Genomic DNA, 288,358 nt, shown 5'->3' on the forward strand with positions numbered 1-288,358 from the left:
TGGATGAAAAGGCAGAAAATTCTATTAAACCAACAAAAATCTAAAAAAGTATAAGAAACATAAAAAATATATAAAACAAAGTATCTAAAATGGTGCTAAGTAATGCTAGCAAGTTAACATAAAAATCAAACCCTATCACTCTTTTAAACAGTCCACATTAATGTGGAGAATATTCAGACCATATAATGGAACTTAGCAAAATCAGAACAGAGCTGACAAAGACAAATTCACGTACAAAAACCATGCTGAAACTAAGCTCTCAAAACAGGCCAAAAATGCCTTGGGAGTAGTAGGGGATGGGGACAGGGAATGGGGAAGGATTGTGTATGGGGGACATGGCTGGGGATGGAGGAGGTGGCTGGGGACTGTTTAACAAATGATTGGAGTCAATTTCTATGTTAACTTGGTCTAGCATTACTTTTCATTATTTTATATATTTTGTTTTTTATATTTATTATGTTTCTTATATTTTTATATGTATGTTTTTATAGTTTCATTGATTTAATACTATTTTTCCATCAGGGACTATAACTTGAAGGTTCTATTATCTTGTAGATGGAACCAGTTAGTTCAGTTTCCTTAGCTATAAGTAATTTTAATTGTACCTTACTTCTCATAAGTGTAATGGTTAATATTTTCTATTTCTTGTATTGGATTGTTATTTAACACTGAGGTCCCTTTTGTTACTTGATTTGTAACATCCAATCTGCATATCCTTTTAATTTGGTTCCTACCACTAGATGTTGCAATCAACAACTTGCAGTGGGTGGCACAGGGTTAGTTCCATAGTATTCAGTGTGTGGCCAGCACTGTAACATGTAGTTCTATTTGAGACATGCCTATATATTTTAGTATATTGACAACTCCCAAGGATTGTGTGTCTTTTAATTATTTGTTTCTCTCATGAATTTGACAATGGTTTTATCCTATAATACATGAATTGTCATGTGCTGTCTGGGCTCATCTTTTGACTGTGTTTTGGAGATGTATTAGTGATCATGCATGGTTCAGATCAGATGGCCATCTGCTGTTTCATCCAAGGTTTTACTGAAGGGTGACATGTTTTTACATACACTTGTACTTCGGAATTTATGACCCACGAAGTATTAGTTTTATGTGGCCTAAAGAGATATCTCTGGGGTATGAAACCAGTTGTCATACTGTGAAAACTTGATAAATAGCTATTGCAGATTTGGACTTCCACTCAGTTTTAATATAGACTATTTTACTATCTCTGATTTTAAATTGTTTCATTGTCCTTCACATTATGTACAAGATTTCTTGCCTGACATATAAGGTTATCTGTTGCTATCAAAGTCAGTTGACAACAAGAAGGATGTTATGAGCATGCTATTCATTGGAATGATTACTGTGAAAAATTGCATTTTGGATTAAAAGATAATTTTCTTCTATAATAATAGCAGAAATAATTCATTAGTTATGCATTTGCCAAATTAATCATTTTTTATTTGTATTTTTTACAAATTATTGGCTCACAGCATATTAAATCCAACATGTTGTCCTTAAATTTGAAGAACACAACTGCAAACTCGTTTCACATTTTTCATGTTTCTAGAAGTAAGCCGCACACACAGTAACTCCATATTTTACAATTTCTGAAAAATTTCCCGGGTTAGGAGTAATAAGTTTCTTGCTAATCCCGTAAAATTTTGTTTTTTGGATTTGAAACACTGCTTCTCATATATGTTTCAACAGCTGTGCTGGCATAGTGGAGCTGCTGACTAGCTAAGTTTTGGCTGAGCTATGTCACAGCAGGTAAACATAAATTTTGTGGAAATTCAGTTAGGATGATAGGTTTAATAAAATGTGTAAGTGAACTAATAATGCAACACTTTTCTAGTGGAACATTGTGGAATATTCCCGCTTCAGTTCTGATTGGTGGAAGTGATATAAGTAGCCTTCAAAATGGCGATGTGTTCAAAGCAGAGAGCTGCCATTCAGTTTCTTTTCTTGGAAAACCAGAGAATTGCAGATATCCATGGGTGCTTGCTGCATGTCTATGGAGACCTGACAGTGAACAAAAGCATAGTGAGTTACTGGGTGAGACATCTTTCACAACTGCAACAAAGTCACACAAACCTGGCTGACCTCCCTTGTGCTGGCTGGCCACACACAGCTGCAACTCCTGCAGTGTTGAAACACATGAACACTCTCATTCAAGATAATCAACAGATCACTATCAAACACCTTGCTGCACAAATGAACATCTCTGTTGGTTGTGCTAACACACACACCACCCAACTGACACCATAAACAGCAATGGAGGATCACCTATGCAGAATCGCTTGCACATTATGAGGTTGGTCATGCGAATTTTTTATAGCACATCATCACAGGTCATGAGACATGGGTTCATCATTTTGAAGTGGAAACAAAACTGCAGTACATGGAAAGGCACCATGCCAACTTTCCTCTGAAAAATGTTCAAAGCTGTACCCTCAGTTGGTAAAGTCATGGCAACAGTCTTCTACTCTACAGCAGTTATTCTATTTGATGTCCTCTGTCATGGTGCAATGAACAACTGTGAAGTGTATTGTGTTACTCTTAGAAAGTTGAAAAAATGATTTCAGCATGTTCATGCCATAAAAATGCAAACAAACTTATCTTTCTCTGTGACAACACAAGACCTCACACAAGTCTGCACACCCACAAGGAGCTCACAAGACTTCAATGGATTGTTCTTCCTCAACCATGCTACAGCCTAGATGTCACACCTTCCAACATCCATCTGTTTGTCCCAATGAAGGAGGCACTCTGCAAGAACCAGAACATGGATGTCAGGAAGGCAATTAATGGAGCAAGATGTAGGCTCCAATATTGACCACTAGAGTTGTATCGTGCAGGCATGCAAGTCCTCCCACTAAGGTGAAATAAGGCTGTCACACTGAATGGTGATTATGCTGAAAAACAGGGTTTTTTAGCCAAAAGAATGAGGAATAAAATGGTTTATTCAAATCCTGAATAAAATAAACCTGCTTTCAAAAAGATAATTTGCTGAATCACTTATCGAAAGCCCCTCATACATGCTGTTTCAGTTTTATTTAAAAAATTTCCAATTCAGATATTGCAAATTGGATGCCATGGTCCTTAAATACCAAGAACTCAACGTACAAAACTAGGTACTGTTAATCATAACGTGACATGTCATGCTGAAAAAAAGCAAGTTTCAAACAATCTCCATCTTCTATTGGAAAAGCTTGCAAATTAATAATCTTGACTGCATCAACTTCATTATAATTTACTGTATAATAATATAATATTTTGAGCAGAGGTGTTAAAGTACTTCCTTAGAACAGATAATCCATACATTGCTTCCTGTTAAATATATCTTGTGACAAACCTATGGAGGTAAAGTTACAGACAATTGATCTCACACTGTGGCTCATCAACACACATTCTAGCCACAGACCATTTGCCACTGGAACAGAAGAGGAGGTCAATGGCAATGGTAAATAATGTGCACTCTGTGATACCCCATATACGTACAATATGTATATGTGTGAGTGTTTTCCAACAAGGGAGAGAGGGAGGTTGCACACACTAGCACACATGCTTGACTCCCAAAACAATTTATAGACAGGCAATAAAGACAGTACCTACTTACAGCTTCTGAAACCACACTTACCTTTTGTTTATGTATTTTTATTGCTGCATTTTTGTCCATAGTACTGGGAGCTGTTTCTCTTGGCAGTGGGTACTGACTTGTCCATGTCTGTTTATGTCTATTGTGTGTATATTGTCTGTTAACTGGACATGTGAGTTATAGTTCCATATTTGAATGTGCACATTGTGATATAAATCAGAAATTCCTTACATCACTTGTACAGTTTTGGTTCATGAACTTGATATTTCAGGAACATTAGGAAATGCACTCAACTGCTACAATAGTAATCCCTCAGAACTGCATCTTCAGAAGAGTGATTTTGTGATGTAGCAAGGATACTAGGTCTTTTTTAAACACATAACATTATATAAATTATATATAAAAATTTATTTGTCAATATGAAATTAAATATATTTACATTGCATTTTGGAACTTAAATGAACTGTCTGTACAATTCAAACTCAATAGGAAACCTTTAAAGTACATTATTTTGACACATGCATTTCATTGCTATACAAAGTATGTTGCTACCAGAAAGTATGACCTTCAGTAGCTGGAATTCATGTCAAGAACAGATAGCCTTAATTTTGACAACAAATGCAGTACCATTCTGAATTTTAAGTGTGTTATAGGGAAGCTTAAACCATCCCTCTCTCTTTCAGTTGTATGTCGACAGGTTTCGCATCTTGCTTTCTCTGTTTAGGATCTTTAAATCTTCCACACATTTCTGTATGAGTCTTAAGATGTTTGTTTATCAGAAAATTTGAAGGGAGTGACAAAATGTCAGATTTTTCCAAAAACAGATCTCTAAGTAGGCATGCCAAACATCAGTAAAAAGTTTTAAAGGATTAGAAGAAACAGCTAACTGGCAGTGAAAATGCAGCATCAAGGAGAATGAGTTGCAGTTCTTTGAAGTCAGTATAATTTTCTGTGATCTGCTGATCTTTTCTAACAGTTTCTGTACTTTAGTACAGTATATTTCTAAATCACTCATGTACAGCTCTTGATTCATTATCTGCTTTGCAAATACACTGGGTAGCCGTAAGTATGTAATGTTCAGTTAGGAATCCTAGAATCTGTTTCAGATATAAATGATGCAACTCTTCATTGCCTTTACTTATAAATTGTAAAATGTATGACTTTATCCTCACTGTTCACATTATTAAGTAACACAACTACAGCAGAAAATGTTATAAGTTACTGTTCATGCAGAGCTGTCATAGTTACTGAGAGAAATTTGACAAATTGTATTTACAACTGAGACATAGCAGAGTTCTCTTACTAAAAGTCATGCACCTAAACATCTGTTGACATTTCTTCTTAGAGACCTCAACTGTCAAATACGTTTCTTTAAAAAAATGTTATTTAATGGAAGGTAGTATACTGAATACAAAGTCCAACTCAACACACTTGACACTTACATGCATGCTTAAGACCATCAATGTTTTATAATTGTTTCTGCAAGTAACATTTGATAAAAAAATTTCTTGCTGAGTCTCACAATCAAGACTGAAATCATTGTTCATGTTTATTCCATAGAGTAAGTCACAGGAATGATGATAACAATTTCAGCCAGTCAGTCATCTCTTTTGCTGGCTCCAAGGATGAAATAATCTTGAAGCAATTATCAATGTCATTGGCATGCTTTATGATTTTGAGACATGATATGCATCCATCCGCCACTTCTTATCTTCAACATTGTTTTCGCTGGATTTTCTCTGTCGTTTGAGCCAGAGGTAAGCTGTGGTGAGGCAGGAAGTGACCAGTACTGTTAACAGCAAGACAGAAACCACGAGGAACGCAGGCATTGACATACAAATGCCATCTGAATCTGTAAATAAATAAGAAAACATTATTTGGACTCATTTCATAATGACTTGCAAAAGCTAAGATATACTGCCAGGCTTCTCCTTCATCTGTTCATAGGTCAATCTCTTGTGCCACACACTACCTATTACAATGTAGTTTGAAGTACGGAGAACGAAGGTGATCCCAAAGGAGTCAAAGTCAGTTACATCATCGTTTACATCTACAACCCACCATACAGTGCATTGCAGAGGTTACCTTGTAACATCAATCTGTGTCTCCCTCTACAGATTTTACCCTCTACATTCCCCCTTATACCATGGAATTTATTACTTGATGTCTTAACAGATATCCTATCATTCTGTCCCTTCTTTTTGCCAGCATCTTCCACATATTCCTTTCCTCAATGATTCTGCAGAGAACCTCCTCATTCCTTATCTTATCAGTCCACATAATTCTTCTATAGCACCACATCTCGAATGCTTCTATCCTCTTCTGATTTTCCTACATGTCTCACTGCCATACAATACTGTGCTCCAAATGTACATTCTCAGAAGTGTCTTCCTCAGATTAAGACCTATGTTTGATACTAGTAGGCTTTACTTGGTCAGGAATGTCCTGTTTGCTAGTACTAGACTGCCTTTTATGTCCTCCTTGCTCCAACTGTAATGGGCTATTTTGCTGCCTAGGTCAAAGAATGCCTTAACTTCATTTACTTTGTGATCACCAATTATGATGATAAGTTTCTCACTGTTCTCATTTCTGCTGCTTCTCATTACTTTTGTCTTTCTTTGGTTTACTCTCAATTCATATTCTGTACTCATTTGATTGTTCATTCCATTCAGTAGATCCTTTAATCCTTCTTCACTTTTGCTGAGGATATTAGTATCATCAGAGAATGTTATTATTGATATTTTTTCACACTGAATTTTAATTACTTTCTTGAACCTTGCATATATTTGCATAATCACTTCTTCAATGTTCAGATTGAACAGTAGGGGAAAAGGTCTACATCCCTGCCTTTCACCCTTTTTAATCTGAGCACGTTATTTGTGGTCTTCCACTCTTATTAGCTCCTCTTGATTTCTGTACATATCATATTTCATCCATTGTCTCCACCATTTTTTTCAGAATTTGAGCATCTTACGGTACTCCATTTTACATTGTAAAACTATTTTTCTAGGTTAGAAACTACATGAAGATGCCATACCTCCTTCCCTGGTGCACTGTACTATATAGAGAGTCCAAATGTATCATAGATTAGATTTCTTGAACTAACAAGAACTTTGTTCTAGGATGAAGCTTACTTTTCTTGTCTGATTTTCTATTGTATACTGATTTCCATGTTTGTTACACACATTTAATCAAACTGTACTAGTGTGATTATTACTAGAACATTATTCAATGTGCTTCCCAAGTGGAGATCTTACAAGATAGTTAAATAGGAAAATAAGAGAAATAGTGTAAGGGATTTACAGTAGTTGTAAATGGAGAATTGATAATCAGATTAAGTAATGGTAATTAAGATTAAAGTAGATATAGCTGTTCTAACTACTACATACATAATGAGGTCAGCATATACCGTATTTGAGAGTTTGCTGTTTTATGGTGCTCTTTACAATTGAAAGTTTTTTATCTACCTTTACTGATATTTAGAACTCACTACATTTATCTGAAAGAATGGAGATAAATAATCAGAAAATTAAAATGTTTTACAGAATCAAACAATGGGAAATCCAGGAAGACACACAAAATTGATAATAAATAAGTGTAAAGAGTACAAAAAATAATTTATTGAGTATTTGACTGTGAATACTGTGGTAAATTTTAATAAGTATCTTAAATATACTTACATGAACCAATATTTATAACTGTTGAACGAGATCCAGTAAGAGCATCCAAGTCATCAATGTCTTCAGGAGCAATCACCCTGAATGAACGAAAAACCTTGAGTGGCTCCCCATCTGTGGAATTGTCAGTCCACAGGTCTCGCCTTCTACGAGATATGGGGTTTAGACTCTGTTTGGGAAAAATTTCAAATTACCAACTTTTCCATCATTTGTTATTGAATTTTAAATAGATATCTCATCACTTTTAATGTAGTAATATACTTACTAAAGGAACAGTCTTACAGTTGTTTCTGACATACTTTAGCAACATCCAAAATAGCACGCAAATGTTCCTGAAAGTAAGTTCTACAAATACTTTTTGCATGGCTGCAGTTTTCAAATGAGCTTGTGTACAGTAGTCATGTTTCCTTGTGCACTTACACTGTGTGTAAGTGGCATGTAATGAAAACTGAACTGAAATGCTAGAAACTGAATTACAGATATTTGAAGTTTATGGTTGGTATATCAAAGTGTATTGTTCAGTCTGTATTTCAGCAGTCTTGAAACATGAAAACATGGAAGATATTAGACAACTTTAAAAGAAATTAATCTCATCTGATAAACAAAAATTGTTTAATCTTACAATATGGTCTTTGAAAGCAAAAATTTGAGCATGACTACAAGAATACATCACTGCTTTGAAATAATGCTAACCAATTATATTTTTACTATAGATATCAGGATCTTTCAGAATGGCTTCATTTTCTCCTTATACTTCTGTTCTCTTCAGCTGTCTAACAGTGAGCAGCAGAGTGTACCACTGTTACTTCCTTTACTGTTCCAGTTGTACATGGGGAGAACGACAGTTTTGCACCCTTCTATTTTTACCATTATGGGCTTTTTACAAGTTATATGTAGAAGAAAACAATAATTTGTTTGAATCTTCTAGAAATGTACAATCTCAAAATTTTATCAGTAAACTCTGTTGTGATTCACATTCCTCACCAATAGTACCTGTCTCTGGAATTTGATGATTATCTCTAAGAAGCCACAATAAAAGTGTTGCTTCTCTTTTGTTATCTCCTCTATTAATCTTACCAGGTAAGTGTCCCAGACTGATGGGTGTTTCTCAAGTGTCAGTCAAATAAGAGTTTTACTACATTAACTGCATTTTCTGTGACTGCTTACCAAACATGACAACAATATTAAAGAGAAAAACACTTCCTAATGTTCTGCAGACTTATCTTTAGTTGGTCATGACCAGCTTTCAGCTTCTCATGCCATCTTCAGGTGAGAACTGAATGCCACGAAGACAGATAAACATGATGTGCAACTTACACAGATATTATTTTTACAGAAGATATAAAAATGACAAATTGTTTGTGTAGGAAAATACTATAATAATTACATTAACTAAAAAAAGGGGAGTAATCAAAGTTTATGTGGAGGTAACAAATTACAAGAAATAAAATGAATTTACAGTTTGAATCCAATATTTGTAACACAAGGGGGAAATGGAAACTGAGCTTCATCATTCAACACTAGGCTGAATTCTGTGTTTGTTGATTTCTGTTGCTTCCAGTAAGGTTATCTTCCTGCTTTTTTTTCTTTCTTTTTTTTCTTTTTGGAATGGAAAACTTCACATTTTACATCATATGGTTTGTTTTCTGCTACAAGATGATCAGCAAAGGTCAAATCTTTCTTCCTTAATTGCCAGCTTCTCTCATGTTCATGTAGCCTAAATAACACAGCTCTGCCTGACTGACCAATATACCATTTTTGACACTGCTTCCAAGTGATTTTATAGATGGCACTCTGTGCCAAGGGTTGCATTTTGTCTTTACTAGTGAATAAAAATTTTGATATGTTGCTGGTATTATAGAATGCAGATCTGTTGGTACAATATTAACTTTTTTGCTAGGTTGTCTGAAATGCTGTCAAAATATGTGATTTTGCTTCTGGTTGTGAAACTATCAAGTGATAGCTGTCAGCCAGCATACAGGAGTGGTGTAATTTTATTCATTTTCTTTTTTGATAGAATATTGTCAACCAGGGCAGAGCTATAGCCACTGCTAGTAGCAATTTGTTTGATGGTTTGTAGTTCTGTTTGAAAGGCTGATTTAGATAAGGAAACAGACATGAGGCAATGTCCTGCTGAACAGAAAGCTTCATGTTAGTAGTTGTGTGGAAGTTTTGAGCTTGCAGGGACTACTGTATCAGTAGCTATGTTTTTTGCTGTAAATGCTAAATACATTTGCTTCTAGTAATATCTGTATTAAGGTCCAAGAAATTAATAAAAGAGCCTCTCAGTTACATTGTAAGCTGAGTTTTCTTATGTTGTGAGTTTAGCTGCTGCAGTAATGTATCTAACTGTCCAGTGATACTAAGCCATAAACACAACACATCATTGTCATATCTGAACCAGTACTTAATTTTACAAATCAGTGGTTCTTTCTGTAAGAAATTTTGTTCAAAACAGTTCATGAAAATTTTGGGTAGGCCATCATACTGATTATAATACTTGTTTTGAAACTGGAAGTTATTCTGTTTTGCATGCATTTGAGTAGCATAAATTGTGTCATGTAATTCAAGAGGATTTACTTTTGATTAGTCCAAAAGAGCTGTTAATATGTTTATGGATTCATCAGTAGGAGCATTTGTAAATAAGCGAGTGGCATTAAATGATACTATTTAGAACTGGGTGAGATTTGCATATCTTTAATTTGGTCAAGAAGAGCCATAGAATTTTTGATACCAAACTTAGGTTTACAACCGGTTTCCCTTTTAATGACATGATCAAGCTCTTTTATTAGTAGGTAACATGGAGCAGAAAAGGATGACATTTCTGACCATATTGGAACAATATCTTTAGCTTATTTTATTTTATCAGCTATGTCCTTTATAAGTGGACTACACAATTCATGAAGATTCTTCCAGTGACTCTCATTCTGGTAACTGTGTTTTGTATGATTAGTTTATAAGATCATCCCACGTGCATATCTTAGATATTTCCACTGTTTCCAGTGAATATTCAGCAATTTTATAATCAATAATAATGGGTATTTCTGTTTGTTTATGTTCAATGCATTACACCTGCTAGTGTTGGAGATCAACTGCCAATCCCTGCACCAAACGTTGATCTTCTGCAGGTCTTTCTGCATTTTGCTACAAGTTTCTAGTGTTGCTTCACTAAACAAGTCCTATACAAATCATTGATACTGATTCAGATTTCATCATTGATCGATGACCGATTTATAATCAATCTTAAAACAATTGAATTGAATTGAATCATTGATTTTAACCTTTGAACTGTTGTATCGGTTGACTGAGACAACCAGAGCTAATTGTTTTGCTCCTAATTGTAATTACTCATTGTTGGACTGTTGGCAGTTCCATCTATGTTAGTCATCTTTATTGCTGCTGGAGTTGTAGTGAGAAGTCGTTGGCAATAATTGCTGCTTATTTTTGTCTGTGCTCTGTTTGCTGTACAGAGTCAACCATGCAACTGATAATGTAAGTAAAAATTTTTGTATTTATTATTTATACTATCATTTTTATAGGTAAAAATCTTTCATTATCAAATAAGTTTCATTTTTGTTTGTACTTTTAGGGTTCATTTCAGAAAAGGGTTGTCAGAGGAGGAATTTGAAAAAGCTACTAAATGACAATTCCAATGACAGCAAGCATTCTGCATTTGACCAGTCCAATTCACAATAGTGAATCAGGATCCTTTAAAGGGAAATGAACATGTACATCTTGAAGAGCAGGACAAACAATATTATGAAGTAGAAGATATTGATGGTGATGATTTTGATTTTATCTGTGGCTCTTTTGTTGGCAAAGATGATAAAACTAAGTGGTCCAAGGAAAGTGTTATCACCAAAACAGAAAAAATGTCCTAAAAACTATAATAAAAATCCTTTCTGTTCTAAGAGGTCTGCTAAGGATATTACAGAGGAAGTGACAGTGTTCAATATGATTACTGATGAGGATATGTTTGATTTACCAAGTGTTGTGGTGTGCTAAGTAATGACTGATATCATTGTCAATTATTAATACAACATTTTCTATTGTTTAACATATTTGAACCATATTTGACAGGTATTTGTATTTTTTTGCAGGTCCAGTTTGATTGAAGACCAACGTCTTGTGTGACATCACTGTGATCCAGGTCATCATGCTGATGATTGAATGAAGAGTGTTTTTTATTGAGCATGTGTTCTGCAATGGGGATGTTTACCTCAGCAATAGAGGTGTATTTGCAGCAAAGTTCCAAGAAGTGAAGATGCCTAACTGCAATGCTGTACAGAAGCTCATCACCAAGTTTCGAATGACCAGAAGCATACAAATGCTCGAAAATCAGGCAGGCTATCCACATCGAAAGAGAAGGTGGCGGAGCTGCAAGACATTATTCTGCAAAGTCCAAAGAAATCAGTCAGATGGCAGCTCAGCAGGCCCACATTTCCATGGATTCGACTCACAAGATTCTCCAGAAGTTACTATACATGTATCTGTATAAAATGTCAGTCGTGCATTAATGGAGAGACGCCAATTGTCCTATGTGTGTGAACTTTTGCAACTGGTTTCTGTCCTTCCTGCAGGACAATGATGAGGGGGTTCTTGACACAAGTTTTTCATGTATGAGGCATGGTCCCCATCTCTCTGATTATGTGAATAGTCGGAATAGTCATGTGTGAACTTCGGAGAATCTGTATGAATTTAATATGTCCCCAGTGCAAGATCAATAGGTTGGTGCCTTGTTCTCCATGACTTGGAAACACATCATTGGACCGATCTTCTTTCAGGACACCAGAAATGCAGAACAGTACAGCACCTGCATTCTGGAGCCCTTCCTAGGTGAACTGAATGACGACGAAACTGAGAAAACCTGGTTCCAACAGGATGGGATGACTGCACATACCACCCACAAGGTGATGAACTTTTAAAGAACATCTTCAGTGACCGCATAATCTCTTGAGGACACTGACCTCTGCACTCACCCAACTTGGCTTCTCTGGATTACTTTCTGTGGGGTATATTGAAGGGACACTCCCAGTGTTCTGCATAATGTGCAGGCAGGAATGTGTGAAGTCTTCAAGTTCAAGGGGATCACTTCCATCATCTCTTATACGAGGCTAATCCCAAAAGTAAGGTCTCCTATTTTTTTTATAAGTACATAGACCTGTTTATTTCTACAATGGTTTACATCAGTTTACAGCTTCAACATTTAGCTATTTTTTGACATAATCATCATTTCTGTTGATGAATTTTTGTAGACACAGTGGCAGTTTTTGTATGCCCATGTCATGCCAGCTCGTGCCATGCTGTTCAGAAAGTTATGAACCTCTTCTTTCACCTCTTTGTTGGAGCTGAATTGCTGGGACCACAATTAATGCTGACAGGTACTATGAGACTCTGAAAAAACTCAAACGGGCAATTCAGAACTGGAGAAGAGGAACATTGAGCAAGGGCATACACATTCCCCATGACAACACTCGCCCACACATTGCTCGGCAAACCGTTGCACCCCTGCAACAGTTTCAGTGGAACATTATCTTCCACCCACCCTACAGTCCTGACTTGGCACCCAGTGACTATCACCTGTTCCCTAGTTTAAAAGAACATTTGGCTGGAAGGTGATTCAGCTCTGATGACAAGGTGAAGAAAGAAGCTCTCAACTTTCTGAACAGAATGGCAGCGAGCTGGTATGACGTGGGCATACAAAAACTGCCACAGTGCCTACAAAAATGCATTGACAGAAATGGTTATTATGTCAAAAAATAGCTAAATGTTCAAGCTGTAAACTGATGTAAACCATTGCATAAATAAACAGGTCTACGTACTTATAAAAAAATAGGTAACCTTACTTTTGAGATTACCTTCGTAACTTCCATGACTTGACAGCAAGTTATGAACTGTAAACTTACTTATTGAACACCCTGTACTTGTGGAATACAGTAACTTGCATATTAAAAACCTGATATCACAAAACAATTATTCTATATAGGGGGATGTAAAGGAGACTTCAAGGGAAGGGATCTGTGTTCTTATTGGAGCCCTTATTTTGATTGCTTGAGGGGAGGAAATGAAACAAATGTTGAAGAATTTTGGGGTAATGATGGCACTGAATGTCATACAGAGTTCCTTATTTCTCTTCAGAAGCATGAGATTTGATGATAATGTGACAAAAACACAAAGATGTGGGGAAGATAAATTAGCAACAATCAGGTCCATATTTAGATAAATTTGTTACAAATTGCATGGAAAGCTATCATTTGAGAAAGTTTGCAACCACAGATGAGATGATAACACCTTTTAGGCATAGATATTCTCTTGTTCAATACATAAAAAACAAACCAGCCAACCATGGTTTCAAATTCTTTGCTATTTGCAATGCTAAAATTTACTATACCACATCAGTTGTGCAATATTATGTAACACAACAAAATGGCCATTAAAAGATATCAAATGAACCATATGATTTTGTGCACTACCTGTCAGAAACTATGAATGGACCCAATGGAAATATTAGTTAGCATACTAGTTATTCACCTGCAATCTTGCTTTTGCAGAAACACATCACTTGCATTGGGGAAAAGGGAAAAAATAACTGTAGACCCTCTGGAATTCCCACTTATGAAATCCAAGAATACTGGGTTCTCACTGTTTGGGTACTAGAAAGATATTACAATTGTGTCATATGTGCCCAAAAAAAAGTGTTCTTCTGCTTAGCACCATGCACAGTGAAGGCACAAGTGGTGAAGGAACCAATAAACCACACATTATCATGGACTACAACATGGCAAAGAGAGCATCTGACACAGTCAATAAGATGTGTAGTAATTGCCCTGTGGCTCGTGTAACTAGAAGATGGGCAATGGCTGTTTAATTTTCTTTACTAGATATCACTGGCATCAATGCCCAAATATTGTTTCAGCTGAATGAAGAAAATCCAAGAAACCAAAGAGAAAATTAAAAAGATAAAATCTATAGTGGTATCAGTTAAAGAAGAACATCTGAAATCCATTGTCACCAAAAAGAAGTCATGAATGACTGAAGAGATATTTAGAATGATGGACAGAAGAAGGAAAGTGAAAAGTAATCCTGATGGATATAAGAATATCAACAAGGAGATCAGGAAACTGATACAAGAAGCTAAGGAAAGAGAAATACAGGGACAGTGCAATGAAATAGTGAAATTACAATTGAAGCATGATAGTTTCAATATTCATAAAAAAGTCAGGACAGTGACAAAAAATTACAGAAAAGTGACAGTAAAAGGGTTTGTGAATAATGAAGGAAAAATAATAGTCAGACAAGATTAGCTTAAAGAACTATGGAAAGCATACATATAACAATTCTTTTATGACAACCAGAGCTTCCTCCAATATATTGTGAAACTGAATGAAATATGGTAAATCACCTGGTCCTAACAATGTGAATGCCAAAATTCTCAAGCTGGTCTGTGAGGATAATTTGAAATGGCTGACTGTAATATTCAATGACATCTATGACTCTGGTAACATTCCACGGGAATGGTTTAAATCCAAATTTATTACATTGCTCAAAGAGCCCAGAGCCAAGACTTGTGGTGAATATGGGACCATCAGCCTCATGAGTCACCTGCTGACGATCTTTCTGAGGATCATTCACCAAAGAATTTACAAGATCTGTGAAGAACAAATTTCTTCTACACAGTTTGGTTTCAGAAATACATTTGGCATGCGTGAAGCATTATTTAGTATCCAGGTACCATTTCAAAGGTGCAGAGATTTTAATTGCAACATTTATGCCTGCTTTATTGATTATCAGAAGGCTTTTGATAGAGTAAAACACCAGAAGATTGTTGACATTTTAAGAAGCATTGGTTTGCATGATAAAAACCTATGTATAACTGTGAACCTGTATTGGAAAGTCAGGTTCTGTGAGGCTGGACACAGAAAATACAGAAGAGATAGACATTCTACGAGGTGTAAGGCAGGGTTGCATATTATCCCCACTCATTTTCAACATCTATTTAGACCACATCTTTAAGGAACCTCTTTATGACGTAGAGATGGGAGTGCTCTTAAATGGAAAATGTATCAACAACATCCAATATGCTGATGACACAGTAATATTTCCTGACAGTCAGGATAGTTTGCAGTACTTTGTCTATAGACTTGCACTAAAAAGCTCTGAATATGTTCTGCATGTCAGCCCTCAAACTGAGTGAGGTGGCACAGTGGTTACCACACTAGACTTGCATTTGGGAGGCCAACGGTTCAATCAATGCATCCAGCCATCCTGACTTAGGTTTCCCGTCATTTCCCTAAATCACTCCAGGCAAATGCCAGGATGGTTCCTTCACTGTCCTTCACTAATCCAATGACACCGATGACGTCGTTGTTTGGTCTCTTCCCCCAAACAATTCAACTCAACCCTCAAAAAATGAAAACAATGACAATCAGTAAAAACAGAGTCCCTGCATGTCACATTAAGATAGACCAAAATCACATAGGGCAAGTACTTAAATACATGTACTTTGGCACTACAATAAATGACCAGTGGGATCTTCCTGATGAGGTGAGAACTTGAGTTGGAAAAGCCAGGGCTGTCTTCAATAAGATGAGTAACCTTTTCAGAAATCATGGCTTAGCAATGATGACAAAGATCAGACTTCTACACTGCTATGTACTTTCCACCCTCTTCTATGGTGTTGGGTAAGTGGCTGGAGGTGTTTGAGATGTGGCTGTACAGGAGAATGTTAAGAATACCATGGACAGTCACAAATGTCAAGGTTAAAAAAATGGTTCAAATAGCTCTGATCACTATGGGACTTAACATCTGTGGTCATCAGTCCCCTAGAACTTAGAACTACTTAAACCTAACTAACCTAAGGACATCACACACATCCATGCCCAAGGCAGGACTCGAACCTGCGACCATAACGGTCATGAGGTTCCAGACTGAAGCACCGAGAACCGCACGGCCACACCAGCCGGCACAAATGTTAAGGTTCTGCGAAGAATGAAGAAAGAGAAAGAAGTACTGGACACTGTGAAAGGGAGAAAGATCCAGTACCTGGGACACATCATGCAGAACAACAACAGATACCATCTCCCCCAGACCATCCTGCAAGGAAAAATACCAGGGAAGTGAAGCATTGGCTGGAGAAGAATATACTGACTTAAGAACATTAGAATGTTGACCTCTAAAACATCTACAGAGCTATTTAGAGCAGCAAGTGACAGGAAAAGAACTGCTAAGATGGTTGCCAACATCTGGAATGGATAGGAACCAGAAGAAGAAGAGAAGAATACAACACATAAGTGCTGCAGAAGTAATCTGCATTGCAAAATAAATGTAGGCCAAGTGTGATGTGAGATTATTATGTGTGTTAGAAATTTGTTGTAAAATAAAAGAGTATGATATTTTTATTAAATTTTAGCTCCCTTTTAAGAACAAATAAAGTTCAAACATTAAACCATATGTTTATATATAGAAAAAAACCAAATAAAGTCAATTGGTTTTCAGTACCAACTATATTAAGACAGTGTTTTTCATGCCTCTAAACATGTGATGGTTCATTGGAAGAATCAACCACAGGACCACAGATTCTGCAAAAACTGATACAACAACTCGAGGGTTAAGACTGGTGTTAAATGATGCATTTATAGAACAATGTAATAAAGTGGCTTCATTTTTTACCTACATCTCTGTTCTCATCAAGCTATCTTAATGTAAGCAACTGTATCACTGTCACTTCTTTATATTCCTGTTTCTGTTGCAAATGGTGCATAGGAGGACCACGTATTTTATACTTCTGCATTTTTAGCTTCATGGACTTTTTGTAAGCTATATGTAGGACAATGCAGTATATTGGTGGGCTCTTCTAGAAATGTGCACACTCAGAATTTAACAGAAGTTTATATCAGCAGAGGAGACCATCGACCTTTATATTGAGTTAGATTATAAAAGTCAGTGTCTTGCTGAAATAATATTTTATTGAAACTGAGTATTGGTTTCACCTTTTGAGCTATCATGAGACCTAAAAAATTAGCTGTGACATGAAGGCACATATTTTATACATCTGTACTGGCTAAGTACCTTCATGTTTCCACTAAATTTTTAGACCTGATGACAGTTGAAAAACTGGAAATCATCATCAATTTTATTGAAATATTATGTGACTAAAAGGCTGACTTTTATAATGTAACTTTATAGTTGTTATGTTTAAATATCACCTTAATACTGTAACATGATGAAGAAATTTACACACAGCCTTCTCCAAGCTTTTTTTAAGAGACCAAACCACTATAGCTCCTGAGGCTGGGATCTATAAAAGACTAAATTATCAAATTTTTCCACCTTTAACAATTATGTTCATCCTAATTATTTTGTACTACAAATCTGTACTAATCTCATCACCTATAATCATATTATTTACACTTTAAACTTGCCCCAACCACCAACCGTCTTTGAACTTGCAATTAAAATTCAAAATTTTGTCACTAGCCACTTCTGATTCCAACCAGATTTTTATTTCCAATAGTTCTGTGTATGCTCATTACTACCATTTATAAGTGAGACAGTTCTTGGACCATATGGATGCTCCTGCAGTTAAATATGGTATTAACATTTTCTTTTTCTGACAAGTTATGATAAATGAATCTTTCTCTGATCTGCAAATAACATATTAAAATTTTCTTTCTCTGATACAGTGACAAAAGCTTACATTTGTAGTTAATGGTGTCAATGCTTGTCCATCCCTAAAATCAGAAAGTAATTTATAAGGCTGTTAAGGGGGTTTTCTCCATTAAAAATCCACATATTTGTGCTACATGCATTATGCCATCCCAACAGCTGCTTCCTGATTTATTAAAAAGGCTTCTACAGTTACTCACTTTTGGACTACAATTCTCCTCCTGCCTCCCTCCATTCCCCCCCCCCCCCCCCCCCCCCCCCCTGCTCACGAAAATTTTGTATCTGGGACTGGGAGTTCTTTCTTCATCATAAAGCACCAAAATTTGTATGGTTAAGCTTATATTAGTTGGATGATAACTATGTCTTCCTTTCTAAGTCTCCTCATGTGCCCTTTAGACTCATGAACATCCATCTTTGTAATTCAAAAGAAAAGTCATAAATTATGGGTTGCTTCTGACATTCTTCCTGAATATTATATGTCTCCTAATACAGAATTTCAAATATCTTTTCTAGCCATTTACTAGCTGCTGAACTTGACTATTCTTTAATTTCCTATCTCTATGTGTCATTCATTGGCTGGGATACTGAGAAAACTGAATCAGTCAACAAAGGAAATTGCTTGCAAAGCACTTGTGTGACCAATCATGGACTATTACTTAAGTGTGTGCACCCAATACCAAAAACTAAACATTTTTAAGTGGTATTTTATATCCCCATTTCACAAAATGGTTCCAAAGTAGTCACTTAGTGTCATATTTCCTCACTGATCACATCTTCTATAAATTAAATGGCTGTCTATATTCAATGGTTGAAAATTATTGTTAATTACATGGGAAGTAACTGTATTCATTATAAAGTCGAATGACATGTTGTAGTGTGTTCTAAACAGCCCTCTCTTGTTACAGGTATAGGTACTGGTAATGATTTTCTTTGAGAAATACTAATTTATATAAATACTAAACTACCAGTTGGAGATAAAGAGCAGCAATTTATTAGTCTAGCTGGGAAGGCAGTAGTATTTTTGTTTCAAAACAAGGGATTACTTAGTAACTGACTACATTACATGAAGCCAACACATGTTAAAAATGTTAAAGCTGTATACTGATATGTTACCAATATTATTAATAAAATGTGCAGATTTAATTTCTAAATATTGCTTCTCTTTAAACACATGACTTGAATGGTTCAAGTAACAATATGTTTCCCACCTTTGTGGAATTTACAAAACATTATGAACAAATGAATGAATTATTTAACCTGCATTACTCACTCTAAAGTTCTAAGTTCATCTCCACTTCACCACTGTAGAATTAATTTTGTTATAATTGTGTTTCTTTGTGCCTGTCTTTCTACTTTCCAAGTCAGAACAATAATGTCTTGCCATGTCCCTGGTCAGGTTCATTTGAGTGTTTGTGTTGCTGTATGTGTGAATATGTGTACTTAACTAGAGAAAGAGCAAGAGGTTCAAAACTAGTACAAAATGTATTGTTTTCTGTTGCATATTTCTAAGTGCCACACATCAGTCAGCTAAAGGTGAGCAATTACCTTATCTTATTTTAATGTATTTTCCATGTCAGATTTATATAATATCAGTTTTTAAATATGTGTTATGATTTTAAAACATGTTTTCCTATGAAAAAACTAGTTCTTACCTGTCCTGGAGTAGGACATCCTTCACACTCCACTTTGCACAGCTCAACATTACACTCAAAGATGAGATCCATTATATCTGGGAATTTGAATGCCTGTAATGTAAATAGTGGGAATGCATTTTATATCAATCATTGCATTATAGACCTGTGAGAGTAAAGGAATTTTAATAAAAATTATGTGTTATATACTAACTTGAAAATATGCGTATGCAATCACTGAAGCAGAACTAGATCCTGTGTCTTTAGTCTTCTGGAAGGCACCAATTAATTTAGGCTTCAAGATACAGCCTCTTTCATCTGTCAGTTCTACAACATTGTCACTATTTGCATCCCTTGCAACACATTGCTGCACCTTTTAAACAAGATAAAGGAACTCAGTAAATTATTCTTATTAACTATATTATCTTTCAATATTATTTTTAACATACTATGAGCAATATAATATAGATTCGTGTGACATTATATACAATGTATTGGTAACGTGTGCATGAATCTATCATACACTGCAAAAATACATTCCATATGATGCTATCAAGGAAGTTGAATTAGTACTGCCCAAATAAGGCACCTCTATTACAGGCAACTTTAACTAATAGTAGATTTTGATACCTATCCTGATTGACAAGCTTTGTGATTCTATTCCTTTTTTAAGTTAAGTTGTGTCTGAAACTATACGTCTGGTGTTTAAAAAAAAATTCTTTTCCATGTTTTCTGTGAAATTTTGGAAATTCATTCTTAATTTTTATTTTAAAGATTAATTAAAGATTAATTATCCTATAATACAGGGAGCAAAAGGCTATTTACAATTTGTACAGAAACCACATGGCAGTTATAAGAGTCGAGGAGCATGAAAGGGAAGCAGTGGTTGGGAAGGGAGTGAGACAGGGTTGTAGCCTCTCCCCAATGCTATTCAGTCTGTATATTGAGCAAGCAGTAAAGAAAACAAAAGAAAAGTTTGAAGTAGGAATTAAAATCCATGGAGAAGAAATAAAAGCATTGAGGTTCGCCGACGACATTGTAATTCTGTCAGAGACAGAAAAGGACTTGGAAGAGCAGTTGAACGGAATGGACAGTGTCTTGAAAGGAGGATATAAGATGAACATCAACAAAAGCAAAACGAGGATAATGGAATGTAGTCAAATTAAGTCAGGTGATGCTGAGGAAATTAGATTAGGGAATGAGACACTTAAAGTAGTAAAGGAGTTTTGCTATTTGGAGAGAAAAATAACTGATGATGGTCGAAGTAGAGAGGATATAAAATGTAGACTGGCAATGGCAAAGAAAGCAATTCTGAAGAAGAGAAATTTGTTAACATCGAGTATAGATTTAAGTGTCAAGCAGTCATTTCTGAAAGTATTTGTATGGAGTGTAGCCATTTATGGAAGTGAAACATGGACAATAAATAGTTTGGACAAGAAGGGAATAGAAGCTTTTGAAATGTGGCGCTACAGAAGAATGCTGAAGATTAGATGGGTAGATCACATAACTAATGAGGAAGTATTGAATAGAATTGGGGAGAAGAGGAGTTTGTGGCACAACTTGACAAGAAGAAGGGACCACTTGCTAGGACATGTTCTGAGGCATCAAAGGGTCACAAATTTAGCATTGGAGGGCTGCGTGGAGGGTAAAAATTGTAGAGGGAGACCAATAGATGAATACACTGAGCAGATTCAGAAGTATGTAGGTTGTAGTAGGTACTGGGAGATGAAGAAGCTTGCACAGGATAGAGTAGCATGGAGAGCTCCATCAGTCTCAGGACTGAAGACCACAATTACAACAACAATTATCCTATAAATGCCATTTCTTTCATTTGGCTGTAATTGACACTGACTTTGAATTATGCAATATTTGGTTACAAAATTTTCTAATAATATATTACAAGTGTTTAAAATAAGAACTGTTATAATTTTTCATAAATCCCAATATAGATCAACATTTTCATGCTGTAATATATATCATTGGTATCTTGCACCAAAGAGTTTTCCAGTGTTTGTTTCACTTTCATGTAGGACAGTCCTTATTTGCAAAAGGAGTAAGGCAGTCTTTGTTTTAATAGTATCAAAGTATCTTTGATCTGGATACTGTAAATTGAGTGTCCACCATGTACGTCCTTTTATTGACATTTGTGAGTTTTAACTGAAGATGTGTCTCAAACATATTTCAGTCTCATCAGTTTGCAAACTGTGTTTGGTACAAAAAAATGTGGAAGACTCCCTTCAGGAAAGTGTGTAAAGTTGAAACCTGAAGTTGATTGTTTGCTTTGCGTGAAGGAGAAACAAACCACAACGTCTTGTGAGTGTGTTTCTTCACTAACATTTAAAACCCTAGACCTGAACGTCTTTCCCTAGATAATATCAAGATGATGATCAGAGCTGCAAAAATTTTATGCACCAATATGATTATTAAAAATCATATTGCTTAATGCAACAACCCTTCTATAAATGGTTTTTTACACCGCTGTTTCCTGTTACCTACGTATGCGCATTTACAAATCAGTTTATCGTGATGAAGAAATGCAAATACATCATCAACAATATATTTAACAAAAACTTTCTAGTTAGGGAATTGTAGTATTAGACCATCCATACTTGCCTAGCTATTTTTTTTTCCCGGTTGTATTTGAAAATTATTGTAATATTTCAAAACAAACAGTCACATAACAGAACATGCCTGCAACAAACTATAATAATATTTGCTGTTTTAAGGTCTAAAGCAGAGCAAAAGAGTGTTAGATATGCTGTGTTCAGTAATAGCCTACAGAATTTGATTTTAGTGTTTCTTTTTTATTTAAAAAAAAATTCATTGCAGGACAAAGTACAATATGTTTAATTTATAATGTTTATCTACGAAACTCTTATAGGCAAGTGTTTATGGAATTGAGGATTTCAATTTCAGCATGATAATTCATGTATCTTCTTATGATTAATGAGGAGGAATAAGAAAAATGATGTGCATATTTACAATAACAGAAGGCAAAATTGCCTTCAATAGTCTTAATCAAAATAATTTTAACCCCAAAAAGAGGTGAATATTGCTGATACCAAAATCTTTTTATCATTTACCTAGAAAAATAAAATGCCTAACAGATAGTTAAGTTAAATTTTAAAATAAACTAAAATAGGATCTTGTAATCCACTGAGAAAAATTTATTTTGTAGGTTGTACACTACATAATGTAAAATACAATACATGGTACCATCACTTCATTCATGTTTAAAACTTAATATTTTTACTATTACCAAATTCATCTGTACATATCAAACATTAAATAAATAAATTAAAGTAGTTACATACCTTATACAACAAAATCTTTTCAAATAACTTCCAAATTTCAAATTGTATGTCCTATTGTCCTATTCTTGGTGTATATAAACAAATTCTATAAAAAGCACTATCTCAACTACAACACATTACAGCTTTGTGACCAGCCAAATATTGTGAGAAGTGGTAGATAGGATGAGAAGGGAAAGTTGTAGCAGTTCCCCCTGTTTTGTTCATCTTTGTTTATTGTCCTCAGTGTCGACCTACTGCGTTGCTACACTGGCTGAAAAATGGATTGTGGATTCTGACACTAACTACTGTAAATAATGTAGCTGACAGGTGCATAGTCTCATTTCACAGTACCATACTTTAATTTCACTGTTCAAAACCCCCTAATAATAACTGGTATATGCCAGCACACTATTGTATAACTTTTGATCAGTCTCTTTAATACCAGAATGAAATTTTCACTCTGCAGCGGAGTGTGCGCTGATATAAAACTTCATGGCAGATTAAAACTGTGTGCCCTACCGAGACTCAAACTCGGGACCTTTGCCTTTCGCGGGCAAGTGCTCTACCAACTGAGCTACCGAAGCATCCCTCACGTCCGGAACTCACAGCCTTACTTCTGCCAGTATCTCGTCTCCTACCTACCAAAATTTACAGCAGCTCTCCTGCGAAACTTGCAGAACTAGCACTCCTGAATGAAAGGATATTGCGCAGACATGGCTTAGCCACAGCCTGGGGGATGTTTCCAGAATGAAATTTTCACTCTGCAGCGGAGTGTGCGCTGATATGAAACCTCCTGGCAGATTAAAACTGTGTGCCCGACCGAGACTCGAACTCGGAACCTTTGCCTTTCGTGGGCAAGTGCTCTACCAACTCAGCTACCGAAGCACGACTCACGTCTGGTACTCACAGCCTTATTTCTGCCAGTATCTTGTCTCCTACCTTCCAAACTTTACAGAAGCTCTCCTGCGAAACTTGCAGAACTAGCACTCCTGAAAGAAAGGATATTGCGGAGACATGGCTTAGCCACAGCCTGGAGGATGTTTCCAGAATGAAATTTTCACTCTGCAGTGGAGTGTGCGCTGATATGAAACTTCCTGGCAGATTAAAACTGTGTGCGAAAGGCAAAGGTTCCGAGTTCGAGTCTCGGTCGGGCACACAGTTTTAATCTGCCAAGAAGTTTCATATCAGCGCACACTCCGCTGCAGAGTGAATATTTCATTCTGGAAACATCCCCCAGGCTGTGGCTAAGCCATGTCTCTGCAATATCCTTTCTTTCAGGAGTGCTAGTTCTGCAAGTTTCGCAGGAAAGCTTCTGTAAAGTTTGGAAGGTAGGAGACGAGATACTGGCAGAAGTAAGGCTGTGAGTACCAGACGTGAGTCGTGCTTCGGTAGCTCAGTTGGTAGAGCACTTCCCCATGAAAGGCAAAGGTCCCGAGTTCGAGTCTCAGTCGGGCACACAGTTTTAATCTGCCAGGAAGTTTCAGCCTCTTTAATAGTTTGCAGGCAAACCTGCACATACTGATACAGTAATTTACTATTGAACATCTAATAGCAGTAAAACCATAACCACAAAGTTCACAGTTCTTGAAGAATAGAAAGGTACATGTGGAGCAGACACTGTTGTTGTTTTTACACATGACCTAATTGTGTAACACTTATTACACTGTTAAGTTGCACTGTTGTCATTCTAACCAACACAGGTTCCTCGTCTGAAACTCAGCCGTGAAGTAACTGACTCGTGACCAATAATTGGTCCCTTATATATCATCACAATAATAGATGCTGAAACTATGCATTGTCTGAAGTTTAACTTAGAGAAATTACAATTAAAACTTAACTCATTAAATTAACTGAATATATTGAAAAATTCATTCCTTTTAACAGTTTCTCCTACTATGAGGGTTAAGCCAAATTATTTGTTTAAATCATGAAATTAACAAATATAGTTATGCAGACAACACTTTTGACAAAACTATTAATTACTATGGAATTAATTAAGGGCTGGCTTTCTTAACATGTTTTTGAATAGAGCCAAATAGATACTTAAAGATTACTAGCATTTCGTCTTCCAAATGTTTACAGTTATTGCAGAATTTATATTTGTTTGTATGTCAACAATAGAATTTAATTTATGGAACAAATACTGATTTCATGCTGTAATGAAAGATACTAACTAATAATAGAATAAATTAGAAAATCAATTAGGTACATATATGAAACTAAGCACAAAATTAAATCTGATGTTATATTCTTTAAAACTGATGGCCAATCTTTCTCTTTTTGAAAATGCAGATCCTATTCACTATGTTAACCATAATTAGTAAAAATTAATTTAAGGAGGCAGATGGTAAAACAAGAGGGGAATTAAAATTATCCCAGCTTGCTTCATCACAAACTGAGGAGGAATTGTGAAGTTTTATCCTTTAATACTTTAGGTTATCACTTGTTTCCTTCTTCTTCAATTATTGAATTTTTCTCCTATTGAGTAGAATGAAAGTTTAGCTGTTGTATTATGTCAAATCAGTAGTAACATACTGATACCAAAGGGGTTTGTTGAATCACTTGTGTTATTGTCAGAGGGACCAACTTTTAGCTGGCATCTCTGTGGCTGCAGGATATTGACCACACAGCAAAACTGATGCAAATTTAAACAAACAGGAAACCCTATTTGCTAAAATTTTCCTAAATTTTCTCCCAAGGTATCAGATCCTTTAAATTATGACATATCTGCTTGGATCACCTGTGTCTTAAAGTCAATCCTCGCCTTCTTTTAAACGTAACAAAACACTTATTGAATCAGGTTTGAATGTTATATGGCAGCAATTTTGATTACTAATAGCCTCTTGATCTTCAGTAGTTTGCTGTGTATACTGGGAAATCATGTGAGCTTTATTTGGTGTGTAATTAATAGCAGCAGGTAGTAACATGAAATTTTTCTGAATACTTATGATTTTGAAAATGGAAATAAATCACATTAATGTTTAAGATACGGTTGGTAGGATTCCACAGCTAAGGCAAAAAGTGTTTGATACAGCACAAGTCTTAAATAAATTATCATGTGGCATTCATATCCTTAGATGAATCAAGTACTGATTTTGGTTAACATTATCACCGAAGATAATACTGTTAATTCTTTTTTTTAAAATTTGTATTTGAATTCAAGAACTTTTGATGAAATCACCAAAATCATATCATAATAAGAAAGAAAGAAATTGTACATTCATACTTACTCTTATATCAAATCCAGGATCGCCTTCAACATAAACAACGAGTGTCATTGTTTCCCCAATTTTCACAAGACCGCTTGCTGGTGGAGCAAATGGCCCTTTACCAACCTGCATAATTACATATCATTATTCATTACCACCCAGTATGTGACTGATACAATATCATAGAAATAATGTGCACATTTTTATAGTAGTATAATGTTGCTGTAATGTAAAATTCTGGATTTAAAAATACAATAATTTTTAGTGCATCATTGTAGTTCTCAGTATTTGTTCCACATTATATCATTTTCAAGTCTTCTTCCTGGTGTTGCTTCAGCTATATTGCCATAAAGAAAACTCCAGATGCGGAGCCAAATTATGAGGGGATGCTAATAACAATAGTTTGACTTCGTATGAGTACACACCTGTTGACAACATCAGTAAAGGCATTCCAGTTTGTCTTATTAAGATAGCCAACAACATATATTTTGGATGAAATGCTGAATTACTGAAGTTACTAAAAAAACTTGAGATTACTGTTTCACGAGCTATCAAACCTCTCCAGCGTAGGGAATATTAAAACCCGAATTGAGTAATGATTTGTTATTAAAAATAATTACAGACAATAACAAGTAAGGTGAATGTGTATTAACCTCACTCAAGAGGATGTCTTGACAAACAACTTTAATTTAAAAGGTAATCAAGAATTTCTTCTTGCCACTAGAAAATCAATCTGGGGTAGAGTGTTGTATCTTGGAACACATTTCAGACATTTGTCTCTAGCCAGCTTTATAATAGGTGTTCAATATATTTTCTTACACTGTTTTCAAACAACACTTTTCAGTGTTTATGTGCTGCAGAATTTTTCTGAAATTATGAAATCTACTTTGGCAAAGTAAGGATTTTCAGAATGTGAAAAAATGTTCCAAGTTACAAAATGTTCATGTACTTAGGAACAAATTTTCTGTTGAAATTTAAAAGTAAATCAATTAAGAAAATCTTTTCAGTATTGTGTTTAATAGTCTACTGGTTACATTATGACTGTACTACTCACCAGTAACCAGTTACTGTAATCAAAAAATGTAAACGTATTATCAAAACCCCTTACAAGTTAAATACATTTTGAAACACAAGTTATTACATACCAACACAAATCTCCACTTTCAATACAGGTAAGGTTGTTGAGACATTACAGAAACTCAGTTTGTTTGGAAATACTACACATTCCATGCTGGAAAGCCTTCTCACATCCCAAGGTATGGGTTGGTGCATGACCAATGAAGTATGGCTTCAACTTTCACAAATTATATAATTAGTTTTTAAAATATGTATATAGAATTTTACTCACCATAAAAGTTCTGTAACTAAAGAATTAGCAACATCTTCCAAATTTCTTTATTTTTTTTTTTCTAGTCCTTAAATGTGTAGAACTTGGAATACTTAGAAATACTGCACAAAACACAACATCATGCCTCACAACAACAGAAAAAATAGGAAATGATGAAAATCCTGCTTGACAGTTCCTCATGCACATTCCTTCATGTAATTCTAAAACCAATCATTAGATTGAAACACTGACCAGGAAAAATCATGTGTTGCTAGATACACTATTCTCAAGGTACAACACTTTCCCCTACTCAACATGGCTGAATTTATACCAAATAGGTGACAGTTAGTTACATGAAGTTAATGACTACTACAGTTTGTCCTAATTTGTCACAAAGTCTACTTTCATCTTCAGTGGCTCCATTAACTTTGTTATTATTATACACTGTCAGCTGTCTGGAATAGTACATAACACTTCTTTCTGGTTTCATCACTGTTTATTCTGATTTTGTAGTGAATATAAGAGAACATCATGTCTGGTATTCATTCCCACAAAACTCTTTTCCTTTTGAAAGTAATAGACTTCTTCATGCCTTGAATGATACAATGGCTACACCATTAATTTTAAAGAATTTCCTTATATAACTACAGTTCTTTAAGTATTGCACATCAGGAATACATAAATGTTTATACTATGGATATAACAGAGGGAAACATTCCATGTGGGAAAAATATATCTAAAACCAAAGATGATGTGACTTACCAACTGAAAGCCTGGCAGGTCGATAGACACACAAACAAACACAAACATACACACAAAATTCAAGCTTTCGCAACCAACGGTTGCTTCATCAGGAAAGAGGGAAAGAGAGGGAAAGATGAAAGGATGTGGGTTTTAAGGGAGAGGGTAAGGAGTCATCTACATTTACAAATGTCTGCTTTTGTCTGTGTATGTGCGGATGGATATGGGTGTGTGTGCGAGTGTATACCTGTCCTTTTTTCCCCCTAAGGTAAGTCTTTCCACTCCCAGGATTGGAATGACTCCTTATCCTCTCCCTTAAAACCCACATCCTTTTGTCTTTCCCTCTCCTCCACTCTTTCCTGATGAAGCAACCGTTGGTTGCGAAAGCTTGAATTTTTTGTGTATGTTTGTGTTTGTTTGTGTGTCTATCGACCTGCCACCGCTTTCATTTGGTAAGTCACATCATCTTTGTTTTTAGATAAATGTTTATACTGTTTTGCTTGTCAATTATTCTATCACATCTATACTTTAATGGATGAAAAACTCTGTTGTGCTCACAGCCATCACAATAAACATTTTCACAGTAAGCTATAATTGTCATTAATTTGTGGTTTAAGATTTTACCAATCTATTTTAGATGTGAACAGAGAGTAAAACTATCATCCCTGTTTATGTTTATTGTACAATTTGACTATCTTCTTGTTTGACTGCTAAATTTTCTTTTATGTATTGAAATATTTAGTTTTGGTGTATGTTGAATTACTTAATTTGTAAGCGAAGTCTTATTGGTATTGACTTTGAAAGTTATTATTATAATAGCTTCATGTAATAAGTGTAGTAACAAATAAATAAATAAATGGTTTTCATGGCAAGTGTTATATGTTCAAGTGCCATGTTATGAGGAATTAGTAACAATAATTTCAATGTCACAAGTAACTGTCAAAACTGACCTGAATTTCAAGACGTGCTTTCCCTGTGTCTCCACTAAATGTCACAGTCTCCTGATTGAGCATGTCAACATTTAGATTCACATTTAAGGACTGTTTAATAGAGCCTTCCCACAAGCATCTCACTCTTCGTGCTGTGTCCCATACCTGTTAGGTGCAGATTTTTAAAACTTTTGATTATGGAAACAGTTACCAACACTATAGCAAAAACTCAATTTTCCAAATAAAAATAAGTTTTCTGGAGTATTACTTTCTCTGTGGTGATAACTGCTGCAGTAGCATAGTTAAAGTTAATACAAATGCATGCATTTGAATATTCACAAGAAGAATAAATTTTATATTGTAAATTGCACTCACTTCTTGGATACCTGGTTCATTCTGAAGAACCAGCACATTCTCTAAGTATGCCTGGCCCCCTTCCTTAAATTTATCTATAAATTGTGTGCCACATTCATCATTTAGTTTAACAGTGAAAGAATATTTTGTCTGACCACTGTTTGGTGCCACATAACGGCAGGCAGGATTACGGTAATAGTTCTGAAACAAAGAGAGACACTATTGAACAGTTTCCTTCTGAGAGCATCATTAAACCATAACTTATCATTTCCGGAAAAACTCTTCATCCAGGAAAAACTCTTAATATTATGCACACATAATTTTCTTTGCTCCCTTAGTCTTCTTTGTTGTTACACATTGCATAGTTTCAAAAAAAAGTTTCATTCAAGGAAATAAAAAAATGTTCAGGAAAATACAGGAATAGAGAAATAGCATTCACTTAGGAATGAGATAAATAGGAAGTGCAAGGAAGCTTTGGTGAATTGGCTACATGAAAAATGTGAAGAAATCGAAAAGGAAATGTTCGTTGGAAGAATAATTTGACATATAGGAAACTCATACAATTCCTAGTAAAATTAAAAGGAAGATCAATAACATTAAAAGTGCAATGGGAATTCCATTGATAAATACAGCTAGAAGAAGAAACAGGAGTTGATAGGAACCTAACACTACAGTCAGAATTTAAAAATAACTTTGGAAGACTTGAGATCAAATAAGGCAGAAGGGAGAGACAATATTCCATCTTAATTTCTAAAATCACTTGGTCAAGTGGCAACAAAACAACTGTCCACATTAATGTGTATAATGTATGAGAGTGGCAATATACCATCAGACTTTCAGAAAAAGAAACATCATCCATACAATTCTGAAGAGAGGAAGAGCCAACAAGTGTGAGAGTTATCACAGAATCATATTAATCGCTCATGCATCCAAGTTGCTGCATTGCTTGCAGCTTGCAATAAGTTTCAAATTTAAGTCAGTCAGAGACCTCGTCCAAATGGCTAATGTAATTAAGGCAATTGCTCATGAGGAGCAGTAAATCCAGGTCAGTGTCCCAATCTGGGACAAGTTTTAAACTTTTGCAATTGCATTACCACATGCCCTGTGTGGCTGGATCCTGAATTCTGAATTCTCATCGATACCTTCTCTTTCTTCTCCCATTCTTTATTTGATATATATGTGTGTACCAGTCACATCAACATAAATGGTGTGTGTTCTGTCAGACATCTCTGCTTCTCAGGAACAGTTGCCTTAACTGCTTTAGTCATCCAGACACAGTCTCTGCCTGAACAGACATTACTCAGGTATATACTTGTCACTTGGCACATCCCTTTGTATTTTGCTCTCCATCTTCATCTTCTGTGTCTTCTACCCAGTCATTCACTTCACATTCTCAATGCACTATAGGCACCATTGAAATTTCTTCGGCGTTTCATCGAAAAGTCAGAACACCAAGAACAAGGAAAGGGCAATTTGGAGAATTATTAGGTATGAAACCAATAAGCTTAGCAAGCCAACTGATATTGATCTCCCAGATGGCAGTAGCAGCAAGGCAGATTATACTAAATTAGAATCATTGGCTGCTAAATTCAATGAATTCTTAAAAGAAGCTGAAAACATGGGGACAAAAAATTATGTGCTGAAAGCTTACTTAGGCAGGTATGCACATTTCACCAACAGACATCAGTTTTGCTAACTTATTTCTTAGAGATATCACACAAAAATTATTAGCACACTAAAAAGTAGTACCTCTTCTTGCTATGATCCTATCACAGCCACAGTATTAAAATCTTTGCTGATTTCATAACATGTCTCTTGAGTTACTTTTGTAATCAGTCACTCAGTCAAGGAGTATTTCCTGAAAGACTGAATGAGGGAAGAGTAGTATCAGTGCAAAAAACTGGAGATAAATGACTGACCTGCAATTACAGCTTGAACTCACTTCTTCCAGTGTTCTCAAACTGTCTTGAGAAAGTACCTTGCAACAGAATACCAAACTATTTTTCTGAGAATGACCTGTTAACAACCGTTCATTTTGGCTTCTGTAAGGGCTTCTCTACTAAAAATCTGAAAATTCAATGTATTATTTCACAAACTCAATTCTAGAATAACTAAACAACTAAACAAACTGTTAGCATTTTCTGTTATCTGTGGATAGTAAAATTCTGAGAGAAACTAAAATGGTATAGCATTTTAATGCTATACCATTTTAGTTCCCCTTGCATGGATGGAGTCATATCCTTACAAAAGAAAGCACAGAATCACATTAGTAAATGATACAACAGGAATAAGAGTAAATTCAAAGTGGGGAAACCGTAAGTGTGGTGTATTGCAAGGTTTGGCAGTTGGGTCTCTCAGACTTTTGGTCTACATAAACAGATTACTGGGGTCTTTGGAGAACTCTCCAAGAACTGTAATGTTTACTGATGACACAACTATATTGACAAAAGTCCAAACAAGCTGACATGGCATGGGCACATGAATAAGATAACTAAAAAGCTCAGTTCTGTTTGTTCGGCATTCAAACTGTATGATTCAATGATGATGGCATCCTCCTGGGTAAAATATTCTGGAGGTAAAATAGTCCCCCATTCAGATCTCCAGGCAGGGACTACTCAAGAGGACGTTGTTATCAGGAGATATAAAACTGGCGTTCTACAGATTGGAGCGTGGACTGTCAGATCCCTTAATCGGGCAGGTAGGTTAGAAACCTTAAAAAGGGAAATGGATAGGTTAAAGTTAGATATAGTGGGAACTAGTGAAGTTTGGTGGCAGGAGGAACAAGACGTTTGGTCAGGCGAGATCAGGGTTATAAATACAAAATCGAATAGGGGTAATGCAGGAGTATGTTTAATAATGAATAAAAAATTGGAGTGCGGGTAAGCAACTACAAGCATCATATTGAACGCATTATTGTGGCCAAGATAGACACGAAGCCCATGCCTACAACAGTAGTACAAGTTTATATGCCAACTAGCTCTGCAGATGGTGAAGAAATTGATGAAATGTATGTTGCGATAAAAGAAATTATTCAGGTAGTGAAGAGAGACGAAAATTTAATAGTCATGGCTGACTGGAATTCAACAGTAGGAAAAGGAAGAGAAGGAAATGTAGTAGGAGAATATGGATTAGGGCTAAGAAATGAAAGAGGAAGCGGCCTGTTAGAATTTTGCACAGAGCATAACTTAATCATAGCTAACACTTGGTTCAAGAATCATGAAAGAAGGTTGTATACATGGAAGAACCCTGGAGTTACTAGAAGGTTTTGGATAGATTATATAATGGTAAGACAGAGATTTAGGAACCAGGTTTTAAATTGTAAGACATTTCCAGGGGCAGATGCGGACTCTGACCAAAATCTGTTGGTTATGAACTGTGGATTAAAACTGAAGAAACTGCAAAAAGGTGGGAATTTAAGGAGATGGGACCTGGATAAACTTAAAGAACCAGAGGTTGTACAGAGTTTCAGGGAGAGCATAAGGGAACAATCGACAGGAATGGGGGAAAGACATACAGTAGAAGAAGAATGGGTAGCTTTGAGGGATGAAATAGTGAAGGCAGCAGAGGATCAAGTAGGTAAAAAGACAAGGGCTAGTAGAAATCCTTGGCTAACAGAAGAGATACTGAATTTAATTGATGAAAGGAGAAAATACAAAAATGCAAAAAATGAAGCAGGCAAAAAGGAATACAAACATTTCAAAAATGAGATCAACAGGGAGTGCAAAATGGCTAAGCAGAGATGGCTAGAGGACAAATGTAAGGATGTAGAGGCTTATCTCATGAGGGGTAAGACAGATACTGCCTACAGGGAAATTAAAGAGACCTTTGGAGAAAACAGAACCACTTGCATGAATATCAAGAGCTCAGATGGAAACCCAGTTCTCAGCAAAGAAGGGAAAGCAGAAAGGTGGAAGGAGTATATAGAGGGTCTATACGGGGACGATGTTCTTGAGGACAATATTATGGAAATGGAAGAGGATGTAGATGAAGATGAAATGGGAGATATGATACTGCGTGAAGAGTTTGACAGAGCACTGAAAGACCCAAGTCGAAACAAGGTCCCGGGAGTAGACAACATGCCATTAGAACTACTCACAGCCTTGGGAGAGCCAGTCCTGACAAAACTCTACCATCTGGTGAGCAAGATGTATGAGACAGGCGAAATTCCCTCAGACTTCTAGAAGAATATAATAATTCCAATCCCAAAGAAAGTAGGTGTTGACAGATGTCAAAATTACCGAACTATCAGTTTAATAAGTCACAGCTGCAAAATACTAACGCGAATTCTTTACAGACGAATGGAAAAACTGGTAGAAGCTGACCTTGGGGAATATCAGTTTGGATTCCGTACAAATATTGGAACACGTGAGGCAATACTGACCCTACGACTTATCTTAGAAGCTAGAGTAAGCAAAGGCAAACCTACGCTTGTAGCATTTGTAGACTTAATGAAAGCTATTGACAATGTTGACTGGAATACTCTCTTTCAAATTCTGAAGGTGGCAGGGGTAAAATACAGGGAGCAAAAGGCTATTTACAATTTGTACAGAAACCAGATGGCAGTTATAAGAGTCGAGGGACTTGTAAGGGAAGCAGCAGTTGGGAAGGGAGTGAGACAGGGTTGTAGCCTCTCCCCAATGCTATTCAATCTGTATATTGAGCAAGCAATAAAGGAAACAAAAGAAAAGTTTGGAGTATGTATTAAAATCCATGGAGAAGAAATAAAAACTTTGAGGTTCGCCAATGACATTTTAATTTTGTCAGAGACAGAAAATGACTTGGAAGAGCAGTTGAATGGAATGGACAGTGTCTTGAAAGGAGGATATAAGATGAACATCAACAAAAGCAAAATGAGGATAATGGAATGTAGTCAAATTAAGTCGGGTGATGCTGAGGGAATTAGATTAGGAAATGAGACAATTAAAGCAGTAAAGGAGTTTTGCTATTTGTGGAACAAAATAACTGATGATGGTCGAAGTAGAGAGGATATAAAATGTAGACTGGCAATGGCAAGGAAAGCGTTTCTGAAGAAGAGAAATTTGTTAACATCGAGTATTGATTTAAGTGTCAGGAAGTCGTTTCTGAAAGTATTTGTATGGAGTGTAGCCATGTATGGTAGTGAAATATGGACGATAAATAGTTTAGACAAGAAGAGAATAGAAGCTTTCAGTTGAATTCCTTATTACTGGAAATAATGAAGGAGCAATATGGAATCACTAACCTCCGAAGAATGACTATTTATCATAAGAAAGTTTTATGAGAATAACTGCAGTAATGTCACTGTTCAATGGGCATGTCTGTTAAAGTTTGGAAAGAAAAGGACACCATGTGAAGTGCTTACCACACGGTAAGTTAAACCACTCAAAAGTCACTGTGCTTTTGAAGCCATCAGATGGTCAATGTTCTGCTCCTCAACTCACACTGATTTTCATTGTTGACCTGTTGATAGCCAGACTTGAATCTACTGGGAATACCTGGGATGCAAGGAGCAACGCATCGGGACAAAAATCCAGTCACTACCAATGATAACAGGGAGCAAGTCTGCATGTTTTTTGAGGATCAGCTGACCACATAGCCTCAACAGGCATTCCAACAATTAAGCACATCCAAAATAACATTACAAAGGCTCACAAAAGTAGTGGGGCATGTCCCAACAAAATCCAAATTTGCCAGCCACTCAAGGAGAGGAACACCATGTGATGGAGAAATTGCACAATCCACATGATTGAGGAACTTGAAAATGGTGCCATCAGTATACACAAGATATGGTTCAGTGATGAGCCCTATTTTCAGATGAATGGTTACATTAACAAATGAAATTGGTGCCACTAGGGTACAGAAATTCCTCATTTCAGTGTCGTCTTGCCACTGCATCCATGATGTGGTGTGTCATATATGAAATCAGATCATTGGTCCAATATTCATTGATGGTATTGTCACAGGAGTGAAGTATCAGGACTTGCTGGAGCAGCACTTTGGCCCAGAAGTGGGCTGTCTCAACATGACTTGCCAGTACTGGTGCATGCAGGATAGAGCTCAACCCCATAGAATTGCTGACATCTTCACATGCTTTGAAGTAATGTTTGGTGAACATATGATTGCACTGGATTCATAGAAATTCATGAGGCACAGGAAAGAATGGCCCCCATATAGTCCAGACCTCAATCCTTGTGTCTTCCTCATACAGGAATCCCCCAGGTCACTGGAGGACCCAAAATCTGTAATCAGAAGCGAGATTGATGCACTTGAATCCATTACACTCCAGTGTGTTATGGTAGAGTTTTGAAACTGACTGTATACCACTCTAGCTGGAAGTGACAGACATTTTGAGCATCTTGTGCATCAAATGTTATTCATAGCTGTATTCACTAAAATAGGGTTCATGTTCTTGCATGCTGTCTTTTTTCCACAATTAACACTTACTTTCTATCATGTTTTTTTCTGCCAATCTGTACTTCATGAGGATTAAGATGTAGTAAAATGGAATGGTCCCACTTGCTGTGAGTCTATCCCCTAAATATTTTTTTATATTTTCCTTTCTGTTTTTTATTATACATAAAATTCACCTATGGTATCATAAGTACTTAAAATTGCTAAATTCTTATTGACACAATAATACACTCAACCTTATTATTTGTGGCATAATTTACAGTCTGATGATATCAACAGTGTAAGTAATCCATGCAGAAACAATTTATTTAAAGAATAGAAATGAATATGGCACTTGAGTGGGTGTCACAAAGAATAAACTGAAAGGCGTTGTTTCACCCCTATTCTTGATGGTCTATGTGTATTTATGGGCTGTGATTTTAATTTTAGTGTTATTAATTATGCTATTTTCAATCATGGTACTGGTTGGTTTACTGTTATTCTTGCAATAGCTGATAGTAGTGCTCCTGCTGCTGTTGCTTTGGTGAGTTATATTCTCTTAACATGAACCACATACATGTCAAAATTCCACCCCACTGAAAACTGTTTTTCGATTGACATAGCTTTTTAGATAACCCTCATTTTGAAACTTCCTGGCAGATTAAAACTGTGTGCCCGACCGAGACTCAAACTCGGGACCTTTGCCTTTCGCGGGCAAGTGGCAGGAGAGCTTCTGTAAAGTTTGGAAGGTAGGAGACGAGGTACTGGCAGAAGTAAAGCTGTGAGTACCGGGCATGAGTCGTGCTTCGGTAGCTCAGTTGGTAGATCACTTGCACGCGAAAGGCAAAGGTCCCGAGTTCGAGTCTCGGTTGGGCACACAGTTTTAATCTGCCAGGAAGTTTCATATCAGCGCACACTACGCTGCAGAGTGAAAATCTCATTCTGGAAACATCCCCCAGTCTGTGGCTAAGCCATGTCTCCGCAATATCCTTTCTTTCAGGAGTGCTAGTTCTGCAAAGTTCGCAGGAGAGCTTCTGTAAAGTTTGGAAGGTAGGAGACAAGGTACTGGCAGAAGTAAAGCTGTGAGTACCGGGCATGAGTCGTGCTTCGGTAGCTCAGTTGGTAGAGCACTTGCCCGCGAAAGGCAAAGGTCCCGAGTTCGAGTCTCGGTCGGGCACACAGTTTTAATCTGCCAGGAAGTTTCATATCAGCGCACACTCCGCTGCAGAGTGAAAATCTCATTCTGAAACCCTCATTTTCCTCGTTTTGATAAATATGTTACTTTTTCAAAAAACTCCATGTTTTAAAATTCATTATCATACAGCATTATGGCATTGAAGAATTTTTGAATCTTAAAAGGTAGTCTTGTCAAAACTCTACTGCCACAGCTTTTCAGCACCAAATTTCCTTTCCAAAAATGTATTTATTGGCAAAAATAACATTTTAGTATGTTAATTACTGAAATTTTGAAATATCACTATCCATAAAATTCTTGACAGGCTTTGTAAATCCTCATACATACTAAAGCTTCAGTGCCATGAAGTAGTATATATCATTTTGCTACATTTTTGTTATATAGCTTATACTTTATCAAGTTATCTTCACTACCCAATTGTATTTTACTTTTTCTTTTGTGTTAATATTAAAAATGTGGCAGTCCTCTATTTTCTCATTTTATAATATCTGTTCTGGTATCTTTATATAGGTGACATGTACAAAATTGTAGTGAGTCAGTAACTAGCCATCAATGAGTGCACATGCTTTGTTGAGTGTCCATCAGTATTATCAAGTCAGTCAGCATCCACAAAAAGATGTATACATTGATAGTTGGTGGGAACTGCTGCTGTGTTTAGTTTTGTTTGAGCTCATAGTTACTTACAAATTAATTTTTCAGTTTTATGTAACTGGGACTCCTCCATTTTCCTCAACGTGAAATTGTTAAATGTGAATTTTTCTCACACACAAGATAAAAGAAACAGTGCTGCACAGATTGTGCAGTAAGCAATTTTTAAGAATTATGTCAAATTTCATGATTTTAATTTTATAGTAATCAAGAAAAGGTACACTACTTGTATATGTCATAAAATCACTCATTGGCAAATTTCATTTATAGTTTGTATTTCAATTTTTAATGCCATCCATATCTGTAGTCTTCATTATCTACCTTGTCTTCATCGAGTATTCTTTTCCCCTGCCTCCTTTGCACAGCAAACTTTTGAAAATTTTCTTCACTTCATCAGCCCTTCTGAGTATCTTTACTGTGAATGCACCTGGGTGGAAACCTAATCTCTGCAGATGCTTAATATTTCCTGCATATTGATTACATATCTGGAAGCTAGCTTTATAACATATAAAACAGCAAACAGCAAACCATGCTTATGGCTGTGCAGCTTTGCACTGACATCTGTGTAAAGTTTACTGAAGAATATCACCCACACCACTCACTGCATTGATTTCACATTTTGTACATTGTCCCTGACGGCTTTTCTATAATATGTTTGTAAAGTATGAACTTCAATGCCTATCAATCTGTTAGCTGTTCCCAGTGGCTTCCTTTATTTTAATTTATGGGCTTTAAATCCTTTCACAGCCTTTTAGATACATCTACAGGTCATTTCTATTGTGTATCCAAAAATCAAGCATAAAAAATGTTATGATATAAAAAGTGTGGATCACAACACAGATAAAGGAGGTGTAGCATGTGCAGACAGCCAAAGAAAATTTATTAAAGAATATTTCTAGGCAGATTTCTGTTACGAAACTTTGAGACATCATTCTTAAAGTATCACTCTAATAAATTAAGCAGTTTAAAAAATATCTAAGCTTTTTGCTATTTTCTGCCCTTAAAGGCTGGATCAACCTAAGTCTCTTTTGCAACCACGTGAAACCCTCAGTTGTTCCAGTGACACAGGCATCGAAACTGACGGTAGCAAATAAAAAATAGAAACCTTGAACTATGATTACAAATTTTTCTTTACAATGAAGTATTCAGGCATAATGCTCTAGATTAATTCACACAACACCTTGATGTAACAGTTTGTGGGGATATGAAATGAGATTGTGACTCCGACTCAGTTTTAGGTGACACACTTGGCAGACTCCAGTTCACTGGTAAGCTACTGGAAAAATGCACTCTCCAAGGAAGATTCCATACTAAATACTAGTGTGACCGTCCCTAGAATATTTCCCAGGTGTATGGGGCTTGCAACAGAGAGGATTAGCAGGGTGTGCTGAATATACACAAGGAAGAACAGCATGGGGTGGTAACATGAAAGGCATTCATCCACCCCTTAAAGCAACCATGCTAAATCCATTCTTAACAATGCTGATGATGTGCCGATGCGAGACGAAGGCACAAGAAGAAGAAGAAGAAGAAGAAATCTTAATAGCATGGATTCCGAAAACTCGCACTTTTCTCGTATGACAGACTGAAAGCTTTGGATCATAGCAGACAGGTAGATGCAGTATTTCTTGATTTCCGAAAAGCATTTGAAGTAGTTCTATGGGTATTATCAAAAGTACGATCGTATGGAGTACCAACCGAAATTTGTGATTGGATTGAGGAATTTTTGGTGCAGGGGATATAGCAGTTTACCTTGGATGAAGAAACATCAACAATAACTTCAGGTGTGCCCCAGGGAAGTTCGTTGAGTCCCTTGCTGCACATGTTTTATATTAATGACCTTTTAGACAACACTGATAGTAAGACATTTTGCAGATGATGCAGTTGTCTATAATCAAGTACTGTCTGAAAGAAGCTGGATAAATATTCAGCCCAATCTTGATAATGTATTTGAGTGGCGCAAAGATTGGGAACTTGCTTTAAATATTCAGAAATGTAAAATTTTACAGTTCATAAAACAAAGAAAGGTAGTAAACTGTGACTGTAGTATCAAGGAGGCAGTGCTGAAATCGATCAACTCACACGAATACCTAAGTGTAGCTTAGTTATTGGTAGAATACTGGGGAAATGCAATCAGTCTATGAAAGGGATTGCTTTCAAATCATACGGGCAACCCATCCTAGAATACTGCTCAAGTGGGGGGTACCCATACCAAATAAGACTAACAGGGACTGTTGAACGTAGACAGAAATGGGCAAGTTGTTTGATCCACGGGACAGTGTCGCAGAGATACTAAAGAAACAGAACTGGCAGGCTCTTGAGGAAAGATGCAAGCTATCCAGAGGAAGTCTACTAACCAAGTTTCAGGAGGTAGCTTTAGTTGATGCTCTAGAAATATAATGCAGCCCACTAGGTATCACTCTCGTAGTGATAGTGGAGATAAGATCATATTAATAACAGCACGATGGAGGTATTTAAACAATCTTTCTTGGCGCACTTAATGGAACGAAAGACCCTAATAACTGGTAAAGCGGGACATACTCTCTGCCACGCACTTGACAGTGGTTTGCAGATTATACAGGGTGTTACAAAAAGGTACGGCCAAACTTTGAGGAAACATTCCTCACACACAAATAAAGAAAAGATGTTATGTGGACATGTGTCCGGAAACGCTTAATTTCCATGTTAGAGCTCATTTTAGTTTCGTCAGTATGTACTGTACTTCCTCGATTCAACGCCAGTTGGCCCAATTGAAGGAAGGTAATGTTGACTTCGGTGCTTGTGTTGACATGCGACATTTCTGTGAACGTTTGGGCAGGCATTGTTGGTGATGTCTTGATTGGGCCCCATGTTCTTCCACCTACGCTCAGTGGAGCACGTTATCTTGGTTTCATACGGGGTACTGTACCTGTGCTGCTAGAACATGTGCCTTTACAAGTATGGCACAACATGTGGTTCTTCTCAACAACAGATTCGGTGACCGATGGATTGGTAGAGGCGGACCAATTCCATGGCCTCCACGCTCTCCTGACCTCAACCCTTTTGACTTTCATGTACGGGGTCATTTGAAAGCTCTTGTCTACGCAACCCCAGTACCAAATGTAGAGACTCTTCACGCTCGTATTGTGGACAGCTGTGATACAATACGCCATTCTCCAGGGCTGCATCAGCACATCAGGGATTCCATGCGACGAAGGGTGGATGCATGTATCCTCGCTAACGGAGGACATTTTGAACATTTTCTGTAACAAAGTGTTTGAAGTCACGCTGGTACGTTCTGTTGCCGTGTGTTTCCATTCCATGATTAATGTGATTTGAAGAGAAGTAATAAAATGAGCTCTAACATGGAAAGGAAGCGTTTCCGGACACATGTCCACATAACATATTTTCTTTCTTTGTGTGTGAGGAATGTTTCCCGAAAGTTTGGCCGTACCTTTTTGCAACACCCTGTAGAGGTAGATGTAGGTATGGTGCAATGGAAAGTGCTCTCTGCTATGCGCTTCACTGTGGTTTGCAGAGTATATACAGTGATCTACACATGTCTGAAATCATATTTTTCATTTATCTTTATTCGAAAATCACTGAATCCAGAGAAAGTCTGCTAACCAAGTTTCAGGAGCCAGCTTTAGTTGATGGCTCTAGAAATATACTGTAGCCCGCTAGGTATCACTACCGTATTGACAGTGGGGATAAGATTATATTAATAACAGTACGATGGAGGTATTTAAACAATGCACTTTCTAGATGTTTTCAACCATTTTTGTAATTTTGGGACGCATTGCACATTGTTCACGTTAGCTTACGGCCACACCAGCGTGTTTCTCACGAGCGTTTACGCCGGAATTCAAGTAACACGCGGGGCAGTCTCAGTGTTGGCACACGGGCGCTTTTCTCACGCAGCGAGAAGCCCAAGAAAATCCCATCAGTAGTGGGAAGGTGCGAGTTGTGACAACATATACTCTGGGCATTTACTGTTAGTATCAACCATGGGCGGAATTTCGTTAGAAAAGAATGCCGCACTTGCGTTGTGTACTGCTATAGTTGTCCACTGGTGTCGGTTATTCTATAAAAACAAGTGCAATTTTTAGTTAATAATCGACCTTTATGTAGAGAGGTTCACCGCTAACTCTATGTGAATATCAATAATTAATTAAAATTTACGCGTGTTTTTACACATTACAGCAAAGACAACACGACAATGCAGCACCTCAAGCACGGGAAACATTACGAGTTATTGGCATAGAACGCAGAACACGCACTTGAAAATGGGGAGAAGTTCCCGAAATGCGTCGTGTAAAATACAATAAAAAGGAAAGCTGCAGGCTTTCACCTGCCATGTCTAATGTACCGTATCAAATCAAATTTTACAGCTGTCTACGGACTGGAAATTCGATGAGTTCTCTACACTTTGCGTTTCTTCTCAACCGATCTACAACTGCTGTTATTATTAATAACACATGCATGTTCAAATGGCAGGCGCTAAAAGAGGAATCTATCTGACCACCGACAACAGGAGCGTGGAAGAATATCAGCGACCAGTATGAGAAAAAGCAAACTTCCTTCACTGTGTAAATCCACAAGTGGAAAACACGGAAGAATAGCCAAACCAAGAAGATCAGGTAGCAAATAATATAATTACAAAATGAAATTTTCTGTTGTGCTAATAACCATAGCAAACAGCAATTATTGTTTCGGATGCGTACTCTTAGAGGCATTTGGTCATCAAGGAGACTTCACAATTTTGGAGACAGCATGATAAGTAAAATTTTGATGATCACTGATAAGCGTAATGGAAAGTATTCCTGCGAATGGAACGAAAGCAACTAATAGAAGCAAAAGTATAAAAGAACATTTTGCTAATAACTTCATTTCCTTCCAGGGATCTGTATTTTGTCAAGATCGTTATGTTAACTTCCTCCAATGAGAACTAGTTCTTTCAGTCTCAAAATCAGCTTCTTTATATTTTATGCATGAGTATATTTCAGTGTACACAGTTTATAAATGTTAATGAAATGTTTGCTGTCAGTGCTCAACAACGTCATCCATTCCAGCCCACTTTTCCCCCCAACCGGCCGCTGTAACTGTTCTCCATCATTCTCTATCTTTGTTTTTGTACTCTTCGCCCCGTGTGTTGTACACCCGTGGATGTTTCTGCATTTCCATAATCGTTACGTCGCTCTCCAGGCACTCCATTCTGACACTTTGTAAGATACAACAAGACGGCTACAATGACAGTAATGCCTGTCTGAAAAATGAACAGTAAACTCCGAGTCCCCAGTCCCTCTACCTAGCTGTTTCATAAGTTAACACCTGCACACAGACTGTTCCACAAAGTTGTATCGACTCCTCAACAGCGGGCCTGTCAAATCAGTGGCGACGCATTGCGCTGACACGTCTGCACTCATTCCGTCTTCAGGCCACGAGTGGCCTACCAGGACCATCCGACCGCCGTGTCATGCTCAAATGGTTCAAATGGCTCTGAGCACTAACTTAGAACTACTTAAACGTAACTAACCTAAGGACATCAAACACATCCATCCCCGAGGCAGGATTCGAACCTGCGACCGTAGCGGTCGCGCGGTTCCAGGCCGAAGCGCCTAGAACCGCTCGGCCACTCCAACCGGCTGTCATCCTCAGTGGAGGATGCGGATAGGAGGGGCGTGGGGTCAGCACACCGCTTTCCCAGTCGTTATGATGGTATTCTTGACTAAAGCCGTTACTAATCGGTCGAGTAGCTCCTCAGTTGGCATCACGAGGCTGAGTGCACCCCGAAAAATGGCAACAGCGCATGGCGGCCTGGATGGTCACCCATCCAAGTGCCGACCACGTCCGACAGCGCTTAACTTCTGTGATCTCACGGGAACCGGTGTATCCACTGCGGCAAGGCCGTCGCCTGCAGACACGTCTGAAGAGTGTTAATTATTCACTAAATGCTTTACACTATACGAAATACACTCCTGGAAATTGAAATAAGAACACCGTGAATTCATTGTCCCAGGAAGGGGAAACTTTATTGACTCATTCCTGGGGTCAGATACATCACATGATCACACCGACAGAACCACAGGCACATAGTCACAGGCAACAGAGCATGCACAATGTCGGCACTAGTACAGTGTATATCCACCTTTCGCAGCAATGCAGGCTGCTATTCTCCCATGGAGGCGATCGTAGAGATGCTGGATGTAGTCCTGTGGAACGGCTTGCCATGCCATTTCCACCTGGCGCCTCAGTTGGACCAGCGTTCGTGCTGGACGTGCAGACCGCGTGAGACGACGCTTCATCCAGTCCCAAACATGCTCAATGGGGTACAGATCTGGAGATCTTGCGTGCCAGGGTAGTTGACTTACACCTTCTAGAGCACGTTGGGTGGCACGGGATACATGCGGACGTGCATTGTCCTGTTGGAACAGCTAGTTCCCTTGCCGGTCTAGGAATGGTAGAACGATGGGTTCGATGACGGTTTGGATGTACCGTGCACTATTCAGTGTCCCCTCGACGATCACCAGTGGTGTACGGCCAGTGTAGGAGATCGCTCCCCACACCATGATGCCGGGTGTTGGCCCTGTGTGCCTCGGTCGTATGCAGTCCTGATTGTGGCGCTCACCTGCACGGCGCCAAACACGCATACGACCATCATTGGCACCAAGGCAGAAGCGACTCTCATCGCTGAAGACGACACGTCTCCATTCGTCCCTCCATTCACGCCCGTCGCGACACCACTGGAGGCGGGCTGCACGATGTTGGGGCGTGAGCGGAAGACGGCCTAACGGTGTGCGGGACCGCAGCCCAGCTTCATGGAGACGGTTGCGAATGGTCCTCGCCGATACCCCAGGAGCAACAGTGTCCCTAATTTGCTGGGAAGTGGCGGTGCGGTCCCCTGCGGCACTGCGTAGGATCCTACGGTCTTGGCGTGCATCCGTGCGTCGCTGCGGTCCGGTCCCAGGTCGACGGGCACGTGCACCTTCCGCCGACTCCGTTTACGTTCTTTTGTTACCGCGTCACGTGCCCGCCACGCCACCAGGCGCCATCGAGCGTTGCGGTGGAATGTGGTCATAATGTTTTGGCTTAACAGTGTGCAGCAACTAGTAACTAATGCAAATAGCCCAAGAAACGCACACAAACAGAATTTAGGTAGATCACTGGAAGCTGCACTGCGCTGCTGTGTATGTAACATATTGGCGCATGTCGTTCTTCCTGGAAGATCACTCCCCCAGGCGGATCATAAAAACGCAGTACCTTTCTCGAACTTGTGGCCAGCCCCAGAGTGAAAAACAAGCAGGTCGAATGCACCCCAGCCCGTTTGCACTGCGTCAACACCGAAGTCCGCGGGCGTGCAGCTTACGAAAAGGTGTCGTATGGCCAGCCCCATTCAATAGTGGCCTATACACTCAGATGACATAAGTCATGAGATAGCAATATGCGCATATGGCCGCACGACACGAATTAACGAACTTTGAACGCGGAATTGTGTTTGTAGCTAAATGCATGGGATATTCCATTTCGAAAATGGTTAGGGAATGTAATATTCCGAGATCTACAGCGTCAAGAGTGTGCCGAGAACACCTCATTTCAACCATTATCTTTCACAACGGACGACGCCGTAGCCGAAGACCTTCAGTTTAACGACCGAGAGCAGCGGCGTATGCATAGAGTTGTCACTGCTAGCAGACAAGCAGCAGTGGGTGAAATAACGGCAAAAATCAATGTGGGAAATACGACGACTGTATATACAGGGTTATTACAAATGATTGAAGTGATTTCACAGCTCTACAATAACTTTATTATTTGAGATATTTTCACAATGCTTTGCACACACATACAAAAACTCAAAAAGTTTTTTTAGGCATTCACAAATGTTCGATATGTGCCCCTTTAGTGATTCGGCAGACATCAAGCCGATAATCAAATTCCACCCACACTCGGCGCACCATGTCCCCATCAATGAGTTCGAAAGCATCGTTGATGCGAGCTCGCAGTTCTGGCACGTTTCTTGGTAGAGGAGGTTTAAACACTGAATCTTTCACATAACTCCATGGAAAGAAATCGCATGGGATTAAGTCGGGAGACTGTGGAGGCCATGACATGAATTGCTGTTCATGATCTCCACCACGACCGATCCATCGGTTTTCCAATCTCCTGTTTAAGAAATGCCGAACATCATGATGGAAGTGCAGTGGAGCACCATCCTGTTGAAAGATGAAGTCGGCGCTGTCGGTCTCCAGTTGTGGCATGAGCCAATTTTCCGGCATGTCCAGATACATGTGTCCTGTAACGTTTTTTTCGCAGAAGAAAAAGGGGCCGTAAACTTTAAACCGTGAGATTGCACAAAACACGTTAACTTTTGGTGAATTGCGAATTTGCTGCACGAATGTCTGAGGATTCTCTACCGCCCAGATCCGCACATTGTGTCTGTTGACTTCACCATTAAGAAAAAATGTTGCTTCATCACTGAAAACAGGTTTCGCACTGAACGCATCCTCTTCCATGAGTTGTTGCAACCGCGCCAAAAATTCAAAGCGTTTGACTTTGTCATCGGGTGTCAGGGCTTGTAGCAATTGTAAACGGTAAGGCTTCTGCTTTAGCCTTTTCCGTAAGATTTTCCAAACCGTCGGCTGTGGTACATTTAGCTTCCTGCTTGCTTTATTCGTCGACTTCCGCGGGCTACGCGTGAAACTTGCCCGCACGCGTTCAACCGTTTCTTCGCTCACTGCAGGCCGACCCGTTGATTTCCCCTCACAGAGGCATCCAGAAGCTTTAAACTGCGCATACCATCGCCGAATGGAGTTAGCAGTTGGTGATCTTTATTGAACTTCGTCCTGAAGTGTCGTTGCACTGTTCTGACTGACTGATGTGAGTTCATTTCAAGCACGACATACGCTTTCTCAGCTCCTGTCGCCATTTTGTCTCACTGCGCTCTCGAGCGCTCTGGCGGCAGAAACCTGAAGTGCGGCTTCAGCCGAACAAAACCTTATGAGTTTTTCTACGTATCTGTAGTGTGTCGTGACCATATGTCAATGAATGGAGCTACAGTGAATTTATGAAATCGCTTCAATCATTTGTAATAGCGCTGTATTAGGACAGTGAGGCAAAATTTGGTGTTAAAGGGCTATGGCATAAACTGGCTAATGGGAGGACAGGAAATAGCGCCAGGGTAGGGAGCCGTGACACTACATCTAGTCTGGGGGCATCCCTGGAAGACATTTTAGGTAGTGACCCTATTAGGGTAATTGCAAATTTTGGCGATATACATCTGAGTAAATTGGCTTACTACACCTATTTTCATTCTCTGCTTTCGTATGGCATCATATTCTGGGGTAACTCATCATTGAGTAAAAGAGTGTTCATTGCACAAAAGCATGTAATCAGAATAATTGCTAGAGCTCATCCAAGACCATCCTGCGGACACTTATTTAAAGAGCTAGAGATCTTCACCGTAGCCTCACAATATATATATTAACTTATGAAATGTGTTATTAACAATCCGAATGAATTCAAAAGTAATACCAGTGTACATGGCAACAACACTAGGAGAAAGGATGATCTTCATTGCTCAAGGTTAAATCTAACTTTGGCTCAGAAGGGGGTAAATTATGATGCCACAAAAGTCTTTGGCCACTTACCTAATAGCACCAAAAGTCTGGCAAATAGCCATAGAACATTTAAAAGGAAATTAAAAGAATTTCTTAATGGCAACTCCTTCTACTCATTACATGAATTTTTGGGTATAGTAAGTGTGTAATTTCCCCAACCCCCACAAAAAATATTAAGTGTCATGTAATATTTTGTGTAATTTATTATATTGTATAGACACCTTTTATTAACCTGACACGTTCCACATCATTACGAAGTGCCGTATTCATGATCTATGGAACAAGTATTAATCTAATCTAATCAGACTACCGACTCGAGTGCCTTAGCACGATGCGCCTTCAGTGCTTCTCTTGGCCTCGTGATAAAACCGGTTGGACCTAAGAAAAATGAAGAACCTTGGCTTGGTCAGGTGAGTGTCGATTTCAGTTGGTAAGAGCTGGTGGTAGAGTTGGGAGTGTGGCGCAAACCCCACGAAGCCATGGACCGAAGTTGTCAACAAGATACTGTGCAACCTGGTGCTGGGTCCATAACGGTGTGGACTCTCTCTATATGGTATAGACTGGGTCCTCTGGTGCGAGTAAACCGATCATTCACTGGAAACGGTCATGTTCGGCTGCTTGGAGACCACTGTTGGACTCCATGATCTCAAAAAATGACTGAATTTTTATGGATGTCAGTGCGCTATGTCACCGGACCACAATTGTTAGCAAATGGTTTGAAGAATATTCAGGACAATTCGTGTGAATCATTTGGCCACCCAGATTGCCCAACATGAATCCCATCCAACATTTATGGGACATAATTCAGAGATCACTTCATGCACAAAATCCTGCACAGACAACACCTTCACAACTGTGGACGGCTGTAGAGGTAGCTTGGCTTAGTATTTCTGCAGGGGGCTTCCAACGAACTGTTGAATCCATGTCACGTCGAATTGCTGCACTACGCCATGGAAAATGACGTGCGACACGGTATTAGGAGGTGTCCCATGACTTTCGTCACTACGGTGTAATGTTGACGTGAATTCCCGCTCAAACGCACGTGAAAAAAAAAGCCTGTGTGGCTGGAGCGTCAAAGAGATGTTCGCTATTTAAAATCGGTAGCCCGTTTCTTAACTGCTGAAAGTGAAGTAGCAGACTGTTTATAAACTGCGTGGAGATAATATTTTGCTTTTATCCAAAGTTTGTAATTTTATGTTGCGTCACAGATAAAATTTTGTATTACGTGTTACACAGGTAGATTGGCTGATAAAAAAAAAAAAAAGTGGTGCATTCACAAGGGAACCTCCCCATCGCACCCCCCTCAGCTTTAGTTATAAGTTGGCACAGTGGATAGGCCTTGAAAAACGGAACACAGATCAATTGAGAAAACAGGAAGAAATTGTGTGGAACTGTGAAAAAGTAACCAAAAATACAAACTGAGTAGTTGATGGGAAGATATGCAACATCAAGGATATCGGAAACGCAGGAGCGCCGTGGTCTCGTGGTAACGTGAGCAGCTGCGGAATGAAAGGTCCTTGGTGCAAATCTTCCATCGAGTGAAAAGTTTAATTTTTTATTTTCAGTTTATGTGACAAACTCTTATGTTTTCATCGCTTTTTTTGGGAGTGATTATCACATTCACAAGAGAACCTAAATCGGGCAAGGTAGAAGAATCTTTTTACCCATTCGCCAAGAGTACAAGTTAGGTGGGTCGACAACATATTCCTGTCATGTGACGCACATGCCGTCACCAGTGTCGTATAGAATATATCAGATGAGTTTTCCTGTGGAGGAATCGGTTGACCTATGACCTTGCGATCAAATGTTTTCGGTTCCCATTGGAGAGGCACGTCCTTTCGTCTACTAATCGCACGGTTTTGCGATGCGTCGCAAAACACAGACACTACATCTACATCTATACTCCGCGAGCCACCTTACGGTGTGTGGCGGAGGGTACTTATTGTACCACTATCTGATCCCCCCTTCCCTGTTCCATTCACGAATTGTGCGTGGAAAGAACGACTGCTTGTAAGTCTCCGTATTTGCTCTAATTTCTCGGATCTTTTCGTTGTGATCATTACGCGAGATATATGTGGGCGGTAGTAATATGTTGCCCATCTCTTCCCGGAATGTGCTCTCTCGTAATTTCGATAATAAACCTCTCCGTATTGCGTAACGCCTTTCTTGAAGTGTCCGCCACTGGAGCTTGTTCAGCATCTCCGTAACGCTCTCGCGCTGACTAAATGTCCCTATGACGAATCGCGCTGCTTTTCGCTGGATCATGTCTATCTCTTCTATTAATCCAACCTGGTAAGGGTCCCATACTGATGAGCAATACTCAAGAATCGGACGAACAAGCGTTTTGTAAGCTACTTCTTTCGTCGATGAGTCACATTTTCTTAGAATTCTTCCTATGAATCTCAACCTGGCGCCTGCTTTTCCCACTATTTGTTTTATGTGATCATTCCACTTCAGATCGCTCCGGATAGTAACTCCTAAGTATTTTACGGTCGTTACCGCTTCCAATGATTTACCACCTATGGCATAATCGTACTGGAATGGATTTCTGCCCCTATGTATGCGCATTATATTACATTTATCTACGTTTAGGGAAAGCTGCCAGCTGTCGCACCATGCATTAATCCTCTGCAGGTCCTCCTGGAGTACGTACGAGTCTTCTGATGTTGCTACTTTCTTGTAGACAACCGTGTCATCTGCAAATAGCCTCACGGAGCTACCGATGTTGTCAACTAAGTCATTTATGTATATTGTAAACAATAAAGGTCCTATCACGCTTCCCTGCGGTACTCCCGAAATTACCTCTACATCTGCAGATTTTGAACCGTTAAGAATGACATGTTGTGTTCTTTCTTCTAGGAAATCCTGAATCCAGTCACAAACCTGGTCCGATATTCCGTAGGCTCGTATTTTTTTCACTAAACGTAAGTGCGGAACCGTATCAAATGCCTTCCTGAAGTCCAGGAATACGGCATCAATCTGCTCGCCAGTGTCTACGGCACTGTGAATTTCTTGGGCAAATAGGGCGAGCTGAGTTTCACATGATCTCTGTTTGCGGAATCCTTGTTGGTTATGATGAAGGAGATTTGTATTATCTAAGAACGTCATAATACGAGAACACAAAACATGTTCCATTATTCTACAACAGATTGACGTAAGCGAAATAGGCCTATAATTATTCGCATCTGATTTATGACCCTTCTTGAAAATGGGAACGACCTGCGCTTTCTTCCAGTCGCTAGGTACTTTACGTTCTTCCAGCGATCTACGATAAATTGCTGATAGAAAGGGGGCAAGTTCTTTAGCATAATCACTGTAGAATTTAAACTTATTACAGTGATCAGAGACGTCAATGAACGAACGGACAGATAATAACTATGCAAAAATAAAGAAAGTAAAATTTTCACTCGATGGGAAGACTTGAACCAAGGACCTCTCCTTCTGCAGCTGCTCACGCTACCACGAGACCACGGCGCTCGTGAGCTAACTGTCTCCATGATATTGCCTATGTCGCCCATGGGCTACTCAGTTTGTATATTTTGCTTATTTTTTCACAGTTCCACACAACTTCTTCCTGTTTTCTCAATTGATCTGTGTTCAATTTATCAAGGCCTATCCACTGTGCCAACTTATAACTAAATCTGAGGGGGGTGCGATGGGGAGGTTCCCTTGTCAGAAGACATGTTCGATGTCCATCCAACTTAGAGTAGTACTTCTTTGTGACAGGTAACGCGTCCACCTCAGTACACTAGTAGTGTTTTTCGTTCTAAGTGTAGTTACTAAGCATTGCAGGGCATAGAAGGGACTTCAGCTGTTGGGTGACCACTGTGAGGAAGACGGAAATGCAAAACACTGGTATGAGACAGCGTTATCAGTACCTGTAAGAGTTTGGGGTCTCATTGAGGGTCACTTTTTGGCCGACTGGTCGAATAGTACGCTATCCAGATTTGTGGGGCATTCGGAGATGGATGGCACTGGCCATATGTCGGACTGGATTGGAACATAAGAGCAGGCAAATTCATCGTCAAGCTACCGGTCGACCACATGGTACTGTGCAATAAGCTTTCATAGTGCCTTCACATCTGCGCCTGCCTTCTGAGAACAGCCGGCCGCGGTGGCAATGCGGTTCTAGGCGCTGCAGTCCGGAACCGCGGGACTGCTACGGTCGCAGGTTCGAACCCTGCCTCGGGCATGGATGTGTGTGATGTCCTTAGGTTAGTTAGGTTTAAGTAGTTCTAAGTTCTAGGGGACTGATGACCTAAGATGTTAAGTCCCATAGTGCTTAGAGCCATTTGAACCATTTGAACCATCCGAGGACAAGTAATGGATTTCCTGCGACATTATGTGTGATCCAGCACAATTGGTCAAAAATCAGCAGCTGCCAGATTATCGAATTACCGTGCTTTGTTTAGGCTGATGTTAACACATCACGAACGGCAGCATTAGGAATGGGGCCATGACCAGGAAGTGTGAACTGCTGATGAATGGGAACTCACTGTATTCGCCGATAATTTGCAATTCTGCAGTGTCCTTGATTATCATCGTCAACGGGTATAGTGGCGACCTGGAGAGAGGTCGCGTCGCTCTGTTGTTTTGCAAAAGTATAGTGGTGGCACACGTGGAATCATGGCGTGGAGAGCCAAAGGGTATGACTTCAGACCGAGGCTGGCAGTGACTAAGGCAACTCTGCTGGCACGCCACATCACAGGCGTCCTGTGTCCTGAGTGTTATCTCTCATGGGATAGCATATTGCTCGTCTACACATGGCACGTGTCTCTGTAAACTATCTGCGTGGTACTGAGGTACTCCCACGGCCAATAGGATTCCCAGATCTACCCCCTATAGAACACGTATGGGGCCAACTGAGACACCATCTCCATCTCAGTGCCAGAATCTGGGGCATCAAGGACCAGTTGCAACAGCTGTACGCCAGATTGCTTCAGGAAAGGAGACAATGGCTTTATTACACAATTCCCAACCGAATCTGTACATCCGGGTTAAATGGGAGTGTAACGTTATACTGATAAGTGTTCTCTCACTGGCAAATTCTTTGTAAATGTTACGCGATTTTGTAATCACTGAAATAACATGACATATCCTCTCAGCGCAAGAAGTTTCATTTTGTTCCCCGACCCAAACCCCCTTTCTGTGTGCAACACTTTTTCTATCATATCTGAACAAACTAAAACCATCAGGCACGGATTACTGAAATAAGTAATAAATATTTACTTATTTCAGTAATCCGTGCCTGAAAGTATTAGTTTATTCAGATATGTTTTCGTCAGTCCCTTTTTGTGAACTTCCAAACTGCAACTACAGGGTACTTAGTTTTGTAATTTCTTTATTTTCCATCTCAATTCCCCTGACAGCTTTGGTTAAAGGTGGTTGATTTCGAAGTTTCCCGTTCATTATCGACCCATTTCGTTAGCGTATGTCGGCGTTATTCCACACAGCAAGCACTCACCGATGAATGTAATTAAGGCACAGGTCCTATTCAGATGTATCTTCTTGCACACCTTGTACACGCTGGCATGGGTATCGTGTTACGTCTGACAGGGTACATATTTGTGGAATTCCAATACTACAGCGGTAACAGGTAACTTAGTGTGAAGTATGCGCTTATATTAAGCCATAGAATGTTCGAAGACGAACATTTATTCCTAGCTTAAAATGTACGAATATTATTGTTAATCATTTCAGAACCACTCAGGTAACGGTTCGATAATAAGCGGGAAATTTTGAAACTAGTCACCATCAACCCTGATTATGAATGCATCTGAGACGGAAAGAAATAAAGGAGTAATAAAATCCATTTTGAATTAATGTTGTTTTATCTCATGGCATTTTGCGTTTTTTGTTGCTTTTGGTTTTATGTTGGGTTCTGCAATGTGGTGTATTTTTTGCAATGCCTGCCTACATAGGGTTTGTCATATTGTACAGTGCTAATCACTATACATGTACCATGTGATGTAGTCCCTTATGTAACTAAATCTTGTTAGTGAACCCTTTGTAGATTCCGGTGCATGCCGCATATGGTAGGCTGTGTCAGAAACTAGGTTGGCACCAGAAAGTAATACAATTTGCTGCTTTCTTTGATGCTTTTGTAATCTCATTCGTTTTCAGTATGTGAAAGCTACCAACTGACAAGTCTACAAGACTTTTGTCTTTATGAAAATTCACGAATATTGAATGAACTCCTGTTTCACCATAAATTGTCCAAAACTGAATATTTTGACTGTACGCTATTGCAGTTCGTCTCTAGCAGCGAATACATATAAGACGACCCGACGTTCCAGAAACTGTCTAAATAAACCTGTCAGAAAATATAAGCTCTCGAGCGCGGAAACTTAATAATTGTCATAATTTTCTAGGCTATTAACTCACACTTTACCATGAAAATCCATTTGACCTCGGCTCTGTAACTCGACAAATTTTAATAACTGTAGATTATTGGCCAGAGCAAGTTGACATTTGGCTTACATTTCGCGCGACATATACAAACATAACAAAAATAAAATTTCATTCAGGTCTGTATCAACACGGCGTCAGTCCCCCACTGAGATTTTTTTTCTTATTCTCGTATGGCACATCTCTCTACAAGAAATGTATTCAGATGTTTACATACCTTTGAATATATAACGCCATTGAAGGGCCTGTTGAACTCAATGTTGATGGTCATCTCTTCCTTTGAACACACTACATCAATGGAATGTATGTGTGGAGGATGGGCCTCATCTTCAGTTGATCCAGTTGGGATTTCCGTGGATCCTGTACCTGTGTCTCCAATCACGTCAGCGCCGCCTGTTGGACTAACTGTTGGCACCTCGGCACCGTCAGTTGGAATAACGGTAGGCATCTCGTCACCACCTGTGGGACCAACGCCAGGTCCTGTCTCACCTTCACCAGTGGGAACGACTTCCCCTCCACCTGTGACCTCTCCATCACCGGTACCAGGACCACTGGGCACCAAATTTTCTTCCGGTGCTGGTGTCGTCGTCGTCGTCGTCGTCGTCGTTACTGGAGGTATGTACGGCGGAAACGCCTCCGTTGATGGAGGCAGATAAACGCCAGATGATTGACTCGTCTGTGGTCCCTCACCGAATGGGGGCTGAGGAGGCGGTAACTGAGGATACTGACCATTGTTCTGTCCACCAAACGGGTAGAATGGTCTAGACGGTGGTGGTGTGGCCGTTGGGTTTGGCTGGAATGGTCGAGGCCGCTCTGAGCCAGGGACTGGAACTGGTAGATACGTACGTGCTGGTTCTGACTGAGACAAGGTGGAGTCTTGAACTGCAACAAGCAACAGGTTTATCAGACAGTAAGCGCAGGTAATAAGTGGAACATGTTGTGTAACACACTTATCCTCACCAAATGTACTGGATAGTCCAAAAGCAAAATAAAAACTGAACGATCAATAACTCAAAAGTTATCGTGAGCGGCATGATGCAGCTTTCAAAAAAATTCATTGAAATACGTGTCATTTCTTTCTCAATGATGAAGGAATCTATTACCAAATTAAAGGCATTTTTGAACGACAAGTTCCAGGGATAATAGGGGTTCCCTGTTAAAAGTCCTATGGGCAATGAAGCCCTTCATTCACTTACGCAGACATAATCAGTTGTGGTATTGAACTATAGAATACCATCTTACAGGCTGCTGTTCAAAATTTAAGCTATTTGGTAATAAAATTTTCACTGTTAAAAATGGCCTGCTTCTTCAGCAAATTTAACCATTTTGAAGCAGTCTATTCCAATACTATAACTAAACTTTATGGTTCACTTTTTCACTACTCTCTTTCTTTTTCTGTTTCCTGGTGTTATTCCGTGTCCTCACAGACACGGCATATTAGTTGGTAAACATATGAAAGTTGACCCCGGTTCTTCATTACAGTTCTGTCCATCCTTTATAATGTGATCCCTCATACAAGCTAACATCCTGACCTTTTCCGTCAGACAAGTAATATGCACTGATTACTAACAAACTGGATATTCTTTTTACTTCTTTAACTGCAAAAAATCTAGATTCTGGAATCAAAGACGGCTTTCAGTTCGAATATTTGAGAGTACTAAAGCATAACTAATTTACACAGCAAAGCAGATCAAGGTAAAAAGCAGTAAAACAGAAATGTGGTCCTTTATATAGCGACGTAGCGAAAAGGACGAAACATAAATATAAAGTTCTATCGTTGAAGTTACTGCCACGTAGCCGGCCGCTGTGGCCGAGCGGCTCAAGGCGCTTCACTCCGGAACCGCGCTGCTGCTACACTCGCAGGTTCGAAACCTGCCTCGGGCATGGATGTGTGTGATGTCCTGAGGTTAGTTAGGTTTAAGCAGTTCTAAGTCTAGGGGACTGATGACCTCAGATGTAAAGTCCCATGGTGCTTATAACCATTTGAACCATTTTACTGCCACGTAATGCGCTGTGGTTGAGACTCTGAAAATGGATTTCTGGAGAAGAAGCTATGCTAATTCTGGGCTGGACGAACTGTGGAGCAATACAGTAAAGGAATATTTGGGAATCGAAAAACAGATATTTGGCATAATATTTTCTGTGATTTGTGTTTTTAGGAGATGCCAAAGAAAGCCAAGGGAGATATGCAAATGGATTCACAAAAGAAAACGGAAATGAGGACGCGTATGACCAGAAAATGTAATTTTCAATTTCCTCGTGCTGAGCGTGAATTAACAGCAGCCAGGCTACCGTTCTTCATATCTTGTTCTGAGACAGTTAAACGACGTAAATATTTTTCTTATTAATTTAGAAAGTAATGAAGTGCGTGATAAGATATTAGATATTGTTATGATTTTGTTTTGTTGTGAAACCTGATAATAAACCGATGTACGAAACGTAAGGACGAAAGTAACTCTCGCATGAAATGTCACTTCCAAATGACAACACTCCATGGAACTTGGACCATAAATATGAAGGTCGTTCAATAAGTAATGGAACAATTTCCAGTTGCAATAATGCGAAATTTGTTGTGGGACATCATGGATCATTCCCGCTTCAGCTCATATGTTTTCGTGAAGTTCCTATAGGTGCAGAGCTATACGCAGCCTCAAAAATAGCTTCTGTATGGGAGTTCCTTTTGGCGGGAAACCTGAGCATCGCAGATATTAATAGGCGCTTGCATAATGTCTACGGAGACCTGGCAGCGAACAAAAGCACGGTGAGTCGCTGGTTGAGGCGTCTGTCATCATCGCAATAAAGTCGCGCAAGCCTGTCTGATCTCCCGCATGCGGCCGGCCGCACACAACTGTCATTCCTACAATGTTGGAACGTGCGGACACTCTCAGTGAAGGACGAAAGACGAAGAATAAAGGATGCGCTCTGCTGGATGCTATACGTGGATAAAGAGAAGTTGTTGATGCAGCAAGACGTTCGCTCCGGCGCTGACAAGTAGAGCGGTACCACGTCGTATGCAACGGAGATGATGTTGAAGAAAAGGGTTTAATAGTCAAAAGAGTTGTAAATATTATGTTGCGTTGGAATCTTGAACAAAACCAACTTGCTTTCAGATAAAAGTGCGTTGCATTATTTACTGAATGCCCTTCGTAGAAGAACTGCTACAGTACAGTACAGAAGGTAAATAAAAGGAATACACGATAAGAGGAACAGAAACGACACTTTTATTCAAATACAATAATTACATCGAAGTTATCCTGATTTATGATGTCCCTTGGCCATTACAAAAAGCAGGAGTCGTTCTTAATTCTTAATAGGGTTCTGATAGCTACGGTTGGCAACGTGCTCCCAGGCCACATGATTTGTAAGGAGTTCTTGCGCTGTGGCGTTCCATTCCTCCAACAACGCGGTTGACAAATGCTGGATGGTCGTTGATGCATGTGAACATGCTGCCATACGTCGCACGTGCTGGATAGGATTTAAGTCGGGGGAACGGGCAAGCCATTCCGTATGCCAAATATCTTCACCTTCCAAGAACTCCTCTTCCATGCGGTCGAGCATTGTCTTCCTTAAGAATGGAGTCAGGGCCGAATACACACCCGAAAAGACGCACGTGGGGAAGGAGTACGACAGATGAGACTTCCGTGTTTAAAGATTTGGAGATCACTGCGCCCAAGGAACACTATACCTCCCCACCTGGACCACCGAAACGATGATATTCGACAACGTTCCTTAATTCATTACTTGTTTTCAGCTCTCCGCATGTGAGGGTACGTCTAGAATCACTACTCACACTGAATCTGCTCTAATCGGAGAAGAGCAAGCGACCCCACTTCTCCTTGGTCAAATCCCTACACTCTTGGGGCCATCGTAGACGGTGCCGCTGATGTGTGAGTGTCAACGGAATACAACGTACTGGCCGTCGGCCAAAGAGGTCACCCCACGCTGTCCAGTTGCCGTTGTGGAGAGTGAGATTGCATGCCTTGCAGTCCTGTTACATTGCTTGTAATTGCAAGTGCTGTTTGATTTGGGTGTCTTTTTGCCTGTTGCCCAACGTAGCGATCACCTGCTCCTGTAGTTGACCGTGGTCCATCACCCATTCACCTGGGGTTCGGAACGCTCCCCATGCTGGGAGGAATACCAAACTCTTGGGCTACACTCGTCATACCTCGTTCTTCTTCCGTGGAATTATCCAAATATTTTCTCCGGGCCACGCTGTAGTGAAGAAACCACCACAGTGCGCCGCAACTACTCGCTGACGCTGTCCTTTCCTATTCCTTCAACTACCTCATCTTACGGGACCAGCTCGATTTGGTGCTACAGTCACGCTGACCTCTCGCCGTGTAAAGTACAACTTTCTACACGTGACTGGAACACCTCGCACTTTCATTCATTTCCACCAAGTACCGTACCGTACTTGATCTAGTTCGTTCATATATTTGTAGGCAGTGTACTTCGTACCGAGTGAAGTGAAGCAGTGCTTACCACTGCAATTGTACACTCCTGGAAATGGAAAAAAGAACACATTGACACCGGTGTGTCAGACCCACCATACTTGTTCCGGACACTGCGAGAGGGCTGTACAAGCAATGATCACACGCACGGCACAGCGGACACACCAGGAACCGCGGTGTTGGCCGTCGAATGGCGCTAGCTGCGCAGCATTTGTGCACCGCCGCCGTCAGTGTCAGCCAGTTTGCCGTGGCATACGGAGCTCCATCGCAGTCTTTAACACTGGTAGCATGCCGCGACAGCGTGGACGTGAACCGTATGTGCAGTTGACGGACTTTGAGCGAGGGCGTATAGTGGGCATGCGGCAGGCCGGGTGGACGTACCGCCGAATTGCTCAACACGTGGGGCGTGAGGTCTCCGCAGTACATCGATGTTGTCGCCAATGGTCGGCGGAAGGTGCACGTGCCCGTCGACCTGGGACCGGACCGCAGCGACGCACGGATGCACGCCAAGACCGTAGGATCCTAGGCAGTGCCGTAGGGGACCGCACCGCCACTTCCCAGCAAATTAGGGACACTGTTGCTCCTGGGGTATCGGCGAGGACCATTCGCAACCGTCTCCATGAAGCTGGGCTACGGTCCCGCACACCGTTAGGCCGTCTTCCGCTCACGCCCCAACATCGTGCAGCCCGCCTCCAGTGGTGTCGCGACAGGCGTGAATGGAGGGACGAATGGAGACGTGTCGTCTTCAGCGATGAGAGTCGCTTCTGCCTTGGTGCCAATGATGGTCGTATGCGTGTTTGGCGCCGTGCAGGTGAGCGCCACAATCAGGACTGCATACGACCGAGGCGCACAGGGCCAACACCCGGCATCATGGTGTGGGGAGCGATCTCCTACACTGGCCGTACACCACTGGTGATCGTCGAGGGGACACTGAATAGTGCACGGTACATCCAAACCGTCATCGAACCCATCGTTCTACCATTCCTAGACCGGCAAGGGAACTTGCTGTTCCAACAGGACAATGCACGTCCGCATGTATCCCGTGCCACCCAACGTGCTCTAGAAGGTGTAAGTCAACTACCCTGGCCAGCAAGATCTCCGGATCTGTCCCCCATTGAGCATGTTTGGGACTGGATGAAGCGTCGTCTCACGCGGTCTGCACGTCCAGCACGAACGCTGGTCCAACTGAGACGCCAGGTGGAAATGGCATGGCAAGCCGTTCCACAGGACTACATCCAGCATCTCTACGATCGTCTCCATGGGAGAATAGCAGCCTGCATTGCTGCGAAAGGTGGATATACACTGTACTAGTGCCGACATTGTGCATGCTCTGTTGCCTGTGTCTATGTGCCTGTGGTTCTGTCAGTGTGATCATGTGATGTATCTGACCCCAGGAATGTGTCAATAAAGTTTCCCCTTCCTGGGACAATGAATTCACGGTGTTCTTATTTCAATTTCCAGGAGTGTATTTCGGACGACGGTGGTGCAAATTCCAGTCAGGTTACCCAGATTTAGGTTTTCCGCTATTTCTCTAAATCGTTTAACGTAAATACTGGGATAGTTCCTTTGAAATGGACATCACTGATGTCTTTCTCCATCCTTTCCTCAATCCGAACTCTCCAATGACCTTATCGTTCACGGGACATTGAACTTGTTTTTTTAAGTTTCCGTACCTCACTCGGTAGAAACGAAACCCTTATAGCCTGTCTGCCTATCCGACTGTTCAAAACCCTTTTTCTCAGGAACAGATGGACGTATCAAGTTGAAATTTATGTCAGTTATTAAGGTATACAGTACGTTGGCCATGTAGGAAAAGTGAAGCTTCTAAGTCAATGCACTCAGAAGGGATGGCCATCTATGTGACATATTTTGATACTAGCAAACTCACTCATCAAAACCTAGAGTACTTTCAGTTGGTCTAGAACCATGAAATAGAAATTTGGCAAGAAGAAATGTTTCATGTTACAAACAAACGTAGAAATCCGAAAACTGTTAACTCTGTAAATGTATCACACACAAAAAAAGTTTTGTCATTTGTTATCAGGCTGTCTGTCTGTCCGTCCGTCTGTTGAGACCCCTTTTTTTCGGAAACGGTTAGATGTGTCAAGTTGAAATTTATGTCGCACACTAAGGTGTATGGTACTTCTGTGGTATAACAAACATTAGCTTCTATGTCTTTGCAGTCAAAAGATACAGCCATTTATGTCATTTATTTTGATGAAAACTCACTCATTAAAACCTGAAGGGCACTTCCTCTTGCCATACAATCGCGAAAATTAACAAGAAGAAAGGTTTCGCTGTACAAATAAAGAAAAAGGAACAGAAAATTGTTAATATGTAAGTATATCATAAGAAAAAAAATATTTTTTCTGTCATTTGTAATCCAGATTCAAACTTGAAAGTAAAAAATTAAAATCCAGTAAAACGGCCTTGATCGAAGCTGATGTTCATTTTGGTTGGCAACCGGTTTCTGTTTATAATTCAGTCTTCAGGCCTTGGGCACCACGATGGCGGCTGGTTGCTGTTGGTGGAGTAAGGTCCACAAGAACACGGAACTCAAACCAATATAAACATCACTTGCTATCAAGACGATTGTTCTGAATTTGAATATTTTACACTAATCACTGTACTCTTTCCATCGAAGGAATGTCTTTTAAAATTTGAAATTAAATCATTCTCGAAAACTTTGGAAACCCTGGGATCTTGCCAGTATTAATGTCAATAACAGACAAAAATCGTCGTGATCCGCTATTTCCGGAATGGATGAACTGTCTGTATACATGACTAAGTTTGTACGGAACCCTCAATGCACGAGTTCTCGCACCTTGCCAATTCTTTCATTCTTTTTCACATTTCGCAGATAAGGCATTTGGGAGCTGACGTGGGACTGGAGAATGTCTTATATGTAAAATTATATGGAGTATAGTTTCCTAGCAGATAAAACATGTGTGGGGACAATGCCCTCGAAAGGCAAGGTTTGCGTTCGCAGCATACGAACAGTCCCGAAATTTAGCCATTTTGGAAATGCTTGTACCTTTGGCCCGAATGCCGACGATCATGCCTTTTTCTACATTGTGACAACAACTACAGTGTTTCCCGCGTCCCCCGGCACACTTTGTATACCATCCCCTGCTAGCGCTGCCACTTGCGGTCTATGAGTGGTTACTTCACATTGACGCCGAACATAGGCCGTGGTCACATTAATGTGACTGGACAGTGTATAATATCTTTAGAGCTAAACTCTAATCTGAAGTTATTATGTTGTTGAATCAGCACCTAACTGAGTGAAATTACAGTGTTGTCCCATGTAATAATACAAGTGGATTACAGAACCGTCCATAAATTAGTCACAGGCCGCTTTGGGATGCAGAGAAACTTTCGTTTAACTTGAACTAAGAAAAATCACATAAAGTAAATAAAAGTACGGCAAGTAACAAGTGGGAAAATAACTCAGAGGGGTGTTACGTAATCTTACCTCCTCTTCTTGCAGGATTGGTATATCTGCCTTGCAACCAATCAATTATCGTCCGAACGGTGAGATCTGTTTGGGCTTGGCGCGACAGTCGAGTGCCTGCAAACAAACACAAAACAAAAAAATTAAAAGTTGTTCCTGAATCAAATGCAAGAATTTTCCACAAGACAACGTTAAACAAAACAGGTGAACATCAAATCGAAGTAGTCGCCCGCGGTTCCAGTTCACTAAATTTAGTCCTAAACACATCTACTGTATCTTGAAGCGTTTATGTTTCGATAAATCGTGGTGATCTGTTTATCGAATATGGGGATAAGCTCTTCGTGCTATTCACGGGGAGTGGAATGTGTACCAGCACTGTGTTTCACGGTCTCCAATAATTTTACTTGCATAATCAACTCTATAGTAGCACACTGCACAGGTATTACACGACCAAGCGAAGTGTGGCTGCCTGGAAGAACATCATTGCGTTTTGCAAGCACTTCACATACGTCCGAAACATCCTTGATGCTTATTCTTTTGCATTCTGACGGTGGAGAAGGGCTATAAAGACTTACAATTATTATTCTATTTACCATTATGCGTGAACATTGTACATCTGTTCTCTTTTACAGAACAGTACTGTAAAGTGCTGTCTTCAACTCCAAGCACACATTTCTCTTGTTCGAGAAAAAAACGGCCGACACATTACGCATGTGAAAGAACATATATACACCAGTATTTCGGTTGATCCTACGTATAATCATTGTAACCTGAAACATGGTAAATAGCTCATGCTCCATGATTTCCAGTTTACTACATGGCCCCAAAAAAATAATAAGGTGTGTTTATTTTATTAGATACATTTCTCATTATTCTTAAGATATGACAACTTACACTCAAAACTATGTAGTGACTATAAAATCTGAATGCAAGATAAACTACAGAGAGAGCTTTATGCTACGGCGAATACCATTAGAATACAGATTATTTGTTAAAAGGGTCTTCTTGTGATACATTGCCAAGTGCTGCTGAAATGTATGAAAACAATGTGTTTTGACAAACAAATGTTCTCTGCATCTTGAAAATGACACGAACATTAAATACCTGTTCTGTCCTGAAAAATACCGGCGAAGTAACGTTCAATAAGAAGTTACTAATGTGTTACATGTGCATCTCTAATGATGTCTTTGTCAACGGGAATTTAAACTCTGATCTTCCTTCCTTTCTTTTTTTTCTTGCATGATACCTCCTTAAAGACTTACGAAAACTCTTAAATAAAGGAAATTAGTCGGTTCTTGCCTTCGTCGTTGTATAAAGTATTTTCAGTAATGGGTAGACCTATTGAAGATTATCTGAAAAATGGTTGCATGTAATATATGATATACCGTCCTTCATAAGTCTAATTCATATTTCATTGTAACAATGTGAGTCTTTACTATTCAGTGAAGCAGTGATTGATTCAACTGTCTACCATCTATAGGCTATAATATTTGAAGTAAGTGAGGTTCTTACCGTCTCCAGGACTTTGCTTCGATAAATCATTTCGGAAGAAAAGCGCCTGGCCGTCAACCTCATATGAAAATCCGAGGATGAACTGAAACATAAAAAAAACACATTGAAGACAGAACAGCAAACTAACTCATCATATTTTATTAACATAATACCATTGGTATGATTAAATGTCGGCAATGCGTTCTGTTGTATAATTTACTGGACAAGCTACATTTGGGTGTCACTTACCGCAGCACGTAGTGCACACGTTCAGTGAAAAGTTGAGTAGTAGGCTTTATATGTTGAAGGAATTATTTAACTTACGTTAGGCACTTATAGGTGAATGAATCAATCTAAAAAATAATACCAAGAATCTTCGAGTCTACGTTACGACGGTACGACCGGGGCGAGAATGGCCAGGAGGGGGGGGGGGGGGAGATGTGGTGCACCATTTTCACTTATTCTTGGTCTTAATTGCTGTATTACAACAACACACTTCTCCAACCACTGTACTACACTACGAAGGTACACCGTATGTGTTATATCCTAGCCAGTAATGCCACCCGAGCCCGCTGCCAAAAGGTTGGCAGCATCAAAGTCCGGACGCCGTCCGCATAAGCAGCGCCAGCGAGACAGGAAATCGCCGCAAGTCTGCGCGCGCCACCGCTGGCTTCTGGGTTCTTAAGCGCTGGAGTCGCGAGCGCTAGGACAGTTCTGTATTCGCCGCTCAGTTGTATACTCGCCACCGAATTGTGTACTTGCTAGTCAGTTGTGTGTTCATCGCAGCAGAGTTGTTGTTTGTCGTCAGCCGACGCTGACCTAGCCACTCCGACTCGAACTAGACAGATTTCTGTAGACACGGAGTTCACTACTGTTTCTGTATCTTCGTTAATAAAGATAAGTACCGACTTTTATTTAATCTGTGTTTGGGTTTTCATCTTTCTGTTCACTGTTCCAGCGGACCGGTCGGCCCGCTATTAAAAGTGTGGCGGTGACTTCGTAAGCCGTTTCTACAGCGAATTGTTTGTCGCTACGAACGCCGCCACAAAAGTATGACTTTAAAACAGACCATAAATTTTAATGTCTTAAATATGAATGAATCAGTTATGAGATACGAACCAATAATAAGAGAAGTCCTTGGAGCTTGGTGGTTGGACTACAACACCTGAAATCACAACAACAAAAATTGTATTAGTACACTTTAAGTAGAGCTCTACTAGGGAAGTGAAATACGTTATCAATGAAAAAAAAATTAATGTACAGGTATATATTCTCTTGGTATACAGCAGAAAATAATCACTTGCTCAATCTGGACAAAGTCAGAGACGAGCTAGTAGTGTAGAAATATCTCAACACATCTCGGGAATGATTCAAAGAAAACTAGTGAATAAAAAACGAGTTAGTACCTCACGATTCGGAGCGTGGCGAAGAATTCCACGCACACCATTGTCGGAAAGATGTTAGCAAATGGAAAATAATTTGTAGGCTGACTCTTTGGGGACTGAGCAGATGCCTTCGAATCTAGAATCATTGTGCGAAGAGCAGTCGTAGGGAACTCAGTGCGACCTGTTCGTTCATAAAACCCACCGCTGACTGTTCTGCAGCGTTCTCTAGTAAACAGAATAAGTGCTAACAGGTTAACTAACCAGATTTTGTAAATGAACTGAAGAATTTCTAGCTAACAGAACGCATTGCGTTAGTCTTAATCTGAGACCGTCCGTAACGAAATTATTATGTGATTTACCTCAAAGAAATTATGTACAGGATGTACATCAAACCTCTAGCGGTGATAGTTTACGTCACGGGGAACGATTTTTGTTAGATACAGGGTATTTGCTGACACTTTCAGTGGACACTAGGCGTCTTTTATGATTGGTATGCACCTGAGAGGCGGCAGAATGTAGGCACTCTGCAGAGTGTGTATGCAGTATGTGTTGCCTACAACCCTGTCATCTGATAATGATGTTTGGGTTGTGGGGCGCTCAACTGCGTGGTTATCAGCGCCCGTACAAATTCCCAACTTTTGCTCAGTCTAATCGCGCCATTTTCAGGAATGATGATGACAGCACAAACACCCAGTCATCTCGAGGCGGGTGAAAATCCCTGATCCCGCCGGGAATGAAGCTCGGGACCCCGTGCTTGGGAAGCGAGAACGCGACCGCCAGACCACGAGCTGCCGGCCGGTCATCTGCTCCGCCTGAAAAGGAATCGGCCGAGTTCATGATTTGCTTCTTTCTCCGCTTGGGGACACTCATTCTTGTAAAAAATCACTATACGTTTACGGGGGTAAGTAGTATGCAGATGTAGCACACATGGTTAGTAAGTACAGCTGGTTCGCTGATATGCCGTCATCTGAGAGCCGGCGAATTCAGTAAGAAAACAGCTAGTGCCACCTAGAAGCTTTGTCATACATTTCGTCTCTAACAAAAGTTATTTTCCATTATATGTTCCGTCATCTCTAAAGTTTGATGCAAAGACTTCGTAACACGACGTATAAAGGCCATTAGTATCGGTTTTTGAAAGCAGAGTTACTAATACTCTGCTGGCCTCTCAGGCTTGAGCTGACGGTGCAGAACAATCAGACAAGTTGACTATTCAGCCGATACAGGATCAATTTTAGAACACCACTGAGGTCATGAAGGTGCAACCACTGGCGAAAAACTACACTAAGAACACCCACAGAGGTTCTGAATGAGGCTGATTAAATTTTCTGATCCTACGTATAGTAGCATCCTGCCGTAAAGACTGCTTGTCATCAATCGCTGAAATAAACTGCTCAAAAGACTGTTTGTACCACTCTCATGACAAGCATTTTTAACGAAAATCTTGTTATTGGTACTTTTTTTAGCGTAGGAAACACAGTCATGTTCAGAGAAAAACAGAACACCTTGAACGACCAGAGATAGGACGTTCATATTCACAGGACATGTTCAAAGAAATGATTAGCATCTCAGTCACCTTGTTTCAACTTGTGTTCTGTTGCCCAGTGCCGGCCGCGGTGGTCTAGCGGTTCTAGGCGCTCAGTCCGGAGCCGCACGACTGCTACGGTCGCAGGTTCGAATCCTGCCTCGGCCATGGATGTGTGTGATGTCCTTAGGTTAGTTAGGTTTAAGTAGTTCTAAGTTCTAGGGGACTGATGACCATAGATGTTAAGTCCCATAGTGCTCAGAGCCATTTGAACCATTTTTTTTTTTTTTTTTTTTTTTTTGCCCAGTAGGCATAGAGTCCACCATGGTCCCTGATAACTTATTCCATGCGTGATGGAATCGGCGCGTATAAGGCGTAAATGGAGTCCTTCGGTATAACCACCCATGCTGCATTCACCTGTGGTGGTTGGCGTTGGGTGACAGTCCTGTATCCGTCGTTTCACTGTATCCCACACATTTTCGATTGGCGACAAGTCTGGTGATCTGGCGGGTCAGGGTAAAAGACTGACATCCTTTGACACCGAGAAGGCACTTGTTCATGCAGCAACATGTGGTTGTGCATTGTCTTGTTGAAAAATGGCGTCTGCGTTGTTGTGCAGAAAAGGTATGGAATCAGGTCGCAGGATGTCATTTACGAAGGTCACACTGGTCACAGTTCCCTGGACACGCAACAACTGTAATTTGTACCCAGTAGCACCCCACACCATAAGGCCTTGAGCTGGTGCTATATGTCTTGTCCGAATGCAGTCACTGTGATGCCGCTCAAAATTGTCTGCGGCGAACCCAAATGCGGCTGTCATTTTCAAACAAACGGAACCTAAATGCGACCGAAAACATTATCTGGTACCATTTCTGTCTCCAGTTGCGCCATTCCATACACCATTGCCATCTAGCATGTTTCTGCACATTCCAGAAAGGTAGCCGGAGAAGTGGACGATGCGTACGTAGCCCATGCCGTAATAAACGGCGACGGACTGTCACTCTGATAGCGTATGATGTGTTACACTGTTCCAATGTTGTGCCAGACCGGAGGAGGACGCAGATCTGACTTGCAAGGCCATTCGGGTGAAGTGTCGAACGTATCGGGAATTGGTCTGGGAGGTGCGACCTGACCCATCTCGTATTGTCCTACGACCTTCCGTGGACCATCCTGTGCACACCCGTTGCACTGCCAAAACATTTCGTCCCAGACGAGCAGCAATTTCTCGGATGGCTGCATCACATTCTCTTATGCCGATAATGCGCCCTCTTTCAAATTCACTGATCTGACGCCACTGTTTGCGCATACGTCTGCGAGACATCCTGCACCTCTGCTCAAGTGACACTGATCCATTACGTTCGGTTTATAGCGACAACGAGAGCAGCAAGCACATTTTACAGGTAGGTGGTGTTGCGCCGCGATATCGGTGTTGACCTTGAACCCGGCGGCCGACATGGTTCAAATGCTATTCGTTTCTGCAGAACATACTAATGTACATGTTCTGTGAATATGAACGTCCCATCTCTAGTCGTCAAAGATGTTCTGTTTTTTTCTGAATTTAGCTAAGTACAGTCTTCTGTTTAATGAAGATAAGAGTAAATCAGAATTACCCTAACAACTGGGAAGAGCTTACTATGTGCTCAATTTTGGGCAGAACAATGAGGCTTCTGCGCGCTGTTGCAGTCTATCAAAAGCCCTTGAAGGGAATCGGAGAAGATGATTTGGCCTCCTGTACCGCATCACCGACTAATAATTGAAATATGATCATAAGAAGTATCTTCGTATATGTGTGACAGGCTCCATTAGTATTTGACCAATGGAAACTCGTACTTTAAACTGGACATCGTGTGTTCATCGGAAACGAAAGGAAGTGCAACAATGTTCTTAACATACACAAACGATTTATCAAACCATCAGCAACCGCGTAAGATTGTTCGGCGACGGTGCTATCTCTAAAGGAAAGTATCGCCATTGGACAACCGTAAGAAAATGTTTAAAAATGTGGACAAAATTTTCATTTCATGTAATCAATGGTAGCTCTCCTTAAGGGTACGCGATGTGGCTATAAAATAAAGGGATTATTGAAGTAGAACATTTTATTTAAAAAACACACATATTTAGTTATTATCACCCTCAATACGCTGACCTCCTCTATCCCTAAAACGCCCCCTGCGAATTTTGCATTGATAGAGACAGTGCTGGAAGTCTTTCTCTGTGAGCTCCCTGATCGACGAGTGTCGCTTTTTCCTTTACTGCTTCAATGGACTGAAATTTTAATCCTTTTAAGGCAGGTTTGACATTGGTGAATAGATAACAGTCACATGGCGGTAGGTCAGGCGAATAAGGTGGGTGGTCTTACAAAGGGATGCTGTACTTCGCTGGAAACATCTTAACAGGCAACGCGGCATGAGCCGGGGAGTTGTCTTGATGCAGAAGCCATGACTTCTTCTTCCACAATTCGGGCTGCTTTCTTCTTGTTTTCTCACGGAGTTGAACCCAAATAATAATGTCGATTAACAGTTTCATCTTCAGAAACCAAGAGAAGATACACAATTTCATGAATATTGATAAATACAGTCATCATCGCTTTCTGTCTTGATTTGCTGATTCGAGTTTTTTTCGCTCTCGGTGAAGTTGCGCCCTTCCAATGCACGGATTGACCCAAGTTTCTGAATCATAAATAAAGAACCAAGATTTGTCACTTTTATCACTTTTTCCAAGAAATTAGAATAATTTTCATTGGTATTCAAAGTTCAAAGTATCGGTGCAAACATTTTCACGCTCTCTCTCTCTCTTTTTTTTTTTTTATCGTGGGAATTATCGGCTCCAGTTTCGTACACACTTTTCTCGTGTTAAACTGACTGTGTAAAATTCTCCTTACGCATTGTTTGTCAATTTCTACATCTACAGTAATCGATCAGATACTCAACCGACAGTCAGATCGATTCAATTAACTACTTTTTCGATATTTTCTTCCGTTTCTGATTTCGAAGGGCGTCTCAGGCATGACTCATCTTCAACGTCTTTTCGGCCATTTTGCAAATGCTTGAACCACTCAAAGACTCGCGTACGTGAGAAACAGTCTTCGCTGTACACTTCTTTTTCTAAAATGTAGGTTTCAGTAGCAGTTTTTCCAAGTACCATGTGAAACTTCACAATTCGTTGCCCTCTCAGGAGTATTACGCTTATCTTTTTCGGGTAAAACAAAATAACATCTCTTACGCAAACGAAGGCTACGGCCACACTGACGGCGCATTCGATTCTCAATCTTCGCGCTTCGCAGGTAATCTTTGGCAAATACGTACTTACTACGTGACAGCATTAATGCCGTCATTTTATAGTCACAGCTCGTACGCTACTTGAGTAAAGAAGTGAAGCACCCAGGGCGGAGAAAAGAAATGAATTTTCACGGCTTGAGACGGAATGTGGCGTTATTTCACCGATTAAAAAACCGAGTCAGATTAACAAAGAACTTGACTGTATGAGCTGACTTCCAGTGTGAGGTTACAACCCGTCTGGCCTCGATGCATGCAATGATTTGGTTCGTAAGGGTGCCATAAAGCTGTCGTATCCTCTTGTGAGGCACTCTGGCCGACAAATGTTGTTACTGGTCCGTGTTAACTACATACTGATAAATGGGCTCATACTGCCAAGTCCTTTATGAATTTAACTCTATGTTATAATTAAATTAGTAACATCAAATAATGTCTCAGACGGTAAAATTTCGTTTCAGCTCCTCCTCTTCTGTTGTGTACTTAATATTTTTATCACGCAGTGTACAATGAGGACAGAATACTAACGAATCGAAGCGTCTTAGAATTGCACAGTTTGGAGCAACAAGATATTGACTGTTATCCACATGCAGTGTTCAATTTCACTGATGTGAAAAACTGAGCAGTTTGGGACAGTCTGCCTTTTACAATTTTGGTAAACATTTTTGGAACAGTACTCAATAAAGTATTATATTTTAACTAAAGTTCAGCCGTGATCACAACACTTATGTCTCAATAACATAGGTGACCGGTTTCGGTTATATTTATATAACCATCTTCAGACCTGTGAATTAATTTTAGAAAATACTAGAGACCAATCTTAAAATAAAATGAAAAGTGTCTAATGACGGCGAAAATTTTAACAAGATAAAATAAAACTTATTATACCCATGGCTTCCTTGGGGGATGGTAGGCGGAGCTCTCCTCAGCTGCTACGAAGTCATCTGATGGTTATAAGTGCTGATCATGAGCTTAAATATGCAGAGGCGAAAAATATTTTTACGACCTTTTTGACGAAAGATGCAGCTACTCTTTTGTTTTAAAATATAAGATTAGTTATACCCATGGCAAAAGCTATGTATGAAAAATATGCTATACGACATATAAAATTTTTTATTAAATTGAGATTGATTATTATAAAAACTATTAGATCGATGAGTTCTAAATATTTAATCAGCGGTCTCATCAGTTATTCAGACATACATAACGCGGAACGTACCCTTGGCTGATACCCTACTGTTATAAAGAATGTCACTATGAAAACTACAGTTAAAGTAAGACGATTTTGTAACATCCATCAAAGATGCAAGTGTGATGTATGCGACTCGGTATAATCGATATATACCACAACTCCAAGGACTTTTACATCTTTGATTTAACTGACACTGTAATAGTATTAAGGTTGCCCATGGAGGGCACAGCTATTACGCATCGTAGTTTACCATTTTTATCTAAAATATAAACAAGTTTTACATATACTAACTATCTGTTAATCTGACATTTTAAACGAATCAATTTTATGTTATTAGTGTATTTCGTACTTTTATACTTTGACGATAGCGTCATATTATGAACGCTGATTGGCAGTTGTGAAGTAGTGTGAGAGGAAGTAGGCGGAGACTCTGCATATTTAAGCTCATGCTCAGCACTTATAACCATCAGTTGACTTCGTAGCAGCTGAGGGCAGCTGCGCCTACCATCCTCCAAGGAAGCCATGGGTATAATAAGTTTTATTTTATCTTATTAAAATTTTGTCGTCATTAGACACTTTTCATTTCATTTTAAGATTGGTCTCTAGTATTTTCTAAAATTAATTCACAGGTCTGAAGATGGTTATATAAATATAACCGAAACCGGTCACCTATGCTATTGAGACATAAGTGTTGTGATCAAGACTGAACTTAAGTTAAAATACAGTCTGCCTTTATTTTCTTTAACAAACGTTCAGAGATATGCAATTAACACAAAACACTTAAAAAAGTCACTTTATGCACACCGCCTGTTGCACCGTTCAGGCTTCGCCTCGTCGGATATGTGCCACAGCTGTCAAAATCGCAAAGTCTGCAGTCACAGTGACACCGACAACGGTGGACCCCGCCGCTGATCGACATTGGATGATCTTTCCAAATCGGTATTCTAGCAAGTGCGCTTTATCAGTGCAACCGATCTCGTCGCCGCAAAGTGCAGGCTTCAGACTGCAGTCGCTAAAGTATGTATCAGTTTGTTTCGACCGATCGAATCGGCCGACGTTCCCTATGAAATTTTTAAGTTTAGTGCAAGATGAGGATGAGAAAGATGGAAACCAGGATATGATTCGGAATTGGTCTACTATTCGTGCAGACGATGTTGTCACTCGGCTCTGTGAGTGATGGGAGGAATAGTAAATGGGAAAGGCCTTTGCGGTCGCTCCCATTACCCAACGCGGCGATTGTCAACTTGGTTTGGGAGAATAGTACATGGTCTGAAATTGTTACTTCATTGGAAAGCCATCAGTTTCGAAAAATTAGAACTTCAATAATAATTAGTTTAACGTTATGTGTATGTTCTGTGGCTGTCTCGCCATTTCAGCTACATGCCTATACTTAAGATGCAACATGTCATGCAGGAAAAACCTGTTTCGGAAATTTTAGGTCTACATTATAACGTCAAAAAATTCTGCGTTCAAGTGAGAAATGTGACATGTCAATTTTACTACTTAAAGTTACTGTAATGGATCTGTGGCTGTGGTAGGTAGGCATTAGTAGTCTGCAAATTAGTGTTGTTGCTTACTGCTGGTTTTTATCCCAGTACGGTGGTGATTCTTTTATATGAGGTGGTCTGCAAATGTAGCGGATGCGTTTCCATTCTTCAGTGCTTTGCGTATTGGAAGTCTCTTATTCTAAAATTTGTATTTATCTTTCAAACATAAATACTGAATAACAGTCACTGAAGTTTAATTGAAGTAGGTTGTGCAGAATGTTCGGAATCTCACTTTTCAAAGTCACCACGAATCTGTAATACAACATATCCTTCTTCACCTCACACGTTCGTAAAACTTTTCTGCTTACTACAGTAACCGAGGACAAGTCTACAGTACCCGGTGGCTTCTTTTCGAGATATATATGAACTGAGGTGACAAAAATCAATGGGATAGTGATATGCACATAAGCAGATTGCTATAGTATCGCAGCAAGAGGTATAAAAGGGCAGTGCATTGGTGAAACTGTCTTTTGTACTTCGGTGATTCACGTGAAAACATTCCCGTTCCCGACTTGATTATGGGCGCACGACGGAATCAACAGACTCAGAACGCGGAGTGGTAGCCGGAGCTAGATGCATGGAGCCTTCCATTTTGAAAACCGTTGGGAATTCAGTGTGCTGTGATCCGCAAGGCCAAGAGGATGCCGAGAATACTAAATTCCAGACATTACCTCTCACCACGGACAACTCGGTTGCCGACAGCCTTCACTTAGCGACCGAGAACAGCGGCATTTTTGTATATTTGGCAGTGATAACAGACAAGCAACACTGCGCGAAATTAACGCAAAGATCAATGAGGACTGTAGACGAACGTATCCGTTAGGTCAGTGTGGCAAAATATGTTGGTGATAGGCTGTGGCAGTAGGTGACCAACGCATGTGTCTTTGCTAACAGGACGACATCGCCTGCAGTGCCTCTCTTGGGCTCTTGACCATATCGGTGGAACTCTAGATGACTGGAAAACCGTGGTCTTGTCAGATAAATCCCGATTTCAGTTCGTAAGAACTGATGATAGAGTTCGAGTGTGGCGCAATCCCAGAAAGCAATGGAACCAAGCTGTCAACAAGGCTCTGTGCAAGCTGGCGATGGCTCCATAATGGTTTGGACCTTGTTTACATGTATCTGACTGGCTCCTGTGGTCCAGCTGAAACGATCATTGACTGGAAATGGTCATGTTCGGCTGCCTGTAGTCCATTTGCAGCCATTCATGGTCTACGTGTTCCCAAACAACGATGGCATTTTTGTGGATGACAATATGCCATGTCACCGGGGCCCAATTGTTCGCGATCAGTTTGAAGAACGTTCTGGCGAGTTCGAGCGAATGATTTGGCTAACCAGATCGCCCAACATGAATCAAATCGAACATTTATGAGACATGAACGAGAGGTTTATTTCTTGCCCAAAATTCTGCACCGGAAAAACTTTCGCAATTACGGTTGCTCTAGAGGCAGTATATCTGCATGGGACTTCCAACGACTTGTTGAATCCATGCCACGTCTAGTTGCTGCACTATTTCGGGCGATATTAGAAGCTATCCTATGACGTTTGTCACCTCAGTGTATAGGGTATAATAGGCTGCTAGCCTCCTTGATTCCACCAAAACCTGATGGAAGACATCGCAATCACTTGACCGAGAAGTTGACCGATGTTTCGGTTAACCTCTGGCGCGACATCTGGCGACTGTTGTAGGTGTCACTATGAACGCAGCCATCTGGGAAGGGTAGGAAGCGGAAAGCAGGGGCCTGCGTGACGGCCCACCCACACAGCTGCTGCCCTGGAGGGGGCGTGGCGAAACCTCAGTCCAGCCGCCAAGTGTCCGCACAAGCCAAGCCAAGCCGCGCAATCTCCTGCCCGCACAATGGGTTCCAATTAAAAGCGACGCAACTTCCTTCTTTCTCCCCGCTGTAGCTGGTGTTCTCACTGGCCGAGCAGGCAAACATTTCATTAACCTCCGCGGAATTGGCTGGAGACCGCGTGATCACGTAACGGTTGCTGGCAAAAGAAGGCAGAAAAAAATGGCGAAAGGACGGTCACGCACCCTTGCACGCCAAGGGAACGACGGGCGACTGCAACCTCCGCTGTGCCTCTGGACTATACCACTATCCAGACTGAACATTAATAAAACGGACAAATTGCAGAGACGGTTTCCTGACTGGAAGCGGAGGAGTAAAGGTTCTACGAACATGTGTCCGGAAATGGACGGTGTGCGTGCAACGACAGTAAATCGTCCCGGAACAGACCTGCACGTCACAACAGATGTTCAAAATGGTTCAAATGGCTCTGAGCTCTATGGGACTTAACATCTGAGGTCATCAGTCGCCTAGAACTTAGAACTGCTTAAACCTAACTAACTCAGGGACATCACACACATCCATGGCCGAGGCAGGATTCGAACCTGCGACCGTAGCGCTCGCGCGTTTCCAGACTGAAGCGCCTAGAACCGCTCGGCCACACCGGCCGGCAGATGTTCAAAGTTGCCTGCCTGCGATTTCAAATGATAAGGACTGAGCGATTGTCATGCATGTTACGTATCATCGTACTTTGGTTTACACCATATTGGCGGATCACTTGCCTGGAGCTGCTACTAGGATTCGTCTCAATGTTCTGTAGAACCCGATCTTCCAAACCTGGTGTACGCACAGTCCGTCTGTTTGAAAGGACCCATGCTCACACTAACGCCCAAAAAGGGCCTGAAATGTTGTGTGACGTTCCTGGTGTCTGTGGAGGTACTTGTTTAGGTATGGCCGTGCTGTCTCTCGACCGTTTCCATGTCGTGCACAAACACCACCTCAGCTTGTTCCCGACATGAATACCTAACGATTCTGCTGCTTACAGTACACTACGTCAATCACACCGCCTGCAACACTCAAGGAACACACGGAACGTAGTCAGAGCAACTGTCAATCATCAGCGCCATCTGTCGTGGCAACGTTACATTTCCGGACATATCTTCATGGGACCGTTCTTTCTCCACATCCAATCAGGAAACCGTCCCTGCAGTCCGTCGGTTTCAATAATGTTCACCCTGTATGCAAGGTCTAGTCATTCTGTTTTAATTATCACCTTGAAAAATCGATCTGCGACCTTGAAACTTGGAGATGATGGTAGTCCTATTCGACATATCCGATCTTCAACGCGACGTATATTTCCCGACGGATAACTAGGCAGTGGCCACGGCAGTAGTAGCCTGCATTTTTGCTGTTGAAGAAACGTTTAACCACAAAAATCAACTTGTCAACATTCTGGAAATGCCTGACATAACACAATCTCATAGCCAAAAGAAGCAGCATGGGTAAGTGAAACTGCGCAGAATGAGCTGGGTCGTTGTCGAGCAGCAAAAATGCCGTTTGACGGCTTCCCGCAACCCCTCTTTTTGACTGCCTCCACTAACCCCGTCACGATACTTCGTTAGTGAGCTCCTGTGACTGTCTGGCGGTACACCATCCACAGCTGCATCTACAGCACACTGAGCAAGCCACCTAATGGTGTGTGGCGGAGGGTAGTTCTGGTACCGCTAACTGATCATCCCTACCCCACTCCACTGGCGAATCGTACTCTGGAAGAATGATTGTCGGCAAACTACTGTATTGCTCTAATTTCGCTTCGTGATCATTACGTGAGATGTATGGGCTGTTCTGAAATACCCGTGACAAACATCGAGGACTTGTAGAGAGGACTAGGAAAGTAATACATTGAACTGAAAACCACGTCCGTCAACATATCGTTTCCGTCTTACAACCATTTGAAAACATGATGGTAAATCGATCACTTTTAGCAAGTAATTTATTTGGCGTCACCCATTTCATCGCTTGTTTTACCGTTTCACTCCTTAATAACCAAAGAAACAAATAAGAAACATGGTACAGTATGACCTCCTCTAATTCGGGTGTGTGGCGTCTTCTTGGAGCACCACAGTCCCGCCTGCTGACGGCAAAGATGCATCTTTCTCGAAGCCGTTGCATAAATGTGGTGAAAACGGTATGCTATGAAGCCAGAAGTTGTGGATAACGATCTTGATAAAGGCGACGAGCAGCTCTTCCACTACCTTGAGCTTCGGCATGCAAAAGGATTATGTCAGTGGGTTCCGGAAACGTGTACACAACCGTGTTTCTCCAACACTTACACACACTTGAATCCGGCTCGAACCAGATCAGAGAGGTAGGATGGGCGTCAAATGACATCAGCCGATCCGACGTAAGCACCCTCCACTATGACTAACACGTTGCAACTAAGTTGTTTTCAAACACGGAAAGGCGACGTTTCCTCTCCAAGTCCTACAAGTTTTCAACGGGAGTTTCCGAACATGTGGGAGGAAGTAATATGTTGGCCGACTCTTCCAGGAAAGTGTTCACTCGAAATTCCTCCGTGACGCGCAACGCCTGTCTTATAACGTCTGTCACTGGAGTTTGTTGAGCAGCTCTGTATCACACTAGGGACGACTTAACGATCGCGTGACGAAACGTACCGCTGTTCGTTGGGTTTTCACTATGTCTTCTATCAGCCCTATCTGGCACCTTCGTCTTTCGTCGTTCAGACTGCTTTGGCAATGGAAGTGGACGCTCCACGTAACCTCTGCATCGTGTGATGCAGCGCTTTTATCGCTAACTTGTCATGGAGCCATGGCCGGTTCGAAAATATTTTTCCATTCAAGCGACTTACCATTTCGCACCCCTCACAACCCGCCCCCCCCCCCCCCCCCCGCTTTGCCATTTTCCCTTGTACGCTTTCACTCCTTTCCAGAAGAATATTATTTTTCAACATTCCATCGACATCGAGGTCAGTAGAGACGGAGCTCCAGCTGCGATTAAGGAAGGGTGGAGAAAGAATGTGGCAGTCTCGTTTTAAAGGAAAACATAAATCAAAGTGGCCGGACGCGGGTTTGAACCGTCGACCTCCCGAATGTGAGTCCATTGTGCTAATCACTGCTCTACCCCTTTCGGTCTACCAATTTATTGTGCCGCGCACTGATTGCAAATCTTGCACTTGGGCGCCCCGCTCTGCTTCACTCTCCAAGCAGGTGCTACTAATTCTGATATGTCCTGTATATAAATCTTACAGTTGAGAGGCGCCTGACTACCCTGTCAGCTTTTCACCCCAAGTGGCGGCTTGTGTCGCTTGTACCTCGAAACCAGCCAAACCAGCCATGCAGACATATGATGGACTATTGTTAGGCCAAACTTCGACCAACTCAACTCGCCATGGATTTTCACTATCAGCTGCACTGACATTTAAAACAATTTTAAAGTACTGTCCATTTTTCAGAATTTCTTGTACATATTTTTCAAAAACACTTAACTTCACCCGAACGTACCATGAAGGACCAACGGTACCGACCGGCCGCCGTGTCATTCTCAGCCCACAGGCATCACTGGATGCGAATGTGAGGGGACATGTGGTCAGCACTTCGCTCTCCCGGCCGTATGCCAGTTTACGAGACCGGAGCCGCTACTTCTTAGTCAAGTAGCTCCTCAGTTTGCCTCACAAGGGCTGAGTGCAGTCCACTTGCCAGGAGCAATTGGCAGACCGGATGTTCATTCATCCAGGTACTAGCCCAGCACAACAGCGCTTAACTTCGGTGATCTGACGGGAACCGGTGATACCACTGCACCAAGACCTTTCGCACATATTTTTTACAGTATGACTAATTTCGATCTCCCTGGATCATCTTCAGATCTGTATATCTGGGTGATGTCTGTATCAGAACCCCACGTCAGAATACTGTATTCTGATGTGTGGCTCCGATTCAGTCACGACGGGGTATGATGCAACTACATAGAACTAAGGATGATCCATGGAGATCCAAACTACTGGTAATGCAATAAACATGTGCATCAGAGACCGAAAAATAAACGTTAAATTAAAATTATTGTAAATCATAATGGATTTTTGGAACTTTCGCCTCTAAATTCAGAAAACGAATACCGCTAGATCGTCAATGGGCTATGCCATTTTCTTTAGGTTTCTCTTGTGGTCTACAGTTCGTTGTTTGTGTGAAAATGTTGTCTCCATAGCTGGTGGTTCATGTCAGCACAGATGAATATCAGAGGGAGCCATGCCCGTCCTGTATGGTAGGTGATCAAACACTTCCCATTGAGAATACTCCAGGGGTGTCCTCATTGTTGCCAATAATTGTCATGATGAAGTAAATGCATGACAGGTACGTTATGTGGGGTTGCATGAAATCAAGTGAAACCTCTCTGCGGGCACCCATATTTGGCGTGAGGCACTGTTGCTCTAGGAATCTTTACATGCTCCTGTGTCGCTGAGAACTGAAAAGAGCTATGTGAGGTGATCGGCAGGCATACTAGAAACACTGCCCAACACATCTGTGCAAAGCTTCATAGGATTTTCATGTCGTTTCCATTTCACGACCATTGCACCTAACTTTCCAAGTAATCCTCGTAACTAATCACGAAAATTTCGCTTCTCTCTGCGTTACTTAAAACCTCGAACTTCAAGCGATTCACTTTCCAGGACAGGACAGTAGAGATGTTTTGCTTACAGTTCTCACAGAACACAGGGCAGTTCTGCGTCTGTCTAATTTTATGGTATTAAGAAAAAAAACCTCTAGTTGCATGAAATAAATTGTTGATGAATAACCATCGGTTTCGTTTATCGTTAATGACACTTCTTACATGTAGCTGATTCTTTGGATCAATCAGAGCTCGGCGCACATGTCCCAGAAGGTGGCACTGTCTCGTTGTTCCGTTCAACAGTGCCCAAGTGCTACCATAGTTCAAGTTTCGAATGGTCGTATTACTCTAGTTGCGACAAAAAAATATTGCAGTTTGTAAATGTTGATAAAATATGAGTTTGGTAGTTTTCCATCGAATGGCATGTAACAGCGAGTAATTCATCATTTTACTCCCGAACGGAGCGCATCATTACGCACGAAAGGAGTGGACAAATCACTATTCTCATTGCTAGCCAATAATATTCTTTTGCAAGCTGTATTATACGTGGGCTTTTTTTCTCTAGCAGATGTGTTGTGCAGTGTCTCTAAAATGCCCATCGATTGCACCACGTTGCACTTTTCGGTTCTGAGCTTGCAGTGAGGAAGTAAAGATGCCTAGAATGGTAATCTCCCACCAAATGTGAAGTGCGAGCTGTCATTCAGGGATTCCGCCTGAATTTATGTAGCCCGCATAATGTAACTGTCACGTGTGACAGCAAAGTGTGGCAGTGATCCAGGAACTCTGAAGCAGGGCGTACAGAAATTCATAGTGCAGGTCGTCGGGGAAGGAAGCGAGTTTCAGCTGATAATGTTGTTCAGGAAGTGGAACAGGCTATTCTAGAAAATAGTTTTCGAAGAGCAATTCAGAACAAGTAAAGAGGAATGTTGTCAAAGGGCTTTGTCCTCATTCAAAACAGTGCTTAGCCGCACACTGCCTCTGCACTGTTTCCGATGGAAAGTGTTTGATCACCCACCATAGAGCCCGAAGTTGGCTCCCTCTCTTTGCTCACACTAAACGCAGGCTATGAGGACAGTATTTTGGGACAGACACTGAGCTCTAGAGCGGCGCATAGAATGGCAGAAAGCACAGGCGGCTGCCTTATATGGCAAGGGTTTTATAAAGTTGGTACAACGCTACACCAAATGTCTAAGTCGGAGCAGCGACTATGTGGAAAAGTGTCTGGAAGGAGTAGCTAAACGTTGGGAGTAAAACATTTTTGATTTTTGATTTTCACAGTGTTGCCAATTGGTGACCAATCGGAATTTTAAAAGAAAATGCAGGACACGTACTGGAGCTATTACTGAAGCCACAGTAATAGTAAGCTTCAACGGAAATGTATTTAACTGCAATTAATAGTCGACCAATTGTTAGGTAGTGTGTTACTTAAGATTTCAATAAACAAAGCAAATGGTATGAACTCTTCTCCTTCCAAGCAACCTATTCACTTATGCTGAAGAACTGAGGACTATAATGTTTGTAACGAAAAGAGACATCTTAGTTTAGGCAGAACGGTCAGATTTCGTACGAAGAGTGTCCTCTCTGTTAACCATCCCTTCCCTAATTCCGATCGCCGGAAACGAAACTGTTTGAATTAAGAACCACCAAATGCAGGGGTTTGCGTCTGGTTTATGGTGACATCTGGAAACTGTAGTGCACTTCCCTCCAATTGAAACGTTTGAGAAAGTGGTACAGCGAACTGTAGCTAGATGATCCGGGTGTGATGAAAAGTATTCGTAACTTACTGGAAAGAAGAGTGCATCTGTCTCATCGAAATGCAAGGCTGGTTCGTCGAACACTTTCTTCGATAGGTAGGAGTCTACAGGAAATGTAAGAGTAATATGTAACATGTTGAAGCAGTGTAGTGTTTCTTGTTAAGCTAGACTACGGGTAAAATTTCAGCCCATTTAGCTGGGGACTTAATCAAAATGTTCAAATCAGTGTGAAATCTTATGTGACTTAACTGCTAAGGCCATCAGTCCCTAAGCTTACACACTACTTAATCTAAATTATCCTAAGGACAAACACACACACCCATGCCCGAGGGAGGACTCGAACCTCCGCCGGGACCAACCGCACAGTCCATGACTGCAGCGCCTGAGACCGCTCGGCTAAACCCACGCGGCAGGACTTAATCAAAAATTTTACATTTCTAATACATTTGTTCTACCTAGGACAATACTTCGCACTGGAGTCACTGATAACTCGCATCTACACATTCACATTCATCTGGCAAACAGCTCGTTGTTGACCTACGTTTAAAAGAAAGTTCTTACATCTCTTATCGTACACTTTTAGAGGGTGAATTTTCGTTACTAATTATGATACACCCTGTAGCGTCCCTGGCGCCGCCTTCAGCTTGATACCTCAGGCGGCCGCTTGTATTGCTTAGACCTTAAGGCGGAGCTGTTTTTGCCAATCACTATTGATAAAGTTTAGGAAGTCGGAATTTGCGACAAACTGTACAAAGATCCTACCAGTACCAGCATACATCTCGCTAAGAACCTCGAAGGCCAGGTAAGATAAAATTAGGGTTCCTACGGAAGCATGTAGACGGTCGTTTTTCCCTCGCTCCATTTTCGAGTGGGACAGAAAAGAGAATCACCAGCAGCGGTAAAAGGCATCCACTGCCATGGACCGTATGGTGATTTGCCGAGTATTTATGGAGGGGGAGATGCGATTATAGATGTAGGGCGGAATAGAGTGAAGGAGGAGATGAAAAAGGTAGTGGGTTGGGCAGCGGTCAGAGGCGACCTCACTCCATTGGTTTCTAACAGCTACAGCATACATTTATTAGTCTATATTCCACTGATTTAAATTCTGGACAAAATTTATATTCCTGGTATCAAACAGTAGTTCTTTAGCTAATTGTATTTTCTAAGTCTGGATGAGAAAGAATCAGTAGAAAGCACGAGGTATTCGACTCCAACTCCTGACCAAGCTCACATATGTAAATCCCATCGCATTAGGTGCCACTAACTTTTCAATCTCTTAATTTTTCTTTTGGATGGAATTCATGTTTCTTCACTAAACATATTTTTAAAATCCTGTACATGTGCATTGCTTTCTTTTCGGGTATTGTGATAAAGTGAAACAGTGGTCGTTTACGAATTGTGTGTAAGATGAACGTCGTTTAGCATTTACGAGAACTTACATTATTTTATAGATGTAATGGCTGACCCCGAACATGATGGTGCGTCAGTGTACCACGTGCGAAACTCTGCAACTACTCCAACAGCCAAGATAGGCAGGTAGCATAAACAGCAGGAGCGCTACAAATGGTAGACACAGATTGCCGTCCAGCAAAGTGACAAGACGTAATACACTCTTAAGACAGAAAAAACGATGAACCACCAAGAAACTATGCAAATTGGTCGCAAAGGGATATTCATACAGGTATTGACGCTAAAAGCAAAACTGTAAACTTTGGCGGTCGATGATGAATGTATGGGGCTACATCGCAACTCCACTGCGCAGTTGGCAAGGATAGTAAAATGTGGACATGTAGATACCACAACATAAAGTCTTTGCTAATTTTATTCTGTGTACTCAGCTCGACAGTAAGTATGTCTCGTTGGCAGACGCCTGAACAATATAAGCAGATGTCAGCATTTGAGAGAGAACGTGTAGCTGTGCTAGAAGAAGCCGGTTGGAGTAATCGGAAAATCGCTCGACATCTGAATTGGAGCGATGTCACCATTCGCCGATGTTGGCAGGAATGGTGAACCAAGGCCGAACAGAGCGACAAGAAGGAAGCGGTCGACCTAGAGAGACGACAGAACATGAGAATCAAGCAATCGTCAGAGAGACACTCAGGGCCTCAGATTCATCATTGTCAGCGTTCCGAGGTGCAGCTGGTGCTTCAGTGAAACAAGGACCATTAATAGGCGGCTCACAGAAAAAGGACCGAGCTCACGGCTTCCCTTTCTCCGACTACCATTGACTTCTGTACACTAGAAATCCCATTTGCAATGGTATCGGGCACATTCTGCTTGTAATCTCATTGACTGGAGCAGAATTGTTTTCAGTCATGAGTCTGAGCATTATTGACAGGGCCCTCCAACCAGCTCGCGATTTTGACAATTTAATGTGCCAGTTGGTCAGAATATAGCTCCATATCCCTCAAGAGGACATCCAATAACTCTAGCAATCAATGATAAGCGGGAGAACTGCTTGTATAGGGCCAGAGGAGGATCAGCGCTTTATTTACTTTCTCAATTTGTAAAGCTCTTCCTCTTGAATTAATCGTTCAGTTTTTCTGAAATTGTAATCCTTTGTTTGTTTCTACATTTATGTCACATCTGCCGATTTCAGTCCCATTCTGATAGCTCGTAAAATGATTATATCAGGACGTAATATTTGATTGTACCGATGGGATGACCTGCGAGAAATCCGGCTATGTACGTGAGAGATACATACTGTTCCAGTGTGACCAAAGGTTTGTAGATCTCTCTATCAGTCCTCAGAAATTACGGTTCTTTTTCAGGATTTATGGATATTTTCCATTAAAATACCTTATATTAAAGTTATTTACTTGTTGTGAGGTAACACAGAGATGTTTGTGCAATGTTTTGTGAGACCAAGTGGCCGCAAACATGTGGTACTCGCGAAGGAAATGTTTAACACCATATTGTTGACGGCTTTACTGTAGACAAAGAGAAACGTTGGATACATCAAAGACAGAGAAAGAAATAGACCGTGTTCTTTCAAAGGAATGAAAGTGTCATTCACCCTAATCCATTTAGAGAAACCACTGGAAACCTAAATCTGGATGACGTAACGGAAGTCGAACACCGCTCCTACCGAATGCATGTCCAATGTTCAGACACGTCACGATGCCAGTGGCGTGACGTTATGTTAGAAGATCGCCAGTACTGAATAGCACTGGCAAAGACACAATGACTTTGTAGTGACTTTTATTAATTTTAGGTCTTCCAGATTTTGCAGCACCACTGTGTTATCGGGGATCTCAATCATAAGACGTACCTTTCACGTAGGATATTAAGTAGGGGAATTATGTCAAAAACACACAGATTCTGTACTTATAAAATACCTCTACTAGATTCCCAGGCGTTAACTTGGTTGCAAGCTGAATAACAAGGGAACGGCTTCTAAAAGAAGTTTTTTATTTTGTAATACATCCGTAGAAACAATGTTTTGCTGCTCATTCGTTATTGACTGTAACTCTTATCCTGATAATATATAACAGTAAAACTGCATTGCGAGGCACTGAAAGCGAGCAATGTCCCAGAACAGGATTGTGCTCATAGCATTGTCAAACAAAGTAAATAGCTGCCTATTTTCCATCACTACCCTGACTGTCTGCTAATTTGCTTAAATGAAAGTTACTTAGCTTAATGAACTAAATTCTAACGATATTCGTCTCAGGCTGAAACATTCCATCATTTTCCTTGTATTCGTTCCCACGGTAACTACCCCCTTTAGGGTGTACAATTTCACATCTTAAGAATAACGATGACGTAGCTAGTAGCTTAAATAATCCATAATTTTTGTGGGTTTGTACCGCAAATATTGAAACAGAAAGCGAAGAAGGATACTGAAACTAGATTTTGAAGTTGAGCGTTCATTGACGAGGAGGTCACTGTAAACGGAGCACAACCCAAAGAAATCGAATTATCGATGGCCAGACATTCTTTTCCCAGTATCACGTAATGTCTTCTTCTTGGTCTATTGGTCAGTGGAGCGACCGAGAGAGGTGGTGCTATGGTAAGTAAGTAGACTCGCATTCGGGAGGACGGTGGTTCAAATCCACGTCCGGCCATTCAGATTTAGGTTTCCCGTGATTGCCTTACGAGTAAATCGCTCGAGGGAAATGCCGGGATGGTTCCTTAGAAAGAGTCATCCTTAACAAAAATAATACGAACTTGTGCTCGGCGTCCAATAACCTCGATTTCGACGAGACGTTAAACCCTAATCTTCCTTCCTCCCTTCGGCGCCGAGTACGTGGTCGCTAGCTACACACTCGTATATGCCGACGACTATCGCTCCTGAGAAGCGCGTGATTATTGTCCCGGGACGTTCCGCCGCTATTTTGAAAGTGGGATCATTACATTGTTCGCTGTATTCTTGTAGAGAAACGTTCAAATATTACGTCCACGTTAAAAAAGTTATTGTGATCGAAAGTTGGCTATTCTTATTCCTGTGAAGTTAGAGTATATCTCAGCTGCTGATTATATTACATTCATATTACGAAACTCAAGTCCAGCGACTGCGAAAAGGAAGTCGTCGGATATTTCGACTAGAACGTAGGACTGATTTTGGTGAATTCCTAAGGGATCAAACTGCTGAGATCATCGCTCCCTAGACTTAAACACTACTTAAACTAACTTATACTAAGAACAACACACACACACATGCCCGAGGGAGGGCTCGAATCTCCGCCGGGAGGGACCGCGCAATGCATGACATGGTGCCTCAAAACGCGCAGCCACTCTGCGCGGCTATGGAAAGTTTAATCACATGTTTGCCTAAACCGAAGGATTTTACTACAGAGAATGTTCAGAAAATTTTACGTACCTACAGACTGTGCCGATCGGAGGCCAATATTTGAGTTCATTGAAGGCAGCATATGAGGAAGGAACCGAGCGAGGTGGCGCAGTGGTTAGACACTGGACTCGCATTCGGGAGGACGACGGTTCAATCCTGCGTCCGGCCATCCTGATTTAGGTTTTCCGTGATTTCCCTAAATCACTCCAGGCAAATGCCGGGATGGTTCCACTGAAAGGGCACGGCCGACTTCCTTCCCCATCCTTCCCTAATCCGATGAGACCGATGATCACGCTGTCTGGTCTCCTTCCCCAAACCAACCAACCATATGAGGAAGAAGTTAATTACTCCCGTCGGTCTTAGCAGATCTTTCTCGTGTTCAAAAATATGAACTTGCAACTACCGTTCAAAAATAAATGAAATTACGAAGATAACTGTTACATGCGGTTTACCATCCCCATGATCAGATTAATAACTGAATAAAAACGTAACACCTGAGTGCACAGTCTTCCGGTGTAAGTATGATGTGTTTCTGCTCAATGTCTTGGAGCTTAAGGCAACTGTTGACGATCGCTACAAGACGACACATATCAGGCTTGAAGCCCGAATTCTCAAAGTCATGTCGGAGAAGAAGACAAACTTTCGTTTCAGTATCATAATCCCAGGCACCAGAACAGTTTTGCAACTGTGGAACTCAGTGTCAAATTTGGATGGACTGGCCTACCACATACACTGTACAGTCTTAAATAACTACTTCAGACCTGGGATGGAGTGCGAAGTCAGTACTTTCAGATACTGTCGTCAAAGCTGTGACATGGTTACTAACCTAAACTAGTTCAGGAGTGTAGCATACAGGCTCTTGTTCATCGTTGGCAAAAGTGCACAATGAATAGTGGTGTTTATGTGGAAAAACGACAGATGTAACTGAAATTTTAACTGTGTTATTTTGTTTCCTGCATATGTTGTCTTCGCAAAATTGATAAGTGTCATTAGTGTGGGAATGACCATCGTAAGCGTATAGCGGCAGAAGATTCAGTTACTCTGTTGAACTGTACACTGAGAATGAACCACTGCGAATGCTTCAAAATATGTTTAGGCTCCACTGTATGACACACGGCTGGAGTGGCCAGCAGCCCCGAACGAAAGCGACGCGCCGCTGGCTCCTGCGGTCACCGTGCCAGAGAAAGTCCACAGCCCCCCCCTACGTCCCCCTTTCCCCCCCCCCCCCCCCCCCCTCCAACCACCACTACGAGCTACTCCATCACTCTCGCGCCATCGCCTTAACTCGGCAGACGCGCCGCATTGCGTAACGCTACTGGAAGAAAGTGCGTTACCCGTCCAGGGACGGGTACGAGCACTTTCCAGTCGACCACACTGCTCTTTACCAGTAATTACACGTAAATTACTTTCTCCTCCAGGCTACGGCAGGCAGTGGCCTACATGTCTCGCAGATGTCAACCGTTTTGTTTTCTTAGCATAGGGCGACAATGAAGAGTCCTTCCTTATTCCTATGCAGACATATTTCAATCTGTATGTAGATATTAATTACAATACAAATATAGCGTGGTTTCAAGTTGAATAGCGCTGACAACACCTTACACACTTCAGTAGAATATTGTAGTACGTGTTATTTCGTGTTGCTAGGATCATGGATATAAACCACAAAACCACCGAACAGAAGTACCCTGAATTTCTGATGATACTTACGTATGGATTCACTTTCGAATCAAACATAACTGACAAGTGAACAGGACTTCTTGACAAGTGTCGTGAACGAAGCAATGGAATTTCATCAAAGTGGCAAAAAATTTGTTTGAGGACCAAGCTAGAGAACTGGTGCTAGCACAAATTTTCATGTGTCACTTTACACATACGAGTATTCGGAAAGTAAGTTCGATTAGGCGCGAAATGGAAACAGTGGGAAAATCCGATTGAACTTTGCACAGATGTGGTGGGCAGTGTCTTTAGTATGCTTGTCGATCGCTTCACATCGATCTTTTCAGTTCAGAGTGCGAAGTGATCATGTAGAAATGCCTGAAACAACAGTGTCTCCCGCCAAGTATGTGGCGCCCCACATAACATAAATGTCATGCGTTTCTTTCTTCAAGACAATTATCAACCGAACTCTGCGGGGGAATGATGAGGCTCCTGCAGCGTTTTCGACGGGAAGTGTTTGATCACCCCTAATACAGCCCTCTGTTGCTCATCTCTGCTCACATGAACCGCTGGCTACGAAGACAACATTTTGCCACAATCAACGAAAGACAGACCAGCGTAGAGAATTGGCGGAAAGCACAGGCGGCTGCATTCTGTGACGAGGGTACTGTAAAGTTTGTTCGACAAATGTGTAAGTCGGAGCGGTGACTATTTAGAGAGATAGCTTGAAGGTATGGTTAACTGCTGCAAAGAACAAAAATTTTGATTTTAACTGTCATTTTCATTTCGCGACTGATAGAGCCTTATTTTCCGAATAGCCCTCGTATATCAGTATGGTCCGTCCGTAACTGGAGAGATTCATAGTAGCCTTATTAACGTTTACACAAACTGTTCAAAGAAAAAAATGCTACAAATCAAGGCGTCATGCAGCGATATAGCTTCTCATCGCCACTCTTCAATATCTATACTGAGGATTATGTGAACTATAAAGATAAAGCAAAAATCTGAAAATAGCCACTACTAAAACTTAAGTTGTGGCTCACAACTTCCAGTCCGATGAATATTGTTACTGAACGCAAGGAACTGTAACACGTCTCCAGTTTTAGATACTTAAAGCGCGATATCGACCTGAATAAAAATTATGATGAACAGAATAAAATAAAAAAATTCAACTAATAGGGACACTATAAATAAAACCTTAAGGAATAAGACGAGGAAAGGCAAGATTTTAAAATTTCAGAAAACAATGATTGTGCCTGTCTTGCCCAATAGTAGTGAAACTTGAACTGAAAGAAGCAGTATACAATCGGCAGAAATAAGATTTCTAAGATATTATATTGAAATGAGACTGTACGACAAGAACGAGGAATAATTAACTTAAAGGACAAAATGGAGGAATATAGGGAGAAATGGAGGCAACATATTCAACACAGCTCTGGACGAAACTTCAGGATAAATCAGTTTTATGGACACGACCGCACAGGCCGCAAAACTGAAAGCAAGTAAGTCATCCAGTCGTGAAATCCTTTATTGTTTGAGTGTTATCGGTGTCCTCCACTATGCTACGTAGAACTACACTGAAGAGCCAAAGAAACTGGTACACCTGCCTAATATCGTGTAGGGCCTCGGCGAGCACGCGGAAGTGTCGCAACACGACTTGGCATGCACTCAACTAATGTCTGAAGTAGTGGTGCAGGGACTGAGGCATTGTATCCTCCAGGGCTGTCTATAAACCCGTAAGAGTTCGACGGTGTGGAGATCTCTTCTGAGCAGCACGTTGCAAGGCATCCCAGATATCCAGAATGAGATTTTCGCTCTGCAGCGGAGTGTGCGCTGATATGAAACTTCCTGGCAGATTAAAACTGTGTGCCAGACCGAGACTCGAACTCGGGACCTTTGCCTTCCACGGGCAAGTGCTCTACCAACATTTTTTTGTTTTGTTTTTTACTCTTAACTTTAGACGAGGGCCGAAATGTAAAAAAAAAAAAAAAAAAGTTAAAGTTGGACGCGAACAGGCGACCATAAGTTTACAATGCACGACGGTTTCCACTTTTTTAAATTTATTTTTAAATTTTTTTTGTATATTCGCGGGCAAGTGCGCTACCAACTTTTTTTCTCCAATGTCAGGCTTACCACCTTTGCTGACATACATTTTGTTGTACTACCGCATAAATTGTGTCTACAATGTCCATACGTTGACAAATAGTGGCTAATTATAAAATTAATTAATTAAGGAAATGAAGAAAACTGAAAATGCCAAAATGAAAGACAGGAAGACATTGCGGATAGTACAGATACAAAAGAAACATGCTCCTGTAGCAATGAAATAAAATTCGTGTCGGGGGCGGCACCCGCTCACGACCCGACGTTCGATAGAGCAAGAGAGCCATCTATCGACTCGTTCTCCAAACGTTGGTGTAAGACTGGGTCGTCTTCTCGAAATTAACTAAGGGTCCGTAAGTGTGATCGATGTCTGTCTCGGCTTCTTCGTCTCTCATCTCTCACCCGCCACACCCCATCTGGCCGGCGGGTCGGTAAATGTAAGTCGCAAGTAATTAGCGAAGTCCTGCCCATATCTCTTATGCTGTTGCAACTTCGTGTGTCCATCCAGGAGAAAATGCCAAAAATCAATTTTGTCCTTTTCCGATTCGTTATACACGTAGCCCACCACCATTCCCCGTACCCATGTCACTGCATTGGTTTTTTAGACCGGAAAATAAAATTCTTGGGGGAAAAAAAGTGTGTCTGACGAAATTGTGTGAGGGGCGGAGCGTAACAGGAACGCCAATATCTGTTGTGCCAAGTGCCACACTGGAGCCGTCCCACTACATGCTAAACGACGTTCATCAGTGTCCACTGTTGCGCAGCCTAAACGTAGTGGAGTGTCTGTCAAATGAATCGCGTGCCGCCGTTGATTCGTTGTTCCAACTGAGCTACCCAAGCACGACACACGCCCCATCCTCACAGCTTTACTTCTGCCAGTACCTCGTTTCCTACCTTCCTAACTTTACAGAAGCTCTCCTGCAAACCCTGCAGAACTAGCACTCCTGAAAGAAAGGATATTGCGGAGTCATGGCTTAGCCACAGCCTGGGGGATGTTTCCAGAAAAAGTTTGGAAGGTAGGAGACGAGATACTGGCAGAAGTAAAGCTGTGAGGACGGGGCGTGTGTCGTGCTAGGGTAGCTGAGTTGGTAGAGCACTTGGCCGCGAAAGGCAAAGGTCCAGAGATCGAGTCTCAGTCCGGCACACAGTTTTAATCTGCAAGGGAGTTTCATCCCAGATATGCTCAATAATGTTCATGTCTGGGGATTTTGGTGGCAGCGGACGCGTTTAAACTCAGGAGACTGACCTTGGAGCAGTCTGTAGAAATTCTGGACGTTTGGGGTGTCGCATTGTCCTGCTGGAAGTCGCATTGTCCTGCTGCCGAAGTCTGTCGAAATGTACAATGGATATGAATGGATAGAGGTGATCAGACAGGATGCTTACGTACGTGTCACCTGACAGACGTATGTCGTATCTAGACGCATCTAGACGTATGAGGGGTCCCATATCACTCCAATTGCAACCGCCCCAAACTATTACAGGGCCTCCACCAGCCTGAACAGTCCCCTGCGGACATGCAGGGTCCATGGATTAATGAGGTTGTCCCCTTACCCACTCACGTCCATGCGCTCGATACAATTTGAAACGAGACTCGGCCAGCCAGACAACAACAGCCCAATGTCGGTGGTGACGGGCCCAGGCGAGGCGTAAAGCTTTGTGTCGTGCAGTCATCAAGTGTCCACGAGTGGGACTTCGGCTCTGAAAGTCCATGTCGGTGATGTTTCGTCGAACGGTTCGCACGCTTAGACTTCTTGATGGCCCAGATTGATATCCGCAGCAGTTTGCGGAGGGGTTGCATTTGTGTCACGTTGAGTGATTCTCTTTAATCGTCGTTGGTCCCATTTTTGCAGAATCTTTTTCCGGCCGCAGCGATGTAAGAGATTTGTTGTTTTACCGGACCTGATATTCACTGTACACCCGTGAAATGATCGTACGGGAAAATCCCCACTTCATCGCTACCTCGGAGAGGGTGTGCATCATCGCTCGTGCGCCGACTATAACACAATGTTCAAACTCACTTGATAGCCTGTCGTTGTAGCAACAGTGACCGATCTAAGAATTGAACCAGACACTTGTTGTCTTATATAGGCGTTGCTGACCGCAGCCACGTATTCTGCCTGTTTATACAGGGTGTTACAAAAAGGTACGGCCAAACTTTCAGGAAACATTCCTCACACACAAAGAAAGAAAATATGTTATGTGGACATGTGTCCGGAAACGCTTACTTTCCATGTTAGAGCTCATTTTATTACTTCTCTTCAAATCACATTAATCATGGAATGGAAACACACAGCAACAGAACGTACCAGCGTGACTTCAAACACTTTGTTACAGGAAATGTTCAAAATGTCCTCCGTTAGCGAGGATACATGCATCCACCCTCCGTCGCACGGAATCCCTGATGCGCTGATGCAGCCCTGGAGAATGGCGTATTGTATCACAGCCGTCCACAATACGAGCACGAAGAGTCTCTACATTTAGTACCGGGGTTGCGTAGACAAGAGCTTTCAAATGCCCCCATAAATGAAAGAGTGTTGAGGTCAGGAGAGCGTGGAAGCCATGGAATTGGTCCGCCTCTACCAATCCATCGGTCACAGAATCTGTTGTTGAGAAGCGTACGAACACTTTGACTGAAATGTGCAGGAGCTCCATCGTGCATGAACCACATGTTGTGTCGTACTTGTAAAGGCACATGTTCTAGCAGCACAGGTAGAGTATCCCGTATGAAATCATGATAACGTGCTCCATTGAGCGTAGGTGGAAGAACATGGGGCCCAATCAAGACATCACCAACAATGCCTGCCCAAACGTTCACAGAAAATCTGTGTTGATGACGTGATTGCACAATTGCGTGCGGATTCTCATCAGCCCACACATGTTGACTGCGAAAATTTACAATTTGATCACGTTGGAATGAAGCCTCATCCGTGAAGAGAACATTTGCACTGAAATGAGGATTGACACATTGTTGGATGAACCATTCGCAGAAGTGTACCCGTGGAGGCCAATCAGCTGCTGATAGTGCCTGCACACGCTGTACATGGTACGGAAACAACTGGTTCTGCCGTAACACTCTCCATACAGTGACGTGGTCAATGTTACCTTGTACAGCAGCAACTTCTCTGACGCTGACATTAGGGTTATCGTCAACTGCACGAAGAATTGCCTCGCCCATTGCAGGTGTCTTTGTCGTTCTAGGTCTTCCCCAGTCGCGAGTCATAGGCTGGAATGTTCCGTGCTCCCTAAGACGCCGATCAATTGCTTCGAACGTCTTCCTGTCGGGATACCTTCGTTCTGGAAATCTGTCTCGATACAAACGTACCGCGCCACGTGCTGTTGCCCCGTGCTAATCCATACATCAAATGGGCATCTGCCAACTCCGCATTTGTAAACATTGCACTGACTGCGAAACCACGTTCGTGATGAACACTAACCTGTTGATGCTACGTACTGATGTGCTTGATGCCAGTACTGTAGAGCAATGAGTCGCATGTCAACACAAGCACCGAAGTCAACATTACCTTCCTTGAATTGGGCCAACTGGCGGTGAATCGAGGAAGTACAGTACATACTGACGAAACTAAAATGAGCTCTAACATGGAAATTAAGCGTTTCCGGACACATGTCCACATAACATCTTTTCTTTATTTGTGTGTGAGGAATGTTTCCTGAAAGTTTGGCCGTACCTTTTTGTAACACCCTGTATATCTCTGTATTTGAATACTCATGCCTATACCAGTTTCCTTGGCGCTTCAGCGTATGGATGTCGAGCTGTGGCACTGTAAGCACTTTTTCTAGCGTCTTCGTCTCAAGGACGCAGGACGCTGACGCCAGCTCGAGGCGCCGTTAGAGCCGCTGCACTGCTGGCGCGTCTGTGCTCTGATGACGCGCTGCCCCTCCCCCGCCTGCTCCTGTTTGCGGTTGCGGCCGGAAAGGGCAGCGCCCTCTCAACACCGCGCCTGCCGTGCTTCACCTGTCGCCTGCGGCCGCATTAATTACTCTCTCTGACTCGGCTCGGAGCCGCACGGCGAATTACCGCAGCCGCAGCCGGTGCACTCCCGCTCAATGAACGGTGCGTGGAGCGGTGAAATCTGGCGCGTGACGGCGAGCAAATATCAGCGAAGGCTACTGTTTCCTTCTAAGGAAGTGTGAAAGGTCATTGCGGCATCGAGCGGTACAATTACGGAGAGCAGTGCATCAACTCGACACTGTAAAGGCTCAGCCAGTGCACCTGTGATATCAAGCACGTTAGCATATACGAGGGTAATCCCAAAAGTAAGGTCTCCTATTTTTTTTATAAGTACAGAACTCTGTTTGGGTGGCAGTTGGTCACACTGTTATGAAGAACACTTCACGCGCTGTGTGTAAACACGCGCACGCCGCTATGAGGCCTCAGTCTTGGCTTGGCACCCGTTGAGAATGGAGTTCCCGTTGGATGTTACCGCCAAGTGCGAATTGAGCGCAATTATTCGGTTTTTGAACCCAAAGGACACCTCTCCGATTGAAATCCATCGCCAACTGACGGACGTGTATGGTGAGTCGTGCATGGATGTCAAAAATGTTCGTAAGTGGTGTAGAGAGTTTGCAGCTGGTCGGACCGAAATTCACGACGAACAAAGGAGAGGGAGACCGTCAATTTCTGAGGAGACAGTGTTGAGGGTTGAGAAAAGCTTGCGTGAAGATCAGTGGTTCACGCTGGATGCGGGAGAAGTTGCAGCATTAGAAAATTGTAGCGAAATGCAGGGAGATCTGCAGCGGATAGGCACTTGGTGCAGAGAGTGGCAACTGACCCTTAACATAGACAAATGTGATGTATTGCGAATACATAGAAAGAAGGATCCTTTATTGTATGATCATATGATAGCGGAACAAACACTGGTAGCAGTTACTTCTGTAAAATATCTGGGAGTATGCGTGCGGAACGATTTGAAGTGGAATGATCATATAAAATTAATTGTTGGTAAGGCGGGTACGAGGTTGAGATTCATTCCTTAGAAAATGTAGTCCATCAACAAAGCAGGAGGCTTACAAAACACTCGTTCGACCTACGAGGGTTATTCCAAAAGTAAGGTCCGATTGATTGCCAAATTGAAACCACAGTGAACATCAGAAATGTTTTACTTGTAACAATTAGCTACACCTTTCAGCTACTTCTCTACGTAGTCGCCGTTCTGACTTAGACTTTTGTCATAGCGTTGTACCAACTTTTCAATAGCCTCATCATAGAAGGCAGCCGCCAGTGCTTTCCGCCAATTCTCCACGCTGGCCTACACCTCGTTGTCTGTGTCAAAATGTTGTCTTCAAAGACAGCGGTTCATGTGACCAGAGATGAAACTCAGGGGGAGACAATTGCGGACTGTATTGTGGGTAATCTAACATTTCCATTTGAAAACGATGCAGGAGCATCTTCATTGCCCCTGCAGAATGCGGCTGAGAATTGTCGTGAAGACGAAACAGCACGACAGTTATGTAATGTTGGCTGCATAGCTTCAGGCGAAATTTCTCACCAGGCCCTCGTACTTGGCGGCAGACACTATTTTCTAGACATCTTTACGCACTCACTGCGAGCTCAGAAATGAGAAGAGCGACGTGATGCTAACTGGGGTTATACTAGAGACACTACCCAACACATCTGTGCAAAGCTTTATCGGATTTTCATAGTCGTTTCCATTTCGCGACCGATCGGACCTTACTTTTGGAATAACCCTCGTATATTTGAGTATTGCTCATCAGTGTGGGATACGTACCAGGTCGGGTTGACGCAGGAGATAGAGAAGATTCAAAGAAGAGTGGCGCGTTTCGTCGCAGGGTTATTTGGTGCTCGTGATAGCGTTACGAAGATGTATAGCAAACTCAAGTGGCAGATTCTGCGAGAGAGGCGCTCTGCATCGCGGTGTAGCTTGCTATCCAGGTTTCGAGAGGGTGCGTTTCTGGATGAGGTATCGAATATATTGCTTCCCCCTACTTATACCTCCCGAGGAGATCACGAATGTAAAATTAGAGAGATTCGAGCGCGCACGGAGGCTTTCCGGCAGTCGTTCTTCCCGCGAACCATACGCGACTGGAACAGGAAAGGGAGGTAATGACAGTGGCACGTAAAGTGCCCTCCGCCACACACCGTTGGGTGGATTGCGGAGTATAAATGTAGATGTAGATGTAGATCTCTGCACGTTGGTTCCTGAGGTTTTCGGAAGCACCGCTCACAGAATTTTAACGGAAACGTTGAACTACCGAAAGGTGTGCCCAAGATGGGTGCCACGCTTGCTGACTGAGGACAACATGCGGTAACGAGTTGATGCTTCCCGCACATTTCTTCACCGCCTTGCAGCCGAACAGGACAACTTTCTGGACTCAATTGTCACGGGTGACGAAACCTGGGCATACCACTTTACACCTAAGACCAAACAACAGTCACGCCAGTGGCGGCATCCTTCTTCGCCAAAGCCACGGAAATTCAAACAAACACAATCTGCCGGTAAAGTTATGACAACCGTTTTTTGGGATCGGAAAGGGGTATCGTTGGTCGACTTTATGCCCACTGGGACCACAATTAACGCTGACAGGTACTGTGAGACTCTCAAAAAACGGGCAGTTCAGAACCGGAGAAGAGGAATGTTGAGCAAGGGCGTACACATTCGCCGGCCACGGTGGCCGAGTGGTTCTAGGCGCTTCAGTCCGGAACCGAGCGACTGCTACGGTCGCAGGTTCGAATCCTGCCTCGGGCATGGATGTGTGTGATGTCCTTATGTTAGTTCGGTTTGAGTAGTTCTAAGTTCTAGGGGACTGATGACCACAGAAGTTACGTCCCATAGTGCTCAGAGCCATTTGAACCATTTGAACCTCCAAAGTAGAATGCGTGGCCTGCTTTAATCTGATCACAATGATATACGGGAAGAAAATACTTCAAGCACAGGAAGCTTTGGGCAACCATAATCGCGTACGAATCATGGCGAATACACTGTGATTAAAACAACTGGTTGAAATATAGGCCGCATCCTTAATTTTGTGGTGGGTTGGGAGGCAGAGGGAGGAAGAAAGAAAGAAAGTAACGTCAGAAAAATTCCTGTCACGTTATCTTCACTGACAGCTCTTTTTATATGAGTGAGGGTATTTGCTTCATGACTGTCAGTATGTTCATCATTGTCTTCCCAAAGTGTGTTGTCCTCTCTGTCAAATAGTGTGATGGATATACAGCTCCTCCTGGATCGTTTGACGTTTGATGATACTGTGCATCATGAAGAGGGAGTCCACCAACACATAAGTCTGACTGATAGCTTTTTAATTTTGCCAACTGGAATGGTTGTTGAACCATATATAGGTTGACTCTTATGCAGAATATTACAGCAACCAGCCACGTCTGTTGCTGTAATCTTCTTTGTAAGAGTCAACCTATATTTTGTACACAGCCACGGGCTCGAAATGTCAGTTTTTGACAAGATAGCAAAGTGTTGAAACGTTCTAAAATTCAGTTACGTAGTGTTTTCGGTGACGATCTCTAAACTTCACGTTTACGACATTACCTGCAGTTTACCCGCCCGGTTAGCCTTGACTGTTAACGCAACCGTTACCGGGACGTTCATGTATGCTGGCCACAGATCGAATCCGCCAGGCGCATTAATGACGAGCGGTCGGTATGCCAGCCATCCTGGATATAGTTTTTAGGCGGTTTCCCACATCTCACTGGATGAGTAGTGTGCTGGGTCCCGAGCCCCGTCTCAGATACAAGCTACGCAACTACACTCCTGGAAATTGAAATAAGAACACCGTGAATTCATTGTCCCAGGAAGGGGAAACTTTATTGACACATTCCTGGGGTCAGATACATCACATGATCACACTGACAGAACCACAGGCACATAGACACAGGCAACAGAGCATGCACAATGTCGGCACTAGTACAGTGTATATCCACCTTTCGCAGCAATGCAGGCTGCTATTCTCTCATGGAGACGATCGTAGAGATGCTGGATGGAGTCCTGTGGAACGGCTTGCCATGCCATTTCCACCTGGCGCCTCAGTTGGACCAGCGTTCGTGCTGGACGTGCAGACCGCGTGAGACGACGCTTCATCCAGTCCCAAACATGCTCAATGGGGGACAGATCCGGAGATCTTGCTGGTCAGGGTAGTTGACTTACACCTTCTAGAGCACGTTGGGTGGCACGGGATACATGCGGACGTGCATTGTCCTGTTGGAACAGCAAGTTCCCTTGCCGGTCTAGGAATGGTAGAACGATGGGTTCGATGACGGTTTGGATGTACCGTGAACTATTCAGTGACCCCTCGACTATCACCAGTGGTGTACGGCCAGTGTAGGAGATCGCTCCCCACACCATGATGCTGGGTGTTAGCCCTGTGTGCCTCGGTCGTATGCAGTCCTGATTGTGGCGCTCACCTGCACGGCACCAAACACGCATACGACCATCATTGGCACCAAAGCAGAAGCGACTCTCATCGCTGAAGACGACACGTCTCCATTCGTCCCTCCATTCACGCCTGTCGCGACACCACTGGAGGCGGGCTGCACGATGTTGGGGCGTGAGCGGAAGACGGCCTAACGGTGTGCGGGACCGTAGCCCAGCTTCATGGAGACGGTTGCGAATGGTCCTCGCCGATACCCCAGGAGCAACAGTGTCCCTAATTTGCTGGGAAGTGGCGGTGCGGTCCCCTACGGCACTGCGTAGGATCCTACGGTCTTGGCGTGCATCCGTGCGTCGCTGCGGTCCGGTCCCAGGTCGACGGGCACGTGCACCTTCCGCCGACCACTGGCGACAACATCGATGTACTGTGGAGACCTCACGCCCCACGTGTTGAGCAATTCGGCGGTTCGTCCACCCGGCCTCCCGCATGCCCACTATACGCCCTCGCTCAAAGTCCGTCAACTGCACATACGGTTCACGTCCACGCTGTCGCGGCATGCTACCAGTGTTAAAGACTGCGATGGAGCTCCGTATGCCACGGCAAACTGGCTGACACTGACGGCGGCGGTGCACAAATGCTGCGCAGCTAGCGCCATTCGACGGCCAACACCGCGGTTCCTGGTGTGTCCGCTGTGCCGTGCGTGTGATCATTGCTTGTACAGCCCTCTCGCAGTGTCCGGAGCAAGTATGGTGGGTCTGACACACCGGTGTCAATGTGCTCTTTTTTCCATTTCCAGGATTGTATTTAGAATACTTCTTCATACTTGCACACCGAGCGAGGTCGCACAGTGGTTAGCACACTGGACTCGCATTCGGGAGGACGACGGTTCAATCCCGCGTCTAGGGTCCTGATTTAGGTTTTCCGTGATTTCCCTAATCGCTCCAGGCAAACGCGAGGATGGTTCCTTCGAAAGGACACGGCCGACTTCCTTCCCCTTCCTTTCCTAATCCGATGAGACCGATGACCTCGCTGTTTGGTCTCTTCCCCCAAACAACCCCAACCCATACTTGCACACAGAATTTACTCTACAAGCAGACAGACTGGATACACAGCTTCTATCCTAAGAGGTGAGTAGAAGACAGCTGAACTTCGCTACCTGGTCTCCCTAAACAGTTACTCAGCATCAGCAATCATAGTTCAAAAGTCACACCACCAGATATAAGAGTAAGTCTCTCTACAATTGAGCAATGAAGGAATAAACACTAGAGTTGAAGCTTCTGTGAAGCGAAAATATTCTGGCTTTTGTCGTGGTGGCTCAGGAGGGCCACTTCCTAATTTTGCATAACCAACTTTGGGGGAAGAAGAAGTGCGGCCAGTATTTGCGCCAGCCTGGTACTTGTCATCTGACATTCGATATGCTGTCTATAGCATTGCCATATCAGCTGTTAGCTACGCATCGATTAATAAGGTTCCCACAGCAAGGAAAGGTTTGCCAACATGGGCAGAACTTGATTTGCCCACAGTGGCTGGCGACAGTTAAAAGTGTTGACAAAGTTGACCACTATTTGGCAGTTCATTGCAATAGAATTCGAGGCGACGGTATTAGAACGTGTGCGAGAACGTCCTAGTATAACCAATAACCCGTCAATTTTCTGGTGAAATGCAACTTGGGTGAGATCTGTAGCTCATACCGACACAGCGAAAATAGTGATCACAGTTTGCGAAGTTTCTTGACGACGGAAACGTCTGCTTCAACGATGATAACAAAATCGTAATTACAGCGTCTCACAGGTATGAAGACTTGAGAATAAGGTGATTCCAGAGTCGGACGAGTAACACGATTAGGACCTCATAAACAAATATACTTGTACGGAAAATATTCCAAGTCTGATTAAGCTGTCCTGAATCACACCAGCATATGGGCATAAAAGTCTGTCCTGGATAGAATCTGATCGTGCCAAAGGAACAACGATAAAGGCTGACTACAGCGGTGCCGGTTCCTGCGATGGAATTCGAGATCGTCCTAACACTATAAGGTGAGCAGCGTGGAAGCCTCTGGTAGCACTGGTATCGCCACCTGGTGTCCGTCCGTTTCTGTGACAGGGCGGGTTGATGACGCTGCACAGGGGCCGTGTAGGCTGCACGCGCATCCACGGTGCCCGAAGGATTGTCGGTCGCTTTTGAGAAGATCTCCGGTGTAACAGGAAGGAAGGGTTCAGCAATTTCAACCCTTCAAAAAGTTCGTGATCAGGCAATGGAACAAAATTATTTTGTATCCATGTTTTATTTCCGTCACTGAATTATCCAGGGTAGTACTGCAGTGCCGAACATTCTACACTGGTGTTGTTCATGGATGAGGCCTCTTTCAACTGTAATAGTAGCCGGCCGGAGTGGCCGTGCGGTTGTAGGCGCTACAGTCTGGAACCGCGTGACTGCTACGGTCGCAGGTTCGAATCCTGCCTCGGGCATGGATGTGTGTGATGTCCTTAGGTTAGTTAGGTTTAAGTAGTTCTAAGTTCTAGGGGACTGATGACCACAGTAGCTAAGTCCCATAGTGGGCAGAGCCATTTGAACTGTAATAGTGTTCTCAACTGCAGCAAAGCCAGTGTCCTGACAGGGGAAAATCCATGCGCCATGCTTATCGCAGATCACCAGCAATGGTTTTGTGTCACCTTTTCCACTGTGTCCAAACAGCGATTACGCGTGTACACTGCGCTACCTGAACACTGTGATTTGCCAGTTTGTTGTGGCGCACTAGCGAGAAGTCCATTTGTGACGTTGCGAGCTCTGATTGGTGGAACTAAGTTCCAAGATGTAAAGTGTCGACTAACAAGTAATTTTACTCTGATTATATAGAAGCAGGATCGCCTGTAGGGCGGCACCGAAAATGGGCTCGTGTTTCAGAGTGTCGTGTTTAGTATCTGTGTCGATTTATCAAGACTCAAGTTTTTCATAGTTCCCCTTGAATTAAATGCTGCGTTGTTTCCTTTATTCCAACTGGCCCGTCGGATCATATCATCATCCACGTCTGTACTCTGCGAACCACCGTACGGCGTGTGGCGACGGGTACAGAGCACACCAGTCTCATGTTTCTCCTCTTCTTATTCCGTTCGACGTATCATAGGCGAGAAACAAAGACGTCGGTACCTTTCTGTTTAGCTCCGTTATTCGAGAGGTATGTTTTAAATGGGTATGTTGGAGAAAATAGTATTGTCTTAAGTCGTTCTGAAATGTGGCCCTCGGAATTTTTTGAGTAAACCTCTCAACGATGCACGGCGTCTTTAAGGTAACGACTGCCAATTGATAATTTATACTACACTGTTACGCTGACTAAACCAGCTACCGACGAGTCGTGCTGCTCAGATTAGAATTTTTTCCTGTCTCTTCCGATATTCCGGTATGGTAAGAGTCCCAGACAGACGAACAATATTCAAATATTGGTTCAATGTGGTTTCTAGAAGCCACAGCACTTCTTCCAACAAACCTATCTGGTCTCTGCCTGCCACAGATAAATTTACGCATTCTTTCCGACATAAATCCCTCAAAATCCTATAAATTTGCAGGATGTGATTTACCAGGGGCGGATCTCCGATAGCACTCGCTTTACGTTAAATTCATTTGGATTTACAGCTAACTGCCAAGCTTAGCACCCAGTTTGATCGTCTGAAAACCGCTCTGCTGCACTTTATAATAAGTTTTCCATTAAGTCACACCCCCCCCCCCCCCCCCCCCAACTTACAAATCTTTGTCCTTTAAAAAGAGACTTATAGGGTTGCAGATGTTATTCACCAGGTCAGTTACATGTATCGTGAGTAGCATAACAGCCTAAACTGTGCTGTGTTTCTCTTAAAGTCCTTTACTTCCTGAATGTGAATACACTAACGTGAACTCAGGTTTACATCTATGAACAGTTTCGTTCTTAGAATTTTTGGCACAGTGCCACTTAGAAATAATACGACGCCTACGCAGACTGGCTACTCATGTGAACTTGAAATTGATCTCATGATGGTTCTTATACAACCGTAAACGGTAAACGTCAGTACAACTAAAAATTGATACAAATTTAGAATGAAACTTCTTATTTATAACTATTTTCTTACTTTAATTTTCATTGTAAACAACTACATTCAACATTAATTGGTAGGTTTGGGATACAGACATTAATCCTGCCAAAACAAATATGATCACCATCGACCATCATAGTTGTTGGTTCTAGCCAAAGATTATTGCGAGACTGTTACGGTTGCCGACGTTGGGAACAGCACAACAGGCATCTACTGACATGTTACAGTCACAAGCGAAGGCAGACGGGAGGTTGGATGAACGCTAAAACCCTGGGTGCCCCATGCAGGATTCAGAAAATTCACTCCCCACGTAACCAATCTAGGACGCAACGGTGATTTCATTTTTTTGCAAAGTAATGTACGAGGAAAGTCTGCCACTAAGCACAAATCAGAAAAGGCTGTTGAGGTATACAGGAAGCACACGTAAGCACAATATACTGATAAATTGCACACAAAATTTGTTCTATATTAACTGAGTAAGTAAGAAACTTTAAGAATTTAGAAGCAAGTGACCTCAGAATTATGTGAAGCAAAATTTTGAGAACGTTATGACTAAAATGTATGTGGAATTAAAAATTTCTGCGTGTTTAAAAAGACTTGAGGGACCGTTCCAGACAGTAAAGAAAAAATAAGCAGTCGGTATATTGCCGTCCTTAAGGTATAGTGGAATTCTGTATACCTCGAGTGTTAATTATATTTATTGCTATTTTGATCAGTACAACTAAGTACATCCAAAACACTGTAGTACTGAAAACAGAACTTTCTCAATGAGCACTAAAATGCAGATATAGATACTTAAATGTCACTGGTTGAGGTTGCATGCTGTTCAAAGAATGACTTCCATCTTTTCTCTCAATTAATAAAGCTGTGTGTTACGAGAAAGTGCATTTAAAATATTCAGTGACTGGATCATTACAAAAGGACATGAATTAGAAACAAATACAAGCACATTCGGTTAGAAACAAGAATATAAATGTGATAAGCAGTGAAAAACACACCAAGCTGAAGAATATGTCTGCCTAGGCCTGTATAACATGTCATTGTGTAACAGTGCAATGCATTACCTTGATATTCGGTTACAAATTTAGAAAACTGCGAGGGTGGTGCATGAGATGTACCAAGCATACCGATGCATCAGATGTACCAAGCAAACCGGAAAGTTGGAAAATATATTAATATCGCTTACGAACGCGTTGGGAAATGGAAGGAAACTCCCGATCGACTGTCAACATTCATTCCATCAATCCCTTTAGCTTCACCTCCTACTGCAAACAGTAGTGCCCACGGATCACACACAAAACAACTCAGTCAAAAACCATTCGAGCATTCCGTTCCAGAGACACTTCCACTAAATCCACAATCTTTCAGTCCACCGAAATAAAGCTCTAAAATTACTTGTTCGTACACTATCGAAAACTAACCTGGAATCCGCATCTAGCAACCAACCGAAAGAATACCTATAACAGACTAACACCATTAACCAGTCACGATAGTCATTCATAGACACAAAAATCCTCATCCGATACATTCTCACTAACACGCTTCATGCATGGCCCTCTGTTTCTCCCCACCAAATCCTACAACGACGTGCACTCTATCTCGTTTTTCGCGTCCGATCGCCTTCTCTTACGCTAATCCTGAGACAGCTCAAAAACCATACGCCTTCTAAAACAACCTCTTGTATCTCCTATAATCTTCTCTCCTTCTCTAAACGCTCCATCTTCTTCCTCGCCGCAAAATTTAAACATTCCTCCATCCCAGACCAAGAACCCATCCACATGATATATCCTTCATATCACTCAGGATCTATACTACTCCTTCCACCACAAATAAATGCTGCAAGTTATACCCTCCCCCCCCCCTTTCCCTCCTAGCCTAGCTGCATTCCCATCAGCCTCCCAAACGAACATCCCATCATTTAATAATTTAATTCGTTCTTATACGTAGCTACGCAATCCCACACTATCCTCTCCAAATTCCACAACCTTACTCAACAGTCATACTTTGTATTACTTCTCATCACCTCCATAAAACAGAAATAGCTCATATTATCAGCATTATGTAACTAATTCAACATTATGCCCATTAAATAACCATCTGTCAACAAGCATAACGACGAATAATGTGGAACAAGGATGATAAATAGGACTCAAAATAGATTAGTGTCTCTGAAACTACCATGAAAGAAACTGAAGATCACAATGTTCATTACGGTATTCACATAAATTTTGGTAAAGTGCAAATCTCTTCGTGATCTGAAGCAGAGGGCAATTACTTGAGGGGCGATGAACATGTTTGACCAACACCGTAACTTTATGCAACCATCATCACAGGAAATGAGATCGTGTGATTCCAGTTCGACCCGGAGAGCCGTAGACGGTCATAGCTCAGTTGTCTCCATCACATTTGCACAGACATGCAAAAATGTGTAGCAACAATTGTCCCGATCTCTCGTCAAAGGAAAGTTCCTCAATACTTTCCTCAAAAATTATAAACACTCAGAAAACTGTTCTGTGGTCAGTGGAATTTATTTTAAAGGTGAGTAGATACATTTTGCTTGTATCTCGTTTTTTGATATTGTACACAACAGCATACCTCTAACTTTTCTGACAGGCCTTGCACAAAAGGACTTTACTATTTTTTGTCTTGTAGTTAAATACATGTCACGGAAATTAAAAATGATCATGACATCCGGTTTGAGGTTCAACTGTTAAATGTAACAATTTATTTGAAATACTTGAAAGAACAGACTGCACACTGGCTATGATGTGAAAGAGTGAATGCTTTGAAGTATTTTTGCCGGACCTAAGGTTTAGCAACCGGAGGAGAAGAAGGATGAAGAAAATGCTTAACTGGTATGCACAATTTACACAGAGTACATGCGAAGTTTTATAGACTAGCGGTTTATCACAGTGACGTGTGAGATCGGTCTATTTTCTTTGCAACGGTGTCCTACCATCCAAGTCATGCTGAAGGGTAATAATATAAATGTTTTCTATCTAGATCTCATGCATTGTCCGTATTAATTTGGTCTTGCGGCACATTCTCCAGGTACTAATATAACATAAATCGAGGATTAGAAGAGCTGAGGCAAGTTTCTGGCTAGGCAGCTGTTGGAAGCTACTTGATTCAGAATTATGATCTACGATATATGAGCTTTTAGATGCATTATTTATTGACTTCCAAAACAAAACGGTACTACACCAACGCTTACTAACGAAATCTGACAGCGTGCCCCAGGGAAGAGAGTTGCAACCAATGCTGATTGTGCTGTATATTAAGTACCTGGCATATAATAGAGGTCTGTTAATAGTGACGTCAAAGTTTTTGCTGATGATGCAGTTATTGTAATTAAGTACCGTCTGAAAAAAGGCTGCACAAATGATGTTGACAGAAAGAAATCATAATGCACAGTAGAATAGTAAGTACCCTCCACTAAGCACTTGACATTGGTTTGAAGAGTATAGACGAGGATGCATATGCAAAGATAATAACAACAGAAGTGCTACCACTCGGTCTGCCGTATTTACATCAGGACTGCAGTTCGCTTTCGTCGGCGAACACGAAGACCACTATTAAGTAGACGGAGAAGCTACGCCCTGCGGCAAGAGTGACAAGGCTCCTTGTACGGCAGCTCTCTCTCACCACAACATTCGCGAGAGGGCCATTAATAACTCCAGGGAGTCCGTGACGTAACGAGATATGTTACGGCGGTGCATGAAACTGAAAGCGCGTGACGGACAGGTCCGTCGTGGCATTAGCCGTAGAGGAACCCAGCATCTGCCCTGTTGCAACATGACCGCCTTTGTAGAAGCGTGGCAAATGAGGGCGTGTAAAATACTGGTTCTAGCAGTTCTTACTCTGCCCTTTCAGGAGAGATCAAAACTACGTCACGGTGTCGATCTTTGTGAAATCACTCTAACGCTAGTCTGGAAGTCTAAAGTTTTTCCCTGTAACTGCGACCGGGTACTTTCGATCGTAGCTCAACTCTTAAACGTCCGTGCCGGCCGGAGTGACCGAGCGGTTCTAGGCGCTACAGTCTGGAACCGCGCGACCGCTGCGGTCGCAGGTTCGAAACCTGCCTCGGGCATGGATGTGTGTGATATCCTTAGATTAGTTAGGTTTAAGTAGTTCTAAGTTCTAGGGGACTGATGACCTCAGAAGTTCTGTGGCGGATGACATCTCGACGCAATAATAGCTCACATATCTCTGTACTTGCAGTAACTGACCTACCTGTGTCTTCACTTAAATATAGTCCGCAAAGGGCTGCAAAAGTGTACGGTGGAGAGTACTTCCGACCAATATCAAAGATTTATCCAATCAGATTCGGTCATTACGCTAGAAAAAATATTAACCCCTAGTCAGTTTTACCCAAGTCTCTTGATCCTGACACCAGCTACACTATCTAATCAGAGGTAATGCGAAATTGACCACTAGGTGGCAAGAGAGGAGGAATATCGTGTTGCCAGTGCAGAAGCAGCTACAGCGGAATTGGTCGATCAGAAGAGTTCAGTGGTTTCGAGCAGGGACCAGTCAATTGATATTATCTAGTAACGAGGCCATCAGGGACACGGCAACTCTTGTGAAGTTTGCCAGGTTCAACTGTTGGTGATATGACTGAAGTGCAAACACGAAGGAAGAACCAAAGATAAACCAACACCAGGCAGACTCACATACTAGCGATCAGCGATCGTCGAGCATTCAGGAGGTTGATTGTAAGAAATCGCATGAAATCAACTTAAGGAAACACTTGTGAGTTTGTAACACAGAAAATGCAGATATCATAACTTCTCCACCATCCAAAAATTTTCGCCGTTTAATATCCGTTGATAGCTTGTACTGCACTTCTAATTCTGAATCTGTAAGCTTTATTACAGAAAGTGTTTAGTATGTAACGGATGTAACAATGTATTTATTTGTGAGTGTATATAACTGATTGTAATTACACTTAAGAGCCAAAGAAACTGGTACCCCTACCCAATATCGTGTAGGGTCCACGCGAGCATGCACAAGTCCCGCAAAACTTCGTGGTATGAACTTAAATAATGTCTGAAGTAGTTCTGGAGGGAATTGACAACATGGATCCTTCAGGACTGTCCATAAATCCTTAAGAGTACAAAGGGGTGTATACCTCTTCTAAACAGCACATTGTACGGAATCCCATATATACTCAGTAATGTTCATTGTCTGCGGAGTTTGGTGGCCAGCGGAAATGTTCAAACTCAAAAGATTGTTCCTGAAACCTCTCTGTCGCAATTCTGGGCTTGTGGCGTGTCGCACTGTCCTGCTGTAATTTCCTAAGTTCGTCGAAATGCACAGTGGACATGAATTGATGCAATTGATCGGACAGGATGCGTACGTATGTGTCACCTGTCAGAGTCGTATCTAGACGTAACAGAGATCCCATATCTCTCCACCTGCACACGCCCCACACTATTACAGAGCCTCCGCCAGACTGAACAGTTCGCAGCTGACACGCAGGGTCCATGGATTCATGAGGTTGCCTTCATACCAGTACACGTCCATCCGCTCGTTACAATCTGAAACGAGACTCGTCCTATCAGGCAACATGTTTTCAGTCATCAACAGCCCTATGTCGGTGTTGACGGGCCCAGGCAAGGCATAAAGCTTTGTGTCGTGCAAGGTTAGACGAGTGGGCCTTCGGCTCCGAAAGCCCATATCGATGATGTTTCATTGAATTGTTCGCGGGCTGACACTTCTTGATGGCCCAGCATTGAAATCTGCAGCAATTTGCGGAAGGGTTGCACTTCTGTCACGTTGTACGGTTCTCTTCAGTCGCCGCTGGTTCCGTTCTTGCGGGATCTTCTTCCGGCAGCTGCGATGTCGCAAATTTCATGTTGATATTTGAACACTCGTGAAAATCCTCACTTCATCGCTACTTCGGAGGTGCTGTGTCCCATGGCTCGTGCACTGACTATAACACCACGTTCAAACTCACTCTAAATCTTGATAACTTGCCACTGTAGCAGCAGTAACCGTTCTAACAACTGTGCCACGGACTTGTCTTATGTGGGCGTTGCTGACCGAAGCGCCGTCATCTGCCTGTTTACATGTCTCTGTATTTGAATAAGCGAGCCTTTACCGGTTACTTCAGCGCTTCACTGTATAAAGTAAATATTGTAAATTGCCCGTAATAGCCAAGGGAACATTGTTTAAATGTACTGATGGCAAGACGAAATGGCAGTAGCTGTGCCGTTGTTTATCTATACGTATTGAGAGTCTCTGTCGTGCTGCGAGTAGAGAGGAGGCAGAACAGCCTGAGTGAAAGGGTACGATGTGTTTGTAGGGCGCTCCCACGGACGCGATGTGCAGCTGTGATCGCGTCAGTGTAGGCACACCTAATTCGTGAGTATTGAAAGCACGGTCGGAGTGGACAGGCGGAGGAACATGCAAATCTACCTATTGCCTGTACCATAATTATCCGTGGTTCTGGAGACGACTCGTGGTTCTCAGCCGGCAGTAGCAACTCAGCATTTCGTCGTCTACATTCTTCGTTGTCCGCAGAGATACAACATCGTAAGCCTGGTAACTGACAGAGTATAACTAATGTTGTACAGGTATTACCCAGTGACATTTCTTTCATAAGCCTTGACTAACTTTCATGAATAATATACTACTGGCCATTAAAATTGCTACACCAAGAAGAAATACAGATGATAAACGGGTATTCATTGGACAAATATATTATACTAGAACTGACATGTGATTGCATTTTCACGTAATTTGGATGCATAGATCCTGAGAAATCAGTACCCAGAACAACCACCTCTGGCCGTAATAACGGCCTTGATATGCCTGGGCATTGAGTCAAACAGAGCTTGGATGGTGTGTACAGGTACAGCTGCCCATGCAGCTTCAACACGATACCACATTTCATCAAGAGTAGTGATTGCCGTGTTGTGACGAGCAACTTTCTCGGCCACCATTGACCAGACGTTTTCAATTGGTGAGAGATCTTGAGAATGTGCTGGCAGGGCAGCAGTCTAACATTTTCTGTATGCAGAAAGGCCCGTACAGGACCTGCAACATGCGGTCGTGCATTATCCTGATGAAATGTAGGGTTTCGCAGGGATCGAATGAAGGGTAGAGCCACGGATCGTAACACATCTGAAATGTAACGCCCACTGTTCAAAGTGCCGTCAATGCGAACAAGAGGTAACCGAGACGTGTAACCAATGGCTCCCCACACCATCACGCCTGGTGATACGCAATTATGGCGGTGACGAATACACGCTTCCAATCTGCGTTCACCGCGATGTCGCCAAACACGGATGCGACCATCATGATGCTGTAAACAGAACCTGGATTCATCCAAGAAAATGACGTTTTGCCATTCGTGCACCCAGGTTAGTCGTTGAGTACACCATGGCAGGCGTTCCTGTCTGTGATGCAGCGTCAAGGGTAACCGCAGCTATGGTCTCCGAGCTGATAGTCCATGCTGATGCAAATGTCGTCGAACTGTTCGTGCAGATGGTTGTTGTCTTGCAAACGTCCCCATTGTTGACTGCACGATCCGTGATCTGTTACAGTCATGTGGATAAGATGCCTGTCATCACGACTGAGTGATACGAGGCCATTGGCATCCAGCACGGTGTTCCATATTACCCTCCTGAATCCACCGATTCCATATTCTGCTAACAGTCATCTGGACCAACGCGAGCAGCAATGTCGCGATACGATAAACGGCAGTCACGATAGGCTACAATCCGACCTTTATCAAAGTCGGAAACGTGATGGTAAGCATTTCTTCTCCTTACACGAGGCATCACAACGATGTTTCACCAGGCAACGCCGGTCAACTGCTGTTTGTGTATGAGAAATCGGTTGGAAACTTTCCTCATGTCAGCATGTTGTAGGTGTCGCCACCGGCGCCAACGTTGTGTGGATGCTCTGAAAAGCTAATCGTTTGCATATCACAGCATCTTCTTCCTGTCGGTTAAATTTCGTGTCTGTAGCACGTCATCTTCGTGGTGTAGCAATTTTAATGGCCGGTAGTGTAACTTGCAATAGTCCTGCAAGAGGACACATGTATTGTCATTGACCTCAAACAATATTACCAAGCCGAGGCCTTTTCCTTTCGATACTATCAAAGAGTGTCGTAAAAATGTGATAATTGATTAACTATTTACTTCTAGTTTTGTTTGTTTGCTAATGACCGATTTTCAGTCTAAATTTTTCTGTCTCAGTAACTGTTCATTCTTGTATTGCATAATAGAGGGTTAACTAATTTGAAAGTTTGAGTATTAACTTCACTCACTTAAAGTAATATAAAAGCTCGCTGGTAAAACTAATAACTAAAAATTCAGCAGAAATTGAGTTTGCGCAATTTCATTTATTCTGTATTTATCTTAACGAGTGACTTCTGCTGGCTTGATATGTACCTCGGTTCTTATGTTAAAGTAAATCAGTTGCACATTCGCTTAAAGTTAATTCAATTCAGTCTTTCAGTAATTAAAATAAACTGCTTTCCTTTTTCCAAATTTTGCATTGCGTTATGCGGAGGTTACTGAAATCAAATTATTCGCAACAAAGTTTCAGTTACAGTCAGTGATTCACTAACCAGCAACTTCTTTTAACTTTGCTTACAAAATTTAGTATTTCAGAATAAGTAACAGCAAACTCAGGCCTTTGTGATTCATTTATTTTCTCGTGAACTGTTGTGTTGTGGAAAAGCGTGGCATCTTTCTGTTGCCACGCCACAGATTATTTTTGCTTAATTTTCTTTGTCATTACTTTTCTTAACAATCTAGATATTCACTGCTCTGATAGCTGGCGATTGTTTAATTACCCTTTGTTTGCTAATCAGTATTTTTTGTCTCTACATCATACTCCGCAAGCCACCTAATCGTGTGTAGTGGAGGGTACTTTCGGTACCACTATCTGATCCCTCCATCCCTGTTCCACTCGCGAATAGTGCGTGGGAAGAATGATTGTCGGTAAGCCTCAGTATTGGCTCTAATTTCTCGAATTTTCTCCTCGTGATCAATACGCGAGATGTATGGGGAGGGAGTAATATGTTGTCCGAAACCTCCTGAAAAGTGCTCTCCCGAAATTTAAATACTAAATCCCTCCGTGATGCACAACGCCTCTCTTGTAACGTCTGCCAGTGGGGTTTGTTTAGCATCTCCGTAACGCTCTCTCGCCAGCTGAACGATCCCGTGATGAAGTGCGCCGCTCTTCGTTGGATCTCTCTATCTCCTCTATCAGTCCTACCTGACAGGGATCCCAGATAGATGAACAATATTCAAGAATCGGGCGAACAAGCGCCTTATAAGCCACTTCTTTCGTGGATGAGTTACATTCCTTAAGATTCTTCCGATGAATCTGAGTCTGGTGTCTGCTTTTCCCACTATCTGCTACATATGGTCATTCCACTTAAGGTCGCTCTGGACAGCTACGCCTAGATATTTTACGGCAGACGCAGTCTCCAGCAGTTTGTCATCAAATAGTGTAGCTGCACAGTAGTGGATTTCTTTTCCTATGTATGTGCAATATGTTACATTTATTTACGTTCAGGCTCAACCGCCAGAGCCTACACCATTCATTAATTCTCTGCAGGTCGTTTTGCAAGTTCTTACTATCTTCTGGCGTTGCTACATGGTATAGACAACTGCATCATCTGCGAATAGCCTTAAAGAGCATCCATTTCTTTCTACTAGATCATTTATATATATTGTTTACAGCAACGGTCCTATCAGTATTTCTTGTATTAAAAATGTTGCGTGGCACCGTCCCCCACCCCCCCCCATCCCCCCCCCCATCCCCCCCATCCCCCCCCCCTCACCCCCGTGTGGTTCCTGAGCGATTGCGCTATATTCCACCCATTTCAATATTATTATCAGTATGTATATTAGGTTTAGAATAGATTCTTCCTTCTGAAGAGTCTGTTGTACACTTTCGTCCTACTAACTGTTATTATTTTCCTTCGGTAACAACAGCCTTACTCACTGTAAAATTTCATTAGGCGTACGCCATCACGTGAATTATATCGCAGTGCAGTACGCCGATTAGGAAGTGGGAGCATAAAAGTTCCAAAGTACTATCAGCAATCCAGCTAGGACAACAAAGCAATGAGTGTGCGTAGTGAGTTAAACCAACGGGGCGGAACAGTTGATCAGCTCCTCACAAGCCACACATTCCTGTAGTTAGTTGTAAGCGGGGCTCGAGGTGATCTAAAGCGCGACGCCAGTGGACAGTGGATGGCTGGAAAGGAGTGCTCTGAAGTGACGAATAACGCTATGTCCTGTGCCAATCCGATAGACGTGTTTGGGGTTTGACGAATGCCTGGAGAACGTTACCTGTCAAAGAGACCGGCCTGTCCTGCGTTCGACCTGTACCTTTGCGGTGAGTGAGAACTTCCCTCCGGATCCAGCGCCCAACATCATTATCTTCTGTTGTCTCGGCTCTTGAGGAAAACGTGCTGGCATTCCTCCACAAACATTTAGACCTCTCACTTGAAGTGTCCCCAATAGAGTGCCAGCTGTCATAAAGACAAAGGGTGGACACAACCCATATCAATATCCAGTAATAGGCGTTCGGCGGACTTTTGATCAGATAATGCACAGAATGGTGGTGGCAGACTTGTCCTACAGTTCCTCTGATATCCATTTTCAAAATTTACGCAACAGTGTCTCGTGAGAACGGCGACGTCCTTCTTGCAAAGATTACCATCTACAATCTGCGATCATATTTCTGACTCATTCTATGGGCTCTACAGATACATTACAATATAATGGAATAATACGCAACCAAATGCATAAAACAGATTTAATTTCTCTGCCGGTTTCGGGCACTTAGTGTCCTTCTTCAGACGGTTATGCCTATCGCATTATTTGCGAGTGTCATCAATAAAGTGCATACAGTAGAATGTCATGGTCCTAAAAATATATGCAGGAGCAGTAAGCAATATAAATAGATTCAGTGTTGTATTACTTATTCCTCCTGAATATATTTTTAGGGCCAAGCCATTGTACTGTATGCACTTTATTATTGACACTCACAAATAATACGATAGGGACAACTGTCTGAAGATGGGCATTAAGTGCCCAAAACCGGCAAGGTAATTAAATTTATTTTATGTATCTGGTTGCTTATTATTTCATTACATGCGGCTACAGTTGCTGAAGATGGATAATACTAAAAGACGAGTATTATTCGGAAAGCGAGGAACGATCTGTCACGAAATGGAAAATACAGTGAAAATCTGATGAAGCTTTGCACAGATGCGTTGGGCACTGTGTCTAGTACGCCTGTCGATCGCATCATGTCGCTCTTTTCAGTTCTGAGCTCATAGTGAGAACGTAAATATGGCTAAAAATAAGAGTCTCCCGCCAATTATGAGGGCATGGTGAAAGATTTCGCCTGAAACTATGCAATCCACATAACATAACTGTCATGCGGTTCGTTCTACACCACAATTCTCGGCCGCACTCTGCAGCGGCAATGAAGTTGCTTCTGCAGCGTTTTCGCTGGGAAGTGTTTGATCACCCACAATACCCCTGAGGTTCATCTCTGCTCAAATGAACCGCTGTCTATGAAGACAATATTTTGACACAGACAGCGAGCTGCAGTCCAGAGTAGAAAATTGTCGAAAAGCACTGGCGGCTGTCTTCTATAACGAGGGAACTGAAGAGTTGGTACAACGCTACGACAGTTGTCTACGTCTGAGCGGCGACTGTGTAGAGAAGTTGCTGAAAGGTGTAGCTAAATGTTGCAAATAAAACAGTTTTTATTTTCACTGTGGTTTCCATTTCACGAAATATCGTTACTTCCTTTCCGAATGGCCCTCGTATATTACAATCCTGCAGTTGTTGTTGTTGTTGCGGTCTTCAGTCCTTGCTCACCAGATGGTAGAGTTTTGTCAGGACTGGCTCTTCCAAGGCCGTCAGTAGTTCCAATGGAATGTTGTCTACTCTGGGGGCCTTGTTTCGACTCAGGTCTTTCAGTGCTCTGTCAAACTCTTCACGCAGTATCGTATCGCCCATTTCATCTTCATCTACGTCCTCTTCCATTTCCATAATATTGTCCTCAAGTACATCGCCCTTGTATAGACCCTCTATATACTCCTTCCACCTTTCTGCTTTCCCTTCTTTGCTTAGAACTGGGTTTCCATCTGAGCTCTTGATGTTCATGCAAGTGGTTCTCTTATCTCCAAAGGTCTCTATAATTTTCCTGTAGGCAGTATCTATCTTACCCCTAGTGAGATACGCCTCTACATCCTTACATTTGTCCTCTAGCCATCCCTGCTTAGCCATTTTGCACTTCCTGTCAATCTCATTTTTGAGACGTTTGTATTCCTTTTTGCCTGCTTCATTTACTGCATATTTATATTTTCTCCTTTCATCAATTAAATTCAATATTTCTTCTGTTACCCAAGGATTTCTACTAGCCCTCGTCTTTTTACCTACTTGATCCTTTGTTGCCTTCACTACTTCATCCCTCAAAGCTACCCATTCTTCTTCTACTGTATTTCTTTCCCCCATTCCTGTCAATTGTTCCCTTATGCTCTCCCTGAAACTCTGTACAACCTCTGGTTCTTTCAGTTTATCCAGGTCCCATCTCCTTAAATTCCCACCTTTTTGCAGTTTCTTCAGTTTTAATTTACGGTTCATAACCAATAGATTGTGGTCAGAGTCCACATCTGCCCCTGTAAATGTCTTACAATTTAAAACCTGAATCCTAAATCTCTGTCTTACCATTATATAATCTATCTGATATCTTCTAGTATCTCCAGGGTTCTTCCATGTGTACGACCTTCTTTCATAATTCTTATACCAAGTGTTAGCTATGATTAAGTTATGCTCTGTGCAAAATTCTACCAGACCGCTTCCTCTTTCATTTCTTAGCGCCAATCCATATTCACCTACTACGTTTCCTTCTCTCCCTTTTCCTACTACCGAATTCCAGTCACCCATGAGTATTAAATTTTCATCACCCTTCACTATCTGAATAATTTCTTTTATTTCATCATACATTTCTTCAATTTCTTCGTCATCTGCAGAGCTAGTTGGCATATAAACTTGTACTACTGTAGTAGGTGTGGGCTTCGTATCTATCTTGGCCACAATAATGCGTTCACTATGCTGTTTGTAGTAGCTTACCCACACTCCAATTTTTTTATTCATTATTAAACCTACTAATGCATTACCCCTATCTGATTTTGTATTTATAACCCTGTATTCACCTGACCAGAAGTCTTGATCCTCCTGCCACCGAACTTCACTAATTCCTACTATGTCTAACTTTAACCTATCCATTTTCCTTTTTAAATTTTCTAACCTACCTGTCCAATTAAGGGATCTGACATTCCACGCTCCGATCTGTAGAACGCCAGTTTTCTTTCTCCTGATAACGACATCCTCTTGAGTAGTCTCCGCCCGGAGATCCGAATGGGGGACTATTTTACCTCCGGAATATTTTACCCAAGAGGACGCCATCATCATTTAACCATACAGTAAAGCTGCATGCCCTCGGGAAAAATTATGGCTGTAGTTTCCCCTTGGTTTCAGCCGTTCGCAGTACCAGCACAGCAAGGCCGTTTTGGTTATTGTTACAAGGCCAGATCTGTCAATCATCCAGACTGTTGCCCCTGCAACTACTGAGAAGGCTGCTGCCCCTCTTCAGGAACCACACGTTTGTCTGGCCTCTCAACAGATACCCCTCCGTTGTGGTTGCACCTACGGTACGGCTGTCTGTATCGCTCAGGCACGCAAGCCTCCCCACCAACGGCAAGGTCCATGGTTCATGGGGGGGGGGGGGGGGAGGGTCCTAGCAGTATGACTCTGATTTCGTTTGGCGTCTGTTCGCACTTCTACACGACTGAGTAACAAAACGTTGGAACAGTAGTCTAGAATTTGCAGCACTAGAGTATTGCGATATAGTCTGTAGAAATACCGCTCTTTCCCAGAATACTAAAAACAAATTTAAGTTACTACTCGATCCACTACAACTGAATATACATGTTCGCCCCATTTCATAATGCTTTGCCGTCTACCCCAAATATTTGAACGATATGACGCACTGTGGACGTTCACCGATACTACCGCATTCTCCCTGTTTGTCATAACCTGTGTCTTGCAATTACCCATTTTTAAACACAGCTGCCATTTATTATACGAAGTGGAAATCCCGTCCAAGTCTTCTATAACTACTGTAGATCGTCCAACGATGGCACTTTCCCTCAAACAGCAGCATCGTCAGCGGACAAACAGACGGTACTGCTTACCATAACTAATCGAAATCGCTTATGTGTCACCTTCACCACTATCGAATACTCGCCATCGGTATGGCGTACAGGATTCTATTAGTGAAAAGCATTTCTTCGAAACGGTGAATATCTGTGAAGATATTTCATATAATCTATCTTGTTTATTAGTCAACATTTTGGTGCAGTGTGTGGTGTCACCGCCAGACACCACACTTGCTAGGTGGTAGCCTTTAAATCGGCCGCGGTCCGTTAGTATACGTCGGACCCGCGTGTCGCCACTATCAGTGATTGCAGATCGAGCGCCGCCACACGGCAGGTCTAGAGAGACTTCCTAGCACTCGCTCCAGTTGTACAGCCGACTTTGCTAGCGATGGTTCACTGACAAAATACGCTCTCATTTGCCAAGACGATAGTTAGCATAGCCTTCAGCTACGTCATTTGCTACGACCTAGCAAGGCGCCATTACCAGTTACTATTGATGCTGTAAAACACGTACCGTCAAGACCGATGTTCACCAATTATGGATTAAAGTTAAGTATTCCAGAAGCTACGTACCTTTTTTGCTAGTCTCAATTCCTTGTCCTGTTCCAGACCTCACGCCAGCCTGCGTGAGCTTAAACGCGTGCCTTTCGGCTTCCTGTCATAGTGCGTTGGCTGTCTTGCCAATCCACAACACAGTGTCATACGCCTATTTGAAGTGTATAATGTCCACTTCCTGTTCAAGTGCATCTACTGTTTGGGAGATATCGGGTATGAATTAAGCAAACTGTAATTTCGGGCGATTGTCTTCACCAATTAGGGTTCAACGTCCCGTCAATGATAACGTTAATGACAGAACACAGGCGCAGATTGAATATGAACGGGGCAGGACATCGATCGGGGGGTTTAGAAATGAATCTATCGTAACTCGCATGGTTTGATTTACTAAAACAATGGTAAATATGGAGGGTCGGAAAGGGGTCTGAACCCAGTCCTGTTTGTGATAACGCAGTACCATAATCTCTTTGTGGGAGATAGCTGGATAAAATGTCACAGATAAACATAATGAGCGCATTCCTTTTATGGTCTAGTGTTTCAGGTTGTTAAAAATTTCTGTAACTGTTTAAGATGGGCGTTCATGGCTGCAGACTTAATGCAACGGTGGTACATATCATTGAAATTTTTAGACATCAACGTCAACTACTAATCCACACGAGTTGAACACGCTTATTTCCAACGGAAATTGCAGTAGTCAGTGAGACATGTGAGTAGCTTTAATGGCGAAAAGATCTCCAACATTTTCTTTAATATAAGGAAAAGGAAACATATAATACAGACATAATTGGATAGACGTACATTCCGCCATGGTCCACAAAACGCAGAAAGCAATTTTAACTGAAGCTAATGCATAAATGATACGAACAAAATCATGGGACAACACGCCTAATTTTACTTGTATCGAATGACGTACCTTGCGACGTGGAATAATGAATACGACCCTAGACTCGTATTCGGATGTAGTGATGTCCAAATCCCCGTACGACCATCGAGATTTCGATTTTTATGGTTTCCCTAAGTCAGTTAAGCCAGTACCGCGACTACTGAAAAGGACATGGCCGATTTCCTTCATCAGTTACTTCGTTTCTACTGACCTCGTTTCAACAGCACACTAAACTCTTTATTTTCATTGAACATTCGCTGTAAGTAGTCCGGCACAATGCGTGCCTCTTCACACGTTTATTATGTCGTACCATTTAAATCCCTATCTGATTCCATAAACTTTTTGTCAAATGTGTTGTGAAAAACAGCAGCTGGCAATCGTGACGGTGAACAACCTATGGGAATACGTCGAACATATTTTTAATGCTCTGTAGCATCGTTAGATTTGGTCTATGAACATGGTTCTGCCCATAAAATTGATCCTCCAAGTAGCTTCTACAATAAGGTGACGTTGTTCAGTACCGTTTTGACAGCTGTTGTATAATAGTGGTTAAAGAAACTGGTTAACTACTCGCTGTTCTCTAAAAAGAATCATCATCGTTTGCCATTCGAAATTAATTACAGATTTACTTTCGCTTTCACATTCATTACAAGTTACCTGTTTAACGGACACTGTTTCTATTTCAAATAGCTCACCAGTAGATGCAACCTGATCCTTGGGTTGTTCAAAGCTTATCTTAAACGACAGTGCCGTGACTCTTGTGCTATCATCAGCTTCTCCAGGTTGTGAACATCCGCAGCTATGAGTCGCTCTGTAACTAAACACTATTACTTCTTTTTCGAAGTTAGCGAAGTTGTCGACCTCATACAAGTATCCGAACACAGAAGACAGAGATAATGAAATACAGCATGTGACCTCTTCTGCAGTTTATAATGAAGTTTCCTTCTGCGTTATAATTTGTGTTTTGGCTAGGGGAGTTTAAATCCTGGAAACCTCTTTAATGTCTCAAGCGCGTTAGTAGTCTATTTCGACGAAGTAGAAACTCTTCTAGTCATATCCTTTTGTTTCGCATTACGCTGACTCATCCAAATGAGAGCGAAAGCGTAAAGGTGAACTACACAGTACAAGCCATCCCTCTCTCTCCGTTTCCATCTAACACAATATCTTCATCAGTGTTTGCTCAGAGGAAGACCTGTAACGCTAGAGAAGATATGCGTTAATTTAATTAAGTGCTCTAGTAAAGTCTACTTGTCATCAGCAGGGGCACATGAGTTATGTGAATCCCATTATCAATCTCACATTAAGTGACTTATTTTCACTTCTTGTGCTTCCGTCTATCCCGTGTACTAGAAAATTTTGAGGTTATTGCTATGTAGTTTACATATCAACCAGTAACCTCTGATTTTTTTAAACTGTAACTATCACGCATAAAACGGCTTTAAACTTCTGATTACTTTAAGGATGAATTACCGTGTTAAATATTTGACGTTTATCATGTAACTGAGAGAAAGTTTGGAAAAGATGTGAAATTATGTTTAAAGTTTGTTATAAGTCGCTAAGTTCTCTAATTCTAAAACACTGGAGAAGTTTAGTCTTGGTAATTTCAGCCTTCATTAAAGCAAAAGCTAGTTTTTGATGCAGCTCAATGTTTATGAAGTCATATCTCCTGAACTGTGTGTCACATAAAGACATTATTTTGCAGGTAGGTTGAGTGCTACACACGACTATAGTCTGCAAAATTTATTGCTAGCACAGTTTGTAGTGAAGAAGTAATAAATAATAGCGTCATGCCTAAAGCTGAAGTTTTACCGCATGAACAGCGAAAAAGTAGTAATCGATAAACTTGTTTCCCTTCATCGTTTTATGGAACGGTGGGGGGGGGGGGGGGGGGGGGGAGTGACAGCGAGAAAAAGTTTCGTAAAGGTTTGAAATTAAGTTCGTCGGAAGTTGATAAGTTCTATCATTCTCAAATGCTGGATGGATATAGTCCGGGTGTTTGCGCGCCCTGAGTTACACAGCATCAAGACATGTGTATACTTTTCAACTGCAATGCTTTTCTTACAGTTTAAGCCTGGAACATCAGATTATAACCTCTTAATGCGTGTATTATGGCAGAATTGTAAGTTTTTATATTCGTTCGCTAATTATGTGAGATATTGAAAATCAAAGTTTTCTTGCCCCGGGAAGCCGTTATACAGGCAACTTGAAAATAGTGGTGGGTTAGCACGATCTAGGTTAATTGCTTAGTATTGCAAATAACGGAAACAACTTTAAAAATGTAACATGCGAATACTGAGTTCATCCATCATATGTAACGTTACTGTATAACCTATAAAGGATGGTCCAGAACTGCCACTTTGCAGTGGAGGGAGCACATTTATGGAACTTTCTGAGAAACTGAAACTGTAGGGAACAGAGTCTTGCCACCTCAACCTTGCCTTCCGCAGTCGCTGTCCGTACCGACTGGGATATCTAGTTGCTACTCTCACGACCCTCCCTAATGCCTTCCATTAGAAAGCTCTCCTTTATAACGTGCTGGAGGAAGATATTCCGGAGAGCTGGTATGGGAATTGTTTCCATAACAAATCCATGATAGTTTTCTGAAGTCGAAATTGCAATTTCTTTTGGCCATGTTACTATCATATGTCGTCAAGAAACACTGTTTATCTGTAATACGTTAACAAACAGGAAAGGTAACTTCACTGGAACTTGTCATTTCTAGGGTGCATACAGACGGTATCCATTTTACGACGAAATATAAAGCATCGAAATATGTTTTATGAAGAAACTGCATTGAATTCTGACTCATTATTGTGCGCTTTACACGCTGAAAGCCAAATCATTACATCTGCATCTACATCCATACTGCATAAGCCACCTGACGGTGTGTGGCGGAGGGTACCTTGAGTACTTCTATCGGTTCTCCCATCTATTCCAGTCTCGTATTGTTCGTGGAAAGAGAGATTGCCGGTATGTCTTTGTGTGGGCTCTAATCTCTCTGATTTTATCCGCATGGTCTCTTCGCGAGATATACGTAGGAGGGAGCAATATACTGCTTGACTCTTCGGTGAAGGTATGTTCTCGAAACTTCTACAAAAGCCCGTACTGAGCTACTGAGCGCCTCTCTTGCAGAGTCTTCCACTGGAGTTTATCTGTCATCTCCGTAACGCTTTCACGATTACTAAATGATCCTGTAACGAAGCGAGCTGCTCTCTGTTGAATCTTCTCTATCTCTTCTATCAAACGTATCTGGTACAGATCCCACACCGGTGAGCAGTATTCAAGCAGCGGGCGAACAAGTGTACTGTATCCTACTTCCTTTGTTTTCGGACTGCATTTCCTTACCTCTGCTAAATAGACCTTCGTAGTTTTCCGGAAATATGTGGCACAGGTCACTCAATTATCGGCCGGTGATTAGCGGACGCGGCACAGGAACATGATGGTATCCCAGATACGTTCCATCGGGTTCAGATCAGGCGAGTTGTATGCCCAAGACATTAACGCGAGTCCACTAACACGCTCCTGAAGTCAATGTTACACTTTCGGGCATTGTGACAAGGACAGTTATCATAATGTAAGATGCCACTGCTGTCGGAGAAGACATGGAGCAAGAAAGTATACAAGTACTCGGTAATAATGTTCAACTAGCCCTCAGTTGTCATAGTGCTTCCGGTTACTACATCAGGTCCCACCGAAGACTATGTGAATGACCTGACAGCATAATAATGCACCCATTGTCCTGCGTGCGTGATGTGGTCAATCTGTCAAGCAGTTGTACGCCTAGATGACGGTGTAGCCGGACGTGATTATTGAACTGGTGTAGGAAGAAATGTGATTCATCCATCCAGGCAACACGCTTCCGTGGCCCACGGTCCAGTCTCGATGATCCGCTGCCCAATGCGGTCATAAATGACGACGTCGTTGAGGAAACGTTGGAACACGTAGGTGTCGTCTGCTGCGGAGCGCCGAACGGCTTCTCTCAAACTCCTGCGGCTGCACCAACACTGTACTCTGTCGACAAATCAGCCACAGATCGCCACCCATCCTGCTTGACAGAACGAGCTGGCCTCCGACTTCCAAGTCCTGTCGTTTACTCGCGGACGTCCACCATCTTGTCCCCTCGTTGTTTGACAGTCCTTCAACCACTTTCCATAGATCCTCACGACAGTAGCACACCAACAGCCGACTAGAATCGCCATTTCCGTGAGGTTCTTTCCCAGCTGCAAGTCCAAAATCATCCACCGTTTGTCATCGCTTATCTCAGTAGATTGCCCCATTTCTCGACCCCTATCGTCGCTATAATGAGTTCTGATCTGTCTCTGCTTCGCTTATATATTTTTCTCGCCGCGTCTCGTGTCCGTAATGCCATCAGACGGTATTCAGTGTAGTGGTAGGCAGTGATGATAACGTTTCGGTTCGTCAGTGTATGTATGTATGTATGTAAGAATTATATGCCTATAACTATTACACACCGTTTGTCTTAAAAGTAACGTACTTCAACATAAAAATGTGACGTAATAATCGGCAGATCACAGATTATAAGGATGTGAGGTGAGATCCTCTGTTACCAGATTAAAAACTGAAAATACCTATGCTGTACGGAGGGGAAAGACTATTTTTAACTACCTTATCAAAAATCGGGAAAGACTGGTAGAACATTCCCCGGAGTATCCAGTATTTCAGCTGCTACTACACTGGGCAACAAAATTAAAGGGCCGGCCGGGGTGGCCGAGCGGTTCTAGGCGCTACAGTCTGGAACCGCGCGACCGCTACGGTCGCAGGTTCGAATCCTGCCTCGGGCATTAATGTGTGTGATGTCCTTAGGTTAGTTAGGTTTAAGCACTTCTGAGTTCTAGGGGACTGATGACCTCAGAAGTTAAGTCCCATAGTGCTCGGAGCCATTTTTTAAAATTAAAGGATCCCTTTTTCTAAATCCCGTAATTGTCTCACGTTGGGACGCATGTTTGAAATTTGACTCAAAGACAGCGACAATCTTCCTCTGTCATGGTGAAAAAAGCGTGTTGCCCCGCGACGTAACCTTCGGGCTCTGTAACGCTTTAAAAAACAGGGTGTCGACACATACGGTAAAAAAAAGACTACAGGTCAGAGGTTAATGTGAGTTGTAAGGTTGGTTGACTGTGCCACATTGGCATCAGATTTCACCACAATTCTGCCTAATGCCACCGTGGATGTTTCACACGCAGTTAAGGTCATCACAGTCCCTCCTACCCAGATTTCACTCTTTCTTTTGACGCCTCTGTAATGGAGGACCGCGCCATCTAGTATTGAAATGAGTGACCGAGGAAAACGGTTCAGACGTACCGCCGCTCAGAATCGGTACAACTAGGCCTCAGAGGGTGGCATAAGGGCGCCAATGAAATCACCTCTATCCCCTGGGCATTGATCCTCACACATTTCGTTGTCGAAAACAACAGTTTGCTTTGCGATGAGCAACACGAAGTCGTTCTTGGCAACCCTTGAAACAGCTGACGCCTTCGGACGTTTCAACCTTTCCTTGATGACAATGTGGGACTGTATCCCCATGAGGTGTGATCGAACGCTTTGGAGTTCAGTGCTCTCGTGTATAGGATGTAGCCATTCGACGAAATCTAAAACTGATCCGAAGTAGCAAAGGGTACTTACGCTCTCCTGCCTCCTGTTTTGCCCCCTCCTGTGGCGTACTTACAGGAAAGTGCCACACTAACACGTGCGTGAAGGGATCTCAATTCGCTAACGCCACTGCTGCCACACACGTACCTTTTTTGACCACATTACAAATACACTTGTCAGAAATTTCGACACCACACTTGATAGGTGGTAGCCTATAAATCGGCCGCGGTCCGTTATTATACGTCGGACCCGCGTGTCGCCACTATCAGTGATTGCAGACCGAGCGCCGCCACACGGCAGGTCTAGTCTAGAGACTCCCTAACACTCATCCCTGTTGTACAGCCGACTTTGCTAGCGATGGATCACTGTCTACAGACGCTCTCAATTGCAGAGACGACAGTTTAGCATAGCCTTCAGCTACGTCATTTGCTACGACCTAGCAAGGCGCCATATTCAGTTACTATAATTACTTCAAGACTGTATTCTGAACAGATAATATTGTGAATCATGTACCGTCAAGAGCGACGTTCATCATTAATGGATTAAAGTTAAGTATCAAACTAATTACGTCCGCTTTCTGAATTCTCATTCCTTGTCATGTTCCAGACCTCACGTCAGTATAGTTCTTCCCTCCTCACGCTAGCCTGCTTGAGCTAAAACGCGTGCATTTCGGCCTCCATTCGTAACACGGTGCTGGCTCTTCTGCTAACACAACAGACACCAATTGAGTTTGGCGGCTGTTTTAGCGCCTAAGGGTTAGGCAACCCCTTCGACACCCCTTTGGTATTGCTTGTCCATCTTCGAGTGTTATAGCAACCGACAGGCTGTAATGGTGTCGAAGTTCCTGACAGGTACATCTGTAATGTGCTCAACAGTCTTGCGTGGGTGATACCTGGGGCGTTGCCAAACTGTGGTCTTTTTAGAGGAACCCTTTGCTGTTATACTCACACACATTTTAATTTGCACTCTCCAGTAATCACGCCACAGGAAGGCGCAAAACAGGAGGGCAGAAAAAACGTAAGAATCCTTTTCTGCTTCGGATCAAGTTCAAATTTCATAAAATGGTTTTGAACGGTTGTTCCAACCTGTACATGACATCAAAAATTGAAGTTCAGTGGGGCTGCAGCCTCATAAGGCCCTTACAGAAGGGTTGAAACGTTCGAGGGCGTCAGCAGTTTCAAGGGTTGTCAAGAACGTCTTCCTGTTCCTCATCGCAAAGCAAGCTGTCGTTTTCTACCACGAAATGTGGGAATCAATGCCCAAGGAAGAGGGTTGGTTTCGTTGACGCCCTTTGTGCCGCACCCTGTGGTCTTTTCATGTCGACTCTGAGCGACAGTGTCTGTGAATTGTTTTCCTCAGCCACCCATTTCAATGCTGGAAGGTCCAGTTCTGAGCTTCATCGCAGAGGCGTCAAAAGATGGAGTGAAATGTGGGTAGGAGGGACTGTGACGATATTACCATCGTATGACACGTCCACGGTGGTATTGGGTGGAATGGTGCTGAAATTTGATGCCGATGTGACATTGATAACTCACCTTACAACTCTCATCAACTTCTTAGGCGTGGCCTTTTTTCGCCTGTGCCGACACCTTGCTGTTTAAAACATGACTAGTCTGAGGGTTCCGTTGCAAGGCACCACGCTTGAGCACCTCTACAGAGGAAGGTTGTAGGCACCAATAAGTCAAATTTCACGCTTATACGAGACGTGTTTTTTAAGTAAGTGCCGTTTTGATATTAAAAAAAAGACATGCTAAGATATCTCAATAATTTTATTTTTGCATGAAAGGCTGTACCTTAATCTACTTTTCTGCATAATTTCGGTCAATATTGAGGCACTTGTCACAACGTTGTACCAGTTTTTGAATACCCTCATCATAGAAGTCTGCCACCTGACTTGTTAACCACGGCATCACCACTGTTTTGACTTCGTCATCGTCTTGAAGACGCTGACCGACCAGGTGTTTCTTCTAGTGCAGAAACAGATGGTAGTCACTGGGAGCAAGATCGGGGCTGTACGGAGGATGATCCAGAGTTTCCCTTCGAAAAGATGTGATCAGATACGGACGGGCATTGTCTTGCAGCAAAACTATGCCGTTGGTCAACTTCCATAGACTGTTGCTTTGATTCTGGTGTGACATAGGCCACCCATGATTCATCGCCTGTAACAATTTGGCTTAAGAAATCATCACCGTCGTTGTGATACCGCTCAAGTAAAGTCAGTGCACTGTCTAAACGTTTGGTTTTGTGCACATCCGTCAACATTTTCGGTACCCAACGTGCGCACAATTTACGGTAATTCAAGTGGTCGGTCACAATGCCATACAAAACACTACGAGAAACATTAGGAAATTCATCCCGCAAGGTGGAAATCGTAAAGCGTCTGTTTTCTCTCATCTTATTGTCAAATTCCTGCATCAAACTTCCATTAACTACCGAAGGACGCCCATTCCGTTGTTCATCATGTACATTTGTGCGGCCATCTTTAAATGTTCTCACCCATTTTCTTACCATTCCATCACTCATAACGTTTTCTCCGTAAACTGCACAGCTCTCACGATGAATATCGATCGCTTTTAGGCCTTTAGCACTAAGAAATCTTATAACAGCCCATACTTCACAGTCGGCGGAACTCACGATTATCGGAGGCATCTTAAACACTCAGTATACAATGTAAACAAGGCAGAACCAGGCTGTAATGGCGTCAGTGGGTAGATTAAGGTACAAGCTTTCATGTAAAAATAAAATTATTGATATATATTAGCACGTCTGTTTTAATTTCAAAACGGTACTTACGTAAAAAACACTCATCGTACATCACAATGGGAGGCAGTTAAGGCGTTTCGAAAAAGTGATCCTTTAATTCTGCTGCACAGTGTTGAAACAGCGAGCGAGAGTTTAGTAAACAACAAATACTGTTGCGTGCTGTTGCAGACGTGGAGTACCATATGCCGAGAATCCTGCAAGTGAGGAGAAAATACGCAGAGATGGAAGACTGTGTCATCAGTAAAAGGTCGGAAAACGTTAGATGATGAGCCGTTTCAGAGATCACGTACGTGTGAGCGTGAGCTTTCGCCACGCTCGTGCACTCCAGGAAGTGCTTCCCGCTCAGGGGACAAACTGTTTGTGAAGACGCTCCTTGCTCCGGAGGATTTTCTCTTTGGAAAGCGCCAGCGGGTCGGGGGCGCACGACCTTGGCCTCTTGGCGCACGCCGCGGTAACTCGAAGCCGCAGAACCCGTCTGGTTACCAGCTGACGTGATTCACGCCCAGCCACTCCCTCAAGGCTAGACACGGATTATGTACACTTCACTCTCGGCCTCATGAATGAAGGAGGGGGCTTAACAGCGTTTAAGCGCGGTCTGTATACTTTCAATACAGTAATGAGTACAAACTCCGTGCTAAACAGGCAACCTCTGTAACGTTTCTACAACGGCAAGCGACATAGCGAAATTTACTTTAGGCGTTACGTGTGTAATGCGGCCATTTCAAAGACATCGGCTTCGGATTTCGCATCTACGTGTGTGGCCCTTAAGTTCTCTCAAGTCCTGCCAAAACGCTTTGCCCCCAGTTCAACAAGTACAGAGCTTCTCCAAATTAATACGCATTCAACAGACAGTTAAAACATACAGGAAATTAATGCACATCATAGACTATATTCATGACATTGTATCAGCATAGGGACGATCTACAAAAGTGTAGACTCCACAGAAACTTTTAGACGCCAAGATCGCTAGTAAAGCATTTATTAGAATCAGATAACCGGTTTCGGCAAGAATACCTGGCCATCTTCATCTTATGCTTTATAACATTACATCATCTGTTTCATCGCTACTGTAAGACCTGTTACACAAAGTATATGTAAGTCAGTTGTCAATTTCAGTGAATATCACGACACAGACGTACGTGGTCTAATGCGACTCACAGAACTGATGAAAGAGATGATGTATTGCTATAAAGCATAAAATCAAAAGATGTCAAATAACGTTACCGAAGCCGACCTAAATCTAATACATGCTTTACTAGCTATCTTGGCTTTTGCAAGGCTCTTCATAATCTGCACACCATACTAGTTTCTTTATGCCAAAACCTGCCAATTGTCGAAACTTACTCTGCTTACAATTAGCAAAGAATTTCAGAACGCTGTTGTACAGAAGAATGAGATCGATGGATCCAAGCTAGTGCCAAAATTATACTTCTGCGGACGAACCTGTCAAGCAATTCGAATATGTTGAATTGGATTCAAGGAAATGAATTAAAATCTAACGCTCTCTGAATTCTACTATAATTAGCCTTGGTGTTACAGATATAAACACTTTGTATGCGGGTTGTTCCTAGATGAGAAATGGGTTTCAGAGGAAGTGATAAATAATGCACTGACAATGAGACAAGTATGGGGAGCACATACTTAACATTCCTGTCATCTACACACATAACATACACCGCCTCACAGTAAGTGTGAAAACTTGTGGTAAGACATTACAATGTAAGTTACATAAAATTGATGCAGTATGTTTTTCAAGTTTTATCTACACTCTAAGGGGAAAAAAACGAAGCGCTACGAAGGAGTTATGCAAATTGATCATAAATTGATGTTCATACAGGTATAAATGGAAAATGCAAAACTGTGTGGCGGCCGGTGGATGAATGTGTGATGTTACAGAGCAATTTCACCTCGTAGCTGGTAAGGATTGTAAACAGGGGTCATGTCGATACCAGGGCATAAAGTCTTTATGACTTTCGTTCCGTGGGCTCAACTGGACAGTAAATATGCCTCGCACATGAAAAATAAACGCAAATGTCAGAATTTGATAGAGGACTTTCAGTTGCGTTCAAAGAAGTCGGTTGGAATTGAGCCGTGCCGGCTCGCATCGATCAGTCGATTGCTAGATCGCGGTAGCGACGCACAACCTTTCGCGATTGTCCGCGCAAGAGGCTTTGACCGGCACCAAGGAGAACAGTCAGAATTTGTGGTTTGAATTGAAAGGAGCGCTTACGGGGTCCGAGGCCCGTTTACCTCCGTTGCCTGAAGCCGATAGTAAACGGCTTTTTCAGAGCACAGACGCCATCGCGTGATGGCGGCGTGTTGGGTTAGCTGTGGCGGCGATGGGACTCTGGAAATTTGCCTGTGCCGAGCGTGTGGAGATTCGGAGCGCCACTTCGCTATCGATTCATCAAATATTTTGGTGAAACTCTTTCTGTGCCTTCTACGCCTTGTTTTGTCAAAGTTGTAATGGTGCGACTAGTTTCTCATTCTCGGAAGGTCTGCTGTGTTTTTTATTCATGTGGGTGCGCTCCATAAAACTGAAGTTTGCCATAATGGATGGAACTCTGTTTCATTACAGACGTTAGTTGCAATTGTTTGTGAAATGTGTGGAAGTTGCGTGGTCTGTGTTACAGAGGTAGTAGAGTTACGTTAATCAGAACTGCCTGTTTAAATTGCTCATATTTCGAGTGGCTTACTGTGAACCATGTTGAAGGCTGAACCGTGTGTTGTTCTTCCTTTAAGTACAGTGAAGTCTAACTTAATCAATGCCTTTTCACTGGAATCATTTTAGTTCAGCATCTGCGAGAAATTTTAGTGTGGATAGTCCAATTTAATCAGAGTGCATTTTTATTGTAATTATTTTAGTTAAGTATTTGTAAAACATTTTGGTGGGGTTGTTAGTTGACCCACCCTGAGATTATCTGTGGTAAATTCTGCTAAAGTAAGAATATACTTTTAGACTCTAGTTGTTACGGAAATCCTAATAAACCAATTTTGAAGTGTGAGATTCGGTTGCTTAGCTATTTGAAATAGTGGAATTTATGTTAGTAAGGGCTGCTCGATACGTTACTTATGGCTAATGTCTTATTGTCAGAATTTGTTAGGAGCCAGCGAGTTTGTATTTTCTTGCGTTTCAAAAATAGTGTTTAATGATTGTTCCTGCTGCATAATTAGTACAAGTGACTGTGTGCCGATTAATTTTGGGAGCACATAAGCTTTATTGGTTTTCTTATTCTTGTAATAAGAGTGCTACCCAGTCGTTAGACATTTGAATAGGAGCGATTTCAGTATTCGACGATGTTGGCAGGAATGTGTGAGCCATGGTAGAACACAGCGTCAAGAAGAAAGCGGTCGACGTAGAGAGAGGACATAACGAGAAGCCCGAGCAATCGTGAGAGAAGCACTTGGAGTCACAGATTCACTATTATCATCGATCCGACAATGAACTGGTACTTCAGTGACCACAAGAACCATTCATAGGCGGCTCACAGAAACGGGGCTGAACTCACAACTCCCCTTGCGCGGACTGCCATTGACCTCTGCACATCAACAAGCCAGTTTGAGTGGTGTCGGCTACTTTCGACCTGGAATCTCACTGACTGAATTTCGTTTGTGATGGTTCTTGGTGATACGTTTGGTGATGACATCTGTTAAGACTTCAGGGAATGACTTCCGTGGAACCAGAGGAGGCTGTAGAGGGCAAAAACTATAGAGACAGACGGAGGTTGAAATACATCCAGCAAATAATTCAGGACGTGAGATAAAGACGTTGCACAGACGAGGAATTCATAGCGGGTCGCAGCAAACCAATCAGAAGACTGATGACTGAAAAAAATTCCCGCACGAGGACATCCAGCAAGTATGTCAATCAAGTCAAGCAATGCATAATGGCCGGAGTGGGACCAACACGTTACTGATTTGCTCAGTTTGTGAAGCTCTTGCTCTTGTATTAATCATCCAATTTTTCGGAAATTGTAATCTTAGTTTGTCAATACATGTACATCACATCCACGGGTTTCCGTCTTATTCGGATAAGTCCTTCCTGCTTCGCTCGTCTGCGTTTCTAATGACGTGGTATGTCGACAGGATATTTAACTCGAACCATTTTTCTTCACGCAGTTTGATTAGAAAAAAGATTTCAGTAGTGACAGCCATATTACACGTCGTGACTGTCAAATTACTGTCTCGAGGCTGGTTTATAGGACGTTCTGATAGAAACTGTTTCAACTACTACAATCAAACGATAGTTCATGGCGTGGCGTTGCGTTGCTAAATCTATTAGTTATGTTCACCTCTGCTAAGGCTGTTTGTGTCGGTCTTTAATCCCACATCAAATTCTGATGTGAGGAAAAGACTTAATTTGTCCGTGATTGTCCTAAAGGTAGCTGTGGTGTAAATTGTATCACACAAACACACTGCCTGGCAAAAGAACGAAGGACACAGAAGACATGGCTGGATGTCAGTATAACTTCGTACACGTACATACCAGCGACGACTAGTATATAATTAAGTTGCAGTACTCTGTCACAGAACAGTCACGAGAGGGCATTAGTGTTGTTCGTGTTTAGTTATGTTACCAGGCCTGGTAGGCTATAAATGGCGTGAACGACGTCAGATGTTGAACGCTGTGAAGGACGCGGAGATGCCACGTACACATTGAGACAGCGTTATCAGCACTTGACATATTTTTGAAAGGAGCCTCACTTGGGGGTATCTTTTGCCGGCTGGTCAAGTCGTATAATATTCAGATTTTCGAGGTCTTCGGATATGGTAGTTCATGGAAACGTTAGGGCATGCATACTCGTCGTCAGGGTCCCGGTCCATGACGTGTGACCGCAAGGGAGGATCACTGCACTGTGCACAAAGCACATCGTAACCCCTCTACATCTCAACAAGCGGTGGACTTCCAACAACATTCTGGGTCATCCCCCACCATTGGTCGGAGGCTAACAGCAACGGCACTAGCGACTTACCGTCCCATGCATAGGCTGACGTAAACACCGCAATACCAACGGCAGCGTTTGGAGTGGTGCTGTGTCCTGGGAACCCTGCGCTGGGAACCGCGTGCTGCTGAGGAATGGCGTCGCATTTTGTTTGGTGATAAATCGCAGTTTTGCATTACTCCGGATGACCATCGTCGGTGAGTATCGTGGCGACAAGTGGAGAGGTTCTCTTGTTCCAATGTTTTGGAATAGCACAGCGGTGTCCTGTAGTGATTGAGGGAACTCTAACGGAAAATGTTATGTCACGGACGTTCATGAGCTCACATGTGTTAATTCCCGTGCTGCAGTATTGTGGTGCCATTTTCCAACAGGATAATGCTCGTCTTCACATGGCACTTATCTCTATGAACCGTCTGCGTTGTGTATTAGTACTTTCGTGGAAAGCAACATCCCTAAATCTGTCCCCACAAGAATACGTGTTGGTCCAGCTCGTGCATCAACCCCGTTTAAGTGCCAGTATCTAGGATATCAAGTAACAGTTCCAACAGCAGTGGGCCAGCTTGTCTTACGAGTCTTGATGACACCCTTCCAAACCAAATAAGTGCATCATTCCAGTGCAAAGAGGGCGCTACGCCATACTGGTAAACGGACCCATACTGTCAAGATGTTTGTAAATCCGTATTGATATTCTAATCACTGAAACAACATCTTATATCCTCTCAGCTCGTGAAGTTTCTTTCCGTTTCCTCCACAACGTGCTTTTGGTCTTTGGTCAGATAGACAATTTCATTCTAAAGAATCAATTATCAACAATCTAGATAGGCTAAAGGAGCTTTCTTTCCACAGTAAGGTATTTGTTTTCAGGAGGACACCACACTCTACAGCCATGAAATCCGGAACGTGTTAACACACAGGTTGGTATAGAATGGTTGACTGCAAGCCAGTCTGTAATACCTGCTTGGTCGGTTCAGGAAACTTCCTGCTGGAATTTTTCTTGGTTACGCACAGTTACAAATAACATTTACCTGAAAGGATGTCTTGTTGCGTTTATGCATAGATGATCCGGCGAACGTGAATATGAACAATAATTTGGATTTGTTTCGCGAAATACATAGTTTTAAAAATTGATTTTTATTAAGAAGTAAAGAAAATTAATGTAGGTGTCTTCTGAGGTACGATTTTTACAAAAAAAACCTACAAAATAAATTTTCCAAAGCGTATAGTAACAACTTATTATTGATTAATTTCTCGTCCAGCATGTGGAACATCTTGGTGATAATTGCCTTCAAAGTCGACAACAATTAGGTCAGCAACTTGTATACATTATCAAAACTGAACACACAACTTTACAACTGCAGGTACTTATAAAACCTATTGTTGATTTCAAAGCTCTTTACATTGGCCAAACAGGCAGAAACTTTAAAACTAGATTCAATGGGTATACCCAAGTGGGGAGGACGAATACTGAAGAGAAATTTACGTTTACCTCTCACTTAATTTCAATACGACACACTGTCACTAATATTGCCAGCCTCGCAGTGTTGCATAAAATGGATGTTTTTGAGGAAATTAAAATCTACCAGAGATGTTCCTAATGAACAAAAAAAACCTGAAAAACATTTTTACTAGTTCATTTTCAACATGTGTTTGACGTATTGTAACGTAATTAATTTTAAGGCTACGCTGTTGCATCTCTTTAGGTAGTGCAGCAGTCTAATTTATTGTAAACAGGAGACAATGGTCAGTTCCTTATGGCAGCATCTCATAGTATCTTCGGGTCTGCATGCAGAGATATTCTTTGCTGCTTCCGTTCGTTTACTATCGTTGGTACCCAGATAAACTTATTGTTCAACATACGGCCTCTGGGTTTCGACTGCTGTGCTTTCTCGCTTCGTAATAATATCTTTTATCGGTGTTTTTATTTTGTATACCTGTCAGTCATTTAATTCCAGTTTTTTTTGTATTTTATTTAACTTTTAAAGAGTTTTAAAAACTTTTATCTCATGAATTGCACCTGTATGCTCACCTCCTATAGTCCCTATTTGTAACTTCCCTCTCGCCTATGAAAGTGTCATTCCTGGCACACTTCATCAGTCCTCCTGAGTCCATTCAGGACGTCTGCCATCTATGTTCAGGACACATATGTGGATTTCCTAGACTGTAACCGACTTCTTATGATATTTATATTTAAGGTGTTGCCATGACGTTTGTTGAGAAGTTGTCTTTTAACATTACATAATTTACTTAAATATATCGATTTAAATAGTAGATGAGTTCACTCTACATTATGTTAGTTTTTTGCTTTTATTAAGTGTGCGGACGAATTGTTTTGAACATTTATCTATTTGAATTGTGGTTGACTATGCTTATTGCCACCACTTGACTTATTCTGTTGTACTCTGCTTTTGATTCTATGTATATACTTCTTAGATAATGGCCTTGGGGGCCGAAAGCGGTTATGGTTTTAAATAAAAATAAAAGTGCAGCTGGTGCGGACATTTTCTTCCAAACTTATTATTGCTCTACAAGCCATTATTTTTCGGAATTGCTGTACTGACTTTGGGTATTACGGGAAATCTATAGCTGAATTATTTTGCTCTTCTGTGAGCCATTTGTTCCACGAGATAGTTTAATTTCGTAGTCCAGTTTTCTCTGCTCCTTTCCCACACTGAAGTTACCCAGGTGCGTAATATTGCTATACGAATTGTTTGCAGCTACACTTTTGTAAAGACGCCTCGGTATGTGTGTCGTCACCGTGGCTGCATGCCAGGATGCCATGTGAGGGCTCGGGCTAGGGCTGGCTGTTATCACTGAGGCAACATCCCTGTAATGGACTGACCTGCACGGAGTCCTGACCTGAATCCTATAGAACACCTTTGGGATGTTTCGGAACGCGGACTTAGTGCCAGGCCTCACCGACCGACATCGATACCTTTCCTCAGTGCAGCACTCGGTAAAGAATGGGCTGCCATTAGCCAAGAAACCTCCCAGCACCTGACGGAACGTATGCCTGCCAGAGTGGAAGCTGTCGTCAAGACTAAGGGTGGGCCAGCACCATACTGAATTCCACCATTACCCATGGAGGGCGCCACGAACTTTTTCATCCAGGTGTCCGGATACTTTTTATTGCATAGTGCATGTGTTAGGGATGAATGTTTATATGAAAATATCACAGGGACGCAAAAGGCATGAAAACGAAAGCCTACGATTCCAGCTACCAGAATCGCATTTTGGTCATAAGTACATTCCCAAAGGACCACGCTTCTAAGGCCTTAATCTGCTTGAAAAGCTTAGAAAGTTTTGTGATTTGCGAGCAATATAAAAATTTGATTAAAAAAAAGTGTCTGTACAGACCATAGTCAAAAACGCGAACGAAGCAGCGGATGCTAAGCTAGTGTTCAATAAAACACTCAAATAACTGAACGTTTATGTTTACGACAATGATGACTTGTGCGTATACGTTCCCTTGGAAAAATTATTAAATGAGAGTGCTGGTAAAACCTTTTACGTTATTTGATTTTCAAACAGCTGAGCAAAACTGAACGAACTCAGATATTTCTCTCTTTACTTATTCTTATCAAAAGTAAACTGACACACAATATTTTTTTATTTTTTTTATTTTTATTTATTTATTTATTTATTTTCTTTATTTATTTTTATTTTATTTTATTTTTTTGCTTTCAATAATCCCTACAAAAGAATGGCCCTGACTAGCAATAACCTATATCTTTCATGAATCACTTACCTCACAAAAATGTTCGTTACTCAAATTACTGCAATACAGCGTGCATCAATACTGCCAGCTAAATAAAATATTCTAACTACTGAAGGCACTAACTACTGATAGGCATAGTTAGCAAACGAAAGATTTTAATGGAGAACAAACAATGTATTTACCTTAATAGTGTTCAGATCGCCCTGTCTCAAAACTCTGCCATCTCTCTCCCCACATCCACCACTGCTGGCGGCTCACCTCCAACTGCGCAACGCTACGCGCTGTTCACATCCAACACTACAATAGCAAATATTCCAACAATGCAAACCAGCCACAGACTGCACAGTACAGTCAGTGATTTTCATAAAGAGCGCTAAGTGGCGTTGCCAACATAAAAAACCTAAACAGCCTACTTGATGAAAACCTAAACTGCCTACTTACAACACCTGTTTGTATATAGATCCCTGCAGGATACTACTCGAGCAGGGAAATTAATAAGAAGGGGGATCTGGAGACTCAACCTATAGCAGGCGTATAACTTTTAAACGTGCCTGGTCACCCCCAAATGAAAACAGCTTTATAAAAGAGGGGACATGATGGTGTATGTGATCACTGTTTATAGTGTACAATTACGTTACTTGCTCCCCATTCATACGCCGTTCAAAAGCACGAAATACGGAACAGATTTAGTCACTTTCGAAAAAAGGAACAATTGTTAACAGCGATGTTGGCGTAATTGTTCCCATTGTTTGGTTGGAGGGACGTAAGTGTTACAAATCGCCGAGCCGGTACCCACTTTGCTTTCCATTCTGTGCTCCATGCTTCCCCTCTCGCTTGCTGGGTAAACGCTGGGCGGCCCCTAGCTGCGCGGGACAATAGGTACAGTCTCTCGTTAACTGTCATAAACCACGATCAGCTTCGGTACTAAGTACACCGGCTGTTTGCGTGCTATTAGTTCCCACCACTAAAGCGCTTTCACCGTCAAACTGCGGGAGGAACGAAGTCGGCATTTCCCCTCTTTCAAAAGGTAGGGAGAACGTGCCCTCGCAACAGGGACATCTCGTAACACATTTGATCCTGACACCTGCCGCAATCGTCGGCACTTAACAAGTGAACCACTGTTTTTCAAGAACGTTCGAACTCGCTTAGGAGGTGTCAGTTACACACGGCGACCTTGTCCGCAGCGCTGGACAATTTGTTTCACTATACTCCTTTGGATGACACTATATGCCACAACATGATGCAAATTCGTGTTATTATTGTAATATTATTGTATACAGGGTGGTCCACTGATAGTGACCGGACCAAATATCTCACGAAATAAGCGTCAAACGAAAAACCTACAAGGAACGAAACTCGTCTAGCTTGAAGGGGGAAATCAGATGGCGCTATGGTTGGCCCGCTAGATGGCGCTGCCATAGGTCAAACGGATATCAACTGTGTTTTTTTTAAATAGGAACCCACATTTTTAATTACATATTCGTGTAGTACGTAAAGAAATATGAATGTTTTACTTGGACCACTTTTTTCGCTTTGTGATATATGGCGCTGTAATAGACACAAACGTGTAAGTACGTGGTATCACGTAACATCCCGCCAGTGCGGACGGTAACTGCTTCGTGATATACACTCCTGGAAATGGAAAAAAGAACACATTGACACCGGTGTGTCAGACCCACCATACTTGCTCCGGACACTGCGAGAGGGCTGTACAAGCAATGATCACACGCACGGCACAGCGGACACACCAGGAACCGCGGTGTTGGCCGTCGAATGGCGCTAGCTGCGCAGCATTTGTGCACCGCCGCCGTCAGTGTCAGCCAGTTTGCCGTGGCATACGGAGCTCCATCGCAGTCTTTAACACTGGTAGCATGCCGCGACAGCGTGGACTTGAACCGTATGTGCAGTTGACGGACTTTGAGCGAGGGCGTATAGTGGGCATGCGGGAGGCCGGGTGGACGTACCGCCGAATTGCTCAACACGTGGGGCGTGAGGTCTCCACAGTACATCGATGTTGTCGCCAGTGGTCGGCGGAAGGTGCACGTGCCCGTCGACCTGGGACCGGACCGCAGCGACGCACGGATGCACGCCAAGACCGTAGGATCCTACGCAGTGCCGTAGGGGACCGCACCGCCACTTCCCAGCAAATTAGGGACACTGTTGCTCCTGGGGTATCGGCGAGGACCATTCGCAACCGTCTCCATGAAGCTGGGCTACGGTCCCGCACACCGTTAGGCCGTCTTCCGCTCACGCCCCAACATCGTGCAGCCCGCCTCCAGTGGTGTCGCGACAGGCGTGAATGGAGGGACGAATGGAGACGTGTCGTCTTCAGCGATAAGAGTCGCTTCTGCCTTGGTGCCAATGATGGTCGTATGCGTGTTTAGCGCCGTGCAGGTGAGCGCCACAATCAGGACTGCATACGACCGAGGCACACAGGGCCAACACCCGGCGTCATGGTGTGGGGAGCGATCTCCTACACTGGCCGTACACCACTGGTGATCGTCGAGGGGACACTGAATAGTGCACGGTACATCCAAACCGTCATCGAACCCATCGTTCTACCATTCCTAGACCGGCAAGGGAACTTGCTGTTCCAACAGGACAATGCACGTCCGCATGTATCCCGTGCCACCCAACGTGCTCTAGAAGGTGTAAGTCAACTACCCTGGCCAGCAAGATCTCCGGATCTGTCCCCCATTGAGCATGTTTGGGACTGGATGAAGCGTCGTCTCACGCGGTCTGCACGTCCAGCACGAACGCTGGTCCAACTGAGGCGCCAGGTGGAAATGGCATGGCAAGCCGTTCCACAGGACTACATCCAGCATCTCTACGATCGTCTCCATGGGAGAATAGCAGCCTGCATTGCTACGAAAGGTGGATATACACTGTACTAGTGCCGTGATTGTGCATGCTCTGTTGCCTGTGTCTATGTGCCTGTGGTTCTGTCAGTGTGATCATGTGATGTATCTGACGCCAGGGATGTGTCAATAAAGTTTCCCCTTCCTGCGACAATGAATTCACGGTGCTCTTATTTCAATTTCCAGGAGTGTATTACCGACTCGCACACGCTCAGTGAACATTCGCGCGCCGGAGATAATCGCCATCAATGTCTCGTGTGTGTGCCTTCGTTTGTGTTTAGTGTTTGCTCGCCGTCATGCCACCACTGTTCACGTGTGCCGTCGCCATCATCCGTGTTATGTGGGCCGTGTCAACTAGTGTTAATGATGTCTCTCGTCCAGCGTGAACTGCTCCATGTTTTTTTGTTTTTTAGTGTCTACGTTTTTTGCCCGCCGTTTTGATTGTATTCTCTGTGCCACCTATATGTAATACTTATTGTGAAACTCAAGACTGAAGAGTGGCGTACTATGCTGCTGACAGCCCGCCTTTTTATAAGGTGTTTAAAATCACAATAAAGAAGAAAAAAAGATATATTACCCGTGCTAAAATGGACCGTTCCACCCCTCTTATGGGTCCTCATCCTCCACCGGCTCCTTTTCCGCCTCCCCCCCTTTTCTATTCTCCCATCATCTGTCCAGTTTTCCCCCACCTGCTCTCGGCTGTGGTATGTCACATTTGCCAACTTTTTAGTGCAGTGTTCCAGTAACTGCTCAGCGTTGTTCGTCTTTCTCGTGTTGCGAACAGAAACCATGCTGTCGCTAGTTGTGAATTTTATGTCTTTTGCGAACAGAATCCAAACTGTCCCCGTGTTTTTTGTCTGTCTATTGTTTTACCTGTCTGCTTCGTATGTATTTTACTAGCATCATTATCCCTCTGTTCTTTGTTTTAAGTTCCACGCTTTTTTTTCGCCATGTTACTCTTTAAGTCTCCGATTTTATCGCCTGTTTTTATTATTTATTCTCTTCATCTTTTTAACAAAGTCTGCAGGCTGAAGAGCGGAATACTAACCTGCTGTCAGTCCGCCCCCTTCGGGAGGAATTGAAATTCAATAAAGAAAGAAAAAAATGGACCGTTTACCAATTGCGGAAAAGGTCGATACCGTGTTCATGTGTGGCTATTGTGATCAAAATGCCCAACGGGCGTGTGCTATGTATGCTGCTCGGTATCCTAGGCGACATCATCCAAGTGTCCGGTCCGTTCGCTGGATAGTTACGTTATTTAAGGAAACAGGAAGTGCTCAGCTACATGTGAAACGTCAACCACGACCTGCAACAAATGATGATGCCCAAGTAGCTGCTGTTGCGGCTAATTCGCACATCAGTAGCAGACAAATTGCGCGAGAATCGGGAATCTCAAAAACGTCGGTGTTGAGAATGCTACATTAACATCGATTGCACTCCTACCATATTTCTATGCACCAGGAATTGCATGGCCACGACTTTGAACGTAGTGTACAGTTCCGCCACTGAGCACAAGAGAAATTACGGGAAGATGACGGATTTTTTGCACGCGTTCTATTTAGCGTCGAAGCGGCATTCACCAACAGCGGTACCGTAAACCGGCATAATATGAACTATTGGGCAACGGAAAATCCACTATGGTTGCGACAAGTGGAACATCAGCGAGCTTGGCGGGTTAATGTATGGTGCGGCATTATGGGAGGAAGGATAATTGGCCCCCATTTTATCGATGGCAATCTAAATGGTGCAATGAATGTTGATTTCCTACTTAATGTTCTACCGATGTTACTACAAGATGTTACTACAAGATGTTTCACTGCATGACAGAATGGTGATGTACTTCCAACATGATGGATATCCGGCACATAGCTCTCGTGCAGTTGGAGCGGCATTGAATAGCATATTTCATGACAGGTGGATTGGTTGTCGAAACACCATACCATGGCCCACACGTTCACGGGATTTGACGTCCCCGGATTTCTTTCTGTGGGGAAAGTTGAAGGATATTTGCTATCGTAATCCACCGACAACGCCTGACAACATGCGTCAGGGCATTTTCAATGCATGTGCGAACATTACGGAAGCGAACTACTCGCTGTTGAGAGGAATGTCGTTAGACGTATTGCCAAATGCATTGAGGTTGACAGACATCATTTTGAGCATTTATTGCATTAATATGGTATTTACAGGTAATCACGCTGTAAGAGCATGCGTTCTCAGAAATGATAAGTTCACAAAGGTACATGTATCACATTGGAACAACCGAAATAAAATGTTCATGCTCTGTATTTTAATTTAAAAAACCTACCTGTTACTAACTGTTCATCTAAAATTGTGAGCCATATGTTTGTGACTATTGCAGCGCCATTTATCACAAAGCGAAAGAAGTGGTCCAGCTAAAACATTCATATTTCTTTACGTATTACGAATATGTAGTTAAAAATGGGGGTTCCTATTTAAAAAAAGAACGCAGTTGATTTCCGTTTTACCTATGGCAGCGCCATCTAGCGGGCTAACCATAGCGCCATCTGGTTGGCCCGGTCACGATCAATGGACCACCCTATATATATCATTCATTTACATTTCGAGATCTGGTAATGATTGGAAAGACCTGAAAATACGCTAATAAGAAAGTACACTTCATTATTTTTCCAGGTCTTATACCGTATTTTCATGGGGCAGGCGTGTTAACAGTCTGTGGGGGATCGCCCAGTAAACCATATCCAGCTGCTCTGCCCTGTCGATAACCTGCGAGCTCGGGACTTCCCGTATCCCGGAAGCGGCGTGTTAACGTGGGCGGGTATCCGATCGGCGATAAGAGAGTACTGTGTTAGCCATTAATACTGCAGTAACAACGAAGAACACAAATAACGTTTCACATAGTTTTCACACACTGTTTATTACTGTTCGAATACAACGACGTGATGCAAAGTAATGCCTCCGAACATTTTATGTGAAAATTCTGAAGGCTTTTTAAGGGAAATGAACATTATTAATATTCTACAGTTCTTTCCTCCTGTCTACACTTTCAGTTCTCAACATAATCACCCTGCTGGCGAACATATTTCCCCCAACGAGAGACCAATTTGCTGACATCGTCACTGTAGAATGTTTGTAGAGGGAGCCACAACCTCACATCTACTTGCACCACTTCATCACTATCAAAGGTAAGTCCTCGAAAGTATCCTTTAAATTTTGGAAACAGATGAAAATCGGATGGGATTGTATGGAGGATGATCGATGATAGTGAACACAAAGTATCGGATTTTTGCAGACGTCGCAGCGTTCGTGTGTGATCTGGTGCCGTCATGCTTAAGAAGAGGATGTTCCATGTGTGGACCAACTCCTCCATGTCGATACTCGATTACAGCAAGCTGTTCCTCAAAGACTGCCATCTTATACGCAACAAGGGGTATTCCTAGTGGCTCTTATCAACAAAAAGAGCACACGAATTAGCAGGCCGAAGTGGACAGATGTCGCTTACCGCCAGAAAATGCTTTCTTGGCTATGAAGAAAGAGAAAACCTGTGTATTCAAAATGAGCCCCGTAATCCTGAGTAGGTCTAAACTAAAAAATGAGGAAGAATACGACATACAGAGTGATTCTGTGACGACGTTACAAACTTTGAGGGATTATGGAGAATGGTATATGTATCAAAAAAGTCTAGTGAATATGGACTAAAATGCATACCTTAATAGCTATGGGCACTTCTTCATCTCTGTTAGTGTGAAACAGACCTTTTCCACTGTAAGCTCTTTGCTTTCCATATTTTGAAAGCCGTTAGTATGGGCCAAAACAAGAAAAAATATACAGTGAGCATGCGCTCTAAAGTGCATACCGAAAAACCTACGAGAACTTTCCAGAATGAGATTTTCACACTCTGCAGCGGAGTGTGCGCTGATATGAAACTTCCTGGCAGATTAAAACTGTGTGCCCGACCGAGAAACGAACTCGGGACCTTTGCCTTTCGCGGGCAAGTGCTCTACCAACTGAGCTACCGAAGCATAACTCACGCCCGGTACTCACAGCTTTACTTCTTGCAGTACCTCGTCTCCTACCTTCCAAACTTTCCAGAAGCTCTCCTGCGAACCTTGCAGAACTAGCACTCCTGAAAGAAAAGATTCGGTCGGGCACACAGTTTTAATCTGCCAGGAAGTTTCATATCAGCGCACACTCCGCTGCAGAGTGAAAATCTCATTCTGGAAGCATCCCCCAGGCTGTGGCTAAGCCATGTCTCCGCAATATCCTTTCTTTCAGGAGTGCTAGTTCTGCAAGGTTCGCAGGAGAGCTTCTGTAAAGTTTGGAAGGTAGGAGACGAGGTACTGGCAGAAGTAAAGCTGTGAGTACCGGCCGTGAGTCGTGCTTCGGTAGCTCAGTTGGTAGAGCACTTGCCCGCGAAAGGCAAAGGTCCCGAGTTCGAGTCTCGGTCGGGCACACAGTTTTAATCTGCCAGGAAGCCACGAGAACTTGCTCATTTTCGTTACTGTGAAAAACATCTCTTCTCTTAGTCAAGTGTTTATAGCTCTCAAGGTTTGCATTTTAGAGCCCATGTCTACTAGACGATGTTTTCTCATTTTGATCCATTCTACTACTTACCGTAATATGGAAAGCGAAGAGTTTACAGTAGAACAGATTTATTTAATAGTATCTAAGATGTCGTCCTCATAGCTCTTAAGGTATGCGTTTTAGAACACATATTCACTCCATCATCCCGAAATTAAGCGAGCGACGTGGCGCAGTGGTTAGCACACTGGACTCGGATTTGAGAGAATGACGATTCAAACCTGCTTTCGGCCACCCTCATTTAGGTTTTCCTTGATATCCCTAAATCGCTTCATGAAAACTCCTGGATGGTTCCTTTGAAAAGGCATTGCCAATTTCATTCCCCATCCTTCCCTAATCCAAGCATGTGTTCCGTCTCTATGACCTCGTTGTCGATGGAACGTTAAACTCTAATCTCCTCTTCTCGCCCTCCTCATCCCGGAAGTTTGTAACATTATCACGAAATCATCTTCTATATGATCCACAGGTTGTATATCAGTTACTCCATTAAAAATCTGTCGCACTTTTAATCTAAAATCTATTGAATAAGAAACTGATGACTCGGCAAGGCGTAATATAACTGGAAACTGACATTAAGGTAGAAGTGAAAACTACTGCATACTAGTTAACCTGGGAAACAATGAATTACAAGTAGGAAAATCGTAAACAAGGTAAAGGTACTAATATATAGTACAGATTCTTGAAAACATGGAGTAAATTAGACACAAAAATATTTTAAAAAATCGTATGGTAGTAAAATGTGAGGGTCAGTGCCAAATACTTTAAATAAATTATGACATTTGCAAGCCAAGGGAATCGGATAATTTTCGTGTATGAATATTTGCGATATTTTATTCAACATTTCTACATTCTCGTTAGCATGAACGAAGAGTGACACAGAAGGAAATGAAATATACTGAAGTACTACAATTCACAGTGCACGTTGGACATTTCTTAAAATTCATAGTACTTATATGACTAGAAAAACATTTTATAAACACATTGAAGACGTTGCTTCGTTAACGACTTTCAGAAAATGATTGACAAAGTTTTTTGTGCAGGTAGATTGTCTTCTTAAAACGTTATCAGCGAGTAAGTGGAATTTAGCTTTACACGTTAGTCATGTTCGAAACAGTGCGACAGGATAAAATTTTTAAGTACATTATATATGGAATAATTGTGAACATAAGCTGACAGTCTGCTTTCACGAATCGAAGTGGTAAAAACCAATATCAGCGTCTTAAGTTAGAAAATACGGGGGCTATCCAGAAAGTAAGTTCCGATAGTCCGCGAAATGGGCACTACTGTAAAAATCAAAAATGTTTTATTTGCAACAGCTAGCCACAACTCCCAGCTAATTATCTAAATAATAGCCCCTCCGACTTAGACATTTGTCGTGGTGTTGTATCAATTTTCAATACCCTTGTCATAGAAGGCCGCTGCCAGTGCTTTCCGCTATTTCTCTACCCAGGTCTACTGCTCGTCTGTGGCAAAATGTTGTCTTCATAGTCAGCGGTTCGTGCGAGCAGAGATGAAACTCAGGGGGGCAATTACGGTCTGTATTATGGGTGATCAAACACTTCTCACTGAAAACGCTGTAGGAGGATCTTCATTGCCCCTGCAGAGTGCAGCTGAGAATTGTCATGGAGAAGGAACGGCGTGATAGTTGTGTTACGTGGGCTGCATAGCTTCACGCGAAATTTCTCTCCCGGCCCTCGTACTTGGCGGGAGACACTATTTTCTAAGTACATTTACGTGCTCACTGTGCGCTCAGAACTGAAAAGAGCGATGTGACGCAATCGACGGGCGTTCTACAGACATTGGCCAACACATCTGTGCAAAGCTTCATCGGAATTTTACAGTGGTTTCCATTTCGCGACCGATCGGAAGTTCTGAGTAGCCCTCGTATATAACTCTTTGTTGCCCGTAAAATCATTCATAGCTTTCCTGCAAGTTATTAAGTACACTGATGTGCCAGGCTTAGCGAAGAAAGTGACTTTCGCGTGATGTATCATTGCCAAATAACATAACTCGGTGATACGTGGACCACACACAGAGGAAACTGGTAGGACAAGACAGGACAGCACGGTACAGTACAGAAGGTAACTGGAAGAAATACGCAATAAGACGATCATAAATGACGCTTTCATTCAAAGGAAATAATTACAGTGAAGTCACCGCAACTTACGATGGTCCCCTGGACACTACAAAGGCGAGATATGGTACTTAATGGTGTGTGTGATCACCATGGACACCAAGACAAGGTCTGCAACGTGCCCCCGTGCTGACCCCAGTGTTGGTAAATATTTCTTGTGGTAGGTTCACAACTACTGTATGGTCGTTGATGAATATTGACGTGCAGCAGTGCGTCTTCCCAATGCATCACACACGTGCTCGATGGGATTTAAATAGGGGGAACGGCCAGGCCAGTGCATTCGCGGAATAGCATCTTGTTCCAAGAACTGCGCTGTTGGAAGTGGTCGCGCTTTCTCATCCATGAAAATGAAGTCAGTTCCGAGTGCGCCACTGAAAAGGCGCACATGGTAAAGGAGTACACAGTAAAGTTGACCGATGACCATCCTGTGTTCAAATATATGGAGGTCAATACGCCCATGGAACATTATGCCTCTCTACACCATAACATGTGGACCACCAAACCGATCATTTCCAGAATGAGATTTTCACTCTGCAGCGGAGTGTGCGCTGATATGAAACTTCCTGGCAGATTGAAACTGTGTGCCGGGCCGAGATTCGAACTCGGGACCTTTGCCTTTCGCGGGCAAGTGCTCTACCAACTGAGCCACCCAAGCACGACGCACGCCCCGTCCTCACAGCTTTACTTCTCCCAATACCTCGTCTCCTACCTTCCAAACTTTACAGATGCTCTCCTGCGAAGCTTGCAGAACCAGCACTCCTGAAAGAAAGGATATTGGGGAGACATGGCTTAGCCACAGCCTGGGTCCCGAGTTCCACTCTCGGCCCGGCACACAGTTTTAATCTGCCAGGAAGTTCCATATCAGCGCACATTCCACTGCAGAGTGAAAATCTCATTCTGGAAACATCCCCCAGGTTGTGGCTAAGCCATGTCTCCGCAATATCCTTTCTTTCAGGAGTGCTAGTTCTGCAAGGTTCGCAGGAGAGCTTCTGTAAAGTTTGGAAGGTAGGAGACGAGGTACTGGCAGAAGTAAAGCTGTGAGGACGGGTCGTGAGTCGTGCTTGGGTGGCTTAGTTGCTAGAGCACTTGCCCGTGAAAGGCAAAGGTCTCGAGTTCGGGTCTCGACCCGGCACACAGTTTTAATCTGCAAGGAAGTTTCAAACCGATCATGTTCGACAATGTTCCTGATAGCACTACGGTTTCCCACTTCTAACTATATGAGAGTGCGTTCAGAATCACTACTCAGAATGAATCTGCTTTCATCCTAGAACAGCACGAGATTCCTTTCTTCCTCGGTGCAGTCCTTATGGTCTTGCTACTATCACAAAAGGTGCCGCGGGTGTGTGGGTGCCAACAGAACACAACGTACTGGCCGTCGTGTCAAACAGGCCACACATGCAAACATCGTGCCACTGTAGAGAGTAGTACTGCGTGCCTTGCAGTCCTATTAAATGTGGTTGCAATTGTACCCGCTGTCTGATGTGGATTCCTGCTTGCCTGTTGCACAATGTAGCGGTCATCCGCTGTTAATCTTCATCGACCACTTCTCCTTCGAGCAACATTGCCTATGGTTCGGAACACAACACGTGCACGTCATGTTGCAACTAAGAACACCACAACAGTGCAGCATAACTGCGAGCTGATTGGTACACATGCCATGCGATGTTCGACTTCTGTGCAGGGCTGGGAGACCTCTACCAACATGCTCTCACACTTTCACTCGTTTCCACAGAGCAGTTAATATGTCATTTGATCTATCTCGTCCTTAAGTTTCGCAGAGCAGTGTTAGTTCAGCTTTGGGAGCACCGACTTCACAAGTACTACAAAAAATGTATTTGCGTAACGAGCAAATGATGACACACTGAGGCCCGTATCCTTTCTAAGGTCATCTGAAGATGGTATAATGTGGAACTGGTTACGGTCTTGTGGAGTATTCTGCAATAGACTTACTCGACTGAGACTAGTGTACTGCAGGAAAATGCAATTACCTACAATTATTGACGTCTTACCCTCAGAAGTGCTCCATGTACAAGCGCAGCCTAAATGCGAGTAACAGCTGACGAACAGAGCGCCACGATGCCTGGAGTCCCGTCGGGAGTGAAAGAACAGCTTTCACTCGTGATTGATTTACTGGCACCCCGGAAAATCTTCTACCTATTCAATGTCTTATCTAATTAATAGGAAACAAAGGGTGTCGCTGTGAAATACCTGTGCAGTAAGCAGTCAGTCTTCATCTGATTGGAAATTAATTACATGTCGGTTCCTCAAGGTTCCATCTTGGGTCTGTTGCTTTTTCTTGTGTAAATTAATGACCTCTCGTCTGTTACATTGCCTGATGCTAAGTTTGTTTTTTGAAGATAATACGAACGATGTAATAAGTAGCAAGTCTAGTACAGATTTAGAAATGGCGGCTAACCAAATTTTCACTTACAAATAAACGGTTTAAAGTTATTTCACTGTCATTAAACTTTAAAAACATCCACTAGATGCAGTTCAGAACCTGGAAGAGATTTCCTCACAGCATGTGTATAACGTATGAGGACAATCAGATCTAAGAGGTTGACAGTGTTAAATTTCTAGGATTACAGCTCGATAATAAAATCAGTTGGGAAGGGCATACCACACAATTACTGAAGCGCCTAAACAAGTGAGAATGATATCAGGTGTAGGAGATATAAATATAAAAAACTAGCATACTTCGCTTACTTTCATTCTGTTATATCATACGGCATCATATTCTGTGGTAATTCGACAAACCGAGCAAAAGCTTTCAGCGTGAAAAAGTGTGTTTATAAGATTCATTTGTGGTGTAAATTCAAGAACATCATGTAGAAACCTATTTAGAGAATTTTATCTTCTAACCACTGCTCCTCAGTATGTTTATTCCTTATACGAAGTTGTTACAAACAATGTATCTCTACCTCCAACCAGTAGCTCAATGCATAGTATCAATACCAGGAATAAGAAAAATCCACATAAAGACCCAAAATCACTTACCTTGGTCCATAAAGGAGTCCAATATTCAGAAACACACATTTCCAATAAACTTCCAGCAATCATTAATAACGTGGTTGAAGTAAAGTACAGTTTAAACAGAGCTTGAAAGAGTTTTCGATAGGCAACGCCTACTCTATTAATGAATATCTTAACAGGGACTATTAGACCACCTTCGGTTAAAATGTTTGTTACATTTCAGTTTTGACAGCACTTGGTCACAACAATCAAGATTAGATATTTTGTGTATGACGAATTTACTAAAAGTGCATAACTATGTTTCATTCTGGCAGTGTATTAATTCTAAAAATGTTATCAGATCTAGTTTACTGTAATGTATTCACCTATTTTGACAATCTTCTGTCACATGATTAGGGTATTGAGTATTATATGCAAACGTTTTATGTTTTTTATGTTACACTTTCTGATTTGTTCCACACCAAAGAGAAACTTCTCATTTTTGGGTCTATGGAACGAAAACTGAAGACTATCTAATCTACTGCGATCAGCAGACAAGTGCTTGTGCCGTACTTTCATCTATTTCGTAGTTCCTAGACTCAGTAATGCCGGCCGCGGTGGTCTCGCGGTTCTAGGCGCGCAGTCCGGAACCGCGCGACTGCTACGGTCGCAGGTTCGAATCCTGCCTCGGGCATGGGTGTGTGTGATGTCCTTAGGTTAGTTAGGTTTAAGTAGTTCTAAGTTCTAGGGGACTTATGATCTAAGATGTTGAGTCCCATAGTGCTCAGAGCCATTTGAACCATTTGACTCAGTAATGCACACCAGGTGCAGAGGTTGGTTTCAAAATATGTGACGCACTCTTAGAGAGCAGTAACTATTTCGTAAGGTCACGTAACGGTCGGCCAGCGGTCTGAAATATCAGACTGCTTCTTTACAGTCTGCTGTTAAGTAATACGTGGGCAGAAAAGATGGTATGTACAAAACAAATATTTCGCCACATGCTAGTTCGCTGTTATATTAACATTTGTAATACTCGTATCGTCAGAAATAAAAATTGTAATCAGCACTTAACTTCTAGATCATAAAAACCTACTAAATCTGAATGGGAGTAGAAGAAAATGCTTAATGAAAAGGACCACCACCCCACAATTTCGTATGCGAGAAAGAAATTACAAATACGTGAAAGCACCAACCCGTGCGGATAGCCACGCGTGTTAAAGACCCCACTTCAGGGACGGGAAGGTACGCTGGCCCCGAATGGAGTCCGCCAGCGGATTAATGACGATGGATCGGAACGCAGGCCAGCCTGGATGTGCTTGATCTCCCACGTTACACTAGGTGAATGGCGGGCTGGTTCCCTTGTTCCACCTACCCGCTACGCCAACATTTAGAACGCTTTCTCACACTTTGACACAAAATCTACTCTATACGCAGACAGATCATGTACACTGCTTCCGACTTTCGCTGTTGGTCACCTTAGATACTTAATCTGTATCAGCATAGAAGAGAAAATACCGGGTGTTCAGAAAGTAACTATACAGTGCGTGTTGCGGTGCGCTAAGTAATACTGATATGCTTGTCAGTTATTAATACAACATTTTCATTTGTTTAACATATTTGAACCATATATGACCAGGTATTTGTATTTGTTTGCATGTCCGGTATGACTGAAGACCAAAGTCTTGTGTGACATCATTGTGATCTAGCTCATCACGCTGACGATTGAAAAAGGAGTGTTTCTTGTGGAGCATGTATTTTGAAATGGAGACAAGTTTACCTCGGCAGTAGAAGCTGAATTTGCAGCAAAGTTCCCAGGAGTGAAGATGCCTAACCACAATGCTCTACCGTACCTCATCACCAAGTTTCGAAAGACCGGAACCGTTCATAATGCTCCAAAATCAGGCAGGCCATCTATATCCACATCCGAAGAGAAGGTAGCGGAGGTGCAAGACGTGATGCTGCAAAGCCCAAAGAAATCGGTTAGACGACTAGCTCATCAGGCCTAAGTGTCAAATGGTTCAAATGGCTCTGAGCACTATGGGACTCAACTGCTGAGGTCATTAGTCCCCTAGAACTTAGAACTAGTTAAACCTAACTAACCTAAGGACATTACAAACATCCATGCCCGAGGCAGGATTCGAACCTGCCACCGTAGCGGTCTTGCGGTTCCATACTGCAGCGCCTTTAACCGCACGGCCACTTCGGCCGGCTGCCTAAGTGTCAGTGGGCTCCGCTCGCAAGATTCTCCGGACGTCACTGTCCATGCATCCGTACAAAATGTTGGTCGAGCATGAACTGAGAGACACAGATCGGACGGCGCATGTGAACTTTCGCAACTGGTTTATGTCCTTCCTGCAGGACAATTTCACGGATGAGGCATGGTTTCACCTCTCCAGTTACGCGAGTAGCCAGAATAGTCGTGTCTGGACTACGGATAATCCGCATAAATGAAAAGTCCACTGCATGATCAAAAGGTTGGTGTTTGGTGCGCCGTCACTCGTAAACGCATCATTGGGCCGATCTTCTTTCAGGACACCACAAATGCTAAACGGTACTGCATCTGCATTCTTTAGTCCTTCCTAGGTGAACTGAATGAGGACGAAATTAACAATGCCTGGTTTAAACAGGATGGGGCGATTGCACATACCGCCCACAATGCGATGGCCTTCCGAGAAAATATGTAATATGGCAATTCTGTCCTTACCTACGTTTGTTCAGTAACTGTTTGCTGCTAATATCGTAAAATTACCATAACTGACAGCTGCAGTCTGCAGTGTAGGCTTATACGGAAGTGAAATGTGGAGACCAACAATACAGACAAGAAGAGTTTTCAATTGCAGTGATACAGGAGAATGATGACGATTAGATGGATCAATCGGATTACTAATGAGGAGGTACTGACAAGAAATGGAGCTAAACGAAATTTATGGCCCCGATCGAATATAAGAAGGCACGCATTGACGGGATACAACCTAAGGCACGAAGAAAAGGTCAATTTGGTAATGGAGGGAAGTTTGAGGGGTAAAAATTGTAGAGGGAGACCAAGTTTTGACTGTAGTAGGTAGGTAGGTCCAAATGGGTGTAGACTGTAGAAATGATGCAGAGCTGAAGAAACTTGCACAGGATAGGCTAGCATGGAGGGCTCCAACAAACCAGTCTTCGGATATAACACAACACCAACAAATACTAACAGAAACTGTTCAGTTGCTGTTGCTGCTTGCTGAGGGGTTCAATCGACATCCGAAGACAACACGTGAACATGGAGCAGCAGTAGATTGACTGCTACTTGCATTCGAGTTTTTCCCCGCGATGTGACGGGCACGCCGAAGCTGCATACGGATTTCGAAGCATATCATGCGGTCCAGAGGGCAATTATTGTTTTGGTCGTGATATCCTTAACAAAACTATTTGGGATGTAGTGTTGTCTTCGTACAAGAAAATACACTTCATAACTGGAGGTGAGGAACAGGAACTGACCAGAATGAAATTTTCACTCTGCAGTGGAGTGTGCGCTGATATGAAACTTCCGGTAGATTAAAACTGTGTGCCCGACCGAGACTCGAACTCGGGACCTTTGTCTTTCGCGGGCAAGTGCTCTACCATCTGAGCTACCGAAGCACGACTCACGCCCGGTACTCACAGCTTTACTTCTGCCAGTATCTCGTCTCCTACCTTGAAAACTTTACAGAAGCTCTCCTGCGAACCTGCAGAACTAGCACTCCTGAAAGAAAGGATACTGCGGAGACATGGCTTAGCCACAGCCTGGGGGATGTTTCCAGAATGAGATTCTCACTCTGCAGCGGAGTGTGCGCTGATATGAAACTTCCGGGCAGATTAAAACTGTGTGCCCGACCGAGACTCGAACTCGGCACCTACGCCTTTCGCAGACAAGTGCTCTACCATCTGGGTTCGAGTCTCGGTCGGGCACACAGTTTTAATCTGCCAGGAAGTTTCAGGAGCTGATCAGTTCTGTGAGTCTAGCACGATCCGGTATTGAAACCGCGTTTACGTTGCTGATGCCAATGTAAGGTGGGGACATCAGTTTTGCTGTCGACTGCACAGTGAGTTCATTGCAAAAGGGAAAGCAGCTCTAACTGTGGAATTTGTAATGAAACATAAGAAGTTCGACGCGTAGGTACTGTGACGCTTTAAGGCGTTTGAAATAGGGACTTAAAATCCAGTTGTATTGTGCTCGCGCGTGCGTATTCCGTACGCTGTGGAAACCAGCGGACAGAGGTATGCTTTGTATTGCTCAGACACAATAAACCCCCCTGCACCTTGCCGTATCGAACAGTGGATACACCAGGAGTCAGCTTGCAGCTTTTACATCTAAATTTACATCGACATACATACTCTGCCGGCAACCGCACGGTGCATGGCGGAGGGTACGCTGTACCGCTAGTAGTTGTTTCCTTTCCTGTTCCACTCGCAGTCAGAGCGCGAGAAACACGACTGTCTATATGCCTCCGTATCAGCCCTAATTTCTCGTATCTTATCTTCGTGATCCCTATGCGAAATGTATGTAGGTGGCATTAGGATCGTTCTGCAGTCAGCGTCAAATGCCGGTTCTCAAAACTTTATCAGAAGTGTTCTTCAAAAAGAATATCTTCTTCCCTCCAGGGATTCCCACTGGAGTCTCCAAAGCATATCCGTAACACTTGCATACTGACCGAACCTACATGCAACAAATTTAGTATCTCACCTCTGAACTACTTCGATGTCTTATTTCAATTCGACCTGGTGCTGAGCCCACACACTCGATCAGTACTCAAAAATAGGTCACACTGGAGTCCCATACGCGGTCTCCTTTACCGATGAACCACACTTTCCTAAAATTCTCCCAACAGACCGAAGTCGACCAGTCGCCTGCCCTTACACAATGCTCACTTGTTCGTTCCATTTCCTATAGCTTCGCAACATTACGCCGAGATATTTAAACGACATGTCTGTGTCAAGCGGGACACTACTAATGCTGTATCCGAACATTACAGCTTTGTTTTTCCTACCCATCCGCATTAACTTACATTTTTCTACTTTTAAAGGCAGCTGCCATTCATCACACCAATTATAAATTTTTTCTAGGTCATGTCGTATCACCCACAGTCACTTATCTTCGACACCTTCCTGTACACCACAGCATCATCAGCGAACAGAAAACAGCAACGGTCCTATCACACTTTTCTGGGGCACCCCTTATGTTATCCTTGTCTCCAATGAACACTCGCCGTCGAGGACTACATACTGGTTTCTGTTACTTAAGAAGTCTTCGAGCCAGTCTCAAATCTGGGAGCCTGTTCCGTGTGTGAAACGTGTGTGAAATCTTATGGGACTTAACTGCTAAGGTCATCAGTCTCTAAGCTTACACACTACTTAACCTAAATTGTCCTAAGGACAAACACACACACCCATGCTCGAGGGAAGACTCGAACCTCCGCCGGGACCAGCCGCACAGTCCATGACTGCAGCTCCTTAGACCGCTCGGCTAATCCCGCGCGGCGCCTGTTCCGTATGCTAGTACTTGCGTTAACAGTCCGCAGTGGGGCACCGTGTCGAATGTTTTCCGGAAATCTATAAAAACGCCGTGGTCGATACTGGGTTCCAAACATGGAATACACAAAACTAAGTAAGGATACATTTTAATGCAATTGACACACTCTTATCTACAATACAATTCTGATTAACGTTTCGGAAGCACTATTTATACCTTACGGTAATTACGCCATGGTAAAAAATGCAACAGGAATGTCACAATAAAGGGTGCCCAAACAGTCGCATCATAACACGGTATACCCTACCCGGTGGTAGCACAGGTGTGTACTCTTGCATGCAAACAACAGTAAAGGTGCCGAATGACATCATGAAGTAGACTGTTCCAAGTGCCTTGCACTTTTGGTTGCAATTCGGCAATGGTTCTTGCGAACTCTGGAGAACGAGTGAGTTCCCGTTTCATCAAGTTCCACACCACATGTTCAACTATCGAGAGATTTGGTGTTCTTGGTAACCAGGACAAATGTTGTACACCATTGCGAGGACGTAGCGTTGCAGCCGTATGTGGATGTGCATTCTCCTGTTGAAAAAGCACATCACCTTTCTGTCGAAGAAATGGCAGTGGCAGGGAATAACAACCTCTGCAATGTAGCTAGCACTGGTTATTTTATCCTGTAGAATCACTAAATATGACCATTGATAACTGGTCCCCCCCCCCCCCCCCACCAACTCACACACACACACACACACCATGAATCCTGGGGTAGGGCCTGTGCCCTGCGGGATATGCCGTTCACCAAGTCTGTGTCGTACACGTGTACATCCGTCACTCGCATACAGACAGAACTTACTCTCATCACTGAAGACAACCGAGGCCAGTCGACTCTCCAATCGAGCTTTTCACGATACAAGAGTAGCCGTGCTTTGTGGTGTCAGTAGTAGCCTGGCCAGAGGCACAACTGATTTTAGTCCTGCAGCAAGCAGACGGTTCCCTGTGGTCCTTGCTGACACATCAAGTGCAGTGTGTGCTTGTTCTCTCCATGACGTTCGGTGGGCCACCGCTGCTCTCTCAACTCGCAAATCTTGATGTGCATCTGTACTATGCGGATATCCAGAACCTGGTCTCTTGGGCGTGGCAATGTTCCGCAGGTCACTTTTGAAAGCAGCGACACACCACCGATGTACTGTGCCCAGTATGTGCAGCAACCCGTCAATACGTCCACCTAGCCACCAACAGGCAATAACGCGACATCGTTTAGATCGCCGAAGTTGTTGAAAAGGAGTACGTACTCGCCAAATGGGTACGGTTGAAACCAAGAATGAATGCTGTATATACTGTTCACCTTTAAACTTAGCACGAATACTGCCTGTAGGGTCAAAACAGAGGGCCATCTGATAGCCGATGAGCGTGACAAATGAATTAAGACCACTGTAACCGCTCTATATCCACGAATTCCACCCTGTTGCCACGGGACACAGTCCTCAAGCGTGTTACGTTTCCTTCTGGTTGTGTATTTGCGCTAAAATGGCTAGTCTACGAATATCTCCTGGATAGGAAAAACGAACGTCAATGGACAGAGGTAACCGATACGCAACATGGCTCTGAGCACTATGGGACTCAACTGCTGAGGTCATTAGTCCCCATACGCAACATCTCACTTCCAATATGCATCACCGTAATCAAAACTATCTGCCAGTTCGCAAGTGTTGAGGCCCAAGTCTTGTTCTTGAGTGCTCAAGACAAGGTGCTTCCGCATTCGGTATCGTCTTCTGGCCAGCTCGCACAACAAATATTTGTGTCATCAAGTCAGGAGTCGGTACTTCCTTCCACGCCAATTTAGCTCTTAATGTAATTTTATATCAACTGCAGTTCTGAAAAAGTAATTTATCTTTCAAGGCGGCTTGGTGGGAGACTGACACTCTTTTTCCTATGTCTTGAATTTATGAAGCAGTCTTTATGTTAAACAGAGCATACATTGTTTCAATGCAGGACTGTGAGACGCTGGCACAGTTTTTGGTGGATCCCCATGTTTTTTATGGCGCAGGGCCGGCTAGGGTGGCGACCCCCAGACCACGGCGACCATCGGTTCTTCCTGCACCATCCCGTCGTCTGCATCCCTATGGTCAGCATTCCTACGGGTCACGTACAAAGAGCTATTCGAAGTCATCAGATCTTTCGCCCTCATGTCCCTGCCTCTCCACCACTTTCCACTTCTGCATCAACACTCACACCATTTTTGAGCGTGATCACAGGAGGCAGCATTAAATTTGTTCAAATTATCTTCCATTAGGAAAGTGGAATGCGCTCAACAACTTTGACATGGCTTTCGAAATGGTAGAGAACAGCAATCAGTCGTCGTTTCTGTTCTGGCTTTATTAAAGCAGATCTAGTTTTCGGCTAGTAATCATCCATTATCAATGCAGTAATTCAGAGTTGTCATACAGCCCCTAGTACGTCTAAACCTGTTGTTCTGGCTCCTGTCACAGTTCTTTAAAAACTACTGTGTAATGGAGGTAGATGTTACAGAGAACACATCGGTTGGCTGTGTAGCTGTGTTCTCTCCAAATCCTACTTTTATGGCATCACACAGCCAGCCGACGTTTCCTCTGCAAAACCTATCCTCATTACACAGTAGTCTTTAATGAACTGTGACAGGAGCCAGAACAACAGGTGTAGACGTACAAGAGTGTGTATAACAACTCTGAAATACTCCAGTGATAGTGGCAGATTACTAGCCGAAATCTGAATCTGCTTTACAAAAGGTAGAACAGAAACAACGACTGATTGCTGCTCTCTACCATTTTGATATTAAACTTGTTTCCTCCTTAATTATCAGCTGCATTGTATTGTAGTACATATAGAAATGTCTTCGGACAAGGATCTGCTCCCACCAGTTGCTCGTCAATAAACGAAACGCTAGATACGTTTAAATCATTAATATTGTTGTAGTATTCGAAATGTTACAATGTGCGGTAATTATATCAGTAGAGATAACTGAAACTGAAATATTCGTTTCGGGTTATGTAAAATAACACAATCTAGGTCAGAGACTTCTGACATATGGGAAAACTAAGAGTGAAGGCTATTTAATTAACAATGGAGCAATCTACATTATTTAATTATTTAATTTGTCAGGAGAGTGTTTCTGATGTAAAGGAATTACGTTTGAAGAAACATTATGAATTTCTGCGTATGTATATGTATCTTTCTCTTATGGGTAATTCTCATAGCCTAAAAATTTTTATCATCTCATCCCATATGCAAAAAAATGTGTAAAATGAAAATAACATAAAAGGTGGATGCTTTTCGACCCAGCTTCCTTGCTGTTTCTATTGAAGAGATGGACAGAAAAATATTGTTCAAATATGTGTGAAATCTTATGGGACTTGACTTCTAAGGTCATTAGTCTCTAAGCTTACACACTACTTAACCTAAATTATCCTAAGAACAAACACACACACCCATGCCCAAGGGAGGACTCGAACCTACGCCGGGACCAGCCGCACAGCATCGAAAATGTTAGTTTGTTTCCCAGACCAATGATTAGAAGAATGGGAGATATATATATGATAAATTGAAATCTATTCCTACAGAGAGAGCTATTACTGTCTGCGGCTGAAAAAAATGCACGTAAGATGAGTCTGTCAATCTTACAGGCGCGCACCGAGACGTAATCTAGAGGAGAACATTTCGCGCAGATCTAAAAACATTGTCGTTAATACAACTGCGCCAACGTCGTCTATTTTGTTTACATGTAAGCGACGTAAATATATTCTACTATCGCACGTATTCAATGTGCTGATATTTCCCGAATAATGACTGCCATTTTCAGAATTTGCATGGTTATGGAATTAGTAGTTGCTGGAAAATGTTTCGTTTATTATGACACTACGTAAGTAACTGGAGCGTTTTTTCGTCAGGTTCCAATTTTGTGTTATTGGGAATAAATGTCATGAAGGGAGTTTACTAGTCTGTTTCTTGATTTGCCATCTACATGCACTTTCCTCAAGAATTTTCACCTCTGACAAGCAAGCAACGCATTCATTTGTTACCCAGGAATGACAAAGACCTTCACTGCAAGTGTTACGAGTGTAATACACTGAAGAGCCAAAGAGACTAGTACACCTCCCTAACATCGTGTAGTGCTCCCGTGAGCACGCAGAAGTGCCGCAACACGACGTGGCATGAACTCGACTAATCTCCGAAGTAGTACTGGAGGGAATGACACCACGAATCATGCATAGCTGATCATAAATCTGGAAGGCATGTTGCAAGGCATCCAAGATATGCTCAATAATGTTCATGTCCGGGAAGTTTGCTGGCCAGCGAAAGTATTTAAACGCAGAAGAGTGTTCCTAGAGCCACTCCGTAGCTATTCTGGGCGTGTGGGGTGCCGCATTGTCCTGCTGGAATTTCCAAAGCCCGTCGGAATTAACAATGGACATGAATGGATGTAGGTGATCAGACAGCATGCTTACGTACGTGTCACCTGTCAGAGACGTATCTAGAGGTACCAGGGGTCCCATATCACTCCAACACGCACACGCCCCACACCATTAAAGAGCCTCCACCGGCTTGAACAGTCTCCAGCTGACATGCGGGGTCCATAGATTCACGAGGTTGTCTCCATAGTCGTACAAGTCCATATGCTCGATACAATTTGAAACGAGACTCCTCCGACCAGACAACATGTTTTGGGTCATCAACAAATGGTTCAAATGGCTCTGAGCACTATGGGACTTAACATCTGAGGTTATCAGTCCCCTGACTAACCTAAGGACATCACACACATCCATCCCCGAGGATTCGCACCTGCGACGGTAGCAGTCGCGCGGTTCCGGACTGAAGCGCCTAGAACCGCTCACCAACCGCGGCCGGCGGTCATCAACAGTCCAGTGTCGATGTTGACGGGTCCAGAAGGGGCGTAAAGCCTTATGTCGTGCAGTCATCAAGGGAACACGAGTGGGATTTCGGCTACGAAAAGCCCATATCGATGATATTTCGTTGAATGGTTCGCACGCTGACACTTGTAGAAATTTGCAGCAATCTGCGGAAGGGTTGCATTTCTGTCACGTTGAACGATTCTCTTCAGTCTTACATGGTCCCGTTCTTGCGGGATCTTCTTCCGGCCCCCAGCGATATCGCAGACTTTATGTTTTACCTACTTCTTGACAGTCACGTTACATAGGTGAAATGGTCGTACGGGAAAATCCCCACTCCATCGCTACCTCGGAGATGCTGATTTCCATCGCTCGTGCGCGGATTATAACACCACGTTCAAACTCAGTTAAATCTTGATAACCTGCCACTGTAGCAGCAGTAACCGATCTAACAACTGCGCCTGACTCTTGTTGTCTTATACAGGCGTTGCCGGCCGCAGTGCCGTATTCTGCCTGTTCACATATCTCTGTACTTGAAAACGCATGCCCATACCAGTTTCTTTGGCGCTTCACTGTGTAAGGTTGTGCGAGATGTTAAAAATACTTACAATGCCTGACAGAAAAAGTGAAGCACGAAGAAGAGAATGAGGAAAAGAAATGAAACTTCAAGAGTGTATTTGATGTGTACTCCAGTGCTTACAAAACTGAGTCAAATTTACAAATAATTTAACTGTATGGCGATGTACCCACTCAAGTCTGGATACATGCACTGATTCGATTGGGAAGGGTGTGATACAGCCACTGTATCCTCTCCTGAAGCATAACTGCTGTAACTCGTCCTGGACACCTCGGACATTGGCACAGCAACAGAACTGTTGTCAGAGCTGCTTCCACACACACCCATCGGTGACTGATCTGGGGATCTCGCTGGCCACGGGAGTACCTCAACATCGCACAGACACACGTACCATATAAGGACTAGTATTTTTCTGTAGAAAAATGGCACCGCGGTACTGTCCTATGAGAGGTAAACACAGGAGAACGCAGCCTGTCAGTGACATACCGTTGTGACTTAAGTGTTCTCAGTCACTACCTGGTGTGACCTGAAGTTAACCAGGAGTGACGCTGCTGTGCCTCTACAAAACATAGGAAGAACCGGGGGGGGGGGGGGGGTACAACAGAAATGCAGCCATTCGAGTTCTGGTTTTTAACTTCAGGCTGTCCACGGGGCAGTAATCCCGATGTTATCCACCATGAGGAATTTCTCTTCAGGGGCTGATGACGTTGTCTCACACGGGTGACGAGTGTGCGGCATCTCAGTGTCCTACACAATGGTCACTCAACGCATGACGCTGATCACACCCCTTATATTCCGTAGCAGGCCTTATAACAACACTAATGCATACTGGTGGCCATTCTACTTGTCGCAGAGAACTGTAGCTCTAGTCACTTGCACAAAGTTATAGGGGCTATCAAAAAGTCGAGGCACGTGATAAGTGCTTCGAAATTAGCCAATAGCACAGACAATTACAGACTGCTTGGACCATGTTTTCGTTCTTAAAGCACATTGAGGCTCTCGACTCCTACAAGATCAATAAGCTAAAAAGTTTCCGTTTGCGGACGTTACTGCAGGGTATATGCAACGTAGTGCTACTCCGGTGCGGGGATATAAGCACCGATATGTATACAAATGATTAGTGTGGCATTCGTGTGTTTCCCATGTTTCTGAGCTTAAATGCTTAAACTCGAACTATGGAGACCATTTTTACCAAATGCGTCCAAACAAGACGAACGTGCTGTTATTCTCCTCTTGACTGGTGCAGGACGAACACTGGTAGATATACATTGGAGAATGAAGAATGGGTGTGGTCAGTATGTCTGTCCAAAGCCACCGTTGTGGAATGGTGGGCCAAGTTCCATGCAGGGATGCTGCTGTTTCATGACAACACACGTCCCTTATGGCAAATGTCGTAACGTAGAAGTTACGCCAACTCAAGTGGAAGATATTCCGAGCACCAGCCCTGTAATTCTGATCTCACCTCAAGGGATTATCAAGCCTTCGGTCCTTTAAAAAGGCGTTTAAGGGTCGACTGTTACTGTCGAACTAGAATGTGGAGTAGTTAGGAATTTCTTCACGCAGAAAGGCACGTGCTTCACCAAACTGTTATTTTCAACCTGGTGCGTCGAGGGGTGATTACCTCTGTGCTCACGGCCACTTTCCCTGATTGGCCTACCGATTCTGGGCAGCACGGCCTTCGAGCGGCAACTTTTTGACCTCACCTTATACGTACCCGTACAAAATTACAGTGATATCGGACTATGTCTCCTGGTGCTTCACTTTCTTTGTTATGCAGTGTACTTTAGTTCAAGCATAATATGTAAAAGGTAAATGTCGTGTGACTAGGGTCTGGTAGACCGTTCGCCGGGTGCAAGTCTTTCAATTTGAAGTCACTTCGGCGACTTACGCGTCGATGGGGATGAAATGATGATGATTGGGACAACACAGCACCCAGTCCCTGAGCGGGGAAAATCTCCGACACAACCGGGAATTGAAACCGGGACCTTAGATTGACATTCTGTCACGCTGACCACGCAGGTACCGGGGGCGGACAATTACTACTTTGAATGACGTATTCATATTAATCAGTGTGCACTATGCACTGCTATTTTGTGCCTAGACAATAAACTCTACTAGAAGGGGAACGTTTTTCCGTTGGCGAGCACAAGTGACGAAGGCAGCCGCGGAGCGGAAAGGAGCGAAGGGAAGGACTGTCGCCCTTACCCTGCTCACTCACGCCTACCTGTCATACCTTCTATTCCGTTGCCAGCTAGAAGAGTATAGGCCTTTTTTTAAAGCCTAGACTGTTACTGATGCGCAGCTTCCGGTCGCACACACGGTTCAGAAACTGACAGAGGACACTGACCAGTCAACTGCTTAGAAGATCTCACTCTGCTCCCCTCCAGATAGCTTGCTGAAAGAATCTAAATCCCGTCGACAATTAGATCTTTAGAAAACAAAAGTTCGAATTGTCCAGGGACAAGACAGTAGTCAGTTATTTTTTCAAAGAAATCCATGCCTACATAATGAAGGAAACGTACGAAACATCACGTTGATAGATAAATAACTAGTTGCAAAGCTCAAGAGAAACGACAGCCGCGTGGTGCAAGCATTTCAGTTGGACGCCATTTTGTCGGCTTGCGTGCCCCTAAAAGCGACTGAGGAAAGTGGATCTACACTCCTGGAAATGGAAAAAAGAACACATTGACACCGGTGTGTCAGACCCACCATACTTGCTCCGGACACTGCGAGAGGGCTGTACAAGCAATGATCACACGCACGGCACAGCGGACACACCAGGAACCGCGGTGTTGGCCGTCGAATGGCGCTAGCTGCGCAGCATTTGTGCACCGCCGCCGTCAGTGTCAGCCAGTTTGCCGTGGCATACGGAGCTCCATCGCAGTCTTTAACACTGGTAGCATGCCGCGACAGCGTGGACGTGAACCGTATGTGCAGTTGACGGACTTTGAGCGAGGGCGTATAGTGGGCATGCGGGAATCCGGGTGGACGTAACGCCGAATTGCTCAACACGTGGGGCGTGAGGTCTCCACAGTACATCGATGTTGTCGCCAGTGGTCGGCGGAAGGTGCACGTGCCCGTCGACCTGGGACCGGACCGCAGCGACGCACGGATGCACGCCAAGACCGTAGGATCCTACGCAGTGCCGTAGGGGACCGCACCGCCACTTCCCAGCAAATTAGGGACACTGTTGCTCCTGGGGTATCGGCGAGGACCATTCGCAACCGTCTCCATGAAGCTGGGCTACGGTCCCGCACACCGTTAGGCCGTCTTCCGCTCACGCCCCAACATCGTGCAGCCCGCCTCCAGTGGTGTCGCGACAGGCGTGAATGGAGGGACGAATGGAGACGTGTCGTCTTCAGCGATGAGAGTCGCTTCTGCCTTCGTGCCAATGATGGTCGTATGCGTGTTTGGCGCCGTGCAGGTGAGCGCCACAATCAGGACTGCATACGACCGAGGCACACAGGGCCAACACCCGGCATCATGGTGTGGGGAGCGATCTCCTACACTGGCCGTACACCACTGGTGATCGTCGAGGGGACACTGAATAGTGCACGGTACATCCAAACCGTCATCGAACCCATCGTTCTACCATTCCTAGACCGGCAAGGGAACTTGCTGTTCCAACAGGACAATGCACGTCCGCATGTATCCCGTGCCACCCAACGTGCTCTAGAAGGTGTACGTCAACTACCCTGGCAAGCAAGATCTCCGGATCTGTCCCCCATTGAGCATGTTTGGGACTGGATGAAGCGTCGTCTCACGCGGTCTGCATGTCCAGCACGAACGCTGGTCCAACTGAGGCGCCAGGTGGAAATGGCATGGCAAGCCGTTCCACAGGACTACATCCAGCATCTCTACGATCGTCTCCATGGGAGAATAGCAGCCTGCATTGCTGCGAAAGGTGGATATACACTGTACTAGTGCCGACATTGTGCATGCTCTGTTGCCTGTGTCTATGTGCCTGTGGTTCTGTCAGTGTGATCATGTGATGTATCTGACCCCAGGAATGTGTCAATAAAGTTTCCCCTTCCTGGGACAATGAATTTACGGTGTTCTTATTTCAATTTCCAGGAGTGTATATTTGATCAGTGTGGATTTAAACCCTGTTTATGCCTTTTTCCTTGCGAAGAAGAAAGAAAAATACAAGGACGCTGTGGTTTTGAGGAAAAAGTGTTCTGCGGCAGGTCTTGAATGCTCGGTATCTGATTTACGTGCTTCTATGTTTAAGAAACCAATGTTACAAGCACTAACAGGTTGCAGCAATTCCAATGGAAGAGATCTCTACTGAAAGGCAGCCATACTGATGGAAATCGCTTCGAGTTAACGAGCGATGCCGGAGGAAAGACGCCGAGAATAGCTGTAGACGGCGGCAGCGGACGTGTGAACCATCGCCCCCGTCACTTTCCTCGGCCATCACAATAGGCTGTGTGGCTTTCCCAGCGGGAATACGGCTGCCGGCGAGCGAGCGAGCGAGCGCGCCGCTCCTGCCGCCTGGGAGTCGCACCAGAGAAAGTGACTGCCGCTCTTCCCTCTCCGTCACCCAGCCAATGTTTACATGCCGCCGAGTACCTCTGCCAGTGAAAATGAAACGACACGACGGCTGCGTCTCCGGCGGAGAGGCTCTGCTTCCGGTGGCCAGATGTACGTACGGAGCACTCTAGCTGTAGAGGGCTCGATTCGTATGTAAATCACCTGTTGCTGCTCTCACGGAGTGGTCGAGGCGTGACTGAACTGTCTGAGGCAGCAGTGATTTGTAGCACGAATAACTGATTTAACTACAGCTAAGAGACTGGCGGTATGGCTTCGGATAGGTGAAGCAAGTGGGTCACTAATCTCCTATTGTGGATACAGAAGGGAGAGCTTGTTAACGCGCAGGGGGTAGTCAACTGAAAACGAGACAGACAGGAAGAAACCGAGTGAAATTTTAATTATTTCAAAAGTGATCGCCATAACTGTTAATACATTTATCCCACTGTGAGACAAGATGGTCAATTCCTTCACGGAAAATTGTTTGCGGTAGGCTGCGGAACCATGATTGTACCTAGGCGTACATCTCTTCGTCCGAAGCAAATTCTCTTTCATCAAGGCTCCAAAAACACGGAAATCGCATCGGGAGAGGTAGGGACTGTGTGGAGGATGTCTGAGGGCTTCCTAGCGGAACTTCCGCAGCTTAGTCGAAACAGCCTTGGCAACAAGTGGGCGGGTCCACTTTCGACTACGCAGCAGAAATGTCGCTGCAAAGCCCTACACATCCTCCATACAGTCCCGATCTCCTGCCATGCGATTTCTAAGTGTTTGGCGTCCTCAAGGAAGACATTCGTTTCCGTTGATTTGCTTCGGACGAAGAAGTGTGTGTGTGTATGTGGATGTATTGAACCGGGAACCTAGAAACGATGGAGAGGCTTCGTTCCGTTGTAGCTCTCAGTGGTTCACAACCCCATAAGAGTCCACAGCAGTCCACCCACCCCACCACCGCCCCACATCGAACTCAGGGTTATAGTGCGGTTGGACCACCCCCCTTCCCCGGAGAACGTCTCATACCAGACGAGTGTAGCCCCAAATGTTTGCGTGGTAGAGTAATTATGGTGTACGCGTATGTGGAGACAGTGTTTGCGCAGCAATTGCTGGCATAGTGTAACTAAGGCGGAATAAGGTAACCATCCCGCATTCGCCGAGGCAGATGGAAAACCGCCTTAAAACCATCCACAGATTGGGCGGCACACCGGACCTCGACACTAATCCGCCGGGAAGCAGCGCGTTAGACCGCGCGGCTGGCCGGGCGGGCTGGACGAAGAAGAAGAAGATGATGATGATGATGTTTGGTTTTTGGAGCGCTCAACTGCGCGGTTATCAGCCCCCGTACAAATTCCCAAACTTTGCTCAGTCCAATCTCGCCACGGTCATGAATAATGATGAAATGATGAGGACAACTCAAACACCCAGTCATCTCGAGGCAGGTGAAAAATCCCACGACCCCGCCTGGAATCGAATCCGGGACCCCGTGCTCGGGAAGCGATAACGTGACCACAAGACCACGAGCTGCGGACCTGGACGAAGAGGTACACGCGTCGGTACAATCATGGTTCTGTAGGGAACTGCAAACATATATATATATATATATACTGACGGTCTTGTCTCGCATCAAGGTAAATGAATAAACAGTTATGGCGATTACTTTTCAAATAATAAACAGCTCGCTTACTTTTCTCCATCTGTCACGTCTGACTGCCCCTCAGTCTCACGGAACAAAAACAAGGCGGCCATTTGAACTCGCACCGCTTACGTTCAGAATTCATGGCATTGAAACAGTGCGTGTATGTGCCATTCGGCTGCATGGAATCAGACCAGTATGACGGTTCAACGTGGAGACATAACAGAAAAACAGAAAGGAGCTATGGCGTTGGCGTACCAGTAGGCACACTTGTGAATGAAGTTGTCCGATTTGTTGTTGTGTCAACGCAGAACGTGTAGCCTCTAACTTGACTACAAGGAGTGGTGTACCAGTGACAGCAATGTCCTGATCATAAAATGATCAGTATTACTAAAGCGCTCTCCCGGAACCCGATGCTAGTTGCAGATTGCCTTCCAGGCGCCGCAACAATTGGATTTTCACTGTTCAATAAATTTGTTGGTCTTGTTTAAAAATTTGTAATTCTGTCGTAATCTGCTCTTTAAGAGGTTTAATATTACAATCAGATTGGAATCCATATTATCCCTCTGTTCGCAGCCAACGTTGAATGTGGAGAATGGGGAAAAGAGCAGCAATCGATAGAGAAATCAGTAGTTATATTAGAACAGATCGAGATTTCAGCTGTTACATAATTTTCTTAAGTGCATATAACAACAGGTTATATTAGTCCAAAGTGTCACGTAAGAGACTATATTGGCCAGTGTAGAGCATGTTAGACTCCTGTATGTTCTGCTCGAACCAATATGTTTATTACGTGACATTTTGGAAATAATATCACCTGTTGTTATATGCACTATGGTTCAAATGGCTCTGAGCACTATGGGACTCAACATCTTAGGTCATCAGTCCACTAGAACTTAGAACTACTTAAACCTAACTAACCTAAGGACATCACACACACCCATGCCCGAGGCAGGATTCGAACCTGCGACCGTAGCAGTCCCGCGGTTCCGGACTGCAGCGCCAGAACCGCTAGACCACCGCGGCCGGCGTTATATGCACTGAAGATGACTATGTAACAGTTGAAATATAGATCTAACGTCATAAAATGATGGATTTCGCGATCGATCACTGTTCTTTTCTCCATGGCGTATAATATTACGTAAAAGATTTAACTCAATAAATCAGTGACGGCGAGCAAATATGCGGACTATATTCATCCGTGCAGATGTAATCTTCGTCCGACCTCCTGCGGGAATCTGAGTGAGGCTGCTAGCAATGACGGTAAGGGACAGGAGGCGCTAAGTATGTAGTGTGCCACAAGTTGGGAATTTGGGTTTCCCGTGAAGCGTGCTCGGCTAGCCCGAATGTTTGGTGCCACAGTAGCCCAACGTGTTTGGCCAGACGACTGGCTGCCCTCTGTAATAAATAAATAAAAAACAACAAAAAAAACTGAGTGAGGTAATCTAAGAAGAACTTAAAGGGGTGTCAGTGACGTCCGTTCAGACCAAATGATGAGAACAATGACTCGAAATAAAGTTGGTTAAGGCGACCACTCGCGTAAATGAGGAAATCACAGATCGGTCCTGGTCAGGCACAAATTTCGACTTGTCGTCACTGATTGATTGATTGATTTATTTTGTTATTGTGGCTAATGTCGTAATTTCAATTTCGTCAAACTATACACATAATTCCAAAACCTTAAGAACTTTTTCTCGCTGCCGATCGCCTTAGAATATAATGGAAATGAAACAAGTTTATCGCTTACTACTTATTTGCTGTTCATACAAACTGCAGCATCACGCATGACGCTTTAACTTATTATTTCTTTACTCCCGATTCTATTCGCAACACAGTTTTCAGACAGTATACACACACACTGAAGAGCCAAAGAAACTGATACATCTGCCTAATTCACGTACGGCCACCGCGAGCACGCAGAGATGCCGAAACCCGACGTGGTGTGGATTCGACTAATCTCCGAAGCAGTCCTAGAGGGAACTGACACTACGAAACCTGCAGGGCTGTCCATAAACCCCTAAGAGTACGAGGGGGTGGAGATCTCTTCTGAACAGCAAGTTGCAAGGCATTCCAGATATGCTCCATAATGTTCATGTCTGCGGAGTTTGGTGGCCAGCGGAAGTGCTTAAACTCAGAAGAGCCATTCAGTAGCAATTCTGGACGTGTGGGGTGTCGCATTGTCCTTCTGGAATTGACCAAGTACGTCGTAATGCACAATGGACAGGTAAATAATGGAAATGTCGTGTGGCTAGGGCCTCCTGTCGGGTAGACCGTTCGCCTGGTGCAGGTCTTTCGATTTGACGCCACTTCGGCAACCTGCGCGTCGATGGGGATGAAATGATGATGATGATCAGATAGGATGCGTATGTACGTGTCACTTGTCAGAGTCGTATCTAGACGTACAAGGTGTCTCATACACATACCATTACAGAGCGTCCACCAGCTTGAATAGATGGATTCATGAGGTTATCTCCATAGCCGTACACGTCCATCTGCTCGATACAATTTGAAACGGGAGGAGGAGGAGGAGATTAGTGTTTAATGTCCCGTCTACAACGAAGTCATTAGAGACGGAGCGGAAGCTCGGGTGAGGGAAGGATGGGTAAGGAAATCGGCCGTGCCCTTTCAAAGGAACTATCCCGGCATTTGCCTGAAGCGATTTAGAGAAATCACGGAAAACCTAAATCAGGATGGCCGGAGACGGGATTGAACAATCGTCCTCCCGAATGCGAGTCCAGTGTGCTAACCACTGCGCCACTACGCTCGGTTTTGAAACGGGACTTGTCCGACCAGGCAACATGTTTCCAGTCATCAACAGTCCAATGTCGATGTTGACGGGCCCAGTGGAGGCGTAAAGCTTTGTGGCGTGCAGTTATCAAGGGTACACGAGTGGACCTAAGGCTCCGAAAGTCAATATCGATGATGTTTCGTTGAATAATTCGCACACTGGCACTTGTCGATGGCTCAGTATTGAAATCTGCAGCAATTTGCGGAAGGGTTACATTTCTGTCACGCTGAACGATTCTCTTCAGTCCTCGTTGGTCTACAGTCTGGAACCGCGCGACCGCTACGGTCGCTGGTTCGGATCCTGCCTCGGGCATGGGTGTGAGTGATGTCCTTAGGTCGGTTAGGTTTCAGTAGTTCTAAGTTCTAGGGGACTGATGACCTCAGAAGTTATGTCCCATAGTGCTCAAAGCCATTTGAACCACTTGAACCTCGTTGGTCCCGTTCTTGCAAGGTCTTTTTCCGGCCGCAGCGACGTCGGAGATTCGATGTTTTACCGGATTCCTGCTGTTCGCGGCACACTCGTGAAATGGTCGTAAAGGAAAATCCTCACTTCATCGCTACCTCGGAGATGCTGTGTCCCATCGCTGGTGTGCCGACTACAACACCACGTTCAAACTCACTAAAATCTTGACAACCTACCATTGTTCAGCAGTAAACCATCTAAGAAGAGCGCCAGACACGTATTGTCTTATATAGGCGTTGCCGACCGCAGCGCCGTATTCTGCCTGTTTACATATCTCTATATTTGAATACGCATGCCTACGCCAGTTTCTTTGGCGCTTCGGTGTATATCGCTGAATATACCTGCAAAATTGTATCATTATACGACATATAGTTCAGGAGATATGGTATAAAAATTGACATGCGTGGGGAACTATTTCCTTCTTCAAATGGAGAGCAAATTACTCAGCTTATGTTCATCCAGTGTTTCATAATGAGAGCTCTATCGACTCCCAAGAAAATTTTGAGCGTTAGTTCAAACCCTGCACACAGTTATTCTCGCTTAGATGCTTGAGCTCAAATATTTAACGCATTAACTCGTTTGTAAAGTAATCAGACGTCTGAAGCTGTACATGGGAAATCAATTCTTTAAGGGATATGCTAGGTTTGCTGGTCCTGGCTAACAGGGACAGCAGACGAATGTCGCTCCTTGTCAATGATAGTTGGTTTCAGGTGCGATAGGAATTGCTGCCCTCTGTCAATGCACGTACATCTCAACCACTTCATGTGAGAACATACCAAAAGGAACTGCTTGCAGTAACCTTTTAGAGTGGGGTCTCTCGCAGAAAGCCATTGTTCACACAAGCACATCAAGCTTCACGTCTACGGCGAACAGAACAACACAGAAACTAGAGAGTGCTCGACTGGAAGCGTGTGGTGTGCTACGAGGAGCTGTCGCTTTGCCTCTTTTCAAATGGAGTGATGCGCCGAGTGAACCGAGACATTTGACACGCAGTGTTTGGAGGGTGTAATTCTCATCGTACGTGGTTCTGTGACGGCTTGGGGCACTTTTGGCGCCGTGACTTGAGCTCGCTCATTCAGTTTACCGTGAACATAATCCACGATGTTTTTATCGTCATTCTCGGTGACCATGCGTTGCCCTTTCTTCTACATCCTCACGATGAGTGTGCAATGGACACTCATGTCTTCCAAGGTGCCAAAACACTTGTTCACAGGGCTGCTCACGTATATTCCTGCTTTGACCAACACTCTGGTGCCCAACCTTATGTCGACTGTCTCGGTAAATTATAAGATCTTACTACCACAGAAAATGTCAGAAACTACTTGGAACGCTTGGTGAAACGTAGCAGTCAATATCACGCGATTTGTTTACCAAAGGGTTTAATGATCACTTTTGCTCGACAAGAGGAAGAAGAATGTGTACCGTCTTGTTCTCGGAACTGCGGCCACTATCAAAGCTGGAGGTAGAGTTAAATGGTTCAAATGGCTCTGAGCACTGTGGGACTTAACTTCTGAGGTCATCAGTCCCCTAGAACGTAGAACTACTTAAACCTAACTAACCTAAGGACTTCACACACATCCATGCCCCAGGCAGGACTCGAACCTGCGACCGTAGCGGTCGCGCGGTTCCAGACTGTAGCGCCTAGAACCGCTCGGCCACCCCGGCCGGCGGAGGTAGAGTTACACGGTAGCACTGTGATGTATTCTGGCGAAGACTAGTTTTTGTGTGGTGTGCTTATCTTGTTACGCGTTTTCCTGTAGTGCTGAGAGGATTTGTAAAAATCGTGTAACTATCGAACTCCGACGTGTGCGGTACCTTTTTCTCTTTCTTGCACCAGGTATCTCCACACAGACAACCGCCATTCAAATGCAGTTTCTCAATGAGAAACTCTCTACGTAATCCTTTCCTTATACACAGAATCCAAGCGGCGTTAATCAGAGTTACATTAATTCCAACCCACTTTGGGCGGTCTCTATGAAAAACTAACAATTTGGATGTGTAAGAATGCATATCACCTATCGTTGTTTTAATGTTTGTTACAAGAGACAATCATGCTACAGTTTTAATGATCAGCTGTGTGCCTGTGGATATTCTCATTAGTTTAGGTTCAAATGGCTCTGAGCACTATGCGACTTAACTTCTGAGGTCATCAGTCGCCTAGAACTTAGAACTAATTAAACCTAACTAACCTAAGGACATCACACACATCCATGCCCGAGGCAGGATTCGAACCTGCGACCGTAGCGGTCACGCGGTTCCAGACTGAAGCGCCTTTAACCGCACGGCCACACCGGCCGGCATTAGTTAGGGACGCCCTGGAAAATAGTGTATACAAGTAGTGAATTATACTAGGAAAAATGCTTTGGATGTTGTGAAATTTTGAAAATACTTTGAATTTTGAAAATTTGACGATATACACATAGGTGACAAAAGTCATGGGATAGAGATGTGTATATACACAGATGGTGATAGAATCGCGTACACGAGGCATAAAAGGGCAATGCATTGGTGGAGCTGTCATTTGCACTCAGGTGATCCATGTGAAGAAGTTTTTGACGTGATCATGGCAGCAAGATTCGAATTAACAGACTGAACGCGGAGAGGTAGCCAAAACTAGACGCATGGGACATTCCTTTTCGGAAATTGTTAGGGAATTCTGAGTTCCGAGATCCACAGCGTGAAGAGTGCGCCGAGAATACCAAATCTCGGGCCTTACCTCCCACCATGGGTAGCGCAGTGGCCGACGGCTTTTGTTTAACGACCGACAGTACCGGCGTTGGCGTAGGGATGTCAGAGCTGAGAGACAAGTAACACTGCGCACTGTGTGAAATAACTGCAGAAATCAATGTGGGACGTACGACGAACTTGTCCCTTAGCACAAAATGGTTCAAATGGCTCTGAGCACTATGGGACTTAACAGCTGAGGTCATCAGTCCCCTAGAACTTAGAACTACTTAAACCTAATTTACCTAAGGACATCACACACATCCATGCCCGAGGCAGGATTCGAACCTGCGACCGTAGCGGTCGCGCGGTTCCAGGCTGTAGCGCCTAGAACCGCTCGGCCACCCCGGCCGGCTCCCTTAGCACAGTTCGGAGAAATTTGTCGATAATGGGCTATGGCAACAGACGACCGACCCGAGTGCCTTTGCTAGTAGCACGACACCGCCGGTAACGCCTCTCCGGAGCTCGTGACCATGTCGGTTAGACCACAGACGACTGGAGAACCGTGGTCTGGTCGGATGAATCCCAATTTCAGTCGGTAAAACCTTACGGTAAGGTTCGAGTGCGGCGTAAACTCCACGAAGCCATGGACCCAAGTAGTCAACAAGGCAGTGTGCAGGCTGGTGATGGCTTCGTTATGGTGTGGGGTGTATTTACATGGCATGGACAGGATTCTCTGATTCGACTAAACCGATCATTGACTGGGAATGGTTATGTTCGGCTGCTTGTGGACTATCTGCAGCCATTCATGGACTTCATGATCCGAAAAAACGATGAAATTTTTATGAAAGACAATGTGTCATGTAACTGGGGTACGATTGTTCGCGACTGCGAGCGAATGATTTAGCTACCCAGATCCCCTGACATGAATTACAACCAGTACTCTGCAGAAACTTTGCTGGGAAGTTCTTACAATCTTCCATACAGCCCCGATCTCCCACCACGCGATTTCCATATTTTTGGAGCCCTGGAGTAAGATATTTGTGGCCATTGATCTGCTTCGGACGAAGAAGTGCGCGACTGGGTGATCATGGCTCCGTAGATAACAGCAAACATTTGTCAATGAAGGCAACGGCCATATCGTCTCACAGTGGGATAAATATATTACCAGTTAAGGCAATCACTTTTGAAATAATATGTAGTTCACTTAATTATTTTCCTATCTGTGTCTTTTTCATTTGGCTGCCCCTTAAAGGTTATGCGTCAGTGATATATAAGAGCCTAAGATATTTTGTCCCAGTGGAACAAAGCGAAGACCTCCAGCTACTTAAAGGACAAATGACAATTAAAACCAGCTTTACATTCAAGGAAAGTAAGGCTGCATTCCGTATTAGGAGTTGCTCCAAAGTCATCCACTATGTTTTATGGGAGCGGCCTTGTGGATGCGCAGAGGTAGGCGTGGAATGCTGCAAGAACGCAAGGTGACTTCTTTCCTCCTGTTCATAAAAGAGCTTGACAGATGATATGTAACATCAGTGAACAGTAACCCGAGCTGACGTCGCAACGACTGAGTATATATGACAATTACATTACATATCGGGGTTAGCGAGAGGTTTTCGGATAAGAAACGGTTAAATTAGACTCTAGATGACTAAGCTGTGCACTTGTCAGAAGAAGTTAATGAAGTTTAGTGCTTCCATCAAGGTGATCGCCCAAGAACCGCTGATATGGCCGATTTTTTAGTGCTTTTCATCAGTGTGTAGTCTTCAACAAGAATAGTGGAAGAGGCGAAAAAGTCTCGCAGAGCTACACTATTCATCACTTATATATGCAGTCAGCGTGAGTGCTTCACAGATATTCCGCGCAGAGATGCTACGGAAACGGCTTACTTTTAAAATTTCGAAATTTTACGTAATGGCAAGAGCCAAGAACCGTATAGCTTATACTTTTAGACTTCCGCAGACATGGCGACGGTCGTTCATCCCACATACCACATACCATTCGGATGTGTATTACAAAAGAGAATATGGGGGGGGGGGGGGGGGGGTCAGGGAGGGGTCAGGGAGAAGGTGAAGCGAGGGGTCTGTTACACTACATATTCTCCGCCACAAAGAGTACGGTGGTTTCCGTAGTACTTATGGAGATACGTTGATGAAGTAGGAATTCACATGTTAGTTATTTTTAACTTATCATCTCCGAATAACTGCAGCATAACCCACAAGGACCTAAAGTAGTTCCCCCAATATGAAGATAAACGCAAAATAATGCATATAAATCGTAGAAGATGCTAGAAATATCCATTTAAAGCATTGACAATAAACCGTTGGAGACTAAACATCTAAGAGCAATTCTACGAAACATTACAAAGGTTAGAAAAAAGTATATGGCGTCAGAGTAGATATGGAGTAAGTCTGAGGAGAGTGTCCTACTTTTGTGCACTGCTTTAGTATTCTGTATTCTCATCAGATGCGAAGGAAAAATTTAGAGAGGTAATGTTGTAGATACTAGTGTTTCTGTTAATTGAACGTGGCGGCAGGACTGATTCCCAGTTAGCTGGAACACTTGGCCTCGCCTGCAGATTGACCATGCCGTCAAATGCCTCTGTTTCGTATAGTAGGCGCTTTTGGGAGTTAAAAAGAATATTTATAGGCGACAGCAGGGAAATGTACAGAGCAGACGACAGGCAGACCGGTAAATATTTAAATACATTGTTCGAAAAACACATTGGAACGGGAGATAGCGTGTTTCAATATAAAAACAGTTACTCCATACTTAATTAAACGAAATCTGGTATAAAAATGTCTTGCCGCATATCAAGACAAATAAAGCAAGTAAGAGAAACAAAAACGAGCTTTTGTGTAACTCTGTCAGCTCATGTCTAGAGAGAGAGAGTGCACTGAGAGCTACAATAAAATGATTACTAGCCAAGAGAACCGAGGTGACTGAGTCCCATGAAGGGAAGCACCAATTACCTATAGCGAAAGCAGGTCTAGCTTTATGACGCCTACCGGCTATGGAATCATAACCGAAATACTCGCGGCAGTATTACCAATCAAAGCTGCGTATACAGGTGTTGCTTTCCATAGCTGTTGCAAAGTGCAGGAAGGACCTTAAAATGGGGGGCAACACTCGCAATAGCAAGGGCAACGACGTGCTGCAACCAAAAACTGCGACCGATTGATATGGCGACCTCCCTTCTCGACACTTGTTAACGCCGACGTAGCACCACAGTAGTCTACGCGTCCGCCGGCAGGAAGGATGCCCCATGGCCAACCTGACCAGAGTGGCAGTTACTGTTTGCTTCGGCCAGCGAAGCCAGACTTCATGAAGTTGGGGGCACTAGAGAGGTCGTCATTCCGAGAAAGGCAATACTCTGGTTCCGGGAAGTAGCTGTGGTTTGGATTTCCAAGTAAAGGTTCGGCCATCCTACTCAGCCCCCATGATAAGACAGCCTTCTAATTAGGCAAGCCGACGGTAGCCTCTAATTGCTGGAGATAATTGGTTTGATACCATTTATTCCACAATTAATTTCACCGGCTTTCGTAATAATAGTTAGATCAACCTCCGCCGTATGTCAGTCGATTCGTAGTTTTATGAACAACCCGAATCTGCGATCATAAATGTGAATTAACTTTTATTTAAACATTCTCTCTCTGTTAGGAAGCTGCATGGGGTGCAGTCGGTTCTTCTGCACGATCGGTAGAGAAAAGTTTCTACTGTAATGTTCTGACACTTTCAGTTAAAATGTCTATTGCAGACATGCTCAGTTAAATTAAATGGGTATAAAAGATTGCTTATTCGTGTGAAATTTGATTTTTCAGGTCCTTTAGGGACTACATTTTGAGACATTATTAAATAATTCTAGAGACTTGATCATACATGTCGTATGCGCACATGTTGACAATATGAGATAGACTGGGCAAACCAACATATACGGAAAGTCAGATGTGAAGGGTGCACGATCAACAATGGTAGGATTAATTTGCAACGTGCACTTTGTTTGTGTTTGTGTGTGTGTGTGTGTGTGTGTGTGTGTGTGTGTGTGTGTGTACGCGCGCGCGCTCTAATCTACGACATTTAAGTGATTTGGCTCCTGGACCTGCCAATTTCATTAAGGTTTTTCCAACTGACTGAAGCAAATGTACGATGTTTCACGTACGATGCAAGTACCGTGTCAGGCGTTGTATGGGAAAGGGTGCTGTGAAGGAGCCTCCGATTGTCGCTTAGGCCGAGGACCGTTCCTGACATTGTGGCACGTCGCGAATAGGTTTTATCAGAGGAAACCGTGCGACTTAAGAGCGGCGTACGAGGGGAGTCGGAGAAAATCGTTGCGCATTTCAAACTGGAGGGTCAGTGGGACCTGCTGACAGAGCCGCGCACAAACTAAAACGGAAAGCTTACGTAGCAATGGTAGAGCATCGATTGTCCAGTTCAGCTGCTGTTGCTCGGTGTTATTGTTGCAACTGACTGTTGTAGTCTGTGCTTGATGGAGACAGTGACCTAGAAAATTTTTCGCGATGAAGCATGGCTGCTTTTACCAGGGCGTGTATACTCGCGTAACAGCAGACGCTGGAGTACTGAAAATGGTCATCAGCTATATCAAAAGCATCGTGCATCACGAGGAAAGAGTACAAACCATCAATGCGTCTCTGACAGTGATACGAGAACGTTCCTATTGTCAAAAAATCTCACAACAGTATCATAGCATTCTCCTGCATGAAATACCACAGGTATTTTTGTTATTTGTTAGTTCCTCGAAAAGAAGATTATAGTATATTGTTCACATACCTGTCAGAAGTTAATGGTTTCGTCCAATAATAGTTACTGCTTTCAAGTCATGCACAACCTGTTGCTGTAACTGATGAGAATTTTCAGAACTCCAACACCAATAATTGTTTGAGTTCAGGTAGCCCAGTAAGAGTAAAACGTTTTGGTTACAGAGACTTTTTCAAGTCTCAGATATCTATGATATATTCTTCAATTTCTGCAGGCGTATTTCATGACGAAATAAATCAGCACACAAGGTCGATTGCCGAACTATTGTGTCCTTTGTACACTCGCACCATGCTGTTCACCCGAGATTTATTTCGTCATCTATGATTTACATATGCAGACTGAAGCGACCACTAAAAATTTGTTCCAAGGGCGGATACGAACCCAGGCCTCCTTATCACTTGGCCGATGTGCTAGCCAGTATGCCACACTGCAAAACAGCACAGACTACCCTAGCCTGCCTCCCTCCACAATCCAAATTCCCATTCACACCACAGCATCGAACAAAATGGAGGCTCTTGTCTGAAACCAACGCTAGAAACCTTTTCAAGTCTCAAAAATCTATTATGTATGTGTGCACAAGAAAGAAATGAATGAAAACTTCTGCCAGGGCCGGGAATCGAACCTAGGTCTACAGATCACCAGTCAGATGTGCTTACCACTATGCCACTCTAGCATAGTGGCTTTGCACTACTGCACGGTTTGGGGAAAGAGGTCTGCTGGCGTAGTCCATGTATTTGTGCAAAGCCACTGTGTCAGGATGGTGTAGTGGTTAGCACATCTGCCTAGTGAGCAGAGACCCGCGTTCTAATCACAACCTTGGTACAAAATTTTCGTTCGCCGTTTCAGTCTGCAAATAAACATAACCGAAAGCAGCAGTTACATTTCTTCAGGACAAAGAACATTTCAAGATAAACCTCCCCATCACTCGTAGACTGCAATAGTCAGCTACAGCACTGACAATGAGCAGCATAATCTGAATTAGTCAATCTATTCTCTACCGTTCCCTTGTAAAGCTTCAGTCTGTGCACAGTTGTGTGAGCAGATGCTGCTGACATACCACTCAAAACCGCTAAATGGCACAACATTTTCTCATATTTTATAAGACCACTCCTAACTCGTCCAGCTTATTGTCTGTTACAACCAAGAAACCACCTAACATAACCCGAGGACTGGGCCGCAGCCTATGCAGTGATCAGTGACTTCATTCCAGTTACTGATTCCAGCGCAATGTCAGACACTGAGGGTCTATATATAGAATGTCACCTTCAACAAACCGACGAAAATTTCCTTCTCACATCTCTGGAAAAAGAAAGCACACATCCCCTTGTCCTTTCGGTCTTGGTATAGTGGCGCAACCTTGTAAAACTCAAGCGTACAATCGATACCCACCGTGTGGGTTATAAATCTACCGATGCTTTCAACCTAATGGTTGAACCAGTAGTACAAATGCGTGTAACGGATGCCTCTGAAGCAAACTGAAACTGTGTTCACAGCGTATTAAAGCCTTCACGTATCGTACAGATTTGTTCCCTACCTCAGTCTCTCATCTCTGCCAATCGATGATGATCGTTGCACAATCTGCGAAAAAGATTTTGTACTTGCGGACAACAGCTGCAGTACAGAGATGTGTAGCGTGAAACTTGCATCATCCCAGCCTCTGCGCCCCTGGCCTACCTTGAGGTAACGGTTGCATCGGAGTACGTCATGTCTTACTCTCTGCTGTTACTGGTCGAGCGTGTTCTTTCAGCAGCACGACCTGGGTGCCCCCTTCCTTTCGTAAACCATTAACCTCGGCTGATGGAGCGTCGGCGTCGGAAGGAGTATAAGAAGTCTGCGATAGATGCTCGTCCTCCGAAGAGGATCTCTCCCACTTCTATAACCAGTGATTGCTGAAAGTAAACGTCAAGTCGCGACTTTCGTCTGTAGAGGTTAAGTGTAGATTCCTCATCCTTTATAAAGCAGACTAAACTCTTTTCCGAAGACACTTATTTATTCATTGTGCAAATAGTATTGTTTCGTTTCGTGTGCCAGTATGCCTAAATACAATATATATATTATAAGATATTCATGCGGAAACGGCATAGAGTATTTGTTAAGTTGGAGATTACCAGAGAATCACGGTAAACCAAAATGTGCATCAGCTTGTAGGACAAAGTAACTAAGTTGAATTTGGGAAGTGTATTATCAGCTGACTGATGATGTCTATATTTATGACATGAAAATGATTCTCTCATCCTTTAAGGACTATTAAGATGATGTTATTGCCACTCAGAACTAAGCCATTCACTGTAAAATCAAAGTATTTGGTAATTTGACAGTATATTGAGATTAATAAACTATTTGTTTTCCAGCTTGCTATATACTCCCGTGAGCATCAAAATGATTATGGACTGAAATCTGTCTTAGTCTGTTAAAATAAACCACTGAGTTACTCGGTACAAGTGCAATCTAAAGTAAATGATTGGGTCAGTGCTATGATATGCCCTTCTGGAATACACGTAGTTTACAGGAGGCTCCCCGTAAAGCAACCTCCCTTCCCAGGGATACGAGGCGATATTTCAACCGGAGCCGTATTCCGTCGCTGGTAACACGCTACTCACGTGAACTCATTCTTTGGACCCTAGGTGAAAACGTGAGCTGTAGTGGTGTCGCTTCGCAGATACACGTATTACAAAGATTAGTGAAGTTGCGCAAGTCCATGAATCTCTTCTGTAATGTCCAGTGTAGAACGACGGTGTTACGTCAGAATACTGGGCTCTGGAAAGCTCCTTGACTGAATAACCCTGCAAGTATCAACGTGTTTCGAAGATAAAATGACGACGACGACAGAAGCAGCAGCTGCTAGAAGCAGACATTGTCGTCCTGTTTTTATAATAGGGGTGGTCTCAGCTAGAACAGGAAAGCTATTTTTAAATCCGTGTCAAGACCAAAGAATGCATTCGTTCCCATGAGACTAATATGGAAGGCTAACAGATTAATAAAAACAAAGCAAAAAAATTATCAAAACTAATCCATCTCCTCCAAAAATGACCCAGGTCCTATCATTGCGATATGTGGCGTTTTTTGCGGTGGATAAGTCTTGTCGCTAATGGGTGTTGAAAAATTATTTACCATTTCGTGCTTCTGCTGAGACTTGATGCGACTCGTCTCGAGTTTACACCTTTAATTCAGAGTAAGAGCAGCTCAGATCACAACACACACACGAGTGTGGTGGAGCTCGATACAGAGTAAGCAGATTCGAATACTGATGATGGAAGAAATCTTCCTGGAGGATGTTGGGCGACAAGGGAAGCTGCAGGTTTAAAGTTTCTGGTCTGCAACGTCATGGACTAGATCCCAACCTTCTCCTCAGTTTACTTGTGACACTATAAATGGAGGGTCACCTCCCGTCACCTGGGGCCGTTATCCACAGTGCCATCCTTGATGCTATTCGAACCAGCAGACCGGATTTTACCATATTCTTTCCTTTTGTTTCACAATCATTGACAGCAGAATGAACACAAGGGTACACCACACATTCATCCACACGATGTACGCATACAGGTTGGAAATAATTAATAGCGGAAACAATAAAAGAAGCTAAAACATTCTAGCACACATGGGTCCGCCAACTATCCATATGTGAATGTGTTTTTTCGAGTCGCCGTTGACTTCAGCATGAAATATTGTCCTAGTTAGTCCAAAAGTATTTGAAACGTAAACTTCTGAATTAAATTCGAATCTGATAGGGCTCAAAATTCACACAAGACTTATTTTAACAAAAGATACAAAACTGCTTCAACATATACGTAGATGTTACAATTCACTGCACACTTGTCTTTGTTAAATAGTATGTTTCGTCCGTCGTTGCAATACTGAATTCTCCTTTGTTGCTTAGTGTCTTGTAAATCTTCAAAAGAGGTTGCACAATTCGCTGATTTAGTTCTTCACCCTTATCAACAGAGTGCTTTCAAGATGACCTCAGACAGAAAAATTCAGAGGACTGTGGTCACGTGACCTTGGAGGCCAAACTATAGTCCCCGCCCAACCTATCCACCTTGGACCACACTAGCGCCTTAGATGGCTTCGTACCACATTCTCGGCCGCCCAGAGTGGCTTCGCAGTTTGAGGCGCCATGTCACGGATTGCGCGGCCCCTCCCGCCGGAGGTTCGAGTCCTCCCTCGGGAATGTGTGTGTGTTGTTCTTAGCATAAGTTAGTTTAAGTAGTGTGTAAGTCTCGGGACCGATGATCTCAGCAGTTTGGTCTTAGGAATTCACACACATTTGAACATTTTTGACACACTCTCCAAGATGGCCCATAGGGTCAATTTGAGCCAAATCAGGACTTACTAATAAAGCTTGCTGGGACGTTTTGATTGCTTAACAACAAAATTCGCCAAACAGCTGTGAAATTAAGATGTTATTTTATTTTATTTTCGCTACCGTTTTGGTAATTCGTTATACCATCTTCAGGCCCCAGAGCTCTCGAAAATCGATACTGGCATACTAGGGCCATATGTTTCTGGACGTTGTGAATTCGTAGCTCAAGTGCTTTCTTCGAAGACTCGACTGCCATCCTGAAGATGGCATAATGAACTGGTAGCGAAAATAAAATAATATAACACCTCAATTGATGACCCTTTTTGGCGAATTTGATAATTAAATACTTGACTAGCCTCTGTCTCATGTCCACAGTGGATAAACAGAGACGTTTTTGATTGCCTTCACTATTAATTACCCGCCTGGTTAGCCGTGGGTGTTAAACACCGCTTCTGGGATGAGGAGATTCGCCGGCCACGGATCGAATACGCCAGGCGGATTAATGACGATGGTCATGGCACCAGCCGGCATGGATGTGGTTTTTAGGCAGTTTCCTACATCCCAATACGTGAATACCGGGCTGGCTCCCAAATACCACCTCAGTTACACGATTAGCCAACATTTAGAACACTTTCGCTCACATTCACTTGAACAGCACAACATGCAGACAGTTGTGGTACACATATTCTGTCCTTTTATTGCCGTCCAGGGAATAACGACTGTATAACATGATTTACTCACATCCGTTAAGTTTCCCTCACGGATTGGACTTAAGGACGCGTTACGGACAGCTATTATGTAATGTACTGTTCAGTATTCTTGAGAGTGTATGATTCCTAAAAATCGTCGGCAGCATGGCTTTAGAAAACTGAATATTGTAGGAATTTTTATGCTGGAGTGTTGGCTCACTTGGAACGGCACTACCAAAGTGGAGACGACACCATGGATAAGCCACTAAACTCGCATTCTGGGAGAGCAACGTGAAAATACCCATAGAGTCATCCAGAATTCAGTTTTTCGTGGTTCCAGTAACCTGACTGACGCGAACGCTGGTATGGTTCCTTCTAACGGGTTACTGATTCCCGTTACTAACCATGCCCAAATCCCGGCTTGTGCTCCGTTTGTAACGAATTCGTTTTCGATGAGACGTTAAAACTAGTTGCCCCCTTTGAAACCTCATCACACTGCACAACCCTCCTCTTCTCGCTAGAAAACCTGATACTCTCTCGTGAAATATCTTTGCTGTAACGAATCGGCGCGACCATTCGGAGAGGAACTGACCTTGACAAATACTTACTCGTTCAGCCCAAGTCCTGATTTTTCTAATACATCATTTGCGGTGTAGATACTACCTGGATAGAACATCTGCTTGGCTGTCGCAAATGACATGGTTGGGTATTTTTTCCCCTGGCGGTTATCACAGAACACTGCGTTGGAGTACGGCAAAGCAAACTGATAAATGTACTTGTGATACATGCTGATGTGGCAAGCACTCTTAACTGTAGTTGAGGAAATTACGAGGTAACTCAGACATGAAGGCGAAAAGTCCATACGAAAGAAGGAATGATCTGTTCCTAAGAGCGAAAACGCTTGTTTTGTGGTTAGAGAACAAAGGTGTCGAGAAAGATTACATTTTCAGCTAAATCTAAACTTTTCTGTACGTAAGTCTTATCGAAGAATGTAAAAGAATTTAAAAAAAAGACTTCGTCATTCTCGAACAATCAACCTCCCCTTTTCCATTACGTTTCTTCATTTTTTGTATCACTTTCCGAATGTATACGATACTTAGTATGGATGATGACACCGAGCGCAGCTTGAAATACTTAATGTTTTGGCATCACAGCTACAAATATCGGACGAAGCTTATACCTAATGTTGTAAACTGTTCAAATAAATAAAACCGTATATGACCAATAGCGGCTTATTTGTACGTTAATTTCTAGCTCTCGCTGTATTCTCTGCAGTCAATTCCTCAGTTTCCCACCTTCAAAGAAGAGCAACTGTCAGAAACATTGAGCTTACCGCAAGGGAGTGAGGCAAGAGGTTATTATGCACGATGAATGTGAATGACATGCTATATACAGCTCTCTGAGCCACTTCTTTGACGGTTCCATAGTGTAATTAAATGGAGGAATTTCTGCAGACAATGTTAGGTGTAAACAATCTCGCCGGCCGCTGTAGCCGAGCAGTTCTAGGCGCTTCAGTCCGGAATCGCGCTGCTGCTACGGCCGCAGGTTCGAATCCTGCCTCGGGCACGGATGTGTGTGATGTCCTTAGGTTAGTTAGGTTTAAGTAGTTCTAAGTTGTAGGGGTCTGATGACCTCAGATGTTAAGTCCCATAGTGCTTAGAGCAATTTTAAGAATTTTTTTTTGTAAACAATCTCAACTAATCAAAGACGTAAATAAAAATCACGTAAGGTGAAGTAAATACTCTAAAGTGCAGATTTATTCGTCCATATTTACGACAGTGAATTACTGGAATCTGTCACAACCACAAAACATATAACAGTGCTCTGCAGAGATATTTAAAATGGATTGAGTGAATAAACTCAGTTATTAGAATGTAAAACATTGAGATTCACTATCATATTCCACTGACATTGAAATTCAACTAAGGAGGGAAACGTTTAAAAGCCCCCTCTTTATTTAGTATTATTGTAGAGTCAGTTCCACAAGAAAGTATACGCCGTAACTTTAAATGTAACGTCCGCAGTGACATCTCTGGCAGTGGTCTCGAATCTGTACTCAATGCGCTTTTGCGCAGTGTATAGATAAACAGTTTGACAGGTGAATGTTTTGGCGGTCGAAGTTTTGGGTATTTGCTCTTATTTACAGCCACTTTAAACGATGAAAAATGTGCAATATTTATGAGAAATACCTTCTGAGGTCCGTTAAGAAGCTGTTTGGTCGAACTAGTCAAACTGAGTGCCTCGAGGGGACAATGATCCGAAACATCGCAGTCGTCTCTGTACAGCGTGGAAACAAGACAATGGGGTGTCCACTATGGATTGATCTGCGATGTCTCCGGATGCAAACCCAATCGAAATGTTTGGTCGTATACTAAGATGAAGCTTAAAGGACAGCCGATACATGCTTTGAAGCAGCTGTAATAAAATATCATGACGATACAGAGGTCGTTAGCGACTAAATATGCAGAAAATCTCGTGAAAAGGATGCCAAAAAGGTGCGAAACTATAATCGATGATGGCGGCGGCTGGATTATCTATTAGGTAATTGCTCAATTAGTAATCACATTTATTTTCATGTCAACATGTATTTATGTCTTTTATTTCATACAGATAACGGCGTACACTTCTTTGAGGAATTCACTATAAGTCCGTCTAGGTCCCTTAGCAGGTTGAACTATCGGGATAGGTAGAGAGATTCGCGGACCCTTTCGCGTTTGTTGAGTTACCACGAGAGCGTAACAGAATGGTTCAACAGACGGCTGAAAAATATGCTACGATTGCTACATGTAAGGCATCATAAGAGTGTTTACTCTTAAAATGCTGAACTCGTACGTTACAAGGAGAATGAAGAAACATCTGTTTCTTCTCACATACATCTAACGTAATGAGCGTGACGTTGCAATTAGTGGCTGTAAAGGAAGCGTACCGACATTCTTCGCACACACTATCCACAAACGGTATGAGTGAGAGGTGAAATAATACTAGAGCAGTGCATATATTCTTTGTCACTGCCTAGACTGTTATTTACGGAATGCCAAAACAGGATATTTCTGAGGTTAGAGACGATACTATACGAGCAAAACAATTTGCGTGGACTGATGTGCCTTATAGTTCTGACCTGTATGTATTAGAAAGGTTAGAGTAGGTTTAAATCACTGTGATGCCAGGAGTATTTACAAATGCATGATATTGTAACATTATTTAGCCTAATTTCCTTCCCATTAGAAAGCACTGGCTTCTGTTTTAGAATACGAAATACGGTTTCCCAAACAAAGTATATCCAATACAGTAATGTTTACAGTAGTGTTCGGCACCTTTTTGATCTTTTCTCTGACTTGGTGTTGTGTATTAACGAGAGGACATTGTCCAACAAATTGAACGCTGTTCAAACAGTAACCACAGAAGAAACCCGTAAACACAGAGGTCTCATGAACTTGAAAATAATAGTAACAGACAATATGTAGGAAATAATGATTTCGTAGTGTTGACAAAATTATCATAAGATATGAAATGATGAAGGACAGGATCAAGTGACTGGCCTGCTCCTGTCCTCAAAGATTTCTTACATCAAGAATCGATGGAAATTATTCTTTGCAAAGACGAAATACTTCTCTTACAAGAGGAATTTCCCCTGGTGTGCAGCTAGTTACAGAGCAATGCAGTTATTTTCATTTCTATTTTACTTATTTTTCAGCTTCCGTGGAACCATGGGAAACAAAGCTCCTTGGTCCTGGATGAAGTCAGTACATAGCGTACATTATGCTGATTAGAAAAATTTATAAACAAAGAAACTGAACAATAAATAATAGGCGAAAGAAATGTGAGAGAGTGCACAACACATTACAGACAAAATTTCTCAACTACAGCGAAGAGCTCCTGTACAAAATAGTAGGCCACAAGGAGAGGTTTCAAATTAGGGTTTATCACTCAGTTTTTAGTTCCACTGGAAGCCTATTGAAAGTGAAACCTAGTGAATACTGTAGTCCAACGCTTAGGGATGTATTATCCAAGTGCATTTCGTTTTGCCGACTAGCGTTCACTGAAAGAATGTCGCAGTTCCTTCTGAATTAGTCAGCATCAAATTTCATGGGATGGAGTGTACAACAGCGACTGCAGAGTTAGAATTCTAAGTCACTTAAGCAATGGCGTACACGAAGTTCCCGAGCTGACACTACAAATCTGTGTAACGGTCCATTTCTGGATTAAAAACATTATTGTTGATGGCAAGGAGATCTGATACATAGGAGGTAATACTATGACAGCAAGCAAAGGTAAGAAGGCTTCACAATTCTTTGTCGGAGGCGAGGGAGATAATTGTTATAGTGAAGACGACAGCTTTCAACTTCTGCAGAAGATCTTCCACGTGATATCTGAAAAGAAAGCTTATCATGTTCCCTTAGTCCTAAGAATTTAAAAATGACGTCTTCTCTTGCTCTTCGACCGCCTTGCAACATTTAAGTTTTGGTTTTACAAGTGGTCCGTGTCAAGTATTCTATAGATTACGTTTTGTTACAGGTGAATGATGGTTCAAATGGCTCTTAGCACTATGGGACATAACTTCTGAGGTCATCAGTCCCCTAGACTCAGAACTACTTAAACCTAACTAACCTAAGGACATCACACACATCCATGGCCGAGGCGGGATTCAAACCTGCGACCGTAGCAGCAGTGCGGTTCCGGAATGAAGCGCCTAGAACCGCTCAGTCACAACGGCCGGCCGTGAATGTTGGTCTGTTTTCCGAAAGAGAGAGAGAGAGAGAGAGAATCAGAGAGAGAGAGAGAGAGAGAGAGAAGGGGGGGAGGGGGAGAGAGAAAAGCAAAGGACCCTCCAACTTTGCTTGTTCCTAGTCATATGCAAAGCCCTTCCCCATTTGTTGTGACCGGCGGAAAAATTACAAAACGTTACCTGTTCTCCGAGAACCACGTGCTGATATTATCGACCACCCTATAAGTTAGATCATTTACGTTACGTTCTACTTATGTCATTTGTAAAGAGAAACGTTTTTAACTGTCAAGTTTACTTGCGGATCACTGATATCTATCAAAAAAGCAACGGATCTAGAACAGACCCCCATGGCACCCCGAATTTTACACAATCCCACGCAGGTTCAAATCGCTTTCCTGTTTCCACAATAAAATCTTCACTCTGCAGCGGTGAGTGCGCTGATGTGAAACTTCTTGGCAGATTAAAACTGTTGGTCGGACCGAGATTCGAACTCGGCATCATTGACTGTAGTTTGCAATTGCTCTACCGATGAGCTACCCAAGGATGACTTACGACCCGTCCTCACAGGTTCAGTACCGCCAGTACCTCATCTCCTTTCTTCCAAACTTCACGGAAGTTTCGCAGGAGAGCTTTGATGAAGATAGGACATGATGTACTGGCGGCACTTAAGCTGTGAAGACGAATTGTAAGTCGTATTTGGATCGCTCTGACGGTAGAGCACATGCCCGCGAAAGGTAAAAGTCCCGAGTGCGAGACTCAGTTCGGCTCACAATCGGCCAAAAAGTTTCGCTTTTCTGTTTGTTGACACTAGATTAGCTACATTAACAATGGTCGGCGGCCTCAGTGGGTTTGTAAGTCGTTTTTTCCTCCGAATGGTCCTTAATACAAATACCACACCATGATTTACGACTGTTTCTTTTGAATCATCCTGTAACCGACGAGTGGGAGAGAAGCAAGTGAATAAGTGAAAGGTGAAAGCGAGGGCAACGTCTGGCAAGCGACAGATGCGGTGTCATCTCAGCTTACAGGTCTCGGAGCTGTGCTGTAGGTGACGTTCGAGAGACTGACCTGGCAGACATGATTCGCGGCTCCGGGGTGCGATGCGGCGGCGGTGTCGTACTCGCACGCGCGCGCCTGTGTACCAGTATTTATACGAACCGTGCGGTGGCCAGGCCAGCGGGCACGAGGCTGGGCTGGAGGGAGGACAGGCGCCGCAACTTCTCTCCAGCATCCGCAGCCGGCAGGTGGGGGGGGGGGGGGGGGAGCAGCAGCGGCGAGATGAGTACAGCACAGTGCTCCGGCGACGCTGCCTCAGCGTTCCTCACATTCACACGGAGCCAGAGGCACGACGCACTCTATACATGTCATTAGTCGCATTCCATAGACCCATGGAGAGTGTTCTGTGGGATGTGGAAAGAAGCCGAATTATAAGTTTACTTTAAGGGGGACCGTTCTTCAAACTGACCGAAAACGACGATTTTCAATTTCATTTTTTTTTATTTATTAGTAGAAGTCATGGACAGTAACTTCCCAAAGTTTGAATGATGAAATCGCGTCCAAAGTGGCTGCAATTAGTTAAATATCCGACGCGACCTTTTGGCCAGGCCCACTTTTTGAAGCTACATTACAATACCACCTCAGTGAATAACGATTCCATGGATTACTTTCAAGCAGGCTTGCACGGGGTGCATTCAGAAGGCTGTCATATACACTCTTTGGTTTTACAAGTCATCTGTGACTGTGTTCCGTATTCAGAAACAATAACAAACCAGCTGTTTGTTTATGAAGAATCACTTCTTGTCTTGCCTTGTGTTACTCACCCAGATTTACGAAAGTGTTCGAGTATGATGCAGTTCTTGTACGTAATAGCAGGAATGTAGGGAGGATGAAGGTATTAGAAAGAATGAGCTTTGAGATAGGAAATTTCACGCAAGACATCTTGAGAAAAATAGTTTTACATGCCTCTCTGCAGCTGAAAGGTAACCATAAACCAGAAGAGAAGTCTTGAAGGGAAAGAGGACCTTGTCTATAAATCGGGGGAATTCTGAAGAGGTGACAAGAAAAAAAATGTTAGACTGATCTTTAAATGGCATTCCCTGAAAATTATGTTATTTTAAAGTTGGTGTACCTCTTTCTCAGAATCTATGAAGGCTTGAGTTACGAAATTTTGTACACTTATTTCTATAAACCCAAATAATTGTTTCAAGAGTATTTTGAAATTCTCGTTGTAAGCTGAGATATAGGGCAAAGTCCTTGGAATTTTGCACAAATTTTATGTTATACTCAAAGAATTTTAATAATTTTTTATGTTATACTTATAGAATTAAAATTAAAAACTATTAAAATTCTTCTGTTCGATATATTCAAAGAATCTCACGAGAGAAGCTTACTTTATGCGGAAAGATTAAGTAGAGAAAATTTTGTAGAAATCGCTTGAATAGTTTGAGAAAAATGTGCGTATATTATTTTTCGAAAATAAAACATTAGGATTCCATAAAAAAGTTATATATATTTTTAATTGAGTGAACTTAACTGTAAATGTGTTGACTTCATGTAAAGCATGGTACAATATTTCAGTGTCAGATCTTCAAAATTGTGAATTTGGAACATCTTTTAAACAGTGTCAGTTTTTTGTGAACATCCCCCTTCCACCCTTATTTAGAGTGCAACACTGAGGAACGACTTTACATTAATAAAGACTATTGTTTTTACTATGTATGACGGTAGCATCTGTTCCCGAAAGAACAGTTACCGTTGATGACCATGCAGCTTTGCTAGAAATGAAATGATAATTAAATGGACACCCTAGCTTCAAACAGGCGTTGGTATACTTCATTGGGGACATGTTGAAAATGTGTGCCCCGACCGGGACTCGAACCCGGGATTACGTGGCAGACGCTCTATCCATCTGAGCCACCGAGGGTACAGAGGAGAGTGCACCTGCAGGGACTTATCCCCTGCACGCTCCCCGTGAGACCCACATTCCCAATATGTCCACACCACTACATTCGTAGTGCGCCTAATAGATGTTTGCCCATCATACTCATTACTCGTGGCAGATTAATCTACCAAGTCCCGTACGAGTTCCGGCATAGCATGTGCGTTCGCACAAGAATGTCAATGGCCGGGAAGCCATATTTTAACTATATATGACGGTAGTATATGTTCCCGAAAGAACAGTTACCGTTTATGACCATGCAGCTTTGCTAGGAATGAAGTATATCAACGCCTGTTTGCAAAAAAATGGTTCAAGTGGCTCTGAGCACTAGGGGACTCAACTTCTGAGGTCATTAGTCCCCTAGAACTTAGAACTAGTTAAACCTAACTAACCTAAGGACATCACACACATCCATGCCCGAGGCAGGATTCGAACCTGCGACCGTAGCGGTCTCGCGGTTCCAGACTGCAGCGCCTAGAACCGCCCGGCCACTTCGGCCGGCGCCTGTTTGCAGCTAGGGTGTCCATTTAATTATCATTTCATCACTATTGTTTTTGTACAATTTTCAGATTTTTGCCTGTGGCCAGCCCCGTGATACAAGTTTAATCATTTACTTATTCCATATTTAAGTGATGGTATTCGTTTTTTATGTGCCATAGTCCGAAAATAAGTTCCTCCGGAAAATTAATGTTTTTCCAAATCCAAATTAGAAATCATGTTCCAACGTCAACATGGTCATGAAAAAGTTAAGCTAAAATTCCGCGTTCTGCTCCTAGACGGGCCAATAGGGTGCGATTGAGCGCCATTTCAGCCTCTGCGGTATGGAGCAGCATGTGGTCAGCACATTTAAGAAGAACAGTGATGTGTATAGCTACTAGAGGGGAAAATGACCTTCTTTGCTCATTGTTAAAACTGTCCGTAGCTCAGAGCGGAGTTCAGTATGCAGCAATAAAAATTTTTGATCATTTGCCCAACAACATAAAATCTCTATCAGGCAGCGAAGCAATTTAAAATAATTTCTGCTGGACAACTTCTTCCATTCCATTGAAGACATTTTTTTAAAGAATGCTTCTAAGTGTAGTTACATGAGTAGGAATAAAATGATAATATGTTCATTAATGTTAACACTGATTATGTTACACATGCCTTGTAGACTGACTCGTTCCACATCATTTCGATAAATGAATCGTTCAGATAATCTACGGGACATGTAACCAAATAGCACACCGCTGTTTCTGTCATTGATGATCTGATCTCGGAAGCGCTACTAATCTGTCGAGCAATTCCTCAGTTGGCCGTACGAGACTGAGACACCCTATACCAATCCACAACCAAGAAAGAATCTGTGTCGGTACCGGGAATCGAACCCGGGTCGCCTCACGTGGCAGTCATCTGCGCTGACAACTCAGCTGTGAAGACGGATAGCGTGGTTATATACCTAGGACCAAAGAGTCGCTTGAAATTTAAAAGCTTTGTGATCGAGTAAACCTTATCAATAATGTATTCAATAGTTTATACGTAACGTTAACACTCAATTTCACGCCACTAATACGTAAGTGAATTGAAATTAAGCGGAAGAATTACCAAAAACCAGTTGAAAGTTAAGTACATTTTCAAACAGAAGCTACTGGTGAGTAACAAAAATTTCCATTTTGAGGAGAGGTAAAATTTTTAAGACATGAAAGAAACTCAGTTAATTTGCAAGTATCATATTTTTAATAGAAAAAACTTCTGTTTCGAAGTACACGTTAGTGCATGACCGTGAACTATGGCTTAACTATCCACGTGTTATATAGATCCAAAACTCTAGTATTTTATAACTGCGTACGTTTCCGCAGCTAGAGTCAATTCTGTACCTAAATAATTAACAATATATTCCAAATAGCTTTATTGCATTTTACAGAACCTAAATATGCAGCACGCGAAGCACTTGCAAATGCTGTGCAAAACACAATCTCATGGCTAAGAACCACAAAAACATCAGAAAGTGGTGGAAACTGCTGATGGTGGTCTCGAGCACAAGAAAGACTGGGGAATTCTTTCTACCTAGAGGACCAACCAGTTATTTTGACGTGTACAATTTCAGTTGCCGTTTTTTTAAAAAAGTAAACACGTTTTAACATACATCAATTTATTTCAGACAGGTTACACAGTTTACCAGGATACAATTTTACTTTTTTTCCGTAGAATTTCGCGGTACGATGAACATTTTATACCTAAAAATTAATCAGAACATTATGTACCAAAATGTGGAATGGATAACTTTCCGTATAAAAGAAAACCACGTGTTTTAACACAAATATCTGAAAATCACAATTTATTCTAGAGGAAACATTTGTAACCTTGGTAGCCCTGCTTTTACTCATTCAAAACCACCTGCTGCGTCGTGACACCTCACACAGGTGTGTTCAGCATTGCCTAAACATGGTTCGCAAACATACTTGCCACACTTTATGCATAAATGCTTCTTGCTTCTATTCTTGCCTCTACACCCTTCAATTTGACAAGTCTTCCGAATGTTGCAATGAATGTTGTGATACCGTATTAGGAAGAGTATTTTGTACCCTTGTGGCCTTGTTCCTGATCTATATTAACGACATAGGAGACAATATGAGTAGCCGTCTAAGATTGTTTGCAGATGATGCTGCCATTTACCGTCTTGTAAAGTCATCAGATGATCAAAAGGACTTGCAAAGTGATTTAGATAAGATATCTGTATGGTGCGAAAAGTGGCAGTTGACACTGAATAAAGAAAAGTGTGAAGTTATTCACATGAGTAGTAAAAGAAATCAGATAAATTTCGATTACGCGATGAGTCACACAAACCTGACGGCTGTGAAATCAATTAAATACTTAGGGATTACAATTACAAATAACCTAAATTGGAACGATCACATAGAAAATACTGTGGGTAGAGCAAACCAAAGACTGCGATTCATTGACAGAACACTTAGAAGGTGCAACAGGTCTACCAAAGAGACTGCTTACACTACGCTTGTCCGCTCTATTCTGGAGTACTGCTGTGCCGTGTGGGATCCGCATCAGGTGGGACTGACGGATGACATCGAAAAAGTACAAAGAAGGGCAGCTCGTTTTGTATTATCGCGAAATAGGGGAGATAATGTCACAGACATGATACGCGAACTGGAGTGGCAATCATTAAAACAAAGACGTTTCTCGTTGCAACGCGATCTTCTCATAAAATTTCAATCACCATTTTTTCCTCCGATTGCGAAAACATTCTGTTGGCACTCACCTAGATAGGGAGAAATGATCACCACGAAAAAATAAGAGAAATCAGGGCTTGCACGGAAAAATTTAAGTGCTCGTCTTTTCCGCGTTACGTTCGAGAGTGGAGCGGTAGAGAGACAGCATGAAGGTGGTTCATTGAACCCTCTGCCAGGCACTTTATTTTGAATAGCAGAGTAATCACGTAGATGTAGATGTAGATATTCTGAAGCCAACTCTTCTGCCAGTTTGTATATAAATTGACATCTGATTACTCTTTCTCCTGTTACTTCCTTATAGAGTAACTAAACATTTATAGCTGCTAAGTGCAAGACATTGGAAAAACCTGCATGGGCCATCTGCGGCATCGATACTTCATAGTGTAAAGCCGAGCCATTTGATCGATTACGTCAACGCCATACTTGGTTGGAACTTAATTAGTGGCAACTGCATATTCACAACAGATGCAAAAGAGTTACATGTTTGCACCTGTTACTGTCCTTCAAAGTAGTAACCAGCGTTATGTAGAACCCGTTGCCAGCGATGTGGAAGGCGTAGTATATCGTTAGCAGAGCCTGTTCTGTTGTTGGTGCGAATGGCGCGGCCTACTGCCTGTCGAACCTCTGGAACAGTTCTGAAGCGAATGCCACGAAGTGGTTCCTCCATCTTGGGAATCAAATCAAAGTCACAAGTACTTAAGTGCGGGGAGTATGGTGGATGGCACAGTACTTCCCAGTCACATCGACCGAACAGAGAAAACACAGCTTCCGCTGTATGCGCCCGCGCATTGTCGTGCAAAATGATGGGTGGGTTACGCCAAAAGTGTCGCCTCTTCTTTCGCAAAGCTGGTCACAGGTGATGCTCCAAAACCGAACAGTAATACTGAGCATTGACGGTGTGCCGTGGAGGAACGTAATGCCTTACGGTAACACCGTCACAGTCGTACACGAGAATCACTATAACTTTCACCGTACTGGGGCTCTGACGCACTTTCGACTTTCGCGGCGACCCATAATGACGCCATTCGTTGGATTGTCGTGTCAGTTTTGGCTCGTACGATGTGGCCCATGTCTCATCCAGTGTTACGATACGACGTAAGAAAGCCTCTCCTTTGCGCTCATAGCTCTCCTAGTGCATCTCAGCAGCGTCGTAACCCATCCATTTCTGCATTTCCGTTAAGTCATGCGGAACCCATCATGATGCAATTTTTCGCATGCCCAGGCGTTTCTTCAGGACGCGAAGCACAGTCGTATGCGCTAATCCGGTTTCGTGGGCGAACTCACGAATCGTATGGCGTCGATCACTAACGCGGCAACAGCATGCACTTCTTCTTCTTCTTTAGAGACGCTAGGACGCCCTGCCCGATGCATGTCTGCCACAGTTTGCCGACCTTCGTTGAAGGCTTTTACCCACCGTTCCACTGTTCTGCACGGCAATACTGATTCCCCGCACGCCTCTTGAAGACCTTTATGACACTGTCGTGCTGTACGACCTCTGGCACATTCAGTCTTGATCCAACTCCAATGTTCCTGTTTCGAAAACATAGTGACACCGTTGCGTTAGACCGCTCGCTCACAAGTGACTGTGTTTCCCTCGATTGTGTGCACGCTGGTAAAGTGGGACGGGCGAGTCCATTTGCTCGGAGGCAAGTAAGGTAGGTACGTCAACGACGTGTGCTATCAGCGACAATAGTAGATTCCATTGCATAGTGTCTCCACAGCAGTGTTGCCACTATTTAAGTTCCAACCTACGTAGTAGGCCACTGACTCTGGTAGCTTTTTAGGATGTCGCCTCTGGTAGTTACTGTGTCATGCATTGAACTCAAACTAAACACATTTTTCTTCTTTTTCCCCTGATAGGATGTTAGAGTCATGTCACCTGACTTATAAAGAATAGTTGTGTGCAAAGGCGCTACAGAAGATTTTGCTGATCGAGATATTTCCCTCCTAGATTTCTTCACTTTGCCTACAATGCTTGTACTCTTACGTTTCAAATTTTCTGCAAGGCACTACGCTGTGAAAAAATGGTCTAAGGTTGCGTTTCTTTTGCGGAAGCAAAGGGCTGCATAAGACACTTAACAACATGCTCTGCAAGGGGAACACCTATGGGACGCTGCTCATCTTTGCTTACGCAAGGAAACCCATTCACCAGATATTTGGAATTCGTGTCAACTGTAAGCCAAAACTTTATTCCAATTTTGTCTAGTTTATTGCTCATGTTTTGAATGAAAGAGCATATAGCCTTGCATGAAAACAGTTGCTCATCCACAATGATATTTTCACCTGGAATATAACACAGCAAGGAATTGGCAATGAAAGGATTCCGCACATGGATAGCAAGTGCAAAACGATCTGTCTTCAGTCTATGTGAACGTGTGCTCTTTTCGTCAAATCGCATAAATCGCAATATTTCGGTGAACTTATTTCTGCCCATCGGGTTCAGAAAAAATGCTGGTCCCATGTTTTCGACCATAACAACTTCAAAAATGGTTCAAATGGCTCTGAGCACTATGGGACTTAATTTCTGAGGTCATCAGTCCCCTAGAACTTAGAACTACTTAAACCTAACTAACCTAAGGACATGACATACATCCATGCCCTAGGCGGGATTCGAACCTGCGACCGTAGCGGTCGCGCGGTTCCAGACTGAAGGGCCTAGAACCGGTCGGTCACTCCGGCCGGCCATAACAGCTTCAAAGGAAAGTTTTTTGCTCCATATACGCCTCGTAAATACATAAATGATATTGCGGCTTTTATTGCATCGACGCTAATGGTTAAATCAACGTGCTCTGTTTTCTGTACACTTCATTATATTTCGAAGCATGCTGTCATCAATTAGCAATCTCCTTGTACTAGAATATATACCTTTCCTGACAAACTTCTTCACATAGCCTGTGCTACCTTCAAAATGATCTGCTGTGAATGTCTTCCGGGAACAGCTTTCATAGGTGTAACAGTCCTTGTTGTTTCGTCATTAGCTGTCTCACTACTCCCAATAGAAAGATTTCCTTCCATCGGAATTTTTCCTTTCACTCTGCCACGAATGCCTCTAGTGCTGTTAGCTGGAGGTAAACGCACACTGTTGTTTGACGTACCTGAATATACTATATATAATAGAATAATTTAGTTACAACAAAAACAGTGAATTTCAAATTCTAATACAGCAAAACGGAAAACACATGCTTGCTGAAATATCAGTTGCGATAAAATATAAAATAATAATACAATGGCTTCACAAACGTACCTGCTATGTGAAAAGCAACATTGGTTTGCAAGCTTATCGGCTTGCCCTTGCCCAGTAGTTGCAACATCGCTGCCTGAAAAGTCACTGATTTCATTAATGGGAGGGATAGATCCCTCATCATCAATAGCGCCTGCAGCGTCATCTTTTCATAATTCATCAGCTTCACAGACATCACGAGGGTCCTCTCCTTCGGATTCACCATCTGACATTGACATGAAATACTTTGAAATTTCTTCAACAGACAAACCTCGTCTTTGAACCGCCATCACGAAACCACTGAAATGTGGACAATACATACTGCGCCACTTGAGCAACAAAATTTCATTGCTCATCGACAAACGGTCTGCAGAAGACAATAATCAAATTAAGATGGTAAAAACAATAACTTTGGACATATCCGAAAGCTATAGTTCACATTTCGTTCCCTGTCAAAATTACGGACTTCTGTCCTTGTAGCAGGGGTTGTTTGGGACACTTCGCAGAATGGTAAATTCCTTGCAGACGTCTACCTAATAAATATTGCCGGCCGAAGTGGCCGTGCGGTTAAAGGCGCTGCAGTCTGGAACCGCAAGGCCGCTACGGTCGCAGGTTCGAATCCTGCCTCGGGCATGGATGTTTGTGATGTCCTTAGGTTAGTTAGGTTTAACTAGTTCTAAGTTCTAGGGGACTAATGACCTCAGCAGTTGAGTCCCATAGTGCTCAGAGCCATTTGAACCATTTGAACCTAATAAATATTTATGAGAAGTCATAGATAATGGGACCAGTAGGAGCATCCATTTAGGAGAAATAAGTTCAAATGGTTCTGAGCATCATGGAACTTAACATCTATGGTCATCAGTCCCCTAGAACTTAGAACTACTTAGACCTAACTAACCTAAGGACATCACACAACACCCAGTCATCACGAGGCAGAGAAAATCCCTGACCCCGCCGGGGATCGAACCCGGGAAGACGGGTGCGGGAAGCGAGAACGCTACCTCACGACCACGAGCTGCGGACGAGAAATAAGTCTATAGAAGTATAATACCAGTTAAATGACGGACGCGGCACTTCTAATGCTAGTACGTACATCTACATGTGATTCAGCGGTCAGTCACCGGAATGAAGTACCAACCAAAAAGCAAGGTGAGTTCCTAGGTACACCATCCTCTAGGTACAACACAGTCCCTTACTAATTATAGTTAATAAAATGATCTCCTTCTTCCTTCCAAGTGTTAGGCCTCTCAGCCTCTTACAGAAGTTCTGCTGTCTTTTCATTCGTTGACCTAGTGAACTTGAGGTGATGGTGCAGCATGGATTTTGGAATTCACTTTCAGCTTATTCTTTGTAGATGTTTTCTCCATTTGTTTTGGTAATTCTGTTATCGCGTAACTTTTTGAAAAGTGAATGAAATAAATTATTCTGTTAATTTTCAAATGAAATGTTTTGTTAAAAAATCTCTTTTATGTTAGTTAAAAGCAACGGCTAATTTTTCTCATGGCGCTATCGCCACAAATATCAAACGTATTCTAACGTGTTCTTTAATGTTACGCGATAAGCAAATTAAACACAACACTCAATTAATTATTTATTTTTCTCTATGAGGCTTGATGCTCCAGTAAAGCCGCCTATGTGCAATGGCAGCGTACACAATTGAAATAACTGTTTTGAATAAAACTGTACCTCTGGTCTAAAATGAAATGGAAAATATTATAAGACGCCGTTATCTATTTATTGAGATTAAAGACTTTCAATACTTTCAGAATTAAATGACTATTAAGAAAGATTTTATCATTTTCACACCAATGGCGTCTTTTCAACAATTCACTTACAAAAAATGGCTAGAGCAACATTTAATTAATTAATTAAATAAGGGGCAGGGAAGGTACTTTCTTGCTACTAACAAAAACACATGCTACATTGGATACAGACGTATATATTTAACAAAAAAATGGCTCTGAGCACTATGGGACTCAACTGCTGTGGTCATAAGTCCCCTAGAACTTAGAACTACTTAAACCTAACTAACCTAAGGACAGCACACAACACCCAGCCATCACGAGGTAGAGAAAATCCCTGACCCCGCCGGGAATCGAACCCGGGAACCCGGGCGTGGGAAGCGAGAACGCTACCGCACGACCACGAGATGCGGGCTATATTTAACAAAAATTATAATTACACTACATATAGTTGAATTAATTACAGACCGTGATCTATATGCGACCTTCAGCTAGGACGTCAGAAACAAGAAGACGAAAGAGACGCAGAGCACAAAGAAAAAAAAGTTCTTTCCTTATATAATACCAGACAAAGATCATGCTTATTACAATCCTAGGAGCGCATATGACGCTTTCGTTGTCGCTGTATATCGATTACTAGATTTTATATTCTTTTTTTCAAGAAGCAATGCTATACTGTACATAACGTTTGCTGGGTTCCATTTTAAATTCCTTCGACACATATTCCGTTTGTGATCCCATTTGTTATAACCAGCTGTTCGTCTCGAGAATTTCATTTCTTAGGCTGTCAGTTCTTACGCATCCTTTGTCTTCATTGTTAAGTCTTAGGTCTCACTAAGGTATAATAAAAGCGATTTGGTGTTCTATTCGACTGGGGAAGGTTCAGTTACATCTTCCCTACAGGCAGTCCACTACTTCGTGCCGTTGTTCGTCTCCCAAGACATGGAAGAGGGGTTGCACTGGTGGAAGACATTCATGTAATTCCATGATATTTTGACTTTTACATGAGATAATTCACGTAATGAAAAGCTTTAGGCAAGCCACAAAATATTCCCAATGGTTGTAGATGTCGCGACTATCCTGCAGTCTGTTTTAAAAGAAAGAATAGTTATTATTTGAAGAGGAGCGTGATACGGTCAATAGAGCGCTTACTTTTAGTTTTAATTCGTTAGGCTATCTGGGACCATGTAATCAAAAGTTACGTGGTCATGGAATCTGTGTCTACTTCTGGCGCCCGCAGAAATTTAGCCTAAGAGGAGGTGTAGAGGAAACTCAGGACTAATATTGCCATTTTTATACTGAAAGTAGAGCACGTAAAACTTGTACCTCCTTTATTTCGTGGACCGTTCAAGGTGTCTAAACGAGTTTTTCGGCCAATAATAGAACGCAGAGGAAGATGATGAAGCAATTGTTTTGTTAATGGACGGTATACTTTTCATCGGCTATTGAAAGCTTTTTAATCTACGAGAACAGTGATACAACGATTGTTAAAGTCAATGTTGAAATGTTTTCGCGAAAGTATCTCAGATATGAGTTGAAACTGGAAGTCAAGGCGATCGGAATCAGATTCCTAGGTGTAAAAACAGGCAAGCGGTGGTCCGCACCTGGCTCCGCCGTACCGTTAAGCGTCCCACTGTTTTCTTGTTTCCACAAAAATTGTTCATTTGGAAGTGACAACTCATACACAGTTGAAATAGTTTTCCTAAGTCCTTTTTGATATGGTAGAAGTTAGCATTTATTTCCAGTTACAACAATTATAACTAAACTTGCTATCATTGTTGTATAAAGAATTTGTGTTTAATCTCAGTAGAGTAGCCCTATCTTATTCCTCCGAATCTGGCATCTGAGCTCCACTTGCAGGATTTTACATCGCAACAGCCGAGTACAGGTGCCTAACCATCCAGTTTTAGTTCACGTCTCGTGTATTTTTGTGAGAAGTTACAACGCCAACAGTAAAAACCGTTCTATCACTGCCTCTCTTTTCAGAAGCTCTGAATTTCTTAAAAAAGTATATCGTCGATTTTTAAACATATATTATTTTCCATACCTGGTTTGCACTAGAGTTAACTGGATTAAATGCGCAACAAAATGACGTGCCCTTATAGGTACGGGTAATATCACTATTTGTCGGGAGTTTCAGTATCTTGAACGATTCACGGGATACAAGGGGTGCAATTTTTATGCGCCTGTATAACTGAGTTGGTGAGCTTCGATACGTGTCATCCAACATAAAGTAAGCGTTATAGGATCAATTGCTCCAAGGGTCCTGCACATTAGGCATCTTTGCTTAAGTGTGAACGTAAGAAAGACGCGTTTAATTAATAAAGGATTCAAACTACGGTCCGAAGAATTACACCTTCGACGTTAAAAAGTATTGAGAAAAGATGAAACAAGGCTGTAGCTTCTGGGGCACATATTTCGTTCCTTTGTGAGCTGAAATGTAGTCGCTGCTTTGAAGGACACAAATGAAGGTGATAAAATGGCGCTCTTCTGTACCATGCCAAATTTCATTACTGTCTCCTTCGACATACTGCTGTCAAGTTGACTACGACGCGTAGCACGATTGTTAGGGTAATCAAATTCTCCGTACTGCACAGCGTTAAATCATACTATCGGATATATTGCACGCGCTATATCAGGGGTCGGCAAGTAGTTTTTAGTGGTGTCCGGATTCGGTGTAAAAATTTTTATGGAGGTCCAGAAAAAGACTAATAATTAAAAAGTACCGTTTTTTATTTTGTTTTCAGTCGAGTTAGTTTCCAAAAAAAGGGTAAACCAATTAAAACAAGTAGTTCTCAATTAATATTGTAATATATTCAATGTGGGAAATTACATCAACAGTTTTGAGCCAGTTTTTTAAAGTTCGGTGTACGAGGGGTACAGGAAATGCGAAGTATGTCTTCGAGGTGGGTGTCCGTCAACCTTGAGCGATATGTGTTCTTCGAGAAATTTATTTTCGAGAACGACGATTCGCATATATATGTCGAACGAAACATAGTGGCCAGATTGGTAGCTATTTTCTTACAATTTTCATATTTTTCTGAAACATGTTTACCCCCAAAATTCTTCAGTGGATACAGTTTTATACATTTGCAAAGAAATATCTTCTTGCAAGTCGATTATCTCCACTTGAAGTGAAGACTTCGGAACGCTGAACAACTTAGCAGCCACATCAGTCCATTCTGCCGATGCATCAACTTCATAAGGAAATTTGAGGAATTGAGACAGCTTTCCAATTTCTGCAAAGTCTTGAAATCTTGTAGCAAATTCGTCCCTTAGATCGGACAGATATCTTACAAACACTGCAATATCTTCTTCAGAGTTCTCTTTTTATACTCAATAATTGTTGGGAAATGAATAAATTCGTGCCTTGCAATATATTTTTCAAAAATATCCAACTAACGACGAAAAGCAGACACGCTTTGTATCAGATCACATATTAATTCCCCATTCCCTTGTAACTCTTTGTTGAGCGCATTTAAATATTTCAGAATATCCTTTAGAAAAGCCACAGCTAGCATATTGTGCTCGTTTGTTATGAACTCTAAGTGCTTCTTTGCTCCCTGCGTACCCAAGATTTGCAAGAAGGAGGTTACTTCTTCCTTTATAAGCCAGAAACGTTCAACAACTTCACCCTTACGTAGCCAACGAATATTGTTATATTGCAATAAGTCAGAATACGCTCCATCACATTCTGAAAGAAACTCCTTGAACTTTCGGTGCTGAAGAGAGAAATGAGATCTCATAAAATTAATCAACTGCACCAAGCTGACCATTACTTCTTTCAGTGTAGTACTGAGTTTTACACAAAGGGCAGTCTGATGAATTATACGCTGATACGATATTAGACACTTTTTCTTTGCCAATCATCGCTGGGGCGCCGTCAGTTGAAAGCGACAGTATTTTACCATAACGAATGTTGGAATTATTAATAAATTCGTCAATCGCTTTGAATAAATCTTCTCCTTGAGTGTTACTTTTCAAAGGCAATATTGCGAGCAATTCTTTCCTGAATATCTTATTTTCAATGTCGAAAAATCTCACGAAAATAGATATTTGTTCATCATCAACAAAATCACATGATTCGTCAAGTGCAATGGCGTAGCATGGTGCCCTTTCCAAAAGTTCAAGCAGAGTGCTTTTAATATCAGTAGTTGAAATTTCCTTTCTTCTTGTATTACTTCTTGCCGACACTGGAATACTTTGAATTGCAGCGACAACATCTTTTTTTTTCTTCAAAAAGTGCCGACGCTACTTCCAACATGCATTCTTTCATTATTTCAGAATCTGAAAATGGTTTTTGGTGTTTATTAAAAGTCCAGCACACACGTAACGCTGCTTCTGCCGATTTGTCTTTCTCACTCATGCAACGACCCAGCAATTTCGTGCTCTTTTCGTAAGAAGTGAGATATTCCTGTAATTTAAATTTAAATTTTATCGTGATAAGTTTACAAAGCAGTTATACATATCACATTTATACTTTATCTAATACAATTATATTACCTGTAGTTTCTCTTTACGAGCCTCTCTGCCAAGAGGAAAGTTTTTGTGGAATTGCTGATGAGTTGTTTCATAGTGTCGCTGTAAATCGCCACTTTTAATAACAGTGACAGTTTTATTACATATTAAGCAAACTGGAACCGCTTGAGGCCTATCAGGCAGCGTAAAACAATATTGTTGAGTCCATTCAGTCAAAAATCTCTTATTTTCAGTGTCCACTTTTCGCTTTCTACTACCAATTAGTAATGTAGGTATGTAAGTACGAAAAGGTTTTTCACACGACCAATTGTAAAACAAATGAATAATTGCTCTGCGGCGTGCGTCCGATTGACGAAGTAAAGACCGACCGCTCACCGTGCTCTCTTTGACCAAAACGACAGATTCGGACTTGTTTCAGAAATGAACAAGTGTTCAGTGGCGCGTGGTGGAAGGCGCTACTCGCCGAGAAAAATAGAATGAAATGGATCGACTCGACTAAATTATTTGCTAATCTACTCGACAAAATTTTTGTTTTTCAGACAAGTTTAGTTACTAAATTACTCAGTACTCGACTAAACTACTAACCTAGTGCGAACGAGGCGCCGGGATGCTTAGCTGGACGTCGGACTGTATTTAAGAATATTTGGCGGTCCGCGGTCCGTATACGGACCGCGGTCCGCCTGTTGCCGATCTCTGCCCTATATCCTAAAGGGTGAGCTCGTATTATATCCGCACTCTAAGAAGACTCTCGGCTGATGGGACTGTTTGAATCCATAAAAATAAAATGACGTCGACTGGTATTAACGGATTTCTGAACGCTCCAAACATGATCTAGCAAACAACATTGTTGAATACGTCTAAATATAATAATTAATACGTTGAGTTAATTATCACTGAAATGTAATTCACAATTTACTAGTTGTACCCGGCCACGCTTTGCTGTGGCTGGGCTTGCTTAAAAGGAAAACAAAGGAACGAAAAAACACACGTTTCTGATACGTACAGGAAATGAATGTACATCCTGTTTTTGTTCTCTCCCCTTTCACTGCCCATCTCTCTCTCCCCCTGTCTTTGCCCATCTCCTTTTGCTTCCCCCTCTGTCCGCCACCTCCTCACCTATTTCACAGACGACTTCTCTCCCCATCTCCTCCTGCTCCCTCTCTCTGCCTGTCTCCTTCTTGCCGTTTTCTCTGTCTGTTTTCTACCACTCTTCTGTCCATCTCCTCTTCCCCCCTCTCTCTGACATTGAGCCTTGCTTGTTGCTATTGCAAATTCAGATTCTGTGATAGTATTCTAATCATAAGCCCATAAGCCATAAATACAACTTTCCTGTTTGCTAACTTCGTTTCACTACTGTGTATCATATACAGGGTGGTCCATTGATCGTGAACGGGCCAAATATTTCACGAAATACGCGTCAAACGAAAAAACTACAAAGAACGAAACTTGTCTAGCTTGAAGTGGGCCACCAGATGGAGCTATGATTGGCCCGCTAGATGGCGCTGCCATAGGTCAAACTGATAACAACTGGGTTTTTTTAAAATAGGGACCCCCATTTTTATTACATATTCGAGTACTACGTAAAGAAATATGAATGTTTTAGTTGGATCACTTTTATCGCTTTGTGATAGATGGCGCTGTAATAGTCACAAACATATGGCTCAATTTTAGATGAACAGTTGGTAACAGGTAGGTTTTTCAAATTAAAATTCATAACGTAGATATGTTTGAGCATTTTATTTCGGTTGTTCCAATGTGATACATGTACCTTTGTGAACTGAAGCAAATATCCTTCAACTTTCTCCACAGATAGAAATCCGCGGACGTCAGATCCGGTTGAACGTACGGGCCATGGTATGGTGCATCGACGACCAATCCACCTGTCATGAAATATGTTATCCAGTACCGCTTCACGCGAGCTGTGTGCCGGACATCCATCATGTTGGAAGTACATCGCCATTCTGTCATGCAGTGAAACATCTTGTAGTAACATCGGTAGAACATTAAGTACGAAATCAGAATACATTGCATCATTTAGATTGCCGTTGATAAAATGGGGGCCAATTACCCTCACTCCCATAATGCCGAACCATACATTAACCCGCCAAGGTCGCTGATGTTCCACTTGTCGCAGCCATCGTAGATTTTCCGTTGCCCAATAGTTCATATTATACCGGTTTACGTTATCGCTGTTGGTGAATGACGCTTCATCGCTAAATAGAACGCGTGCAAAAAATCTGTCATGGTCCCCCAATTTCTCTTGTGCCCAGTGACAGAACTGTACACGACGTTCAGAGTCGTCGCCATGAAATTCCTGGTGCATAGAAATATGGTACGAGTGCAATCGATGTTAATGTAGAATTCTCAACACCGACATTTTTGAGATTCCCGATTCTCGGTCAATTTGTCTGCTACTGATGTGCGGATCAGCCGCGACAGCAGCTAAAACACCTACTTGGGCATCATCATTTGTTGCAGGTCGTGGATGAAGTTTCACATGTGGCTGAACTCTACCTGTTTCCTTAAATAACGTAACTATCTGGCGAACAGTCGGGACACTTGGATTATGTCGGCCAGGATACAGAGCACCATACATAGCACACACCCGTTGTTCACTTTGATCACAATAGCCATACATCAACACGATATCGACCTTTTCCGCAATTGGTAAACGGTCCAGTTTAAAACGGGTAATGTATCACGAAGCAAATACCGTCCGCACTGGCGGAATGTTACGTGATACCACGTACGTATCCGTTTCTGACTATTACAGCGCCATCTATCACAAAGCGAAAAAAGTGGTCCAACTAAAACATTCATATTTCCTTACGTACTACACGAATATGTAATACAAAATGGGGGTTCGTATTTAAAAAAACGCAGTTTATATCCGTTCGACCTATGGCAGTGTCATCTAGCGGGCCAACCATAGCGCCATCTGGTTTCCCCCTTCAAGCTAGACGAATTTCGTTTTTTGTAGTTTTTTCTTTTGACGCTTGTTTCGTGAAATATTTGGCCCCGTCACTATCAGTGGACCACCCTGTATACAATAATATAATCTATGAACCACCCTGTGTACATATATATTGAGAAAATGTAGTCTACATATGTCTAACCATTTATTACAGTAACATGTAAAAATTTGAAGTTAATGATAAAGGCACATTTTGAGTTTTGAGATTTTGGTAACAATGTTTTGCTTTTATACACAAATAAAAAAAAGTCACCTCAGTTCCGAGCGTTCCGGAACCTGTACATAAAACTGGAATACAGATCAACAAAAACATCATTTGCGCCCTTTTTATTGCTTATGAAAACCAAGCATTTGCATGTTGTACCACCACACAGCGAGACCTTCAGAGGTGGTGGTCGAGACTGCTGTACACACCGGTATCTCTCGATTGATGGATGGCTGTATTCGTCGTGGTATACTATCCACAAGTTCATAAATACACTGTTGATCCAGATTGTCCCACTCCTCAATGGCGATTTGGCGTAGATCCCTCAGAGTGGTTGGAGGGTGAAGTCTTCCACACACAGCCCTTCTCAATCTATCCAAAGCATACTCGATAGGTTTCATGTCTGGATAACATGCTGGCCGCTCTAGTCGAGCAGTGTGGTTATCGTGAATGAAGTAATTTACAAGATGTGTACGACGGGGGCGCGAATTGTCATCCATGAAAACGAATGCCTCGCCAGTGTACTGCCGACTTGGTTGCACTATCGGTCGGAGGATGGCTTTCACGTTACGGCGCCTTCGATGACCACCAGCGGCGTACGTCGGACCCATGTAATGCCACCCCAAAACGACAGGGAACCTTCACCTTGCTGCACTCGCTGGACAGTGCGTCTAAGGCATTCAGTCTGAGTGGGTTGTCTCCGACATATACATGGTTTACGGGCGAGACGTCGGATGTCATAGTGAAAACTCCACAATATTTCATCAATGCAACTGGCCGACATCTTCAGGTGCGCCGAACAGACTGCTAAGGCATGTTTTTTTTTCTTTATTGTGATTTTAATACCCGTATAAAAACAGGTAGGCTGGCAGCAGCACATTACACAGCACTTCAGCCCAAGATATTACAATGGTAAAAACAGAGAAGACACATGAGTTTTAACAAAACGGCGGGGAAAAAATAGTATACACATGAACATAAAAAACATGAAGCTGTTCACACTCGATGACAATCCACACTACAAACTATTGACACGACGCACAAGCACTGATGACTTTGATGGTACACGTGAACGATGGAGCGTCACGGTGAACACTGAACACAAAACACGACGGCACACACGAGACACGGATGGCGATGATATCCGGCGCGCGAATGTCCACGTAACGTGTGCGAGTCTGGGGACCTGCCAAGAGGGGAAGAAGGGTGAGGGGGGGGGGGGGGAGAGGGGAGAACAAAGATGCCAATGGCAGAGGAGATGGGAGGAGGAGTAGAGGGACGGGGGAGGGGAAGCCCGGGGGAGGAGAGGGGAGAAAGGGAGGAGGGAGGGAAGGGGAAGAGAAGGGAGGGAGGGTGCCCAAAGGAACAAACACAGGAAGAGGGAGGGAGGATCAAAGTTAGTAGGAGGGGTAGATGGAGGGGAGGAGGGCATCATCAGGGAGGGGAAGCTGGCGGAAGCCACCTTGGGAGAGGGTAAAGAGGGTGGAGAGATGGAGAGCAGGTGGGATATGGGAATACAGGTGCGGCAGCGGGTGGGGGTGGGAGAGGATGGGGGAGACAAGCGGGTGAGGAGGATTGAGTTTATGGGAGGTGTAGAGGATCCATATCCTTTCAAGGAAAAGGAGGAGGTGGGGGAACGGAATGAGGTCATACAGGATCCGCGTGGGGGAGGGGAGACGGATGCGATAGGCGAGGCGGAGAGCATGGCGTTCAAGGATCTGAAGGGATTTGTAAAAGGTAGGGGGAGCGGAGATCCAGGCGGGATGGGCGTAACGGAGGATAGGGCGGATGAGGGATTTATAGGTGAGGAGTATGGTGGAGGGGTCCAGACCCCACGTACAGCCGGAAAGGAGCTTGAGGAGACGGAGTCGGGAGCGTGCCTTGGCTTGGATTGTCCGGAGGTGGGGGGTCCAGAAGAGGCGACGGTCGAGGGTGAGCTAAGGCATGACTAGAGCCCATTATTTATGCCAGTCTTAGGCAGGAAGTGCGCATGCGTGGAGGCGCCAAATTCGATGGCCAATAGCGACCATATCAACCGATAGCTGGAAGGACAGCAACGCCACCTGCCGGATGAAGAACCAAAGACTTCGACGCACGCGCGGAGGCTGCTGCTGCTGCTCCACGCTGCAATCGGCCGCCCCAGCGACCTCTGTCGGAAGCCGCAAGCAAAAATGCGCGCCTGCGTAGGCGCGTGACTATCCTCCCGTTGTCAACAGAATATTTATGTTGCTGGCGAATCGTCATCCGTCGTATGACCAATAGTACTCCTCTCTGCTGGATGCGACTTCAATATGGCCACTGCTGGATCCCAAGCTGTACTGAGCTGAAAGCCCATGTCTCTGTTTACAAGATTCGTCGAGCTACGTATTTCCACTGCTTTCTTAATAACACTGTCCCAGTACGAACTCGTCGACCCGAGAATTTTGATGTGTTGATAATTCATAGACTGACCTGTACTGAGACAATGCTCGACAACTGCAGACTTCTCTGGTTGCTCCAGATGGTTGCGCTGATGAAATATTGTGGAGTATTCACTATGACATCCGACGTCCAGCCCGACAACCACATATACATATCCAACTGGAAAGCCTCAAGCAACACACACGTCTCCGACGATTGTCTTGTTGAAGGAATATGCGACACTCATTCGGTGAAGGGAACGTGATGCCAATCCTGAGCGGTTCATTCGGCATATTGTTGAGTCCATCTGTACCGCGCTGCATGGTGTCGTGGTTGCAAAGATGGCCCGCCATGGACGTCGAGAGTGAAGTTGTGCATCACGCAGCCTATTGCGTACAGTTTGAGTCGTAACAGGACGTCCTGTGGCAGCACGAAAAGCATTTTTCAACATGGTGGCGTTGCTGTCAGGTTTCCTCCGAGCCAAAACCCATAGGCAGCGGTCATCTACTGCAGTAGTAGACTTGGGCGGCCTGAGCGAGGCATGTCATCGATAATTCCTGTCTCTATGTATCTCCTCCATGTCCGAACAACATCACTTTGGTTCACTCCGATACGAATGGATACTTCCCTTGTTGAGAGCCCTTCCTGGCACAAAGTAACAATGCGGACGCGATGGAACCGCGGTATTGGCCATCCACGCATGGTTGAACTACGTACAACGCGAGCCGTGTACCTTCTTCCTGGCCTGGTTGAATGACTGGAACTGATCAGCTATCGGACTTCCCTACGTCTACTACCTCTTAAGGCGCTGCTCACGCATGGTTGTTTACATCTTTGAGTGGGGGGGGGGGGGGGGTGCTGGGTTAGTGACGTCTCTGAACAGCTAAAGGGACTGTGTCCGTGATACAGTATCCACAGTCAACGTCTATCTCCAGGAGTTCTGGAAACCGGGGTTATGTAAAACGCTTTTGACGTGTGTATATATATATATATATATATATATATATATATATATATATATATATAGAGTGTTACAAAAAGGTACGACCAAACTTTCAGGAAACATTCCTCACACACAAATAAAGAATAGATGTTATATGGACATGTGTCCGGAAACGCTTAATTTCCATGTCGGAACTCATTTTAGTTTCGTCAGTATGTACTGTACTTCCTCGATTCAACGCCAGTTGGCCCAATTGAAGGAAGGTGATGTTGACTTCGGCGCTTGTGTTGACATGCAACTCATTGCTCTATAGTACTAGCATCAAGCACATCAGTACGTAGCATCAACAGGTTAGTGTTCATCACGAACGTGGTTTGGCAGTCAGAGCAATGTTTACAAATGCGGAGTTGGCAGATGACCATTTGATGTATGGATTAGCACGGGGCAATAGCCGTGGCGCGGTACGTTTGTATCGAGACAGATTTCCAGAACGAAGGTGTCCCGACAGGAAGACGTTCGAAGCAATTGATCGGCGTCTTAGGGAGCACGGAACATTCCAGCTTATGACTCGCGACTGGGGAAGACCTAGAATGACGAGGACATCTGCCATGGACGAGGCAATTCTTCGTGCAGTTGACGATAACCCTAATGTCAGCGACAGAGAAGTTGCTGCTGTACAAGGTAACGTTGACCACGTCACTGTATGGAGAGTGCTACGGGAGAACCAGTTGTTTCCGTACCATGTACAGCGTGTGCAGGCACTATCAGCAGCTGATTGGCCTCGGTCTTCAGCCGTTTGCGAGTAATTAGTTCAAAACATATTATGAAATTGGACACAGCGATTGACAAAATGAACCTTTCACATAAGAAACAGTCTTCATTCAGTTTCATAATTTAAAATATAAAAGGCAGGTTTGTTGATTAAGTAAAAGATTGACGCAGATGAAATGGCAAATGAATGTTTGGTTCAAATGGCTCTGAGCACTATGGGACTTAACATCTGCGGTCATCAGTCCCCTAGACTTTGAACTACTTAAACCTAACTAACCTAAGAACGTCACACATACAGGCCGAAGTGGCCGAGCGATTCTAGGCGCTATAGTTTGGAACCACGCGACCGCTACAGTCGCAGGTTCGAATCCTGCCTCGAGCATGGATGTGTGTGATATCCTTAGGTTAGTTAGGTTTAAGTAGTTCCAAGTGCTAGGGGACTGATGACCTCAGAAGTTAAGTCCCATAGTGCTCAGAACCATTTGAACCATTTTTGAACATCACACACATCCATGCCCGAGCCAGAATTCTAACCTTCGACCGTAGCAGCAGTGCGGTTCCGGACTGAAGCGCCTAGAACCGTTCGGCGACAGAGGCCGGCAGAACCTAACATTTGTGGTAGTGTGTAAGAGGATGATTGCGTGGGCGTATGTTTGGAGTAGGAATGTAGGAGATTGAAGAGGGAAGGGAAGCTGATTAAAGTTTCATTGGGAGGGGATGTGGAGCGTGTGGAGGTGTAGCTTTGAGGGAATGTGGTGGTAGAGGCGCGGCAGAGAACCAGGAACAGTGAGCAGTGGAGAGACTGGGCTGTGGGTCGTTTCGAGTCTACGGATAATGTAGGATACTCGGAGGTGTTCAAGATGGAAAAGGAGGAAGGGAAATTTCATGAGTTGGTAGAGGATGCGTGTGGGAGAAGGTAAGCGGATTCGGAAGTCTAGGCAGAGTGCATGGCGTTCGAGGAAGAAGTGGCATAGCAGAGGATGGATCGGATCTAGGCTCTGTAGGCGTGAAGGATAATGGAAGGGTGCAATCCCCAAGTTCGCCCGGTTCGTAGTTTTTGTAATTTTAGTCTATTGAGCACTTTCTGTAGGATGGTTAGTAAATGGGGCTTCCGTGTTAGTCGGTGATCAACTGTTAGTCCGATGCACTTTAGTGTGTTTGTTAACTCTGAAGTCTGCAGTTATGAGCACTATTAATTGGGCGAAATAAACTGACACAGTAAAGTCACACAGGTATTAGAAAAACTAAGACAGCTGAGGAATATTTAAGTCCACGAGTAGCTCGGAATGAAAGCAAATGTCTTCAGCTGATAGCGGCCGGGGAAGTGAAAGCTCCAACAGGAGAGCACATGTGAGAATGCCCGCTCTGCACGGAGGGCGCACGCTTACAGCCGGTCGACGGTCACGGCACCCCGCCAGGTAACGCGCCGTGTGTTCCGGGGTTTCGGCTTCTTCCCAGACCGCCGCATGCGGGGACAGCTTGCAGATTCCGGCGCCACCCGTGGTGAGGGCTACAAGTAGCGATCGATCTCCGAGAGCCGTGTTATCTCCACATCGCTGTAGGAGTCTATTACTGCATTAAGTAAGATCGCCCTGCAGATAATATCGCCAAGGTGTACATGAACGGATAATTATGATGTGTTTGACGTGTTTCTGCCATCTGCCGAAAGAGAAAACGTATCCTTATCCAAAACAAAAACTGTCCTCTGATCAGCTAACTATTTGTCTTCTGTTAATATGCAACGTTCTAATATTTCTACGGCCGCGCGAGATAGCTGTGCGGCTCCCCCCGTCGGAGGTTCGAGTCCTCCCTGGGGCATGGGTGTGTGTGTTGTCCTTAGCGTAAGTTAGTTTAAGTTAGATTAAGTAGTGCGTAAGCCTAGCAACCGATGACCTCAGCAGTTTGGTCCCATAGTCCTTACCACAATTTCCAAATATTTCTACGTCACAAATACTGTACACAGGACTGTACTGCCGCTGTAGAAGGAATCCATGTTTCAAACAGCAGTTCCCACTCCAAAGGCTGCAACAAATTACGTCACAACCGGGAAGATAATTTCACTGACCTAAGATTCTCATGCCTCGATTCTAGCCTTTATTCCAACTATCCATCCTCTAGTATTTGCTGAAACAGCGAGGTGCTACAGTTCAGAGATGACACTGTGTCACAGCACATCCCATACTGATATGCTTATCTGCAACATAAGGCAACTATCTTCGCTGCTGACTTGTTTTATGTATGCCCAAGAAATACAATCATACGAGGAATGTGTGGGAGTTTCTCTTCTCTGCATGCTTTAATATCATATCCAGTTATGTATTATGGGCTCTAATTTCCTTTAGTAAGCGTTTCATGGAATATCATTTAGGGACTGCAAGTGAGTACCCATTAGGGTGCACCAGTTTAGACACATTAATGTATACATTAATGTATACATGTATGTACATGACAAAAGTCATGGGGTAGCAATATGCACTTATACATATGGCGGTAGTACCGCTTACACAAAGTACGAGTACAAAATGGCAGTGCATTGGCGGAGCTGTCGTTTATACTCAGGTTCAAATGGTTCAAAAGACTCTGAGCACTATGGGACTCAACATCTGAGGTCATCAGTCCCCTAGAACTTAGAACGACGCAAACCTAACTAACGTAAGGACATCACACACATTCATGCCCAAGGCAGGATCGACCCTGCGACCGTAGTGGTCGCGCGGTTCCAGACTGAAGGGCCTAGAACCGCTCGGCCACACCGGCCGGCTGTACTCAGGTGATTCGTGTGAAAATGTTTCATTTGTGATTATGGCAACACGACGGAAATTAATAGCCTTTGAACGAGGAATGCTAGTTGGAGCTAGATTCATAGGACATTCCATTTCGGAAATCATTAGGGAATTCATTATCCCTAGATCCACAGCGTCAACAGTCTGCCGAGAATACCAAATTCAGGTGTTACCTCTCACCAGGGACAACGCAGTAGCCTACGGCCTTCACTTAACGTCCGAAAGCAGCGGCTTGTCAGTGCTAACAGACAAGAAACATTTCGTGATATAATCACAGACGTCAATGTGGGACGTACGACGAACGTACTCGTTAGGACAGTGAGGCGTAATTTACCATTAATGGGCTACGGCAGCAGACGACCGATGCCAGTGCCTTTGCCGACAGCACGACATCGCCTGCAGAAACCCTCCTGGTCCGTGACGATATCGGTTGGACTCTATACGACTGGAAAACGGTAGCATGGTCAGAAGAGTGCAGATTTCAGTTGATAAGAGCTGATGAAAGGGTCGAGTGTAACACAGATCCCACGAAGCCAAGGCCTCAAGTTGTCAACAAGGCACTGTGCAAGCTGGAGGTGTCTCCATAATGGTATAAGCTGTGTGTATATAGAATGGACTGGATCCTCTGGTGAAAGTGGAACCGATCATTAATTGGAAAATGTTATGTTCAGTGACTTGGAGACCGTTGTTGGACTCACGGAATGGTGCGCGTCCTCTGTTCCACCTCATTCGACCATTGATTGTTACGTTCGACGATCTGGAGACCATTTGCACCCTTTCATTGGCTTCACGTTCCCATGAAAATGCGCCGTGCCGCCGGGACGCAATTGTTGCCTATTGGTTTGAAGAACTTCCTGGAAAGATTGAGTGAATGATTTGGACACCCAGATCGCCCTCCGTGAAACCCATCGAACATTTATGAGACGTAATCGCCAGGTGAATTAGTTCAAAAAGTCCTGCACCTGCAACGCTTTCGCAATTATGGACAGCTGCAGAGGGAGCATGGCTCAATATTTCTGCAGGGGACTTCCAACGACTTCTTGAAGCCATGTCATGTCGAATTGCTCCACTAAGCCACGCTAAAATAGGTACCCCATGACTTCTGTTACGTCAGTGTAAACTATACAAGGTGATTCAAAAAGAATACCACAACTTTAGGAATTTAAAACTCTGCAACGACAAAAGGCAGAGCTAAGCACTATCTGTCGGCGAATTAAGGGAGCTATAAAGTTTCATTTAGTTGTACATTTGTTCGCTTGAGGCGCTGTTGACTAGGCGTCAGCGTCAGTTGATGCTAAGATGGCGACCGCTCAACAGAAAGCTTTTTGTGTTATTGAGTACGGCAGAAGTGAATCGACGACAGTTGTTCAGCGTGCATTTCGAACGAAATATGGTGTTAAACCTCCTGATAGGTGGTGTATTAAACGTTGGTATAAACAGTTTACAGAAAATGGGTGTTTGTGCAAAGGGACAAGTTCTGGACGGCCGAGAACGAGTGATGAAAATGTAGCACGCATCCAGCAAGCATTTGTTCGCAGCCCATGGGGCACTGAGAATCCGCGGGAAACAACTCAGTATGAACGTGACTCGCCTAAGGTGAACGTTTTCTGTGCCATTTCAGCCAATAAAGTTTTTGGTCCCTTTTTCTTCGAAGGTGCTACTGTAGCTGGACTACAGTATCTGGAGATGTTAGAGAATTGGCTGCTCCCTCAGCTCGAACAAGAAGCACAACAATTCATATTTCAGCAGGATGGAGCGCCACCACATTGGCACTTATCTGTCCGTAACTACCCGAACGTCAACTACCCGAGGCGATGGATCGGCCGCCAGGCAGCCCGTGACAGAGCACTTCATCACTGGCCTCCAAGAAGCCCTGATCTTACCACCTGCGATTTTTTCTTATGGGGGTATGTTAAGGATATGGTGTTTCGGCCACCTCTCCCAGCCACCACTGATGATTTGAAACGAGAAATAACAGCAGCTATCCAAACTGTTACGCCTGATATGCTACAGAGAGTGTGGAACGAGTTGGAGTATCGGGTTGATATTGCTCGAGTGTCTGGAGAGGGCCATATTGAACAGCTCTGAACTTGTTTTTGAGTGAAAAAAAAAACCTTTTTAAATACTCTTTGTAATGATGTATAACAGAAGGTTATATTATGTTTCTTTCATTAAATACACATTTTTAAAGTTGTGGTATTTTTTTTGAATCACCCTGTATACAATAGATGGAGTTCATCGCCTCGTCGACGTCGCGATCATTGCAGACGAAACTATACAGCTCAAAAGGAGGAATTTGGAAATGGTGATATACTGTGGAAAATATAAAGCTGGCAGAAGGGGGTGGGGGGTCTGACTGAAATTTTAAGCCCGCGCCTTCTAAATACCAGTTCAATATCTTAACCATTGTGTCAAAGCCTCAACTTAGGGTCTGAAAGCAGATTTTCGTTACCAGATGGGAACAGAATGACTGTCATGGTAACTAAGTGTAACGAAAGCCGAAGCACACAGCCCCTTACCTCGACGTACTCTACACGCTGTAGCCGTAATGAAAACTCATCAATTTCCGCCGACATCATTTCGACAGAAGATTACGAGCAGAAAACATGGCGAATCACCGGGTCGTGATGCTGTTACTCGGCCTATAACATAATACGAATTATGTATTTCTGTTCATCATTCAGGAATTTGTCTGTTCTATATCAGCAAGTGAAATGGCGTTTTGGCAAGAAACTGGACTTGAGCGGTTAGACTCTTCGTCTGGCTATCCATATTTAGGCTTCTACATCTACATCTACATTTATACTCGGCAAGCCACCCAACGGTGTGTGGCAGAGGGCACTTTACGTGCCACTGTCGTTACTTCCCTTTCCTGTTCCAGTCGCATATGGTTCGCGGGAAGAATGACTGCCGGAAAGCCTCCGTGTACGCTCAAATTTCTATAATTTTACATTCGTGATCTCCTCGGAAGGTATAAGTAGGGGGAAGCAATATATTCGATACCTCATCCAGAAACGCACCATCTCGAAACCTGGACAGCAAGCTACACCACGATGCAGAGCGCCTCTCTTGCAGAGTCTGCCACTTGAGTTTGCTAAACATCTCCGTAACGCTATCACGCTTACCAAATAACCCTGTGACGAAACGCGCCGCTCCTCTTTGGATCTTCTCTATCTCCTCTGTCAACCCGACCTGGTACGGATCCCACACTGATGAGAAATACTCAAGTATAGGTCGAACGAATGTTTTGTAAGCCACCTCCTTTGTTGATGGACTATATTTTCTAAGGACTCTCTCAATGAATCTCAACCTGGCATCCACCTTACCAAAAATTAATTTTATATGATCATTCCACTTCAAATCGTTCCGTACGCATACTCCTAGATATTTTACAGAAGTAACTGCTACCAGTGTTTGTTCCGCTGTCATATAATCATGCAATAAAGGATCCTTCTTTCTATGTATTCGCAATACATTACATTTGTCTATGTTAAGGGTCAGTTGCCACTCCCTGCACCAAGTGCCTATCCGCTGCAGATCTTCCTGCATTTCGCTGCAATTTTCTAATGCTGCAACTTCTCTGTATACTACAGCACCATCCGCGAAAAGCTGCGTGGAACTTCCGACACTATTTACTAGGTCATTTATATATATTGTGAAAAGCAATGGTCCCATAACACTCCCCTGTGGCACGCCAGAGGTTACTTTAACGTGTGTAGACGTCTCTCCATAGAGAACAACATGCTGTGTTCTGTTTGCTAAAAACTTTTCAATCCAGCCACACAGCTGGTCTGATATTCCGTAGGCTCTTACTTTGTTTATCAGGAGACAGTGCGGAACTGTATCGAACGCCTTCCGGAAGTCAAGGAAAATGGCATCCACCTGGGAGCCTGTATCTAATATTTTCTGGGTCTCATGAACAAATATAGCGAGTTGGGTCTCACACGATCGCTGTTTCCGGAATCCATGTTTATTCCTACAGAGTAGATTCTGCGTTTCCAGAAACGACATGATACGCGAGCAAAAAACATGTTCTAAAATTCTACAACAGATCGATGTCAGAGATATAGGTCTATGAACCATGGACCTTGCCGTTGGTGGGGAGGCTTGCGTGCCTCAGCGATACAGATAGCCGTACCGTAGGTGCAACCACAACGGAGGGGTATCTGTTGAGAGGGCAGACAAACGTGTGGTTCCTGAAGAGGGGCAGCAGCCTTTTCAGTAGTTGCAAGGGCAACAATCAGGATGATTGACTGATCTGGCCTTGTAACAATAACCAAAACGGCCTTGCTGTGCTGGTACTGCGAACGGCTGAAAGCAAGGGGAAACTACAGCCGTAATTTTTCCCGAGGGCATGCAGCTTTACTGTATGATTACATGATGATGGCGTCCTCTTGGGTAAAATGTTCCGGAGGTAAAATAGTCCCCCATTCGGATCTCCGGACGGGGACTACTCAAGAGGATGTCGTTATCAGGAGAAAGAAAACTGGCGTTCTACGGATCGGAGCGTGGAATGTCAGATCCCTTAATCGGGCAGGTAGGTTAGAAAATTTAAAAAGGGAAATGGATAGGTTGAAGTTAGATATAGTGGGAATTAGTGAAGTTCGGTGGCAGGAGGAACAAGACTTCTGGTCAGGTGACTACAGGGTTATAAACACAAAATCAAATAGGGGTAATGCAGGAGTAGGTTTAATAATGAATAGGAAAATAGGAATGCGGGTAAGCTACTACAAACAGCATAGTGAACGCATTATTGTGGCCAAGATAGATACGAAGCCCACGCCTACTACAGTAGTACAAGTTTATATGCCAACTAGTTCTGCAGATGACGAAGAAATTGAAGAAATGTATGATGAAATAAAAGAAATTATTCAGATTGTGAAGGGAGACGAAAATTTAATAGTCATGGGTGACTGGAATTCGAGTGTAGGAAAAGGGAGAGAAGGAAACATAGTAGGTGAATATGGATTGGGGGACAGAAATGAAAGAGGAAGCCGCCTGGTCGAATTTTGCACAGAGCACAACATAATCATAACTAACACTTGGTTTAAGAATCATGAAAGAAGGTTGTATACATGGAAGAACCCTGGAGATACTAAAAGGTATCAGATAGATTATATAATGGTAAGACAGAGATTTAGGAACCAGGTTTTAAATTGTAAGACATTTCCAGGGGCAGATGTGGACTCTGACCACAATCTATTGGTTATGACCTGTAGATTAAAACTGAAGAAATTGCAAAAAGGTGGGAATTTAAGGAGATGGGACCTGGGTAAACTAAAAGAACCAGAGGTTGTACAGAGATTCAGGGAGAGCATAAGGGAGCAATTGACAGGAATGGGGGAAATAAATACAGTAGAAGAAGAATGGGTAGCTTTGAGGGATGAAGTAGTGAAGGCAGCAGAGGATCAAGTAGGTAAAAAGACAAGGGCTAGTAGAAATCCTTGGGTAACAGAAGAAATATTGAATTTAATTGATGAAAGGAGAAAATATAAAAATGCAGTAAGTGAAACAGGCAAAAAGGAATACAAACGTCTCAAAAATGAGATCGACAGGAAGTGCAAAATGGCTAAGCAGGGATGGCTAGAGGACAAATGTAAGGATGTAGAGGCCTATCTCACTAGGGGTAAGATAGATACCGCCTACAGGAAAATTAAAGAGACCTTTGGAGATAAGAGAACGGCTTGTACGAATATCAAGAGCTCAGATGGAAACCCAGTTCTAAGCAAAGATGGGAAAGCAGAAAGGTGGAAGGAGTATATAGAGGGTCTATACAAGGGCGATGTACTTGAGGACAATATTATGGAAATGGAAGATGATGTAGATGAAGATGAAATGGGAGATATGATACTGCGTGAAGAGTTTGACAGAGCACTGAAAGACCTGAGTCGAAACAAGGCCCCCGGAGTAGACAATATTCCATTGGAACTACTGGCGGCTGTGGGAGAGCCAGTCCTGACAAAACTCTACCATCTGGTGAGCAAGATGTATGAAACAGGCGAAATACCCTCAGACTTCAAGAAGAATATAATAATTCCAATCCCAAAGAAAGCAGGTGTTGACAGATGTGAAAATTACCGAACTATCAGCTTAATAAGTCACAGCTGCAAAATACTAACACGAATTCTTTACAGACGAATGGAAAAACTAGTAGAAGCCAACCTCGGGGAAGATCAGTTTGGATTCCGTAGAAACACTGGAACACGTGAGGCAATACTGACCTTACGACTTATCTTAGAAGAAAGATTAAGGAAAGGCAAACCTACGTTTCTAGCATTTGTAGACTTAGAGAAAGCTTTTGACAATGTTGACTGGAATACTCTCTTTCAAATTCTAAAGGTGGCAGGGGTAAAATACAGGGAGCGAAAGGCTATTTACAATTTGTACAGAAACCAGATGGCAGTTATAAGAGTCGAGGGACATGAAAGGGAAGCAGTGGTTGGGAAGGGAGTAAGACAGGGTTGTAGCCTCTCCCCGATGTTGTTCAATCTGTATATTGAGCAAGCAGTAAAGGAAACAAAAGAAAAATTCGGAGTAGTTATTAAAATTCATGGAGAAGAAATAAAAACTTTGAGGTTCGCCGATGACATTGTAATTCTGTCAGAGACAGCAAAGGACTTGGAAGAGCAGTTGAATGGAATGGACAGTGTCTTGAAAGGAGGATATAAGATGAACATCAACAAAAACAAAACAAGGATAATGGAATGTAGTCTAATTAAGTCGGGTGATGCTGAGGGAATTAGATTAGGGAATGAGACGCTTGAAGTAGTAAAGGAGTTTTGCTATTTGGGGAGCAAAATAACTGATGATGGTCGAAGTAGAGAGGATATAAAATGTAGGCTGGCAATGGCAAGGAAAGCGTTTCTGAAGAAGAGAAATTTGTTAACATCCAGTATAGATTTAAGTGTCAGGATGTCATTTCTGAAAGTATTCGTATGGAGTGTAGCCATGTATGGAAGTGAAACATGGACGATAAATAGTTTGGACAAGAAGAGAATAGAAGCTTTCGAAATGTGGTGCTACAGAAGAATGCTGAAGATTAGATGGGTAGATCACATAACTAATGAGGAAGTATTGAATAGGATTGGGGAGAAGAGAAGTTTGTGGCACAACTTGACCAGAAGAAGGGATCGGTTGGTAGGACATGTTCTGAGGCATCAAGGGATCACCAATTTAGTATTGGAGGGCAGCGTGGAGGGTAAAAATCGTAGAGGGAGACCAAGAGATGAATACACTAAGCAGATTCAGAAGGATGTAGGTTGCAGTAGGTACTGGGAGATGAAAAAGCTTGCACAGGATAGAGTAGCATGGAGAGCTGCATCAAACCAGTCTCAGGACTGAAGACCACAACAACAACAACAGTTTTGCGCATCTGCTCGACGACCCTTCTTGAAAACTAGGACTACCTGTGCTCTTTTCCAATCATTTGGAACCTTCCGTTCCTCTAGAGGCTTGCTGTACACAGCTGTTAGAAGGGGGGCAAGTTCTTTCGCGTACTCTGTGTAGAATCTAAATGGTATCCCGTCAGGTCCAGTGGTCTTTCCTCTGTTGAGTGATTTCAGTTGTTTTGCCATTCCTTGGACACTTATTTCGATGTCAGCCATTTTTTCGTTTGTGCGAGGATTTAGAGAAGGAATTGCAGTGCGGTCTTCCTCTGTGAAACAGCTTTGGAAAAAGGTGTTTAGTATTTCAGCTTTACGCGTGTCATCCTCTGTTTCAATGCCATCATCATCCCGGAGTGTCTGGATACGCTGTTTCGAGCCACTTACTGATTTAACGTAAGACCAAAACTTCCTAGGATTTTCTGTCAAGTCGGTACATAGAACTTTACTTTCAAATTCACTGAACGCTTCACGCATAGCCCTCCTTACGCCAACTTTGACATCGTTTAGCTTCTGTTTGTCTGAGAAATTTTGGCTGCGTTTAAACTTGCAGTGTTTCTCCGTTTAAAGGAAATTTCTGGATGGACCCACTGAAAATAACGCGACCAATTTCCTTGTCCATTCTTCCGTAATCCGAGTCTGTGCCCCGGCGTCGACGGAATTCAAACCAGTATCTAAATGTTCTGCCAACGGCCTTGCCGCAGTGGTAACAGCGGTTCCGGTCAGACCGCCGAAGTTAAGCACTGTCAGGCTGAGCTAGCACTTGGATGGGTGACCATCTGGTCTACACTCAGTCCTCGTGAGGCAAACTGAGGAACTTATTTTATTTAGCGTATGGCAAGTACAAATCACGTATGAAAAATCTAAAAGTACATAACACACAAAACAGTTACAATATCACAAACAAACATCTAGGTTAGAAATATAATCGATTGCACTGTTAGTCGCATTCATGAAGTCCCTTGTTGGCCCAGGGTAGGCCCTCAGAGGGCATTCTACCACGATGTGGTGAATTGTCTGCCTGTCAGCGCCGCAGTCGCACTGTGGTGATGGCACTATGCTCCATTTGTACAAGGAGTCCGCACAACGGCCGTGGCTCGTCCTGATCCTGTTAAGGGTAGACCAGATTTTGCGGGGCAAGTCAAAGCCCCGAGGTCTGTTAGATGTTCCCAATAAGGTGTTAACCTGAGGCGGTGTCTTTTCCTCCCATTCTTCTCTCCAGCGGTCCTCAAGAATAAAAGCGTTCTTTACCAGATCTTTGGCACTTGCGAGAGGGGGGTGTCTGGATTTCAATCTATTTTGCTCAATTCCATTACTCAGGGTGTGGATAGGAAGATCTGGGCTATTTTGGATTTTTCGACACTCCCTGACAAGTGCGTGTTCTCTGCGCAAATGTGGCGGCGGGATCTGGCTCAATACAGGCAGCCATTGGACAGGAGTTGACCTGATCGTTCCAGAGATAATCCTCATCGTTTGGTTCAAGACTGCATCCACCTTCTTGATGTGAGCACTATTTAACCATATTGGGGAACAGTACTCTGCTGCAGAATAGACAAGTCCTAGTGCAGAGCTACGCAGAACGGAGGCAGTGGACCCCCAACTACTGCCACAAAGCTTTTGGACAATGTTGTTTCTAGTTCTGACTTTTTCAGCAGTGTTTACAAGGTGTTGTTTATAGCTCAATGTTCTATCGAGTGTCACGCCCAGATACTTTGGTGTTCTATTATATGGAAGAATGCCGCCATCAAAGCGGATCTTGAGCTCTTTGTTTGCTAATTTGTTATTCAGGTGGAAACAAGTGGCCTCTGTTTTGGATGGGCTGGGTTGGAGCCTCCAGTCACGGAAGTATTTTCCTAGAGTGGTCAAATCGCTGGATAGTGTGATCTCAGTTTCCTCCATCACTCGATGTTGTGTGGCCAAGGCCCGGTCGTCCGCATATCCGAACATTTTGGATCTCGTCCTAGGCAGTGGAGCCAGTACTGAACCTTGGGGCAGGCCATTATTAAGTTTCATGAATTTACTTCTGTTGTTACCGATGACAACCTGGAATGGTCTATTGCAGAGCATTTCGTTGATAAGGTTAGCCGTTTTTAGACATGGCACGATGCGGAGGAGCTTATAAGTCAGGCCCTGTCTCCAGACAGTGTCGAACGCCGCCGTCAGGTCAACAAATACCACTGATGTTTTTTGCTGTCTTACTGAGGAACTACTTAACTAAGACGTCGCGGCTCCGGTCTCTTAAACTGAACTACGGCCGGGAGAGCGGAGTGCTGATCACATGTCCCACAACATCCCCATCCAGTGACGCCTGTGGGCTGTTATTGACACGGTGGCCTGTCGGTACCGTTGGGCCTTCAAGGCCTGTTCGGGCGAAGTTTAGTTTTCTTTGTCTACCTATTCTAACTTATGCAGTCCTGGTTATATTACACTCCGCAATATTTCAAAGATAGACCAAGAGAGGTGCTCGGACTACAAAGAACATAAGGAAAGTCTTTCACCGCTCCTGTTAAACCTGTGCGTCTAAATAACAACGACGTAGTATAAAGCAAAGTTCAGGAATTTTATTACAGTCCAGGGTGTCAAGATGTCAATTTTAAGATTGGCTCATGACACTGGTATCCTCAGTAAAAGCGAGATCAAATTACAAGACATGTTTAATGGAATGAACAGTCTATTGAGTACGCAAAACCGACATTTTGAACTAAAGAAACACAAAGATAATGAGGAGTAGCATAAATGACACTAGCGATAAACATAACATCAAAAACTGAGTACCAAGTAGTGGGGAAAGTGTAGGAACTTTGCTGTTTTAAAAGAAGCAAGGAGGATACGTGAGCCCGTCTAGCACCGGAAAAAGAGGCCAGTCCTCGCTAAAAGATATCAGCTAGTCAGTTCATAAAAATTCAGAAAAGAATTAATAAAAAATAGAGACGCGTTAAGATGGAGGTTTTAAAGCTTCAGGTGTTCTATGGAGTCTCCCTTCACATGAGTACAAAGCACAGAAAGTTAATACTGAGCAGCCCTAGTCGTACTAATCGACAAAAGACTTCAGGACGTTCAATTCTGTCGTGGAAGGACCGCGGGTGTAAAGCCAGAGAAACAGACATAAGGTGTATATACTTACTCAACAGTCAATTACCAGCAAAGAGCAGTCTGAATATGTCACAAAACTTTCAAATGATAGTGACGTTGGCACACAACGAACGGCATAGCCTCCAGACAAACAGCCCCTAAGGCCTTACTGACAGCTGCCTTCAAATAATACGTTAACACATATAGGGAACATGCAGAATCTAAAATATGTACATGTTAAAATAAACTACAAAAAGTACACTGGCAAATAATCTCTCAATATAATTAAAATGAAACCCGATTGACACTTACGTAGCCAGTCTTGAGGTGAAAACGAAATTGAATCAGGTGTATTTAAGAACCAATACCAAACTTAATATTCACTAGAAAGCTAATGCCCAGGAGCGCCAAACAAAAAATTTTAACAGAAAATGCGCGTTATGATAAGGTAAAATTTTAACGGTTGCAACTTACGTAAACTCAGTTTCGGCTCAGTACAATCAGCTGACAGAGAGGCACAAGGCATTACAAGTTAGCTGTAATCTTTCATAACTTGCTTCAAGCAGGTTAAATTCAGAATGAACTGCAGAAAGTTTAACGCCATTAAATAAGAGGGTCAACAAAATAAGAACGTTTAAAAGGTATCTTAACAAACACATGATGAATTTTAAACAGTCTAACCTCTATTCTTGAAACAACTAATTTCTTAAACCAACAAACGTCTTTGCGCCAGCGAAATTCAGGAACTTCAAAGTGTTCAGAGCACAAATGAGTCTCTTGGCCTAATGCCACTAAAAACTATCTGCATGCAAACGTGACTCTCATCATCCACTGAAGCGCTATTTTGTTCTCCATCAGCAAACATATGACGGGAAGCATCCACAGATGGCGAGTAATACGTGGAGTGGCTGATAAACACGTCTGGTGTTTCTGATAGCCCAATTGCAGCACCTCTATTAACAGGCCGTATCTGACGACCATCCACTAAGGCTACCACTGCAAGGTGCACTATGTAGACCATAGTACGAAACCACACGTCCAACTGCCAGAATGGCACCGCACATCTCCCGCAGGATCTTCCCTCAACTCACAACAATAACAGACTCATAGCTGCAGACACTACTTGTCCCATGCCACATAGAGCACTGCTCACAGTCAGGACCGCGCCTGCTCCTTTATTTCCGCAGAGGCGGGATTCCAGTCTATCACGAATCGGCTCACGTACAACATGTGGAACTGTCTGAATAGTCCTTTTTTGGAATGTTGTTCAAGTTGCGCGTTACATTGGCTTGAATGTCGATTATGTCGTCATGTGACGACATTTTGTGCACTTCGTCGTTTTGTGGTAGATTCGTAAACATAATACCAAGGCTCGTCATCCGTAAGAACTTTTGCCGAAAAAGAAATGTCTGCGGTTTCGTTTTCAATCAGGTCGCGCCAGGCGTCCACAATTCGTTGTTTTTGTTCGCGAGTCATGATGTGCGGTACAGACATTGCACACCATTTTCTCTTCTACAAAACATTCTGCAGAATGTCTTGAAGACTTCATTTAGAGGTGTTGTTCCATAGCAATTTTTGACGCAATAACGTTGAGATACTATGGCTACACGGCCACTAATTAACACCGCCTCCTCACAACAGACTGCTAGAATGCCATTACGTTGTTTACAGGTGCTAATTCAAGCTGTCACCGTATTTACTCCGCTGACGTCACCTACATGCTGGAATGAAAAGTTTCCGGATTTCTTGGACGGACAGTTCGGGCTTCAATTTGAGGAAAACGAGACTGTACGTCTGGAGCACAGTACTGTGCCGACGCGACTTAATAAACTGTGAGGAAACCACAAAAAGACAAAATCGAAGCGTTTGAGGTAAGCGCTTGAGGATGTTTAATATCAAGTAGGCTAATGAGGAACGAGGATGATTCTCTATAGAAAATGTGAAAAACACTGGCTAGAAGCAGGGAAAAGTGGGAGCAACTGATAAACCGCTGAAACTTAACTCATTAAGACATAAGGGAATAGCTTCCAGGCGACTGGTGAGGGTCGCAGATGGCAAAAATTTTAGGGAAAGACGGTGGCAATGCATTCAACAAATACTTAAGGGCGTTAGGTGCTACTATCAGATGAAGAGATTGGCAAAATGAAGGGGTACTGGTGGACAGAGAATTCCAGCAAGTGCATTCTATTCTAGCTCAAAGTGGAGAAATAAATGCGCGTGAGGCAGGTTATAATCGGCGAAGGATTATTTTTCTTGAAGTACACGGTTGCTCACATCTATTACGGCGTCGAAGTAAACCGGAAGATGTGCCAGAGGACGTGCAACAAAGTAAGTGTCCCATGAAACCAGAAGAAAGCCACCACGGTGTGGAAATACGGGGAACTGAACACTGTAAGTGCCCACTAGCACTAACATAATAGCAACGGAATAGCAGAAAAATTCCTGAATATATTTATAATTTTTGATAATTTAATTGGAATAACAGCGATCTAAATTAAATTATGAAATGAGTCTATCTTCTACATCTGCATCTACGTGGATACTCTGCAAATCACTCTTAAGTGCCTGGAAGAGGTTTCATCGATCCACCTACGCAATAATTCTCTATTATTGCAATTTCGCATAGCTCGCGGGAAAAACGAACAGCTTCATCTATCGGTGCGACCTCTGATTTCTCTTATTTTATTATGATGATCGTTTCTCCCTACGTAGGTTGGCGCCAACAAAGTACTCGTATTTTCGCATTCGGAGGAGAAAGTTGGTGACTGAACTTTCGTGAGAAGATTCCGGCTCAACGACAAACGCGTTTTAGTGATGTACACCCTGCATTATTTCTGTGACACTCTCTCCACTATTTCGCGGTAATACAAAACATGCTGCCCTTCTTTGAACTTTCTCGATATACTCTGTTAATCCAATCTCGTAAGTAGCCTACACAGTGGAGCAGTACTCTAAAAGAGGACGGACAAGTGTAGTGTAGGCACTATATTTAGTAGATTTATTACATTTTCTAAGTGTCCTGTCAACAAAACGCAGTCTTTGATTTCCCTTCCATACAACATTTTCTATGTGTTATTTTCAGTTTAATGTGTCGTAGCAGGTGTCCCATTAACCTATCCATCATTCTGAGAGGAATCTTCCATAGACTGCTTTCCTCACCGAATCTGCCAGTATCTTCATTTCGTGCTTCATCTATTTACTCTTTAACATCCTGTGATAGCACAGGGTTTGGAATGCTTCCAGTTTTTTTCCTTCCTGGACTTCCGGTATTCTCCGGGTAACGAAGAATACTCAAGATATTCTGATTTTTGTATACTAAAAATATTTTTATGACGAAGTATTCTTTTAAACTGACGAACCACCACACTATATTTATTGTCTTAAAACATTCTTCCTAAGCTACCTGAGTCGTGGTCGGCTCTGGTTGAAGCCGTTTTTCCTTTTGGGCATTTTGTCACCTTCGAGTGGCGTCTTATTACTCCCTCAGTTACTATCTGAACGAGTTGCCCACTTGCCTCCGTCAGTGGCAGCAGCAGCGTTTATTGATACTAGTACTGCTGTACCTTCTTTGGTGTGGCAGTTATATTTCCGTTTCACGATGTGTGTGGCAGCTGTAGAGATGGGTCGAACTCGTTCATTCCCGTGAAGTACTTCATTCATTTCACTCTTTGCCGTGAAGCGCTCAAATGAAGTACACTCCTGGAAATTGAAATAAGAACACCGTGAATTCATTGTCCCAGGAAGGGGAAACTTTATTGACACATTCCTGGGGTCAGATACATCACATGATCACACTGACAGAACCACAGGCACATAGAAACAGGCAACAGAGTATGCACAATGTCGGCACTAGTACAGTGTATACCCACCTTTCGCAGCAATGCAGGCTGCTATTCTCCCATGGAGACGATCGTAGAGATGCTGGATGTAGTCCTGTGGAACGGCTTGCCATGCCATTTCCACCTGGCCCCTCAGTTGGACCAGCGTTCGTGCTGGACGTGCAGACCGCGTGAGACGACGCTTCATTCAGTCCCGAACATGCTCAACGGGGGACAGATCCGGAGATCTTGCTGGCCAGGGTAGTTGACTTATACCTTCTAGAGCACGTTGGGTGGCACGGGATACATGCGGACGTGCATTGTCCTGTAGGAACAGCAAGTTCCCTTGCCGGTCTAGGAATGGTAGGACGATGGGTTCGATGACGGTTTGGATGTACCGTGCACTATTCAGTGTCCCCTCGACGATCACCAGTGGTGTACGGCCAGTGTAGGAGATCGCTCCCCACACCATGATGCCGGGTGTTGGCCCTGTGTGCCTCGGTCGTATGCAGTCCTGATTGTGGCGCTCACCTGCACGGCGCCAAACACGCATACGACCATGATTGGCACCAAGGCAGAAGCGACTCTCATCGCTGAAGACGACACGTCTCCATTCGTCCCTCCATTCACGCCTGTCGCGACACCACTGGAGGCGGGCTGCACGATGTTGGGGCGTGAGCGGAAGACGGCCTAACGGTGTGCGGGACCGTAGCCCAGCTTCATGGAGACGGTTGCGAATGGTCCTCGCCGATACCCCAGGAGCAACAGTGTCCCTAATTTGCTGGGAAGTGGCGGTGCGGTCCCCTACGGCACTGCGTAGGATCCTACGGTCTTGGCGTGCATCTGTGCGTCGCTGCGGTCCGGTCCCAGGTCGACGGGCACGTGCACCTTCCGCCGACCACTGGCGACAACATCAATGTACTGTGGAGACCTCACGCCCCACGTGTTGAGCAATTCGGCCGTACGTCCACCCGGCCTCCCGCATGCCCACTATACGCCCTCGCTCAAAGTCCGTCAACTGCACATACGGTTCACGTCCACGCTGTCGCGGCATGCTACCAGTGTTAAAGACTGCGATGGAGCTCCGTATGCCACGGCAAACTGGCTGACACTGACGGCGGCGGTGCACAAATGCTGCGCAGCTAGCGCCATTCGACGGCCAACACCGCGGTTCCTGGTGTGTCCGCTGTGCCGTGCGTGTGATCATTGCTTGTACAGCCCTCTCGCAGTGTCCGGAGCAAGTATGGTGGGTCTGACACACCGGTGTCAATGTGTTCTTTTTTCCATTTCCAAGAGTGTAGTTCATTCATGAAGTACGGAAGCCTGGCGAAGTTGCCCAGTTCGCCGTTCAGCCGCGGCTACGCTCGCTTCGCCTCGCTCGTACAATAAAGCTTCGTAATACTTAATATTTTTACCAACAGATGGCCGAACTATGCAGTAACGTGCACGCAACGTTTTGCGTCTTACAGCGTCTGAGTTAACTTAAATAGAGGATGGTCGAAGGGGACAAAGGAAAGAGAAACCGAGAAGCCTGTCACATATAAAGGAGGTATTACGTTTAATCTTGCTCGACATTTTCTCATGAAGCGCCAAAAAGTCTTCATCTGCCAAGTGAAACCTTATTTGTTGTATTTATGGACTGAAAACTAGGGCTACCAACGAAATGCAGTCCAAGTTTATGTTCCTTTTAAAATTTAATCCAGAATAGAGTGAGTATGTTTACCACAAAGTCTATATACCTACGTTCAGTAATTATTCAGAAGTTTTCCTGGAGATTTTATTTTTGTTGAGAGTAATAACCCTCAAAATTCAAAACGTAAACTGTCACCTGTAGTCATTGGTACAATTTCAGATAAAATCCCTCTTTATTTTATTCGGAAAGCAGTTTTTGTTTTTATTCACTCTTATACAATGGCTAGCAACTCGCGATCGCGTAAAAGTAGTGAAATTTGGGGTTTCTTCGCCGACTTAGGTGATGGGAAAGCAAAGTGCAACTGTTGTTCTAAGAGTATTTCACCGCGCGATTCGTCGACAGGCAGTACAGGGAGGATTGAAGTGAAGGGAGAATGAGTGACGTAGCGCCAATGTAGTGGGAGAGGGGAAGAGAGTGAGTGAACGAACTAGAAAAAAAGTGTGGAGTGTACTATCTGTGGAGAGTTTGAAGTACCAGTTCATTGAAATTGAGTGGTTAGTTCACACTTCACTGGAGTGAAGCGTTCATTTAAACGACTCATTCACGAGCTCCCCATCACTAGGCAGCTGGTCGGTTGCGACGGAGCAGCGAGCAGGTCTCTGCGGCATGTGAGCAGGCCGGCCGGGGCCGCTGGCGGTGTGCACGCACGGTCGGAGTTGTGTGGCACTAGCTGCGAGAGCTGTAAAGTTCGTCGCCCACCGCACCTGCATACTGGAGTTAAGTAATCAGTGAACCTCTCATGAAAGCTCAACCGTTGTGAAATCTCTTCGTTGATTGCTAGTTATTGCATCCAGGGCCGTGCCCGCAAGCAGCAACACGATGGTGCGTTGAGTCGGCAAATTTTACAGCCGTCTTCCTGTATGGTGTTTAACCTTTGAAATGATTATAATTTATTAATGAAGTGCCCCAGTGGTATCTTCTACCTTGTGGCCGTTAACGTTCCGGTTACCAGGCCTGGTCTTTAGCGTAGTTTTGTGACAGTGTGTTTTCCTCGCAGTGTTGGTGCTGTCTGGCACGGCGCGTAGTACGACAGCTTGGTGTTGTTCTCCTTTTCTCTTTGAGTGTTTATTGTGCCTTGACTGTGTTTATACGCCAATTATTAAGACGTAATCCTACTGCGATCCTCGTCTTCTCTGGTACTTTTAGTTGTCGTGCTGTTGGTCGGGTGGAAGGGAATTGATTAGGCAGTTGGTTGGTTTGTCAGTCGTCCGTAGGTCGTGTTGCAACCCGATTGTTTAGTGTTATGCTTGGCTGTCTCTCACCTAAACTGTGGTTAGAGTTTCCTCCCCAGGCCGACCATTGGAACACTTCTGAGCACCACTGTTTGTTGTTTGTGATTGTCATTTTATTTGGTCGCAGGTACTGTGCCAGGTCTTCAGCTGCGTATTAATATTGTCAGTTTTATGATTAGTATATGGCCTTGAGCCGAACTTCATAACAACTTTAAGATTAGACCTTCAGCTGTGTTTCATTTAAAATTCTTGTTGCTCTGCATTTAAGCCTTCAGCCACATTTGTTTCAGAATCTGTGGCTTTAATATGTAAATCTTTGTCTGTAAAGTTTCTCTTTAATTATCTTGAATTCTTGAAACTTCCTGGCAGATTAAAAATGTTTTCCGGACTGCGACTCGAACTCGGGACCTTTGCCTTTCGCGGGCAAGTGCTAAGCCATGTCTCCACATATCTTTTCTTCCAGCAGTGCTAGTTCTGCAACGTTCGCAGGAGAGCTTCTGTGAAGTTTGGAAAGTAGGAGACGAGGTACTGGCGGAAGTAAAGCTATGAGGACGGGGCATGAGTCGTGCTTCGGTGGCTCAGATGGTAGAGCACTTGCCCGCGTAAGGTGAAGGTCCCGAGTTCGAGTCCCGGTCCGGCAAACAGTTTTAATCGGCCATGAAGTTTCATATCAGCGCACACTCCGCTGCAGAGTGAAAATCTCATTCTCAAAATTATCTTATCTCATAGTTTTGAATGAAGTGAACTGTGAAATAATAATCTAATACATTCACTTATTATCAGTCGAAATTTCGGTCTCTATTACCAGTCTAGTTTCCACTGTCATCATCATATAACCTATGTCGCTCTCAGTCCTAGGTTGTAGTCTCAGAAGTAAAATACAATCCATACAAACAGCTGGCGAGAGTAATTGTCGAAACTAGCAGCGACAGTGTCAATAAATAACGCTATTGCGACTGGTAAATAAAAGTGAATATTATCTAGCAACTGGTAAGCCGCTGAAGCTCTGGTCATTTGATGGCATATACAAATAAAAAAAATGATGGTTGTTATGAATAAGAAGCCATATCCACTCCATATGCCTCAGTCTGCCTTACGCGTGGGTCTCCTAGGGTCTCTGCGAGCCACCATTCCGTCCGTGACAGGTGTTCGCATTCTGGTCCGTTAGACGGTTTAACTTGTGTAATGCATTCAACGCCTCGCAAATGGCTAGAACTGTCCGAGCCCTACAAATTGCACGTTGGACTAAATTAAACAGGTTACAGAAGCGGCTGGTTCAGATGAGCATGACCTCTCACGTAGTAATTAGTGGAACTGTTTCAGAATGTGCTGCAATTCCTCCCGTGAGACTGCTCTTCCTCCAGTTACTACACAGACGGGTAGAAGGAAAGCTGTAACACTGCTTAGTTTCCTATGCAGCAAGATCGTCCTCGCAGCACCGAAACAGTTTAATTATTTGATTCAATGTTACTCATGCCTTTATAGAGACATTGACTTTATACGTTTTGAATACTTTCAGTTTACACATCTGAATGTTATATTTCGCACGGCCGCAGGAGTTTGCTAGAGATGATTTCTCCTACTTTTACTTAGAAGGTAGACTGAATAAAAGCAAATCTACGTTTATAGCATTTGTAGATTTACAGAAAACTTTTTGACGTTGTTGGCGGGAGTTTAGTCTTTGAAGGTCTGAAATTAGCAGGGATAAAATAAAGGGAACGAAAACTTATCTACAGTTTCAAAGCCAGATTGCAGTTAGAAGAGTCGAATTAAGGTGAGACAGTAAATGAGAATGGGATGCGATAGGTTTGTAGCCTATTGCCCACGTTATCAGTACCTACTTCGCGCGAGCAGCGAAGCAAAACGAGGTGAAATTTTGAAATGGAATTAAACTTCAGAAAGAACAAATAAAGACTTTGAGGTTTGTTGATGATATCGTAATAGTGTCAGACACAGCAAAGGCGTTGGAAAATAAGTCCAACGGTGTGCGTAGTTAAATTACGGTGACTGGTAACAGTAAACTTGTTGTCTCATTTAATGTCAATAACAGTCACGGTAAAGCCTAACCTAAAATGTTCACATTTAAAGGTGTGCGTAATGTCTTGACAAGGGGTTGTGAGATGAATATAAACAAAAGTAAAACAAAGGAAACAGACAGAAGGTAAACTGAAAATTAGCGGAGGCGATTTTTTTTTTCTTTATTGTGATTCATTCTCCTGCCCCATATGGACAGGGGAGGGCCATCAGCGGCCCAATTCGCAGCTCTTCATCTGAATGACATGACAGCGAATGCAAGAAGAAAATTATAAATACACTCCTGGAAACTGAAATAAGAACACCCTGAATTCATTGTCCCAGGAAGGGGAAACTTTATTGACACATTCCTGGGGTCAGATACATCACATGATCACACTGACAGAACCACAGGCACATAGACACAGGCAACAGAGCATGCACAATGTCGGCACTAGTACAGTGTATATCCACCTTTCGCAGCAATGCAGGCTGCTGTTCTCCCATGGAGACGATCGTAGAGATGCTGGATGTAGGATGTAGTCCTGTGGAACGGCTTGCCATGCCATTTCCACCTGGCGCCTCAGTTGGACCAGCGTTCGGCTGGACGTGCAGACCGCTTGAGACGACGCTTCATCCAGTCCCAAACATGCTCAATGGGGGACAGATCCGGAGATCTTGCTGGCCAGGGTAGTTGACTTACACCTTCTAGAGCACGTTGGGTGGCACGGGATACATGCGGACGTGCATTGTCCTGTTGGAACAGCAAGTTCCCTTGCCGGTCTAGGAATGGTATAACGATGAGTTCGATGACGGTTTGGATGTACCGTGCACTATTCAGTGTCCCCTCGACGATCACCAGTGGTGTACGGCCAGTGTAGGAGATCGCTCCCCACACCATGATGCCGGGTGTTGGCCCTGTGTGCCTCGGTCGTATGCAGTCCTGATTGTGGCGCTCACCTGCACGGCGCCAAACACGCATACGACCATCATTGGCACCAAGGCAGAAGCGACTCTCATCGCTGAAGACGACACGTCTCCATTCGTCCCTCCATTCACGCCTGTCGCGACACCACTGGAGGCGGGCTGCACGATGTTGGGGCGTGAGCGGAAGACGGCCTAACGGTGTGCGGGACCGTAGCCCAGCTTCATGGAGACGGTTGCGAATGGTCCTCGCCGATACCCCAGGAGCAACAGTGTCCCTAATTTGCTGGGAAGTGGCGGTGCGGTCCCCTACGGCACTGCGTAGGATCCTACGGTCTTGGCGTGCATCCGTGCGTCGCTGCGGTCCGGTCCCAGGTCGACGGGCACGTGCACCTTCCGCCGACCACTGGCGACAACATCGATGTACTGTGGAGACTTCACGCCTCACGTGTTGAGCAATTCGGCGGTACGTCCACCCGGCCTCCCGCATGCCCACTATACGCCCTCGCTCAAAGTCCGTCAACTGCACATACGGTTCACGCCCACGCTGTCGCGGCATGCTACCAGTGTTAAAGACTGCGATGGAGCTCCGTATGCCACGGCAAACTGGCTGACACTGACGGCGGCGGTGCACAAATGCTGCGCAGCTAGCGCCATTCGACGGCCAACACCGCGGTTCCTGGTGTGTCCGCTGTGCCGTGCGTGTGATCATTGCTTGTACAGCCCTCTCGCAGTGTCCGGAGCAAGTATGGTGGGTCTGACACACCGGTGTCAATGTGTTCTTTTTTCCATTTCCAGGAGTGTATAAAGGCAATAAGATGGGGGACATAAAAAGAATAAGGGGAGATAATGGAGATAAAAATACACTGACATGAAGACGTTCATGAGGGGACAATTAAAAAACTCGACATAAAGGCAAAAAACACAGTTGGCTATTCGTAGAGCACAAAAAGGGCACTGAAGTCATACGCACTGGTTAAAAGATGGCCACAGTATTAAAAACACTCCAGAACAAGACACTTTAAAACTCCATGAAAAGATGAAGCACACACGACGAAGAATAAAACTGCCAGGAACGACCTGCCGAGGGAGAAGCCGGAGAGGATGGAAAAGAAGGGGAGAGCAAGGTGCAGCAAGGGACCAGGCGATGTCGAGGAATTAGATTAGTAAATGATACAGTAAAAGTACTAGACGAGATGAGTTATACCTATTAGGACATAAAAATATGTGACAATGGTTGAAGTCGGGAAAATGCACAAGAGGCGTTAAAAAAAGTAATGCAACATTTTCCTCGGCTACTTTTGGTTGATAAAATGCGGAATTTGCTGTGGAATATCGTGGAATATTTCCGCTCAGCCCCCATAGTTTCATGAAGTTCCGATAGATGGCGGCGCTTTCCTTAGCTTTCAAAATAGCGTCTGTAACGGACGTGCTTTCCAAGCAGAGAGCTGTCATTGAGTTTCTTTCGACGGAAAACCAGAGCATCACCGATATTCAAGGCGCTTTAAGAGCGTCTACGGAGACCTGGCAACGAACAAAAGTACGATGAGTCGTTGGGCGAGGCTTCTATCATCATCGCAATAACGCCGCGAAAACTTATCTGAGTCCTGCAATGTCGGAATGTGCGGACACTGTCATTCGAGGTGCTCAAACACCTCGCTGGACGTCGATGTTGATAATATTGACACACGCGTCCACCAGTTGGGACACTCAAAGGTGTGCGGCCGTTGGGTTCCTCGCCGCCTAACAGAATACCATCAAGAGCAACGAAGGAGCATCTGTGCGGGATTGCTTGTGCGTTAAGAGGCTGATCACGAAATTTTTTGTCGAAAATCGTCACAGGTTATGAAACATGGGTTCATCACTTCGAACGAGAAACAAAACGGCAATACATGGATTGGCTCCACATCATCTCTCCTCCGAAGAAAAAGTTCAAAGCCGTGCCCTCAGCCGATAAAGGCATGGCGGCGGTCTTCTGGCACACTACAGGAGTTATTCTGTTTGATGTCTTCCTCATAGTGCAACAATCGACTCCAAAGTGTATTCTGTAACCCTTAGGAAATTGAAGAAACGACTTCAGCGTGTTTGTCGCGATAAAAAATCAAACAAACTTCTCCCCCACGACAACGCAAGGTTCACACTAGTCTCCGCATCAGAGAGCCGCTCAAAAAAACTCCGTTGTACTGTTCTTCCTCCAAGACCGCTACGGTCGCAGGTTCGAATCCTGCCTCGGGCATGGATGTTTGTGGTGTCCTTAGGTTAGTTAGGTTTAACTAGTTCTAAGTTCTAGGGGACTAATGACCTCAGCAGTTGAGTCCCATAGTGCTCAGAGCCATTTTGAACTGTTCTTCCTCAACCACCCTACAGCCCTGATGTCGCACCTTCCAATTTTCATGTTTGGCCCAATGGAGGATGTACTGTCTGGTAAGATGATGTAGATGATGTGGGGGTTGTATATGCAGCAAGACGTTGCCTCCGACGTCGACTAGAAGGGTGGTACAGTGCGGGCAAACGTGCCATCCCAGTGAGGTGGCGTAAAGCTGTCGCACTGAACAGAGACTGTGTTGAAAAACTGGGTTTCGTAGCCAGAAGAGTGGGGAATAATATGGTGTATTGGAATTCTGAATAAAACCAACCTGCTTTGATGGTCCAGGGATATCGAAACTATAGATTCTGAGTAAGAAATATGCAACTGGGACTGAAAAATAAACTATCTATTAATGCTGCTTAGGTTCCTGTTCTGTTCGTTGCCTTCTGAACTTACGATGGTACCTTTGTAACAGCAAGTTACCAAACCGTACGAATAAGAGATTAATTACAGAACAGGATTCTGTTGCACTAAGCGCTATTACAACCTGCTTTCACACAAAAATTGTTGTATTATTTATAGAACGGCCCTCGTAAAATGCAGTCATGCAGCAGCAAGAAATCCGTTTTTGAGACAGGGAAATTTGTCAGAATCTATATGTACTACAAATAATAGCCCCCACCATGTTTTTTTTTCGTCTGTATGTCATGGCTGATCTTAGGAACTACTCAGGGATTTTGTCAGGATTTCCTCTAATAGACAGATTCAAGAGGACGGCTTATCTCTATAATTTATAATTATAGTAACGGTGATTGTTATCCATTCCACATCATATTGGCAGCTAGAGCGAAGCAATGACGCGAGCAAGGAGCTGCTCGGCTTAGAGGAGGCGGTATCTGGTGAGAATAGTAGTAAACAGCCACTGCAACTCCAGAGAACAGCGTAACTTGACCAGAATGTAAATGTATTTTCTAAACATATATTTTCTAAACATACTATAAGGTACAAAGTTCAAATGGTTCAAATGGCTCTGAGCACTATGGGACTTAACATCTGAGGTCATCAGTCCCCTAGAACTTAGAACTACTTAAACCTAACTAACCTAAGGACATCACACACATCCATGCCCGAGGCAGGAGTCGAACCTGCGACCGTAGCGGTCGCGCGGTTCCGGACTGAAGCGCCTAGACCCGCTCGGCTACCGCGGCCGGCCTATAAAGTTCTCCGCCACGTTTTTCTGCTGTCTGTCAAGGCTAATCACAGGAATTACTGTAGGATTTCTGATACATGTTTAACCAATAGGTAGACTGATCATGAGGAAGGTTTGTGTATACTGTTTATTACCGCTACGCAAGACAAGTCGTCCTGCCATAGTTACTCAGTGCTTGATAGCCGAGCGAAGCTGGGACGGACCGATGATTGAATATAATTTAGGTATCTGAAGGTCTTTTCTGACTGTATTTGTTTAAAGTACGGGCTTGTAATGGGGTTAAAAGAGCACGACAAACAGTTCAGACAGAAATGGAACAATATCTTGTAAAGTACAGTGCTATAGAAGAACGGTGGGGTTTAGATGGGCAGGTCGAATAAATGACGAATAGGTACTTCATTCTATTTGGCAGAAAAGAAATTTATGGCACAACTACACTAAAGGGATTGGTTGATAGGGCACTTAATGAGTCATCAAGGAATTGGAAACTTGATAGTAGAGGGAAGCGTGGGGAGTAAAAATTTAAAAGGGAGACGAAGCTGAATACAGGGACCAGGTTGAAATGAGTGTAGGCTGCCGTAGCTATCCAGACGTGAAGAGGCGTACACGGAACCGCGCGACTGCTACGGTCGCAGGTTAGAATCCTGCCTCGGGCATGGATGTGTGTGATGTCCTTAGGTTAGTTAGGTTTAAGTAGTTCTAAGTTCTAGGGGACTGATGACCACAGAAGTTAAGTCCCATAGTGCTCAGATCCATTTGAACCATGTTTAGGCGTAAACGGGATAGGAGACTCAAACCAACCAGTCTTTGGACTGAATATCACAACAACAACAACTATTCCCTGTTAGTAAGAGAAATATGTCTAACGTATAGGAAGAAAATTATCAGTGGCTGGACTTCGCATACATGAAACTTGTCTGCATTTTCCTCAGCTCAAAGGAAAGGGAGCAGAAGTTGCCCTTGTCATGAGCACAGTCGCTATAGTGTAGTCTACGCAAGGCCTTGGGTCATCTATCAAGTCGGTGTTTCTCCGCACCTCTAATCACAGAGGTAATTAGGAAGGAATTTGCAGCTAGTGCTCTGTTTCCCAACGCATGTCATTGTTCACTTGAGCCGGCCGAAGTGGCCGTGCGGTTAAAGGCGCTGCAGTCTGGAACCGCAAGACCGCTACGGTCGCAGGTTCGAATCCTGCCTCGGGCATGGATGTTTGTGATGTCCTTAGGTTAGTTAGGTTTAACTAGTTCTAAGTTCTAGGGGACTAATGACCTCAGCAGTTGAGTCCCATAGTGCTCAGAGCCATTTGAACCATTTTGTTCACTTGAATTATCAAGCAACAGTCAAGAGGTCGGTAATTAGGCCCTCATAAACACCACGTATGGCAGTTCAGATAGGTTAAGTGCACGTGTTATTCCAAAGTATACATTTACGTTTTCTTAGTAGCATTCAGCAGAGTTTGAAAGCACCCTTCTCCAGACAATATGAATCTTCCAATAGTGTTAAATGCAACAAAATCCTGTTCTGTAATTATTCTCTTATTCGTACGGTTTGCTACCTTGCTGTTACAAAGATACCATCGTAAGTTCAGAAGGCAATGGACAGAAAAGGCATCTAAAGCAAATTTAATACATAGTTTATTTTTCAGTCCCAGCTGGAAAGTTTTTATTCGGAATCACTAGTTTTGATCTCCACGGATCATCTTTATCTTTATGTAGCTGCATAACCAACGCATCACATCTGTGTCGAAAAATGGTTCAAATGGCTCTAAGCACTATGGGACTTAACATCTGAGGTCATCAGTCCCCTAGACTTAGAACTACTTAAACCTAACTAACCTAAGGACATCACACACATCCATGCCCGAGGGAGGATTCGAACCTGCGACCTTATTAGTAGCGCGGTTCTGGACTGAAGCACCTAGAACCTCTCGGCCACAACGGCCGGCTGTCTGTGCCAGAACTTGTATCATCATCATTTTGACTTCATGCGTTGGCCTTTCTTGCTTTTGCTGTTACGGTACCAATCGCTCTCTCCAACTTTTTCTCTACGTCGGGTTCATCATTGGTATATCTGACTCTGATCCAACGCTGTTTCGGGGTACTAGTAGTAATTGGGAAAATTCCCCAGATCGCCATAGGAGGGCTCTGCAAGTATAGTTGGATAGTATGGCTGCCACTTTGCCGCCGTCCAGCCTGCCTGACTTTCTTTTGAGTGTTCACTCCTCTAGGGAGACTGGCTTCCGTACGCCTGAGAGTCCTCCCTAACCTTTACTTGTAACTGTAGATGACAGGAAAAGAGACATGAGAAGGACAAACTCAGGACAGGAGAAAGGGACCAATAAGCCGTTTTAGGACACAATTAGTCTGGCTCCTGCCCTTCGGCCTTGGGTGGCCCTTCCGGCAGCTACGCTACGGCACACATAGCCCTCCGGATCCAGAGCACGCAACCTCCTCGGCTGCACGCACAGTGCTACGTTAAGGCGGTGTACCCTGAGGAGGCAGAACATTGCATCAGAATACAGTATTCTGATGTGTATTTCGTACAGAGATATGACGGACTGATGAAGCAACTACACCCGAGGACGATCTAGGGAGATAGAAACTAGTGTTACTGCGTAAAATATCGTGCAACTGGGACTGAAAAATAAACGATAAGTTAAAATTATTTTTAATATGCAGTTACTGTTTCCTCTTGCGACCGATAAGTCGGCTACACCGGAAACAGGAAGTTTTGTTTAAACAGACTATTACCATAGTAGACCTGACCGCCGAGTGCTATGCTACCAACATCAGAAAAATTCTTCAGATCATGTATTCACTAACTAAATATTTCACTGGCATTTACTGACTGCTCCCTCGGTTATTGGTAGAATATTTTGCACATGACTGAAATACACATAACACTGGTGTAATATTTTACAAGATTTACTATTTGTTGTATGAACCGGTTTTCGGCTGTTATTCCATCATCAGTTACAAAGATAAGTATGTGGTGCAGTGAAATTTTGTTTGATCAAACATTTTAAACTAGTGCACGTAGAAAGTATCTCCATTTCCAGAGATGGAAATGTTAATGTTAGAATATAAACAAGTGAGGTTATGAAACGTCCCCTTATGAACAATTATACACGACTGTGCTTAAACTGACACACAATATTTTTAGCGCAACGCAATCTGACTTTCAAAAAATCCCTACGAAAGAATGACCCTGACTAACATTAACCTATGCGTTTCACAAATCGCTTACCTCATAAAAATCTTGGTTACTCGAACTACTGCAATACAGCGAGCACCCCTACTGCCAGCTAAATAAAAGATTCAAACTACGGAAGGCACTAACTACTGATAGGCATAGTTAGCAAATGAAAGATTTTAATAGAGATCAAACAATGTATTTACCTTAATATTCATAATATATGTAGCAGTTCATGACAAATTACAAAACTCCGCCATCTCTCTCCCCACATCCACCACTGCTGGCGGCTCACCTCCAACTGCGCAACGCTACGCGCTGTTAACATCCAGCTGCCGCTGCCCAACACTACAATGGCAGACAACAATGCAAACTAGACACAGACTGCACACAGCACAGCCAGTGATTTTTATACAGAGGTGGCGTTACCAATAAAAAAACCTAAACAGCCTACTTACAGTTATTTCATTGTAAATGCGATGTAAGATTATGTAAGTCAGATAAAGGATGTGATACATTAACTAATTAACTATAGACCAATTACAACACTTGTACGTAGAAGAACATAATTGAACAATAAGCTTTGGTGACATATTACAAAGATATGACTGAACAAAACAATCTTACCTTTAATAGATCATACATTACAAACAGATAAGATATAATAATTATATCAAGTAGGCAAATTTTATATAGGTCAGTCTGACAGGGCAATATATACCCGCCTGAAGGAACACCACAGATGTGGGAAATTTAGAAGAGGACGCTCTACTTTTGCAGGTGAGCTGCTTAAAGACGGTCATAGTTACAAGGTGAAAGATGAAGCATTACATCACATCCACAGAGGAAGGAAGGTGACCTGTCTTGAAATTCTGGAAATTAATAAACACATGTCCACAACCCAAGCCTAGTATTGAATGACGAGACACACTTCCCTTAGTGACCACTTCTAATGCAAATGCTTCCCGTAATTCCATCCTCGCACCGTTGTAAATTACGCCTCTTACTCACATGTTCCCTTTCCTTTGTTTCAGTTATAGATGTTGACATTGAAACTATTGGTATGTCGGAGCACCACTTAAATAATTTGACAATTCAGAGGATTCTTTTAACAGGATGCAAATTAGCTGGCTGTTTTTCAAGGAGTTCCTTTGCGTAATGGGGAGTGGCCATGTACGGAAAAACAGTATTTCGTATGAGGCCATAGACGTATCACGGCACTGCACTGAACAGATTTTTGAATGATGTGTAGGGGCAGTTGAATTTAGTGAAACTAAATTTCTAATTGTTGTTGTTTACAGGTTTCCTAGCTCTGATTTCAGAGCATTTCTAGTCAAGCTAGAGAGGGTTCTTGATTCACTTGATAATAAGTACAAGAAATTAGTTATATGTGGTCACTGCAATATTAATTATGCATGTGATTTTGAATTTGCAGGGAAACAGTAGAACAGCCATAGACAATCTTTTTATTCGTTCTTCATTACTAGATGGGCATTCTGTTAGTAAAATGGTGAATGGCCTTTCTGACTATGATACACAAATTTTAACACCAAAAGGCTTTTATACTCAAACAAATGTCACATATAGTTACAAACTATGTAGGAAAGCGATCCAACGGCAATAGAGTGTTTTTTAAACCTGTCAAGGAACAAGAGTGGCTGGATGTTTATAATGCTGATAACATAGGTGACAAATGTAATGCTTTCCCTAACACATTTCTCATGTTCTTTGAGAGTTGTTTTCCTCTAAAACGTTCTAAACTGGGTACTGACAGTAAAAGGCAGCCTCGGTGGCTGACTAGTGGGATAAAAATATCATGTAGAACAAAGGCGGGGGGGGGGGGGGGGATTTCTAGGCGCTACAATCTGGAACCGCGCGACCGCTACGGTCGCAGGTTCGAAGCCTGCCTCGGGCATGGATGTGTGTGATGCCCTTAGGTTAGTTAGGTTTAAGTAGTTCTAAGTTCTAGGGGACTGATGACCTCTGAAGTTAAGTCCCATAGTGCTCACAGCCATTTGAACCTTTTTTTTTTTTTTTTTTTTTAACCAAAGCGGGAATTATATCAAAATGTTAGAAGAAGTCACAATCAAGCTACAGTAGCCCATAACAAACAGTATTGAAAGCGGCTTAAAAATGTTATTAGGAAGGCAAAGACTATGCGATATGCAAATAGAATAGCTAATCACTGGATAAAATTAAAACCATATGATCTGTTGTGAAGGAAGCGTCTGGTCAGCAGCTCAAGGTCGATCATCTAAAGTCAGTTGTTAGTAAAAATAATTCTGCTACTGATAACTCACTTGTACAGCATTAAACCATCATTTTCTGAGCGTTTATGGTGAATTAAACAAAAACTTAGTTCCTAGAGGGACTCATATAACTCTCTGGGAAAATGTCTTTCCGAGATTTATGTCTGAAATACTTCTGTGTGATACTTACAAGGGGGAGATTGAGTCAGTAACTAAATCAGTGAAGACTAAGGGCTGTCATGGGTTGATGGAGTGCCTAGCAGAACATTAACGTACTGTGCTGCACATGTTACCCCTGTATTTAGACATATTTGTAATTTTTCGTTAACGAAATGGTCCGTTTCCTGAACAATTAAAGTACCCAGTAGTAAAGCCGCTTTCTAAAAAGGCTGAACGGGATAATATAGACAATTTTAAACCTATTTCTATGCCATTCGTTGTTGAAGGCTGTGTTTGTAAGGTTAACTGATCATTTTATATCATATAATTTGTTATCAAATGTTCAGTTCGGCTTCAGAAGTCATTTAACAACGGAAAATGCTATACTCTGTTTTCTCTGTGAGCTACTGGATGGATTAAAGAAAAGGTTTCAAACGTTAGGCATATTTTTTGATTTAACTAAGGTGTTTGATTGTGATGATCAAAGAATATTGCTCCAGAAGTTGGACCATTACGGAATACGAAGAGTAGCTCGCAATTAGTTCACCTCTTATTTTAACAACAGACAGCAACAGGTCATTATTCACTGTATTGAGAATGGCTGTGATCTGGAGCCTTAGTGGGGTACGGTCAAATGTGGGGTGCCCCAGAGATCAGTGTTGGGGCCACCCCTGTTCCTTATTTATATAGATGATATGCCCTCTAGAATTATGGGTAATTCTCAAATATTTCTGTTTGCTGATGACACTAGCTTGGTAGTAGAGGATGCTGTATGCAACGCTGTTGATGGCATAAGTTCATGGCTTGTAGGAAATAAACTAACACTAAATCACAGTAGCACTCAGTTTTCACAGTTTCTAACACACAACTCAACATAACCCTACGTTTTAATTTCACAGAATCGACATACGATTAGTGAAACTGAGCAGTTCAAATTTCTAAGTGTTCAGATAGATAGTAAGCTGCCGCAGAAAACCCACGTTCAGGGTCTTACTCAAAGACTTAATGGTGCCATTTTTACTACTCGCACGATATCTGAAGTAAGTAATAGTTCGACACGAAAACTAGTCTACTTTGCTTATTTTCATTTGCTTATGTCATATGATATTATATTATGGGACAACTCTCCCCATTCTAAAAGGATATTTTTGGCTCAGAAAGGGCGGTTTGGACAACAAACGGTGTAAGATCGCGAACCTCTTGTCGACCCCTGTTCACTAGTCTGGGTATTTTGATATCGGCCTCTCAATATATATTTTCTGTACTGTCGTGTCTTGCTAACAATATCAGCTTATTCCCAGGAATAAGCAGCTTTCATTCAATTAATACTCGTCATAAATCCTACCTGCATTTTGAATTGACTTCCGATGCATCCATTTTCAATAAGCTGCCACAAGAACTAAAAAATCTTAGCAGCAATTCACGAGCTTTCAAATCGAAACTGAAGAGTTTCCTCATGGGTCACTCCTTCTATTCTATTGAGTTGTTCCTTGAAAAATTAAGCTGATTCCTATGTTATATTGTTGATTGAGTTTACTTAAACTTGTGGCTTGACTTTTGTTGGGTTCATAAACATGTTATTTTTATCTGTTATTACTTTTATGTTGTAATTTCACCAACTGACACGTTGCATGACCCTGGAGATTTGCTCCTCAATTTGGTTCTGCGGAACTTGACGTGTAAATACATAAATAAATATAATTTCTCTTGTTGTATTAAGAAAATTTACTTTGTGTAATCACAGCTGCATCACTCACCTGCTTAACGTTACTATTTTTTCTTATCTGTTTGTAATTTTGAAATGTTAAGGGCAAGATTATTTTGTTCAACCGCATCTTTGGAATATTTCACCTTTGCTTATAGTCCAGTTATGTTCTCCTACATAAACTTTTGTAATTTGACTATAGTTCATTAGTTAATGTGTCACATATTTTATCTAAGTAAAAAATCTTATATCTCTTTTACACTGAAATAACCTCTCTTGTTTTACTCCTGTTCTAACATTAACATGTTCATCTCTGGAAATGGAGATACTCTCTGTGTGCACTAGTTTAAAATCTTTGATCGAACAAAATTTCACTGCACCACATACTTATCTTTGTACCTGATGATGGCGTAACAGCCGAAAACAATTCCCTGTAAGAAATAATAAATCTCGTAAAATATTACACCAGTGTTGTGTGTGTTCCACTCATAATGCAAATACCTGACCTTCATCAAGGTAATACCTGAATTGTGAATTAACAGTTACACTTCGTACCAAAAAAGCAGGTGGAAGATGTTACTGAAGCAGCCTAAAAGCGGTCTGTTAAACATGTGGACAGACCGCTAACTTGTCAACAAGTAAGAGGGATCTTCCTTCTACGCTGGTAACTTAGCTCTAGGTTTGAAAAAGGTACTACAGACTGAACTATATCAAACCCAACCAAGCAAAGATATGAGTTTGCGATTACCATTTGCGCTACGAAGAAGCTAGCTGGAAGATGTCAGATGCTGTAGTGTCGTGCTGCCGCACAACAGCATCCTCTACTGCTTAGAGAAACCCTCGCTCGTAGCTTAATGTTATGTAAACATTTCGAGAACGTAAAGCTGCAGAAGGGTGTAGGTGATTGAATAATTCAATTTTTCGTCGGTTTCCTTCAAGAAAAGTCCAGTGTAATTTACTCTTTTGTTGCTATATTCTGTCACAAAATATGAATGTCGGTGACGAACAGTTCTTCTCAAGCCGGAATAGTGGACGTCGCGCTAACCCAGTGCTGTAGGCTAATTACCAGCAGCTCCAGACAAAGTCCATGTCCTTGGTCGACAAAGCCCCCTAAAATTCGTAGTAAAGGTGTCAGCCAAGAGGAATGCAGTAGAATCCAGGAAGTTAGATCCATCTCTCTGCGGGCAAATTCCAATTGAAGAGAGGACGACGTACAGGAAGATCGCCTCATATCCTTGGTACCGTTGATCAGCAGTCGTTGGACACAGGATAAGGAAATATGTAGAGATGAAATAGTTCAACAGCAATTTATTACTACAGCATAAACACTACCCACAAGCCAGCGTGAGCCTTGATCTATCTGGAAGACAAATAGTATCCGTTTCGGTCGTTCGTCTATAGACGCCGGTACTACTCCTAAGAGAAGATGATATTCCGTATACTCGCTACGCTGAGGAAACAATGACCTCTTTTCTGTGCTGTTACTATTATCATTCCTTCGTCACCCACAAATAAGTTTTTCTGGTCATCCAAATCCTACACAGTAGGCAATTCGCGTTCCAAATTTAAAACCGAATACTGTTCTTGGCTAGAAAGAGGAACAAGAAGAAGAAAAGAAAAGGTACAAACGGACGATTGTTGCGCATTCTCAGCAAAGATTGTTACCAAAATAACGTAGAGCTCTATGATCAGGCACATACAGTTTTTGAGACGTACCTAGCAAGTGCTACTGTATTAGTTATAACAGTGAGGAAGACAGTCAATCTCAATCTCGTGGCTGAAATCTAAGGAAGTGCTTGAGGGACTTAGAGCAGGGGTCCCGAGACTTTTTCTATGATGGAATACTTTGAGAATCCTGGGATTTTGATAGAACACTTTGTTTATTTTGAAGGTTAATAAAACTTTTAAAATGATAAAATCTGGTATCATTTAGTGATTACTTCAATTTCAAATTATAGCTAAAAACACAGAAATAATAATAAAATTTTAAAGAAAACAACTAGTATTAGTAAAATGTCGAAAAGAGAAAAGCCATCTTATTAATAGTTTTACGTGGAGCACCTGTTCACATCAAGCAGAACAGCAGTGTTCCACGAAACACAGTTTGGGAAGCCTCGATGTGGAGTAATGATATACCAAGGGATATGTGTGTAAATGACACGTGGAAAGATGGAAGACCAACCGTTTGAAGTGATGATACAATAGTGACCTCAAATCGAATCAGCGGGCTGGTTTCTGAAACCATAGTCGAAAGGGAGCTGTACGAACGGAAATTTTGGCTCAACGGTTCAAGTCTTGGCTCTTTCTCTCATCTCAAGCGCTTCGATTCTCTTCTTTTCCGATTATTCCTCAGTACATTATTCATTTAGATACAATGTTGTGCTCCAAACATACATTCTCTGAATTTTCATCCTCAAATTACGGCCAATAATTGTTACTAATAGAGTTCTTTTGACCACGAATGCCCTCTTCGTCTGCTTCTTATCTCGCTCTGCCTTCGTCCGTCATGAATTATTTTTCTTCAGGGTAGGAGAATTCATCTGTTTCTTGGTCATCAATTTTGATGCTCGCTAATCTTATTTCAACCACTCCTCATTACTCTCGTCTTTCTTCGTTTTATCTTCAATCCATTTTCTTACTCTTTAGACTGTTCATTCCATTCAACTGGTCCTGTAATTCCTCTCCCCTTCCACTGAGGATATCGTTGTGATCGGCGAATCGTCATTAATATCCTTTCACTCGGAATTTCCATCCGACACCTGAAGAGGTTCCACACCACTTTCCGTGGCATTGCCAAAATTCAGTGCTTACTCTGCCACTATAATACTGTGAACGTTTCAACCAGCGTGCTCACAGTACCTAGTACGTATTATCACATTGTGGAATTCTGAGAAAAACGAAGCCTAGAGTCTCTTGGATGATATTACTGTAGATTATGGAAGCGGACTTTCTGATAAGGATGTATCAAAACAAAATAAGAGAGAATAAGAACTGAGACATTTATGAATCACTTTAAGGGCATGAGATGTTTTACGATTACATAAGGATACTGTATAACTCCAAATTTAATGTTAATAAGTCCATTAACCATATAGACGCCATGCATGGTATTGTTTACGATGTGCTGTGTGTTTTATAATATATTTTAAATATTTAGTGATATCAGCGAATACTAAATTCGAACTTAGAGTTACCAATACAAGTATAAAACGTTACGTACCTGAAAACCTGCTAGCTATTGATTGATCAAATAAACCTTCACGGTAGCGAGAGGGATTATTGTAAACGGGACAGTAATTAGTAATTATAAAAGGAAAACCAATTATCTTAGCTGAAGACTATCAAAATCTAGGGTACCAACGCCTGTCTTACGAGGTCGATGTTAAGTAATCAATTTGAACGGACGAAGACAAAAAAAGGAGGCAGTACCGTGCTGCAAATCCATCAAGGGCAGTGAACTTTCCCCATCATTAAACAGCCAAGACTTTCACATTTCACAATCTGTAACCACATTCAGCTTAACCTGTAGGACGGATTCATCATAAGCAAAACTTACGTAAACAAAATTCAAATTCTCAAAAATCTTTTCCGAAAATTTTGTGGCTGTTCTGTGAGTTACGTGGGTCACTTTATTCTGTCATAGGGCGTGTCCTGATTAGCTTTCATGAAACCAGTACGCTACAAGGAGATTAGCAAAAGAAAGTAAACAAGTGGAAGGATTTATGCTACGTGGAGATAGTCTCTCTTCCTCTCTGGTCTGTGCTTAATGCAGAGATAACCTCGACCTGAAATGTCACTCCCCTACATTGGTGGGAAAAGTAAGAAGTTCAGGAAGTACTTGGGCTCACTCTGAACAGCGAAAGTGGAAGAGAGATGATTGATCACAGTACACTTTAGAGAACTAAGGAAAAAAGGAAGGAAAACTAGAGTGTAAAATACGGTCGACGTTGAGGTTACTGAAACAGGAGCATAAAATTCTGATCGTAGTGGAATGAAGCAGAAAATCGACCCATGTGTCATTTAAGAACCTGCTACAATATTCAGCTGAAGAGACGTAGGGCAAACAGTGCTCTGAAGCCTAATTTTCTTAATATAATTGGATTATGCTGTTCATGTCCTATACACACATTTTTAAAACAAGAATTTTCATTTTTTCACTGTCGGAAATATTACGTTGGACACTCCTACGTCCTCGCTCTGGGCGGATAGACTATTATGAAGAACGACATCCACAGTCAGTTCTGTATGCTTCAGCTACATCTACATTCACACTGTGGAAGCCACTCTTCTGTGAGCGACGGAGAGTATTTTATATGAATGATGGTCATACCATTTCCTGTTATATTCCCAATCGGAGCGAAGGAAAAATTCTTCTTGTATATCTGAGCAGTGGAACCCCAGTAGTGTCGGGATAGCATCTCTGAGTGTTACGGCATACGAAGTCACCCTCGTTCTACCTCGGCCTTGTCAAACAGAATGGAGGAGTGGACAGAGGTTCAGGGCACCCTCTTGCCCCTCAAAGGCGGAAAAATCAGAAATTATCAACGGTATGAGGATGTAGAAAGCAGTGGAAACCACTGCATCAAAGACACGTGACGAAAATACACAAGACACGCTACCTGTAATTGAAAAGTGTCACAATGATCTCTCCAGTGACAAAAGATTCCGGACTAGTCCCCCATTCGAATCTCCGGGAGGGGAGTCCCAAGGTGGAGGTGACCATGAGAGAAAGACGGAGTAACCAGTAACCAACGAAGGGCTAACGCTCTTCGAGTCGAGGATGCAATGTCAGAAGTTTGAACGTAGTAGGCGAGATAGAAAATATAAAAATGGAAATGCAAAGGCTCGATTTAGATATAGTGGAGGTTAGTGAAGTGAAATGGAAAGAACGCAAGCATTTCTGATCAGACGGACATAGGGTAATATCATCATAAACACAAAATGGTATAACAGGAGTAGGGTTTGTAATGAATAGGAAGATCAGAGAATGATTTACTATGAACAGTTCAGTGATAGGGTTGGTCTCATCAGATGACAACACACCAAGGCCGACAACGCTAGCTTAGATATCCATGCCAAAGTCGCAAGTAGAAGCTGAAGGGACAGAGAAAATATATGATGATACTGAACGGGAGATTTCGCATGTAAAAAGCCATGAAACTCTAATATTTGCGAGGGGCTGGAACATGGTTGTAGAAGGAATAGAAAAAAAGGGTTAAGGGAGAATATGGGCCTGGTAATTAGAACGAGATAGGAGAAAGACTACTCGAGTTCTGCAACAAATTTCAGCTGAAAATAACAAATACTCTGTTCAGGAATCGCAAGAGGAGGAGGAATACTAGAAAAGACCGGGAAATACAGCTAGATTCCAGCTGGATTACCTTATGACCGGACAGAGATTCCGAAATCAGATATTGGATTGTAAACCATACTAAGGAGCAGACATAGATAGCGCTCGCAATTTAGTAATGATGAAGTGTAGATTGAAGATGAAGAGAATCATCCGGAAGAACTAGTGTGGAAGGAAGTAGGATACTGAGGCACTGGGGAATAGGAAGACGCCTTCGAATTTCTTTAAGGATATGAAAACTGTGACAAGGAAAACCAGAGTAAGCAGTTCAGTTGAAGGTGAGTGGACATCTATAAAAACAGGCAGTCACAGATGTTGGGAGGTAACTGTGAAGAAACCTTGGGTAGCAGAAGAAATATTCAATTGATCGACGAAAGAAGCTAATACAAAGTTTCTCAGGGATAGACGGGAATACAGCAATATAAATCCCTTAGGAATGAAAGAAATAGGAGGTGCGGGGAAGCCAAGGCTAAGTGGCTACAGAAAAATATGAAGAAATCGAAAAAGAGGGTTGTCGGAAAGATTGACACAGCACATAGAAAAGTCAAAACAACTTCCGGTGAATTTAAGAGCAAGGGTGGTAATATTGATAGCGCAATAGGAATTCCACTTCTGAGCCCAGAGAAGAGGGCGGATAGTTGGAAAGAGTTCATTGAAGGCCTGACAACATACTAGAAAAAGAAACTGGAGCCGATATGGAAGAATTGGGGATCCAGTATTAGAGTCAATATTTAGAAGAGCTCTGGAAGACTTGAGGTAAAATACGGTAGAAGCGATATATAACGTTCCATCGGCATTCCTAAAGTCACTGGGGGAACTGGTAACTAAACGTCTATTCAAGTTGGTGTGTGAAATATATGAGACTGACGACGTATCATCAGACTTTCGGAAAAATATCAGGCACACTATTTCTAAGATTTCAAGGGCAGATAAGCACGAGAATTGTCGCACTATAAGCATACATTCAAGTTGCAGCACAAAAATAATATACATAAGAACTGAAAAGAAAATTGAGGGTCTGTTAACTGACTATCACTTTGGCTTCAGGAAAGGTAAAGGACCACAGAGAAGGGTTCTTACGCTGCGTCTGATGATGGAAACAAGACTGAAGAAACAACTAGACAAGTTCGTAGGATGCGTCTACCTGGAAAAAGCGTTCGACAATGTAAAATGGTGCAAGATGTTGGAAAACGAGAAAGCTATAGGGAAATACGGGTAGTATACAGTATGTACAAGACTCAAGAGAGGAAAATAAGACTGGATGATCAAGAATGTAGTGCTCGAATTAGAAAAGATGGTAGTCATGGATCCAGCCCTTCGTCCCTACTGTTCAATGGGCATATCGAAGAAGCAATGATGGAAATAAAAGAAGGGTTCAAGAGAAGGATTACAATTCATGGTGAAAGGACATGAGTCATGAGATTCGCCGATGACGTTATCCTTAGTGAAAGTGAAGAAGAATTATAGGATCTATTGAATCGAGTGAACAACCAAGTAAGTACGGAATATGAATTAAGAGTACACCGACGAATGATCGAAGTAATGAGAAGCACCAGGAATGTTAACTTCAAAATTGGTGGTCACGCAGTAGACGAAGTTAAGGAATTCTGCTACCTTGGAAGCAATATAACCCATGATGGAGAAGCAAGGAGGGCATAAAAAGCAGACTAGCACAGCAAGAGTGCATTCCTGGCCAAGAGACGTATACTTGTATCAAACAGGCCTTAATCCAAGGAAGAAATATCTGAGAATGTAAGTTTGGAGCACAGCACTGCATGGTAGTGAAGCATGGACAGTGGGAAAACCGGAGCGGAAGAGAATCGAAGCATTTGAGATATTGTGCAGCAGAAGAATTTTAAAAATTTGCTGTACTGGTAAGATGAGTAATGTGGAGAGTTCCCGCAGAATCGGTGAAGAAACCAATATATGGGAAACACAGACATGAAGAAGGGACAGGATGATAGGGCTTCCATGATACCAGAGGGAGTAGTAGAGGGCAAAAGCTTAGGGGAAAACAGAGACTAGACTACATCCAGCAAATAATTTAGGGCGTAGAGTGCAATTGCTACTCTGATGTGAAGAGGTTGACGCAGGAGAGGAATTCGTGGGGAGGGGGGGGGGGGGTGCATTAAAAAGACGCATCAGGGCGAATTTAACCTCCCTTAGTTTGTTCTCACCCCCTTTCCATTTCAGTTTATTGAATGTTTTCGTAACTCTCTCGAGCTGACGGGGAACAAATCTATCAAGGCGCCTCTGAATTGCTTCTATAGCTTTCTACAGTCCTACCTACTGGAATTCCAAACAATCGAGTAGTACTTAAGAATTACAAGCGTTCTGCAGGAGGAGATCAGTGTTTAACGTCCCGTCGACAACGAGGTCATTAGAGACGGAGCACAAGCTCGAATTAGGGAAGAATTTAAAAGGAAATCGGCTGTGCCCTTTCGAAGGAACCATTCCGGAATTTGCCTAAAGCGATTTAGGGATATCACGGAAAACCTAAATCAGGATGGCTGGACGCTGGTTTGAACCGTCGTCCTCCCGAATGCGAATCCACTTTGCTAACCACTGCGCTACCCCACTTGGTACAAGCGTTCTGTACAATGTCTCCTTTACGTCTGCATTTACAAGTACATACATATTCTGTAAAACAATGTGAAATGCATGGCAGAGGGTACTTAGTATGGTACGGAATATTAGGTTTTCATCCAGTTTCAATTACCTGTGGCGCTGCAAGAATAATATCTTAAATGTTTGTAAGAGGTCCATGACTAAGTAATTTATTGCTATCACACTCGAGCAGATGTAATTTCGATGGATTGCTCACGCGCTGCCTGTGATATTTAAGCTATAAGAGAATCTCAGACCAGAGAGCAGTGTTGTATGCAGTAAGAGCAGTGTCTGTAGCAGTAGGAGTAAGTAGTAGCTAGCAGTCGTGTGTATGGAGTTGGCTGGGCCGGTCGTGGGGAGCGATGGCGGTGCCTGAGCAATGCAGTATAAGGTAAAAGCAGCCGCGCGCATATTACAACAAAATTTGTACTACTGTTATATCAAATCGCATGTAAATGTTTTAAAAAATCTTTTAATAATAATCCTTTTTATAAAATTAACTTTTTGACGATCATTCATCTGAATTAAAAGAATTTACTGATTTCTGCAATCCATGGTCATCCTGATTATCGTAAAGAAAAATCAGTCGTTTCCTTTTATAGATGACAAATCGAGCGGCCAGCATTGCACTGGGCTGTGCCATAAAAATTTACCAGTTTAGATTCACAGTCGGTTAGTTATTGAAAGGTTAAATGTGAGTCACATTTTTTATTGAGAGGTTAGTCACGTTATTATTGAGAGGTTACGGAATAATAAACTGTTGGAAGGTTACACTGAATGTGAGTGCTATACATATATTTTATCTGTTGGGAGGTTACACTAAATGTGCTTGCATAATTATATTTTTACTGTTGGGAGGTTACATGTTTCTATGCGTTCTGTTATTGGTATAACGTTTTTTCACAGTCCCTACTGCAGTAGCACGTAGAGATGCCGAAGAATATCTCTAGATGCTTCAGTTAATACTGGTTCTTGAAATTTTGGAAGTAGCCTTCCGCGGTATAATTTGCGCTTATCTTCGAGGGGTTACCAGTCTAGGGTTTTCAGAATTTCCATGACGCTCTCCCGAGAGTCAAACCTGTAATACTTCGTACCTCCCTTCTTTGTGTATGGTCAATGTCCACTGTTAGTACTATTTATTAAGGATACCGCATACACTATCTGATCAAAAGTATCCGAAGACCTATTAGTGGATGGTGGTATGGGGTGTATCCACCCCCACCCGCCCCTTTTGAAATGTGCTGGGGATACTTTAAGTGTGGTGTCTGAGTATCTGTGGAGGAATCAAACCTTCTCCTTCCTCAAGTGCGGAAAACAGAGAAGGTAGTGATGTTGGACACTGGAGACTGGAGCAAAGTCGACGTTCTAGCTCATACCATACCAAAGATGTTCCATTGAGTTCAGCTGGTTTTCTGGGATCGCCAGTCCATTTTTTTTTTTTTTCTTGAGAGTGTATCCCACATATTCCTTCCCTCTCCGATTCTACGCAGAACCTCCTCGTTCTTTATCTCATCAGTCCACCTAATTTTCAACATTCGTTTGTAGCACCACATCTCAAACGCCTCGACTCTCTTCTGTTCCGGTTTTCCCACAGGCCATGTTTCACTACCATACAATGCTGTGCTCCAAACGTACATTCTCAGAAATTTCTCCCTCAAATTAAGGTGTATGTTTGATACTAGTAGACTTCTCTCGGCCAGGAATGCCCTTTTTTCCAGTGCTAATCTGCTTTTGATATCAGCCTTGCTCCGCCCATCATTGGTTATTTTGCTGCCTACTTCGTGACCATCAATCCTGATGTTAAGTTTCTCGCTGTTCTCATTTTTGCTACTTCTCATTACTTTCGTCTTTCTTCAGTTTACTCTCAATCCGCATTCTGTACCCATTAGACTGTCCATGCCATTCAGCAGACCATGTAATTCTTCTTCACGTTCACTCACGATAGAAATCACATCAGCGAATCGTGTCATTGATATCCTTTCACCTTCAATTTTAATTCCACTCCTGAACCTTTCTTTGATTCCCATCATTGCTTCTGCGATGTACAGATTGAACAGTACGGGCGAAAGACTACATCCCTGTCTTACACACTTTTTAATCGAAGCATTTCGTTCTTGGTCGTCCACTCTTATTATTCCCTCTTGGTTCTTGTACATATTGTATATTACCCGTCTCTCCTTATAGCTTATACCTAATTTTCTCATAACTGTAACTCTTGCACCATTTTATATTGTCGATCGCTTTTTCTAGGTCGACAAATCCTATGAACGTGTCTTGATTTTTCTTTAGCCCTGCTCCCATTATCAATCGCAACGTCAGAATTGCCTCTCTGGTGCCTTTGCCTTTTCTAAAGCCAAACTGATCATCGTGTAACACATCCTCAATTTTCTTTTCCATTCTTCTGTATATTATTCTTGTCAGCAGCTTGGATGCATGACCTGTTAAGCCGATTGTGTGATAATTCTCACATTTGTTAGGTCTTCCAGTCTTCGAAATTGTGTGGACGATATTTTTCCGAAAGTCAGATGGTATATTACCAGACTCATACATTCTACACATCAACGTGAGTAGTCGTTTTGTTGCCATTTCCCCTACATTCTGATGGAACTTAACGCTCTCGTCTGAACAGCATGGCAGAAACATCTGTTCTCATAAGAGCGAAATCCTTCTGTCCCAATCCATCGTTCAACCACTATCTCAGCAACAGGAACCCGAATTTGGAGTAATATCTCCATTATATCATGTTAGGGAGCGGAATAATATCTCCAGTTTCAGAAGACAGTTAATGAAACATCTATTAAAGCCACAATACGGATTACCATTGTTCCTGTACACACTCATTACCCTTGTACATCCCTCCTTCCTAACCGATCTTCCGCATTTCCCAGTATTCTTAGCCAATGTAGTCTCCTTAAATTTCCTTCCACCATAACCCGCCTTACCAGAACACATCTATTTTGTACACCTACAATTTCTTATTGTGTCTGCCAGTATCATTATTGTTACTATACTGTTATTGTTACTATTACTATTATCATTAGTAGTGTCAGCAGCTGTGGTAGTACAAGTACTGACAGTATTTACTTTGTGAGTTCGTAGTCAGTGTAATTAGTCTCACTGCCCCTCCAGACACTCAGATCATTTTAATACAAATTGTCATGTTAAAATCGTTATTTCTTAGACAGCTGAAATGTAAAAAAATGCACTGTATGTCTGAAATCCTGGTATGATGTAAGAGAGGGCCTGATAATCATAAAATAAATAACTAAAATAAATATTTCTCCTTCCTATGTGCATTCAGTTACATTTATACACCATTATAGGAAGCCGCTATGTATCACCCAAATAGAAACTATCTCTAAGCAATCCTGAATTATCCACTATGCTTCACTGAGAACACTTTTCCATAACAGCATCTGCAGCAGACTGACGCAAACTACTGCCCACGGTATCCGAATGATGGTAGTATATTGAAATAAATAACAAGTACCGCGAGGAACTATTGTATAGAACAGAATGTGTGTGATGGAACACTGCACTTCAACTTAAGGGGGGTAGGACGTGAAACGGGCCGACTTCGAGAAGGAGAGGCACCACAGGACATTTTAATTTGCACTTTTACAAATAAATTCATAAAACTTTGTCAGCATGAGCAGGAAGGATTCAGGATTCACACTCATAGCAGTGGAAGTTCAATAACACGAAAAACACATGTTTTTAAATGTGAAATTTCATGATTTTTTCACTTACTGTTGGCTGCATTTGTTACTATAGGTACACTTTTCTTCATAAGTAAGGGATTCTTCGATGAATTTTGCACAGCTTACAAACCATACTGACAGGTGTATGAAACTCTAGAATTTATTTAATATATGGAAAAATAAATCGACTATTAAGTTTTAAACTTTGTGTTTAGAGAAAACTAGAATTTTATAATTACCACAATTTTTACCACAGTTTTTAACAGATTTGGGAAATTCTAGAGTTTCATACACCTGTAAGTATGGTTTGTATGCTGCGCAAAATTTACCGAAGAATCTCTCTTACTTATGAAGAAAAGTGTACCTACAACAACAAATGCACCTAATACCAAGTGAAAAATGATGAAATTTCACATGTAAAAAAATTTGTTTTGTTATGTTTTTGAACTTCCTCTGCTATGAGTGTGAATCTTGAATCCTTCCTGGTCATGAATTTATTTGTAAAAGTATAGACAGTGTAAATTAAAATGTCCTGTGGTGCCTCTCCTGCTCCAAGTCGGCCCGTTTCACGTCCTACCCCCTTTAAATTTAAAAATCAGAGGTTTTTCACTCTAATTTTCAGCTCTTCAAAAATCCTGTTAAATGGAACCTCTTGAATTGCGCTCAGCTTTCTGTATAATGGTTAAGGAAGTGTTATCCAAGAAATGAATTAGTTTTGTGTTACTTTCTGTTGCAAGTAACGCATAACTAACTCAGCAATTTTCGTTGGAATTCGTTTACGTTATTATAATTCATGGTTAAGTTTATTTACAATAAACTAATCGTTTTTCTTACTTCAATCTTTGCTACGGGCCACCTTTTCGAGAAACTTCGCTAAAATCAGTGACCATCACATGCACAGCATAACGTAAATTTTAAATACACTCCTGGAAATGGAAAAAAGAACACATTGACACCGGTGTGTCAGACCCACCATACTTGCTCCGGACACTGCGAGAGGGCTGTACAAGCAATGATCACACGCACGGCACAGCGGACACACCAGGAACCGCGGTGTTGGCCGTCGAATGGCGCTAGCTGCGCAGCATTTGTGCACCGCCGCCGTCAGTGTCAGCCAGTTTGCCGTGGCATACGGAGCTCCATCGCAGTCTTTAACACTGGTAGCATGCCGCGACAGCGTGGACGTGAACCGTATGTGCAGTTGACGGACTTTGAGCGAGGGCGTATAGTGGGCATGCGGGAGGCCGGGTGGACGTACCGCCGAATTGCTCAACACGTGAGGCGTGAGGTCTCCACAGTACATCGATGTTGTCGCCAGTGGTCGACGGAAGGTGCACGTGCCCGTCGACCTGGGACCGGACCGCAGCGACGCACGGATGCACGCAAAGACCGTAGGATCCTACGCAGTGCCGTAGGGGACCGCACCGCCACTTCCCAGCAAATTAGGGACACTGTTGCTCCTGGGGTATCGGCGAGGACCATTCGCAACCGTCTCCATGAAGCTGGGCTACGGTCCCGTACACCGTTAGGCCGTCTTCCGCTCACGCCCCAACATCGTGCAGCCCGCCTCCAGTGGTGTCGCGACAGGCGTGAATGGAGGGACGAATGGAGACGTGTCGTCTTCAGCGATGAGAGTCGCTTCTGCCTTGGTGCCAATGATGGTCGTATGCGTGTTTGGCGCCGTGCAGGAGAGCGCCACAATCAGGACTGCATACGACCGAGGCACACAGGGCCAACACCCGGCATCATGGTGTGGGGAGCGATCTCCTACACTGGCCGTACACCACTGGTGATCGTCGAGGGGACACTGAATAGTGCACGGTACATCCAAACCGTCATCGAACCCATCGTTCTACCATTCCTAGACCGGCAAGGGAACTTGCTGTTCCAACAGGACAATGCACGTCCGCATGTATCCCGTGCCACCCAACGTGCTCTAGAAGGTGTAAGTCAACTACCCTGGCCAGCAAGATCTCCGGATCTGTCCCCCATTGAGCATGTTTGGGACTGGATGAAGCGTCGTCTCACGCGGTCTGCACGTCCAGCACGAACGCTGGTCCAACTGAGGCGCCAGGTGGATATGGCATGGCAAGCCGTTCCACAGGACTACATCCAGCATCTCTACGATCGTCTCCATGGGAGAATAGCAGCCTGCATTGCTGCGAAAGGTGGATATACACTGTACTAGTGCCGACATTGTGCGTGCTCTGTTGCCTGTGTCTATGTGCCTGTGGTTCTGTCAGTGTGATCATGTGATGTATCTGACCCCAGGAATGTGTCAATAAAGTTTCCCCTTCCTGGGACAATGAATTCACGGTGTTCTTATTTCAATTTCCAGGAGTGTATGAACAGTCGTCAGAAGAACCCGTAGAAACGAAACCGAAAACGGTGCTGTTTGTTGCTGACAGCTAGTGTTATTGACAGCGGCTTATTGCTGTTTCTACATCTGTTACCAGAGTGCAATTGCAGAGGAGGGGAGATCGATAGGTCAGCTGTTGCGGAAAATGCCTTGCAGCCAGGAGACTACCACGTCCACTTTGATAGAGCTCAAGTACTGGCAACCACAAGCGGATACCGTGAAAGGCTACAGAGAAAGGCCATAGAGATTGTAAAACACTCTAGGAATTGAAATAGGAAGGAGGAGGGCGTGAAACTGAATGACATATGAATGTGCACTAATCCTCCACCACGGGGTAATGGCAACAAAGGACCGACAACGGCCAATAGCGCTCGGGTATTCAAAACACGTGACGTTACGCCACGGCACGGAAGCACGCGTAAACGGAATTTCGCTGCACTCAGTAGCGAGCCAGGGTGTGAATCGGACCCTCTAAGAAGCAGTTAACCCCCTCGACAACGTTCTCCGCAGGTGGGGACGAAACTTGGCTTTGCGTGTGAAATCCATTCCACAGGGCATAGCCCGGAAAATTTTGTTAATTGTTTTACCCCGTCAGTTTTCGGCAGAACGCGATGGATAGGTATACAGGTGAAGTGTTGGCCAATATAGACTTCGTGTACGGATCCTTGAATGCAATACAAGAGCGGCAAACGACGCTTTGATGTACTTTACCGCAGTTGCTGTAATTAGGGCACAGCTCTTTTGTTTCTCTATATGGCAGCCTAAAGGAAACTGGATCCTTCCGTGTTCAAAAGATTGCATGTTACAGCTTTTTCACTGTCGTGACAGCATTTTTATAGAAACACAGATAATTAGGGTAATAAACTGAATAAATTATGATTATTTTACGTGCAACGAGCCACAGGCCCCTAATACAAAAATACCCAGAAGATTTCTCTGAGCAGTTTACGAATTGATGTCGATTAGAAGCTATAGAGAAACAGTGCATCTTTTGCATAACTTAATACTGAAACCCTTCATGAGAAACAAACATATTGTAACAGTAGAGCAGTCTTACAGCTGAGACTACCGCACATCTTTTGCGAATGTGGTAAACAATATGACAAAGAAGAACAAAAGGATCGTATGTCACAGCAAGATATTTTACGTGCAACGAGCCACAGGCCCCTAATACAAAAATACCCAGAAGATTTCTCTGAACAGTTTACGAATTGTTGTCGATTAGAACCTATAGAGAAACAGTGCATCTTTTGCATAACTTAATACTGAAACCCTTCATGAGAAACAAACATATTGTAACAGTAGAGCAGTCTTACAGCTGAGACTACCGCACATCTTTTGCGAATGTGGTAAACAATACGACAAAGAAGAACAAAAGGATCGTACGTCACAGCAAGACGTATTTGTAAGGAGCAGTTACGTGTACGCTGCAACGGAATGCATTTGCCCAGTATCGCATCAGTTGTATTTCTCTGAAAAAGTGATTATTTGTGTTTACTTTCCATTACTCCTATGCTCTACAATGAGCGATATCACCGTTGAAACAGCTCTTCCGACTGTTACTATTGCATTACTGTAACCGAACAGAAGTCGCCACGCAGTCTGAACAAGCGATGCTCCCATCGCGTGTTGCACCTATACGTAACGCTGCTGGGCAAAAGGCGTGCAGCAGATGCAAGCCGCTGACCCCCTTAACTACTGGTTCTCGTACTTCGTAACGGCCGAAATGTCACGGTCAGCGACCCGACTGGCTATTGCAGAGCACAAAGCGGTAAATACAAAGTATGCAGCATTCGCCGAAGCAACGCGAGAGGCACATCGTGATAGCAAGTTCTGACCGAGGTCGTCTCTGTGGTGAAAACCCGTCTCTCTTGCTCTTTTCACCTAAATCCTTTTCGTCTGATGCCTTGCCGAGCATGTCGGCGCAGTGAAAAGCTTTGTGGAGGGGTGGAGTTGAAACCACCGTCTGGGCATCTTGATTTACATTTTCTACGATTTTCTTAAATCACTTAAGGTTTGTGCCATTCTCACCCATACATCTGATAACACGTAACTGCAGTGGTACACGGAAGTAGTAACTACGATACGGCCTTCTGTGTAATTGCGGCTAGGCCAACTATCCGCCCAACCACGATAATGAATTTACAGATATCAGAATATCTGCATTAACCTGTTGTCTTCTACGGGTGATCACATAGCTCGTTGTCTTGCTGCATAGAGAAAGCACAGCCCCCTGAATCTAGTATCACTACATGGAATGAATACCGAGATGTGGGAGAGGATCAGTGCTACTATAACAAGAAAGTTAGATAGTTTTAGAAGTCGTGTGTGTCTCTTAGTTAAAAAACACTGAAATCCACAACCCGTTCAATATATTCGATGATGATAGCAGCTGAACCAATGAATTGAAATTTTTGCCATTGTCATTACTTGAACCTAGGTCTTCTTCTTCTTAGGCAGATGGGCTAACTGAGCCGGCCGGTGTGGCCGTGCTGTTCTAGGCGCTTCAGTCTGGAACCGCGTGACCGCTACGGTCGCAGGTTCGAATCCTGCCTCGGGCATGGACGTGTGTGATGTCCTTAAGTTAGTTAGGTTTAATTGGTTCTAAGTTCTAGGCGACTGATGACCTCAGAAGTTAAGTCGCATAGTGCTCAGAGCCATAACTGTTACACTGCTACAACATCATGACTACGATACCTGCAATGACTAAAGTAGTCTAAATCTCTCCCAAACACAAACTTTAATGCACACCTTCAGTCCATTGGGCCTTGGGCTATGCTAGTCAATGCTGCTACTGTATCCATACTGTTTTAGTGACATAGTAGTTAGCACATCTGTCAAATAAGCAGGAGACCCATGTTCAAGTCCCAGCTGTGGCACAAATTTTGATTCATTGCTTCAGCTTCTGCCTCATCGAAGATAAAGTTGAGACTCATATGTCTTCAGGAAAATGGTCAATATGAACTGTAGCACAGTGGTTCTCAGCCTTTCTGAGACCATCAAACCTCCCTCCTTCAACTCCACTCACCATCAACAACATTAGCACCTAACTAAACTTTATACTCAAAAGAATTTCCTTTGAACATTTTTGTTTTTAAAATTATCAGAGTTAACTAAGATCTAGTTTTTGTAGATGTTGTATTAATCATGAACTATTGAGTCGTTGATACAATTAATACTGCTAATTTTAAACTGTTTTTTTAATAAAATGATGAAGCAATTTTCAGTGCATTACGAATGCTACTAACAGCCCCTTCTCAGAAAAGTAAACTAATTATCTACACTGCAGGTAGACACTAGTTACAAAATATGCTTCCATTGTACCACTTCTCTCCCTAACGACACTTACTTCACTCTCACTCTGCATACATATCTAAAATCAACCAAATTAAAATCTGTTCACTACTTATGCCTACTGTTTATAAATCAGTCGATGAACTCCTTACTTCTGAACTGGCAGAAATTGGAAGACTTCAGGCTACTAGTGCTTTGTGGCTTATCACTGCCACTAATAATGGTAATAATAATAATAATTTAGGTGCAACAACAGTGCAATAACAATTATATAGGTACTGTAGTGTTGTGCTGTCAATTGGCTCGTTTACTGTTATGAAATGAATGATGAACCAATTGCTAGCCAATTCTTAAAACTACCTACAATTTGGAGAACGCATTTTCACGAGATTTTTAAGCATCTGTGACATATATGTCTAAATTTTACTGTTAAAAATTAGTGGTTCAAAGGGCAAAGTATGTGTGTAATGGGTGGCCTATGTAAGGAAGATGATTGATAACAGTAATCTTTTAAGAGTCATTTGTTTTCGTAAACAAAATACAACTGAACTCATTCTAACGACCCATCTTGAAGAGCATTCCTAATGATGTAACTAAAATGTAGATGTTTTAAATATCGCAGTTACATGTTTATCCGTAATGTCCCTATCATTCTAGTTAAATATTTTGTTAAATTAACACAAACTTTTCAGGAATTTATCTCCATTTTCACGCATTGTGAGAGTTCACGGTAGTGATTCCTGAATGTGTGTTGTTCTGCTTCTCTTTCCGTAATTATATTTTATGATACCGCTGCAGTCGTAAAACCGGAAAGTACGAGTAAAAATCTGCTAATTTTAAATGCGTTTCTATAAAGTCTGTTTATTTATTTTTCTGTATCTACTTCATGTTTGAGAATTTCTTACACACATCACTCATAGTGTTTTCGTTAATTACAAGATATTACGACAGTATTGCTTAGCGGTTGATTTGTATACGGCAAAAAATCTGTAATTGCATAAAAATGTCAATAACAATAGAGGCTATTTAAAATATTAGTTATTATTTACATTATACTTCATATGTCATTTTTCTGCAAAATATTTTTATTACCTAATGACTTCCTCAACTTAATGATAGACAAAACGCTGAACCATAAAGAAAGAAAGAAATCCCGTCTCTATGGAAGAAACCAACAGCACAATCGAATCTGTGGCCAGAGTTCTTTTTGTACGTAATATTCCTCAAAAAAAGAGCAAACCTACTTAGGTCAGACTGAGTGAAAGTAGCTTTTTCCACGAACAAAAACCTTGAACAGAAACTGATTCACACGTTAGTCGTGTAGAACTTGCTCAAGCTACTACATACGACAGAGAGGCAGTAAGTTTCATACTAGATGCACTAAACACGGCAACTGATACACGTATTATCAATTCCCTGACGAACCACCCACACGTAGGAAACAGTTCATAAACATGATAACACTTCATCACATCCACATCCACAAATCACATTTAATGGATTTGATGGAGAAAAAGAATATGCAGTGGTTCAAATTCTACAGTATATTATTAAACTGCTCTTGAGGGTAGCATTTGCGAATTAAATCAAAGGAATCACACTATATTGAACTACACTTGAGTGTGGCATATACGTTTCAAATAAATTATATTAAATTGCACTTGAGAGCAGGAACAGCAAGTTATACAAAATGAATAGGAACGTATAACAGATGATATCAAGGCGAGTAATTTATTTCAAACTATGATACCCGATTTAAAAATTTCATAAATAAATCCAAATATAAACAATTACTGAGTTTGTTGATAAATGTTTCGTAGTATTTAGCAGTGTTTAACAGAAGCGCAGAATGAGTCAGAAAATGTTTCAAACCGAGAGAGGTGGCGCAGTGGCTAGAACACTGGACTCGCATTCGGGAAGACGAGGGTTTAAACCCGCGTCCGGCCATCCTGATTCAGGTTTTCTGTTATTTCTCTAAATCGCTTCTGGCAAATGCCGATATGGTTCCTTTGAAAGGGCTCGGCCGACTTCCTTTCCAAATCCGGTGAGACCAATGACCTCGCTGTTTGGTCCCCTCCCCAAACCAACCAACCAAATTGATTCAAAATTATATTCACACTAATTAGACAATTAATTACTGGTGTGGTAGGTGACGAGCTAACATTAATTCAGACAGCGCTCAAAACAAATTTATTAACAATAATTCTTACTGAGTAGTTAGTTTTGAGCCCAAAGCAATTATAACATTAATTAAAAGTTTCAACTCAGGCTATTTCAAAATGAATATAGTAACCTTTAAACAAATTTATAATAACAAACTGACACCAGTTCAAACTTAAAAACAGTATTCAGATAAATTCAATTTAACCAAAGCACTTTCAACACACAGCAAATTACAGTAGGACCTCTTTATCACAAGTTTTGTACATGCATTTTTGTGCCACATTTAAAAATTAGCTGATTTACTGTACAGGTGTACCGAACAATTTCAAACAAGTTTGGGTGCAAACTTCTTCACATGAACGCCAAATGATGAGCTGTGAGCTACTCAATTCCAAAGGGTAATTACTTAACTCAAGAACAAATCTTCAGCATTAGAATTCATCCGCTGCTATCTCAGTGGGTTTACAGAGCCGTAATCTTGCCATCTTATTTTATTTCACAAGTCAGTCTTGCGCAATCTTCCTGGCAATACATTACGTAAACGATACATTGGCGTGATAAGACCTGAAACGTAAATCAATAACCATTGGTCCCATGCATGCGTACAAATAAGGCACCCCACCAGAGCAAGCTCAGTGACAACCTTGTAACACGAACATTTAAAACAAACAAATGATCCATTACGAAATAGTGGAGCTAATGGCGCCCCACAAGAGTAGACTCAATTACAATTTTCTAAGATGAACAACTAGAACACACAGATGGGCAAGTACTCAATAATAAGGTTAGTCAGCTTCACGTGAAGTTACTCTGTGACTGTGCAACCAGGGCGCAGCGACAGTGTGGTGACGGCTGTACAGACCTCCAACCGTTGCTTTAACCGCCGATTTCCTTCGGGCAGCGTTAGTATTGAGCAACCGAAGCGCTCTTGCATGCAAAAGAGGGCTCCTTTCCAAATTACAGCTTCCCAAACAGCGGCTTTCAACTACAACTAGGCCGCACTATCACTCCAGGTGTGGCCAGGTCGTTTTCCAGCACATACATGGACTGCTCCCAGCACAGGACACCGCTCGTCACCTCCCTCATACCGCTGCTAATTCTCGACTTCTGTCGCTGCCCGTCAGACACCACATTCGCACCACAAGCCTCTCTGACTAAGATTCTATACAACCAGCGATTCCAGCAGAGAGGCACAAAGTCGAAAAATACCAGACTTTTAGGAAGGTTTCGACGCACGGCAGAATTACTATGTTTACGACATTTATACCCCTCTCAAAACATGTAGTTTGTGTAAATTCGAGATTAGAAGTGGGTAGAAATATGCTGTTACTCATGGGATAATTAATTCCGTTCTGCAACGATTCCAGCAAGGATTTACTATTCACCCTATCAGTTTTCGCCGTTTATTCATTAAAGCACTAAAAAGTCCACTCATATTGGTGCAATATTATTTAAATTCGATATTTTGCAAAATATCAACAAAAATCAAAAGAGTGATGTACTTTGAATGTCATCTTTGCAACTTACATACATTTCTTGACTTAAATAATTTTTCACAGCCATGTTAATTCACAATGTATTCGATTTGAAATGTAATAGAACAGATGAACATCGGAACTGTAATTTATATTAGAATCTCTGGAGAGATTATAAATACCAGTACCAACAGTTCTCACGGGACTACTTGAGACCAGCTGGATTCAGTTCCGTACTGTAAACACATTGTCACAACCGATATATCCTAATTATGTGATGTGCGTTTGTCAAAGAAGTGGAGTTTCTGTAAGGGTGATGTTTGGAATATGTGAAAAAGTTGATCTCATTATGAAATTTGAATTTATGTTGTCTCATGCTTTATAAAAAGGCTGTGGATCTCAGATCAGCCCTGGGACAACGAAAATTCGACTACAGCTTGCAGAAAATGCTGAGTGAAACAGTATACGGTATTGAATTCGTGGTACTTCATCTTACTTTTGACATGTGCCACATTCATGATGATGACATACATAGATGACATGGAATGTGGTTTTAAATAACTGTTCAAAGGCCAGCCCCAGGAATGTAAGGATATTACTGATGCACATTTGTTTTAGGAAAAAAATATGCGTTTGAATCACTGTTACCCAAATACAGCGTAGCGCGGTTAAAAGTAGTTCCCTTCCTCCCTGAATGAGTATGCAATATTTCGACTTCTGAAGCCGTCCGCTGTGGACGAGCAGTTCTTGGCGTTTCAGTCCGGAACCGCGCTGCTGTTGCGGTCGCAGGTACGACTCCTGCCCCGGGCATGGATGTATGTGATGTCCTTAGATTAGTTAGGTTTAAGAAGTTCTACGTCGAGGGGACTGATGACCTGAGATGTTTAGTCCCATAGTGCTTACATCCATTTTAACCATTTTCGACTTCTGAAATAAGCAGCTACAGCAATAGACAGTTTTACGCAATAATAAGTTGTTAGCATTCTTCTGTCAGTATATCAGTTCATTTCATCAGAGAAGTTACACGTTTTTCCTTGGAGTCAGCAAAACTGAAATCGTGGAGCATATGTGAAAATAGGTTCGACTGGGGAAACTTGTAACATTTTCGGGGTCAAGTATCCGGAGCGCCCATTACGAATAAGATATCCAGTGTTTTGGCCATTGGCACTTCCTGCTCCACAAGTGCTAAAAGCTCCGTCGGCTTCACTGCGTTATTTTTCACATTGCTCTCGGCAAGAGAGCAGACGCTAACGCTAGAAAGCATTCAGAGTAATCGTCAAACTGCAGCTGTCACTCCACTTTGGCATCTTAAGATCCTTTATAGGCCTCCAGTTGTCCATGGCCATCCTTGAACTGGCAATGTATCCCTTCTACTTAAAAGCACAGAAATACATTCTGGCTCACGATAGCATGGACGTCCAGGAAAGGTTGGAGGGTGGGGAGTTTCTTTTGTCGGTCGGCGCCTACCTGTCTCCCACAGAGGAGGAGAGCGACCGTGGGCCTATATCGTCATGTCCATGACAAAATTTTGTGAACCACCAAACATTAGGAGAAAAAAAACTAAATCATAAGCTATACTGGTATTCGATCATTTTTACAATGTTTCTGGTGTATACACTCCAAGACAAAGAAAAGAAAAAAAACGGTGCCTCACCAAGAAATTATCCGAATGGAACGGAAACTGGTAGACGTTATGTACATGTACAGACAAACAAATGATTACAATTTCACAATTCGGTAATTTATTCAAGAGAAGGATATTCATGCACTGAGCAAGTCAATAACGTGTTGGTTCTCCTGTGGCCCTCATGCAAGCAGCATTGATTGACAGAGTTGTTAGATGTCCTCCTGAGGGACATCGAGCTGAATTCTGTAAAACTGACGTGTTAGATCGTCAAAATCCAGAGGTGGTTGGAGGGCACTGCCCGTAATGCTCCAAACGTTCTCAACCGAGGAGAAATGTAGGCCAACGTAAAATTTGGCAACAGAAACTCCAGCGACTTGTTGGCCAAGGAAGGGTTTGGCAAACATGAAGACAAGCAATAGAAACTCTCTCGTGCAGGCAGGAACTATGTTGCTAAATGTAAACCGAGGATGGCTTGCCATGAAGGGCAATAAAATGCTAAAACTGGATGTTCAGTATCGCTGATGTATGACTGTTGCGTAATGGTGTCGCAGATGACAACTAAAGAGGTCGTGCTATGAGAACAAATGACACCCCACACCATCACTCCTGGTTGTTGGGCTGTATACCGATAGTCAGGTCAGTATTTCACCGCTATCTGGGGAGAATCCAATCAAGTCTTCCGCCTGGAGTCTGCCTGCCTGGAGTACAAATGTTTTCAGTGATGACTCCCTCTTAGATCTGCGCCCCTGTGACCAGCGAAAACGCGAGTAGTAAGGAGACGCCGGCAGGAGCCCACTTTTGATAGCAAATTGATATGCAAATTAATTAAATTGACTGATTAATTACCCAACACGCAACGCCACCACCCACCCTCCTTCCCCCACACCCACATGACGTCACGTTTTTTCCTCAGATGGCATGTGGGTTGTAAAGACATTGCTTTCCCCTAAAGTCATTAATATTTTTTTCTTTTGTGCATTACCTTGTCATAGTACGTATGTATCATTTATTTCAACTATTCTTTATTTGTTAATACGTCACATTGTTTCTTCATCCATTTTGCTGCTGTTTTATATTTTATATTGTACGAATATGAATGTTCTGGTTTTATATGCTTTGTAAATCTTTGGTTAGGCTAGGAGACCTGTGTCAGAGAGAGAGCGAACGACTATCGATAGAGAGCGTGCGAGTTGTGATATAGTGACCGGTTCGCTGGTGGAGAAGCGTTAAAAAGTTCGGCGTGAAAGACGGTGATACGCGGAGGAACAATTAATTACAGTACGTCCGCTGTGTTAATAGGAGATCGTGCATTATTAAGTGAACAGTAAAACCTGAAAAGTATATCGAGTGTTTGCGGTGACGATTTTACATAGTGTGTGAACTTGTGACAATTAGCCGTGAACCAAACACCATTGTCGTGTGGAGACACTAACTGTTAGAATTGCGTGATAGTGGTACAAACCAAAATGTTAAGTAAAAGAACAGTGCTGTGATATGATCAAGAAACATTTATAATATCATCCAAACTGTCTTAAAGACGACGACGTAAATTGAACTGATGTGTAACGGACTGTTATAGTGATAAACACATGTCACTGTTTTCCTGTGGCAACACGGTGAAAGAACTGTGCGAAGTATTGGCATTAACCGGCTAATACTAAAAGACACTGCATAATTCCGACCTACCCGCACCGCGTGATTAACAAACTTTTAATAATAAAACGTCGCGCGCGTAACGACAAAGCACACACTGGAACTATTATTATCGCGCCAGTACTGCCGTAACTGGAATATTAATGAAACTGGAGGACCCATCATTATCTTCAGGCCACGAACCGGGATTAACTTCACACATCGTCCGCGCGGACCACCGCTGACGTCATCGCACTGCCTGCAGCAACAGTTAAGACATTAAAAGAAAATTATTACGCTCTCTCTCATTTCAAAATTAAAGACAATTGCAGTTAAATTACCTATTTTAAAAATACTGTCACAATGTCAATTTTCGTGGGAATTTCTTTATCCCACGATTGTGATGACGTCCCATCCCAACTCCCCACCTGGAATTGGTGGTAAATTAAAAATGGGAGTGCTCTTTCTGGGTCTCGAAGCCTGGTCCTTCAGGATGGGAAGCCCAGGCGCACCCCCAATACGCGGAAACTGGCATGATGCAGGGGAGGAAGGTTATGTTGGTGTACTTTATTTGCTTTGGTTGGGAAATTGAAGTAAAGGTCGGTTCTAATTGCATAATCAGTCATAACTATATGCATAATGCTACACAAGGAGTATCTAAAATCACATTACAGCTCAAAAATTGACGATGCCATACAACTGGTGTTATGCTGCGGCGAAAACATTTCACAGTACTGCTCGAAACTAGTAGCAGACGTCCTCAAACCCTACCCTTCACCTAGAAGCTGTCGGGGAAAAGGAAGGAGAGGAATGTAGCATCTTTTTTTATTTGGCAGGAATTTTGTTCAGCTGATGAGATGCTGGTGTTGGACAGAGAGGAGTTTAATAAGCATACAGATGAGGACTGTGCCTATCGCTGTTTGATGTCTCAGTTCGCTGCAGGCGCCTCCTGCTGCATTGCTGGATAATTACCCTGCAGTCCGGGTGCTCGAAATTCATGAAGGCCAATACACACTACGATAACTGTTGGAAATCGCTTCACAGTACTAATTAAACATTGAAATTGTCCTAAAAAAAACAGCGCTCGTAATCAACAAGTAATAATTCAACACATGTACTGGGGATTGGGAAAAATCACTGTAGTAACACAAGTACCGCAAAAACCCACCCCACGAGAATGCATGACGAGAGAGGAGTGGCAGTAGCAGCTTTGTCCTCCTCGATGGGCGGCCACAAACTAAGCAACTTGGTTGCAGTCTTAATCTGTGCCCCTGCCACCCCCCCCCCCCCCCACTCATCCCTCGCGCTCCTCACCGTAGGTAGGAATAGAGGCCTGTTCTATCTTGTCGCTGATGGCCCACAAAGAGATGCTTCTGGTGGCATTGATATACTGTCTCTAGTCTGCAGAAACCAGTCACAGATAGACAAAAGACAACAACATGACGCTTCACGCAATCTGTTAAACGTATTTCTCGAAAAGACTGGACCCCATGGAACAACAATGAAAGTCCAGTGAACTCTCCAGATCGCTTTTTCAAATGTCCGCTGCTTGGAGAACAGGTAGCTACCTCTACCTATGCCTGGCGGGATCTTCAGTACAACGTTTCAACGAAGGGCACGTAGCTGGGCGGCCAACACTATTGATGCCGACGAAAGTTACACATACACAATAAACCATGATGCCAGCGTTCTTCAAAACAAAAGCAAGATAAATGGTGGCTCTCCTGACCATGGATTGTTTGTCTAAAAGGGCAGCAGTGATCTCCTATGGAACACGCCACCACACCTCTAGTAGATCCACCTGTAAGCACCTACCGTTCTGAGGCGGAAAACACTTCATCGTAACATTTGTATTTAACATCAATGCACCTCCTATAAGTGAGCATCTATTACAACGAAAACACAGTCACGATGATAATAAATAGCCGGTCGCGGTGGCCGAGCGGTTCTAGGCGCTTCAGTCCGGAACCGCGCGACTGCTACGGGCATGGATGTGTGTGATGTCCTTAGGTTAGTTAGGTTTAAGTAGTTCTAAGTTCTAGGGGACTGATGACCTCAGATGTTAAGTCCCATAGTGCTCAGAGCCATTTGAACCATTTTTGATAATAAATGTCCTCTTTCCACGAAAATGGGCGCAGTACACTTTTTTAGTTTTATGAGCAAAATCGGTGTAATTTTACGTTCGACTGGAGGATACAATCCGATCCCTCTCTCTCCCACCCTCTCTCCCCGCCTTCCGTTATTTTGTAAACATCCAAGCAAGTGAAAGAAAGAAACTACTGCACCGCCGCACAGATGACCAGACTGCACAGGTCAGGCTACACAAACCCTATACATGTCCACCCTGTGGACTTCCACTGTTTTGCTGCAAAAACTGCCGATCACTGCAGAATGTGCTCGTTATTTCAAACCATCACTGCAGTAAAGAAAAAGCGAGAATTTAAACAATTAAGAAAAAATATGATTGTATGTTAAGGAATTTCTTTCCCCTTGATGGGCAAACTACACGACCCGAGCGCATCACTCACGCTCTGTAAATAAACTGTCACGCACATGTGGTTCAAATGGCTCTGAGCACTATGGGACTTAACAGCTATGGTCATCAGTCCCCTACAGCTTAGAACTACTTAAACCTAACTAACCTAAGGACATCACACAACACCCAGTCATCACGAGGCAGAGAAAATCCCTGACCCCGCCGGGAATCGAACCCGGTCGTGGGAAGCGAGAACTCTACCGCACGACCACGAGCTGCGGACGACACGCACATGTGTATTACAAACATTTCAGACATGTGAAATAATTTTACAGAATAGAGCCTTTCATGCTATTTGTTCACATGTTGGAAAAAAACACAATCATTTTACGTTCAATAACAAGTAGCTCTCATTGAAGAGAAAATTGCCTTTTTTGTACGCTATGGCACTTCCCATTTTACTACTGCGATGATATATCACACTGGCGTTTACGAAACAAATAATGAGAGGCTGTTTTGTTATAAAACCTCCTATACGAGTGGATCCTGATGTAGTTTGTAATTCCTGTGCGATGGTGTGGATAGATGTCTGCCTATTACACATAACGACTCTCTTCAACTGTCGGCGTTCTCTGTCAGTCAACAGATGAGGTCAGACTGTAAGCTTTCGTCCTGTATGTGTCCCTTGACATTTCCACTTCTGTATCACATCCGAAACAATGGACCTAGGGAAGTTTGGGAGTGTGGAAATCTCGTGTATAAATGTATGACATAAGTGACACCCAATCACTACTGAGGTCGCTGATATGGAGTACCTGCCAGAAGGTGGCAGCACAATGCACCTAATATGAAAAAAATGTATGTTTCTAGGGTGTCTGAATACTTTTGATCACATAGTGTGTATGTTTTTTTCAGCTGTAACACATCCAAGCAACGTATGACTATAGCTTTGTACACAGCCATACACTTTGATTTTCTACCAAGACTTCGAGGTCTGTATCAGGTTGTTGTTGTTGTTGTTGTTGTTGTGGTCTTCAGTCCTGAGACTGGTTTGATGCAGCTCTCCATGCTACTCTATCCTGTGTAAGCTTTTTCATCTCCCAGTACCTACTGCAACCTACATCCTTCTGAATCTGCTTAGTGTATTCATCTCTTGGCCTCCCTCTACGATTTTTACCCTCCACGCTGCCCTCCAATACTAAATTGGTGATCCCTTGATGCCTCAGAACATGTCCTACCAACCGATCCCTTCTTCTGGTCAAGTTGTGCCACAAACTTCTCTTCTCCCCAATCCTATTCAATACTTCCTCATTAGTTATGTGATCTACCCATCTAATCTCCAGCTTTCTTCTGTAGCACCACATTTCGGAAGCTTCTATTCTCTTCTTGTCCAAACTATTTATCGTCCATGTTTCACTTCCATACATGGCTACACTCCATACGAATACTTTCAGAAATGACTTCCTGACACTTAAATCAATACTGGATGTTAACAAATTTCTCTTCTCCAGAAACGCTTTCCTCGCCATTGCCAGCCTACATTTTATATCCTCTCTACTTCGACCATCATCAGTTATTTTGCTCCCCAAATAGCAAAACTCCTTTACTACTTTAAGTGCCTCATTTCCTAATCTAATTCCCTCAGCATCACCCGACTTAATTAGAGTACATTCCGTTATCCTTGTTTTGCTTTTGTTGATGTTCATGTTATATCCTCCTTTCAAGACACTGTCCATTCCATTCAGTTGCTCTTCCAAGTCCTTTGCTGTCTCTGACAGAATTACAATGTCATCAGCGAACCTCAAAGTTTTTATTTCTTCTCCATGAATTTTAATACCTACTCCGAATTTTTCTTTTGTTTCCTTTACTGCTTGCTCAATATACAGATTGAACAACATCGGGGAGAGGCTACAACCCTGTCTTACTCCCTTCCCAACCACTGATTCCCTTTCATGTCCCTCGACTCTTATAACTTCCATCTGGTTTCTGTACAAATTGTAAATAGCCTTTCGCTCCCTGTATTTTACCCCTGCCACCTTCAGAATTTGAAAGAGAGTATTCCAGTCAACATTGTCAAAAGCTTTCTCTAAGTCTACAAATGCTAGAAACGTAGGTTTGCCTTTCCTTAATCTTTCTTCTAAGATAAGTCGTAAGGTCAGTATTGCCTCACGTGTTCCAGTGTTTCTACGGAATCCAAACTGATCTTCTCCGAGGTTGGCTTCTACTAGTTTTTCCATTCGTCTGTAAAGAATTCGTGTTAGTATTTTGCAGCTGTGACTTATTAAGGTGATAGTTCGGTAATTTTCACATCTGTCAACACCTGCTTTCTTTGGGATTGGAATTATTATATTCTTCTTGAAGTCTGAGGGTATTTCGCCTGTTTCATACATCTTACTCACCAGATGGTAGAGTTTTGTCAGGACTGGCTCTCCCACGGCCGTCAGTAGTTCCAATGGAATATTGTCTACTCCGGGGGCCTTGTTTCGACTCAGGTCTTTCAGTGCTCTGTCAAACTCTTCACGCAGTAACATATCTCCCATTTCATCTTCACCTACATCCTCTTCCATTTCCATAATATTGTCCTCAAGTACATCGGCCTTGTATAGACCCTCTATATACTCCTTCCACCTTTCTGCTTTCCCTTCTTTGCTTAGAACTGGGTTTCCATCTGAGCTCTTGATATTCATACAAGTCGTTCTCTTATCTCCAAAGGTCTCTTTAATTTTCCTGTAGGCGGTATCTATCTTACCCCTAGTGAGATAGGCCTCTACATCCTTACATTTGTCCTCTAGCCATCCCTTCTTAGCCATTTTGCACTTCCTGTCGATCTCATTATGAGACGTTTGTATTCCTTTTTGCCTGTTTCACTTACTGCATTTTTATATTTTCTCCTTTCATCAATTAAATTCAATATTTCTTCTGTTACCCAAGGATTTCTACTAGCCCTCGTCTTTTTACCTACTTGATCCTCTGCTGCCTTCACTACTTCATCCCTCAAAGCTACCCATTCTTCTTCCACTGTATTTATTTCCCCCATTCCTGTCAATTGCTCCCTTATGCTCTCCCTGAATCTCTGTACAACCTCTGGTTCTTTTAGTTTATCCAGGTCCCATCTCCTTAAATTCCCACCTTTTTGCAGCTTCTTCAGTTTTAATCTACAGGTCATAACCAATAGATTGTGGTCAGAGTCCACGTCTGCCCCTGGAAATGTCTTACAATTTAAAATCTGGTTCCTAAATCTCTGTCTTATCATTATATAATCTATCTGATACCTTTTAGTATCTCCAGGGTTCTTCCATGTATACAACCTTCTTTCATGATTCTTAAACCAAGTGTTAGTTATGATTATGTTGTGCTCTGTGCAAAATTCTACCAGGCGGCTTCCTCTTTCATATCTGTCCCCCAATCCATATTCACCTACTATGTTTCCTTCTCTCCCTTTTCCTACACTCGAATTCCAGTCACCCATGACTATTAAATTTTCGTGTCCCTTCACAATCTGAATAATTTCTTTTATTTCATCATACATTTCTTCAATTTCTTCGTCATCTGCAGAGCTAGTTGGCATATAAACTTGTACTACTGTAGTAGGTGTGGGCTTCGTATCTATCTTGGCCACAATAATGCGTTCACTATGCTGTTTGTAGTAGCTTACCCGCATTCCTATTTTCCTATTCATTATTAAACCTACTCCTGCATTACCCCTATTTGATTTTGTGTTTATAACCCTGTAGTCACCTGACCAGAAGTCTTGTTCCTCCTGCCACCGAACTTCACTAATTCCCACTATATCTAACTTCAACCTATCCATTTCCCTTTTTAAATTTTCTAACTTACCTGCCCGATTAAGGGATCTGACATTCCACGCTCCGATCCGTAGAACGCCAGTTTTCTTTCTCCTGATAACGACATCCTCTTGAGTAGTCCCCGCCCGGAGATCCGAATGGGGGACTATTTTACCTCCGGAATATTTTACCCAAGAGGACGCCATCATCATTTAATCATACAGTAAAGCTGCATGCCCTCGGGAGAATTACGGCTGTAGTTTCCCCTTGCTTTCAGCCGTTCGCAGTACCAGCACAGCAAGGCCATTTTGGTTATTGTTACAAGGCCAGATCAGTCAATCATCCAGACTGTTGCCCTTGCAACTACTGAAAGGGCTGCTGCCCCTCTTCAGGAACCACACGTTTGTCTGGCCTCTCAACAGATACCCCTCCGTTGTGGTTGCACCTACGGTACGGCTATCTGTAACGCTGAGGCACGCAAGCCTCCCCACCAACGGCAAGGTCCATGGTTCATGGGGGGGTGCCAAACTGAAATTAGCGCATTTCTGTCCATTGGCTCTCACAGAAAGTTGAACATTGTATTGTGTAAACTATGCAGCTCCCACAACATATAGGATGGTAGAAATAAAACATAGATGCGATGCTTCTCATTGACAAAAATGTGGAAGGCTTTCCAAACTATGGGAACTGGATGAGTTTTCAGCGTTGTAGAGCATCTGCAAATAGCTATCTGAAGATGATGATCAATACAGTTAATTTCATCTTCTCTGTGAGGCACAGATGTCTGTGCTCCATTTTGAAGAGCATTGTTTCCTAATTTTGCAGTCATGTACGTGATTAGTGTCCCAGTGTTGACCATTGCTGTTCACAACACATGTGAGAGAGTAAAAAAGAAGGAAGAGGTAGTATTACCTTATTGTTAAAAATAAAATTTGGAGGTCATCGCAGCATATGGGAATAGGTTGAGTCTGCAGCATTTAGTAACATTTCTAAACAACTCTCCGAATGTGATAACCTCTACATTTAATCCCTTGCTCAACAGTGACAAGAAGCAAGTACCCAGTGTTCCACCAAGGCTCTCTCCATCTCAACCAAGTGATAGTCAGTCATTATGTGATAATCAACAGCATACCAGTGGACGGATGGAATGTGAAAGTCAGTGTTGATGTGGGACGATGTACTGAAATATGACTGCAGTTGACAGTGCTATCAGTTTCAGTAATTTTACCAGTTGTTCCACAATGTCAACACAAGCCAGTGAGACAGCAAAAATCTTCTCAGTTACTGTATCATTGGTAAATCACCCCTTCATTATTTTACAAGTACCTCGTACTAGATTGCAAATGGATATAAGTGACTGCGCAATACATCTACTCAGTCATATATACCAAAGTACACCAGTTGTTCCATAATTTCAGTGCTAGCCAGTGACACAACAGAATACTTCCCAATTTCTGTATCGTCGCTAAATCACCCCTCCACTACTTTGCAAGTACCATGTACTAGATTGCGAATGTAGATAGATCACTGTGCAATATGTCCATTTGGTCATATACAGCAATATGTACCAGTTGATCTGTAATTTCAACACTAGCCAATGACACAACGGAATGCACCCCAAATTATGTATCTTCACAAAATGCCCCCTCCACTACTTTGCAAGTACCATATACTAGATTCTGAATGCAGACAGATGACTGGGCAGTACGTCCATTCGGTCATATACACCAAAAGATACCTGACAGTGTTCTATACTGACGCAGTTAGGTTATCTACATATTTTGAGCACACCGATCATAGCGCTGAATTTATAATTACGACTGACTGTCTTTCCCTGTGTGTTTGCGTGGCACAGAATATTACTGCATTTGTAGGATAAATTCGGAGATTGAAGTATCCCCTCATACTGTCCGTGACCAATGCCCCCTGCAACATGGTCGCCAATGTAATCAGCAGCTGACGATAATTATGGTGGTCCTATACCCAAAACATTCTACATCTCATGAAGGAACAGAGTGAGCAATGTCTGTAACCAGTGTTTAACGAAGACTGTTCAGCACCAATCTTACCCACGGCACCCATCCAAATGCACAAGATCTCTCATGATGTGCGCATTTTGAGGAAGGCAGCACCTCTTATTGGTGTACAATAGACATCAGAGTGTTGCAGTGATATAAAGACAGTTGAGAAGAAACTGTGGTTTATACATGATGGAGTTCCAGATTAGTGGAGTTTGAACCATTTCTCATAAATCAACTGTGCCATCAATTCTGAAGTATTATTACACTAATCAAAATATCCACGGGTATGCTGCCGGTCTATAGTGTCCAACGGGCACAATATTTCGGCGATCATACATGTCGCCATCATCAGGTGAACTGACGGACTGAGCTCCTGTGAACGTGCCGGCACGGAGATCCGTACGCTATGGCTGCTCAGAGGGAACTGGGTTCGGTCGCGGCGGTGGCCGATTTAAATACCCTCCGCCCGCGGCGCGCTCCCTCCGCCGTCCGCGCCCCGCGCCACGGTCGCGCCGTGGAACAGATTGCGACGGCGTCTGAGATGACGTCGGTGTGATGGCTGTGTCCGCCGTGGTCGTCACAACTGTACGTTTGCTCGATTTACTCTTGATTAACCCGATCGCTGGTTCCCAAGCCTTGCTAAGATTATAGCCACTGTCACGGTTTATGAGGTCGTCATTGGTGCGAATTTCGATGGCCTCTCTAACAACGCTGTCCCAGTATCTAGACGTCTGTACCAGAATCCTCGTGTGGATATTTTGATTATCAAATACGCCGGGAGAAACTCAAGAATCATATTATTACACTGTCTGTAATCAGTACCAGGAAGGTACTGGCATGAGAGAAATGATCATAGAGCATAAACATACTATCCTATGGCAACACAGGTCTACTCCTAAAAATGCTATATTTTTAAAGCCATATAGTTTCCAAAATTACAGTCATGTGGAATGCAACACTCTTAATACTCTCATGCAACATCAGACACACAGCCACTATACAAGTTTCCTATGGTGACTATGGTGACACACTTTAAAGTGATGCAACTTCTGCCTTCTACACTATTCTGGCCTCATAGGTAGGTATCGTCAACGCATATCCGCCACACGAGCCGCTTATAAACGAACTAGATTGAATTCATGAGATTGCTTTTCTGTCTCTTAGGAAATTAATGCGTTTTATACATCTTTTTAAGTCGGAAACATATGTACCCTCAGTCACACTTCCTGCTTATTATTAGTAGTGTAACCGTTTTCGTGGCTGTGACTCTGTCTCACTAGGAAATAGAGCGAGGAAAATACATGAATATTTTTGATAGTTGATACATTGAGTTACCACCCGCACAATGTTGCACGAAAGTGCACACGAAGAAGCAGCAACTTCTTACGAGAATGTAAGCACCATGATCACTAGCCAAATGAGATGTAACACTTTTATTGCTGTTCGTAGTAGCATCACCACAACTCTTGTAGCATTTCCGTTGCACAAAGAAGTCTTTGCCTGATGTTAGGTTGTTTTCCTCATGTGTAGGTAATATAGCAATTTCGTTCTAATACCACATGTCTTGAGTACACACTCATCACACTGTTAATGGTGATATATATGACATCGATACAACTCTCCCACAGAACACTGTAGAGAATGTTATAAGTCTGACAAACGCGTTGATTCTTCTCCTTAATACTTAAGGAATAAAGTTGCTTGTGAGAACCCCCCATAATTCGGTAATACCTATATTCGACTGCATGTGTGAGATTGGGATAAATATGTTTTGCCTGCTTTAATATAGAACCTCTGTGTAATACTTTATATCGCCTTTGTTGAGGTATGTGTTACGAAGACCCGCTTTGTTTACAGGGGGACGGTTAAAACGGAATGCAGGCAGAGCATAATTTTTAATTTTTCTTGGTCTTGAGTGTCCGGGTACCCCCAACCCACCTCAATTCCCTGCATTTCATGGTACATTTTCTCTAATTTCATTTATTCTCAGACAATTTACGTAATTTTGCAAGTCTTTCAAGATTTTACATATTTCGTCATATGTTCATTAATTTTAGGTATTTCCCATCAATTTTTCGTAACTATACCTGGTTTTCGTCGACTTTTATCAATTTTATGTCATTTTTTCATATTTTTTCGATAGCTTTCCGTATGCATGTGATATTATTTCTGGTATATCCACGCGTTGTTTGACTTTATACAAGGGTATCTGCGTGTCCTTTACACTAGCCTACTAAAATCCTAAGAATTTCCCTCTTCCCGATGGTCTACGTGCATGGCTTTTGGATAGGACGATTATGAAAAGTATAGTAAGGTTTACCTCCTATCTGGATGAGGCTTTATAAGTGGTGCAGACTGGAAACAAACCCGTGCACTGCTATGATACATCAGAGCGCTTGTCTGCAGATTCACGTAGCAATAAACTTGATGGAAACTCAAAGTCTGGCACAGTACTACATGTTGATTTGACTTCCACTCTACAATGTAGAGATCTGCAACAGGCAGCTGACCTGTGTACAGAGTTAATTACTGCTGCTCTGATATTGCTTCCCATAAGTACATGGTCTTATTGCTTTTGTTTATACAGATCTGATGCACCACAACCCTGTCAGGACATCTACAAAATGTAGATTTCGGATATTTTTTTATACAAGTAATTAATTATTCGCTAACTGACAGTGATTCGACTGCACTTAGCATCTTGGGAATTGAGAGTTTCCCTACTCCGTACATACAGAGTGCGCGTCCCTGGCAACGTAATTTATAGCCGAACAGTTAGGACGTTTGTACATTCGAACCGCAACTGTCTACACACAAACGTATAGAGACTGTGCGTGGACATCAGCAATCGCGAAGTCTCGATTTCAGCCACTTGTACGTTATTTTCGATAGTGCTACAGACCCAAAAAAAGCAAGAAACTTTTCACAAAATGATTCTGTAAGGGATGTGTGCACTTTTAAATTCATTTGGCTAAAGTGCATAACATCTTTGATGCAACTTTTATTACCGATATTTCGTAACAATATTGTCTATATCCTCCAGTAATAACAACAATCCAAGGCACCCTGTTGGGCCAATCACGTCTCCTTTTATACTCTTAAATATCCATGATGACGGCACAGGATCATCCCAGTTCCATTATTTTGTGTGCTAGATGTCCATTGGAAGGGTGGAGACAGTCCTTGAGTATTATTCTCACGTAAAAGATAGAACAGCACATTAGCTGGGCTTTATAGTATAACACTGTATTCGAATGCATCCTATCCATTATCAACCATATATTCTGCAGTTTCATTGCATTTTCTATGTTTTTTGTATGTCTACATTAATGCGTGTGTTGCGGATGGATCCCATGACACAGGGTATGCCTGAGTTTGTGTTAGAATGTGGATCCACCCCATGTTATATCCAGAACGGTGTCTAATTGTGGATGCGCAGTGCCCTACGTCCAATTCAGGGTTCGAAGGAGTATCCAACATCCACTATACCTGGAATGGAGTCTAGAGGATGATCTGCAATGCGGTACGTCTGGGTTAGGTTTCGAAGGTGGGTCCACCAGCGAGAGGACTGGGTCAGGATTATTGGAGCCATCCAATGGACATAGGCATACAGAAAATAGAGCAAATGCAATGCATCTGTAGAATATTTGTTAGGAGCAACTGGGTGCATTCGAGTACAGTGCTATACTACACGGCCCAACTAATGTGCTGTTGTATCTTGTACATAAGAGTAGTGCTCACATAGGACTGCCTCTATCATCCCAATTGACATCTAGCACTCGAAATAATGGAATGATCATGTGCCATCATCGTGGATCTTTAAGAGTACAAAAGGGTAGGCTCAGTGGGATGGCTAAGTTGTTGTCATTACTGGAGAATCAGGACAATATTGTTACGGAATATCGGTTAATACAACTTGCATCGAAGATTTTATGCTCTTTAGCAGAAGGAATCTAAATGTGCTCACATCCCCTGCAAAACAGTTTTGTGAAGAGTTTCTCGCTATTTGTGGGGCTGTAGCTTTGTCGAAAATAATGTAATAGTGGTTGAAACCGAGACTTCGCGACTGGTAATATCCATGAAAAGGCTCTATATGTTTGTGTGTAGATGGCTGCGGTTCGAATGCACAAACTTGCTAACTCTTCACCTATAAATTACGTTGTGCGGAATTTGCGTTCTGTAGGTATAGAGAAGGGAAACTCTCATGTTCCAGGATGCTTAAGTGCAGTCGACACACTCTTAACTAACGAATCACTTATTATTAGTATAAAATACCCGAAATCTACAGTTTGTAGACGTTTTGACAGTTGTGGGGACGCATCAAAGTTATATAAACCAAAGTAGCGAAGCTCATCTGGTAAGCAATAAGCGCATGCACTTATGGGAAACAATATGAGAGAAGCAGCAGAAATCAACTCTGCACACAGGTCAACTCCCTGTTGCAGGTCCCTACATGGTAGAGTGGAAGTCAAATGGACGTGTAAAACTGTGTCAGACTTCGAGTTTCCACCAAGTGCATTGCTTCATTAGTCTCACACAAGCTCTCTGATATAGCGTAGCAGTACACGTGATATATCGTACCAGTACACGGATTTGCTTCCAGACGACGAGTTTCCAGTTTGCGCCACTCATTAACCCTAATCCAGGTAGGAGTGAGTCTTCCTATGCTTTTCATGATCTTCCTATCCAAAATGTAAACATGTAGATCATTGACAAGAAGGAATTCTTAGCAATTTTTAGTAGGTTGGTGTATAGGACACGTAAATACACACAACGCATGGCTATACAGTAATAAGCTCATATGCATACGGAAAACTGTCGTAAAAATACGAAAATATAAATTTGGCGTAATTATACCAGGTTTTCCTCGATTTTATCGATATTACGACATTTTTCCATATTTTTTCGACAGTTTGACAAAATAGGTAAAATCACGAAAACTTGGAAAATTAGGTAAACTGACTGAGAATACATGAAATTAGAGAAAGTGTCCCATTAAATGCGGGGAATTGAGGGAGATTGGGGGATCCAACAACTCAAGAGCAAGAAAAGCTTAAAAATTATGCAGTGTCTGCATTCAGTTTTAACCCTCCCTCTGCAAACTAACTGGGTTTTCGTAACACCTACCTCAACGAAGGCGATATAAAGTGTTACAGAGAGGTGCTATATTAAAGCAGGCGAAACATACACGTCCTAGTCCAGAACTGTCTTCTCACCCATGAAGTCGAATATAGATATTACCAAATTATGGTTGGTTCTCACAAGCAACGTTATTGCTTAAGTATTAAGGAAAAGAATAAATTCGTTTATCAGACTTATGTTATTACCTACAGTGTTATATATGGGAGTGAACTGATGCCACATATACCACCTTTAATAGTGTGAGGAGTGTGTACTCAAGACATGTGGTGTTAGGACGAAATTGCTACATCATCCTACATATCAGGAAAACAGACATCAGGCTGGGACTTCTTTGTGCAAGAAGAATACTACCAGAGCCGTTGTGATGCTACTGTAAACAGTAATAAAACTGTTACATCTCCTTTCGCTAGTGATCGTGGCGCTTCCTTTCTCGTAAGAAGTTGCTGCTTCTTCGTTTGCACTTTCGTGCAGCATTGTGTGGGTGGTAACTCAATGTATCAACTATCCAAAATATTGTAGTGGTTTCTTCCTCGCTCTATTTCCTAGTGAGACGCAGCCACATCCATCAAATATGCTACCACTATCAATGGTCAGTACGACTGATGCGGGAAGTGTGATTGAAGGAGGTACATATGTTACCCACGTAAAAAGACATATGTAATCTATTAATTTCCGAAGAAACAGAAGAGTGGTCTCCTGACTTCGGTCTGGTAGGTTTATAAACAGCTAGATTGCCAGCTATATAGTGATGATGCCTACCTAGGACACCAAATTGTGCAGAACAGACTAGGGTAGGAAATTTGCAGGGTGCTTACATGTCAGATGTTGGATAAACATATCCCACATTAAAGCATTAAGAGCGTTGAATACTGCACGACTAATATTTCGGACATGATATGGCTTTAACAATGTAGCAATTTTAGGTGCAGAACTATGTAACCATAGGTGTGTGTGTTTATACACTATTCCTGGTACTGGCTCCAAATAGTAGAATAATACTTCAGAATTGATAGTACATTTGATTTACACTGTTTAGTATAGTTGGGATGTACTGTACTGTCATTTCTCTGCATTCGCCACCTAGTATATGGTACTTGTAAAGTAGGGAAGGGGAGATTTAGCGATAATAAACAAATTGGGAAGCATTCTGCTGTGTCATTGGCTAGCACTGAAATTACGGCACAACTGGCATACTTTGGTGGACATGACCGAATGCACGTATTGCACAGTCTGCATTCGCAATCTAGTATGTGGTACTTACAAAGTAGCGAAGGGGTGATTTAACGATAACACAGAAACTGGGAAGATTTCTGCTGTATACTGGGTTGCGTTGAAATTACTGGCAAAATTACTGAAACTGTTCGCACTATGAACTGCAGTGCATATTACAGTACATCATTCCATATCAACACTGTCCTTCCCATTCCATCCGTCCAGTGGTACACTGTTGATTACCGCATTATGATTGACCATCATTTGGTTGAAATGGAGAGAGCCTTGGCGGAACATTGGATACTCCAAATTTTATTTTTAACAATAAGTTAATGGTACCTCTTTTTTTACTATCTCACATGTGTTGTGAACAGCATCTTCCAGCAATGGTCAACACTGGGCAGTAATCATGTACATGACTGCAAAATCAGGAAACAACACTCTCCGAAATGGAACACAGGGACATCTATGCATCACAGAGGAAGATGAAATTAACTGTATACGTCATCATTGTCAGGTAGCTGTTTGCAAATGCTCTACAACACTGCAACCTCATCCAGTTTCCACATCTTGCAAAGTCTTCGACATTCTTGTCAATGAGAAGCATCGCATCTGTGCTTTATTTCTACCATCCTGTGTGTTGTGGGAGCTGCATAATTTACACCATGCAATGTTCAGCTTTCTGTGAAAGCCAGTGGATAGAAATGTGCTAATTTCAGTTTAGCACCTGACACAGACCTCAAAGTTTTGGTAGAAAATCAAAGTGTAGGACCATGTACAAAGCTGTTGTCATACACTGCTTGGATGTGTTAAGACTCAAAAAAACGATATATTAAACTGCTTAGAAAAAGACATTACAGAAACCATTCTCTTCTGATTGATAGTCTGTTGGGTATGGTCATTCTCCAGTACAGTCGACAAAAGTTGACACAAGTCTATGCAAGTGAATTCAATCATAGACCACCTCTTCCAAGGAAGTGGTACCTGTATGTGTAATATGCTCAGTGTCAACAGGCAGACGATATTAGCCTTTTTTCAACACATTGGAAGATGGAGACACAGTAAGATTTTATAGGAGGTTCTGTTACAAGGAGTGATATGACTGGTTAAAGTTTGTGTGCAGGTAATTCTCTCAAAATTATACCAGTTTTGCTCATTAAACTAATAGAAATCAGCTTTTTCTATTCTTGTGGAATCAAGACTGTTTTTGTTAATAACATTATGTTTGCATGTTTAAAAACGGATGTTACCGCGTATCATGGGTTATTTTATACTTCATAACCTCTAACTATAAATTAGACACCACTTGAATTAAAATGATTAGTGAAAAATCTCATATAAAGATGTGAAACAAATACTAACAAAGAGATAGAGGGGCTGGCCAGTACTTATCTCAGCTCAGTACAGCCGATAGATACACAAAAAACAGAACCGAAAATTTACGTTCCTAGCTTTCGGAACAAATGTTCCTTCATCAGGGAGGAGAGAGGGGAAAGAAAGGGAAAGAAGGGAAAGTGGATTCAGTTACTCACAACCCAGGTTATGAAGCAACAGGGAAGGAAAACAGGGAGGGTAGCAAGGATGGAGGCATGGTTGTCAGAGGGAAGCCAAAGATATTCTTCTGTAAGTACTGTGCCAGCTTCAAACCAAAGAGGATGCAACAGAAGTAAAGAGGTATACAGTATAAAGATAAACACCACTATGCAGGATGAATAGATTCGTGAATGGCTAAAGAGGAAAGGGAAACAGGAGAAGACTGAAGAGTAAATGGGAGTGAGGTTGTTTAACGTAGGTTCAGTCCTGGGGGATGGCGGGATGAAAGGATGTGTTGGAGTGCAAGTTCCCATCTCCGCAGTTCAGAGGGACTGGTGTTGGGTGGGAGAAGCTAAATGGCACATACGGTGTAGCAGGTTCCTAGGTCCCTAGAATTATGCTGGAGGGCATGCTCCGCTACTGGGTATTGGGCATCTCCTAGGCGGACAGTTCGTCTGTGTCCGTTCATGCGCTCAGCCAGTTTAGTTGTTGTCATACCGATGTAAAAGGCTGTGCAGTGCAGGCATGTCAGCTGATAAATGACATGTGCAGTTTCACACGTGGCCCTGCCTTGAATTGTGTATGTTTTACCAGAAGCGGGGCTGGAGTAGGTGGTTGTCGGGGGATGCATGGGGCAGGTATGGCAGCGGGGTCGGTTACAGGGGTAGGAACCGCTGGGTAGAGAAGGTAGTCTGGGAATATTGTAGGGTTTAACAAGGATGTTATGGAGGTTAGGGGGGCGACGAAAGGCAACTCTGGGTGGTGTGGGGAGAATTTTGTCAAGGGATGATCTCATTTCAGAGGTTGACTTGAGAAAGTCATATCCCTGGCGGAGTAATTTGTTATGTATTCGAGGCCAGGATAATATTGGGTGACAAGGGGGATGCTTCTGTGTGGTCTGGGGGTAGGAACATTGTTGTTGGACGGGGAGGAATGTATTGCTCGGGAGATCTGTTTGTGGACAAGGTCTGCAGGATAGTTGCGGGAGAGGAAAGCACTGGTCAGGTTATTGGTGTAATTGTTGAGGGATTCATCACTGGAGCAGATACGTTTGCCACGAATGGGATGGGAGTGTGCGGGTGATAGGTTGGAGGTGTTGGTCTACCAGAGCTGAGGTACGTTCTGTTGGGGCTTTGAAGCCTGCTACAATGTCATCCTGACTGGGGTGACATCGACAGAAACAAGCGCAACTTCAGGTGTACCCCAGGGCAGCGTAATAGGTCCGCTGCTTTTTACGATTAACATAAACGATCTGGTTGATGGTATTGACAACGGCATTAGACTATTTGTCGATGTTGCTGTAGTATACAGGGAAGTAGTATCACACGAAAGTTGTGAACAAATCAATGAGGATTTGCAGAAAATAAATGCGCGGTGTAATGACTGGCAATTATCTCTCAATATTAGTAAGTGTAACGTACTGCGTATAACAAGGCGAAAATCCCCATTAATTTACGAGTACAAAGTAAATGCCCAGTCTTTGGAAGCGGTAACATCCGTCAAGTATCTGGGTATGATTATTCGAAATGATCCCAAAGGAATGATCAGATTACACAAGTAACGTGAAAGGCGAACTCTAGATTGCAGTTTGTTGGTAGAATCCTGAAGCGATGAAGTCCTTCAACAAAGGAAATAGCTTACAGTACGTTAGTTCGTCCAGTCTTAGAGTACTGTTCGTCTGTATGAGACCTTTACCAGTTGGATCTCATTCAAGAGATTGAAAAGGTCCAAAGAATAGCGGCAAGATTAGTGACTGGTACATTTAGCCATCGCGAGAGCGTTACTGATCTCATAGAAAGTTTGAAATGGGATACACTCAGATAGACTACGCGCTAAACGGAAGGGGCTGCTCACTAAATTCCGAAATCCGATCTTCGTCCAGGATGTAGAGTATATATTATTACCACCAACTTTCAAATCGCACAATGATCACCATTCAAAGATAAGGGAAATTAGAGCTCATACTGAGGCGTTCAGACAGTCGTTTTTCCCTCGTGCCATCCGCGAGTGGAGCAGAGGTGGGGAAATATGACTTTGGCGCGAATTGTGCCCTCCACTACACACCGCTTGGTGGCTAGCGGGGTATATATGTAGATGTAGATGTATCCTACAGTGGAATGTAAAATTATATTGCTTATGCTCATCAAACAACTGATTTTCTTTTAACAGATGCGCGCTTGTAAGAGGTGCATAGACATCAAATACAACCGTTACAGTGAAGTGCTTTCCCCCTCAGAACAGCCTGATATTGTGAGTAGAGCTACTAGAGCAGTGGGGGCATGATCGTTGGAGGTCACAGTTGTCCTTTTAGACAAACAACCCACAGTCAGGATAGCCTTCATTTATCTCTCATGGTCTATTGTGTGTGTGTGTGGTTTTTGTCAGCATCGATAGTGCTGACCGCCCAGCCACATGCTCGTTGGGGGTCCATTGCACTGAAGACTCCGCCACCAGACTGGCGAGAGGCTGCCTGTGGTAGGCATAGGCAGTTGCATCTTCCTGTTCTCCAAGCGATAAGCGTCTGAGAAAGGGATCTGGAGAGTTTTCCTGATTTTTGTTGTTGTTCCAGGGGGTACACTCTTTCTGTGAATTAATGGAGAACTAACTGATTAATTTAAATAACTTACATACAAATTTTATATCAAAAATGACCCCATGCCGTCATCTCCCTACTACTGATGTGTCTGGAGACACCCTGAAGAGTGGCTGGATACAACGTGACTGTTGCCTGCCATATGGCTCGACAACTGGGAACGATGGTCTGGATGCCATTTCTTTTCATAGCAGAGCCCCTTTGGTTGTCATCTGTGGCAGCTTTCCAGCATAGCGGTACGTCGTCGATGTTCCATGACTTGTTCTGTTGCCCCTCGTGGCAAGCCATCCTGGGATGACATTTGAACAAGATAATAATGCCCAACCGCACGCAGCGAGAGTTTCTATTATCAGACCCTACCTTTCTTCCCTTGGATCATTATGGACAGGGCCTTCCAACCAGCTCACGATTCTGATGGTCTAGTATGGCAACTGGACCGAATGTGGCACGATATCTCTCAGGATCACATCCAACAACTCTAGCAATCAATCCCAAGCCGAATAAATGCAATATTCCCGAATGAGATTTTCACTCTGCAGCGGAGTGTGCGCTGATATGAAACTTCCTGGCAGATTAAAACTGTGTGCCCGACCGAGACTCGAACTCGGGACCTTTGCCTTTCGCGGGCACTTGCCCGCGAAAGGCAAAGGTCCCGAGTTCGAGTCTCGGTCGGGCACACAGTTTTAATCTGCCAGGAAGTTTCAAATGCAATATTGACTTGCTCAAATTTTGAATCTCTTTCTCTTGAATAAATCGTTTTTCTGAAATTGTAATCATTTGTATATCGCACTACCGGTTTCCATGCCAATCAGATAATTCCTCCAGATGCGTCGTTTTTCCTTTTTCTCTTCTTTTCTTTGAGTTTATAATAACTATTATGTATCCATAAATATTTTCAATTTACTTCCGTTTTCTCTCATATAACAACTATATTTTGAAACAAAATGATGTAAGAATGAAATGTGAATAAAATTATTTTAACTGTCATTGTTGCTTCTGGCAGCATAATGTAAATGCAGACGTAATCCTATTAAACAAAACATCTTTGACTTTATGCAAACTTTTTGGCAAGCAATAATGTCGTATTTTCTTTCCATCACGCTAAGATGTAACATAAAGACGTCGTGTGAACGATGTGTTGCCCTAGTGCTCTTGGACTGTTGCATATTATATGTCCCTCCCTATAGCCTACGCTATTTTTCACAGAATTTCGAACATCTTGCACTATATGATGTCGAATGCTTTTTCCAAGTCGGCAAATCGTATGAACCTGTCTTGATTTTCCTTTCGTCTTATTCCCACTATCAACCGCAAATTCAGAACTACCTCTCTGTTGCTGATCACAATCAAACGGAACCTCAATTTTCTATTCCATTCTTCTGCATGTTACTCTTGGCAGCAACTTGGATGCATGTGCTGTTAAGCCGATTGTGTGGCTGTTTTCGACTTGTCAGCCCTTGCAGGCTTCCGAATTGTGTGGATGATATTTTTTCCGAAAGTCAGATGGTATATCGCTATAAACTCTACACAGCAATGTGGATAGTCGTTTTGTTGCCACATCACCCCCTCCCCCCTCCAATTATTTTAGAAATTCTGATGGAACGCAATCCATTCCTTCTGTGTTTCTTGGTCTTAAGTCTTCCAAAGTTCTTTAAAATTATGATTCTTATACTGGATCCCCTATCTCTTCTACATCGACTCCCGTTTCGTCTTGTACCATATCATCAGCAAGTCTACCCCCTCAAATCCATAGCTGAATGGTCAGTGTGGCATAATCTCATGCCAGGGACCCGGATTCGATTCACGGCCGGCTCGGAGATTTTCTCCGCTCGGGGTCTGGGTGTCGTATTGTCTCATCGACTCGCAAGTCGCCGAAGTGGCGTCAACTAAAAAACCTTGCACCAGACGACCGGTCTACACTGTGGGAGACCCTCGCCATACGACGCCCTTCATGGAGGCCTTCAGTGTACTCTTTCAGCCTGTCCGCTCTCTCCTCTGCATTAAACAGTGACATTCCCATTAATATTATCACCCTCGCTTTTAATTTCACCTAAGGTTGTTTTGACTTTTCTATATGCTGAGACAGTTCTTCCGACAATCAGTTGTTTTTCGATTTCTTCACATTTTTCACGCAGCCATTTTGCCTTAGCTATCTTGCGCTTCATAATTATATCATTTCTAAGCGACTTGTATTTCTGTATCCCTGAATTTCCCTGAACATTTTTGTACTTCCGTCTTTCATCGATCAAATAAAGTATTTCTTCTGTCGTCCATGGTTCGGTGTGCTTGACATATCCCTTAGATGGTCTCTACCTTTTATCAAGAAGGTAACTGATTAGGTCGGCAGGATTTTACAGAAACATGCAGCTATGAAAATATGACAAGCACGACGATCTGTACAGGACAAGCGCCCTCCCCTGTCAGCTAGTAGAGAGTATAAAATTCGACAAAAAGATTTCTGTTGTGCCTGTCTAAGACTCGGCATATCCGCTATATGGTGAGTAGCAACTTTCCTTCTCATAATATTGTTATATTCCATCCTGGATTTTCCATTGTTTGGTATATAAGATTCCGCATACTTATGGAAATGTCTACATTGGCTCTACAGAGAGAAGCGTAAATGCAAGACTAAAAGGCCATAAGAGTTTTTGCCGACTAGGGCAAACAGAAACATCAGCTGCTACTGAGCATGCTCTTCAGTCAGGAAAACATGGAAACATTTCCAAAACCAAAATTTTATTTACTGTAACAAACTACTGTTCACGGCTATACAGAGAAGCCATTGAAGCCGGCCGCTGGTGGCCGAGCGGTTCTGGCGCTACAGTCTGGAACCGCGCGACCGCTACGGTCGCAGGTTCGAATCCTGCCCCGGGCATGGATGTGTGTGTTGTCCTTAGGTTAGTTAGGTTTAACTAGTTCTAAGTTCTAGGGGACTAATGACCTCAGCAGTTTAGTCCCATAGTGCTCAGAGTCATTTGAACCATTTGAAGCCATTGAAGCATATAAACATGGTGGAAATTTTAGCAGAAAAGAAGAAACAATCAAACTCAATGACATATGGAAAGTGACTCTGCATAATCGACAGTAAAGTTTTTATCCTTGACAGGCGACAATCTTTAGTTTAGTCTTATCTCTGACAAAGATCATCTCCGCTGATCTGGTGTGAACTTGACCGCGCCCACTTTACACAATGTTTATATTGATCTCCGATGTCTGATTCGTCAGTCGGCGAGACTCAGCGTCACCAGCAGCACCTCCGAAGACGTCCAGCGCAGTTCTGGACGAAACGTCAGAAACCGAAAAGTTTCTTCGACCATAGCCATGCAGCCCGCAATACTTGTCAGCAACAAAGATGATAATGCTTAAGAAAAAATTTCGATATGTTGTGCTGTTTCCAAGTTAGTTAGCACTAAAGTTAGCCAATCAGGTCGTCGTGGGTGGCATAAATGCAAGCAGCCTCCTACAGAGAGACTGTCGCCAAACTTGTTCGTTTTGTTTCTTCGAGCTGAACAAACGTAGCTTTTACTCACCTAACTTAAATTTATCACTTCCGAGAAAGACGTATTTTAACTGGTAACGAGCATTTAAACAAGTGGTAATTCAAGGACCCACAGATGTCTACATCTACATCTACATCTACATTTATACTCCGCAAGCCACCCAACGGTGTGCGGCGGAGGGCACTTTACGTGCCACTGTCATTACCTCCCTTTTCTGTTCCAGTCGCGTATGGTTCGCGGGAAGAACGACTGTCTGAAAGCCTCCGTGCGCGCTCGAATCTCTCTAATTTTACATTCGTGATCTCCTCGGGAAGTATAAGTAGGGGGAAGCAATATATTAGATACCTCATCCAGAAACGCACCCTCTGGAAACCTGACGAGCAAGCTACACCGCGATGCAGAGCGCCTCTCTTGCAGAGTCTGCCACTTGAGTTTGCTAAACATCTCCGTAACGCTGTCACGATTACCAAGTAACCCTGTGACGAAACGCGCCGCTCTTCTTTGGATCTTCTCTATCTCCTCTGTCAACCAGACCTGGTACGGATCCCACACTGATGAGCAATACTCAAGTATAGGTCGAACGAGTGTTTTGTAAGCCACCTCCTTTGTTGATGGACTACACTTTCTAAAGACTCTCCCAATGAATCTCAACCTGGTACCCGCCTTACCAACAATTAATTTTATATGATCATTCTACTTCAAATCGTTCCGAACGCATACTCCCAGATATTTTCCAGAAGTAACTGCTACCAGTGTTTGTTCCGCTATCATATAATCATACAATAAAGGATCCTTCTTTCTATGTATTCGCAATACATTACATTTGTCTATGTTAAGGGTCAGTTGCCACTCCCTGCACCAAGTGCCTAACCGCTGCAGATCTTCCTGCATTTCGCTACAATTTTCTAATGCTGCAACTTCTCTGTATACTACAGCATCATCCGCGAAAAGCCGCATGGAACTTCCGGCACTATCTACTAGGTCATTTATATATATTGTGAAAAGCAATGGTCCCATAACACTCCCCTGTGGCACGCCAGAGGTTACTTTAACGTCTGTAGACGTCTCTCCATTGATAACAACATGCTGCGTTCTGTCTGCTAAAAACTCTTCAATCCAGTCACACAGCTGATCTGATATTCCGTAGGCTCTTGCTTTGTTTATCAGTCGACAGTGCGGAACTGTATCGAACGCCTTCCGGAAGTCAAGGAAAATAGCATCTACCTGGGAGCCTTTACCTAATGTTTTCTGGGTCTCATGAACAAATAAAGCGAGTTGGGTCTCACACGATCGCTGTTTCCGGAATCCATGTTGATTCCTACAGAGTAAATTCTGGGTTTTCAAAAACGACATGATACGCGAGCAAAAATGTTCTAAAATTCTACAACAGATCGACGTCAGAGATATAGGTCTATAGTTTTGCGCATCTGCTCGACGACCCTTCTTGAAGACTGGGACTACCTGTG

At 42.8% G+C, this 288,358-nt stretch overlaps 1 protein-coding gene, 1 non-coding gene and 1 pseudogene across 2 annotated transcripts; all 3 read right to left on the reverse strand.

Moving 5' to 3' along the window:
• Positions 1–4,097: 4,097 nt before the first annotated feature.
• On the reverse strand, positions 4,098–184,897 carry LOC124619691. The gene is made up of 12 exons (XM_047146242.1): positions 184,855–184,897; positions 64,159–64,204; positions 63,061–63,142; positions 61,570–61,665; positions 53,861–54,525; positions 29,452–29,631; positions 29,098–29,241; positions 26,101–26,205; positions 19,792–19,950; positions 19,599–19,691; positions 7,285–7,450; positions 4,098–5,456 (listed from the first exon to the last, which is right to left on the reverse strand). Exons 1-12 carry the CDS (start codon positions 184,863–184,865, stop codon positions 5,272–5,274), a joined length of 1,932 nt encoding a protein of 643 aa, XP_047002198.1. The 5' UTR covers positions 184,866–184,897; the 3' UTR covers positions 4,098–5,271.
• Positions 43,419–43,536, reverse strand: LOC124620851 (annotated as a pseudogene).
• On the reverse strand, positions 143,912–143,986 carry Trnas-cga. The gene has a single exon. It is a non-coding gene; the product is annotated as a tRNA-Ser (tRNA).
• Positions 184,898–288,358: the final 103,461 nt, after the last annotated feature.

This window comes from Schistocerca americana, chromosome 6 (genome assembly GCF_021461395.2).
Source record: "Schistocerca americana isolate TAMUIC-IGC-003095 chromosome 6, iqSchAmer2.1, whole genome shotgun sequence".
In the NCBI taxonomy this organism is placed as follows: domain Eukaryota; kingdom Metazoa; phylum Arthropoda; class Insecta; order Orthoptera; family Acrididae; genus Schistocerca; species Schistocerca americana.

Excerpts from the sequence above, each read along its gene's own strand:
- LOC124619691 (XM_047146242.1), bottom strand. Across the intron at positions 54,526-61,569 it reads CAATCCTGCAAGAAGAGGAG|TTCAAGACTCCACCTTGTCT; the intron begins GTAAGATTACGT and ends TGCTTGTTGCAG. Across the intron at positions 5,457-7,284 it reads AGTTATAAATATTGGTTCAT|ATTCAGATGGCATTTGTATG; the intron begins GTAAGTATATTT and ends ATTTATTTACAG.